General features: G+C 35.6%; 10 protein-coding genes and 1 non-coding gene across 18 annotated transcripts in view; 5 read left to right on the top strand and 6 right to left on the bottom strand.

The window, feature by feature from the left end:
• Nucleotides 1-15,195: 15,195 nt before the first annotated feature.
• LOC142336001 (heat shock protein 105 kDa-like) lies at nucleotides 15,196-24,184 on the top strand. The gene is made up of 2 exons (XM_075384442.1): nucleotides 15,196-15,350; nucleotides 21,248-24,184. Exon 2 carries the CDS (start codon nucleotides 21,255-21,257, stop codon nucleotides 23,793-23,795), a length of 2,541 nt encoding a protein of 846 aa, XP_075240557.1. The 5' UTR covers nucleotides 15,196-15,350; nucleotides 21,248-21,254; the 3' UTR covers nucleotides 23,796-24,184.
• A 6,415-nt stretch (nucleotides 24,185-30,599) lies between these two features.
• LOC142336902 (uncharacterized) lies at nucleotides 30,600-57,182 on the top strand. The gene is made up of 4 exons (XM_075385878.1): nucleotides 30,600-31,659; nucleotides 48,801-50,499; nucleotides 55,336-55,438; nucleotides 56,855-57,182. Exons 1-4 carry the CDS (start codon nucleotides 31,278-31,280, stop codon nucleotides 57,014-57,016), a joined length of 2,346 nt encoding a protein of 781 aa, XP_075241993.1. The 5' UTR covers nucleotides 30,600-31,277; the 3' UTR covers nucleotides 57,017-57,182.
• Nucleotides 57,183-64,046: 6,864 nt separating this feature from the next.
• Nucleotides 64,047-69,646, top strand: LOC142336903 (uncharacterized). 3 transcript variants are annotated; one of them, XM_075385879.1, is made up of 3 exons: nucleotides 64,047-64,165; nucleotides 68,233-68,478; nucleotides 69,248-69,646. In XM_075385879.1, exons 1-3 carry the CDS (start codon nucleotides 64,159-64,161, stop codon nucleotides 69,439-69,441), a joined length of 447 nt encoding a protein of 148 aa, XP_075241994.1. In that variant the 5' UTR covers nucleotides 64,047-64,158; the 3' UTR covers nucleotides 69,442-69,646. The 3 variants fall into 3 exon arrangements, with proteins under 3 accessions (XP_075241994.1, XP_075241995.1, XP_075241996.1); XM_075385880.1 differs by having other exon boundaries at nucleotides 69,254-69,646; XM_075385881.1 differs by having other exon boundaries at nucleotides 69,263-69,646.
• Nucleotides 69,647-84,047: 14,401 nt separating this feature from the next.
• LOC142336005 (uncharacterized) lies at nucleotides 84,048-189,667 on the bottom strand. Its single transcript, XM_075384452.1, has 17 exons — nucleotides 189,645-189,667; nucleotides 148,776-148,899; nucleotides 148,458-148,507; nucleotides 146,711-146,867; nucleotides 142,905-143,045; nucleotides 126,426-126,452; nucleotides 104,304-104,337; nucleotides 104,164-104,229; nucleotides 103,859-103,925; nucleotides 91,583-91,741; nucleotides 91,101-91,235; nucleotides 90,874-90,940; nucleotides 86,459-86,507; nucleotides 86,212-86,271; nucleotides 85,581-85,920; nucleotides 85,075-85,134; nucleotides 84,048-84,837 (listed from the first exon to the last, which is right to left on the bottom strand). The coding sequence occupies exons 2-17, from the start codon at nucleotides 148,890-148,892 to the stop codon at nucleotides 84,732-84,734; spliced, it is 1,635 nt and encodes a 544-aa protein (XP_075240567.1). The 5' UTR covers nucleotides 148,893-148,899; nucleotides 189,645-189,667; the 3' UTR covers nucleotides 84,048-84,731.
• Nucleotides 153,498-156,985, bottom strand: LOC142336002 (DNA repair and recombination protein RAD54-like). The gene is made up of 4 exons (XM_075384443.1): nucleotides 156,397-156,985; nucleotides 155,705-155,865; nucleotides 155,191-155,407; nucleotides 153,498-154,977 (listed from the first exon to the last, which is right to left on the bottom strand). Exons 1-4 carry the CDS (start codon nucleotides 156,881-156,883, stop codon nucleotides 153,623-153,625), a joined length of 2,220 nt encoding a protein of 739 aa, XP_075240558.1. The 5' UTR covers nucleotides 156,884-156,985; the 3' UTR covers nucleotides 153,498-153,622.
• On the bottom strand, nucleotides 168,912-170,650 carry LOC142336904 (SET domain-containing protein 4-like). Its single transcript, XM_075385882.1, has one exon. It carries the CDS (start codon nucleotides 170,613-170,615, stop codon nucleotides 169,443-169,445), a length of 1,173 nt encoding a protein of 390 aa, XP_075241997.1. The 5' UTR covers nucleotides 170,616-170,650; the 3' UTR covers nucleotides 168,912-169,442.
• On the top strand, nucleotides 171,072-176,606 carry LOC142336004 (uncharacterized). 5 transcript variants are annotated; one of them, XM_075384450.1, is made up of 4 exons: nucleotides 171,072-171,329; nucleotides 171,498-171,611; nucleotides 172,568-172,732; nucleotides 176,281-176,606. In XM_075384450.1, the coding sequence occupies exons 1-4, from the start codon at nucleotides 171,314-171,316 to the stop codon at nucleotides 176,430-176,432; spliced, it is 447 nt and encodes a 148-aa protein (XP_075240565.1). In that variant the 5' UTR covers nucleotides 171,072-171,313; the 3' UTR covers nucleotides 176,433-176,606. The 5 variants fall into 5 exon arrangements, with proteins under 5 accessions (XP_075240565.1, XP_075240564.1, XP_075240563.1 ...); XM_075384449.1 differs by having other exon boundaries at nucleotides 171,072-171,297; nucleotides 171,453-171,611; XM_075384448.1 differs by having other exon boundaries at nucleotides 171,072-171,297; nucleotides 171,456-171,611.
• LOC142336003 (ATP-dependent RNA helicase ddx24-like) lies at nucleotides 176,625-178,671 on the bottom strand. The gene has a single exon (XM_075384444.1). It carries the CDS (start codon nucleotides 178,643-178,645, stop codon nucleotides 176,648-176,650), a length of 1,998 nt encoding a protein of 665 aa, XP_075240559.1. The 5' UTR covers nucleotides 178,646-178,671; the 3' UTR covers nucleotides 176,625-176,647.
• Nucleotides 189,668-214,976: 25,309 nt separating the features above from the next.
• Nucleotides 214,977-282,936, bottom strand: LOC142336006 (E3 ubiquitin-protein ligase BRE1B-like). Of its 2 annotated transcripts, none has more exons than XM_075384454.1 (18): nucleotides 282,687-282,936; nucleotides 280,695-280,879; nucleotides 279,917-280,130; nucleotides 279,675-279,839; nucleotides 275,408-275,571; nucleotides 274,749-274,979; nucleotides 269,526-269,660; nucleotides 268,617-268,790; nucleotides 264,283-264,432; nucleotides 244,821-244,928; nucleotides 236,318-236,447; nucleotides 235,948-236,083; nucleotides 234,245-234,524; nucleotides 231,322-231,513; nucleotides 222,043-222,174; nucleotides 216,410-216,550; nucleotides 216,147-216,248; nucleotides 214,977-215,755 (listed from the first exon to the last, which is right to left on the bottom strand). In XM_075384454.1, the coding sequence occupies exons 1-18, from the start codon at nucleotides 282,880-282,882 to the stop codon at nucleotides 215,582-215,584; spliced, it is 3,009 nt and encodes a 1,002-aa protein (XP_075240569.1). In that variant the 5' UTR covers nucleotides 282,883-282,936; the 3' UTR covers nucleotides 214,977-215,581. The 2 variants fall into 2 exon arrangements, with proteins under 2 accessions (XP_075240569.1, XP_075240568.1); XM_075384453.1 differs by having other exon boundaries at nucleotides 222,043-222,189.
• On the bottom strand, nucleotides 238,922-238,994 carry Trnaf-gaa (transfer RNA phenylalanine (anticodon GAA)). Its single transcript has one exon. It is a non-coding gene; the product is annotated as a tRNA-Phe (tRNA).
• A 3,422-nt stretch (nucleotides 282,937-286,358) lies between the features above and the next one.
• The window catches only part of LOC142336007 (ras-like GTP-binding protein Rho1), an 11,535-nt gene continuing 9,535 nt past the window's right edge, over nucleotides 286,359-288,358 (top strand). The window contains exon 1 of the mRNA XM_075384455.1: nucleotides 286,359-286,968. Within this exon, the coding sequence (XP_075240570.1) occupies nucleotides 286,704-286,968 (265 nt within the window). The 5' untranslated portion in view covers nucleotides 286,359-286,703. The remainder of the gene's footprint in view (nucleotides 286,969-288,358) is intronic.

Consider the following 288,358-nt stretch of genomic DNA (forward strand, 5'->3'; position numbering starts at 1 on the left):
TTTTTCCGGGTTTTGCAAAAACAGCAGAAACTCTGTGAGTGTCACACCTATATAATCAGATTGAGATAATTTAGCCGAACTAACACACTCCAATGCGGCAGCACCATCAAAACTGGTAGCAATAAAGATTGAACCAATCGCATGGTTGGCATCTATTACATTAAACATGCTTGCCTAAAACAAAAATTAATGAAGTTGTTGATCCATTGGAGGAACAAATGTACTTCTCGAACATGGATTTTTTGTCGGTTTACTTTCAGATGGTTCTCGAGCAAAAGAGTTAAAGTTATGCAGCCTTTTTAATGCTTCTGGGCTTGTATAAGTGGAGTAAATTTCTCTTAGTGGTTTGAGGCTACGCAGTGTTTTTTTTTCAAAACTCAATGGATTTATCTTTCTGACCTCTCTTACGAAAATGCTCTACTTTATCTTGATGACCTTATAGTTTTAGGAATAGGTTTCGACGAACATCTGATACGGTTAGAACTTGTTTTCCAAAGTTTAGCGGAGAACGGACTAAGATTAAAAGATCAAATTGCAATTTTTACCAAAAGCGCATCAATTCTTGGGGAATCTTTATACTCAAGAGTGGTGTCAAAGTCGACAAGGGAAAAGTAAAAGCGTATAGGTAGAAAGAAAAAGACATCCCCATGAAAGATGTCAGGGCCTTTCTAGACCTTGTGGGCTATTAATGAAAATTTTTTCCGGGTTTCGGAAAAACAGCAGAAACTCTTTATAGGTTAATTAAAATATCAAATAAAATTGAAGGGAGTATAGAGTGCAAAAGTGCGGTAACCCAGTAAAAAAAGAAGTTTTTGGAAGCCCAATTTGGAAAATATCTGAACAATTGGGATCCGTATACATTAACTACGGATGTTTATATGACAAGCATTGGAGCAATTCCCACGATGATAGAACAGATATTGGGGACCGACGAAAGTGAGGATTAAACACTTTCATTGAACATCAAACCCACCATCAGAGGTACTCAGTCTATTGAACTTTCGCTTATTTAATCAAATATCTCTTCTACATTATTCTACTTATTAATTTGAATTCTAACTTTGTATTTTATCACTCTCAATTGACTAAAGATATAAAATATTACGCACGGGTGGCTGCTATAGTGGCGACAAAGATTAAAAGTAAATAGAATACCACCACTAAATAATATTGAGCGTTGTACAATTTTCAAAAAGAATTCAATTTTTTGTTTAAAATTTAATTTTTAACTGGAGTTTGACTCCTTAACATTACAACCCGAAAGGGGAATTTTGAACTGGTGTCGAATTTTGACCAAAAAAACTGCCACCCTCGAGCTTCTAAGTGACTACTCCCTAAAATTTCAAATAAGATAATTTGGGTCGTACATGTTGGTTTTCGATAAAAAAAAAAGCTATCAAGATCAACCTTATTTGAATTTGAAATTATTTCGTTAATTTAAAATAGTTAGCTATGTTAGTTAAGTTATTTATTTTATGTTAAAATTTAACATTAAAACTCAATTTTATTTGAATTTGTTTAACAAAAAATTAAATAAATACAGGGTCAAGAAAAATTAAGATCTGTTGAGTTAGAGTCAAAAAAATTAGTTCGGTTTTCAAACAGATTTATTGAAACAGTTTGAATAACATTAACTTTAAGCAAAACGCGAATGATTCGCAACTCGTTTTTGTTGTTTTCTGAAAGTTACGTTGTTTTTTGAAAGTTACGTTACACATTTTGAGCTCTTGTCGCAAATTCAAAAGTGGCAAAAAATTAGGGAGTAAACGGCGCCGAGATAAATATTGATGAACACACGCATTATTTTGCTTTACGGCTACAAAATTTGGCTTTTGATTTCTACCGTACACTTTCAGAGGACACTAGGAAGAGCAATGATGAAAAAGCATGCAGACAACCTTTAATGAGACACCTTTCATTTTCTGTGGGAGGCTAGCTAAGAGAGTCCAGCAGCCGGGTTGAAAATAAGCAAATTTTGTGGGTGATTTGCAAACTTTAGCCTAGAAACAGAAACCCCCAAGACTCCACAGAGATAAGAGAACATCTAATTTTCAGGGATTTTTTCGTAGGCAGGGAAAATAATTACGTCCAATTCAACTTGAAAACGAAACGATTTTTGGCCAAGTGGCTATGACTTTATATACAGCTTCAGAAAGAACATTACATATTGAAGCAGTTACGAGGATTGAGAAGAGGGAAATTGAGCCGCAGTTTTTTGCCATCCAGTCGAATGAAAACTCTCAACTAGTTAATTCGATTGATGGTTTAGTGCTAACATTGCAGATAAATCAATCTAACAGGCAAGATAATCAAATTTTTCATCGCAAGGAGCAAAGGCCGAAGAGTTTCTGTGCGGAATTGAGTGGAGTTGAAGAGAAACCGGAGATAGAGAAAGAAATTATAAAAGCTATACCAGAAGCAGCGCCAATAAAAAATGAGCCAATCGTGACAATAGAGCACGAGTGAAAACACCAGGAGGCGGGAACAGAAGCCGAGATCTGTCGTGCGATAGTCGCGCCGAGCAGTCAAAAACAGCGGTGGATTAGAAAAAAAGTGTCGTCGTTGCGGTCAACAAAATGATGCATCTAGGGAATGCAAGAATTGTTTTGAATGTGGGTGTCCAAATCATTTCAAATGGAATCTTCCGTATTTAAACAAGAACTAGCTCAAAATGGCAGGTCTTCATATTCAGCGCGCAGCGTAAAACATTTGCGTAGAGGAAACAGCCCAGTGGAGGCATTATTCGCAAAAATAAGGATAAAAGACAAACTGATAAAATGGTCGTAATTGATACTAGAAGTCGTGTGAATCTCTTGAGCTACATACTCTACCAGCAACTGGGATAGGAAGGTTTTATGCTTACTTTAGAGCATAGGAAGGTTTACAAAAATGCGGAAATCGCATTTCGGAAAAAAATAAAAAATTTCAAGATTATTGCAAAAAAAACACTGACAAAAATACAAAGTCAAGTGATTAGTTTTATTTTGAGAAGTTTAATGTGTTTGTCTTGTGAGGAAATGAAAAAAGTGAGGTAACTTTGCACAAAATATGACTTAATGTTTTTGCGAAATTTAAGCAATATGGCATGTTGCCGTCAAATTTATCATAAAAATATTAGAAATGGATTAGAAAAAAAAATACGGCAGCATGGGCTTTGAGAAAAGAAAAGACGGGAAAAAAATGTTGAAGAGTTGAAACGAGATGGCTAAGTCAATCCAACCCACTCCAATTGGGCAGCACCTTCATTGCTGGTACCAAAAAACATTGAACCTATCGCATGGTTGGTATCTATTACATTAAACATGCTGGCCTTCAACACAAATTAATGAAGTTGTTGATCCATTGGAGGAACAAATGTACTTCTCGAACATGGGTTTTTTGTCGGTATACTTTCAGATGGCGCTCGAGAAAAAGAGTTAAAGTTAAGCAGCGTTTTTAACGCTTCTGGGCCTGTATAAGTGGAGTAAATTTCCCTTGGTTGTTTGAGGCTACGCAGTGTTTTTTTTTCGAAACTCAATGGAATTATCTTTCTGACTTCTCTTACGAAAATGCTCTACTATATCTTGATGACGTTATAGTTTTAGGAATAGGTTTCGACGAACATCTGATACGGTTAGAACTGGTTTTCCAAAGTTTACCGGTTAATGGACTAAAGTTTTGAAGATCAAATTGCATTTTTTTCCGAAAGAGCATCAGATTCTTGGGGCACCATTATACTCGAGAGTGGTGTCAAAGTCACTAAGGAAAAGTAAGAGCAGTAGAAAGAAAAAACAATCCCCATGAAAGACGGTAGAGCTTTCTAGACCTTGTGGGCTATTGTTGAATTTTTTTTCCGGGTTTCTGAAAAAGCAGCAGAACCTGTGTTTAGTTTAATAAAAAAATAAAACAAAATTGAAAGCAATACAGAGTGCAAAAATGCGGTAACCCATTTAAAAAGAAGTTTTTTGAGCCCCATTTTGAGAAAATCTATACGATTAGGATCCCTATAGATTAACTACGAATGTTTATATGACCTGCATTGGAGCAATTTCCTCGATGATAGAACAGATATTCGCTACAGTCAAAAGTGAAGATTAAATAATTTCATTGAACATCAAACCCAGCATCACAGCTACTCACTCTATTGAACCTTTATTTATTTAAGCAAATATTTCTTCTATGTTACTCTACTTATTAATTTGATTTCTAAAGTTGTATTTTATACGAGTACCATGCTCAATTGTCTCAAGATACAAAATATTGCACACTGTTGGTGTTATAGTGGCAACAGAGATTATAAGTAAAAAGAAAACCACCACCAAAAAAATTGAGCGTTGTACATTTTACAAAGAGAATTCCTTTTTTTATGTTTCAAGATTAATTTTTTAACTCGAGTTTGACATCTTAACATTACAATCCGAAAGAGGAATTTTGAACTGGTGTCGGTTTTTGACCAAAAATTGCCACCTTCTATCTTTTAAGTGAGTACTCCCCAAAATTTCAAATAAGACAATTTGGGTCTTACATGTTGGTTTTCAATAAAATATAGCAATCAAGATGGACCATATTTGAATTTGAAATTAATTGACGTAAAATATAACATTAAAACTCAATCTTATTTGAATTGGTTTAAGAAAGAATTAAATAAAAACAGTGTCAAGAACATTAGGGTCAAATAAATTTGTTCGGTTTTTAAACAGATTTATAAAAACAGTTTGAATAACAACAACTTTAAATAAAACACGAATGATTCGCCACTCTTCAAAAACGCTGTTATCGGATTCTTGTACAGGATCAATTGTTTTTGAAAGTTACGTTACACACTTTGAGCTCTTGTCGCAAATTCAAAAGTGGCAAAAAATAGGGAGTAAACGGCGCCGAGACAAAAATTGATGAACAACCGCATTATTTTGCTTTACGGCTACAAAATTTGGCTACTGATCTCTACCGTACAATTTCGGAGGACACTAGGAAGAGCAATGATGAGACAGTAAAAGCATGCAGAAAACCTTTAATGAGACACCTTTCGTTTTCAGTGGGAGGCTAGCTAGGAGAGGCCAGCAGCTGGGTTGAAAACAAGCAAATTTTCTGGGTGATTTGCAAACTTTGGCCTAGAAAACGTACCCCCAAGACTCCGCAGAGATAAGGGAACATCTCACTTTGAAAGAATTCTTCAAAGGCAGAGAAAATAATTACGTTCAGCTCAGCTTGAAAACGAAACGAACTTTATCCAATCGGCTATGAATTTATATACAGATTTAGAAAGAACACTACATAATGAAGCAGTCACAAGGATTGAGGAAAAGGAAAATGAGTCGCAGGTTTTTGCCATCCAGTTGAATGAAAGTTCTCAACTAGTTAATTCGATTGATGATTTAGTGCTAACAATGCTGATAAATCAATTTAACAGGCAAGATAATCAAAAGTTTTCATCGCAGGGCGCGAAGTAAGAAGAGTTTCTGTGCGGAAGTGAGTGAAGTTGAAGAGGAACAGGAGATCGAAAAAGAAATTATAAAGCTATACCAGAGGCAGCGCAAAAAATGAACCAATCGTGACAGTAGGGCGTGAGTGAAAACACCAGGAGGCGAGAACAGGAGAACAGAAAGAGAGATCGGTCGTGCGATAGTCGTGCCGAGCAAACAAAAACAGCGGAGAATTAGCGAAAAAAATGTCACCGTTGCGGTCAACAAAACCATGCATCTAGGGAATGCAAGAATTGTTTGAATGAGGGTGTCCCAATCATTTCAAATGGATTTTTTCGTATTTAAATAAGAACTAGCTCAAAATGGCAGTGCTTCATTTTCAGCGGGCAGCGTAAAACATTTGCGTAGACGAAAAAGACCAGTGGAAGCATTGTTTGCAAACATAAGGATAAAAGACAAACTGATAATGGTCGTAATTGATACTCTAAGTCTTGTGAATCTCTTGAGCGACACACTCTAACATCAACTGGGAGAACCGAGTCAGCCAGATCAGTGTGCGCAAAAAATATAATAGCTGCCAACAATGGGAAAATTCCTGTAAAGTGTTCAACAGCTGTTCAAGTCCAACTCCAAAGAGTTTGATTTGAAATAACAATTGAGTTTCCAGTGACCAAAATTCAAATAGCGCCTCGTTCTCTAGGCATAGAGTTCTTAAACAGATTTGACTGTGTTTTAAACTCAAGAAAAAACAAAATGTTTTGCGGAAAAATTGGGAAAACACAACAGTTGTCCCCATTACAACAAGTAACGAAAATCGGTTCTTACTTGGTGCAGAGTATCACGATAAACGTGGTTCCTGCGGAAATTCTTATACATGAAAAATTGTTGATGAAGAAGATAGAAAAACACAACGAACTTAAATCATAGTCGAACCCTTAAAAGAGTTTGAAGACAGGTAACAATTATCAGAAGCGAGATCGCTAAATGACTTTTTTGAAGACGTAGTTTAGGTTTGTGTTCTGAACTCTATTTTAGAGCATAGGAAGGTTTACAAAAATGCGGAAATCGCATTTGCGCAAAACATTGAAAAATTTCAAGATTATTGCCAAAAAACACAGACAAAAATAAAAATTCAAGTAGTTAATTTAATTTTAGATAAAAATCCGGCAGCATGAGCTTTGAGAAAAGAAAAGACAGAAAAAATGTTGAAGAATTGGAACGAGATGGCTTAGTCGAACCAACACGCTCCAATTGGGCAGCACCTTCATTACTGGTACCAAAGATATGGAACCTCTTGTTTGGTTGGTTATCTATTGCTTAAAGCTTGCTGACTTTTACCAGGATTTAAGGAGGTTAATTGTTCAATGGAGGAACAAATGTACTTTTCGAGCATAGATGTTTTGTCAGTAAACTTTCAGATGGCGCTCGGGAAAATAAGCTAAAGTTTAGCAGTTTTTTTAACGTATCTGGGCTTGTACAAGTGGAGTAAACTTCCCTTAGGGACTCGCGTCTGCGCAGGGAGCTTTTCATAACCCAATGGAATTATTTTTCTGGACCCTGATACGAAAAGGCTCTACTTTATCATGATGACGTTATCGTTTTAGGAAGAAGTTTCGACGAACCTCTGAAACTGTTAGAATTGGTTTTCCAAAGCTAGCTGAGAACAGATAGATTAAAGATTAAAGAATCAACATGCATTTTTATAAAAGCGTATCAGCTTCCTGGGGCACATTTGATCCTAGAGTGATGTCAGGTTCCACTCGGACAATGCTTTACATAAAACTTTAGAACTTTATGACTTTACATATGATTTTACGACTTTGCATTTAAAATTACTTTACATAAACGACCTTACATAAATTGACGCTTTATGACTTTACAAAAAGAGTCAATAGTCCCGCAGATTTATATTCTTAAAAGTTCAACTAGAGAAGGAATCACTTTTTTGACTAGAGTCGGGATAGTAGTTTCAATTTTTCTCCGTACTTCACATAAATCTCTGCTAATTCAGCGCAAAGCGGGATAGAGTCGGTTTCGTTTGGTGTTTTCGGTGGAAGTAGAAAGGGGGCTTTTGTTTCAGCATTTTTTTTTTCAAAAAGAGAATATATAGGCGAGGCTCCTATTTCTTGTTTGGTGTAATTTTCGCTTTTTGCATACAACTTTCGGAAAAAGGAGAAACGACATAGAAGTATTTTTATTATTTATCATAAAAACAATAAATTCAGTGCTTGTTGACACCCCCCATCTTTTTCATGTTCTCCTTCCTAACTTTACATTTTACAGCGAGCAGGCTCTATTAAAATTTTTTGGGAATAACGATTCAAACAGGTTGTCAAAAAAGTTTTAATTTACACTTGTTTTTTGCTTTTATCAATTATCACAGTGAGATAACTTACTTTTTGTTTCTAATCCTAGATCTAAACTTTGGCGTTCAATTTAGATCTGATTTTTCACAATTCTGAGTTGATTTTGTTGTGGATCTTATATGAATCATCGCTGCATAGGTCCAATTGTTTTACTGTTCGATAAAAAATGCGGTTCAAATGCAAATGAAGGCACAGTGGCAGAGTTGTAGAAGAGATGGCACGCGCAGAAGAGGGCAATTGTGCGATTCTAACAGATAGAGGACTAAGTGATGATTTCAAAAAAGATCATTGCTAAAATCACTTGAAAAGCAAACTTCAACCGTGAGTGTCACAGATATACAACAAAAGGTGTACTGTATTTCAGGGTCAATGGTTTTGTTTACAATTTAATTTGTTACATGACTAACGGCTGACATAAGTTTAGCAGGTGTCAGGAAAACAAAATAGACATTTGATTAGACAAAGTTCCGTCTTCGAGCAATATCAATGGAACTGACATAATTTTGTTGACTCGGTTAATTTACTACGATGATAGAACAGATACTAGGTACAGACCAAAGTGAGGATGAAGTTCGTTCATTGAAAACCAAGCCTACCATCAGAGCTAAACACTCTATTGAAACTTTATTTATTTAAAGAAATTTTTTTTCTGCTACAATAATCTACTGAAAAATTTCACTTCTATTGATCTATTTTAAACAAGTACCACGCTCGTTTAACTAATGATATAAAACAGTGTGCATGGGCGAATGCTATAGTGGCGAAAAAGATTAAAAATAAATAGAAAATCACCACCCGAAAATATTGAGCGTTGAACGTATTTCTGAGAGAATTCTATTTTTTGATTGAAAAACGATTTTAAACTCAAGTTTGACGTCTTAACATCACGACCTGAAATAGGAAGCTTGATCTGGTGTCAGATTTTGACCAGAAAACTGCCACCTTTGAACTTTTAATGGTGTGCTCCCTATAAATTAGAATATTGTAAATCAGGTCGTACATGATTTTTTTTCGATGGAGAAAGAATTGTACTTCTCGAACATGGATCTTTTGTCGATATACTTTCAGGAGCTCGGTAAAGAGAGTTAACGTTTAGCAGCATTTTAAACTCTCTGGGCCTGTATAGGTTGAGTAAATTTCCAATGGGATTCGCGTCTGCTCAGCGAGCTTTTCAAATACCAAGGGAATTTATTTTGCTGGCCTCTTTTACGAAAAATCTCCAGTTTAAACAGATGACGTTATAATTTTGAAAAGAAGCTTCGACAGGCATCATAAACGGTTAGAACTGGTTTTTCAAAGTTTAGCGGAGAATGGTTTAAGGATTAAAAGATCAAATTGCATTTTTATTCAAAAGCGACTCAGCTTCATGGGGCACCTTTATATCGGAGAGTGGTGTCAAGGTCAACCAAGAAAAATTAAGAGCGGTAGAAATATTGAATGACATCCTCTCTGAAAGACGTCATGGCATTTCTAGGATATGTGAGTTTTTATCGAAATCTTATTCGGGGATTCGTAAAAACAGCAGAACCTCTTTATAGGTTAATAAATAAACCAAATAAATTTGAATGGATCACAGAGTGCCAAAGTGGAATAACTAAGTTAAAGAAGAAGTTTCGAGAAGCCCCAGATTGAGGATATCTAAACAAAAGGTATCCGTATACATTGCCAACGGATTCTTCTATGACAGGCATTGGAGCAATTCTTACATTAAAAAAACTGCTGATAGGATTTTTGCATAGGCAAGCAAAACTCTGAGTAAAAATCGGCAAACTTATTCAACAACTAAGCAGGAATATTTGCAATCGTTCGTGTCACGAAAGGTTTAAAAAACTATTTACTTTTTCAGACCTCTTGGATTATAACAGACCACAGGATACTCGTCTGGATCTATATTTATAAAGAACCCGACGGTATGGTCGCAAGATAGACAAAAATTCGGCGATTTAATTTTGACATCAAGCATAGGGCAGAGAAAAATCCCACACGCTGACAGCTTGGCGCGCATGAACACAAATGATGATGAAAAAACAGCGTTTTATAATGCTATTGCGGTGGACGCATAGCAAGACAATACTGACTACGGTAGTCAACGCTGGCAGTTACACAAACTACAGAATAAAATTACGAGATTCACAGCACTGTGGCAAACTGCTCAATGAGTTCTGTTCCCGGGTAAATGACGACAAAAGACCATAATAACGGAAATTGAAAAAAAGGAGCATCAAAGGAGCTATGGAAAATACTGGTTACCGTATACAAGTCTTTGTCTCATAGAAAAGATTTTGTATCAAAGACACCAAACAGAACCTTATTTCGAAACTGTTATCAAAGGCTGGTAAAATGGGAGACAGTTTCACTTGTTTAAGCTGTTGTATGACTCTCCGTGCTCAGATCACTTTGGGATTGAGAAAACATACGAAAGAGCTTGTGAAAGGTTTTTTAAGCCGTGCTTGAGAAGAGATGTAGGGAATTAGATAGGAAGCTGTGACTTGTGCTTGAAAAGGAAAAACACCGTCGAGCAGAAACTAGACATTCACTCAAAAATTGAAACCTGGTCTTCCATTTTGGCAAGTGTCACTCAATTTTATGAGTCCAATTCCCGAGTCTCAGGGAAACCATTACATTTTGCATATAGGTGATCAATTCAGTATAATGTAGGAAGCCGTAATTTTACGCAATCAATTGACGAAATTCCGTAGCAGGAGCGTTTGTTGGACACTGAAAAATAAGACTCGGCTCCCAGTCAAGATACACAGTGAACAAGGGTCGAACTTTATTTCAAAACTATTTTGTAGTCTTTGCAGTGAACTAAGAATTCAGAGGACATCAACAACATCCTACCATCCACAAGGGAACGCAATGATTGAAAGAACAAACCGAACAATAGAATAACTCCATCCAAAAATATAAGGCAATATCAGCATCAATGGAACAAATTTATACCCTTAGCGACGTTGACCTATCGATCAACAATCCGTAGTGTAACAAAGTACAGCCCAGCGTATGTGGTACTGCGTTTTCCACTGTCAATAACTATGACCTACATCTATAGCACAGTACAGACAGCAATTTATGTAACAAGTGACTAAGTTTTTACAAAAAAACAACAGGAAACGCACCAGTTGATGCGAGAATATATGGATGTCAAACAAGAATGCCAGAATACCTATTATCATCGCAGTAAGTAGGGATTGAGCTAGAAAACCAGAAGAAGAAATGTTAGTTTTCAGCACAGTGATAAAAAGCGAAAACGGAAAATTTAGTTCCTTCAATAGACGATAACTCACTTTCGTTGAAAATTTAAACGAGTTGAATTTCAAATTAGAAGATAAAAAAGCGGAGAACGCTATTAATATTCATTATAGCGAACTGAAAATATATCAATTACGAGAAAAGCAATTCACGCCTGAGCGTCAGGCAAAATGAATGACAACACTTAAGGAGGTTAAAAAAATCAATTTGGACTGCTCAGACAATGATGACATTTTTGAAGCAGACTCATTCGCAGACATTGAAATTAATCTATACTCAGAAAATCAATCTGAAGCTGAGAATGCTAACAATTAATTAAATGCTACAAATGACACCTCTGATGATAAAACTAAAAATTAGAAGCGAGAAACCCCTAACGGGCAAGAAAAGGCAAACAAAATTGGCGACAGAGGAGGTGAAAATTCTTTGTAACCTAAGGAGTATACTGGAAAGAAAGCAGCAAAACGATCCAAAACCGGAAAATAAAAACCAAAAGAAACTTGTAGTAAAACAAAAAGTACGGAAGAATAGATTAATAGTATTCCCAAAGCACCAAAAATGGCTACAAGTTCTAGCAGCCGATTAAAATTGGTTCCTGTTAAATTAATAATAACTTAACTGTGCAAGATGGAGAATCTTTCACCAGTGAGGAAACTGATTTGTTTTTGTTTCAGGAAATTTCAGAAAAAAATAATTGAATCAAAAAGAAAGGCAGGTTTTCCCGGAGTAACATTCTGTTTGTATTTGGCAATGTTAGTCATTTTTGCTTTCCCTGCAGTTGTATAAAGCTATACAATTATGATATTAACAATATCTTATCAATAAAGGTCTTTTCTCTGAATCACAGTACAAACAATGAAATTATCATTCGAGAACCGAAAACAATAGGAAAAGGCCGTTTGATATATCCTGAGTTTCAGTCAGTTATTAAGGTAAAAAAACTGCATGCATATATAAAGCGTCATATACAGTGTCTGTACATAAAAAAACCAACCTATATGACGTTCTCGTTTTTGTTACAGAAAATTCAAGACTACTAAAAATAATATGCCAACGAGGAAACTTATGGAAACATTTGTAAGAAGCAAAATTGTGCCATACCAGCTTTTAGAGATAGGATCTTTAAAACCAACAGATTGGTAACGGAAAAAATAATACGACAGGCGAGCAAAACCACTTATGTTGAGGATCATAGTCAAAGCTTCATGGAAATAAATTAGCGCAGAGGCGCTATGTATGCTACGCCTGTAGAGTGAGTTTCAACTACAGGGGAAGAATTGATGGGGATTTTTAAATGTGTTAATTAACGCAAGAATTTACACCGGAACAATTTGGGGAAGCTGTTACAAAGAAACTTAATAAACTAGGAGGATCCCCTAGGTTTCTCGAAAAAAGTTTCAATCAAAACCACATATTTAGACGATTTTTTAAATTTTTTTTGAAAAACAAGGCAATTAAGTTTGTCAAACGATCAAACACTTTAATAATCGCCAATACTCTGTCCGACGAATTGAAGTGCAGACTGAATTGTAACTAAAAAATTAGTGCGCGCTATTATAGAAAATTAAGATTCTAAGTTCTTTAGTTCAAAGACTTCGTCGAGCTTCAACAAAATTTGGAAAACTCTCGTAAGAAGGCAAAAAAATCAACAAAAGAAGCACTGGGCAAATTGAGTGCGGAGTGAGGCACAAAAAGATAATTTAAAGGCAGCAGGGGCCAGAAATGCTGAAAAAGCAGTCCTTTGGTTTTTTGAAACAAGAGTTGGCCGATTTAAAAATCAATTTTGCTAAAAATAGGCGAAACCACCGAGAAACTGGAGAACCCGAATATACAGTTGCGGTCAGAGCTTCAGCAGCTGTAAAACGACAACCGATACTTGGCCAAAAAATGTCGAAGAAAGGATGCTGTTATTGATCGATAAAATTATTCTCCTTCAAAACGAGAAGGCCAAAACAGGGGCTTCGGAGAAATGTCTGTTTGAGATTCAAAACAAAACCTTATGAATTGGCCTGCTATAATATATGAGACTTTGTTGACAAAGATTTCTGCTTCTATAAATCAAGAAAATCTACCACAAATTGAGCCTGTTGACGAAACCTGATGCAGTCGACGAAACCTGAGGTCTTCAAGACCATCGGGCTTTTTCAATTCGGGATTTTTCAATTCGGACAAATGATGGGGCGCTATAAGCGTGAAACATTTTTGGCCCTGACGAGGCTGAAAAATTTAAAAACGATGTAAACTGATATCTACGATCTCCATATCAACGTAAATTTTTCTTAGATTAAGACGCTCAAAAACTACGAGCTGTTAATAAAATTGTTTTTTTTGTTTTCGAGTGAGTGCCACAAAATTTTTGGGTTTTTCCCATTATACCCCCCCGGTTAGTGGTCAGATAACCTATAGCCCCCCAAACATGGTAATTATATCATAATGGGGGTATAATTTCATGGGGGGCTGTAATGGGAAAGACCCAAATTTTCTTATTAAGAGGGGGCAGTGTGAATTTCACAGGTGTGTATAGAAAAAGTGTACTTAAAAACTTGGGTTTCAAAATCATAGATTTAGCTTGAAATCTATTTTAGTACCTGATTTAGGGGTGACGCAAATTTGAGAGATGTAAAGAAAACAAAAATATGCATTTTTTTTTGGGGGGGGGGGGGGGGGCTTCGAGCAATTTCAGCGCAACTGACATATGTTGTTGACTTGATTGATTTACCACGATGATAGAACCGATATTGGGTACTGACCGAACTAGGATTAAATTCATTCATTGAACACCAAACTTACAATCAGAGGTAACCACCTTAATGAACCTTTGTTTAAACCAATTTTTCTTCAATCTTTTACAAATTAATTTTTGAGAAAATTGCGGACTAATTTTGCAAAAAAGTCACCGGCTTGGGTGCATGGAAAGCTGCCAAATGCAAAGTGAAAGCTTTTTCTTCTACAGATTTCAGAAGAATTTTTCAATCAGAAATTAATTCTTATTAACCTTCAATTTTCAGTAATTTCGGCTTGATTTTTCACTCAACAATTGAATTAAAAATTTAGTCCCCTATCTTAGTGGTTAATTAGCGTGTACTCCAAACATAATTAAACCATAATGGGGACTGTAACTTCCTGGAGGGGCTGTTTACTACTTATTAACAAGAGATTTCCAGGTTACAATGAATTGCTAGGTTGCACACGTGGGTAAAACATAAAACCCGCAAATTTTACAAATCAAAACAAATCAGAAGTCATGAATCAATCAAAACAAATTAAGGAAATCAAGCCTGTGCTTGAACACTCAGGGCCGCGTGCATGAGGGTAAAACTGAATACTCTTGTTGTATTTTACAATTTAAGATTTCGACAATCAAGTTTACATGATTCTTTTGCTGATATGTAATTTCAACATTGTTTTGTAATCTCGAAGCTGTTAAGATGATCTGTTGTCATAATTGAGGGCATTTTTGATTTTCTGTGTGTGTGTGTGTGTAAATTTGTTGTACACTCTACTACTTATTAACAAGAGATTTCCAGATTACAATGAATTGCTAGGTTGCACACGTGGGTAAAACATAAAACCCGCAAATTTTACAAATCAAAACAAATCAGAAGTCATCAATCAATCAAAACAAATTAAGGAAATCAAGCTTGTGCTTGAACAGGGGATAAAATACGAAAGACCATTGGACAGTAATTGTCAATGAGACATTACCTTCAATTCAATCTTCTGGATCTTTTCCGTTTGCGCAATGTACGTTATGCTCTCACCAATTACAGAGCGGGTGTCACATGTAAAATCATTATGTAAACATGGCACGTACGTCTTGGGGGTGCGTCAAATAATTCGCACCACCTAAACTGGGGGGGTGGGGGCAATGGAAACGATCCTTTCTTCTTCTTCTGTATATTTTCCCGTTTTTTAAGTCTGCACTTTTCCCATTCATTTTACTTTTTACAGTAATTTTGCCACCCTCCGGATTAGCAGACTTGCGTACTTGGGCTTTGATTTCCATTTTGTAATGGAATTGTTTTTCAGCATTACATGAGAGCTGACTGTCGGGAATTTTGTAAACGTTTGCATTTATTCGAAAAATTCGAAGTTGGATTCTTTGAATTTGATTGTAGAGGAATTTTCTAGATTATGCCTGAAATTTCGAATGAACGTTAATGTCCGAAACCTCATTTGATATCAATATTAAGTATTAAACCTCAATTTGTTTGGCCGATTAGTTAACTTAAATGCAAAGATGGTTAAAAACGATTGAAGGTTTTAGCTAAAGTTGTGCCTTTTGCTGTCAGAGATTCTGATTGCCAAACGAGTTTTATCAGAATTGTAGGTAAGTAAAAACAACGTTTTGAAAATATCTTCATCTCTCCCTGAGCTAAATTACTGAATTTTATTGGAAAATGAAGCAACACAGTTGATGATACGGAATATGTTTACATAATGGCCTCTAGGTATTCGACTTTAGAATGCGTACTGATAGCTTGGATCAAATACGATTCTACCATCTTTACTTATGCGAGTACATTTGTTCAATTTTCTGCTTGCAGAATATCAAATAGATAGCATTGCCTGAAACAGTTGATTGGAAGTCTCTACCCCCATTACAAAGTTGGCTATCAATTTCTGCTTCAAGATACTCGGCTTATCTTTTGTGCCCCCAATCTTAGTAAGTCTAGAGCTTGAAGCCTTCCGTCACAGGTGCCAAAATTATGGGCTGTATAGGAAAAGCTCTAATGTTGAAGGGGCAATAGTGTCCGTTATAGCTAACAAGCTATATGGATATTAAAACCTATCGACCACGCAATCACCGTAACCAACCATGATGGCGTGTCTAATTTATGTCATATTGCATCGTACACCCCAAAAGTAAATGTACCATCATGGTAGGAGGGGTATAATTTCGTGGGAGGCTATAATGTGAATGACCAGTTATTTTAGTTTTGTTTGCTGAAGAGAATAAGGACATTTCTGCTATTGTGCAATTTCCAATACTTTTTTCAGACAGATCACTTTTATCTGGAGATTTGTAGCCATTCTGATTAACCGTATGAACATCGGGAGTTTTTAACGTTGCCTCTTCTGTTGTAGTTTTCAAATTGCTCTGTCAGATTTCGCTATTGTTATTCTTGAGGTCGGCATAATGTCTCTTTACCGTTTCGTAAATGTCCTTTCGCCGAACCAGTAAACTCAGTAACCAAGGAGTCAATAGTCCCTCGGAGTTATTTTCTTGGAGTTACCATTCATATTTCAACTAATGAATGAATCGCTTTTTCGACTGAAGTCGGGATAGTAGGTTCAATTTTTCTCCGTATTTCAGATGAATCTGCGTACTGCGGGTAATTTGGTATAGTCGTTTTCCGTTGGCCTTTTCGGCTGGGGTCTAAGTGGGGTTATTTTTCCAACATTTTTTTTAAAATGGACGATATATGTGAGGCTGGCTTTTTTCAATCAAATTTTCACTTTTTGTTTACGCACATATCGTAGCGAAAAAGAAAGACATTTTGTAACCCTTAGATGCTACTTTTGATTTTAAAAAAACTTTAATGTATTGCTGGTTGACACCCCCATCCCTTTTATGTTCGCCTTCCAATTTTTCTTTTCCGTCTATTTCTCCTTCCAAATTTCCGATTTTTCCAGTAGAAGGGCGTAATAAAATATTTTTGAGTTCAGCCATTTGAACAGGCTGTAAAAATAATTTTAAGCATGTTCAGATATTGTTCGAAAATTATAAATTATCCGAAATTTATTTTATTTATGGGATCTTTACCGTTTGTGCCCCCAGTACGTTATGCGCGCCCAGTTACAGAGCACGTGCCATTACATAGTAAATCATTATGTAAAAATATGGAACGTGGGTCTGGGGGTGCAAATAATAAAATACTAAGCTGGGGGGGGCACCTTGAAACTATTTTTGAAAATAGAGAAACCTTGAAACTATTTGAGAAACCTTGAAACTATTTTTGAAAATTTCCAATTTTTCATATCAAATTGAGAAACCTTGGAACTATTTTCGAAAATTTCCAATTTTTCATATCAAATGTAGAAAAATTTTTGAGTCTGACATGGCTGGCATATTGCTGTGTGAGTAGTTTGAGTGTTTAATTGCACAGAAAAGAAATTGTTGTTAGATATACTTGTATTATCTAAAAAAATAGAGTATTATCTAAAAATAGAGTATTCTAAAAAATTCTTAATTTTTTGGATCAGTTGGCTTTTGTCTAATTTATTTTTTATTTGTTGGCTCATTTTTGAAAGTTTAATAGGTGCTTTATTGGGTACTAGTTACTTAAGATAGCAGTTTTCGTGGCAGAGAGGACTCAAAATCGTTTCCCGAAAACTCCCGGCTATGTTTTTTGAAGTTCGTTTTTGCTTTCGATCACATTTTTCTGTTTACATAAGGCATCACATAGCGTATCGTTGGATATCTGATTTACCTCCCTCACTATTCCTGTTGAATTGATTTTCAACCTATTCAGTCATTGAATTACGCAAGGGAGTGAATAAGTTCAGGATCATATAAGCCAAATCTCAGGAAACCGGATGAACAAAAACGCGTTCATTAAGTCAGTGCATTAGGTCGTCAATTTTTTGAACAAATGCTGGCTGCCATTAGTTTTATGCTTTATAGTCGTTAGTTTAGAAACTGAATTAAGTAGAATATGGAATCTAACTGGAACTGCACACCAAATGAGAACACTTTGACACTTAGAAAAAGTGTTAGTTTCTATCTGTTCTTTTTTCTTCTGTTTCAACGCTGTGCGTCGAGAGAATTAACGGCGGCAATTTTCCTGCATGTTGTTGGCTGTGTTACATATTTTTTAAAAAAAAAACAATACAAAGCGGAGCCGTTTTAAATCGCTGTGAAAAAGTTTTCATAAAGCAAAACAAAGTAACTTTTTGTTTAACTCTTAACGGGATCCTTCACTTAGTCTGTTCTAAGTTGTTAATTTGTGATTTTTGTAGTTCAACAGTTTTGCGATGTATCAAGAACAGAGATTTTGAAGAGGAAAAGGAAGGACATGTTTTTAGGTTCTTCATTTTTCCTTTGTTTTCATTTTTTCTTAAAATGCAGTAAATTGCTGCTGTTTGTCGTAGATTTTTGTTATACTCCTGATATATACGAATGGAATGCGAAACAGCTTCTCCAGAGAACGAAGAAAAGACTCAACGAAATTGTTTGTTCATCTTTGGCTAATTTTGCTGGCTTTGTGAACAAACCATTTTGTTTAGAAAATACGGCTTCTATTTTGTGGACTACTTCATTCTTGGGAGGCAGGTTTTTGTTGCATTAATATTTTTTGTATTTAAGAAACCTTGTATGGAAAAAACGTATCATCTAAAGGGCCTTTACGCTAAGTCCACATAGCACGGAAGATCTCAAAACTCACAAAACTGATTTTTTATAGAAATATATGAACCTTAAACCATAACAACAGAAAATTCTTTTTGAGAAAGAAAGGTTTTTTTCTGTTGATTATTCGGGATGCTTCAAATGAATTACAAATTCAGCTTTCAACTGGGTAAAATCTAACTCTTAATTTCAATTAAAAGAATTATAAGCAATCACTAGTATATTTTTGCTTTCTTATGAAATCAAATAACTCAACTCAGAAAACTTTTGGAGGAAAACGAAATCTAATTTTATGAAGGTCTGAAACTTCAGTCTATTCCCTATGAATATGCGTAGTATTTTTTACGGTGTTTAGTTGAACATTATAATTATCGAAGTAATTCTTTAAGGATCTTTCAAAACATAAGAGAAGAAACCGTTTGAGTAAAGAACAGAAAAATGCTCTCTTCGATCCTTTCGTTTTCTAGGTGGACTTTTTTGGTTTTATATTTAATTGAATGAAAAATCTAAAGCTGCTCTTTCAATGTTATTAGTTCAAGCAATAAAGGTAAAATGGAGTTGGTCAAAAATTAATTTTAGAACAAAAAAAGGAAAAGTGGTATTTCAACAAGTCTCCAATGATGTACGAAAACGTCAGCTTTTCAATTTGAAAAGAAGAAAAAAATATTTTTTTTTAGCTATTAACGTTCACATTGAAAAGAAAAGAAAAATTTGTTGTTAGCTTCAAATGACGCATGAAACAATAAGAACCTGAAATTAACTTGCCAAAAAGAGAAGACATTATATTCGACTGCAATTTTTTTATTGTTAACCAAAATTTTTCAATTGGTGCTCTTTGAACTTAAGTTTTCTGTGAAAATCTGTTTTTCGGTGGACAATAATTGACAACGCAATTGGTTTTCGATCTTGTGAAGATATATCAACATGAGTGTTCTCAATAATTCCTTTTTTCAATCAAAATTGTACTTAATGTTACCGAAAAAGTTAAGTCAAATTAGTCTCGACCGACTAAGAACAAAAAGATGTTTATTTTACAAACTTGACACGTATGTTGGAACATTCTAAATGCTCTGCGTTTGGATACGCAGATGATTTCAAGCTTGTATCAACAAATCCAGCAAATATACAAAGTGACCTGGAAAAAATCGAAAAATGGTGCCATAACAACAAAATGCAACTCAATGAAAGCAAATGTCACATCCTACCGATTAAAGTAAACGAAAAAAACTGGCACTCCTTTATGCTTAACTCTAAAACTCTCTCAAATAAAAGCAAGCAAAAAGATCTAGGTATAATTATGGCTACTAAGTTATCATGGAAAGCGAATATAAAGCGTTGTAGCAAAGCCTGGAAAGCGTTTTATTTCCTAAAACGAAACATATCAAACCTTGCATCGCAAACAACAAAAGTCAATGCATATGTCGGCTACGTTATACCAGTCATAAGTTATGCCTCACAAGCATGGTTCGCGAATAAGACCGAAAGCAAAGACATCGAGCGCATTCAAAGAAAAGCAACGTCGTGGATAATCAGGAACTGGGAAATTAGTTACAAGCAAAGACTGACCACACTGAAGTTGCTGCCATTGTCATATTACTTTTAATTGCATGATCTTATAATGCTCATCTCACTGCTTAAAGGATCTTACAATATAAAAATACCCATTAAAACAAACAATAATGAAGGGTTGTTAAGCACACGTCAAAACGAGCTAATAACAATTAATAAAACAAGAACAAGGAAGGCTGATGAAAACTTCTGGAAAAGAACCAGTTATTTACTAAATATAATACGAAAAGTAGGGAACGTCGATCTCGATCAAATTGATGAGAAATATTTATTAAAAATATACTGGAACTACTTCTTCAAAAGTTATTCGGAAGTCAACATATGTTCCTGGGCTTTCAACTGCAGCTGTGGACATTGTAACCCGGTGCAGAAGCTCAGCTCAGTCGTTATATGAAGGGTGCAAACCCATGTGGAAAGACCCACAGAAGCCTAAACTCTCTCTCTCTCTCTCTCTCTCTCTCTCTCTCTCTCTCATTCTGTGCTACGCACAGCCTCGCTTGAGCCATCTCGGTATCAATATCTTGAGTTTTTCACGACAAATATTTCTGATTGACCCTCGATAATCTAGCGAGGGGTCCTATTTATATTATGCCAGAGTGACTGGTTACAGTCCCTGTGGTTTGCACAGCAGGAACTGGTACTTGTTTGTCTACTAGGAATTAGTCCCAAACGAATTTAAGTGTGTGTATTTGATGAGTGATGTTTTGGATCATTGCTGTTCTGATGCTTTACTTGAGGATCTTGTAGTTTGTTTTTGTCTTCCTTCTTGATATAGCACTGCGACCTCATTGTGGTGTTTACTGTACTTCTGAGCACATTAAAAATCTCAACCAATGAGACTGAATTTAACTACCAAACTACAAGATCAGGGTGGTCATGAGGACTATACTGCAACGTTGAAAACCCGATTGTGTGGGTTACAATTCCAAGATGAGTCCAAATGACAACTTGATCTGTTGATTTGAACTGATAGTTTCGCGATTAACTAAGATTCCATAAAGAGATGTCTAACTAAGGAAATATATTTATTACATTAAAAATCCATGATTAGTCTATACTGGAGCTGTTGCGGTACTTGTCGCTCTCACAAATTTGTCACTTGCATCAGCGCTCTGAAAATTAAATAACGAATAGCTACAAACTTATTCTACAATGACGTTTCAATCCTTTTTTCTTGCGAATAGCGGCACTGCTCTGGCTAAAATTTCATGCCTATGGAATTTCAAGTGCATTTTTCCAGCTATTGCTTATTTCTTGAAGTGTATTGCCTGAAATTGCTCAGCAATATAACAAATCGTGTGTTTTAGGTCCGGTATGTCGGTTGTGGGCTTCGACGTTGGAAACCTAACGTGCTTTATTGCTGTTGCAAAGCAGGGTGGTATCGAAACAGTAGCCAACGAATACTCCCAAAGAAGCACGCCTTCATATGTGGGCTTCACAGATAAAGTGAGGCTTGTCGGACTTGATGCAAAAAACATTCAACTTACCGGATCTAATTTCAAAAATGTGGTATTCAATTTCAAACGTTTGCTCGGCAGAAAGTTTTCAGACCCTTTTGTCAAAGAGTACTGTCAGAATTTACCGTACAAAATTGTGTCGGTGGGAGATCAGGATGAAGTTGGAGTCCGACTCAAGTACCAAGGAACTGAACTCACTGTTACGGTCACCCAAATTATGGCTTCACTCCTCGTAAAACTAAAGACAACAGCTGAAGAGGCTTTAATGAAGCGAGTCGTTGATTGTGTAATTTCTGTCCCTTCTTATTACACTGACATCGAAAGAAGAGCAATGCTAGACGCGGCCAGAATAGCGGACCTGAACTGCTTACGATTGATGAACGATACAACGGCAACTGCTTTGTGCTATGGCTTTTACAGAAAGGAATTGCCACAGGCTAATGAGGCGGCGAGGAATGTGGTCTTTGTAGATTTTGGTCATTCTTCGTTGCAAGTGAGTGCAGTTGCCTTCAACAAAGGAACCGTTAAGGTTTTGGCAGTAACAAGTGATCCATACGTTGGAGGGAAACTTATTGACCAGTTGGTAACTTCATCTTTTGTTGAGACTTTCCAGCAGAAGTACAAAATCGAACCAATGAGTCAAGTGAGACCTTATCTCAAACTGTTAGGCGAGTCGGAGAAACTCAAGGTGCTTATGAGTGCGAACAAGCAAAGATTACCGCTTGCTATTGAATGTTACATGGACGATAAAGATGTATCCGCTGATATGTCGCGTGATCAAATGGAGGAATTATGCGCAGAAGTTTTCCAGCGCATCAAGGTGAAACTAGAAGAAATTTTGAAATTATCGGGACTTGATCTCCAGCAGCTGTATTCTGTGGAAATAGTCGGGGGTTCAAGTCGTGTCGCATTGTTCAAAACAATTGTTCAAGAGGTGTTCAAAATGGAGCCAAGCACAACTTTGAACGCGGACGAATCAGTTGCTCGCGGTTGTGCTTTGCAGTGTGCAATGCTCTCAGCCGCGTCTCAAGTACAGTTAAAGTGGAACATAACGGATGTCTGTCAATACCCAATAACCCTGAGATGGAAACCAGTTACCGAAAAAGACGGAACCATCGAAGTTTTCCCCTATCTCCATCTGTACCCAGCTACTAAAATGCTCACCTTTTACAGAAAAGAGCCTTTTGATATTGAGGCTGTTTACACTTATCCTAAGAATATCCCGTACAGCACACCGCTCATTGGAAACTTTACTGTTCACGACGTAAACCCTGCGCCCGATGGTGGGCCGTCCAAAGTAAAAGTGAAACTACACCTGAACAAACACGGAATTTTCAACGTGAGTGAAGCAGTTTTTGTGGAAAAGCTGGACGAGCAAAGTGAAGCGGCAGATGCTTCAAGTCCTGAAAAGGTCGGAGAAGAGCAAAACGGTGAAGGTGACGCAACCAAAGACGATATAGTCCAGAACGGTGATGCTAAAGATGATCAGCCAATGGAAGTCAATGGAGACCCAACAGCCGATCCTGACCAGCCGAAAGAGCCCTCAACTGCTAACGAACAAGTATCACGAAAGAAGACTAAGATCCGAAACGTTAATCTACCTGTGAAGCATAATGTTTCCTCAATGAATTCCGATACGATTAATGAATTTAAAGCCATTGAATCTACTTTCCAGGCTTCTGTTTTAATTGAAAAGGAAAAGGCAGATAGTAAGAACGCCCTTGAGGAGTATATGTTCGACCTTCGAAGACAGCTTGACGAGGAACTTAGCCCTTTCATTAAAGAGAGTGATGCTGAGAAATTGAAATCTACCCTGTACAATGTTGAAGATTGGCTCTACGAAGACGGGGAAGATGCCGAAAAACAGGCTTATGTTGACAAACTGGGTGAGGTGAGGAAATTAGGGAACCCAGTGTTAACACGAAAGATTGAATATGAAACCAGACCTGCAGTTTTGGAGAAACTGGGCAGTCGAATCCAACATTATTCGAAAATCCTCGACCTCTATAGTCAGAATTCACCCGATTATGATCACATCAGCGAAGAGGACATGAAAAAAGTGAAAAAGGCGGTGGATGAGAAGCGAAAATGGTTCGAAGACGCCTTCAGTAAATTGGGCAAACTAGAAAAGCATCAGAATCCTCCCATTTTGGTAGCAGCAATCAATGACGAATCTAAGAGTCTAGACAACACCTGTCATTCCATTGTCACGAAACCGAAACCCAAAGTTGAACCACCACCGCCCCCGGCTGCGGATGATGCCGGCAAAGGTGCAGCATCTGAAGGTGGTAGCCAGGGTGAAGCTCAAACGAACCCCCCGGAAGGTGATTCTCAGATGGACGTGGACGGTGGAGCAGATCCGGGTTCAAAGCCGAACTACGAAAATGAAGTTGACTGACTTGAGACATTTTGACAAGAGCTTAATGTTTAACTTTTTAATGTTGAGATAAGTAAATTTGAGATAGTTTTTGAGCAGTAATCGAACTTTTTTCACTTTTTGACAAGTTCGATGCCATAATCCCATTGCTTATTAATACCAGGTACTGTTATAATGAAGTTACTTGATGATAGATGTATTCTAATATCTCGCTATCTAAAGTTTAGAATATCTCATCCGATAATTTAAATGTGATGTTTGAAATACTATCATCTGTGAACAAACTTAGAAGTTTTTGGCATGTTTCAATTTTAAAGTTTGTTTGCAGAAAAATCAAGCGCTCAAACATTGTAAATTATAAACCTGCTAGTTTTGCTGCGCAATTGTAATTTAAGATGTTTTGAAATGCATTCATTTTTAGACGACAGTATAGACCAATAGTTGCATTTTGAGATGTTTTATGTCTAGCAAACGAAATTTGAAATGTCAGTATGAAATGCTGCATTTGTATCTTGAGGTACCAAATTTAATCAGGAAAGAAGAGCTTGAATTCCAGTTTATGATAAGCAATCGAGCCATTCGGAATTTGAGCCATCATTCGAAATAATTTGAGGCATTGTTCCGCTAAAAGCATAGTGGTTGACAAGGAATCGTAATGTGTGAGCGCACATAATGGGAGAGACTCCGCTTACCCTACGCAGTTTTTAATTCACCGCTACTTGTAACAACTTGAATTAATTTCGTCCCTATGAACAATAATAAGTTGTATAAATATGCAACCATCTTCAAATAACGCTTTGTTAATATTTGAGTTAAAAAATGTGAAGTTACGGTTTTCGATTATTGCGATTTAAAAGATGTTGGCTTGTACTATTTGCTCTCAAAAACGTCTATAGTAGCTTTTTCATCAAAAGATTGATCATCACAATACCGATATCTATATTTACAAGAGAAGTTGTCTACGAAATTCTGCTCATACATCTGAAGCTGGCTCTTTATCAAAAACCCATTCGTAAGGGAACAAAGAAAGTAAATGAAGAGCCGAGCCTTCTCGAGAAAGCAATATAAACGTAATAAAAATAGAATTTTTTTCCGGGATCGCTCATTTTGTCTGAACAATTATTATCCAACTTTGCGCACAAAATCTTGACAGGTGTATTCTAAATTTTTGTGAAGACAGGCTGAACATAGAGTTAGCAAAATCTTTGAGATTCATAAAATTGGCAACTCGAAAATTAGATCGCTTACACAGAATTTGTATGCAAAAACATTAGAAACAAGGTTGGAAGAATAACAACGCTAATTTTAGTCAACATTTCGAAGTTTGATAAATTTGATCATTAAATTACATGCAATTTGAGCTCAATCATTGTCTACATCGAATATAGCCACCAAAGCGACATGTGAAACGACAAAGTTCGTCACAGACAGGTTGCTAATTATAATATGTGTAGTCCAGACAGATGATTTTGGTTTTTTAATTATCTTGCTTGGTTGATTCTTAGAAAAGGTAAAATAAATAGAAAATCTCAAATTTTGGGCAGAATGATTTAGCCAAAACTTTTCAGCAACTGTAAAATATACTGCGATAAAACAGATAACGTTGTGGTCAATACTTAGAAAACTGCCAAAATGCAATAATTTGTTTTACTGCAACTTCACTTGCAAACCTTACCTATTTTCTAAATTTCGTTTAATTTTAACCTCAAATTTGATTGTTTTCTATACAGATAACCTGAAGGCTTTCAGAAAATTGACTTAACGTGGATGAATTTTGATGGTTAGTTGATAAATTGTGTTTAACGGAAACATGCTTTATTCAAGTGAATCTTTCACGCTAGTCAAGAAGCGTGCATTGGTTCATGCAAAATGAGCGATAAAAGTCTTCATTAAATTTTTTGAATAAGCACTGAAAGCAGTGAAAAATTTGCTGAAATCAATTTACTGCAAGTTCTTATCCGAATTTGACATTTCGGAAAAATGCGGAAATGTAAAGCTCTCTACAAAAGCAAAGTGGAATATCAAGTTTTATCTGAAAGAAGTATTCAAATAGTTCCTTTCTTGACACTAATTGATATCTTAAAACGCTTTTCTTTTAAAAAAAGGTATGATTAGCCTCGCCTTATCACGTCATTTAGAGAACAATATAAAATACAAGACATAATATCAACAGAATCAACAAAAACTAAACTGAGTAAAGCGTTTCACAATTTATTGTCAAAAAGAAAGCAATATTGATTTCTTAAGCAGGAAAACACGTTTTGGTCTGGTCAAACAACAAAAAAAAGATTCCTAATTCCAACTGTGTCTAATTTTCCAATTAAACTTCAAAAAGGTCCTTCAGGAAACACAGTTTTATGAATTTCGAGCATGGTTAACTCCACTTTTGATTTATTTAGATTTTGCAGCTCACAAAAAGAATTGTGAAGAGCTCTCAAAATATTATCAATCAGTTATTCAAAAACCGGCACAACTTGGCAACTAATGATGTCAAGATGCACTATCGACACGCTATCCGATGTATGTAACTGAAATTGAGGAAGACAACAGATTGTGAAAAGACACAAGCACAAGTTCCTAAAAAAATACATTTAAAAAAGAAGCTGATAAACCGATTTTTAAAGTTTTTTAAACATTAGAGTTTCAATTCTTTAAGTCTTAAGTTCATTCTTTCAAACTAGAAAATATAACTTTTGACACATAAATCAACTTGCTATATATTGTCGGCTGCTTTGCTATGGGAGACGAAGATGTTTGGTTTATTTCGCATCCTGTATATTTTTAAGAACCAATTTTCAACATCTTCATACCCCTTGGTTCTCTAAATAAGTTGGAGCAAAATCTTAGTCTCCTTCAGGCGTCGTGCCCAGCACCAGCGTGCACGCTCCCTCGTGTCAGGGCACGGAATCCATCGGACGACTGAGATTGTGTTCTAACATATACAAAGAAATTGTGGAAAGAGGGAATGAGAAGTTCATATTTCTCCGCAGAAATGGTAATCTTATGTTTATCCAATCGCAATTCATTATGTTGCACAAAGTTTTTGTAATTAGCACCAACAGCAATCTTTTTGGTGATAAATAACGCAAAAAAGTAACCAGAATGACAGAAAACAGACATTTCATGAAACACAAAATCTTTTTAAAAACAGTCACAACAAAGTAAAATCGTGTAACCTGAGATTAACCGATGTGTTGAATCAGCAAACTTTTTTAATTGTTCAGCAAATGAAAGCTGAAAGAACCATTATTTAACTGCACTTATCAATAATTGAAAAGAAATTGAAAATATTAAGGCAACTGAAAAAAGGCATATGAATTCAAAATTCAAAAAAAGCTTTAAACTGTCAAAATTTTCGAAAAAAGGTAGTCTCACTCATTATTTTTTAGCTACAGAATAAAACAATTAAGTGGCTAAGACTACATGAGCAATCGGTATATTGACAACATTCTTCCAGTTATTGAACAAAACTAACCAATCGCATCTTTTCATTTCTGATTCGCTGTAAACCGCCTTTCGAAGGACTTTTTCGGGATCTGAATCATTGATTTTCGCTAAATTTAATACAGGGGATCAAAAAAGGCTCAGCTTTTGGATGCAATTTTGAAAAATTTAAAATTTTGCGGATTAGAAAAAAATGAAAATGACTGGAAAAAACACGCCAGCTCATTTCAAGATCTTGCCAAGGTCTGAGAAATCTTGCTGTGGGCCTGAAATAAAAGTAAAAACACGGAAATTTTTGGTTCAATTGAAATCCAAAGCCTTGTGTGAACTTGGAAAAGAAGTTGAAATCCGAAGATTGTACTTAGTGTGGATGACGTGGGTCGCCACACTGGGATTGAAATCACTGATACCCTCCTAATTTTTTGCTTGTAGCGCGCCTTGAATTAGTAGATCAGAGTCCGTTTCTCTTAAATATGTGTACAGATGACCTTAATTTAGTGTCCAAATATTCTTAAATTCGTGTCGAGATCCCGTTCGGGGCCATAAAGATATTTCTTGGATCCCAATTAGGTTTCTAAGAGCACTGTGCAGATTCTACAATTAATGAGTTGCTGCAAAACCCCTTTTTAAATTCAGTTCTCATATAAAAGTATGCAAATAACCTTACGTTACAATTTTTTGATTACGCGCAAAAATAGCACAGATGCCGTGTGCGGTTCTGGTACATCCTGTATGGAGTCTAGGAACCCGTATTTAAATTCGGTTTGAATTGCGTAAGTTTTTGTCATATGAGCATAACATTTCATTATTATTTAGTACTCATTTTCAATGCCATTTTTATATTCATTATCTTGTGTTGTTCATATTTATTTAATTCTTTGTTCCTTCACTTAGACAGGTGACTAATCTTTTCAATTTCTTAGACGATTAATTTGCGGGATTAATTTGTTATGTCATAAACAACTTCTGTTTAAGTTGCTGTAGGATTGAAAATTAGACGCAATTTAGGACTACATAATTGTTGCATAGCCTCAAATGCTTATAACAAAAGAAATATGCCTGAGTCAAGCGCTATTCGCTTGACTAAGGGAAGAAAGAAAAGAATGTAAATTCAGTCTATTAGTATTACATGCAAACGGCGGTAATAAGTCGAGTCTAATAATTATATACACTACAAATGGAAGTTTAGAGTAACATTCCCGTAAAAGTTCAGGGTCATGCCCCCTCTCGTAACGTTACCCCCACTAGTATTCCCAGGCGTAGTCCCACCACTGGCACTTCCCCCACTCGTCGTAGTAGAAGTCGTCTCCGGCCTCCGTCTAGGCGACCTCGACCGCGATCTTCTGACACTCCTCTCGGTTGCTTGCCGCCGCTGGACCGGGGGACCGTAAACTGGGTGATTCGGCGGTTTCGCTCCGCTGAGGAGGCGACAGTCTCCACTGTGTTTGTCGATGGGGATGTCGTCGCGCTACTCACTGGGGTTTCCGAGTCCCCGGAGCTTGAGCTGGATGACGATAAATTGTGAGCTTTTCGAGCTGCCATTCTCTTGAGTTAAAAAAGTTCTGGTTTATAAGTGTTGAATAACGCTTTCTGTATTGGACTGGACTAAAAAGATGGAAAGTTAGCAAGGAAGCGAGGCTCAGGTGGTTGATTACACCATAAAACAAATTATATTACCCTTTTTAATGAAGTATCAATTTCATACCCCTCATTTAGTAGAAACACATATGTGCAATTTATTAAAAAGTAATTTACTTGAAATATGGGTAGGTGATTCTGATTGAAATTTGTATGCATGAACAAAATAGGAAAGGATGCTGAGGAGAGGGCTGGTAATTCCAAGTTCATGCTCCATGCGGTACGTATTACCAAAAGAAAAGAAGCAGAGTTCTGACGTCAATGCTTTTGATTGGCTGAACTTAAGGCATATGGAAAAAGAGGACACTGAAAAATTCAAAATCAGTTGTTTCGGACTTTTTGGAGCTTCAACAACGGACTTGGCCCTCTCTCCAGCTACCCTCTCCAGAAGACTTCAATTCAATCTTCTAGCTGCAACTCTCCTCTTCTTCCTAGTCCAGTAGCCAACAGCAGAAGTGAGGTTGCCCCCTTGCAGAGGAGGAGCACAGGAACCCGGGAGAAGACCAGAAGAGCGCGAGGCTCAGTAGAAGGAGGCTCTTGCTCCCGAGAACGTGTTTGCGCGCAATAGGCAATCTTACAGTTGCTATTGTGTGAACAAGTACTGATCAAGTTCTATTTCTTTTCAATTTCCTTTTCTGATTTCATTCTCCAATTTTGTGCTGCTTGAATTCAGTTGATTATTTAAATTGTCATCTAATCTGCGTTTTAGCAACTTATTTAGAAAGTGGTGCTTCGCATCGCAAAATTCAATTCAGAAATAATAGTTTTACTCCAACCTAACTTGAAAATTAGGCTTTCGATTCACAAATGTGAAGTTAGATCCTAAGAAGATATGACAAGAATTAACGCAAATGCATTCTTTTTGTGGCAATTGTAATGATAATAATTAACGTGACCAAAGTAAAACCAGCGTTCAAATTGTAGGCTGAAAAATAGTCTGAAATGGTATACTTTGATATGATCATAGTTTAATATAGCTTGTACAGTACAAAAGTGTCTAATAACAGTCTCGGATTTACTTTGTGTTCACTATGGTGATATGAATCAGACAGTGTTCTTCGGATTTTATTTCTAGTTAATCTGCATGAGTGTCTAAAAGTCTGTTGCAATCCTCAACTGTTCATTTGTCAAAATTGATGCACTTTTTGCAACAAAACGATGCACTATATTTTACATTATAATATTCACTATTTATAAAATCAACAATCCTAAACAGACTTAAAGTGGCAGATTCTTTTAATGTCTCTTGTTTGATCTCTTGTTTCTAAATTAAATTTTGGATCTGTTTTTGGAGTTATGGTCATAAATGTAAATAACACAATTGAGCATAAACCCATAATAATTGAAAAAAAGGGATGTTTTGTTTGAAGGCACTTTTGCACGTCGTTGAGTTTAATTGTGGCAATTTTGAACCAAACGACGCCTTTTTAGATGTTTAAACATAGGAGGGATTATCTCATAGTAGCATGTTTGTACGTCTCTATCTCAAACCATTGACCGTAATAGTGTTTTGATGTTTGCTGGCGCAGGTGTACCAGAGCACCCCTTATTGTTAGTAATAATTTTTGTTTATGATTGCTTCCTAGTTTTCATACTGCTCGGTTATAACAACCACGCAGTCATAATGCACTGACTATAACAGATGACAATTTTGTTTTCCCTATTTTTACGAGCAAGATCCCCCTCCTCCAACCCCCCCCCCCCCCTTTGTCCAATAAAATAATTGTGCTGTAAGAAATAGATTACCTTATTACGTTTTTTAAATGTATTTATGTATTTTACAAGTGCATAGCTTTCATACAACAGTAATATTTACATCCATTTTTCTCTCGCCATCAATAAATCCCAAAATATCAAATCCGATTTGCAATCACTCCACAGCCAATTTTGATGCACGCTTGACAAAAAAGAAATACACAATTTGTTGCACATGCCCATATATTATTGGCTATTGACAAGACAAGACATATATTTGACAAATGAAAAACGATGGAACAAAAATTATATGCGATTTCCAATTTTTCCCGACATAATACGTTATACTGCGACAACTGAAGTGCAAAAAACCATTTTTTAAATTGCTATCACAGATAAACATTGTAAAGGAGTTTGAAAAAAGTTACATTATCTAATTGTTGATTAAACACAATAAGTTGCCAAAGAAATCCTGTATAATAAACATCAGGAGGTATTATTAAGTTATTAATTATTTTAGTCATTAATTTTTGTTATTAATACTAATTTAGTTGGTAAGCTATGAAAATTATGCAGTTATATCGTGGATTGCAAGTTAATTTACTGTGTTATGTTATCTTAACTTTTTTAAACAGTTAAGTTATCAAAACAAGTTTTTTTGATTGACTGATTCTCGGCGCCCGATGAGCGGATGAGTTAAAATCCAAGAATTTTATCCAGCTATCCATGTTTTCCCCGACATCTCCCATCGCAAATGGAGGCGTTCAACCAAAATCTCAGGATCCAGCGTCGCGAACCTCTTCTCAACATAGACACCCCTCTCAGGAAACATTCCACACGAACTGGGAAGATATTCTGGCGATGATGGACCGCCGGTCCGAATCGTTGAGGTCTGCTGGAGACCACAGCACTCCCAAAGTTCCTCATACAAAGGGTAGTCTGATGATGTCGAGCACTTCGCGGGGACATATGGGAGCGGGAGTTGTTACCGGAAGACGGAGGAAGAAATCTACAGCAGGTCACGATTTCACGTCGTCAACTGGGTTGCCCCCTTCCGCTTTCGCACCTGTTTCGGACGACGAGGTATCAGTGGCTGACGATTACGAAGGTGAGAGCTGAGTTTATTATTTGCTGAAAAACAATTCAGCTTTGTTACTATTTTGGCTTGAGTAATGTTTGAAATAGCAGAACAATCATAAACGTGAAGTGGGTTGTCAAAGCTTGTTTCAAGAAAACTGGAATTTTCTTCATTTATATAAAATTCAAGTATGGTTTAAGAATAAATCTGCGTTACTGGATGATGCAATGCGTTTACCAAAGGCAAATTGTTATCTAAATGATAAAACAAAGAAGTTTGTTTTCTACGTGCAGTATGCAAGAAAATAGGGCCATCAAAAATGTGTTTTCAGACATAATTTCATATCGCGAAGCTTTTTGTCGACTTTTAACGAAACACTAAAAAAATTATTAGTTCATTTATGTATAAAAAATAACAACCCAGAAAATATTGAAATATTAAAAAATATTGAAATATTAAAACCATGGTGCACTTACTTGGAATTGTTTAAAGTCATTTAGTGACGAAATTTTAAATAAACAGAGGTTGTTTTCATATTACTATAACACGTACTACAGCTCTTAAAATTTACCGATCGTTATAATAACTCAGCAAGTTCATTTGTTTTCTAAAAAAACACAAATACTTATGAACAAACTCATGTGGGTCAAACGTCAAAAAAGAGACAAGTTGCAATAAATTGCGAAACGTTTCAAGATAAAGTCAAAGACTACCAGGAGTTGCTTACTTGCTACACGGTCCCCAAGACCTATCATCAATTTTTTGTATTAGAGTTTTTTCTCAGTTTTTCTTCTCACATTTTTCTTTTCAATTTTTGATTACACATTATAAGTTCACATACAAAAAATTGCAAAAAAAATAGGGCCATATGGATCTTTTCAACAATTGCCCCCCCCCCCACTTTGCAAAAGGGGGGCCTATTCTTGAATAGAATTTAAGCGAGCGATTTATTAACGAATCAGAGACGACTGAACTTTCCGTGTATGCTGATACTGTGTTAAACTGGATAGAATAAAGTGCGCCATGCTGGGGCAATTAGCCGAATTGGAATACAAAGCGAAAAGAATTTCCAACTGTCGGGTCGGTGGGCGCGCGCCGCGATAACCGACCAGCGATTTCCGGATTACATCCCACAGCGCATGAGAGGCATGGCCGTGAACAGCGGTCCGCAATTGCACTTAAACTGATATTCGGCTATCTAAATTGTAGGCCAACTAATATTGTGGTAAAGTATAGCACAAAACGGGTGGCGATTCTCTACTAGGTACCAAGGGGGGGGGGGCAATTGTTGAAAAGATCCGGCCATATTTTCACTATTGCCCTAATTGTAGGCTCTATTGGCAACAAGAATTCGACCATCCAAATTAACATGATCAATTTTTATAAATATCCGAAAAGCTGTGGGCGATTCTTTGACTACTTTTTTGATGGATAGCTAATTGTGAAAAGAGCATTCTAGAACGACCATTAAGTTTGCAGAGAATGATGGAAATTGTCAGTTAAAATAGATGCTGAAAGCAAACAGTTGTCATTCGGTGGTCCCTTCTTAACGTCCGTCAAAAAAAGAAATGTGCAATTGACTTTGTCGATACAATGTTCACCAGTGTTATTGGAGTTTGCTCAGTCGGCTCTGATTCGCTTTATCCGGTGTGGTGATTATTCAGAAGAAGAAAAATGCTATACGGTGAACGCAAAGTAAGCCGAAGTAAAAGTAAGCCGACATAAAAGCAAGCCGAAATTTATGTAATAGTTATGCAATCTATCAGAAATAATACATTGTTAACCGTTAAAATCAACACAGCGCATTGTATTATAATGTATTCCAATGCACCAAAGAAACAAAAAAGTCAATTTTTAGACATCTAGTGAATACGAGCCTCAGCGGACCGACGTCCATGGCCATGCCTCTCATCCGCTGTGGGATTTAATCCGAAAACCGCGAGCCAGTTATCCCACCGGCCCGCCAAGGGCAACTTAAAAAACGGGTATCCCAAAATTTTCCGGCTTACTCGACCTCATTTTCAAAATTAGGCTTCCTTGCCTATCGGCTTGCTTGACCGCCACCATGCTATAAACGTTTTGCTAAATCAGGTTACTTCCTTGCTCAGCAAATAATTGTACTGCATTATGTATTTTGACCCTGTATGGTCCCAAAAAGCAGGGAGCTCCATAAAATGTTCAAAATGATGCAAATGGATAAAAATTAAGCATAAATTTTAAAACCGCAGTTTGTTTTTTAGTAAAATGTCATGAGGCCTCTGGTTTTCTTAAAGGTTATTATACTGTTCATATATTTATCAGAGAAACGTCTCTGTCAGAATTGCAATATTGCAATCATGTTTTTCGTTCAAATTTTCCCAAGGAGAATTTTCTGTTTCGGCAAACACTTCTTAAAAATTGCTCATAATTTTTTATGCGCTTTTAATTTTAACATTCTGGCTGAATTGTTGAAGAAAATCCAATCGTCGATCTCAATTTGTCAAAGTTTGTTTGTGAAAGTTGTATCTCAGCAGGAAAAGAGTTACGGTTTCATCCCATGCAGTTCTTAATTTTAAGGATCTTCATTTTTTTAATACATTTTGAGCATTAAGGTTTAACAGGTTTTTCCTTTAAAAAAATGAGATTTAAATAACTTTTTAAAATTTCAAAATTTATAAGCTTTGCATTAATTATTTTATGAGTACAACTAACGTTAAATGAGCTTAATTTATATTCAATATGCTTGCTGTTTCTGCCTACTCTTAGTTACCTGCGAAAAGCTGCCAATTGGGTTTTTCCATTTATACCGAGTTTGACGATAATGAAAACTCTTAATTTTCTTTTTTATTGTTTTTTTCAGAGCTCGATAGACCAGAAATTTCGTTGAGCGCCAAAATTTTTGAGCCTATTTTTTTGACTCACTAAAAAAACATGTTTACAATTCAAATGTGAACAATTTAGTTACAGATCGTTTTTACAAAACCTTGGGATAACCACACTTCTCGCATCCACAAAACATTAAATTGTGTATATGTTTTTATTCAGCCAACCTACCACTTTCCAAGCCTCAGATTTTCATCAGTATTGAGAGACTATTGACAAGCTAAAACTTCGTTTCCAACGAAAAACAAATTATTGACTTCTTGCTTGAAAGTTTGCATTGCCTGAAAAATAGAAATGCAAAAAATTGACATAGCGAGAGCAGAAATGCAAAAGAAGAACCTACTGTCTTAGGAGAAAAACGAACGGAACTTTTCCGTTTGTGCCCCCAGTACTTTATGCGCCTCTAGTTACAGAGCACGTGCCATTAAATAGTAAATCATTATGTAAAAATATGGCACGTACGTCGGGGGGGGGGGCTGCAAATAATATGCGCCCACTAAGCTGTGGGGGGGGACGGAAAAGATCAAAGGAATCAATAGAAGAACTATTTTGTGTTGGGTGTTCACTTTTTTGCCATTTAACGCAAATTATCAGAGTTTTTTATAAAAAAGATTTGGCACCAACTTTGACAAAACAATTTCATGCAAATTAGACTAATCTTTGATCAAGTTAGCTGAAATTTGATCAAAACATATCGTATTGGGTGGTTTATAAACAATATATATGATTCCTTTGTCAATGTCTCCACCTACAAAAAAAAATTTTCGGTGTAATCATTGTTGTCATTTTACTCATGGATTTTACCTGCTTAAACAATTGAGTTATTCAAAAAAAATTCGATTTTTCCGTAACTCTTTTACACCCATTTTGTTTCTTTTTATGTTGCTGACAGCCCCCTTGAGTTGTTGAAAATAACATTTTCAATATATCCAAGTTTCAAACATTTTTTTCCGCTGTGAAGTAAAAACTTTTTTCCTGAAAAATGATTTAACATTTGTCAAATAATATAAAAATTTTTATAATATTTGACAAATATTTGACTGATTTTACTTCACAGCGGAAAAAACGTAATACAGCAATGAAACAAAAAAAAACCTTATGCTTGAAACAAAATTAATTTGCAAATCATCTCAAGTGATCTTTTAGTAGTAAGGTGTCTTACTGGGCACGCAACGGGGGGGGCATTTGGGTGTTACTGTGTTCGCAACGGGGGGGGGACACAAAAATTTTTCCCAATTTTTTGTAATTTTTCGGCGTTTTGGCGAGAACAGTCCCCCGTTGCGAACACATTAACACCCAAATGTCCGCCACCCATTGCGTGCCCAGTAAGACACGATTTCTTTCAAAAAATTTTCATGGGTTAAAAAGGGAACCTATTTATTACTAAAGAAATTGTATTCGTACACTTCATGGTAATAACAAGCGGATAAAGTTTTCTGGTTTTCCCTTCAAATATTCCAAACACTTTTCAGTCATTTCATTTTGTTATTTGGTTTTGTTTTGATTGTTTGTTTCAACTCTCGACTTTATTTATAATTCCCTCAATTACTTTGCAATTGCGTTCTGGTCATTTCAGTCTTCTACTTTTATTATTTGTTTACTAATTATAGTTGAAGGACTTTTCTGTCAATATCGCCTGAAAAACTTTCTTTTAATTACAAAGTGGAATGTTCACAATTGAATGCTTGAAAGCGGCGAGGGAAAACTTCAAACAAGGATTGCCTGGGTGTAATAAAACTGTATTCAGTGTACTATGAAACAAGTAACCGCGCTGGTTTGAGAATGCTGTTGAGATAAACAGCAAAATAGCCCGTCTCTTATTAGCGCAAACACATTTGATTGTTTGCGGGCATTTAATTAGAAAACAGTGTGAATCGTTTCTGTTTTAAAGGAGCCTTTGATTGTCCCACGTGTTGGTAATCGATGATATCGAGGTAAATAAACATGAGATCAATTCCAGCCGAGAGGTCAAAAGGGTAATCTGAGTCGTGTTCATTTAGATTGTTTGTCAACAGCAGATGAGGCTTTGACTTGAAGCCAATGTGGAAACCTGTCCCTCCGTCTTGAGATCCTTTAAAACCGAGCAGACTGGGAATTTGCGGCGTGGGGAACGTTATTCCCTCTTCTTTGTTTTTGAATGTTATGTTGACATGACCAGTTACTTTGTTAACTTTTGCTTTCATTACCAGCTTCAACTGATTATTAAGCTGTTAAATCAATTCTTCAACATTTTCGTAGGCCCCTTTCAAAACGCTTCCTCTTTCTCCAATGTACGGTTTACTAACAGTAAATTCACTGTTTGTTCGGTTTTCTAGTTTCTCTTTTTTTCTATACACTCTTACCTCTGTGTCGACAACATTATAAATAAACGCAGGAAAAATTACTTCACTCAGTGCCACGCGCCAGTCACCTTCAAGAATGATTTCTTCACTAAACAAATTTTTAAAGTTTGCAAGCGTGTTGTCTGTGAAAACACCCATAGAAGCAGACGAAACAAGATGAACTGTGAATTCGCTTTCTCCAAAATCTCTTCGACTCATTGTCAGAACCGTATGATAACTAGAATTTTGTTTCGTTGTCGTATTAATTCTTCACGACAACCTTATTCAACTCCGCTTCGTAAAATTTCCCCAGAATTGGTTCAGCGTTTTTGTCTAATAAACTGTAAGTTGGTGGGTTTTTAGTTGGAATGTCTATTATTTCAAAGAACTCATCGGTAAAAGTTTGCTTATAACCTTTTCGAAACGTTGAATCTGCTTTCGAAATCCTCACAAAATCTCCAACACTATATTTAGGTTGTTTTTTCATGCAATATGATGCATCTGTTGTGAAGAGCGTAAATACGGCACATCGCTTTTTGTTATCTTTTTAGGAGCCATTTTGGTAACCCTGTTAGTACTACCATTAATAGTGTTCACAAAATCTTGTAGCTTTGTTATATAAGAGTATGTCCATTTGTCGTCGAGGTATCTGTAGATTATGTTTTTCAATGATCTGATTTTTCGCTCTGCAAATGCCGATTTTTTTTCGCTGTGAGTTGTGTAGAGTTCTATTCCTTTTTTCTCACATAGATTTTTGAACGAGCCTTTGAATTCTGTTCCTTGATCAACCCAGACCTTCTTTGGTTGCTTCACTTTTATCATTTTTTTGAATGCGTCCATACATGTTGTAGCATACTTTGACTTCATTGGTTGTACACGTAAATATCGAGATAAGCAATCGACAGCAACCATTAAATATTTTACGTCTCCATTGTACTTTGCATGTTTGTCAACGTGGGCCAGATCCAGAGACCAGATCTCATTCAGATCAAACACTTTGACCTTTAATCGAGGAAATTTTTTACGGTAAGTTTTGTGTTTGGTATAAGCGTTTTGTGTGTGTAAGAAATTTTCAACTGTCTTTTCTGGGAGTTTCGATGCCTTTTGAAGACTTTTTACACTGCCGTATGCTGCCGGATCCTTTCTGTATAATTTTTTTCAATCTTTCGTCAGGAGCTATAACTTTTGACGTTTTATTTGAACGGAAACCATTGCTTGATTCCTCTGGTGGTTGGTGAGGTGAAGAGGTTATCTTTGGCGTCGTTGAGTTCATCTTCTTCTTCATCGTCCTGGGTCTTAAATTTGGACTCATTTTCAAGTGATATTGTAATTGTATTTTTCACTTCGCGTGGAAGTTGAAGGTTGTTCGTTTTCTGACCTCAATTGAGTTCTTTCAAGTTTTCGCCTGACTACAGCTTTTGCGTATTTATTAATTACCATCTCCTCTTCAATGTCAATAGCATTCAAAATGTTCTCATATGGAGTCAAGTTTTTATCTGTTCTTTTTGTTGGTTGTTGAATGTTGTACAGAAATGTTGTTGCCTTCAAACCTGTGTCGCCAAGCGATGTCGAAACAAAGTTGCCGCTGATTTCATCAATTGTAATTTCATCAGAATTTTTAACAATTTCGAGTATATTTCGAACCCTATCTAGTTTATGACCTTCGAGAATTGATAAACCAAAAAGTACTTTTTCGTACTGTCCTGAGCTCTGCTTTTCATCTGGCACAGTTTCAACAGATTCCTCTGCTGACTGCTCAGGTTCACTTTCTAAGCCAAGATTAACTGTGTCTGAACTCTGCTTTCGTGTTTGTAAACGCTTTAGAAATGACAGCTGATGGTTCTTGTGTCTTACATTTGGATCATTCAAAATTCTGCCAACATACGACTCATCTTTTTGTTGCATTCTCAGGTACCATTTTTTTGGAATCAGTATAAACTCTTCTGCTGTACTGTTTATTGACATTTTTTAATTTGTAAGGTAATTGTAACAGAAGAAGATAACTTGTTCCACTAATTTGAAACCCAGCTTAGAAAGAAATACTGCTCTCCTCCTTTCTGCTGTATTGGACTTCCGTAGGATAATTTTTGAAATTTTTTCATACTTTTCGATTTTTTTAATCCTAACAGGTACTACATCTTTAACTATATTATGTAAACATTCAGTTATTAAAACTAACACTCTATTGTTACGTTTCGATCTCAAAGTTTTCCTCAGCTGTGCCCTTGTTAACTGATTCAAACGTTTTACCATATAAGCTTTTGTCTCTCTCATTCATCAAGGGTATTTCATCGGGTTGTGGAGCTGGTAAGTAAAATATTGAGCGTCCAGGGCCGGTAATATTAGAACAAAATCTTAAAGTTTCTGATGTTTTGGGATTCAGGTCTATTAAAAAGTGACCGAACGCTTTTTTTGTAGACAACTGTTAACAATGACGAAGGAATTTTGCGAGATTCAATTGTCTTCCCAAGTAATCAACTTGTTGAACATCACGAGGGGACTTGAACAAAATGATATGAGTGTTATTCAGGTCAATTGTTCGCGACCATCTACTTTGCTGGAACAAATTGTGTTTTACATAAATGGTATCTATGTTTTATGTCTACCAGCAGTTGCCAGCTTTACAAATGTTTTGTCGCTGTAAATTTCTTCGCATGAGTCATCAAAGATAAGCAGACAATCTTCTATGTCTGCGAGAAAGTCAAAATTTTGAAAACGTAGGAATTGAATGGACAATTTTTTTCTTCATAAGAGGAAACTGGGGTTGAAAGTCTTTATAGCAAAACACAACTTTTGAAAAGCGTGGCTGAAAAGTTCCCCGGACTAACATATTGAATATCAATTGCGTTTTCCCAGAGCCAGAAGGTCCTACAACAGCCATGAAAACCCTGTCTTTTGTTGAAATATTTTTGTTCATAATCTGGGGTTGGGTAAAATGTAACCGACTAGACTTGACAGAATAGATATCTATACTGATGTCTCTTCACAGGTAGAGGAAGAGAAAGCTAGTTTGATTATACAAAGTGTCATCAGCGAGAATATGATAAACATTTGAACAAAGAACACAACCTCTGACCGGGACAGGTTAATATTATTACAGAATTTCCACGAACTTCTTTCGCTCTCATTACTGTCATATACAAAATCTTGAACAACATGCGAAGAGTCAATTTCATCAATTGCATTGTCTTCATCCATTTCAATTTTTATAAAAGTTTATAATAATTTACAAAAGTTTACTTTTCTTCATAAAAGTTTTGATAACGAACAAAACCAGTTCTCAAGTCTTCTTCGATTTCCACTAGACGACAGACGAAACATGCAGGTAAACAGTTTGTTTTCTCGTAATGAATAATGCTTTGAATTTCTTCCGTTGAAAGAAATGATATTAGAGCTGAAGGCAAGCAAGAGCTACATGGTTCCATGATTTTTCCAATTGGTTGTTTTGGAACCAGTATTAACTTGGGCGGACTGAGTTTCTTTAGACGAGCGTTCTGGTTGCAATTGTTGCTGCTGTTGTTGCTGCTGCTGTTGTTGATGGTGCTGCTGTTGCTGTTGAATTGGTTCGTGTTGTTGGTGCTGCGGTTGTTGAATTGGTTGTTGTTGATTATATTGTTGGTAGCACTGATAGTCGTACTGCAGCTGCTGCTGTCTGTTACAAGTTGTTGGCTGTGCTCCATGATGATTTCCTTTAGTCTGATGGAAGAATATGAATTGATCAAGTATGGGCAGAAATGTTGCAAAGTGTACTAACTCTTCTTGAGATAATACGATTTCCTGCTTGTGCTGCAATGTCTGGTTTTTGAAACTGACTTTCTCGTATTTAATCACTGATGTCAGAACTTGACCCGATGTTGTTATCCATGTTGAGATAGCTAAATTTGGAGATATCAGTGTTTCCAACTCCGATGGATTTTGATTCGTAATCTGATGTTGTGTCCAAAAGTTGTAACTGCTCTGGTTGTTCATCATTAGCTTGTTCTTTCAACCAATTAAAGACTGTTCTTTCAACCAATTAACTTTTCGGCGAGCACAATGATTCAGGAGTTTGCCAGCTATCCTGCTAGGGTAATGGTTTTCACAAATGTTTAGAATCTTTGAGTTGTTGCCTCTGGCATCAAATTTTGGACAACCAATCAGATCCAAGTTAATGACTTTACAGTCGAGCAGGTTTGCCAAGAACTCTGACTTTTCTTTTCCTTTGGCATAGTATACAGCTTTCGGGTTTCTCAGTTTCACGCTTTGTAAGTTTTGTGTAAGATAAATATACGGGTAGACACCATGTTCCCAATGTAGACCATGAAAATACTTAGTGAGCCAATTAAATGCTCGCTGCTCAGCTGGAGGCAATGATTGAATGAGCTAGGAGGAAGAAAAAGAATGCAATCTATATACTCTTCTGTACAAATTGCCAATTCCTTCACAATAAAATTTTGTTTTGAATAACAAAATGTTTCACAGTCAATAACAACTGCTCGCTCTCTCAACATTCTAACAAATGAAAAGTGATAGGTTTGAACAATTTTGTATACCAACAAAAAGCAATTCCTGTAATATGCCCTGCAAAAGGGCTGTTAATGTCACATGGCAACATGTAAGCATAACCCGGTCCTTGTTCGTAGTGCTCTTGAATGTATCCGGCTGCATCATGTAGAATAGCATGCAGTCTCAATATTTTCGAGTCTTTCAGAAAACGATCCATTGATGAATTATCTATTCCAATCAAACCTCTATAAGGTCGAAGTTTCATAGCAATGTCAAAATCAAAGTCTGTTGATCCGTTGAACAAGGAACACGCTGCTAAAAAATAGTTGCGTCTTACAGAGTTGTCAGGATAAATTTTTTGTAATGATAAATATGTTTTGTGAATGATTTCCAGGTCATTTGTTGTTATAATAGGTTTGGTAAACAACATTACACACCGTCTCTGAGCAATTGTTGTAATCGGTGAATTTCATTCCAATAGAAGTAAAAATAACCGTAGTATTGCCACCGGCCGCGTGCTTTTTGATAAATTGTTAAATGAAGCCTCGGAATATTTTTGGAAGTAAATTTCTTGTTGATCCTTAGAACACTCTTCCTCTCAACACCTAGTTCCGTGAAAATTGTTTTGAACTCGTAGTAGCAATCGTATCTCCTACCCTGAACAATTTCTGTATTTTCCAAGCAATGCTGACCAATAAAAACTCCGTCTGCTCAAAGAAAGACTCTGAACTAATTCAAATGTTAGTCGAAAAACTTCAACGCAGTAAAACTTCTCCATTCGAACTCGAACACATTCTGAAGAGAGTAAGCTGTCTGTGCTTTTCCACCGGCTCAGTACAACTGTTTTTAAGTGAAAATTTCCGTCATGAAATAATTTAATTCTCAAAAATTGTTTTGAAGAGCTATCATCTTGTTTGATACACCAATCACCAATCTTTTTCAAACTACCTACAGCTTCAACAGCTTCAGACGGAGTCATTTTTTGGAATGAATGTTTTTTTCCACGGATTCAATTTCTGTTTCAGAAAAAATTGAACTATATTCATGAGTAAGAAAACATGTCTGATACTAAAATGTTCTCACTCTAATGAAAACATTTGCTCAACAGAACAAAAAACTCTCCCTTAGTCTCTTGTTAGACTTTACCACCTCTCTGCCAATGTGGTAAGGCTGGAGACTGGGTGGGGGGTAATTGAAGATAGTGGTCCTACTATCTTCAATTACCCCTCACTCTGGGCCTCCACCCGGATCATGTATGGAATCTCAGCTTAAGCCTAAAAAGCTACAAGCTGGAACCACGCATCTTCCTTGGGCAGTAACACACATCAGTCATCTGAACTCCAGGTGGAAGGTGTAATTGTTACTCTCCACTTTGAAAAAGCAAATTGCTTTTCAAAGAAATTAAACTTTTCATAAATGAATTAAATATATCTTCATTATATTTCTCCAATTAGTTCCCTGAACCGCTGAACCTGGGGGGGGGGGGGAGGCGCTCACGATCAGAGCTGATTGTCTTTGAGATCTGGAAACCGGTGCTAAAAATATTACACAAAAGTTTAACACTTGAAAATTAATCAATTTTTCAGATTTTTTTTATTTTTTTTAAATTTTTTAAATGATGAGGCTCACCTGGGCTGACGATGACGAACATTACATAACTGCTACTTCCCAACAACCCTCTTAATACAAAACATTACCATCAAAAACGTCAAGAATTCAAGAAAAATACCAAAATTGTGTCTTACTGGGCACGCAACGGGGGGGGGGACATTTGGGTGTTACTGTGTTCGCAACGGGGGGGACACGAAAAATTTTTTCGAAAAGCTGATAGTTTTGGCGTTTTGGCAAGAGCGGTGGAGAACGCCAAAAACTATCAACTTTTCGAAAAAAATTTTTCGTGTCCCCCCCCCCCCCGTTGCGAACACAGTAACACCCAAATGTCCCCCCCCCCCTTGCGTGCCCAGTAAGACACCTTACTACTGCTTGAAACAAAATTAATTTGCAAATCATCTCAAGTGATCTTTTATAACATAAAAAGTCATTTATATCCTTCTTGTACGGAGTTTAGGGTCCCATGAAACTCGATATTATATGAAAATATTTGCAAATTTCTTGAATACAATACCCATGTAGAAAAGTTAAAGTGGTTCTTAGGGTATTGAACCCAAAAACGCGCCAAAAAATTTTACAGTCTTTTTTAATGTGCCTCAAAGGGCTATTTGTGCTGAACTGACGAGGTGAAGAAGGAGTTTGAGCCCTTTTTAATTTAAATATGCAAAATCTTCACTATTACTCCGTTCTGAAATGGTATCCTAAGCTCCATTATTTATATTTTCATTGAGATGGTACCTTTGGCTCTCATTTCATATCCCCGGATTTTTTTGTTGAACATTTTTACGAGCATGAGTTCTGCGCTTCGTTAAAACACAACCGTTGTAAGGAAATTAACCAAGTAGACTGAACTTTGTTTTTATTTTGTATTATAGAATTTGTCCATCTCAATTCATCATATACTTTGATACGTTTTACATGATTTCGCCGCTTGTTATTATATATCTCTCAGAGCATTTTGACTTCTTCAAGCAATTTAGGTCCTTAGTTTTACATAAACACATATAAAGTGACGCTGCAGGAAACAAATTGAAAAGAATATTGTCCCTGAATCGTTGATTCCCCCGAAACCGTTCTTACGGAAAAAAATCAGAAAAACAATTGTGTGAAAAACAATTAACTTTAAATCGGAAGCCATCAATTTGACTTTAGAACATTTAACGATTCCTATGTTAACAATGAGGAGATGTAGACAGAGACTAATGAAGCCTAATCAAAACCGCCGATAAGCCAAATAAAAAAGAAACTTAAACGGCTTAGCTTAAGTGCAAACGTTTTTTTTTAAAGTTTTGGTTATTCAGCAAAAATTTAGGTGCAACTGTATACTCTTTCGCTATTGAACGTCACTAAGGCTTTTTAGTTTCTTTGAAAATTCTAATTTTTTCTGTTGTTTTTTTTCTAAACTTCAGTTGGATAACATTAACCTTTTGCGTCGCAGCTTGATAAAAACAATTTTCGATACGAAACCAAACATTTCTACAAAATTATTTTGAATACATTGATACAAGTTGATAACTATTATTTTCATCTAATTGACGCCAAAATTAGCATTTTTGTTTTATCAACTTTTGGTCACAAGAAATTATAACTTATTCTCAGCTAGAGGCACTTGAAATCAGTTAGACCTATTAGTGTACACTTGGCTGGTGTGGTTTATTTTTTTATTATGGTGAAGTTTGTGTTTTATTTCTGTATGTTTGTGTATTTGTAAGTTTATTTATCGATTTCATTGTAAAAACTATGTTTTTTTGTTTCTGTACCAAACATAAACATTTTTTACTTTTAATTAATTATACCATTTATCTGATGCTTGCTTTCAAATGCGAATATGGGAACTTTTTGTGTCACGCACAGAACAAGCAAGCCTTTAGTTGAAAAGTATTCTCATGTTTCATGATTGTTAATGAATTGTTTTGTAAACAAAACAATTCATTATTTTGTGTAAATAAAACAGCAGTTGAAAAGGAAACAATATCTTACCTGATCTAACACCAGAGAACTGTTTTTATTTTGTTAAAACTTGCAAAATTATTAATGTTTGAGCATTTTTTTTAAAAAATGGAACTCGCTTCAAATAAAGATTCAAAGAACAGAAAATAATAATAATTGCGCGATTCAGAAAAAAAATACTTTGTCTGTTGTCCATTTTTTAAATGTTCAAGACTTTTTTTTAAATTTTTTTCCTAAAATGCAAACAGCCATTCGGGAGGCATACCCGGCAGATTTTGGGCTGTTCAAGGGACTCCCCCCAAGCATTGATGTGTTCCGAATTCCTAATGATAATGCAGCCGCAAAAAATGTTTTGTCATGCGGATTCTCTTTACTAGTTGTGAACAGATCCAAAAACTTAAAATTTTGAGGTATCTGTATTAAAATAATTACCTGCGTTTGCATGCGAATTCCCAGAGCAAAATTAACGGGTTGGGGAATCCAAATTACAAATGGGCAGTCCTCCTTTAGTTGCCGCTTTCACCTATTAGTAATGGAATAATTTTAAGGAAACTGCAAAAGAGTTTTGAATTTTCCTACCTTTCAAATTTCTTTCGTGATCTTGAGCACAAAGCTGCACGAAATTGTTAGAAAAAAAACTTTTTGCGAAGTTTTTTTTCTCAAAAAGTCTTCAAGGATCGATTCGGATTTGTAAGTGCTTTTTTATGATATTACTATAATTTCTTGCAGATATCACTTGGTCAAAATTGGCTCAAAAAAGTCAGCCGAGTATAAAGTTATTTTTAATTCGCAAGAATAGTTAATCTGTTAGCAAGAGCAAGTATATAACTCTACAATTCTGAAGCTTATCAATTCTCTCTCAAATACATCTCATGTTTCTGAATCAGTTCAACTGCAACAAACAAAGAAGTCATTTTATCATTTAGGCGGAGAGTCGCCAGAATCTTGTTTTCGGATTCGGTTTCTACGCTCGTTGCAGTTCCTATTTGACTCAGAGTCCTTTCGGAACCTTGTACGCTTCATTGTCTTGCAACGCTTTGTCGCTTCTGTTTTTCAATAGACCACCCCCTCTTTTGTTCAACAAGAGTCAATTACATGTATCTTTCCAAAATTTCCAACATTTTACGATACTAAAACCGAAAACCAACATCATTTTCTGGATAAAAGCACCTTAAGCAATTCAAACGTTTTGTCAAATTACAGCTTTTGTTTTCAAATATTCCCTAAATTCTGGTGTATTGTATTAATAACTCGTAGTTATTATCCGGCCATATTTTGGTTTTTGAAAATCAGACGTTCTTTGTTTGCGTGGACACTTGTATTGTTTGTCACTACAAAAGTCCCCGGATAAGAATAATGGTAGCTAAAACTATAAGCTTCTGTTAATCGACATTGATGAACAATAAGAAATAGTATTGTATGTCTAGATTTACGGTACGTCTAGAGGCTTTGTACTCAGATTTTGCTCAAAAAGAGGTCTGGCGACCGGCAACTTCTAAGAAATAAACTTTAAAAGACTAAACTGATCTTTTTCTATTTCGAGAACAAAATCGGCATAAATGTTTACTTTGATGTAAAGAGTAATCATTTCCCGAATTAAAATTGATTATGGAATATTTGAAAAATTTAATAAGATAGGAAACTTTAAATTTTTGTCGTCAAAAACATGATAAAATTTGATCTTTTTTCTTTCTGCTGACTAACGCTACAAGTTAAACTCTCCAATAACTGGCAGTTCATTTTCGGTTAAGCTGGTAAGCCAGAAACTGTAAAGCAACTAAATTCTAGTGATTTTCTGGCAACTGCTTTCTCTAACCTGCACTTCTTAATCTTCTTGATATTCTTAAACCTTCAGAAAGGTTTGTGTAAATTGGAGGGGATATTATCAATCCTAAATAACCATTATCACTGAAAAAACAATGATTTGCTTATACAATGATGGAAACAAGAAATTTGTTTGCTTATGGGGGGCGCAGACAACACTTACAAACTCAAAACTAATAAAAATTAAAAAATTAAAATAGGTCAACCAAAAACTGATTCCTTTAAAGATCAAAACCAGTAATGAATCAATGGTAGAAGTACAAAACTTTCACTTGGTGAAACCTTTAATGATGCTAAAAAAGCAACAACTTTTTAAAGACATTCCCTCGTTTGAGATATTGAATTCTTTCAACAATTGTTGTACAATTTTTGATAAACTGCTCGACAATGTTTAGTAAACAAGTAGTAAACAAGATACTGTGACGCCTTTTTATAAGCCTCTTCTGTCATCAACAAAATCTTTATGTTGTTCTTTATTTCAGTGAAACGAAGGTGGATCGCTAATGTTTGATATAAATTATCAATTTAAAAGAATTTTTCAAACATTAAGTTTCTCAACTATCAACTAAATTGATATCTACGATGTCTCTTTTCTACAATTGACCTTTTAGGTATATAAAACGCAATCTGCTGAAAATACTACTCATAATTTTCTTTTCTTCAGAACTACTTTATATAACTGGGGTGCTTTTGCACTTTCTAAAACGTTTTTTAAGAACGGAGTCTTCAAAACCTGCAGTTGAAATGAACTTAGTTTCAATGTTACCTGTTGAATAAACTTTGACTAAAAGTTTGTCAATGAAAACTATTTACAGTTTAATTACTTTTATTATTAAATTAGCAAGTTTTTATTAATTGTCTTAAAAGTCAAGATGACTTTCTGAAGACCTTAAAACAAGAAAAACTTAAAGTTTTTTTTGCTGATTTTATGTTCGACGATTTTTGTCTCTCCTTTTCCAGCATAAGTTAAGCAAGATTTCTGTTAGTTCCCAAGTGTTCTGCTCCTTCGATTCTGATAATAAATTTAAATTTGATTACATTAGAGCAAAAGTATTTATAATTTGATTCAATTATCAGTGCTTTTGGCTATTCTGAATACTGTCTTTGGCCAATGAACAAATATCCTAGATTTCACGGAAAACCACCGTTTTAGATACGGTGAGAAATATACTCCACGAATAAAGTGAACGAATAACAAACCGAAGTAAAGTAAGCCTGCGTTAAAGCAAGCCGAGTGTTATATAAATTTTATGTAATCTTTCACAAAAATGCATTTTAACTACTACAATCAAGACTGCACATAGTATTTGAAATTTATGTATTTCAATGCACCAAAGAAACAAAAATAATGTCACTTCCAGGAGATCTAGTGATTTTGAGTCCCAGCGAACCGCTGTCCTTGACCATGCCCCTCATCCGTTGTGGGATGTAATCTGGAAATCGCCGGCCGGTTATCGTGGCTAAGCCATGAAGCGCCAACGGGCCCACAAGGGATAACTTATGATAAAATTTTCTGAAAAAAATGTTGGCTTACGTGACCTCTGTTTCAAAATTCGGCTTGCGTGCCTATCGGCTTGCTTGACCGCCACCTAAATTGTCAAAAATATGCGCTTTTTAACGGATAACAATGTATTATTTCAAGAAGATTGCATAAAAATTACACAACATTTGGCTTGCTTTTACGTCGGCTTACTTATACTTCGGCTTGCTTTGCGTTCACCGTTAAAATACTATTATGGATTGAATTTGAACAAAAAATAGAATCTGAAAGACAGACCAGGTTGTGCCTCGTGCAGAGACGGTCTTGATTTCAGGTCGGTGCTGGACCACGTAACTTGGCCAACATACTCTTCCTATGTATTTTTTGAGCAATCCGAGAAGGCAGATCTTATTTGATTTCGTTGATTGCCCGCTTGATTTGGTTCCGTTGAATGAATTAAACATTCCATGTGTACATTTGTGACCGAATCGAAAAATCTTTTCCTTTTTGGTATTTTCATAGCGCATCGATATGGATCACAATATTTAAAAGTCTGATTGCATTAGAGCAGCCGAAGAGTTTAACTTTTTTAAATTAAACTTTTTAAATTAAAGTTAAAATTAAATTAAATTTTTAAGGATACAGCGAGTACCAGGGGAGTTCTAGATTATCAACAAACAAAACTACGAGGGAATTTGTTCAACCTTTATCACCAGGCTCAGACAAACCAATTTCTATTGGTCATAAAGTCCATAGCAATTTGTCTAATGCTTCCTCAAGAATAGCTCATCTCAAACAACAAGAACAGCAACTTCAGCAACAAAAACAAATATCAAAACCTCGACAAAAAACCAGACAGGTTTCAGAACCCGTAAAAACCTCAAAGTCTTTCAAAAAACGAAACCCTTCTAATGATAGAACGCGCAATCAAAGTTCGCACAAATCAGATGTGGAAACGGGTAAAATTATGATCTCTAATTCCAATAACCAAAATTTAAGCGAAAATGCTCATTTTTCGTCACACAGCCAAAAGTTATCTATGCCTGAAACTGACTTTATGTTAACAAATGATGCGAGGACAAAATCTGATCCCAAAATATTCCAAACTGAGGAAAACGTGGGCAACGAACCAACAAGCACGCCTAGAAAATTCAATCAAGCTTCCCGATTCAACGAAACCGACGCAAGAACTCCAACAGCTGTTCTAGCTACTGCTATGACGTCAGAAATGCAGCTTCCGATGACGTCACGTAACGACTCAACCATTCACCGAGTCAAGCGAATCAAAAGAACAAAAAACGGTTCGGCGAACAATGACATCGAACCAAAATCAGGCGAATCATTAGATCAAATTCGACGTGAAGAAAACGAAATCCAGCAAGTGTTGCGGGAAGTTGAAGCAACAATTATGAGCATATCGCCCGATGAAAAACCCAGAACAATATCACCGCATCCCAAATCGCCAAATTTCACCCAAGCCGACATTAGAAGCCCAAAGTTGTCGGGTTTTCGGCCCGTCGAAAGTAGCAACAAAAGCCCAATTTGGAAGTCCAGTCCAATAATCCAGTCTCAAATTTTGACCGACCGTTATGAACCACTGTCAGTTAATTCAGTTTACGATGCTTCGTTACCAACGAGTCGAAAAATCAGCGAAACAGGGGCGAGTGAGTTTTCAACGCGCTCTTATCTCGACAACCCCGAATCAGATTTGATCAAAGTTGATATTTCAAAACCCACCGTTAGATTGTTTGCTAAGTTGAATCAAGATCAACAACCTAAAAGGAACAGCAAAGTTTTAACGGCTCAAGACGCATTCTCACGAAGTCTTGACTTTACAACAGCCGAAGACTTGAATCGAATGATGTATTTGAGAAAGCAGTTTTACGATCATCAGTTCAACTATGATTCTGGAACATCGACAATGAACTCTTCAGTTGCTCCGATCTCGGCAGCTGAATCCAATTTTAGTTATAATTATCCCGAAATGTCATCCAGCAGAAGCTCCAGTATTTGGAGTAAGTATGACGATATAGAAGACAGAAACGTCGCGATTTATTCCCAAGTTTTGAGGAAATATGGGGGCATTATGGATATGGAATCTCCTAGAGTTTCCCACATTGAGAGAAATAAAATGGACCCTACCCGGAGGATATCTGGAACCAAGTCGTACGCGCTGGACCATGCAAAGAGGGTTCTTGTAAAGCTGAAACAGGCAACTGGGAAAGATTTTGAGCTGCTTCATGAGAAGGAGATTGAAGATGAACTTCTCTCTGGAGTTGAGGCGCCTAAAAAGTTGCCCCCGCTCGGAATAAATGACCCTATAGAAATTGAAGTCAGGTTTGTGGTAGCCAATTTTAAATCAATAATTTTTGTTCCAAACGAGTTCTTGGAATCATTGATAGAGAATTCATTAACAGTTCACGTACAGTGTCAGATACAATTCAAGGCCCCAAATTTCTTTTTTAAAAAGCAAACTGAATTCGTTCTGGATTAGATGCCAACTTTAAGACAAATCAATTTTTTTCCCACGAGTTGGTTATTTTCCTTTTCAAATTTTGTTTGTATGTATCGATGGTCTCAGTAGGCATAGAATTATTCAAGAACGGGCGTTTTGCTGTTCTAGAAGAAATACAAATAGAATTGTTATTCGACCGCAGGCGTTTTTTTTTGCAAAATTCTTGGCTATGAAAATTGAAAACCGTTACGCTCCATGGATTGCTTTTGCAGCGATGCAGTTGGTTTTGTTAAATTATTGTGTATCTCAAAGAAACAATCGTTTTAAATTTGACTTTTATGATGACAAATTTCAACTTATCATCTTTGAAGGTCGCATTTAGCACACAGACGTTGATTTTGGCTGTCTGAATCAATTTAAGTCAGGACAAAACTGTCTCTTGAAAGAAATTCCGCATCGCCTTTTGTTACGGTCGATCAAAATAGTGAACGAAACAAATTATAAACCAAATGATTTCCAAACTTAAGTTATACTTGAATTTTCAAATAAACCTACTTTTAAAATATCAGTTTTCGATTCGTTTGACGCTTAATTTATCTACAGAGTCTGAGATAGATGAAGTTGTTCAAAGTAAAACACCACAGCGGTTGTACTATAACTATTAAATGATGGAAATTTAGGTAATCAATGTGTCATAATCAATAAACACCTCGAAATTTGCATTTTTGTAAGGCTATAGAAAACTGAACAGAAAGCTAAATGTAAAATTGATATTATGAGCAATGATATCATGCAGCAATTCAAGACAACAGACAAGAGCAAACATATGTAACTAATAGCAATAGCAATAGCAAAAAATTAAGTTTCCAATAGATACAAATTTCTCCAAAAAATAAGTGATACGGTTTTTCAAAACTAAGCATTTTTTGATGTTTTTTAGATTAATTTTCCATTGCAATCCAAAACGCACTCCAAACACCTCAATATACCATAATGGTGTGACTTAGTAGGGGCTGCAATAGGAAAAACTTAATTACGAAAAATATTTTTCACAACTCAGAAAAAAATAGATATCATTTAACGACCTTCGATTTCGTGACAAAAAATTTGTTCTCTAACTAATTAATAGCCGCCCTCATCTTCTCAGCCGGCTATTATTGCGCTCGTATTTTTTTTTTACTTCGTCAAACTTTTTTTCGCTTTACCATTTTGCCGCTTTTTCGACATTTTGCGTGAAATCTTTTTGACTTCTCTAGGCTAGTTTCTCTCTTCTCTCATTCTGCTAAAAGTGAATTTGAACATCAGTTGCTAAGCAAAGCAATTCAAAATGAACAGAGTCGGTATAAGAAATTGAAGTCCGAAATAGAAACGGGATAAACCCATAAAGCCTAATTTTAGATGCCCGCTATTTGAACGTCGTTCCTATAAGTCTTAGTTACCACCTCTAATGCTTATTGGTGTTGATAGTAGCCCCTGTAGCCTCTCTCTAAGAAACAGAAGTATGTTCAAAACGAAATGCCATCAAAATAAATCGGACTTAAAAAATATTTTTGTACAAAAATCTTTTTTTTCAATATATTCTATTTGTTCAATCCCAATCATGCTTATTGGAATCAACGGCGGCTATTTTCCGGCAATCTGCCGGGTATGTTTTTTCTATATTTTTTTTAACCGTTTTTCAACCTGTGTTTTCCTGGATGCTTTTTGGATTTACATTTTTGTTCCACACAAATGAATCTTTTGCTCAATTCAGTTACTTTGGAAAACCGCACCAAAAGTTATATTTCTGACCTCTTCGTTTCTTAACATAGGACATGTCACAAGGTATTAATAAGAAGCAATAAGAAGGTTATTTTCTAATTAGCTAAGCAGATCCCATTGAAAGACAAAAAAGTGTAGTGCCAGCTATGTAATTGGAGATCAAAATGTTTTCTCCTTAATTCAATTTTTTTAAGAAAAAAATGCCTTACTGCTTCCAAGGGGGCCGTATTATCAACGATGTAATAGCTCTGAAACTAGTCAAATCCATGTTGAACAAACAGAGTTTATTGTCAAGCTATATGTCGAGCCTAATTTGTTTAGTTGAGCTCATTAATCTACATTAGATTGTTCTCACTCAATATACTATTAATTCGCTCATAACGCTGCAAAACGTACATATGGCTTTTTCGGCAACTTAATAAAGTAGTGGACAACTGTGGCAAAACCCCGTCACTAATTGTCCGCAGTTTTTCTAACTACTTTCACGACCCGCTTTTGGCTTGATTTTATTAACAAAGATTTAAGAAATAGCTCAGAAAAGAAATTTTGTTAATTACCATATCTTGAGCTCGTTCAAAGCAGCGTCGTCTTTTAAATCCACAATTAGTATAAACCCGTAACTAACTCCAAGTGCATTTCAGTACTGGCCCGGTGTAAATGCAATTCCTCATCATTACTGAATCAAAGACTGATTCATCTCACTTTTTTGACTTGCAGACTTGCATTCAGTCTGATTTTACAATGTTCAGGCTTGGGCCAAGTGTAAAAATAAAGTTCCGTACGTGGATTGAACCCACAATCTCTCTCTCTCTCTCTCTCTCTCTCTCTCTCTCTCTCCGTAGCCGTTTCTCCTCCTTCCTCCGCCACCCCGACTCGTGACATGTTTACTTTTGCGCCGTTAATATACGCTTGAAAGAAGCGAATTTCAAGCGAGAAAGCAAGCAAAATATATTACATGGGAGAATTGAATTTACACTTGCCCAGTACTGATTTACACTTGGAGTTCGTTACGGGAAGAATAAATTGATTCATTCGCAATCAAACAAGCTTTCATTGATTTCTGCTTAATTGGCACTTTGTTAGCAATTTCCTTTCGAGAATAGCTCAAAAACACAAATTGTGGACAAATGTGACAAATATTTCCAAAATTTCTCACATTTGAACTAAGTTCATCTCGTTTTCACCGTTTTAGCGTTAATTTATCACTTTAATTTTATTAAAAGAGCCGTAAAAAATTCCGACAAAATCAAACAATCGTTTCTTTTCGTGTAAACGTTGCGGCGTAATAACATTACGCAAAAATATATCATTCACTTAATTTCAAAGTGTGGTGCGTTAACGTCTCTGATTTTCATGCGATAATTGATTTGCAAACAGTGCTCGTTTGCGGTTATTTGTGTTTTGTTGAGTGCAAAAATTTGAACATAGGATTTTAAAAACTTAGTATTAAAATTAATGCACCTGTTATTTTGCTGGTTTATTATCTGCTTCCTCTTTAGCACTAAACGTGCTGTCACTTTTAAAAGTGTTCTCGTTGTAACCAAGTTCCTTCAAACATTAGTTTGCTTCTAATGATTCTTAAAAATCATCAGTTTTAAAACAAAAATTGAAAAAACAAAATTAAATTTCTTCATTGATTAAAGAATAAATCTTAATTGCTCAATTGGACAATACAATTTTCGACCACGCTGACAAAATCTGACTATTTACAAAAATATATGTTTTCATTAATAGGCTGAGTGGGTCCAAAAAATTAAATTTTATAATCTGGTATTCCTATTGAATATGAACCTCTCTCTCCTTTCAGACGTTTTGCTGCGAAATTTAAAGTTAAATGATTTTGGATTACATCATTCGATCATTTTATTTCTTAAATTGTTTCAGCTGGTTGAGAGATATTACAAGAAAATTATGTATTACATTATATTACAAAAGTGTATATTACATTACAAAAGTGTATCAATTTTCGGTACTTGGTTTTGCATAAATCGCTCTATGCATATAAAACAGAAAAATTATTTTTATTAAGATATTATCCACGATAAAAGCAAATCTACAAGTCTTTTTTTATCTTTTGTTTGTCAATTTTTTTAAAGAGGTGGTTTGTTCCGAAAAATTACCCAACCTTACATGATAAAAATAAAGGCACTCTGCAATGTACCAAAATTTATAAATATATTAAATGTATATATATATATATATATATATATATATATATATATAAAATAGTTACTAACTGTGACAGTTACCAACTTGTCAATTGTCAATTAGGCCAAAATGAAAGAAAGCTTGATTAGTGATCAACTTCAGAAATATCTTCGCAATGAAAATTGTGGCTTAGGGAGAAATCTGGCAGTTTTTCGACTACCCGTATCACTGCTCAGAAGAACTACTAAAATTTTGAATCGGTTCTTCAGGAAATACTATTTAATTTTGTGTAATAATGTCTTAAGTTAACTTAATGCTCAAAATTGGAGGCTTGAGTTACGTTCATCGGTGAATAACAGTGACAAAATTCATGCTTGTTCCGTCACTTATGTCCACGATTAACGTAATAATTTTCTATCATGAATCAAAGTGACGAAAATTGAGAAAATCGGCTAAGATGTGTAGTCACTGTTGTCCGCGAAACGCCAAATAATCTCAAAAACAATAATTTGGAGTTTTGCGACGTAAAATTATATAGTCTTCGTATGAATGAAAAGAATGGTCAACCTGAGCTATGTGTTTGTTTAGGACTACTTGTCTAGCATAATTCTCATCAATCAGGAAATTACATTGCATTTTTTTGCCAAAAAATCAAATAAAGGAATATACAAAAAGATCAGTATTTGAATTTAAAAAAAAATATTTTTTCTATAAATTAAATTTACCTCAGTATTAATAAGAGTTCGAACTTTCTTTGAAAAAACAGATTCTTAATTGCAATCTTTAAAAGTGAAGTGCTGTGTCTTTAGGTCTTTCTACAAACCACGAACTGTGAAAGATTTCCGGAATCTTCCTAAGGTACAGAACTTAGCCATCGGACCCCAATACACGGACGAAGAGAAACGGGAAAAGGTACACGTTCTTATCATCTCTAATTAGAATCACAGCCACTTGCGGTTCAGATTGCTCGCCCTGGTTTTCACTGTTTTTAAACCGATTTTATTTGAAGAGCCTAATAACAGATGAAATTATAACCCTTACAATTTATATTTACCATTATGAAGGTGTAAAAATATCAATCACAGGTCGTGAAACTGTTTCAATTTTTATTAAAGAGATATCACGGTTCGGAGGTGTCAGCTCATTTTCAGCGCATGGTTAAGTAAGAAATGCGCTGAAAGTGCTGAAAATTTTGTATTAAATGCGCTTGCTGAATGATGAGCTTAAATGCTCTAGAATAGTTGCGCTATTTTTTTTAAAAAAAACATGGCTTTTCATCCTGTTTATCATATGAACTTCAATCAACTCTTTGCAGCGCATTTCTTGAATATATTTTTAGACAATATCTTGGACTGGAATTCAATGTTCTTAAGAAGTGTTATCTATAGACTAGGTTTTAGTAGCATTTATATTCAATAAAATTCGAACAGTGGGGCTATCATTTCACACATGGCTGGTGATTCAACATAAGGTGAACAAAGGAATAAAGTAAGTGCGTGCATTGCTTGATAGATGACAGATTGTAGATTGAAAGGTGTCACAGTTTTATTGCCCTTTTTGCTGTTTGTGAATTCGAGTTTGTGAAAAGGCTGAAGAAATCAAGGGAACTGCGTCAGCCAAATGTCTTTGTCATATAAAATTTAACGAATATAACCAAAAGGTTAAGAATTCTAAATTAAATAATTGAGTTATATTAGAGATCAATCTCGGATCTGGGATCTATTCTGTCGTCCCACACCAAACGCCCCCCCCCCCCGCCCCACCCGCGGCTCCAGCTTAGTGCGCATACACGCCCCAGGCGCACGTGCTATTTTTTACACAGTATCGCGCTATATAACAACATATAATTTGTCATTGGGGGGGGGGGGCATGCAAACACTGGGGCCAAAAAAGAATAGATTCAAAATTGATTGTGTGTGAAACACGCACATGCCACATTTCTGGTGTACCAGATTATAGAGTGCCAAATTTTTCTATTTAATAGTGCCAGATTTTTAAACATGCAGAATTCGTCCTGCAACCAAGGTTACCTGACTATGCTAATGTCACTTCGAAATTCTGGCTCAAATCTTGAACTGGCACGCCGTTCTCGTCCAATGCCAGATGTTTCCACTGACTTCATCACAGCCTCATAACCTATACTTAAGCACTTGATTTTTCAGATATTTTCCGTTTGTGCCCCCCCCCCCAACTTAGGGGTGCATATTATTTGCACCCCCACGCCAAATTTGTACCATGTAATGACACGTGCTCTGTAACTGGTGATGCATAACGTACTGGGGGGGGGGGGGACACAAACTGAAATGATACAATTTTTCTATGTTTTAGGTGAAGAAAGTGGAGAAACTAAAGCAGCTGGACCAGATGATCAGAGAGCGGAATCGGAATATGCTGTCCAATAACAACAAGAGAGACAACAAAAGCACTCCCCCGTCTAATGATGCTACAACCCCAGCTACTAAGTGTCAAATAAGGGCTGCTACCAACTGACACACGTTAATGTCGTAATAAAACCAAATGATACGGACACAGACAATAAAATGATAATTTTATGTTCTTTCAATTTCAACACATGTTAATGAAATTGGTTCTTTTGAAACTTAATTGCCACTGAATAGAAGTTACTAATTCAAAAATTAATTGACTTGTTTATAAAATTAAATTTAAGTACTAATATAGATGTAAGCTCTAGTTTAGCCATTCCACTGTTGCGTGCGACCGTGTACAAAGTGAAAATCTAGCCAATATCTTACAGGAAAGATGCTCCAGCGGGAAAAAGGCTATTTTTTAACAGGCTTAAGGCCATGTAATAATACGTTTCAGATATTAATTTGATAATTTCTAGTCAAATTTCTATTATTATTTAGTAGATTTCTTCAAACAGTAATTACCCCTCTTGTAACAGTTGTATAATGCAAGCAAGCATGCTGTTTTTGTTTCGTGTGAAATTCTCAGAAAAGCTTAAAAGCAAAATTTTTTTACCGTCTAGAGAAGTACATGACAATAAGTGAAACCTTTTTAATCTTCTGCTCACAAAAATGGTCTCAGTGGAGGGTTGATGTACTTTAGTTTTTATTTCTTCAGTTTCCAATAGTTTTCTTAGTTCAAGCAATTGATTCCCAAAACCGGGCTCAAAATCTGTAAAATTTTTGCTTTGTAAGAACACGTTCAATTTGAGGGGTCCACAAGAATAGTTATCTTGCAAGATCTTCCAAGAAAAGGGTTAACATGTAAGAGTTTTGCAAGATTCGTGCACGAAAGGAAACGTCATTTATCCTTGCTAGTAATAACATAACCGATTAACGTCGGGCGAACTGCTCGCAAGCGACCGGCGAGCAGTTGGCTTCGTCAGTATGTAGTCACGGTTTAGTGAGGCTAGCTTTAGCTTAATTGAAAGGGCGTGAGATGAGCGCAGCGGGGGGGGGGGGGGGTGCACCTGGGAGCTGATGGGGGGGGGGGGTAAAGCAATAATGGGGGGAACGGTTGGAAGGGGTTTTTTGCCTGCACAGGGCCCTTACGGCCTGAACGATGTCTAGGTGTGGGGATTGAAGTGAGAGGGTGGCCGATGTGGGGGAGGGGAGGAGAAGGGTTGTCAACCTCTAAGAACCGCCCTTCGCACGATAAGTATAAGTCTCCAAAACAGTCTCTGTGAATCACATACTTGGAGACTAGTGAGCTGAAAGGCTCTAAGGGACTTAATGCCCACTGGGCGCTACTTGTTTATCCCGTTTCTGAGTACGAGAAACCTGATGGGTCAGACAAAAAATTGGTCAAGCAAAAACCTCATAAAAAAGACCGACAAGATTAATATAATTGCTACAAAATTCTTTTTTTTTTCAATCAGGAAATTCATATTGTAGCGCAAGAACGCCGCAGAATCTAAAAAGCCAAAGAAGAGTATTTGATCAATATTTTCACAAAGGTTAAAAGTTGGTTATGAGATTTTACAAAGGAACTTTCGGTTCATTTCTTTCACTTGATCTTAACATGTCAAGTGTTTAAAATGAGTGTTACGGAATGGTTGTTATTGTCAAATTAGTTATCAAATCTGTATTTGCACTGCGAATTCTTTTTTATGCCATCACATTCAACGTTAAATTTTTGATAACTAACAACAAGTTTGATTAATAATAACTGTTTTTTTAAGAAAACCGTTTGTTGACTTTTTACTGCGGGTGAAGTTCAATTCAAAGAAAATGATAAGGAACAGCTGATACCTATAAATGAAAATAGATGAACGTTGAAAAAAAGTGATTTTTTTCATATTCTGCTGTGCAGTAAAAATTCTGACACTTATCATGCACTATACGTTCAGCCTGAAAAGAAGATAGGTGTTACATAAAACCTGTTTTCCTAGAGAAATGGATTACTATGATATGGTGTCAATAAGTACATTTTCAAACAGTTTCCAGTTGAACTCAAGTCCTCTTAAGGCTTGCCGAAGCAAAGTTTTTTCATTGGTTTTGTCCTACATCGGCTCAATACTTCTTCTGAATTTCTTTGTCGTGTTTCAAGAAGAGTACTGCTCCTAAGAAAAGCAATTTTGAACAAAACCTCGTCACGTCCACTAGTATCACCACAAAGAAGTATTACACGAAGAAATCGAACTGAAGGTTTGAATAGATTCAAGAAGGTGATCACAACTAATGATATTTTTTTCAAGCAAATCTCATGTGGCATAAATTATGCACCTGTTGTACTTCCAACGAATTTTGATTAGAAAACATTACAAAACGATTGTTATCGTTCTCTGGGGATCATTCAACAACACAGTTTTTCTTGTGGTAATATTCATTAGACCAGCTATGTACATCAGTAACCAGAGAAAAGCGCACATAGCTTTAATGGTATTGTATTGACTTTGGCGTCCTCTAAGAGCAGTACTCTAAAATGAGATTAAAAAAGATATAACATTTTCGAACTAAAACTTTTGTACTTCAAGTGAATAACAATTTGACTATCTGGTGAAGTTAGACATTTATTAGAAAGAATATGTCAACATTCGTTGTTTAATTTAGCTTTATACAGCGCTTGTGCTTCCAAATTTTTTGTTCCGAAGAAGTCCCATAAGTAGTAAACAGATCTGTATTAGTTTTTTCTAAACCGTGTGTTTTAAAGGCTCATTTAAATGTTAAAATTCACTTCAATTTTAGAGAGCTAAAAAATTTGTTAATTTTTGGGGTTTTTTTTCGACTGTTTTTTTATTAAAAAAATTACCAAAACAAAGAAGTATTTAGACTTCACTCCTTTCTGCCTATTTGAGTATGAGGTCTAAAACCGATTAGAGAACTAAATTCTTTTTCCATTGATTTGTGTAAGGTATCAATTGAGCGCGTTCATGCAAAGGTAGTTCTCTAAGTTTTACTGAATCAACTGTGGCAATCAGAACAGTTGTGTTTTCTGACGCTGTTTTTTTTCTCAGACAACAAAGCGTTTTCTGTCTTTTCAAGCTGCCACTTGCATAGCAATAGCAAAGCAAAAAACAGTAGTTCATACTCTCGTTATAATTAGTCAACAGCTAAAGAGAGAGCAACCATTTAGCTGAACAAGATCAAAAATTTAGGTGTCTTCTCTCAAGATGTCACGTGCACCGTTTGTCAAAAATTTCACATTTTGTTTACATTTATCAAGAACTGTAAGATTAGGTGACATAAAAATGAAGTAAATTATTTGAGCGAATTTCATAGAAAAACTTTTGGACGCCTTGAGAAATTTTTTCTAAGAAGACTTACAACTGAGTTGTTTTCTCTAATACTCAATTTTGCTCAACATCTGCTCAGGAATAATTAAATACCACAAGTGATGCTACAAACCAAATCCTACCCAAATATTTTTACCCTTTACAAGGTACGTGTGAGTAATCAAATGCTGCGAGTCGGCAGTGCAAGAAGTCAAAATCACTGCTATATACAGCCAGAAGTTGACCTTAGTCACTTTTAAAATTGAGGCTGCTTTTTTTTATGCAAGGTTACGTGACTCTGTCGAAGTCATGTCAAAATTCAGGCCATAAATCTCAAACTGCTTCGCGGTTATCATCGATAAACGACAGAAATGTTCATTGATTTTAAGCAGATTCAAGCATCCAGTACTTCAAGAACTGTGAATGAATTATACACGACAGACAAAAGCGGGAATGTATGTTTTTGCTTTTCTAATGAACCTTGCTAAACTGAATATCTCTATAGGCCTCAAGGAACAGCCAAATTTGTGCTCTAATGAAATTAGAAGGATTTTTTGTGTTTGTGCTAACAGTACGTTATGCACTCCACAGTTGATGAGCACGTTTCAATACAAAGTAACGTGTTATGTAAAAATATGGCATGTGAATCTGGAGTTCCAAATAAATTGAAGCGACTAAGCTTCAAAAACGGAAACGATCCAGTTGGAATCTAGTTTTAGGAGATTGAGTTGCCACTCCAAATTTGGTCAAATCCAAAAAAAAAACAGTTTTAGTCACTGTTTTAGATGTAGATGTTTGTATTATCCATTAGGCGCTGACAATTTTTTTAATTGATAGGATGTAAAAGTGTTTTTTCATCGTAAAAAGATTTGATTAAAAATAGTTACACGTCACTCTTTTTCAGTTTTTCAGTGCTCTTGGTGCGAAATTATATTATTTCACTGACAAATTATGCAATGATTTTTTGACAACGACAGTTTTACATTCTGCCGTGTTTCGAGAAACGGAGGTTAAAATATTAAATAATTTGTTGACACTTAAGAAAGATTTGAAGCGTAATTTTGATAGTGTTAGTGGGAAACCAAGCATAGCAACTAAGCAGGATATCACACTCGGCCAACTGCACGGTAGAATATGTTGTTTTCCATACATCTTGTTATCGCGTACGTGTATTCCATGTGCATTTCTTAGACTCAGTTACTTCCAGTCTTTAGTGCCGAACCATTTCCAATTTTTGATTCTCTGAGAAGTATAATAAAAGTATTTGGAAATTTGGTACTATTAACGTTTTCAGTCAGCTCATGTTTAGAGTACATCAGGAGTGTAACTTTTTGTTAATTAGGCCACCTATGTAGAAGAAAAAAAGTACTCTAACGAAACAGTACAGAGCCCTACTGGTATTCTATTGACTTAGCCTTCTTCTAAGAGGAGTACTCAAAAAAAGTACAGCAAAAATAGAATTTTTTAACATGAATCTTTCATTACGTTAGTTACTTCTTGGAAAAATTTGAAAAAAAAACTTTAAGTCCCGCTCCTCTCAATTTTTTTTCTGAGAAATCTAATATCGGAGCTGATTTGTAAAATTCCTTGGCAACTGATTAGTTCCATTTTTTTTTCAAAACACTGAATTTTTAATCTAAACTATGAAAATCTAAATAAGGTTAACTAACACCAATATATCTTATATTTGTACGCCCCCAATCAGATTAGCCAGCAGGAATTTTTAGCGGTACCTTAGTATGTTCCGATAGTCCAGAGCTACATAAAAAACAAAAAGGCCAACTTTAAGTGGCTGTGTGTGTGGTGGTAGACTACCTCTTAGCAATGAACTGAGAGTCTTGGAATATATTTCAATAAAATCAAATTTTGAAAACAATTTTTGCTGCTGAAATTATTAACGTTTTTCGGCTAACGTTTTAAGTTACTGCATTTTGCTAATCTCTGGTCTTTCAACGTAGATGAAGAACCATTTCGGAGCCAATTTTGACCTTCCTTAGTAAAAAAACTCATGAGTATTCGATCGACTTTGCTCAACTGTTTCCCTCAAAAGTTACTGAAATAATGGTTGCTTGGGAGGTCAGTTTGATGCTTGTTTGATTACATGGTCTTATAAAAACTAGAAAATTAATTTTGATTCCTCTTTGCTAAGAGTCGGGTTTTTCTTGCAACATAGATTTGCGTCGTTTCAACTCTTCTTGGTACACTAATCGCCCTCTTCACGCAAAAACAGTTCTCTTTATATTTTTTCTATAAAAACCTTTTGACTTGTCAATTTATTCACAATTTTCCTTTAATTTTTTGTTTGACTGCATGTCACTCATGTCTGGTCTCTCTCCTTCGATGAAAACAGAAACTTTACAGTCAATTTTTATCTTTGTAAGTTTTGTTGTTTTTCTTGCGATTGAAATTTTTATGGTTTTTAGGACGGGTTCGTTTAACTGGTTGTCTCAGAAGTTACTGAGTAACTGTTGCATCAGATGCCTCATTGTTTCGCCTCTTCTCAACTCTGTCCCTTACTAATCAGTTCGTGCATTCGTTCTCTAATTGTTACTTAGATTACGACTTGATGTCCCTCTTTTTGTTCCTACTGTCTTTGTATTAGAAAAGCAATAAATACTGACATAAACTCATTTTCTGATCATCAAGAAGGGCGCGCCATTCTATCAATTATTCGACTGTTAGAGAACATAGGATTTAATACAAAAACACTCGCTAACACTAAAAGGCAGCCAAAACTAAAGTTGAGTTAATGTGTAAAAATGCGCGTGAAGCTGCCCGTTCTTTATAAACGGTCTAAGTCCCGGGCCCAAAATCTGCTATTTTTAGCACTATATCTACTTAATTTCAGAGCTTAAACTAGCAGCACTAGCTTTGCGGTCTCAAATAGGTTAGTTTTCATTGTTTTTAAATCAGAGATTGTTGGTAACAAATAGATAACCTCAGAAATAGATAATAGAAATTAGGAATAGATAATTATGTCGATTGAGACTGCAGTGTCATCTGTATGGACATCACTTTAGCATAACCCGAAGACCATATGAAGGGGTGTCAAAATTTCCTTTAATTTTCAAACACTGGTTAACTTGATTTATTTTTTCGCTTTGGTTCTCTAATTAAGTAAGAACATAGACTTTAGGCCCCCTCTGGGGTCAGGGTACCGCTTGTTTCAATGAGTCCATGGGGCCGCTTGTTCTAACATTTTTTAAAATCGTAATAAGAGTTAATTATAAAAATTAGATAACTATTTATACTACCGTTAGTATGGTGGCCACCATATTGGCCGACAGGGCGTTTAGCCGACAACCAAAAATGAGAAATTTAACCGACAATTTGAGTAAAATGAGCAATAACACTTATTCTAAAGCTGTGATTGGCCAATTCAAAACACTTTCGTAAGCGGACAAATATACCGCAGTTTTTTCATCAACTAGTGTAACGAAGGTCTATCCGTGGTCGGACCGTATTTTACCGCATCTGGCCATGCCTCAGTGGCCCGTGGGACTTGATATGAATCTATCACAACCGAACTACTGATTTTTCGACCAATTATGGACTTTTATTACCAATTATGACAAAACTGTCGGCTAAATTTCTCATTTTTTCCATGTCGGCTAAACGCCCTGTCGGCAAATTTTCCTAGCACCCCTTAGTATCTACCTCATTGATTAGTGTCCGGCTTCATCTAGTAACAATCTGCCCAGGGCAGTCATAATAGAATGGTATTGTATGAACAAATTTGCACAAGTAGAATTTCTTTGACTGTCATTTAGGCTTGATGAGTACAATGGAACGGCTCCAACAGTTAAGTCAAGTGTCACGTGTGATTTTCTCTCATTTGTCATTTTATCTGAATCTGGTTAAATCAATACTGTTTGCACAAAAAATTTAACTGAAACCTTTTCACATTAAGATAGAGTAGAGGATTACAATTTCATTGAGATTCGTCATCGATATGAAGGGTTGGTAAAATTTTCTGATCTTTTCCGTTTGCCCCCCCCCCCCCCCCCCCCGTACGTTATGCAACTCCAATCATTACATTGTAAATCATTATGTAAAAACATAGCACATGCGTTTGGGGGAATGCAAATAATATGCACCCGCTAAGCTGGGAGGGGGGGGGGGGGGGGGGGGCACAAGCGGAAAAGATTCAAAATTTCTTATTTAAAGCCACGGTCACTGATGAAGTTAGTTTCTAAATTGATTTCGTCTTCTCTTATGAAGACTATATCCTACAAATTACGATCTGGGAGGGGTTTCGAAATAACTTTACTTATTGACTTTCAACTTCAGTCATCTCAACCGCTTTGACTTTGCTCAAACTGTGTCGACACGATTTTAGGTAAAGATTATTCACCGCAATTCTTGTCTGCAGGGTAGCATATGTATAATGATTAAATGAACAAATAGTACACTGGTCTTTATTCAACAATATGGCGCAATATTTCCGGCAACTATAATTGCTGTCTTTGATAGTCAACAAACGTGCAATAACTTATTCAATTTGCCTTTTCATGCTCACCGTTTACTATGTAATTTCGATATGTGAAGGCTTAATTTTGTCATAGAGTGTACATACATGTTATTAAGCTGTAATATCCCGGGACTTTTTTGTTTTTTTTTCTATTAAATTCGCAACTTTCCGGTTGTCGTACGTTATTCATTTAGAATAAGATTGGGAAAGTCGCGTAACCTATTCGAACGAATCTAAAAGGGAAAAAGAACGTAAAAAGGACATTTAATTTACTTTCTTAAATGTAGCAATGATGATACAGAGTATGAAGCCCAAAATAGCATCCGGCTTAGATGTGTGAATGTACGATTTTTCCCGCTTAATCCACTAAGTCTTTTCCCGCTTAATCCACTAAGTCGAGACAAGTTTTTCCCGCTTAATCCACTAAGTCTCCGCTAACCAAACAAGTAATACTATTTTCTGGCTTTTTGGGGATTTTCACATTTGTCCGGAGTTGTAAACAGTATATACAGCTAAGACAATTGGAGTTGCTCCGGTGTTATTGATTACTTTCATCCCCTGTTACCCGGGTCGGGATCTCACCGCTAAAAATTGGTAAAAGATGTAAGATTTGCAGTGAATTTGAATAAAAAGTGTAGGATTTGAGCTCAATGCGATGAAAGCGGTGAAAAAAAATTAAACCGCTAAAAATCGCAATTTTTACAAAATTCACTGCTAATCTTACAAAGTTGACCAGCAACCTCGTAATGATAAAAAAAAGATATAAAACTATAATATATCTCGAACATACTGACGATCGTAATGTGAAAAAATTGATGTTGCGATGAATTATCGTACGATCAGCGTTGATTTAAGCGTTGAAATTTTTTTTCACCGCATTCTGTTGGTAGCTCTGAAAATTTTTTTACCGCATTTTGCTGGTAACGCTGAAAATTTTTTCACCACATTCTGTTGTTAGCAGTGAAAAATTTTCTTTCACCGCTTACGGGGTGAAAGAAAGTTTTCACCGCTATCAGCAGAATGCGGCGAAAAAACTTTTTTCACCGCTACAAGGATGCGGTGAAAAAAAATTTACCGCTAAAATCGCAAATCTTACAAATATTCACGCTAAATTCAAGGCTTATCTTAAATTCACAGAGGAAATAGGTGAAGTAGGTGACAGATGGCGCAGTGGAATAAGAAGTTGTTGACACGTAGGAGGTGAGATGTTCGAACCCGTGTACTGCAGTTTCTTTTTGTAAGAAACCCGGCGAATGCGGTGAAAATAAAAACTTAATCACTAAAAATCTCAAATTTTACAAAAATTTGCCGCTAAAAACCGTAAATCTTACAAAAATTCACCCGCTTTCACCGCGTTCAAGGCTAAAAGGTGCGGGCGATTTGCGGTGAAAAAAAGCTTTTTTTTCACCCTTATTCACCGCTAATATTACAATTTTTGTTGACCCGGGTAAATTTGTTTAAAAACTGTATCTCCTTCTGCTGTTCCCGATAAAACCCCAACAGCATTATCGATAATTGCGAAGATGGAAGCCAAATTTTCTGCAAGATTCCTGCAAAATTACTTAGTTTCCTGCAAAATAGCTTAAAGATATGAGCAATAATGGAAAACAAGACGGTCCGCTAGTTGAACTATCTGAACAATTTCACGAATAAGGGAACGGGAAAATGCCAAAACCGGAATATATGCAGAAAAAACGTCTGCTAGAAAATTGAGAACATTAGTTTACGGTTTCTTACATTCGATATGTGAAGAATCATTAGTCTACTGCCAACACATTTCAGAAGTTTTGTCCATGAAAGCCTGTCTCCCAATGCATTTTCAAAAGAATCCTCCAACCCATTTGTTTGATTATCAGCTACAGTTAGATCGGTTCTCTGTATTTGTCTCATATCAATTCAATTCTGAAAAAAATGCTCTTGAAGTACAGTATCAAATAAATTTAGTTTCTCTGTCATTTTCTGATGAAAACCCCAATGAAATTAACGATAATGACGGAGATGGAGGCCAACTTTTCTCTAAGATTCTGGCAAACGTATGTAGTGTCCTAAAAATATTATAGATAGGAGCAAAAAAGTAAAAAAAAAAGTAAATTAGAACTGCAATACTTCAACTCTCCAACAAAATTAACCAATACTGGAACGGATAAAACGGTGAAAATCGGAAACAATGCAGAAAAAAATATTCTTCTCCTGGAAAACTGAGAACACTAGAATAATGTTTCTCAAACTCGATGTGAAAAAAATCATTAGTCTACTGCGCATTCAATTCAAAAGTTTTGTCCTTGAAAGCATGACTCCCAATGCTTTTTGAAAAGAATCAACCAACCCATTTGTTTGATTTGCAGCTGATTTCATCTTTAACCAATTTTTTAAAATCGATGCGGTCAATTTTGATTGTTTGCTTCTATGCTCCTAACTATACCCATCGGCGGAATTTCACATAAATTCTAAAACTTTTGCAATATTAACATGTAAAGCACCCAGCTACGCGCAACCTGTTTCATTAAATGGCAAAAAAAACAAATCGTCAAAAACGTGGCTTGGATTCGCGAACAAGAACGGGCCCTGGGATGATGGACAAAGATTTGAAAAAATAAAGAACTCTTTATTAAGGGCATTTTTTGCTACGTCTTAAAAACATGGTTTTTATGTATCAAAGTTTAGCGATATTAGGATGTAAAAAAATTACAAAAAGCACAATTTCTTTCAATATCTCGATCTAACACTTACAAATTAAGAATTAATCCCAATTTGCAATTTCAGCAAGTGGGTTTTCAATTGCGAGATCCAACATTGATCCAACATTGCGAGATCCAACAATTTATTGAGGGGTGTTGCACCAAAATTAGCTTATTTTGTATGACTGGTCTTTCTTAATGCTATTTTTTATACCACCAATTTCTCCATCTGACTTACCATACGTCCTCAAAAACGGGGTAAACAGGCAAACCCCAGAGCTGAGCAGTTCTCTTAAAACGACTCGCCTTACTTGTCTCTAAGAATGCAATTTATCGAAACTGTCGAGGAGACACATTTATCGTTTATAGAGTGGTTCTTAAGAAATGGTCCCCTTCTCTTCATCTGCTTGACCTCATTCTATCCCTAACCCCGCTCGTCAAAACCCTCCCCCTACCCATCGTCCATCCATAACTCCACAATCTCGACCGCCCCACACCCCCTCCCCTATTCAGCTGCCGCCAGCTGCTGACGAAGCCAACCGGTCGCCAGTTGTTTGAGAACAATTCACCCGACGCTAGTTAATTTTATTCTCACAGTACAGATCTTTTATTTGGATGTTCATGGTGAGAACATATTGTGGAGGGATGGTACGGTGATGAACGTCAAAATTTTTTCTCGAACTTTTCCTGAAATTAACCAAGCATCAAGAGACTATCATCTTTGGTTTTTCGTATAAATTATTAATTATATGGAATTTTTATATTCGATCTCTAGCTTAAAATAAGTAACAAGGAGACAGAACGCGAACAAAGTAGCCATCTGCCCAAAGCAGAAACTATAATTTTCTATTTTGATACGTTGACCAATGCACTTCAGGTCCAAACCACCCCATCTTATTATCCGATGAAACCGAAGATGAGCGTTTGAGACCACAAGCTAGATGGTACTGCATATTTATGGACGATGACGAAGATTTCAGTCGGTCGGATGTTGGGGGTGCTGGGCAGTCGGAGGAAGAACCCACTCCTCAGCCATCGGGTGGTGAGGAAGAGGAAATAAAGGAAGAGAAAACGCGGGAAGAAAAAGCGGAAGAGGCAGAAAAGGCAGTCGAAGGGGAAGAAGGTCAAACGGGGATTACGTCTCCTTTTCCCTTCATTCAGAAAGATACATTGTTATTTATTTTTTATTATTCAAATTTGCATAATTATAGAACTTTGCACCTCTTCCATTCAAATTCACCCCAGGTATTAAAAATGTAAGCTAATCACCATTATATACTTATATACAAATTTCAAGTGTTTGCCAAGATTGGGATTTTGTTTCTCCAAAAACTTTGGATAACCCTGGCAAAGACATGAAATTTAAATTCGAGTTAAGCATAAGTTTGTTTAGAGAATTTGCATATCTCGATAGGATATTGCCAATTTGATTTTGGCGATCAAATTTTGACCGATACAGACTATTATGATTACAATGATTTTTGCGAAACAATTTTGATTCAAATTTTTTGATACTGGTTTGCAACGAAAATTAACAAAATTTCAATAAAATGCATTATTTCCTCGAATAAATTTTTTGGTACGTAAAACAACGACGAAATTGTTCCGGTTTGCTTTTACCTCGACTAAAATGTTTTTTTTTTTAAGCCAATACTTGTTTGATTATCATTTTTTAATTGTCAACACATTGTGCAGAAGAGCATTATCGGAATATGAACTGTTTAGGTTGACCATTTTTGAGTCCCGCTAAAATTGAGGCTCTCGTCAAAGCTAAAAAAATAACCCAATCTTTTCATAACCCAGTCCAATTTCAAAGAGAATTTCGGTCGAGCACATGATTTCCATAAGTCTAGATCTCGACTAGTGTGATCACGTGGGAAAAAGCGAAACAGATCAAGGGCCGATAGAGGAGCAGAAAGAAGAAACTGAACAGATACAACAGAGCGATAATGATGATGGCGTTGCAGCCGCTGCCACTATTGATCCAGTGGAAGGCTTGCAACCGGATGAAGCCGCAGCTGAGGGAAATTCGACAAAGCAAGACTCCGTTTCTGAAGCCGTTGTACATTCCAATATGATGGGATGATTTGATTTCATTGACAGCCGCGAAGCGATAGCGGCTATTATTGGGGACATCGTGGTTTTTTTTATAATTCAAAGAATTTGAATTGTATTGGGGCGCTGTCTTTTTTACGACTCGAAGAGAAGTATTGGAGAAGTCCTTTTTTTAATCAATTTTATTGGAGTGATTTTTGAAGCGGGAAATAAAACGCGTGAAAAAATTGAAGTGATTTTGGGGCTGAACAAAAGTTAAGAGCGGAGCGAAAAGAGATTGGTTTTTTGTATACCACTGTTTTTGACAGAGCGAGAAATTGATGTTTGAAAAAAATTTTTCCAAGCCAGCGAAATTTTTTTGTTCACGTGCGGCTTTTAAAAGCGGTTTTTTGCAAATTTTGATGGTTATGATATTTGATTATAATATTATAATAGCTTTAGGCTTGTTTTGATATGAATTGAACGTTTCAAGTAGTTGATTTGAGTTTAATGCTAATTTGGAGGTGTTTGATCAGTTTTGCTGATTTTTAGACGAAATTTGATGATTTTGTGCCTGTTTTTTTGTTTTACTGCTTTGTCGTTTACTTTAGTTGGGATTTGATTAGAAGCTTTTTACATAAGGAATTTTCAGGTACCAATTGATCAAAGTTTTGTTGGTGTAAAACATTTTTTTCTTAGGAAAAATTACAGAAAAATTGAGAATTTTTAAAATATTTTTCTTATTTTTTTGCAGTTATTTTTCTTATTTTTAAATATTAGACAAGTTTCTTAGCCTATTATAACTTAGCCATTGTTTTGCGAGTTTTTCATTGCTCTAATTGCAAAACAACTTTATTAGGCTTTATGCTTGTACTATTTCAAAAAAAAACTCATTAGCTTTTTCTAGTTTTTTGTTCAATATGTTTTTGAATGCCGTTTCCATTCTTCCTTAATTTTTTCATGGAATTTGTGGAGGTTTACGGTTCAAAATAGTTGTTCTAGTTGTTTGGTCATTAGTATGGTCAATTTTCACCTTCGATTTTATGTTCACATGCTGCAATTTCAGTTTGATTTTTACTGTTTTTTTTCCATTTCTTGGATCAGATTACTTTTCGAAATGGTTTTCCCAATCCATTCATAGTTCACCCTAGGCTTAGTTTTTTTGTTACTTTTCTCGCTAGCGGTTTTTTGTTCGCGCTAGCGGCATTTTGACATTGATTTTGTTTTTATTTTTTGTTATCTGATTTTCTGCAGAAATCGGGTTCCCAATTCACTCATAGTCCGTTCTAGTTCTAGTTTTTTGTTTAGACAATGAAAATTATTTGAACTGTACGTCAGGACTTGTCCTGCTATGTTTTTTTCATTCGTCGTCTCCATCGATGATTCTTACGACCTGACTTCTTGGAATTGACTTTTTCAATGACTTCAGTGACTTCTACTGCTTTGCAGTTAAAATTTTTGTACTTGATGTCATTTCTGTTTTTAGGTCAATTGCGTGACGTACCTCACCCAAAAATGACTTCTTATTTCTTTTATGGAAATTTTATGAACATTTTTTAGTTAATAGTGTGCATCTAAGTAAGGCCAAACTTATATGCCTCAATTCTTGATTATTAACCTTGAGTTTTTGATTTTGAATATCCATTTTGAAAAAGCTCTTTTAGGGCTTTTTTCCATAAAGACCATATATGTCATAAAATTGACAGACCGAATTTAACCCCAAAAATGTAGTGGTCTATTAAACGACTGGTGGTCGATCTGTCTGTCTTATTTCTTTAGTTGTTTCAGTTCATGGAACGCCACAAGCCTCTATCGCGGCTATTTTCCGGCAATTTGCCGGCTATGTTATAAATTTCAAACTTTGCGCCTATGATGATTTGGACTGCTTTATTAATATTGATTCTTTGGATGTAACCATTGGTGAAGTACGAAAATATAGCAAATATAATTTTAAAATGTGTACAGTGACAACAATATATAAATATATTATCAATCAATGATTTCCAAAATTCTTTCTGTTTCTGACAAAACGTGTACACGAGTTTCCACTTGCCATTAGGACACACTGCTGTATTAACAAATCTGATAAATTTTGATTTTTTTACTGTTTGCCGCAACACTGCATCGTCGCACAAGAGCTCTCATTTACTTGAATAGTCACTTCCAAAATTAAAAAACAATGAGCCAACTGTACAACCAAAGGTACACTGAAAAGCTACCTTTTCTGCAAATTTGATTTGGAAGGCGTAAAAAAGCGTGAAATTTTGAAATTATAAACGAGATTTCATTATCATTTTCACCGCTTATACGGAAAACATTTAAGTGCTTTGTTCTTATACTGTTTACCACGATGCTGTACGTGTTTGTGGGACAAAAAGCGATTGTACTCAGAACTATTTAAGCGTTAAAACAAGCTAAAGGCTCTATTTTACTTAGAAATTTTGAAATGGAGTAAAATAAACTAAACGAATAGGAGTTGGAGGTATTGTAATGGTCAGACAATTGTCCCAGTCTTAAACTAATTTGCAATCTGTGCGCAATTTATGAGCAAAAATAACGTAACCAGCCAGTTTTTTAAAAAAATGGAAGAGAAATTGTCGGAAATTTGACTCATATGTCACAAACTTCTGCGAAAACAACAAACCATCCCGTGGATGTTAAAAAAAATAATATACAGAGCAATTGGCAATTTGAGTTGAAGTAAGTTTTGTGATATCGAAATGACTCGTTGCTACTCAACTAATTTTAACTCAAATTCTTGTTGATTGCTCACAAACAAAGCTTTGCAATTTTATCAGTCCTGTGGTATTCTCAGTATGCGTTTTTTGGCCTAACCAATTTTTCTTCTCACGTTTTTTACTTCTATCTTTAAAACGTAAAAACAGGTGAAACCTGAGAAATTTAATTCTCTTAGAACCTTACGGCTCACTAGTCTCCGAGTATCTTAGTATGCAAGTTTGTCATTTATCGAAGCAGTCTAAAAGGCAGATTCAGTGAGCGTCGGCTCTCAGATTTTGACTTCCTCTATCCCCCACCCTACACACTTCGTCCCCCATGGCGATCTAAAGCGAGACTCCGTAAGCAACAGCTAGCTACAGGCGAAACCAACAGCTGGCTAGTTTATGTGAGAGCAATTACCCTTACATTAGTCGGTTATGTTATTTGATGTTTGTGGCGCTTCTCAAAATTTTTAGGTGTGCTATGTGCTGGTACCATAGTGTCTGATGCCTTACAAAATGAATTGAAAAAATGAACTTTCGGTTTCATCGTGGAATTTAACAGAGTAAGAACGTGGCTCCAATTTCCTACACGCAGATATAGAATAACAAAACAGTTGAAATATCGTTTGTCTGTCATTACAGCAGAAAAATTTTAAAAAATAAAAATTTTCATTCTCTGGCAAAACCGGCTTCAAAGTAAAAGAGTTCAATTTCCGCTTTAATTTATAATCAAACTGATTTAGTTGGAGCACTTTAGTTAGTGTTGTTTAGCTGCAATTATGGAAAAATGATATGGCAGACGCCAAACTTAAGCCAAGAGTCAATAACGTTTGCCAAAATTCAGCACTCAATTACGGGTAGTTCATAAAGTATTTGAGACTAGAAACTGAGGACATCGATAAACGTGATTTCGATGGTTAGAAAAATTGTAAAAAGTAAAATTGGTGCATTTTAGATTGAACGATTTTTGAAATTTTTTATTTTGAGATGTTCAGCCAGGGTAATGAAAAATTATGCCTAGAAAATAGTCCTAAAAATAATACTTGTAACGAGATATTCATTTCCGGAACATTGTAAAAAGATTTCCGATAACCTAATTTGTAACGGAAACTGCGACTAATTTTTTTTTCTATGTCAAATTTATTGGTCTTTCCGTGGTAAAGTAGAGATGGTACGGCATGAAAAATGATTACGCAAAAATTGCAGTTCCTTTTAGTTGGAGTTAATATTGAGTTGGAAGATATAGCACCAAAATTTGACACCATAAAGCAGCTCTAACTGCTGAACAGCAGTTCTCAGAATAAGGGAAAACAATATATTAGTGGGACACCAAATTGACGGTCTGGTTGGGAGTGATTTAAAAACTACAAATTATATGCGCCTGTTTGAGTTTTTATTTAAAGGCAGTATAGCTTGTTATTAATTAAAATCCGGAATTGCAGAAGTTTTCAAATGTTTGTTCTGAATACAAGAGAGATGCACTTAGACTTCCTGGAACTTGATCAAATGGTCGTAACAAAAGACGGCGAATTCAAAACAAAACCGATATGAGACCAATAACAGCCCCACTATTGCTTTGAGGCTGGCTATTCATAAAATTCAAAAACAAAAGAAGCATTAGTTTAGTAAAGAAAGCTTCCTTCAATAGTTTGACCGGAAAAGTAGTATATTTTTTGAATTTCTCAGCCAAAAAGTGTTGATTTCAGGTTTTAGGCGTGGATTTTCAGTTGCTTAGGATAGCGTTGAAAACTGTTATCGATGAAACTTTTCCAAAAGCGCTGAGTGAATTGGGACAATATCTAATGCATTTGGGACAATATCTAACGCTATGTGGAGAAAAGTTGATTGGTAACGGATAAAACAAACTGTTTTTGAGCAAACCCCCAACAGATTGCTAATAAAATACGCTGAATCTGTTCTGTCACCGTAAGCATAAATTGTTGAGCTCGAAAATGCACTCGAGGAGAGAACGAGAGATAGCGAGAAGCCTTGTAGACCAGATGATCCTCGGTGACACAATTGTATTAATCGGATATTTGTTTGTGCCCCCCCCCCCCCAGACGTATGCCATATTTACAATGATTAACTATGTAATGACATGTGCTGTGTAACTGCGGGTGCATAACGTATTGGGGGGGGGGGGGGGGGGCAAAACGGAGAATATCCTATCTATCTAAATTTTGTCTATTTTTTGGCGTTTAGGCTTTAGAGAATACAAAATAATTCTTAATTCAACATACATGAACGATTTAATTAACACTCATCTGTTAAGAACCTATCGTCAGAACGTCATGCGAACTGAAAGTTAACAATAGTCAAAACCCGGCCTTTTAAGCAAAAATTTGATAAAGCGTTTGATAAATCTTAACTACTTATATAATAGAGCTAACTAAACTCAACTTGGAGCTGATTAACGTGCAGAATCATTCGGGCCTCTAAAATCAATCCTCATTTCAGTATTCGATGAACGGCATTAAAAAACTCAGCTGGTCGAAATCTTCTTTTAACGAATAAACAAGGTTGCAGCAGTAGTTGCGAGTCGAATATGTTTGCAATGGGGTTTCATGGGCGATGCTATTAGAACCTAGACCTATTAGACCTATTAAATTAAAAACTAAAATGAAAAAGAACAATTTCGGATCGCTTTTGATTTGACGTTTAGCCGTAAACTGTCGCCAATTGAGTTCAGCATCCTAAAATTGTGCATTAGCCAGCTATTTATATCGCGGGAAAATCCTGTAGTCAACCGTTATAGAAGTTACTAACATCTCGCAGAGGTTCAGCAAAAAGATACACGCGAGTACCAGATTTCCTTCAAACGACATTCGAGAGAAACGAAACGAAGCCTGAAGATTTCCGAAATAGCTCCCAACAAACTTCCGTTGCGTAAAATATAGGTACTTAAAAACTATCAAAAATTTACAAGTTGAATTTTTGCTTAAAATTCAAACTATATCCGAAGCCTCATTATTAGCAGATTTCCTTTAATGTCCTCGAAAAAGCACAGACCTGAAGTGACGTTAAGTCGTTTCTAGCGTCAAGTAAGTCATTTATGAGAAAACTTTATGATCCCATTCAGCGAAAAACTCATAAATGACCAAACGCACAAAAAAGTGGCCGAAGAACCTCAACAAAATTGAAGAAGTGGCCGAAGTACCTCTTGAAATTTGAATTCTCTTGAATAGTTCCGCCTACTTAACTCATTAGAAGTGCTTCCAAACAATTTCAGGTGAGAATTGATTCTCCATCATTTGATAAAGCACAGAGTGAAAACTACTTACGAATTATTAAAATAGAACAGCATAAATTGAAAATTGTGAAGGTCGAACTTAACTAAAGTTCCCATATTTGTTAAGCAAACAAATCCAGCTCTGAATTGGACATATGCTACTCAAACTTTGGTGTACGATATATTTAAAGCCAAACAATTACGTCAATTTTTCACCAAAAACTTGACGTGGATTTCCAATACAACACAACAATTCTTGACGTCAGTTTTGCATGGAAAAAATGACGATTTTTATGCCGTCATAGCCAACCAATCAACGATGCAGTTTTGCCATGTAGAGCAGTATAAATAGAGCTTGAAAAACTACCAAAAAGGAGCGGAAACTCGATAATTTTGTGAAAATAAAATTGACATAAAGTGCGTATTGAAGCACAATTCCTCGAGCAGTAAATAACTGGTTACTGTGTCCTGTATCGACAAATACTTGGGAAATAATTCACATGTTGGCATCCCAAATTTTGATGTTGTCAAATCGTTAGTACAGAGAGTAAAACTCAACTTAAGTTTAAGTTTAAATATTTTTGCAAAACAGGTCTTAGACATATATCTTTTTCTTCGATTTGTTCAGATATCGGAGTGAACTGGAATACATAAAAGAGATTGCGTATTCTGTGATCTGTAGTAAACCCAGTCCAGTTTGATATTGAAAAAACTAAGATTAGCAGTTAGTTGTGATCTGAAATTGTAATGCAACGGTAAGAATATAGCGATATACAGTTACAAAAGCGAGTAGCAAAAAACAATATCCGGACAGATTTGTGGCCGCTGAAACGAACTGGGCGGTGTAAAGCTTTCCTCATCATAAGTGGGAGAGCAGCCCTTACATTTGGTCCGCCGACCCGGACAGTGGAAGGCAAACTGCTGTCCAATCTGATGAAGAGAGTGTCAAAGGCACCCACTAAAAATCAAACGAAACAACAACGCAACACCAGTGAGGCAGAGCGAAGAGTTCAATTCACTGAAGCAGCTATAGTCCCATACGAGTGGCTAACCCTGCGTAAAAGCAAGAAGCAAAGCAAAAGCGATCAGCACCCAGGCAATTCAAGCACAATCAGCAGAGAACAGCTTCAGGCAACAGTTCAAAGGCACGACAACAAGCTTCAAGAGTTAGTGGACGAAGTCAACACTAAAAGAAGACTTGGTCAGAGAATAATTGCAGATTCAGATCGACCAAACAAACTAAAGGTACTCTATCAACAGACTGTTCATTTACTAGAGGAAGAAATACCCAAGCAATTGCAGCGTCGTAACCAACTTGCACCCTACCAAACAAACTTTCTTGAAGAACAACTACAGCAGGCAAGGGAGTGCAAAGCAAATCTGGATATTCATTGGCTTGCATTTATAAGCAAAGGCACGCAACCAGAAATGAATACAGAGCAAAGCAACACGAGTCAAGCAGTGAACGAAAGTGAGAGTAACAACAACTATCCAACGGACAATTCAGCTACCCAAACGCTACAAAACGGCACAGTAGCAAACGATCAGAATACGGAGAATATTTCTGAAACATCTTCAGCAAAGCAAAGGCGCGAAGAACGGATGAAGAAGTTCGATATTGAGTTCGAAACACAGTTGCGGCTCGAACAGGCAAGGTTCGAGCGAAGGAAGCTAGAGCTCGAGATGCAGATGAAGGAGTTAGAAACCAAGCATCAACTACTGGAACAAGAGCGTGAACTGTAGCGCCAAGTGAAAAGAACAGCATTAGAGAATGATAATGCTCGTTCCCAATCAACCGGTGCTCGAGATAAACCACCCTTCAACTGGACCCCAAGGAGAAGAGATGTCTCTGACTGGGCCAGCAGGATCGACCCCTTCTAACCCCAAGCAGTGCAAGAGCTCGCTTCGATGCAACCCCTGAACTGAATAGGCAGAGTCAATTCTCACGATATCGAAACCGTTCATCAAGTGCTGAAGACAGGGACGTTTCCCCCAGAGCTGGATTACGATACAACAGTGGATATGCAGGTAGCAATAACCTACCTAAGCTGAAGTTGAACAGCTTCGATGGAAATCCTCTCGAATGGCCGGAGTGGTCCAGTATGTTCATTGCTACGGTGGATAGACGACCAATACCAGACTCAGAGAAGATGAGCCATCTCAAGACCCTCCTGACAGGCAAGGCAAAGTCCGCGGTATCTGGAATGGGCTACTCTGGGCAACTCTATGGTGCTTCTTGGAGCATTCTGGAGAGGAAGTTTGGAAGGCCTCATGTGATCATCGATGCACAGTTGGAGAGTCTTCGCAAGGCTAGTCAGGTGAAGCCACACGACTCAACAGGTCTGATCAGTTTCTCAGTTATTGTATCAAACTTTGTGAATGTGCTCAAAGAGTACAAGCAGATCGGCGATCTGCAATCAAGCTCGACACTGTATATGGCAGTAGATAAACTACCTCAAGTTCTCAAAGAGAAGTTGTGGTTCTATGTTGATGATAAAGATGAAGACTGGCCTGATCTGATTACGTTTGAAAAATGGCTATCACGAATGGTATTCGTGCATGAAGGGTTTTCAGCTTTCAAGGGAGAGCGCAAGGACGAAGACCGAAGAAGCACGAACAGAGACAAACGGTTTTCAAAGACATCGAACTTCAGTGCGAGTTCAAATGTGGAAGAAGTGAAGCAAATGCACAACGACCACTGCCCGCTAGCTGATGGCACTCAAAAGATTTGGAACTGTCCACTCTTCAGGAATATGAGTGTGAATGATCGGTATGCAGCAGTGAGGAAGCAACGCTTATGTTACGGATGTCTGGGCAAAGGACATGCAATCAAAGATTGTAAAGTCAATGCGTGCGGTATCAATGGATGCACCAAGAAGCACAACAGATTGCTACACTCAGAAAACCAAATGCTCGAGGGCAATCACGCAGTCAACGTAAGCGCAGCAACAATCAACAAGAGTAACGAAGTTACGAGCTTTCTTCAGATAGTTCCTGTCTCAATACAGAGCGGTGGCAGCAGGCTGAACACATATGCTTTCCTCGATAGTGGATCAACGGTTTCAGTCATCGATCAAAGTGTGCAACAGAAGTTACGAGCCCAAGGCACCGATGCAACACTCAACATAGCAGGCATACACGGAACGAAGGATCTGAAGACAGAAAAGATTCCTCTCAAAATAAAGGGATTACATTCAAAGGTGCATTCAATCGAAGCGTTTGCACACCCGTCAATTTCGTTGGGAAACACAAACTATGACTACAGCAAGCTGAAGCAAAGCTTCAACCACTTGAGTGTTCTCCCAAACAAGAGCTTCAACTTGAAGGAAGTTGGCATCATCCTTGGTCAAGATGCTTACGAGCTACAACGCCCATTGGACTACAAGATAGGAACACGAAGTGAACCTTTCGCCGTTCTAACAAAATTAGGATGGGTAGTCAGTGGACCCATGACGGGAAAGAGAAGACAAAATGTTTGTCATTTCGCATTCACAGAGGATGTGAAAGTGGCTGAGAATATCCAAACGTGGTGGGACATAGAAACATACGCCTCCAAAATCAACGTCGTCAGTCAGTCAAAGAAGGAACTGCAGGCACAAAAGATGCTAGAGTGTACGACGAAGATTACAGGCGAGCGGTACGAAGTGGGAATGCTATGGAGTGAACCAGAGCCAAACCTGCCGAACAACTACAGCTCAGCCTTGGGTCAGCTTTTCTCACTGGAGCGAAGATTCCAAAAGGACCCAAACCTGAAACGTTTGTATCAACAGTCAATAGATACCGATGTTGAAAAAGGGATTCGTAAAGATACTGGACGAATCCGAAGTGAAAGGCACCTTCGGGAAGGAATGGTATTTGCCTCATCATCCTGTGCTAAACCCGAAAAAGCCTGGCAAAGTAAGACGTGTTTGCAATGCTGCATCAAAGTACAAAGAAGTATGCCTAAACGACGAGCTACTAGCAGGACCCGATCTACTACATGGATTGATCGGAACGATATTCCGATTTCGTAAGGGACCAATAGCCCTAACAGCGGATATCGAATCAATGTTTCTGCAAGTACAAGTTCCCGAACAGGACAGAAGTTGCTTGAGGTTTCTGTGGCGTCCAAGAACTAACGAACCTGTTCAAATATACGAATATCAGCGACACGTATTTGGAGCTAAGAGTTCTCCAACATGTGCCAATTACGCTCTCAAGCGAGTAGGACTGGACAATGAAGAAATGTATCCAATAGCAGCAAAGGCAATACAAAACAACTTCTACATGGACGATTTCATCAAATCAGTAGAAACCCCTGAAGAAGCAATCGAAGTCTTTAATCAGTTACAACCTCTTCTCTCTCAACACGGATTCGAGCTGAAGAAGTGGATAAGCAACAACGATGAGGTTACCGAAGCAGTCCCAGAGGACTTGAAGTCGATCAGCAACACAAAGCAAGTCGAGGTGGAACCCAACGCGGAGGGATCTTCAGTGCTTGGACTACAGTGGACTGTTACTGACGATAGTCTTCAAGTGTGTAGAGGTACAAACAAAGAACTTGAAACTCCAATAACTCAGAGGAAGATTCTGTCACTTGTCTCTTCAGTAATTGACCCGATCGGATTGTTTGCTCCGTTCAGTGTACACATGAGACGACTACTAAAAGGCATTTGGACTAAGAATGGACAACATTGGGACAAAGAAGTGGAGCCTGGTGAGGAAGCAGAACTTCTAAGGTGGAAAGAGCAACTTCCAATTGTAGCTGAAACAAGCATTGCAAGAAGGTACTTCTATACAGCAAGGGACAAAATTGAACTTCATGTGTTTGCCGACGCATCTGAAGACCCGATGTGCGCAGTGGCCTATCTACGTTCAAAACCCAAAGAGTACTCAGCCGAATTAGCATTTGTAGTTGGAAAATGCAGGGTGGCACCGATGAGGCATCTTTCAATACCCCGCTTCGAACTGCAAGCAGCGGTGATGGCAGTGAGGTTGAAGGAACAGATAGTCAAGGAACATGAGATGAAGATAAGCAGTTGCAGTTTTTGGTCAGACTCAACTACAGTATTACAGTCGATACACAGCTCCCACCGTAAGCAGCAGGTGTTTGTGGCCAATCGAGTTGCTGAGATACTGGATACAACTGATGTTTCACAGTGGAAACATGTGAGCGGTATCAACAACCCAGCTGACATTGGCACGAGAGCAATCAACATTGAAGAACTCAAGAGAAGTGAGTGGCTCACTGGGCCGGCCTGGTTGAAGCGACCAGAAAGTGAATGGTCAGAGCAAGTGAACCTAGTCTTCGCCTCAGATGAAGAGAATATACCCGCATCGGCCTTACCAACACAGACTGAAGAGAAGAAAGCTGTTATTCAGTGGGAACGATTCAGTAACTTCAACAGGCTAGTGAATGCAGTGGCATATGTGCAGCAAGCCATGAGCAAACACAAACCAGCAACACTTATAGTAAGCGTTGAGGAACCAGAAAAAGCAAAAGCAACAATCTTCAAGCTACTACAGCAAGAACAGTTTAGTGAAGAGATAAAATCTCTCAGGGCTGAAAAGGAAATTCCAAAAAGCAGCAAAATCCTACAATTCTCACCCTTTCTAGATGAAGAGGGGCTTATTCGAGCCAAAGGCAGAATAGGCAAAAGTCAATTGGACTTCGATGCAAAGCATCCAATATTGCTACATTGGAATCATCATGCAGTTGAATTATTCTTGCGAAACGAGCACATCAGCATGAAGGCACTGAGCATGTAAGAAACATTGTTCAGATGTGGATCCTAGGCATACGAAATGCTTTGCGATCAATCAAGAACAAGTGTGTAACCTGCAGGAAGGGCAGAGCACAAACGATAGCACCAGTAATGGCAGATCTACCCGAAGAACGGCTAGATGCTTCAACAGCCTTTACAAATGTTGGAGTGGACTACTTCGGCCCTTTCATTGTGAAGATTGGGCGAAGGAACGAAAATCGATGGTGTTGTCTGTTCACATGTCTAACTGTGAGAGCGGTGCATATAGAGGTTGTACCCGAGATAGACACAGATAGTTGTCTCAATGCAATTATGAGGTTTATTGCACGAAGAGGCAAACCAAGAACAATGATCAGCGACAACGGGACAAACTTTGTTGGAGCTGAAAGAGAATTTGCAGAATATGTTGCAGCATGGAACAAAGAGAGGATCGAAGAACATTTTATTCAACAAGGGATCAGATGGAAGTTCAACCCGCCCGCAGCACCTCACTTTGGAGGAGTATGGGAGCGGCTGGTCAGAAGCTGCAAGAAAGCAATGTATGCAGTGTTGGGGAACAGATCAGTCACCGAGGACGTTCCATCAACTACGATGTGTATTGTGGAACAAACGATGAACACAAGACCGTTGACTTCGGTCAGTTCAGATGCTAATGACTTAGAAGCATTGACCCCTAATCACTTCTTGCTTGGCAACAAGAACATTTGCCTACCCTATCTACCATGCGCAGAGGAATTTGTTGACCACAGAAAACTTTCGACAAACTCAAGCATATGCAAATCTCATCTGGGACAGATTTCGTAAAGAATACTTGCCAACTTTGAATAATCGGCAAAAGTGGAGATCTACGACGAACGAAAACCTTAAAGAAGGAGATCTCGTTTGGTTGATCGAAGATAGTGACAAGCGAGAATACTACAAACTGGGTCGAGTTGTGGAGACCATGGGAGGCTCTGACGGAGTGATTCGATCAACGAAAGTTAGAACAAACGCCGGAGTTTACAAGAGACCAGTAGTGAAGCTCGCACCTGTACTGCCAAACGAGAAGGATGTTTTCACTAAGGAAAACAGGGCCGGCGATGTGAAGGCCGAGCTTAACTAAAGTTCCCATATTTGTTAAGCAAACAAATCCAGCTCTGAATTGGACATATGTTACTCAAACTTTGGTGTACGATATATTTAAAGCCAAACAATTACGTCAATTTTTCATCAAAAACTTGACGTGGATTTCCAATACAACACAACAATTCTTGATGTCAGTTTTGCATGTAAAAAATGACGTTTTTAATGCCGTCATAGCCAACCAATCAACGATGCAGTTTTGACATGTAGAGCAGTATAAATAGAGCTTGAAAAACTACCAAAAAGGAGCGGAAACTCGATTATTTTGTGATATTAAAATTGACATAAAGTGCGTATTGAAGCACAATTCCTCGAGCAGTAAATAACTGGTTACTATGTCCTGTATCCACAAGTACTCGGGAAATAATTCAACTGTTGGCATCCCAAATTTTGATGTTGTCAAATCGTGAGTACAGAGAGTAAAACTCTACTTAAGTTTAAGTTTAAATATTTTTGCAAAACAGGTCTTAGACATATATCTTTGTCTTCGATTTGTTCAGATATCGGAGTGACCTGGTATACATAAAAGAGATTGCGTATTTTGTGATCTGTAGTAAACCCAGTCCAGTTTGATATTGAAAAAACTAAGATTAGCAGTTAGTTGTGATCTGAAATTGTAATGCAACGGTAAGAATATAGCGGATATACAGTTACAAAAGCGAATAGCAAAAAACACAATATCCGGACAGATTTGTGGCCGCTGAAACGAACTGGGCGGTGTAAAGCTTTCCTCGTCATAAGTGGGAGAGCAGCCGTTACAAAAATAATGACATTAATGACTGGCTCCCAACACAACGTATGCGCCGTAAAATAAAAGTACCAGCAGATATTAACCTGAGCTGAAGTTTTTGAAGCAATTTCAAAAACTATGCAGAATTCACAAGTTCAATTTTTGCTTAAAATTCAAACAACATCAGGAGCAGCTATATTATTAGTAGCTTTCCTTCGCTGTCCTCGCAAAAGCTAAGAACTGAAGTGATCTTAAGTCGTTTCGAAAATCAAGTAATTCTTTCATGACGGAACTTGATGATCCCATTCAGCGAAAAACTCATAAATGAAAAAAACGCACAAAAAAGTAAGCCATGTGACGTGATAAAGTTGGAAAACAATAGGTGTCAGATGACAAAACAAATAAAACAAAGAGTATCAAAATATAGTATCACTCAGCTCACAGCATCGCAGGTATAAAAACCAGAAAAATATTGGGGGTTAATAACTTACATTTTTAAATGTGAAAATCAGCTTCAAGACGGTTTCTAAAGTCAATAAATCATTTGAAACCAGTGGGAAGTGAACTGTTTTTGCCTTTTAAACCTTTGGTACCTCAAAAAACTAAAAATATTAAAACCTGGCCAGATCAAAACACTTTTTAGGACTTAAACGTCGATTAGCATGTCTTAGCTGATAAAATGTAGAGTTCAAATTCTCCATATTTTAAATCTGCTTCTTGGAATATTATATACATGTTCCTTTTAGTAAGTACAGCGACAACTAAAAACTAAAACAACGAAATTTTGCTAAGAGTAACAGTAACAAAAGTCGAATTTTTCAAAAAAAATTGTAAAGATGAATTGATTAAAATTCCATTTTCTGAAGAAAAATTACTTTCGGCTTTTCTCTACTTAACTATTGAATTTATCATGCTTTCAAATGCTATGTTTCAATGCTTCAAGTTCCATGGTTCTGAAAAAAAATAAAGGTCGATACCAAAAATACAATTTATAAATTGCAAGTGTTTTTTTCATATTTTAATTTTTGGTTAAATTTCAGTCACTATTACAATTTGACTTCATGTTCATGAATTGTTCTTCTGCTAAACTCATTTGAAGTACTGTCAAAAACGTTTTCAGGTGAGAATTGATTATCCATCATTTGAGAAAGCACTAATAGTGAAACCTATTTACCATTTAATAAAATAGAAGTATCAATTGGAAATAATGACATTAATGACTCTGAGGTATTACAAATAAAGATGTCTTGGACAGGAATTTATTTTTTATCAAATTCTGGGCGCCTAACCACTGTATGAGTTCAATTCAGATTATATAATCCAATATCTGCTTTTTATCTATCTTCACTAGTTGCCATCATTTTGATTTGTAGCAAATTTGCTGCCATTTCAAATTGCTTCAATATCTAGCCAAGTGAGAATTCGATTAGAAAGAAATCCCCAATGGAGCAAATATAATACTCTTCTCAATCTCAATGCCCACCCAATCTCCTGAAATTACAGCTTTATTTATTTCAAAAGTTCATGTCAAACATAACAGAACACAAGTACCGGGACTATTTACGCTCGAGGAACGAAAAATAAGTTCGTGATAAGCTGTTAATTTTGAATTTGTTCTTAGACCTTGTTTGTATTGCTTTGTCATATTCTGCTGTTGAGTGCATCGTCTGTAACGACTTTACTTCATTTGTATTTACATACTGCACTGACCCTGTCACCATATGTGAGCGGAACTTGGTTGTTGCATCATTAATTGTGAGTCTGTTAACGTATTCTGTACTTGGTGTGTCCTGTCTGTCAGTGGATGAAACTGAGAATGGTCTCCTTTGCAGAGTGGAATATGGCCAGAACTGAGAGGGAGGGAATCAGTCGACATATTGCATCCCACGTACCCATCAGAGCACTACGTACAAACATTACTGCGTATTATCTTTGTCCACCACTAGTTATAGGACACTAAGTTATTACTTCTCACACTCTGTGGAAAAATTAGAGGTCTCACGATTAAGGCAAGTATTGATTCAAAATTCCCCAAGACGCTTGACAACGGATCAATTGACCCAAATTGTTGTCTTTCTGGTGCTCTATTCTAAAGATCAATAGAAAATTACGAAGTAGGAATTTAAATAAAGTGTCTTACCCTAGCACACCAATGAAGATGAGGACATAGTCTAGGGTTAACTGCGAGACAGATGACTCACTGAAACATAGTAACAACAAACTTCCACATTTAATATCATCAGCTGAACATTTTCTTAGTCGGTCATCATTCATCTAACAAGAAAACCTTGATCAACATAAAATCGTCGAAGATTTAAACCGCATACTTGAGAAAAGACGCAAATCTTACATACAGCCCGACACCAGCGCCACTTTTTTTATCGAAGAAAGAATCTCGCAACTCAGGCGGCAACTCAATAAGATCATATCGACAACTTAACGCTTACACGGTTCTTTGCCGATAGTTCCTACTTATTTAGTGGAAAACCGCACCTATATTCTCTACTTTAAATTCTAACCTATAATATTTTTACTATAAATTCTTCACTACATTATTCTTTTACTAATTCTAATAATGCTTATCACATAAATAGTTTATATAATTTAAAAACATTTTCTGTCAACTTTGAGCCGACGAGTACTCACTCCTGGAAAAGATAAAGATGGAAGACAGCAGGCAAAATGAATGCCAAAAGAGTGCAGCACGTGGATCCCACTAGAGCCATCAAAACTGAGAAATTTGGAATTGCAACAACGATTAGTCCCGTTACACATACAAGACCACACCGCAGCATATTTCCAGGCATGTACTTGGACGTTGCATTACTATACTTAAGTGAGCCAAGCTGTTGTGTCGTTAATTGAGGGTTTCTTAGGTTATCTGAAGTGTCTGTTGATGAAGTCGGTGATGACGTAGAATTTGATAGGGAAGAATATTCTGGAAGAAATTTAGATTCGAGTAACTGCACTACTGGAAACATCATCACTGAAAAGCAAAGCAACCCGAGTTTCAACCCGCGTGAAAAAAAATCAACTAAATGAAATTAGAACACAAAACAGCAAGTTAATGAATTTACCTAAGTAGTATTAGCATTTAATTTGCTATGGCTGAAAAACATTCAACACATACTAGACTCTGCAAGATAGTAATTACTGCAGGCTTTTACTAGATAACTAAGAAAAAAGCATAAATATTTTTGAATTCGCAAGCAGAATTGCAACAATGCTACCGATACACTGTATTTGAAACGAAGTACACTTTGGTACTGGTACTCACTTGGATATGTGAAGACAAGAGAAAAGCAGAGACAGACTTTGACAAGATGAGGAAAGAGAGCTGAAACAAAAAGACACATTACCTAAAAGTGGAAAACAATAAAAAACATATATACTTGCAAATTGGCAAATTTTAAAATGTCTACCAATAATATTTCCTCGAACATACAGCCTCTGTTAAAGCCATCAGCACTGGCTCTCCAACATTTCATCAAAATTGATACAGAAAAGTGTTGAATAACACTTACAATCAGGCAGATTCAGTGTGATGATTGGTTGGGTCTCTCTCCCGAAGGACTGAAAAGAAATTAGATCAGGCATCTATGCTCTATTAGGTTTTAAGTGTGGGTTTATCAGCCTAGAGATATAAACTCTCATTTGGTCTGTTAACTGTCAACATTATTAAAATTTTTACGTCTCTCTTACAAAACTAGACACATTTAGAAAATATAGCACTATTTTTTGAATAGCGTCTGAACTGCATTCATTTAAAACCATGAATATGACGACAAATATACATCGACGAAGTCAGAATAAACACGAATAACCCGACTGAAACGTAAGTCCAAACAAGGCAGCTCGGTAATGTGCAATGGCACATAAGGTTCCGACCCCGCCCATCCACAATTTTGGCATAATTGTCTACCAAATGAGGAACAGATAGAAAGACCCAAAAATTATTTTTTGCGAATCCCAAAAAAGCCCGTCTTTTTCAAAAAATTCTGTATGAACGATAAGATAACCTCCAAAACAAATAACTCAGTGGAGTAAAAATTGATGCATTAGATTGCTGTAATATGTCAATATTAAGAAAGCGAGTCAAAACGAACAGCAAAATCAAACAACAACAACAACAAACATTAATTACATCAAAAAATTTATGTCCCTCTTAAAAACTAAATTTAATAACAAAGTCAACATACCGTCAGATAAACCTGAAACTAAACAAAAATAACTTATAAATCACCAGAAAACATATGCGACCAGTCCATAAAAAGGTTTGGTAACAATTATACAAAAAAGAACAAAAACAGAAAAGTAAAAAAAATTAACTTATTTTTTTGAAACAATTAACTTCAAAGTAATAAATACCATTAGGAATAAATTAATATTACCACAAATTTGCGATTACCACTGCTTCTATAGAAGGGCATTAGGACCTGACCTTATTCATTTTTTAGAGCGGCTAAAAAGAACAACAAAGAACAAGCAAAATTTCAATTGAAACTTGCCAGAAAACGCTGTCAAAACCGTCAAGCCAAATTTTGGAACTCAAAATATATATGCAACTTCAAACAGCTATAATGTAGTACGTGGCCATTCATTAGTAAGACTAGGTAACAAGTAGACAAAAAAGCGAAGTGCTAAAGTATGTAAAACTTTTAATTTTTTTTTTCGAAACAAAATTACATTCAATGTCATGAAAGGCATTAATTACAAAAAGAGCTATTTAAATATCGTCGTTTTTTCATGAAAAGGAAACCCTCGAGACCTGAATTATCCAGAATATTTCTTGCATCTACAAAAAGAACGTCAAATATGACAAAAATCAAATTAATTTAAATTTTTTTTTGTGAAAAAGCGGTGTCGAAGCCAGTAAGGTCATAACAAAATCTTTAAAAAAAAGATTTTGGGACACCAATCCCTTTTATTCCCTTGACACCCATAATGTCATATTTGACCTGTAATCAACTAACGAGATTAGGTAACAAAAAGAAACATAAAAAGAACAAAATTGCGAAGTTAAAAAAGTTTTTTTTTTAATTTTGGAAAACGATGGGTTCGAAAGTCATAAAAGCCATCAGCTATCTGCTAATATCAGAATATCGGTTTTTCTATTCTTCCATGAAAATCCAATGAAAGCTATCACTATACAGGAAATTTCATACGACCGAAACGACAAAGTATAAATGACAGTTAAGACAAAATTAAAAAATTCAATTGATTTCTTCAAGAAAGAGGCGTCGAGGCCATTAAAACGATGATTTATATCTTTCAGGATTTTAATATGTTCAATTGTGCTTTAATTTGAATGCTAATAAGGTGACATGAGAACTGTCAATAATGTGATAATGTGACAAAATTAGAAAACGTGAAAAACTGGCAAATATCAAAACAAACAAAAATCTAAAATCTTGTAGTATCAAAGCCAGAAAACAATAATTTCAGGCTTTAAACTGCAACCGAGAATAAATGTTAACTCAGTAGAAAGAAGAAGCAGTCTTTTTTGCTGACACTAAGCTGGAAGTTGAACAAATTAAGAAAAAAATAGAGGAAAAGTTAATTAAGCCATTATTTATTGAAAAGTCAATTATTTTTTAAAAAGAAACGACCATAAACTTTCAATTAAAAAACTAAAGGCATTAGCCTGGAGCTGTTTAGCAAGCGAATTGGTTGGACCTATCACTCCTGAGCTTTGATTTGATATGTTCTGTTCTTTATTATAAAAAAAAAAGTCTTTTTTTTTTAAAAAAAAAAAGACCGACTGATTACAACCCGATTTTTTTTGGATTGTAACAGTCCAAGAATGGCCCAAAACTACCCCTGTTAATACTTATTGTCCGTTAAGAACAATTGATTTTTCGAATGTTGTAGATATAGATAATTTCTGAGTTGAAACTCAAAATAAATTTTGCATTTTTGATAATCAACGAGTAAAGTTAGCAAAAAACGGCAAAGTTTTAACTACAAGGCACTCTCTGCGGACTCTGAAGTAGAAATAGCCCCCCTCTGAGTCTACAAAGATTGTATGAGTGTTGTTTGGGGGTGTACTGTAGGCAAATTTAATCAAAGTGGACTAAAGTAGCTTATTTCGTGCTGTTGTTGATGAAAAAGGCTAAATTTTGAAATGTTTATCCAGATTTTTTGACCAAAAAATTAAATCAAAACAATCAAAAATGCTTGTTCGTCTTCAAAAATAAAATCAACGACACTTCTTAAAAATTATAACAAATTTTAGCAAAATTGACGAAAATTTAGGCAAAAATTCCGGAAAATGTGAATAAAAACAACGTGAATTCACTCTTCCATTCTCAGAAGTTTAAGCCTCGATAACTCCCTGTAGAAAACGAAAACTAAAAAAATCTTTTTAATTCCATATTCTACGCTGGACGAGCTTTCTAATGATGCCAGTCTCAACTCTCTACGATGAATATATCGAGCGGCGAAAATTCACGGAACAAAAAAAAACCCAGTTGAGTATATAGTTCCTCCCCCCTCAAGAGGGTCGGAACAATAAAAAGGAGAGCAACTAATTATTAGCCACTTTAGCAAATTACGCAACTATTAAAAGGCTACCTGCCAAACAAACTATAAATTTACAAAAGTCTTTCAACCAATAAAAATTTAGCGATGCTAAATTTTGATTGCTTGAAAAAGAATTTGACAAATTTATACAGCGAGCATTTAATATTTTGAAATTCACGTAGTACATTCTGCTCATTCCAGTTCAGTTGATTGCTCGAATATAGGAATTAAAAACTTGCAGCAGAAAAAGCGTTTTTACCTAATCCGCGCTCGAAAAAGCACTCAGCAAAAAAAAACGCAATTGAAAGCCTTTATTAGCAAGGAAATTGCACTGATAATTCAGTCCTCACATAATAAATACAGCACTCAGCACTTGCACATACAGAGCTCTTTGAAAAGATACGAAAAAGTATTACGATAGAAGGAAGAATTAGGTTTACGCGGCCGACAGTTTTGGATCTAGAATTTTTCACCCAAACCAACTCAACCTCTCAATATATGCTACAGAACTCCTCGCAGTGTACTTTGCCCTAGGAAAATATTATATGTGGATGTAAAAAACCAACAAAATTTTTCCAAACAAAAATATCAAGACTTTGGAACGCCCTTGGTCACGTACTCAGCTAGGACATCATCCTGGGACACATTCCCGGATAAGCTAATTTAGCAGCGGATTACATGTCAAGAATACGTACACGCGAAAGAAAACTCGAGCTACGCATCAACTCACGCGTACCAATGTATGAAATAGAAATGAACACGACAGCAGATATACCTGACAAAGCAATCAATTACCTGAGCAGCCCAGAACAAGATGTGACCCCAAAAGCTTTCAAACCAGTAAAAATTTAGCATCGTCATAGGTATTCACATATCTGTAGAAGTGGTGCTTTTTATGGCGGATTACTAAAACCTTCAATCTTTTTTTGTTCAAACTTCTGTCACAAAAAATTATATCAAACTGCAGAAAAACTATTTCAACAACAGCTTTCACAAGAGTTCAAGGGCTATAAAAAATAGCCGGCTACCGTCGCACGAATTGCTCCCAGAAGAGCGGATTGGCTCTTTAGATTTTCGCCACAATAACTAAACTATTGGTAATGCAATTTATTTGTCACTTAAATTTAGTAATGGGTCAAAAATAGGGTTTAAAAACTACAGGGCTGAAAAAAGTCAATCATGGAGTAGTAATACCGCTCAGATTCAAACACTAACCAGAGATCATGGTTCGATTAGGTTAAAAATTACGCCAGGCACAAAAATCGGGTGACAAATAGCATTAATAAAGGTTTGAACTTGTTGGGACTGAACAGCAGGTGGTATGAATTTTTCTCTGCCAAAGATATTATTTAAAAATAATGAGTATAAGTGACAAATCAGATATTGAAATGAAAACTATGTACGAAACTATACTTACAAGGTATCCTGCCGCTCCGAAAACTATGTACAACGTGGTCACTATACACATCACCAGTTTGAAGATACTAGAACAAGAAATAGTCAAAATTATCGCTTAGCTTAACCTGTTTCATTAGAGGAGTCATAAGATAGAAATTATTTTACAGTAAAAAATGATTATTTTTATAATTTTATAATTGATGAACCAATTTATATCTGAAATACATTTAATACAAATATAATTACCCTTTGAACAGATGTCTGGCAGAGGGCACCACCGAAGCTTCAAGTGCCAGTATCATTCCTGCTCCCTCGTAACAGTAGAGAGCTATTCCCAGGAAGAAGGGAAAACCGGCAACTGTCAAGTACTTTGGGTGCTTCCTGTAGCAAAGGGCATTGTTCATAACATTTGAGACCGATCACCGAAAAAAAGTAGTTTTCGTTTTTTGGGTCACCCGTCTCAGAAATTCATAGCTATAATTCCAACTAGCTAACTCTTTGAGGTCTGTTTCAGGATAACAACACAATGGTTCTTTTCTTCAACATCAGAATAAGAAAGCATTCCTAATACCTTACATAATTGTACTACCATTTGTTGTAGTTGTCTAGATTACATACTCTTGGACAATATAGTGCTTTTAATTACGATATAAGAGCTGCTCTCTTCGAAAAATCGGGCAAATTTTCACCAACTCAAAGATTGTTTATGAGATCTGGGCTGCACTCACGAAACGGTGTGATGCTGGCTGAAGTCGAAGTAGAATACGATGAGATAGGCGAATACATTGGCAAAGTCGGCTAAGATGCTGAAGAGGGAAAGGCTGTTGAGGTTGCGGTAGAAGCACAATCCCGTCAGGATAGGCAATAGGCCTAGTAACCAAGTAATCCTAAAACACAGCACGTTTGAAAAAGGCAACCCTTAGTGCATTTTTAAAAAATGTTGCTTTGTTTCATAAATAAGGAAGCTCATGCGCTTTAACATTAAAAGTTAACGTCTACAATCTTCTAATAATAGCTTGAAATGCAAAGAAAAACAAGAAGTGCTGGCAAAAGTCAAACGCTCATTTTCAAGTTTACGAAAAGTGGTAACAAAACAAATATATTCGATATCAATCATTACCTTGGAACCTATAATACGACAAAACCGCAAAAGATATACCACTTTTTGACAACAACAAGCAATGACAAAGCGCAAAAAACGGCAAAATTGAGCAAAAAATCAGAAATTCGAACTTTAACTTTGAGACCATGTGATGTCAAAATCACTCAGACCAATAAAAAAACAATGACATTTTCGAGCAACTAACAGTAAGCATTCACCAGAAAACAAATATTGTTTATTAATACCGTTGAATTGAAATTGAAACAAGGAGGCTCGGTAATGTAATGTGCGATCGCACATAAGGCTCCGACCCCGCTCATCCACAATTTTGGCATAATTGTCTGCCAAATGAGGAACAGATAGAAAAACCCAAAATATATTTTTCGGAATCCCAAAAAACCCCGAAAAGACCCAAGTATTTTTCAAAAAAAAATAGTGTATGAACGAAAAAATGGCCGCCAAAGTAAATAACTCAGTGGAGTAAAAAATGATGCACTAGATTGATAAGATATGCCAATATTAAGAAAGCGAGTGAAGACGAACAGCAAAATCAAACAACAACAAACATTAATTACATCAAAAACTTTAAGTCCGTTTTAAAAAACAAAACTTAATAACAAATCAACATACCGTCAGATAAAACTGAAACTAAACAAAATAACTTATAGATCACCAGAAAAGATATGGGACCAGTCCATTAAAACGTTTGGTAACAATTAGAGATAAGAACAAAAACAGTAAATTCTGTTACTTTTTAAACAATTAACTTCGAAGTAATGAAAACCATTAGAAATCAAGTGATATATACCAAAGGTTTACGATTATCACTGCTTCTGTAGAAGGGAACTAAGACCTGTCCTTATTCAATTTTTAATGCGGCTAAGGAGAACAACAAAAAGACCACAAACAAAAGTTAAATTAAAACTAGCCAGAAAAAGATGTCGAAACCGTAAAGCCATTTTTAACCCTCCAAATATGTTCGATTGCGGCTTCTTCAGACACGAATAATGTAGTTTGTGGTCTTTTATTAATCAGACTAGGTAACAAGCAGACAAAAAAGAAAAAAGGGCAAAAGTAATTAATACTTTTGATTTTTTTTTCGAAACAAAATTACTTCCGAAGTCATGAGAGTCATTAATTACAAAATTAAATCGATTACACTATGTATTATGTGACCTCTCATTAATGAAACTAGGTAACAATTAGACCAAAAAGAAAAAAGCAAGACTATGTAATTGTTTTATGGAAAGAAATTTATTTCCAAAGACATGAAAGCAATTAATTACAAAATGAAAAAATTAAATAGGTTTGTTTGTTCACCCAAAGGAAGCCCTTGAGACCTGGAATTATCCAGAATATGTCCTGCGTCTACAAAAAGAACGTCAATTATGACAAAAATCAAATTAATTTACTTTTGTTGTGAAAAAACCGGTGTCGAAGCCAGGAAGGTCATAACGAATTCTGTAAAATATTAGATTTTGTGACACCAATCCCTTTTGACACCTTCCTATGACATCACAAATTTCATATTTCACCTCTAATTAACGAGACTAGGTAACAAAAACACAATAAAAAGAAAATTGCGACGTTTAAAAGTGTTTTTATTTTGGAAAATAATTGATTTCAAAGTCATGAAAGCCGCGCGCTTTCTACTAATGTCAGAATATCGGCCCATCAATTGTTCAATGAAACCTGTCATTTTACTGGAAATTTCATACGACTAAAAAGACAACGTAAAAACAACAGTAAAGACAAAATTAAAAAATTCAATTAAACTCTTAAAGAAAGAAGTTTCGAAGACGTTAAAACTAAATCTAAATCTTTCGGTTCTAAATCTTTCTTAATACGTTCAATTTTGCTTTATTTTGAAGGCCAACAATGTGATATGAGAACTGTCGATAATGTGATAATGTGACAAACCTATATAACGTGAAAAACTGGCAAATACCTAAAAGTAAAAAATCTGAAATCTAGTGGTATCAAAGCCAGAACACAATAACTTAAGGCTTAAAACAAAAATAGTTAAATGTCAAATCAGTAGAAAGGAGAAGCATTCTTTCTTTGCTGACACTAAGGTACAAGTTGACCAAATTAAGAAAAATAGAGCAAAAAATCATTAAGCCATTACTTAAAACTTTAAATAATTTTGAAAGTCAAAACAACCATATGCTTCCAAGTAAAAAACTAAATGCATTAACTTGAAGCTGCTGAGGAAGCCAATTGGACCTAACACTCCTGAGCTTTGATTTGATACGTTCTTTGACTAAAAGAAAAAAAATATTTTAAAAAAAGACGGAATAATTACAATCCGAATTCTTTTTCGACTGTATCAGTCCAAGATTGGTCCAAAACTAGCTCTGCTAATGCTTATCGTCCATTAGGAACATTTATTTTTTTATTGTTTTAATATATATATATATATATATATATATATATATATATATATGTAGATATATGTATATATATATATATATATATATATATATATATATATATATATATATAATTTGTTAGTTAAAAAGGCAAAGTTCTACTTACAGAGCACTCTCAACAGAAGTTGAAGTAGGAACATCCCAACTTCTTTATGTCTACAAAGATTGTATTAGTGTTGTTTGGGTGTGGGTCTAAAGAAGCTTATTACGCGCTCTTTTTGATGAAAAAGGCTGAATTTTGAAATATTTAGCCCGAATTTTTGACAAAAAAATTAAGTCAAAAGAGTCAACATTACGTTTTTGTCTTTGAAACAACACTATTCTTAAAAATTTTAATAAATTTTTACAAAATTGACAAAAATTTCGGCCGAAAATTCCGGAAAAAGTGGATAAAAACAGCGGAATTTGCTACTTTTCTCAGAAGTTCAAACCTCGATAACTCCCTGTAACAAACGAAAATTAAAAAACATTTTAACTCCATATTCTACGCTGGACGAGTTTTCTTATGATAACAGTCTCAACTCTCTACGATTAAAATCGATCGGTGAAAATTGTCTGAACAAAAAACCCATTTTAATGGATAGTTCCTCCCCCTCAAAAACCGTTTTCTCACTCTACTTTACAATTAGAGCAAAAAAGAATTCACGCCGCAAAACCACTCGCTTTTTCGCTCCATTTCCTGTTTCGGCGTGACCAAAATCACTACTCCAATTTGACTTCAAAAATCATGAAAATGTGTGAACAGATCTTAAAACAACACTATTCTTAAAAATTTTAACAAATTTTTGCAAAATTGACAAATATTTAGGCCGAAAATTCCGGAAAAAGTGGATAAAAACAGCGGAATTTGCTACTTTTCTCAGAAGTTCAAACCTCGATAACTCCCTGTAACAAACGAAAATTAAAAAACATTTTAACTCCATATTCTACGCTGGACGAGTTTTCTTATGATAACAGTCTCAACTCTCTACGATGAATATATCGAGCAAAAATGAACAAAAAAATTCGCTCCACTAAGAGCGAAAAACGACGTCACGCATGCAATTCAGTTGAAATTGCATGAACAAATGAACAAAAAGTGGCTGTGACGTCATATGGTCGTAACTAAAATCATGACGACGAAATGAAAAAACATAGCAGGACAAGTCCTGACATCCAATTCAAAGAATTTTCATTCACTAAACAATAATCGACTTATAACGGACTATGAGTGAATTGGGAAAACCATTTCTAAAAAAAAATCAGATAAAAAAAATTAAACAAAAAATCGGTGTCAAAATGCCGCATGTGAACAAAACAACACTAGCGAGAAAAAAAATTTGGTTGACACAAAAAACTATGCCTATAATGAGCTATTAATGGATTGGGAAAACCATTATAAAACCGATCCAAAAAAACGGTAAAAATCAAAGTGAAATTGCCGCATGTGAACAAAAACCGAATAGCGATAAAGCGAATTTTTGTTCAAAAACCGTTTTCTCACTCTACTTTACAATTAGAGCAAAAACGAATTCACGCCGCAAAACCACCCGCTTTTTCGCTCCATTTCCTGTTTCGGCGTGACCAAAATCACTACTCCAATTTGACTTCAAAAATCATGAAAATGTGTGAACAGATCTTAAAACAACACTATTCTTAACAAATTTTTGCAAAATTGACAAATATTTAGGCCGAAAATTCCGGAAAATGTGGATAAAAACAACGGAATTCACTACTTTTCTCAGAAGTTCAAACCTCGATAACTCCCTGTACGAAACGAAAATTAAAAAACATTTTAACTCCATATTCTACGCTGGACGAGTTTTCTTATGATAACAGTCTCAACTATCTACGATTAAAATCGATCGGCGAAAATTGTCTGAACAAAAAAAACCATTTTAGTGGATAGTTCCTCCCCCTCAAGAGGGGTCGGAACAAAAAAAGAACAAAAGAGTAGCTAGCTACAAACGCAGCCAAACTTCAGAACCAAGGATTTTTCAAAGCACTGTGAAATTCATCAAAACTAATAGCTGATTATGTAACCTTCAAGCCATCAGCAATGCACATCCTTAGATAACGATTCACATATTTTAATTAAAAGCAGTGATTGACTTGATAAAAAGCAAAAAATCAAGTTTTTCGAAAATAAGTGGTCACAAGATTAATAAAACATTTGAAATGTCAATAAATCAGAAGTAAGAATTACCATTGCTTAATGTCTGCTATTATTATTACTACTACTACTATTTGAGAGGCTTTTAATGCTTCCTTCGTTAAAGCTGAGATTTTCTATTTTGGTCAATAGTCTGTTTAACTTATTGCTGCTTCTCTTAGCTGCCCTCAAATACCCTTCAGTTAGAGTGAAACGCTTTCACTTGACCTTATCTCTTTGAATTACCTTAGAAAAAGTCAACTTAAGAGCGATTAAGTTGGTTTTGAGAGTGAGGCAAGTCACTTGAGACCAAAATTTAATCAAGCGAACGAATTTAAAAAAATACGTAAAAATGACGTCACACACGAAATTCACTTGAAATCGCATGAACAAATAAACAAAAAGCAGATTTGAAGTGACTGTGACAACACATGGTCGTAAAAAAATCTGGACGACGATATAAAAACCAAAAGAAGCCCAATAATAGCATCAGCTATCGCTTTGCAGCTATTAAAAAAATTAAATCAGTTTTGTCACCTCCCTAACTGTCTAGAAATTTTTTTTAAACGTGACAACTTTTTTTTTAGAAAACTAACTGAAATCTAAATGCAAAAATCTATTCGACAACAGCATTCTAATGAAACCAATCGTGTCTTCCCGATAAAAACTTTGGGGGGCGGGTCAAAATCGACAGAGTAAAAAAAGTCATACCAGAGCTTAGAGTTCTTTCACTCGTTATACGAGGTCGCAAAAGTGTGCGACTTTAAATCAAAAAGCGTTAAATATTGAAATTCATGTGTTCCAACGAAATAAGTAAAAAAACAGTGAAAACAGTATGAGAGAAAAGCAATGGCAGAAAACATAGCTGGAAGATTGCCAGAAAATAGCCGTAATAGATTCGTAGATCGGCAGTCTAAAAAAAAAACAGCAAAAAAGACAGACCAAAAAAAATTCGTCTCTTCATTGAAGGCTGATGTGTTATATTTTGATTAAAAATCTGTAAAAGTTATTGCTGCCTCTGTTAGCTGATCTCAAATAACCTTCATTTAGAGTAACACACACCCATTTGACCTTATCTCTTTGAATTAAAGTAAATAAAAGTCAATTTCAAAGTGAGGAGGACATTTTTGAGGGTCAGGTAAGTCAAGTGTGACCAAAAATATAATCACGCGAATGAACAAAAAAATTCGCTCCACTAAGAGCGAAAAACGACGTCACGCATGCAATTCAGTTGAAATTGCATGAACAAATGAACAAAAAGTGGCTGTGACGTCATATGGTCGTAACAAAAATCATGACGACGAAATAAAAAACATAGCAGGACAAGTCCTGACGTCCAATTCAAAGAATTTTCATTCACTAAACAATAATCGACTTATAACGGACTATGAGTGAATTGGGAAAACCATTTCTAAAAAAAAATCAGATAAAAAAAATTAAACAAAAAATCGGTGTCAAAATGCCGCATGTGAACAAAACAACACTAGCGAGAAAAAAAATTTGGTTGACACAAAAAACTATGCCTATAATGAGCTATTAATGGATTGGGAAAACCATTATAAAACCGATCCAAAAAAAACGGTAAAAATCAAAGTGAAATTGCCGCATGTGAACAAAAACCGAATAGCGATAAAGCGAATTTTTGTTCAAAAACCGTTTTCTCACTCTACTTTACAATTAGAGCAAAAAAGAATTCACGCAGCAAAACCACTCGCTTTTTCGCTCCATTTCCTGTTTCGGCGTGACCAAAATCACTACTCCAATTTGACTTCAAAAATCATGAAAATGTGTGAACAGATCTTAAAACAACACTATTCTTAAAAATTTTAACAAATTTTTGCAAAATTGACAAATATTTAGGCCGAAAATTCCGGAAAATGTGGTTAAAAACAACGGAATTCACTACTTTTCTCAGAAGTTCAAACCTCGATAACTCCCTGTACGAAACGAAAATCAAAAAACATTTTAACTCCATATTCTAAGCTGGACGAGTTTTCTTATGATAACAGTCTCAACTATCTACGATTAAAATCGATCGGCGACAATTGTCTGAACAAAAAACCCATTTTAATGGATAGTTCCTCCCCCTCAAGAGGGGTCGGAACAAAAAAGAACAAAAGAATAGCTAGCTACAAATGCAGCCAAACTTGAGAACCAAGGATTTTTCAAAGCACTGTGAAATTCATCAAAACTAATAGCTGATTATGTAACCTTCAAGCCATCAGCAGTGCACATCCTTAGATAACGATTCACATATTTTAATTAAAAGCAGTGATTGAATTGATAAAAAGCAAAAAAAATCAAGTTTTTCGAAAATAAGTGGTCACAAGATTAATAAAACATTTGAATTGTCAATAAATCAGAAGTAAGAATTACCATTGCTTAATGTCTGCTATTATTATTACTACTACTATTTGAGAGGCTTTTAATGCTGCTTTCATTAAAGCTGAGATTTTCTATTTTGATCAATAGTCTGTTTAACTTATTGCTGCTTCTCTTAGCTGCCCTCAAATATCCTTCAGTTAGAGTGAAACGCTTTCACTTGACCTTATCTCTTTGAATTACCTTAGAAAAAGTCAACTTAAGAGCAATTAAGTGGGTTTTGAGAGTGACGCAACTCACTTCAGACCAAAATTTAATCAAGCGAACGAATTAAAAAAATACGTAAAAAGGACGTCACACACGAAATTCACTTGAAATCGCATGAACAAATAAACAAAAAGCAGATTTGAAGTGACTGTGACGACAGATGGTCGTAACAAAAATCTTGACGACGATATAAAAACCCAAAGAAGCCCAATAATAGCATCAGCTATCGCTTTGCAGCTATTAAAAAAATTAAATCAGTTTTGTCACCTCCCTAACTGTCTAGAAATTGTTTTTAAACGTGACAACTTTTTTTAGAAAACTAACTGAAATCTAAATGCAAAAATCTATTCGACAACAGCATTCTAATGAAACCATCCGTCTCTTCCCGATAAAAACTTTAGGGGGCGGTTCAAAATTGACAGAGTAAAAAGTCATACCAGAGCTTAGAGTTCTTTCACTCGTTATACGAGGTCGAAAAAGTGTGCGACTTTAAATCAAAAAGCGTTAAATATTGAAATTCATGTGTTCCTACAAAACGAACCAAAACAGTAAAAACAGTATGAGAGAAAAGCAATGGCAGAAAACAAAGCTGGCAGATTGCCAGAAAATAGCCGCAATAGATTCGTAGATCGGCAGTCTAAAAAAAAAACAGTAAAAAAACAGACCAAAAAAAATTCGTCTCTTCATTGAAGGCTGATCTGTTATATTTTGATTAAAAATCTGTATAAGTTATTGCTGCCTCTGTTAGCTGATCTCAAATAACCTTCATTTAGAGTGACACACACCCATTTGACCTTATCTCTTTGAATTAAAGTAAATAAAAGTCAATTTCAAAGTGAGGAAGACATTTTTGAGAGTGAGGTAAGTCAAGTGTGACCAAAAATATAATCACGCGAATGAACAAAAAAATTCGCTCCACTAAGAGCCAAAAACGACGTCACGCATGCAATTCAGTTGAAATTGCATGAACAAATGAACAAAAAGTGGCTGTGACGTCATATGGTCGTAACTAAAATCATGACGACGAAATGAAAAAACATAGCAGGACAAGTCTGACATCCAATTCAAAGAATTTTTATTGACTAAACAATAAACGACTTATAAAGGACTATGAGTGAATTGGGAAAACCATTTCTAAAAAAATCAGAAAAAAATAAAAAAAAAACAAAAAATCGGTGTCAAAATGCCGCATGTGAACAAAACAACACTAGCGAGAAATAAAAATTTGGTTCACACGAAAAAAAATAGGCCTAGAATGAGCTATTAATGGATTGGGAAAACCATTAAAAAACCGATCCAAAAAAAACGGTAAAAATCAAAGTGAAATTGCCGCATGTGAACAAAAACCGAATAGCGATAAAGCGAATTTTTGTTCAAAAACCGTTTTCTCACTCTACTTTACAATTAGAGCAAAAACGAATTCACGCCGCAAAACCACCCGCTTTTTCGCTCCATTTCCTGTTTCGGCGTGACCAAAATCACTACTCCAATTTGACTTCAAAAATCATGAAAATGTGTGAAGATCTTAAAACAACACTATTCTTAACAAATTTTTGCAAAATTGACAAAAATTTAGGCCGAAAATTCCGGAAAATGTGGATAAAAACAACGGAATTCACTACTTTTCTCAGAAGTTCAAACCTCGATAACTCCCTGTACGAAACGAAAATTAAAAAACATTTTAACTCCATATTCTACGCTGGACGAGTTTTCTTATGATAACAGTCTCAACTATCTACGATTAAAATCGATCGGCGAAAATTGTCTGAACAAAAAAACCATTTTAGTGGATAGTTCCTCCCCCTCAAGAGGGGTCGGAACAAAAAAAGAACAAAAGAGTAGCTAGCTACAAACGCAGCCAAACTTCAGAACCAAGGATTTTTCAAAGCACTGTGAAATTCATCAAAACTAATAGCTGATTATGTAACCTTCAAGCCATCAGCAATGCACATCCTTAGATAACGATTCACATATTTTAACTAAAAGCAGTGATTGGCTTGATAAAAAGCAAAAAAAAATCAAGTTTTTCGAAAATAAGTGGTCACAAGATTAATACAACATTTGAATTGTCAATAAATCAGAAGTAAGAATTACCATTGCTTAATGTCTGCTATTATTATTATTACTGCTATTTGAGAGGCTTTTAATGCTTCTTTCGTTAAAGCTGAGATTTTCTATTTAGATCAATAGTCTGTTTAACTTATTCCTGCTTCTCTTAGCTGCCCTCAAATACCCTTCAGTTAGAGTGAAACGCTTTCACTTGACCTTATCTCTTTGAATTACCTTAGAAAAAGTCAACTTAAGAGCGATTAAGTGTGTTTTGAGAGTGAGGCAACTCAGTTGAGACCAAAATTTAATCAACTTTTTTAGAAAACTAACTGAAATCTAAATGCAAAAATCTATTCGACAACAGCATTCTAATGAAACCACTCGTGTCTTCCCGATAAAAACTTTGGGGGCGGGTCAAAATTGACAGAGTAAAAAAAGTCATACCAGAGCATAGAGTTCTTTCGCTCGTTATACGAGGTCGCAAAAGTGTGCGACTTTAAATCAAAAAGCGTTAAATATTGAAATTCATGTGTTCACACAAAACAAACCAAAACAGTGAAAGCAGTATGAGAGAAATGCAATGGCAGAAAACATAGCTGGAAGATTGCCAGAAAACAGCCGCAATAGATTTGTAGATTGGCAGTCTAAAAAAAACAGTAAAAAAGACGGACCAAAAAAATTCGTCTCTTCATTGAAGGCTGATTTGTTATATTTTGATTAAAAATCTGTATAAGTTAGTGCTGCTTCTGTTAGCTGATCTCAAATAACCTTCATTTAGAGTGACACACACCCATTTGATCTTATCTCTTTGAATTAAAGTAAATAAAAGTCAATTTCAAAGTGAGGAAGTCATTTTTGAGAGTGAGGTAAGTCAAGTGTGACCAAAAAATTAATCACACGAATGAACAAAAAAACTCGCTCCACTAAGAGCGAAAAATGACGTCACGCATGCAATTCAGTTGAAATTGGATGAACAAATGAACAAAAAGTGGCTGTGACGTCATATGGTCGTAACAAAAATCATGACGACGAAATGAAAAAACATAGCAGGACAAGTCCTGACGTCCAATTCAAAGAATTTTCATTGACTAAACAATAATCGACTTATAACGGACTATGAGTGAATTGGGAAAACCATTTCTAAAAAAAATCAGATAAAAAAATTTAAAAAAAAACAAAAAATCGGTGTCAAAATGCCGCATGTGAACAAAACAACACTAGCGAGAAATAAAAATTTGTTTCAGACAAAAAACTAGGCCTAGAATGAGCTATTAATGGATTGGGAAAACCATGTGAAATTGCCGCATGTGAACAAAAACCGAATTGCGATCAAGCGAATTTTTGTTCTAAAACCGTTTTCTCACTCTACTTTACAATTAGAGCAAAAAAGCATTCACGCCGCAAAACCACTCGCTTTTTCGCTCCATTTCCTGTTTCGGCGTGACCAAAATCACTACTCCAATTTGACATCAAAAATCATGAAAATGTGTGAACAGATCTTAAAAAAAGACAGCGCCCCAATACAATTCAAATTCTTTGAATTGTAAAAAACCAAGAGGCGGCCAATAATAGCCCGAGCTATCGCTGTGCGGCTATTAATAAGATAAATATTGGGCTCAAAATTAAACCTAACCATCTCGGGAATGTTTTTTGCTAGAGCAAAAATTGTAATTTACGTGTTTGATTTTGACAATCTCCGGCTGAGGGAAACGTATCAGAGCGCACAAATAAGGCCATTCTGAATGAGTGTCTTAGATGAAAAGAAAATGAGGAACGTATTTCAAATGAAAAACTTAAAAAAACTAGTGGACCAAAATAATTGCAATCAAATTTGCGTAATATTAATTGCTAAGATTACCAAATCCCAAGATTATAAACTGGATAAGCAGACTAAACACAAACATCTCAATAGAAATATTTCAATATTCATTTAAATGAAAAGTAGCATAACTAATAAGACTGTAAAACTCGATTCGACAAATTAGCAACAAAATAATGAAGCTAACTTTAAATAGGAACAAGATCCAAAAGTCTCAAAAGGAAGATTAGCGTTAAACTATTAATTTCTCCGTGTATTTTCTCAAAAAATTGTATTTTTTTCTCTATTACATGCCCAAAAAATTGACTATTTTGCAATGAGTGACATGCGCTTGCTAAAATACCTCATATGGGGCTGGGCAATGACTGTAATAACTCAGCGGGTTATTAGAACAAGTTTCGCTTTTCATTTTGCAATATTTTTATTGTAGTTTTCACTGTATCTAGATCAGCCAAAGTTGTACATGCTTTGTTTTGCGAAAAAAGAAATAGTTAATCTGAAGATTAAATGTTCCTACTTAGATGAATGTCTACCAATTTTAGCCATCAACGTCGTCAACGCTGAGCCGAGAAAAATAATTAGAAATTTTATTACAGTGCCTTCTCACCCAATGAGCGGCAAGGTCTGAAGGCAACTAAACAAGACACATTTGCGCTCATGAAGAGAGTACTACTGATTTCTTCATGATTTGAACTGATGAGAACTCTCCGATTGACCAAAATTGTTTAAAGAGGCCTCTAACTATTAGGAAATCAATTAAATTTTGCCCCTGAAAAATTAGAGCACACTTGCGAGTACAAGAATGTGCCATCATCCCTTTTGACGGAAACAATTCAGACGAATTGAGATCTGTAGCACCTTACGCAAGTCATACTAACTCACTGTTGAATTGAAGGCACGAAGTCAGTCAGATTCTCCTGTATGAAGATGAGATATGCACAGCAGAACCCTAAATATACTAATATTTTAAAAAAAACAGCAAGATTTCTGCAGTTAGAATTGTCCTCTCCTTGTGTTTTCAATTCAGAGAAGGCAGTCGCAAGGCTGTCGAGCCGGACCCTTTAGGTTCATACAAAAAATCATGCTCATATTTCTACCACTTTATGATAGTTTATCTGGCAGGTAGATTAAATCACAAGTTTGAGTACTTTAAAAGACCCACAAAAAGTAAAAAGTACAATTGTTACCTGTTTGTGACACCACAAGCGAGAGTTCAACTATTAGTTTTCCACAATAGCCCAGTGTGAATTCGGCTAAAATATCGCAATACAAATTGAACATCATAATCCTTAGTAAATCTGTAATTTTCATTCATAAATTAACGTACCAACATCAGCGTAGTCGAGATCTTTGTTTTTCAACTGAAACACAAATAGATCACTTTGTACAAAACGTACTTAAAAAAGGCAAAATATGTCGTGTGACAATTTAAATACTGATTGACACTAGTAAGTTAAGATAGAAGTATTTCAAAATTAACTAAAGCAATCTAAGCGAAATCTGAGCTTAAAAAGTTACGCGCATAAAGCTGATCTGACCAAAAGTTTAACCAGTCAGAAACAATTATTAAAAATGAGAAAATATAGAAGTGAGGCCCGGCTTCTTTCTTCAACCAATTTTTCACTTTTTGTTGACCTATCGTAGAGAAAAAGAGCAACAGCAATTTGTGGCTTAATTGAGAAGATAGTTTCAATTTTTATTTGAAAAATTATGAAATTGGATGTAAAACTCTGAAAACCAAAAACAAAAATTTTGAGAGAAAACTCGAAATAAGTGGAGCTGTTGGATGCGAGGCCATTACATAAACTTTTGACATCAGAAAAACTGAAAATAAATTTAAAATAAATAGAGAACAAGAAAACGAAGGACAAAAACCTTCAACTAAATACAAAAATTCATGTATGACTTTCTCCTGGAATGTATTCCACTTAGAAAGTCATATGCTCCTAGCTCATTAGGATTGTTCTACACCTAAACTCTAAAAGCATGTCAGTAATTAAGGTGACCTTGAAATAGGGAAAACTTTTCCGAAGCAACCCCTTTTTTAACTTTCTGAATAATTAAAATAACCATACAAATCAGTATTCTAGTTTTTGTCTTAGACCGCACAAAATTGATCAATTATGTGATACTTGAAAAAACACCTTTTCATGAAACAAAGACAACAATACACAACCTTCAACTCTTGTTGCTTTCTCAGAACTACTAACACTAGTAACTTCCAGGGGGCTCGTGGAAGTTATGTTTACCAGTTAATTACGATTCAGATTCAACTGAAATAAACAGAGGGTAAAAATTTTGTCTAGAATAGAAATCAAGGAACAGTTTAAACTTCTTGGCTTTCAATAATTCTTAAGCTTACATTTAAAAACTATCTAGAAGACCGTATAACTAAGCGGTACACCGTTTGCCGAAAAAAAATTGATACCTGAAAACAAAAACAAAACAAACTAGAAAAGAGACTCTCTACAATGCTAACCCAAAAATTATGTACTTGAAGTGTTAACACAATCAGCATTGACTGAAGCAGTTCAGAATTGGAAATCAATGGGATACTTAAACTCCCAAAACATAAATCACTTATTGGGGACACAAAGTTATGTTTTTAAAAAACATTTTCTTTCTCGATTCTAAACTCAACTGCAAACCAAGCGCTTTTTTCAAAGCGACTTCAATTCCTATTATAGAGTTCACCAATATTGAATATTTGAACATAGCAGTCAAATCGCCGGAATACCTGCTGAAGAATAGACTTGCGTGCGGAATAATATTGATAGAAACATACAGATATAAGTTGAAAAAATTATCGACGCCGCTCGAAAAGCTATGTAAAAAAATTCAGCGATAAACTAATAAAGCTTGTTAAAATTCATTGCGCAGAATCCGCTTCATTAGGGACCTTCATTACACATATGAGTTCAATTGACTTTAAACTAATTCAAAATAAATTTAAATTTATTTAAAGTGCAAAAGTCATTTTATTGAGTAAGTGACTTATGATCAAAATCTAATCACGCAAAAACTTTCGCTAAAGAGTGAGAAATGACGTCACGCGAGCAAACAAAAGGCGTTAGTGATAGGAACAAAGGAACAAGTCATTCAGAATTTTTCAGCTTTGCTGTCTGAACAAACGTAAAACGAAAAAGAGCGTCAGACGACAAAACAAAAACATAGCCGGTAGAATACAGGAAACGAATCGAATCGCCGTGAATTATAATCTCTAACCTAACCTCACCGAAATCAGAACATCAAAATAGACAAGAGAAAAAAAAACAAAAGTAGCCCAACAAATCACATTAAAGTGTTTTAAAAATGCCGACAATTTTTTAGGTGCGGGGGGAGCTAGGTGGGGTGGGTGGGTAGATAGGTTGGGGAGGTGGGTAGTGCTGGGGTATTTGGGAGTTGGGGGCGATAGGTGGGGGGGGTAATTAGGTGATTTGAAGGGATAGTTTGGGGGTAGGGGTAGGTGGGGGTAAGTTGGGGCGGGGGGTAGATAGGTGGTGGGGGTTGTGCGGTGTAGTTTAGATAATTAGGGGTGACTTATATAGGAACAAAAAACCTCAAAATGACCTCTTCACCTTGAACATTACCAGCAGTTCCTAAATACTATACATTACAAACGAAGCTAAAGTCCAATGTTCGAAAACAGAAGTCAAAAATAAAAAAAAGGTAAATGCTCGAACAGAAAGAAGTCAAAATTCAAGTCATAAACCAACTTGCTTTCTGCTAAAAAAAACCTGTAAAATCTCAATACTCTTCGAGTCGTAAAAAGCAAGAGCACTGCAATATAGCTCCGCTCAGCTTACAGGTAAAAAATGAACTGCAGACGACAATAAATTTGAAATAGTTTACAAAATAAACAGCAATAATTTCGGTGCTACTGATATTTGAAGCTCACTGGATTCAAAATTTAACTACAAAAAACGAAATTCATAAGGCAGCCTATTTCGTACCTAATCATACAGAGTATCGGATTTTTGAAAAAAGCCATAAATCTAGAAAAGCTATTAATTTCAATCTTCAGAGCTCTTACGTTCCTACCATAACGATAAGAATCATCGGTTAGTCTAAAGTATGCTTTAGTTATAACTGTACGCAGATGAATATGGTATACTTGAAATCAAAAAACAATTGAATAACATGATAAAAAACTAAAAACTGCTTAAATCTTTTCTCTTACTGGAAACCTGAATTCGATAGTTTGGTAGCTGATATAAAAACAGCAGAACTTTAAACAAAAAATATTGGAGACCCTTTGAAGAACTTTATTTCTCTAATTCTTAAGATTTGAAATCACGTTTCATAGTTGATAGAAAAAACAAGATTGAGCTCCTCTGGATCGCTGGAAAGAAAGAAAAACAAACCTACAAACGGCGGACAAATGGCTCTCGAACGACCGAGGGTTCGCAGCCCAGACAAATTTATATGGGTGCAAAAAATCCGCCTAGGGAGAGGTCCGCGCCCTCCAGCATGCCAGACTGAAACATTAACCACTCGGCTATCGTGGCCTTGTAATATACTATAATGAAATAGCAACAGACTAAAATTCTGGATAAGAGCAATTCAGATCACACAAAAATCGAGAAGTCAAGCGTGAAAATACTCCAGAACTCAAATCCAAGAATGTTCTAAAAACAGTCGAGCGGAAATTTTACATAAAGCCACGTTTACAAATCAGAATATCAGGAAAAAGTATCAATGACAATTATTGTTTATTGATAAAGCAATTCTGAAACAATTGCAAAAATACAGTTCTTTTCTTGATTAGAAGTCTAATTTTAATCATGAAAAATTGGAGAAATAAATGCTAACTCATCAAACCACTTTTCAACTGCCTTTGGGATATTTCTCGTGATTCTTTAGTTTAAACTAAAAACTGCTTAAATCTTTTCTCTTACTGGAAACCTGAATTCGATAGTTTGGTAGCTGATATAAAAACAGCAGAACTTTAAACAAAAAATATTGGAGACCCTTTGAAGAACTTTATTTCTCTAATTCTTAAGATTTGAAATCACGTTTCATAGTTGATAGAAAAAACAAGATTGAGCTCCTCTGGATCGCTGGAAAGAAAGAAAAACAAACCTACAAACGGCGGACAAATGGCTCTCGAACGACCGAGGGGTCGCAGCCCAGACAAATTTATATGGGTGCAAAAAATCCTCCTAGGGAGAGGTCCCCGCCCTCCAGCATGCCAGACTGAAACATTAACCACTCGGCTATCGTGGCCTTGTAATATACTATAATGAAATAGCAACAGACTAAAGTTCTGGATAAGAGCAATTCAGATCACACAAAAATCGAGAAGTCAAGCGTGAAAATACTCCAGAACTCAAATCCAAGAATGTTCTAAAAACAGTCGAGCGGAAATTTTACATAAAGCCACGTTTACAAATCAGAATATCAGGAAAAAGTATCAATGACAATTATTGTTTATTGATAAAGCAATTCTGAAAGAATTGCAAAAATACAGTTCTTTTCTTGATTAGAAGTCTAATTTTAATCATGAAAAATTGGAAAAATAAATGCTAACTCATCAAACTACTTTTCAACTGCCTTTTGGTAATTTCTCGTGATTCTTTAGTTTAAAAATACTTTCAAAACATACCCAGCAGAATGCCGGAAAATAGCCGCCGTTGAGTCCCATAACTCTATTGGGATTGAAAGAAAAGAAAATATCAACAATTGATTTTTGTATAAAAACAATTTTAAGTGCAATTTATTTTATGTCATTTTGTAAGTGAACAAACTCCTGTCTCTCAGTGAGAGGCTACAGGGTCTAGTATCACTACCAATAAGCATTGTAGATAGTAACTCACAACCTATGAGAACAAAGTTCAAGTACCGGGCATCTAAAAATGGGCTTTATGGGTTTATCCCGTTTCTATCTCTGACTTTGATTTTTTATACTGACTCACTTCATTTTGAAATGCTTTGCTGAGCAGCTGCTGTTTAAAATGACTTTGAGCAGCATGACAGAAGAGTGAAACTAGCCTAGAGAGGTCAAAAAGAGTTCACGCAAAATGTCCAAAAAGCGGCAAAAGGGGTAAAGCGAAAGTTCAACGAAGTAAAAAAAACATAGCAGGACAAGTCCTGAAAAACAATTCAAAGAATTGAATGAAAACTTAAACGAACTCTACCTGACCAGCAGATCAATTGAACAAAGCCAGCCAAAACATCAAAAAATTGAGAAACTACAACAATCAAACAAACTGAACAAAAATATACTCAATACTAAAACTCGAAGCTTTCTTCCCTTAGACAAAATTTCATCCCTTTAAAAATACATGTTTCAAAAATATGTTCAAGACCATTTTTTTTTGAATTCGATCCAGTATTATATCTGCATGACCTGAAAAAAATCATTGGCCCTTGAAGATCGATTGACTCAAAAATGACCGAAAATAAAAGAAAGCAATTGCAAAATTTAAAAAAATATTGCTAAAAATTGTGATATTAATATCTTCAGAACCGTTTCTGTGTCACTAGAGGCTTTCCATTAACCCAATTCCAAGCATTAAAAAATTCATTGGCTCAAAGATCGATAGGCAATAATTTTAGAAAAAAACTCAATTTTCAAAAGATAGAAATTCGTTCTATTAAAGTGTTGAAAAACGTTCAATTGCCCCCTAGCAGCTATTGAAAAACGTTCAATTGCCCCCTAACAGCTATCTAATAACATATTATCAAACCCTGGATGAGGTTAGCTGGCTACTGAGGCGAGAAAAACTGAGTATTAGACGAATGTGTTGAAAAAACTTGAAAAAATTGCAAATTTAATCAGAGAATTTCTGAAATTCGAAAAACTAAATTGCTGATAACAAATTTGCTGAAATAAACCACGCAGTAACTTTTTATCAGACCGCGCAATAGGTTTTCTGGCACTTGAGAGTGGAAAAATGTCAAAAATTGACAAAAACTTTAGGAAACCTTGAAAAAATTGCAAATTTTATATAAAAAACGCCAAATTTCGAGTCATTACAATGTTGAAAACCAATCCATTATTACTAAAAACCATGCAGTGCTCTATTTTCAAACCCCAAAGGATATTTCCTGGCCCTTAAAGCTGGAAAAACTCAAAATGACAAAAATTTTCAAAAAACTTAAAAAAAATTGCAAAAATTAGTATCATTTTGCATGTTTCTAATTGTAGTACCAAAACATATAGCTCATAAAACGGTCATAACAATTTATTTGGTCTTACAAAAAGCCTTCATCATTTTTCAAAAACTTCAAAGTAAGACAATCAAAAAAACTGCAAAAAAATCACAAAAACATGAAAAATTGCAACATTTTGAGCCCAAAAAATCCTCAAAATGACCTTTTAACCTTTAATTAAGGCCATCCCAGCAGCTGCACCACTCTAAGCACTTGAAGGACTACTAACGTCCACTTTGGGCCTCTAATGAAACTTAATGCCCGCTGGGCTTTACCTGTTTATCCCGTTTTGAAAGAGCAAAGTCATTGAAAAATGTGTGAACACATCTTAAAAAAAGAAAACACATCGCCCCAATACAACTCAAATTCTTTGAAGTGTAAGACAAATTAGGAGCGCTATAATAGCCGCCTGGAATTGAGGACGCGGCTAATAACAAAACCAATATGAGACCAATAACAGCCCCCACTATTGCTTTGAGTCTGGCTATTCATAAAATACAAAAGCAAAAGGAAGCATTAGTTTAGTAAAGAAAGCTCCCTTCAATATTTTGACCGCAAAAGTAGTATATTTTTGAATTTTTCTGCCAAAAAGTGAGTTGCAATAAAAAAATCATTAAAAAAACATGAAAAAATTGCAACATTTTGAGCCCAAAAAATCCTCAAAATGATCTTTTAACCTTTAATTAAGGCCATCCCAGCAGCTGCACCACTCTAAGCACTTGAAGGACTACTGAAGCTCATTTTGGGCCTCTAATGAAACTTAATGCCCGCTGGGCTTTACCTGTTTATCCCGTTTTGAAAGATCAAAGTCATTGAAAAATGTGTGAACACATCTTAAAAAAAAACACAGCGCCCCAATACAATTCAAATTCTTTTAATTGTAAAAAAATAGGAGCGCTATAATAGCCGGCTGAGAAGATGAGGGCGGCTATTAATAACTGGTATCGTATTAAACTGAAACCATGGTTAGTTCACCACTATTGTTCTGTCCAACCAGTGCACTCCAATTAAAACGTGTTTTTTCACACAGTGCAGTGACTTCAAAGACTTTTTCCTGCCTCCTTACAGGTTTTCAAATCTAATAACCATCTCTAACTTGTTTTTTTTAAATAGTAGACCTCATTTTCTAACATCGAAATGTTTATGATGATGCACTGGCTTTATGAAAGCAGATTATTTTTCGTTTTTCTTTTCTTTACAGTTAAACTTAATTGGGATCTTTACCAACAACACTCTAGTAAACTGCCGCAAATTAAACTAGCGGCTTAAATACGGAATAACCACAATTTAGGCAACGCAAACCTCAAAAGTCAAGCATGGCAAAATCGAAATCAAGCGAGCGCAAAATCTTCCAAATCAAAACGGTGAAACAAATTTTGTATCAAAAGAAATACAGTACCAAATAATTTCTTAAAACTTCGTTCGATAGCAAATTCAAATGAAAACCAAGCAAAATGCAGTTTCTCCGTTAATTCTTTGACTGTTTCAACGGATAAAATGCTCAAAAACATTGCCCAAGTTTCTGTGTTGCTTTATTAGGATAGGTGTTTTACTATATAATCGAGGTCTATTCTCTTTTAGTTATATGCAATGAGGAGCTATAACCCTGTTGATGTTCGTTTCTTACCTGAAAATGTTTTTCTTTTAAAATGAAAAATAATTATATTGCAAATCAAATGACAGTATATGTCTCATGAAATCATTTGGCCGTTCTCATTATTACCGGTCTCCCGGAAATACACAACCAAGGGATACATGCATACGTCGACTATCATTGAAGTTTTTTTGAGGATTTCGATTAATAAAGCTAATTTTTCTGCCTGTTATGCAAAAACTTAAACTCAGAACGGAATATTTCGATAATTGTACATTTTGAATAAAATCCAATTAAATAAACCTGGCAACCAATTTAACTGTCACAATTAGAGAATCCACGAAAATTAAAGAAATTTCCACAATTGAAAGTTTTAAATACAAGTTACAGATATTTCCAATTATTGGTCAATTTAGTGAATACAATGATACAATAGACAAAAACAAGGCGGCTCGGTAATGTGCGTACGCACATAAAGTTCCAACCTCGCTCATCCACATTCTTGACTTAATTGGCTACCAAATGATGAAGAGATAGAAACCTTTCTAAAACATACATATCGTTCAATAACAACCAATGGAATAAAATAATGCCACACTAGAGGGGCGATGAACGTTGTTGATAATAGGACTACCAGAAAGGACAATAATAAACATCAAAAAACAAGCATTATTCACAACCAAAACGATGTCATAAAAAATCATAACAAAACCAAACTCGCATCAGATAAAACCTAAACGAAACAATTTAATCTATACTTCATTAGAAAAGACATGGGATCTGCCCTCAATGCGACCGGTTAGCAGGTCGACAAAAAAGAGCAAAGAGGTGCGAAGTTCAAAAATACGTTTCTATTTTTGAAAACCAACTAATTTCACGTAATTAATGTCATTAGATATCAACTAAAGTCCCTAAAATGTTCATTTATATCTCCATATGAAGCAATTGAGACATGTCATTATTCAATGTCTAATTGCGCAAAATTTCAAAGCCAATGGGACTTACGATTATTGTTAAAAATTAAAAAGAAAAAAAAACCATATAAAATGTACAAATATAAAAAAATCGACCAATAAACCTTAAAAAAGCTCAAAAACCCAAATATGTTACTGAAAACAAATATTTTCAAAAGTCATAACAGACTAAAGATTTCAACAAACAGCGATCGATTAAGTTGCAATACTCAGAAAATCAATTGTGCCCATTAATAAAGAAGCCAAAACTAAAAAACAAGTTTACGAGATCACAATGTTCAAGGTACTGTAATTATAAGACGTTACCTGCAAGAACTTTAAATCGTCAATTTCTCCTCATCTTGACATCAAACACTCTTCCTTATAAAAGGACTATGCAGACATGGCAACAAAAAGAAACACAAAAATTGAACAGTATAGAAATCGCGAAAACATTTTTATGAAATTAATGGTCGAAGCAACCAGTCACAACGTATAACAAAAAGCGAAAAAATGTTTGAATCAACAAAAAACAGAGATTTCTAATTATTGAGATTGAGTTACCTGGTTACGAAAAAGCAAAGGATACAGTTGATAAAATTTTTTAACTCAATTTTTAAAGTCATTAAAACAAACAGCTATAACCTAAAATCTTTAACCAGGTTAAATTATACGTCCTAGAAAAGCAAATCACACCTATCGTTATCAGGTATACGACGTACAACAACAAAAGGAAAAAGAAACAAACGCAAAAACGAATAAAAACACCCTAAATTTTTGCGAGATAACTTTGTCTCAGCCCAAATAGCATAAATCATATGACAAAAACAATTTTCCAACGCTCTGCATTATCCCTACTATGCTTTCCTTCAACTAGACTTGCCAATAATAAGATAATTCGACAAGGAAACAAAGTGGACACAAAAAAAGCAATTATCCTCAAAAATAAAAAATAAATTGAAAACGCGTAGTATCAAGACAAAGAGGCCATTAGCTGAACATAAAACCGTTACAGACATTAATTTATAACCCACAGGAAATCGGTTCCTGCCTGCTTTTACTGAGACTTCGCCCAAAGTTGAGAGAAATAAAGTAGTGGCAAAGTTCAAAAACTAACCGATATTTTCCTAAAACAGATAAATTCAAAGTCATAAGAGACATTATATAACAATTGAAAGAATCGTCTAGGTTCAATTATACCTCCAAAAAGATAACTCGATCTTTGATTGCGTAAAATAAGTCATTCGGCTACAAAAATAAAACAAATGAAAGCAAAACTCAAGAACTCTATAAAATTTTTACGAAAACAATTGGTCAGAGCCATAAAAACAATGAGCTACACTCTGAAATCGTACTATAATCTCGTTGGGCTTCGTTTATTGAAAATATTATCTGTCATTAATTGAGCCCTGATTTAAATTCTAGTCAGTAATTCAAAGAAAAAACATTTACATAACGGAAATAATTTGAAAAAAAATGTCGCGCCCCATTAAAATCTAAAAACTGTTCTATCGTAAGGTTGCATGGAGAGATCAAGATCAGCCTAGATATTGCTGCGCGTTTACCAAAAAATTTGTTTGTTCAAACGATAGCGAAATAAGTCAATTTTTTAACAAAATTTTTCAGTTTGTCAGAAATAAAAATGCATTTTGTATAATTATCGAGTTGAAATTTGCAAAAAAACGGGCAAAATTATAATTCCAGTAGACTCTCAAAGCCAGTTGGAGTACAACTAGCTCATTTGTCAGCCTAAAAAGAATATGCCCACAGTTTTAAGGCATCTACTTCCACCAAATTTAAAGCAAGTGCGCTAAAAAAAAGCAAATTTGGTCCCAAAAAACTCCGATCGAACCATTCAGCAATCCTCCTCTATCCTTAGAGATAAAATGAATAACACTACAGTAAACAATTTGAACAAATTTTGCAAAATTGACGAAGACTAGGTCAAAAATACCGAAAATACCAAATTTTAAACCTCGCTAACTCCCTATAAAAAGGGGGAAAATTAAAAAAAAAACTTTTTAATTCCACATTCTACACTGGACGGTCGTTTTATTCATACCACTCACAACACTCTACGATGATTAAATCGATCGGCCAAAATTGTCTGAAAAAACCATTGAGTATATAGTTCCTACTAAAGTGGGTCGGAACAATAATTATTACATCATATTATCCAAACTCTCGACTAGCTTCGAAATTGAAAAAAAAACACGACACTTTCCAACTACTCATTGACTCAAAAATAGCTTTGCATCCACAAAATCAACACTTTCGACTTTTGTTGAATTTTTGAACTAAACCGGACTGTGAACTTTTTTACTACAAGAATTTCCATTGTTGTCACGGTTTTCAATCTGCGAAAAACTAAGCTTAAGTAGGGTACAACATATCGATCAAATGAGGAGGCGTGCATTGTCAAGAATGTGTAATCAAATTCAAGAAGACTTGAAAAGCTTCGGATATTTGTTACTTTTTCGTGTTATTCCATTGTTGGATTATAGAATTACCGGTTTCTAAAAATTACTCAACCAAAATGAAGTTTACAAGTGATAATTATGATACAACAACAACACAAAAACATGAGCTGGGCTGAGCATGAGCCCCCAATTCTTTATTTCTAACCCATACGTGTAGAGAGCAGTCACTTGAAAGACATTGATAATTCTCCAAGCAGCCAGAATTCTTTAATTTGGGCAATTTTGAGTTGTCTAGGATTTATTACAACATTAATTCCCCTTTTATTGGTTACTAGTGCACGAAGGCAGCATGATACCATGTAAATCACTTTATTTCTCGTTTCTCTTCTCTTTATTATTACATTACTTCTAGTCTAGTTCAGAACCTAGCAGCCCCTGCCCGGCGACGCAGACCAATTATCAACGCGTGACATATGTATTTAGCCGGGATTTTGCGGGATCAGTGCAAATTAGATCAGGGGTGCTGGCCAGGTTTGGGCAAAGGAGGAAAAAGTGACGGGTGATTGATTCCAGCATTTGACAAACACTCACTAATATGACAAGCACGCTAGCAGCTAAGTGTTAACAGCAGAACAACAAACTTGTCCTATTTCATGGGTGCATTTTGCTCGGCCGAATCAAACTGCTAAAAAAAGGTTTCAAAACCATAAATGTGAGGCAAAACAAGAGCTTCATAAGTTTTGTTTTAAAAACTTCTCCGAGCGAATGTCACGATCAATATTTGATCGGATTTTCTTTTCCTTCCACGTTCAGATAAAATATGAGCTAATAAACGGCAACAAGTATCCTTTATCAATTTATTCTGTTTAGACATGTTACGCAGCCAAACAAAAAAACCTTTGAAAAATCTGAATGTTTGTTTATACGAGAAATTTGAAAGTATATTTGTGGAAATTAAAATAATACGCAGAAGAAATGATAAGACATCTATTTGGTGAAACAATGCACCCAATGGCATATCTTTATGAGCTGTCAAAACGGATTGTTATTTTAAGCATTAAGGATTGGATCGTGAGTCTTAGATTACTGTTTATCGTATTATCATTCCGGGCACAATCGGTCAAACCCCCAATCGGTTTCAAATCCCTTCTCCTAATCGCAAGCCATAAGGTCCAAACGTGGACATTGCAACAAAGTTACCACTGGTTATTTAGAGCAACATGGCTCCATGTATTTTGACGAGCAACAATCTCACGTGCCCAGATTAGGGATTGAATTGTTAGTTGTTTTCAAAACATAACTCGATTCACTTCAAAGCTGAACCCTCGTCCGCCTCAGTCGGAGGGGAAATCTCACGCGGCGCTTTGCCGTCTTTTCCTCAGCCCAATGTTCACAACGGCGTTTAGTTAAACCCAGTTTTGCTAGAGTAAATCTGATATCTAACTGGTGGTCTGGTAATATTTGAAGACCGGCTCATAAATTTGTTAGTTCCGCCATTAGCACAATCCCATAACTTTTCCGCATGTAAATTTCAATGTTGCCTTTAGATAATGGCAAACAGGGGCGCACACTTAAGAACTTTGTTGCCTCAATATAGCCGTCTACTAGAACAAATTCAGATGAAAGCTATTGAGATCTAATCGGGTTAAAGTTTTAAATATATCACCAATCCACAGCAGAAGGAGCTACGTAAAGAGTACATAAAAGTTGAGTGAAATTTACTGCCAGGCAGAGCACAAACATTGTTGAAAACACATTCTAGATTGTATGGATGGTCGTATCAAGATCATTCAAAGCGTTAACTGACAATGTAAACCAGAACAACCTGTAAATTTCAGTCGCGTCCTTGGGGGCTTTTAATTGGCTACTTCAAATTTCAAAATTTTGCCAATGAAGAAAAATTCCACAAATTAAAAAATTCGTTGAAGATAGTTCCAGGCCGAGAACCCATAAGTGGTGATATTCTGAACAAAAGGCATCTAGTAGAGCGAATCTAAAATTGGGCTTTATGGGTTTATAACGTTTCTATTTATGATCTGGTTTTTATGACTCCGTTCAATTTGGATTGCTTTGCTGAGCAACTGTTGTTTAAAACCACTTTGAGCAAAATGAGCGAAGAATGAAACTGACCTAGAAAAGTCAAAAAGATTTCACGCAAAATGAAGAACAAGCTGTTAACTAAGATGAAGCGAAACAAATTTTAATTCAAGTAAAAGACATAGCAGGACAAGTGCTGAAATACAATCCAAATAAATGAATTGAACTATGACCTGGCAATTTATTCCACTGCATTAGAAAGCCAATAAGAAATATTAGTTTTGATACTATTGAGGCTAAAAACAAGTCCTCAAGAACAACGAAAACAACCAAGATTAAAAATCAACTTTTAATTTTTGAAAAACAGGGTCAAAATCAAAAACGGACTTCAATGGACGGAAGCAACCAACTATATTGTGTTATGTCTTACTATGAACATGCCAAGAAAACCTGTCACCAATGATAATCAATGAAACAACAAAATATAACCAATTTTTGCAAATAAACTTACTACACTTTTTGAAGGCAGATAGTTTAAAAGTCCGAGAACGCAATAGCTACCCACTGATAGAAATAATTCGAGTAACTGAATCCTCATTGGCAACCGATGAGACCTGTTTTGATGAGATTGAGGGATAAGACGACAATAAGTACAAAAAGTCCTAGCAGAACTCAAAGTTAATTAATAATATTTAAAAACGAACAGCGTATAAGTCCCAAAAAGCAATGGCTAAGATCTGAAAACACTATTTGCATTGATTAAAGTTTTCTTAGCAACCGAAGAGACCTGGCAATAATGTTACTAATCGATAAGACAACGAAGTAAACGAAAAAATAGCAGAACAAAGATCCAGTAATATTTCTTGAAAACAATTAGTATCAAAGTCATTAATCATCAAAGATTAAACCCATTAAAAAAATTCCTAGCAACAATCGATGGGCACTTTCCCTAAAGAGGACGGCTAATGATAAGACAAAAAAGACAAAAAATACTCGCAAAACCGAACAATTGCCAAAAAACTTTCAAGAGAAAAAATAGTGACAAAGTCATGAAGTTTGCCATCTATTAATTCAAACCAGTAATTAGGTTCTTTTATGTGTCATTAGCAACCATTCAGACCAGTCATAGATGCTACTATGTGCAAAGACAACTGAATTTTTTGTTAAAGGTGGGCAAAGTTAAATAATAACTAATATTTAATGAAAAAAATGTGTTAGAACAAAAAAAAAATTTAGCTGCCTATTGCTGAACTCAACAAATTGCAAATAGGTGCAATTAGAACACATATGTAGCATTTTAAAAGCACTAAAATAGAATAAACAGGAGTCGAAATGACGGACATGAAAAAATTCTCTCTCTCAAAAATCGAAAATTCGATTTCTCGCACCCTAATTCCTTCAGCGTGACTAAAATCACTACCCTAAATTTACTTCCCACTGACGTGAAAACGCTGAAAAAAAAGCATGAAGATCTCAAAAAATACAAACAACACATCAATACAATCCAAATACTTTGGATTACAAAAACAGGAGAGCAATAGCCTGCTAAGATGAGGACGGCTATTGATAATTTTAATTAAATTAAAATGCGTTTCATTTTTTAGTGTCTTCTCAAAAAACACATTGAAACCAAAATAATGAGCCTAGCCAAACTTTGCAAGATAACTCGGATTTTTGACAGAAAGAAAAGACGATTAAACCCGCTTAAACTTTTTACAGCATAGAATTAAGGCGTCTTTGAAAAGCTGACAATTTGAAAAAAGAATAAGTAAACTAACTATTTCCAGTGAACGCAAAAATTCAATGATCACGATAAAATCTTAATAAGCATACGAAAGGATATGATTCCTGACAATCAATATAATGTTATACAATTTAAAGGTCTCCTACAGAGATGACTTATAACCGTACAAAAATAATTTAAAAAAATTTAAAAAACAGATGTACTCTGATAGGGTTACAGACTTTCTTTTCAAACACAATTCAAAAAAACATCGGCGGGGAACTATTTTGTAACCATAGTAGGACACGTATGATTTGCACAAGTCTTCGCCAAATATTGAAGGTCACATGGGCGATATCTGTTGTTATAGAAACAACTTTCAGAATAAAATTAGTTAAATAGAAATCAGAATGGTCCCTCAGCATTTTCTTGAACAAATTTCTAGTAATAATTTTGTAGTAAAATATTGGATGCGCGTAGAAACAGTTATCTAATTCAAAACAGTTGTTGCATAGAACTTTCGAGGTATTTCTTGTTTTGAGAAATCGGTAATGTCGACACACAAACGGTAGCAAATTACCCACTGAGGCCCTCCTCAATCGGTAATTTGCTAGAGTTTACTTGTGCTAACATTACCGATTTATTCATCAATGTTATCTGCTCAGGAGTGTACGGTTTAATTGCGACAAACTTAATCAACTTATGAAGTGTCTATTTTTCAGCGAGCCTGAAAATTTTTCTTGCGATCTATATAAAGGCCACAACTAAATGTTTATGTCATACAGACTTTTTTATTGCTTTTTACCACACAAATACCTTATCTGGCTTTTAGTGTTCATAAAACGATATATGTTTCACAGTATCCATTTAAATTACGCTTTTGCTTTAATAATTGCAAGATTCATACAAAGACTTGTCTTATATTAAGAACTAAATAATCTTTGTATGCTCACGAAGACTTATGTCAATAAATTTCATCTCATCCAACTCATTGGGAACAAAATTTAGCACACACAAAAAGTTAACCTAAATACACGAGTTTAAATCTTTGAGGGCATATCATATAAAACATACCCGCGGATTGCCAAAAAATAGTCGCCATTGATTGCCATAACTCTGATAGGGATTGAAAGAACAGAAAAAGGAAGAAACTGATTGATTTAAGAAATCTTTTTAAATGTGCAAACTACTTTGATATCATTTTGTCGTTAGACAAATTCCTGTTCCTTAATCAGAGGATGCAGGGTCTTGTAGGAACAAAATTTGCAGGAACAAGTATGGGTCAACTATAATTGAGCTTTAATTATTTGGGGCTGAACTCTTGGGCTTAATTTTTAATGTTGTTTTATGACGGAGCAATTAATTCCACTGCAATTGAGGGCAAATAAGAACTAATAGTTTTGATACTAATGAGGCTAAAAACAAGTCCTCAACAACCACAAAAAACAATCAAGATTAAAAATCGACTTATTTTTCGATAAGAAGGGGTCATTATCAAAAACTGATTTCTGTGGATTCAAGTAATCAATTTTCTCATTATAAAAGAGACCTGGCAATAATGATACTAATCGATAAGACAAAAAAGTAAACGAAAATAGCAAAACTCAAAAATTTAATATTTCTTAAAAATTAGTATCAAAGTCATATAAAACTTAAGGTTACATCAGGAATGATTAAAGTGATAAAACAAACCCTAGCAGCAATCGACGAGAACTTTTCCTAAAGAGAGAAAATGATAAGACAAAAAATACAACAAATATTTGCCAAACCGAACAATTCCCAATGAATTTTGGAGAAAAAGTGACAAAGTCATGAAAATTGCTATCTATTAACTCAAACCAGTAATTAGCTTCTTTTATGAACTAGCAACCATTCCGACCAGTCATTGACGGTACTAAGTGCAAAGACAACAGAATTTTTTTAAAATTGGGCAAAATCACTAAAATATTATGAAAACAAACCTCGTTAAAATAATAAAAAGTTTTAGATGCCTGCAAATAGGCGCAATTAAAACACATAAGTATGATATTGAAAGCACTCAAGCAGAAGAAACAGGAGTCATATTGACAGACGTGAAAAAAATTCTCTCAAAAACTGACAAAATGATTTCTCGCACCATAACTCCTTCAGCGTGACTAAATTCACTGCTCTAAATTTACGTCTCACTGATGCGATAACGCTGACAAAAATCAAGTACAATTTCAAAAAAAAAATAAAAAAAAACACATCAATACAATCCAAATACTTTGGATTGTATAAATAGGAGAGCAATGATAGCCCGCAAAGATAAGGACGGTTATTAATAATTTTGATTTAAATTAACATGCACTGCATTTTTTAAAGTCTCTCGGAAAACCTATTGAATCCAAAACTAAAAGCCTAGCCAAACTTTGCATTAAAAATTAATAACTATTTCTAGTGAACGCGAAAGGAAATTGTTTTAACAACATGAATGAACGACAAAAGAATCGCAATAAATATACGAAATAATGTGATTCCTGATAATCATTCTAATTGGTATACAATTTAAAGGTCTCCTAAAGAGATGATTTATCTCATAGTAACCACAAAAATACTTTAAAAACATAGCAAGTAGATTGCCAGAAATTAGCCGCAATAGCTTCGTAGATCTGCAGTCTCCAAAAATCAGTAAATAAGACAGACCAAAAAATTCGTCTTTTCATTGAAGGCTGCTATGTTATATTTTGATTAAAAATCTGCATAAGTTTTTGCTGCCTCTATTAGCGGCACTCTAATAACATTCATTTAGAGTGACACACACCCATTTGACCTTATCTCTTTGAATTAAAGTAAATAAAAGTCAATTTCAAAGTGAGGAAGTCATTTTTGAGAGTGCGGTTAGTCAAGTGTGACCATAAATTTAATCAGGCGAAAACAAAAAAAACTCGCTCCACTATGAGCAAAAAATGACGTCACACACGCACTTCAGATGAAATTTCATGAGCGAATGAACAAAAAGCAGATTTGAAGTGGTTGTGACGTCATGTGGTTGTAACAAAAATCGCGACGACGAAATAAAAAAAACCAAGAGAAGGCCAATAATAGCCCCAGCTATCGCTGTGCGGATATTAAAAAAACAGATGTGTTCTGATACGATTACAGATTTTCTTTTCAAACACAATTAAAAAAACATTGGTAGGGAATTTTTTGTAACCATAGTAGGAGGACACGTATGATTTGCACGAGTCTTAGCCATACATTGAAGGTCACATGGTTGATCTCTGTTGTTCTAGAAACAACTTTCAGAATAAAATTAGGTAAATAGAAATCAGAATTGTCCCTTAGCATTTTCTTGAACATATTTCAAGTATAAATTTTGTAGTAAAAAATTGGTTGTGCGTAGGAACAGTTATCTGATTCAAAACAGTTGTTGCATAGAACTTTCGAGGTATTTCTTGTTTTGAGAAACCGGCAATGTGGACACAGAAACGGTAGCAAATTATCGAATGAGGCCCTCTTCAATCGGTAATTTGCTAGAGTTTATCTGTGCTAACATTACCGATTTATTTATCTGTGCTATCTGCTCAGGAGTGTACTGCTTAATTGCGAGAAATTTAATCAATTTATGAAGTGTATATTTTTCAGCGAGCCTGAATAATTTTCTTGTGATCCATATAAAGGCCACAAATAAATGTTTATTGTCATACCAAGATTTTTTTTTATAATTTTTGTACCACAAAAGACCATATACGGCTTTTAGTATTCATTAAACGATATATGGTTCACAGTATCCATTTAAAGAAAGGGGTTTCATTCTTCAATCATTGCAAGATTCATATACAAAGATTTTGTCCTATATTAAAGCGTAAATGTTCACATGTTTACCAAGAATGTTCATCTTGCGATTCTCAAGCCAACGCTTAATGTTTTTTGGGGATAAAAATGGGGGAGCCACTTGTTTAAAATACTTGAAGATTTATGTCAATACATTTCATCTCATCCAACTCATTGGGAAAAATAATTCGCACACACAAAAAATTAAGAACCTAATTAGACAAGTTTAAATCTTTGTGGGTATATCATATAAAACATACCAGCGGACCAGCGATTGCCAAAAAATAGTCGCCATTGATTGCCATAATGCTGATTGGGATTGAAAGAACAGAAAAAAAAGGAAAGAAACAAATTGATTTAAGAAAACTTTTTAAATGTGCAAACTATTTTGGTTTCATTTTGTTGTTAGACATACTGCTGTTCCTTAATGAGATGATGCAGGGCCTTGTAGGTTCAATTTAAGTAGCGGTCAACTATAATTGGCCTTCTATTATTTGGGGCTGAACTATTGGGCTTAATTTTTTATTTAGTTATTTTATAACTACGTTCATTTTCTATTGCTTTGCCGAGCAACTGATTTTTCAAAGCACTTTGAGAAGATTGCGCGAAGAATGAAACTAGTCTAGCGAAGTCAACAAGATTTCAAGCAAAATGTTGACCAAGCTAAACAAATTTTTCGAAGTAAAAGACGTAGCAGGACAAGTCCGGACGTACAATTCAAAGCATTTTCTTTGAATAAACAAATATAGCTGGCAGATCGCCAGAAAATAGCCGCAGTAGCTTTGTAGATCTGCATTCTCAAAAAATCAGTAAAGACAGACCAAAAAAATTCGTCTTTTCATTGAAGGCTGATATGTTGAATTTTGATTAAAAGTCTGGATAAGTTTTTGCTGCATCTATTGGCTGCTCTCTAATACCCTTCAGTTAGAGCGACACACATTCATTTGACCTGATCTCTTTGAAATAAAGTAAATAAAAGTCAATTTCAACGTGAGGAAGTCATTTTTGTGAGTGCGGTAAAACAAGCGTGACCAAAAATTTAATCACGTAAATGAACAAGAACTCGCTCCACTAAGAGCGAAAAATGACGCCACGCACGCAATTCAGTTGAAATTAAATGAACGAAAGAACAAAAAGCAGATTTGAAGTGGTTGTGACGTCATATCGTCCTAACAAAAATCGCGACGACGAAATAAAAAAAAAACCAAGAGAAAGCCAATAATAGCCCCAACTATCGCTGTGCGGCTATTAAAAAACTAAACCTAAAACTGACTATGAGTGAATTGGGAAAACCATTTCCAAGAAAATCTGATCAAAAAATAAAAAACAATCAAAATAACGCATGTGAACAAAAAACCACTAGCAAGAAAGGGAAACTTGGTTCAAACAAAAAACTAGGCCTAGAATGAACTATAAATGGTTTGAAAAAACCAGTTCGAAAAAAAAATCCAATCCACAAAATCGAAAACAGTAAAAATTAAAGAAAAATTGCCGCATGTGAACAAAAAACCACTAGCGAAAGCAAATTTTTGTTCAAACACCGTTCTCTCACTCTACTTTAAAATTAGAGTGAAAAAAATTCGTGCCGCAAAAACTAATCGCTTTTTCGCTCCATTTCCTGCTTCAGCATGACCAAAATCACTACTCCAATTTGACTTAAAAAATCATAAAATGTGCAAACAGATCTTTAAAAACATAGCCGGAAGAACTCCGGAAGCAACTCGAAGCGTCAAAACTTCAGAAAAACCGTAATTTCAGCTGAAGCCTCACCATGTCTGATCTAAAAAATTGATGAAACTTAAACCACTGTCACCAAGAGAAACAAAGAGCAGCAAAATTTTATATTACTGAAACGTTTGGTAACGTTAAAAAATTCCGAAATATTTAAGATGGTCAAAATACTGATAGGATGAGAACGTTCACAAGGCTATCAATTGCCCTCAGATAATTCAGAAAATCTAATCTCAAAAAGATCGCGAAAGCAATGGCAGATAGTAACAATAAGTTAAAAACTAAGATAAAATTTTTAAAAAAGAATGCTCAAATTTAAGATCAGAAAACTACTATAACTACACTTGTAATCACTGCAGTTAAGACAAAAACAACACACACTGTTTCCTTGTTATACAAATTCTAGACAACATGATTCCATACTAATTCAAAAATTAAATTGATCAGAGAAAACACATAAGCAGCAGAATATTCAAATTCAAAAATCGTTTAAATTAATGCCAAGGCCGGAAGAAAGTTGCAGTAAAAAGCAATAAGTAGATATTTCGGAAAAGGCTTGCTATCAAACTCTCATAACCGCCTTATGTTGAATAAAATCAATTCAAACCAAAGAAATGGCGAAAATCCAACAAAAAGCTGAAATTCAATTTTTTAACAACTGAAAAAAACAATATACCGAAAAAGTATAGGTACCAAAACAAAACTAGAGTGACTAACTAGAACGTGAAGAAAATGCGCAAAATGTAAGAACACCGTAACAAAGACATTCTTGATTTTTGAAAGTTGAAAATCGAACTAAAAATTCAAGAACGAACGAATTTCATTGTTCAGCATTTAAGACATGGAAAAGATAACTACTCATCCGATACAAAGATCTATCCTCCTGAAGAGAACACAAAAATAGGAAAAAGCAGAATTCAAACATACGAAACACTGAAACATTTGGCAAAAATGGTCAAAAAACTTTAAAGACTGCATTTATGAAAAAGATTTTACTGCTTTTCAAAAACTTAACGCAAAAATGATTGAATTTTTATTGAAACAAAATTAAAGTCCCTCATGTTGCACAAGAAGACTATTTCTAGCAATTACAACAAAAATACAAACAAAACTTGAAAAAATCGGAAAAAAGCTTTAAAAATCTGATTATCATATGTACAATTTTATAAAAGAAAATTACATCGAGGTAGAAAGAGGCGTTGAGTGTATAAATTATCAAAGGAAAAATGCCATATTAACTGACTTTTGACAAAAAGACGGATACGAGATTCAAAAATGAAGAAATTAATAGAAAAAAGTCAAAAATTAACTAAAAAATCAAGAAATATGGGCCAATTCTGAACTTGAAACGCATTTTCAGGCTCTGCAAAAAACTGTGGTATCAATTTCAAAAAATTGGGCCACTTAGACGAAAAAACGGCTAAAACGGTTATCTTGATGTGCCATTCAGTCAAAAACTACTTTTCAAAGTCAAAAAGTCATTCACTAAACGCTGCGCATGATCAAAAAAACTTCTATAGCTCAGAAAAAATTAGTTCACACCGCAATTTTACTCACATTCGCTTTTAGGTCAAAACAGCGTCTGAACGAATAGTCCTTCCGGTTAAAAAAACCTTAAGAAGGCCAATACTCCTCTTCGAGTCGTAAAAAGACAGCTCCCCAATACAATTCAAACTCTTTTCATTGTAAAAATAGGAGAGCAAAAATAGCCTGCTAAGAAGCAGGCGGCTATTAATAACTTTAATTCATTTTAAATGCACTCCTTTTTCAAAAGTCGGCTTCTCGAAAAACATTGAACCTTAAATTATAAATCGGGATTTTTTGACAGAAAAAAATTACGATTACACCGGCTTCAATGTTTTCAGCATAGAATTAGGGAGTTGACAATTTAAATTTTAGGTAAGAAATAAATGAATAACTATGTCAGTGAACGCGCAAGAAAATTGGGTAAACAATGGGCATAATTAGACGCCAGACTGCAGTTTTTAAATAACGCCCCATAGACTACAGTTTTTGAATAATGAGAATCAAGAGTACTTACATGATGATATGACTCGTAATAGACAATCTAAAACAAAAAAAAATTGAACAACCAATAGTAGTAATATTGAAAGCAGATTATCACTTTTTGCTTACAAAAAACCAAAACAAGCAATTTTGACAGAAACTTAACGGGTTTAAATAACAAACGTGGAAGTAATAGTAATGTGTATATGGTGGCCTCCGGCTCATCGAGCCATTGCGGCATATGCTCAAATTTACTAATTTTTAAATTTCTTAAAATTAAGCTAATTTTACTAATATTTTCATAAATTTAAAAACTCTTGCTATTTTACTCTAAAAACAAAAAATAAGAAAATAAATTTATATATGTATATATTCTCTCTAAATATTATAAAAAAAAACCTAATTCATTAATATAACCTAATTCATTTAAAGAATCTATTTCATTCATAGAATCTAAACACACCATTATTATCTTTAATACCTTTATCATCAAATGGATCTATAGCTATTTTATACTGTTCCATAGTTTCTAAATTATGCCTTTTGCTATCAATAGTATAATTAGTTACATATTTACTTTTACCCTCATATATAGCATTAGTATAATCTTCTAAATTAATTTGGTTTCTAATAGAAGCCCTAGTTATTCCTTTTAATTTTTTCTCTTCTTCCCGTTTAACTGTGTTGTAACAATATGCTTTAGCTTTAAGGAAACAAGCTTCCATAATAGTATCATTAGGTATTTCATCTTTCATCTTACCTAATTCATTATTATGTAATATACCTTTTATCTTATTCATTTCTTTTTCTATAGTACTATCCAATGGAACATTAATGTTTATAAATATACTATCAGTGTCTGTGTAATGATAACTACAATCTAATTCTTTATCAAAGTAATCATATATGGCTTTATACATGAATAGTTTAGCTTTTTCTAATATAACAAATCCAATATAATTAAACTTATCTAATTTAACATTACCCCTTGTTTTATGTACAGCTACTAGATCATCATCAAACTCTACAGCATATTTAAAACTTATATTTTCTACTAATTTTACATATCTATCTACATCATTAACTAACTCTACATCTTGTCTATTATATACATTTTCTATTGTTTTTCCATAGAAGGCATTATTCATTAGTTTAAAGAATACATCTCCAAATTTATCACCTTTAGCTTTAGCTTCTTTTCTTTTCTGAATATTGAACTCTATATAAGGTTTTAACCATTCACTCTTACTATATTCTAACTTTTGCTTAATTGTAATATCTTCTAATCTTAAACCATGATCTAAATACCAATCTAACATCTCTCCATCAATTACATAGTTTTCTTTATCTGTTAACTTGAGCATTAACTTCTCATTAGGTTTATATCCTTTCTTTTTATTTTCATTTTGATAATTTGTAAACTGATCAATGTTTGCTTTTGTCTTTTCAGGAAAGAATGGATATTTCTTTGTTTTCTGTTTCAACTCATCATTATATTTTATATCAATTGTATAGATGTATCCAGTATTAGAGCTAGATTTAGTGTATGCCAGATCTTCACATACTTTGATCTCACCAGTAGGTAACGGTTGTACCATAGCAGAGGCATACAATGAGTTGAAGTCTAAATACTTTAAATAATTCTCTTTCCCTGTATACTCAGGATCTATTTCTTTATCTTTACATTTTACATGGCAATTACCTAATACTGAAGCTAATCCACCTCTTATGCCGTGTTGTATTGTATCATAAATATTAACTGTATTTTCTTTGTAATACTTAAGCCAAACAATAGTATATTTCAATCCACACAACCAGGTTAACCCAGGAGTAGAATATGTGTAACATGGATCTATTTCATAAAATTCTAAACACATAGCTCTAAATTTCTCAAATACATCAACTGATAACAATACATCTGTTTTAAGATATAACATCATATAATCCTTTATTGTCTCACATTTAGTTTCGTTCCAACAATCAATTGCTTGCTTATATTCTTTATCTGTAATATCACATTGTTTCAACTTAGAATAGAATGCTTCTTTAGGTGGTAGTGCTGTTTCATGTAGTTTATCTATACTATCAAACCATTCATATGGGAATATACCTTTACGTCTTTCTAACCCACATTTATTTAATGTTATACATTCTTCATTACTCAATGTCTTACTTATGGCATCTAAGCTAAGTGGATGGAAGAACCTATACATATCTAATGCTTTAGCATAACCCATATCAATACTAATATAATTCTCATCAGTTTTAGTTAATACTTTAACTCTGGTCTTCTTTGCTAGTTTAGTTATAAATAGGTGATTATCATAATTAGAAGAATTAAATGCATACATTGGTACAAAATTATTCTTAGCTTGGAGGTTACATTTATTGTGAGCATATCCTCTAAATTTACCATTTAGATGATCATGATCTCTAACAACGTCTTCACCCATTTCCTCATTACAATAATAACATCTACTATATAACGGAGTAATAGTATCTTCTTTCATTGGAATATTCATACTAAATATATCTTTAAATAATTTATTATAATAATCTACTCTTTCTACAAACCAATCAACTACTTTTTCTCCACAATAACATTCATACTTATCTTCTAAAATATCAGGATAGTCACTTCTTAAATATAATCCACAAGCAATAGGTAAGTGTTTCCCATCTTTTATTATACATTCAAAATCGTAATACATAGCAAATGGTACTCTGTTTTTATAATGGAACTTATCAAACTTTAGATATTCATCTTTATGGAATGTTCTTCTTCCAGTATTATTACACCTCTCTAAATGTTTATTTAATGCATCTTCTGTTCTAAATGATACACAACATTTTAGACATGGATAACATTTATGTTTAGTTGATTTTCTTAATAAGAATGATACATCTTTACATAGGAAGTAATGATTATCCCAATATAATATATTTCATCCTTTAGAATCATTATGATTAATTAATACAGGATTAATAGTTTTATTTTTATTTAGATTGAATACATTAAATAATACTTTATCTTTATTTAGTTCTTGTATTTTCTTTAAGTGATAATAATCATATGGAGGTGTAATCCCATTTGGTAATTTTATCTCATTAATATATTCAGGTTTATTATAATTACTAACTCTATATTGATTGTCTTTAGCAGGATGTAGATAAGCAATTAAACACCATAATAAACATTTGTTATCAGTATTCTTTATATTAAGTATATATCTACATGTGAATGGTAACTCAGTAGTACATCCACCAGTGGGATAAAACCTGTGTATATACATAGTTCTTTTGATAAATCTTTGCATACTCCATCCAGATTGATTCATCTCTTGTTCTTGCATTCTAGTCTCTAGTTCACTATTCAACATATCCAAATCATTAGGACCGTTAAATTGTCTAGTCATTAGTCTAAATGTGAATTCGTTTTCTTCTATTTGATCATCTGTAGGTTTAGTATACTTAACTACATCAAAGGTGTTAAACTTAATATATGGATGTATATTATGCAATGACTCTAGTATATTCAAGAATTTAGGATCTTCATAATCACTACTCGTTATTATTATTTGATTATGCTTCATGTTAGGATCTAATCCTAATTCATTTACTTTCTCTCTCCACTTTCCATCAGTAAGCTTTTTCTGTTTAACATTTTCTTTATGATGATCTGATTCATTGTGTTCATTTTTATTATCATATCTAGTATTACATATATCACAATAACCTGAACTATCTTTATCATTATTAGCAAAGCTACTTCGTAGATCATTATCTTTAGTTATTCCCGCAACATTATTCAGATGCATCTTTGTTTTAAAATGTTGTTCCACACTATATTGACTTAGACTAGTCTTGCATGTTATACAATCAAACTTATCTCCATTCTTTATTATCTCTCCATCATTTAGTCTTACATTATTCTTATGTTTTAACGTTGTCACATGATTATTATAAGCAGTATTATTATCTAGATACATGTCACAACTATCACAATACTTTATTCCCCCTAGTTCAGAATACTGTTCATTTATCTTTTGCTCTATATCTTCATTAGTAAGTTTTATTCCATCCTCATTAGCACTCTCAATAATTTTATTTCTATTGTATAATCGTGAATTCTTTTTATGTTTAAGTGATTGAATGTGTCTATTATAATTCTTTTGAGTTAACTCTTCATTACATTCTTCACATTTAAACTTATTTGTTCTAGGCTTTTGGATATAGACAAAATCATCAAATGAGTCTATATCTGAATCTCTATCTGAGTCTTTATCTGAGTCTTTATCTGAGTCTTTAGATTGATCTAAGTCTTTAGATTGATCTAAGTCTTTAGATTGATCTAAGTCTTTAGACTGATCTAAATCTGGAAAGTATTTAGCCTCAGTCTCACATGTCAGATTTTCCATATCCTCACTCCTTTGTTTTGTTTTAGCAACCTGTTCATCATGAAGCTTTTTTAATTCTTCATTTACTTGATTAAACCTTTTGATTGCTTCTAAATCTTTTTCTGCTTTTCTCCTTTGTTCTTCTTTATCTTCAGGTTTGATTTCTTCCCTTGGTTTGTTTTTGTTTTTTAACATTTGGATAACTGCGCTACTATCACTAGATTGGACTTGCTTATGAGATTGGGTTTGTCCATGAGATTGAGCTTGTCCATGAGATTGAGTTTGTCCACCCCCAAATTGGACTTGTCCATGAGATTGAGCTCGCTCACTTCCAGATTCGACTTGCTCACTAGTGGAATGAATGTAACCGGTATAATCTTGTTGATTCATTTTTATATACCAAATTTTGAAATAATATTATTTATATATCTTTTCAATACTATAAAAATGATTAGCATCAAATGTGATAAATGTAAAAATAAGGCATGGTGTTGGTGTTGCGACGATTGTCAGAGTAAACCATTCCAATGTTATATATGTAATGAAATCATAACTTATAGAGAGAGACATGATCATTTGAGTAAGCATCATAATGATCCTAATCAATATTTAGTATGCAGAATGTGTAAAGTAAATAAGCACATCTCTCAGTATAGATTTAAACATTTCTATTGTAGGTTATGCATATATCTCCATAGATATAGGTTTCATCATACAAAAGAAAAATTCTTAGAACATGCAAAGAAATATAATATCAGCGTAGCTGGTTCCCAGATTGAAGTAAAGCTATAACTAATTATAATAAGTTTATTAAAGAATTAACAATTAATGATGATAGAAAGTTTATTGAAGCCGCTATTAGATTATGTAATGCATTGTGATAATTATTTTTATAAAAATGACTAAACTAGAAACACTCATAGAATTAAATAATCTAGAAAAACAAAACAGAAGAAATAGATTAGACGATAAATTAAAACAACAAGAATATTATGGTGAAATAGAAGAGTTATTTGATCCTTTAACTAAAACACTAAATGCAAACAATGAAACATGGCTAGCTCATAATGAACAAACATTAAGAGCCATAGATTGGCAAAATCAAGAGTTAGATAAACAAACTAAGATGATCGAACAAGCTGGTTTTCAGATAGGAGAAGCCGCTTCCCAGATGGGTGAAACCGCTTCACGGATCCAGGAAGCTGGTTCCCAGATCAGTGAAAACACTTCTAAGATTAATGAAACGTTAAAGGGGACCATAGAGGAAACTCAAGAAATAGCACCAGTTTTTGTTGACACAAAGATAGCCAAGAATCTTCATAAAATGGGTACTCAAACTAATCCTCAATTAAAATTAAATCTTGTAGATTTACCTACTAGAAGATACAAAATGAATGGTGTTGATATAACCCTAGAGCAGGGTGCATTTTTAGTTAGGGATAATATATACGAATTCTCAGAAGGATTTATTGAATTTCTTACTAACCCAAATGTAACATATAACGATGATATCGAAGAAGATGAAAACAAAATTAAAAGGTTTTTAAAGGATATTAGATATGATTTAGGAAAAGGGGATAAGAAAAGTGCTAGATATAGAACAATAAAACGCATAATGGAAGTAAGAGATGATATATTTGGCAGGGGATTAAACACAGACCCAAATAATCAACGAAGTTGCCATGTAAATGGTTTAGTAGAAAGATTAGAATTATTAATACTAGAAACAAAAGCTGGTCATGATGGATTATATGATGAAATGCTAGATATATCTAAGCAACTATTATCTATGAATATTATTAATCAAGAACAACTAGATAATTTTGTTTTTAACTATGGTAAATAAAGGGTAAACCTGGCTACGCTCATAACAATGGAAAAGCAACAACAACTCCTAGCAAAAGAAGTATTCAGTCCTCAAATAACAAAGTTTAGACGAGAAAGAATAATACCATTATATAAAGATGAAACATGGTCAGCTGATTTAATTGATAAGTCATCTTTAAGTAAATACAATAATAATTATAAGTTTATATTAACAGTTATAGATATATTCACAAAATATGCATGGGCTATTCCATTAAAGAATAAATCTGGTTTATCTATAACTAATGGCTTTAAATTAGTATTAGGAGAGGGTAGAAAACCAGAAAAGTTATGGGTAGATAGAGGTAGTGAGTTTTACAATAAAACATTTAAATCTTTACTTAAAGAACATGGAACCGGCAAAGCCGCTTCAGGGATCAGTGAAACTGCTTCGCAGATAGAACTATATTCTACTTATAGTGATTTAAAAGCTGTGTTTATAGAGAGATTCAATAGAACATTATTACACATAATAAATAAACCAATGTTCATCAATGGTGATGGTAATTGGGTAAATATATTAAATGATGCAGTCATAACATATAACAATGACATTCATTCAACAATTAAAATGACACCTGTTGATGCTTCTAATAATCCTGATAAGGTTAAATACACTTTTAATTTTAAGAATATTAAGCCAAAACTTAAAGTTGGTGATTATGTTAGAAATGCAGATAAACGCAATATCTTCTCTAAAGGTTACACTTCTAATTGGAATAGAGAATTGTTTAAAGTTAATGAAGTTCTAAAAACACAACCACCAACATATAAAATAGAATATATTAATGGAGAGATAATAGAAGGTAAATATTACGAACAGGAATTATTAAAATCCGAGTTTGACTTTGAATCTAATAATAAAGTTTTAGAATCATTAAATATAGATATTTCTTAATATAAATAATGACAAGAAACAGATTCAATCAGGCTAAAAATCAATCAGGGAACTCACTTCTCGGATTAACATCAACAATCAGCTCCGCTGACCGTTGGCACAACCTAACACTAAGTAAGGCTCGTGGGTTATTCCTAGAAGATAATGATAATATTGACATGAAGGATACCTATAAAATTACAAATGTACATCCTCCGTTAGATGAAAAGGATGTGGTTAATAAAGAGTATTGTGACAATAACTTATTATCCTCTTCTAATAAAATAGAAATTTTAAGTAGAAACATAACTGAACTAAGAAAAGGTGATTTTGATAAAGTTACAACTAAAACATTACAATTAAATGAAACACAAGTTAATGAAAATCTAATTAAAGAATTCATTAAATCAGCAAATGAAGTCACAAATGTTGTTAACTTTTGTAATAAAGTTGCTGCTGATACTATCTCTAAATATAATCAATTAAAACAAGAGGTTGATAATAATAAGTTTAATCAGAATATTACCAACATACATTTAGATGATATGTTTACTAATGGTCTAAGGGAAATGAAAGAATACAATAAATCTCTTAGAGGTGTTATAGTACAATATATAATTTCTATACTTTTACGAAGTAAGTTACTTGATAATAAAGAACAAGACAGACTTGAGATGCATTATCGATTTAAACAAGAAGATATAACGAAAGAAATAGAAAGTTTTTTTACTAATGAAAATAAGCAAAGCCATGAGTCAGCCAACAGCACCGAGTGAGAACTTATTATATCCCAACTTGTCAACTGTCAATGAACAATACATCAATGACAAAATCCTAGCCAATAATAAATTTAATAATAATATTAACATTATAAAAGATATTAGAAATTATTATGAAACTGAAACTAATAATTATAATAAGAAGTTAAGTAGATATAAAAATTATATTAACGTAGCTGAGATAACAGAAATACTATTATCATCAATTGCAACAACAGCAACAACAACATCAGTTGCATTAACAGGTATAGGATTACCTTATTCTATACCCACAGCTTTTGCTACAGCAACTGTTTGTGGTTCATTATCAAAAACAATTAATACTAAAATAAGAAATAAAATTATAAAGTATTCACAAATGTATATTCTAGCTAAACAGTTTAGTGATAAATTTAATAAACTATATACTAAATCAATGAATGATAATAAAATAGATAATGATGAATATAATGAATTAGTCAAGGTATATGAGGATTATAAGAAGAACAAGAAAAATAAATTAAGTGTTTTTTTAAATTAAAGTTATTAGTTTTTAGTAATAACAATGTTTTTAGTAATAATAATATTAGTATAAATATTTACCGATAATCATAATCATAATCATAATCATAAATATAATATAATCATAATCATAAATATAATCATTATCATAATCAAATAATTATCTCTTCTTTGTACCTAAATATAAACCTCTTCCTTTTTGTACTACCTTTATACCTTCACCAGTAGTTGCAAATTTAATTAAATCAGGTGTGGCTGATAAAGCAGCTCTAGGGTTTCTAGATGCCGCTGCAGTTCCTATTTTACTTGCAATCTCTAATGCTCTTATTGGATTATTAGCAACTTTCTTTCCAAAATTAACTGTAGCTCTACCAACATTTTTAAAGAAATCTTTCAACCCCTCAGCTTCTATTGTTGCATCAGATACTGTCATTGATTTATTTCTATTACACTTAACACAATTACCCATTAACATCTTAGTACCTTTGGCTGAGATCCGTGAAGCGGGTTCCCCGATAACTCCTCTTATATTATTAGTACCGCTATAATGTCTACCACCAACACAATATGAATTGGTTTTGAACTTATTTAAAAGACTCATTTCTATACATAAAAATTAATGGAAGTTAAAAAGTATAATCCTTTTGTTGTTATTAAGCCATTACCTAAAGCAAAGACTAAGCCTAAGCCCAAGACTAAACTTGAAGCTAGAGGTCTAACTCTAGAGAATAAAAAGAAACTAGATACTATTTATGCTAAAGGTTTTGTTAAGACTAGTATGAAATTATAACTATGACTTTAATTATAATTATATCTATGAATTTAATTATAAGTATAATTATGATATAATAAACCTTCGGCTATTAATCTCTACGAGATTAAATCAACCATCTTATTACCATCACTACTAACACTAATAACCTTTCTAGTTAATACTAATGCATGACATATAACATCTGCAACTGCAACACTAAATTTAAAATTAAGTTGTATTGGTTGTGGACCTATATGATCACTTTGATATCTAGTATCGAATACATATATTCTATAACTACTTTTGAATGTTCTATGATTTATATACCGTTTTATATTATGTGGTAGCCCATTATAATCTTTATTAAAGCTAACAATCTCTTTAAAAGCCTCATTATAATTATTGGTACCATAATTAATATTCATTCTATCTTCAGGATAAAACTCACTACCAATCTTACAATAACATTCAGTAACATTCATTACATGAAATGTACTTGCATCATGAGTTTGTTCATTAACATTATTATTTTCAAAACCAACTATAATATATTGTGGTCTTTCCATACCACTTTCCATACCTAGATCAAACAAGAAGTTAGTAGCATTAGGTACGTTCTTATAAAATGTTTTTCTCTCATAATAACTGAAGTCTATATTATTCTTTTTATTTAAACCCTTTTGTACAATAATTCTATTGTCATTACTAGGATCAATACTAGGCACACACCATGATATATCTCTAATTTCTATATTACCATCATTAGCTACTGCATCAGCACCAGCATTAATTCTATATAGAGCTCTATCATTATTATTTCTTTTTAATATTAGTTTAAATCCTAAACCATATATAATCTTTTCCAAATCATTTACAAAACCAAATAGATCACTCATCTTAATCATCATATACATATGACCTCGTTCTGCAGCAGCATGATCACCTTTAAGTTGACTATCTCTATTACCTTGATTTCTAACAAAACCACTCTCATATTCATCATCAGTACTAGTTAATAACTTATACATCAATAGATTAGGATGACAATGATCTATATATTCAATAGTCCTACCACCACTAGTTTCAAGTTTAACTGAACTAAACAGTGCCATCATACCATAATTAACTAATCTAATATTAGCATTATTAGCAAATACACCACCAGCATCATCTGATACAACAAACTCTATCTCTAGATATGAATCGTGTATATTTAAATGATTCTCTTCTCTATTGAGTATAATATTAATGTTAGTATTGATTGTATTCATTGTTGCCAGATTATTTGGTTTATACTTTATAATCTTACTTTTGTGTATATCATTATTATAACCATAAGTTGCATCCAAATTAAAATCCATTTTTATTAGATAAAAAATGACTGATAACTTAATCACCGGAGGTGCAACATCGTTGATCTTATGGGAACTACAAAAGCTACATGATGCTTTAACTAAAACTAAAGAAGAACACACACTTAACTTTAGAATGATAAAGCCAACAGAAAAGTTTAACTTTAGTGAACCTATACTTAATAAAACAAAATTAGGTTTAATTAGATTATCAGTTTATAACTCAGTTTTTAATGTGAATAGAATGAACAATCAACTCATATATGATACCCAAGGTGAAACATGGTCAAATACCCGTCTTTTAGGTATTACGCCGGGTGCATATGAATTATCTGACATAGCAGAATTAATAAAAGAAGAAACTGATGGTAATGTTATAATAGAATCTGATAAGAACACAATGAAATGTATAATGGAAATCAAACAAGGAGCACTTAGTTTTGATGTAGAGAACTCAATAGCCTCATTACTAGGATTTAGAAAAGTAGTATATAAACAAGGTAAATATACATCTCAAAAGATTATTGATATTATGGGTTTTAGTAATATTAACATTCATTGTAATGTGATATCTGGTGTTAAAGATAATGGTAAGGATACAGACATATTATATACTTTTAATCTAACAGAACCACCAGGTTACTTGATAAATATTATACCAACTAATATCTTGTATCAAAATGTAACTAAAGATAGAATAGAATATATAGAGTTTCATATTAAAGATGAGCATGGAAGACCTATAGAATTTAATGGTGATGTATTAAGTTTTACTTTACATCTGACGTAGTCTGCAACTTTGTTGATCTGGTGTAGCCAGCAGACCGAAGGTCTGTTTAATTTAGTTATAGACTTAGACTTAGATTTAGACTTTGTCATAGACTTATACTTACACTTATACTTACACTTAAACTTAAACTTAAACTAAACTACAAAATTCTCCGATCCCAATTAATTCTTAGTTTACCATTAATATTTTTATTTTTAGTTATATCAATGACAATGTAATTATAAGGCTCCTTCCATACCTTATTACATATATTAGCAAAATCATTATAACTAAGTTCCACATTATTAAAGAAATCTTGATATATAGATATGAGGGCTTTACCTCTTTGTTCAAATAAAATAAATAGATTACAATTCTCTCTAACACTCTGCCTATCAAGAGAAAACAAGTTTTGATTAAGATATATCATATTACAATTATTATGTCTACCCCTACAAAAGTATTCATTAATAATTGGTTCTTTGGCTCTAACATCATCAAATATCATTAGTTTCTTTAAATCTTTAGGTAGTTTATCAGGAGATGGTAAATCTTTTATATCTTTAATAAATTCTACATCTGCTTCATCATTATGAACAGAGTTGCGACTTAGTCGATCTATACCCTCATATTGATCACCAGTAGGACCAATGATGTATAACTTATCAAAATATATACTAGATAGAAATAGTTTTTTTAATAAGAATGTCTTACCACATTCACTAGGACCAGATATTATGCATCTAAAGTTATCTGGGAATTCAGCTTCAGTAATTATATTATCATCATTTAACCATGATTGTAAATCATTATTTATATTTACAGAGATCGGTGAAACCGCTTCGCGGATATTGTTACTAAGACATTCTTTGTTGTTAGGTAAACCCTTTTGATGGGGCTTCGCCCATGTTTCACCATAGTTTTCATCAAATAGATATTTAAAATTATCATTATCATTATTAGGAAAACTACTTCGTAGGTCATTGTCATTATCATTATCATTATCATTATTATCATTATCATTATCTTTATCAATATCATTATCATTAACATTGTCATCTGCAAAGCAGGTTGGCATGCCACGGACGGAGTCCGTTCCCTGATTATCTTTACTACAACCCAAACAAAAACACTCATTATACATTCCTGGATATTTACATTGATTAACTAGAATATTCAAAGCATTGTTAATTCTAAATCCTCTGTCAATAAGATAGATCATGTATAAACAATAAGCCCCACAATAAGATTCATCATATTGTTGTATTCTTTCATCAGAGCCTAGATTAACATATTCTTCTAAAAATAATGGAGGGGTCTCAACACCAAAACTATCAAAGTAATACACTGGACCACCTTCTCTTCTTATAACTAAAACCCAATGTGTACCTTCAGTTGGATGTAAATTTACAATAATGTTTGAGTTATTATCATTAATACTATCTGGAGTCTGATCTCTCATTACAATTTCAATTGGTGTTAGACTTATATCTTTACCTATTTCTTTTATTCTGATATCGTTCATAGCATTATTATCAATATTAAATTTATTATTAAATTCCTCAAAAGTTAGAATAAGCATTTTCTTATAAATATTATTAATATTTAATTATGACTATAATTATGATTTTTTGATTATAACTCTAATTATGGCTATAATTATAGCTATAATTATAGGTTTAATTATATCTATATTTATCTATGTTTTCATTTATAAAAATGGAGACGAGTAGTGTGATTATAGTTATTATTTTATTAATTATATTTTGTTTTATAGTATATGATTCAATACCGAGTAAATATGCAAAACTAGAAGAAAGCTTTGGTGGATTTATGAATAGGAGTCTAGTTAGATTTGAATATGAAAAGTCACCATTACACACTATTGTCTATGGTGGAACTGGTACGGGTAAAACATATTTTGTTAGACAATACTTAAAATTATACTCAGTCCAAAATCAAAATCAAGATCAAGATCAAAATCAAGATCAAAATCAAGATCAAAATCAAGACCAAAATCAGGATCAAGATCAAAATCAAAATCAAGATCTGGGAACCAGTTATACTGATCAAAATCAAAATCAAAATCAAGATCAAAATCAAAATCTGCGAAGCAGTTTGGTAAACCACGAGCAAAGCTCGTTCACTGATCAACCAAAAAGTATAGTTATAGTGTGTAAAGATGACAGAGATTGGATAAATCCTGAGACTAGTAAGTTTTATACTGGATTTAATAAATGTGATATGAATATGATCACAAAAAAGAATATGCATAAATTTAAAAATTGTGTAATAGTACTTGATGATATGGGTGATAAGTTAAATAAGGATATAGACTATTATTTTTCTGAAGGTAGACATCATAATATTCAAATGATTGTAATGTGTCATAAACCAGCTCAAATAAATAATACAGCAAGAATGAGTTGTGATACTATTTATTTAACAACTTATAATGGACCTGATCTATTTAAAAACTTTAATGAGATATATAAATGTGAACATGACTTTAGTAAAATAATTAATGAGTTAAATAGTAACCATTATAATCGTACAGACGGAATGTCAGATGAACTTCGTTATGGTATAATTAAATATAATAAGAAAGAAAATACTTTTATTATTATTAATAGTAATAGAACAATGATATATGATTCAAGAGTTGGTTTCCTTGATTTAAAAGCTCTCAGTTTAAAAGAAGAATTAGGAAGAGAAGATATAAATAAACTTATAGCATATATGAAACCACTCATGATAAATGCAACAGATAGAAATACTATTAGTCATGATAATTATCAATTCTACTTTAATAAACTTCTTACTTTAAATAATATTAAAATACAGAATGATGTTTTAACTCGGGAAGTGGTTAAAGCAAATGGTTTTAGATTATTATCAACTATTTTAGGTATTGCAAGTTCGGGTTTAATGGTATATAATTTCTTTTATCCTGATTCATCAGTAAGAAATGCTGGACATGCAGCAACTGCAGCAAGTACTATGTTGAATAGAACAAATACATTATTGAACTATGGATTTGGTAGAGAACAAGATCAAGATCTGGAACATGAAAGGGAATATGAACATAATACCATACAAGAATACACAAATAAATATACCGGAATCTTAAATAAAGAAGGACGAAAGAATTTAAACAGTCTATATGCAAGTAATGAAGAATTTAGAAATGAAATTATAAATTATATTAAAGATAAAAAAGAATTAGACCTTGAAGCAATTTTAGATAAAAGATATAAGACTAATACACTCAATGTTATTGGAAAGAATTATTTAGAAGATTGTGTCAAATCTAAAGATAATACTAAAGATATAATTGAGATATTGGGTAAATATGTTGGGACTGTATAAGGACCTTTGGTCTTGTTACAATAATAGATATTTACCTATTATAAATGGTTTTAAAATGTTTAGAGTGTAACTATACATGTGGAAACATTGCTTGTTTAAAATTTCATTACGAATCATGTCATAAAGATAAAATTGATAAATGTATATGTGGTAATATAACAATAAGTGGTATTTGTGCTAATGGTTTTACTCCATGGGGTTGTTCTTTAAAAAACGAATCTAGCTCTAGTTCTGGTTTTGGTTTTGATTCTAACACTAGTTCTAACACTAGTTCTAACACTAGTTCTAACACTAGTTCTAACACTAACACTAGTTCAAGCTCTAACACTAGTTCTAACTCTAACTCTAACTCTAACTCTAAATCTAACATTAGTTCTAACACTGATTCTAGTTCTAACACTAGCTCTAACACTGATTCTAGTTCTAACACTGATTCTAGTTCTAACACTAGTTCTAGTTCTAATAATAGTTCTAGTTATAACTCTAGTTCTAACCCTAACTCTAAATCAGAAGTATTAGTCAGAGACCAGACTCTGTCTGTGGTAAACCAAGCTGTGCCAATTATGGTTACACCAATGGTGAAACATCTGCGAAGCAGTTCCACTGATGGACAAAGTCCTATCCATGAAGTGGTTACACCAATGGTGAAACATGGACGAAGTCCTATCCATGAAGCCCTTACACCAATAAGAAATTGTAATAAATGTAATCAAACAAAACCACTAACTGATTTTGATGATAGTAAGTATACATGTAGAAAATGTACTTCAACTAAAGTTAATTGTCCATATTGTACTTCTATTGTGAGATATGATGGGATACGAGCACATGTAAAGAAACAACACCCAGGTGTAGAATTAACTAAAGGATTTAGTAGAAATCTAACTGAAAAACAAAGTTCTAGAAATGAAAGTACTTTAGCCATTAGAGAAAATGAAGAAGGTTGTTCATGTAAATATTAAGATTTTGTATTATTTCTTATTAATAATGGAATAAATATAGAAAAAGTAAAAGAAAATATAAATTTATTGAAAAGTATAGATAATTTGAAATAAAAGTATAAAAAATTTATAAAAAGAGGGAATCACTCCTTAAGAGTGAAAAGAGCGATATTTTCTACTGGGGGATCACTCCGAATAAGAGTGAATCGCTCTTAAAGAATGAATTGTTAATTTTGCTTTAATTTTTTTTTTTATTTTTATCTTATTTGTAATTTTAATTTATTTCTGATTGATTTTTGATCGAATATAGGGAGAATGTATAGTAGTGGATAAAACAGGGAAATCAAACACTAGCAAAATCTGTTTCGTTTTCTAAGAAGAGAAAAAATTAAAAGGAATAACTAGGGCTTCTATTAGAAACCAAATTAATTTAGAAGATTATACTAATGCTATATATGAGGGTAAAAGTAAATATGTAACTAATTATACTATTGATAGCAAAAGGCATAATTTAGAAACTATGGAACAGTATAAAATAGCTATAGATCCATTTGATGATAAAGGTATTAAAGATAATAATGGTGTGTTTAAATTCTATGAATGAAATAGATTCTTTAAATGAATTAGGTTATATTAATGAATTAGATTTTTTTTTATAATATTTAGAGAGAATATATACATATATAAATTTATTTTCTTATTTTTTGTTTTTAGAGTAAAATAGCAAGAATTTTTAAATTTATGAAAATATTAGTAAAATTAGCTTAATTTTAAGAAATTTAAAAATTAGTAAATTTGAGCATATGCCGCAATGGCTCGATGAGCCGGAGGCCACCATATACACATTACTAGTAATTGATGATGGTCAAAATGACTTAGCTTTCATTCAAGTTCAATTCTCCACTAACTTTCTTGGTGGGTTTCTTAATGGCCACCAATTCGTAATCAGATCCGTATCCATCTCCATCATCCTCGCTACTTGAAGACAACGCCAACAGAGCGTACTGTTTCTTCGCATTGATGCTTTTCTTTGCCGTGTTGTCAATTTTCTGTAACATATCACTCAAAAAATTAAAAATTTGTTTGAATTTCAGGGCGGCTGAGCTCTGTATTAATGCAAATAAAAAATATCTGTAGAATCTATTCCGTTTTGCATCTCACTGCATTTTTTTAATAGCAAAAATTTACAAAGAGAACCCATTTTGAAAACAACGCATTTTTATGTCGAAACAGTAATATTAAAAAATCAACAATGCAACACATACGGTAGCAACGTCAACATCCAAAAATTCTATCAAATTGATTGTTTTCAACCATCTGTCTGTTGGGTTTAGAAACCGTTCGGTAATAGGAAATAGATTTTATCTCACGAAAGAAATAATGTGAATCAATAATACAACAAAGAAGGAAAATATATTTTACCAGAGCTTATTGTTCCCACATTTTTGAAAAAAAGTGGAAGAAATTTATACCAGTCCCATTTCTTTTGTTCAATCATTTTTTGCCTTTTTTGGGGGCATCCCAGACTAACTTATGTGGTATCAATTAAACCTCTCTGCGTCTAGAATTTCACTACAACGGGCAATTTTGAAAACTTTTCGAAACCTTTTCGAATACTTTTGGCACTTTTTGAATACTTTTAGATTACAACAGGTTGAAATTTTATCGAATACTTTTCAGACTAACCACTAGCTTCTCTTTCAAACGCTGTCTGTGTCAACAACCAAAATTTGGTTCGAAAAAATGGTGCACTCCGTGTTATTTCATTTTAAAGTTTGTAGATAGAGATCACCATTTCTCGTTGAGGAGCTAGACAATGAATAACACTAGAATATGTTTATGATTGTCAACGCAACAGAGGAGTCTCATTATTTTGTTAGATTTTATTTTTGAAAAGTACATGCTGCTTAATGGTCTTTTTTTTAATTCTCTTTCCTTGAGATAAGTAAACGATACCTAGTGGTTAAAGTCAAAACCAGTGCAAAACAATTCAAAACTATCAAAAATCTACAATTTTTGAACGCAGCAAATTGATGAGTACAAAGCTGAAGTCGACTTTTTTGTGGGCTATGAAAGAAGAAATCTAGAACAGGCAAAATTAAAGAAAAAGCTAAAGAACCATTGCAAATTTTTCACAGATGCCGATAACAGTTGTTTTTAAATGCCAGTTCAAGTTGAAATTGTATCTGAAATTGTCGAGGGAAGTTTTATTAACTGAACCTTTAAGGCACGATAATTTCTGGCAATCACTGTTTGCCTGCTGTTTATTATAGCCTGTTTTCGGAGTTTGTAAATAAAATTTCTTGTGTTATAGGTTTTCGATAAATTCAACATTTTCTGCTATTTTTTGAATGAAATTATGACTTTGTTACAACAAGTTATCTGCCAACTAAATACTGTTGAAGTTTAACCTTGCTCCGATAATTCGGAAATACTTAAGAATCAGAATTTAAAAGGGCTGAATCTGCTTATGAGAAACTGTCTGAGTGCTTAGTCGCATGTTTTCAATCAAAATAGTTGTGGACTGTTAAAAACTAATTATTTAAAAATGTCAGCTGAAGTTAGTGTTGATAAACAATGTTAAATTCCACTCACAACCTTCTTTCTGGTTCCTTTAAAAACATACCCGGCAGATTGCCGGAAAATAGCCGCCGTTGATTCCCATAACTCTATTGGGTTAATAATAGTATTGGGGATAATTTTAAGAGCAACTTATTTTGATGTCATTTCGTAACTGAACATACTCCTGTCTTTCAGTGAGAGGCTACAGGGTCTAGTATCAATACCAATAAGCATTGTAGATAGTAACTCACAACCTATGAGAACAAAGTTCAAGTACCGGGCATCTAAAAATGGGCTTTATGGGTTTATCCCGTTTCTATCTCTGACTTTGATTTTTTATACTGACTCACTTCATTTTGAAATGCTTTGCTGAGCAGCTGCTGTTTAAAATGACTTTGAGCAGCATGACAGAAGAGTGAAACTAGCCTAGAGAGGTCAAAAAGAGTTCACGCAAAATGTCCAAAAAGCGGCAAAAGGGGTAAAGCGAAAGTTCAACGAAGTAAAAAAAACATAGCAGGACAAGTCCTGAAAAACAATTCAAAGAATTGAATGAAAACTTAAACGAACTCTACCTGACCAGCAGATCAATTGAACAAAGCCAGCCAAAACATCAAAAAATTGAGAAACTACAACAATCAAACAAACTGAACAAAAATATACTCAATACTAAAACTCGAAGCTTTCTTCCCTTAGACAAAATTTCATCCCTTTAAAAATACATGTTTCAAAAATATGTTCAAGACCATTTTTTTTTGAATTCGATCCAGTATTATATCTGCATGACCTGAAAAAAATCATTGGCCCTTGAAGATCGATTGACTCAAAAATGACCGAAAATAAAAGAAAGCAAATTCGGCTGAGAAGATGAGGGCGGCTATTAATAAAATTAAAGGTACGCTATTATATCCTTTTCTATGCGACGTTTTAATCGAAGAACATATTGCTGGCAAAATGCATTCCAAATATTACTTAGCTTTTTTTGGAAATAGAACTCAAAAACTCTCGCAAACACAGCCGGCAGATTGAATGAAAGCGGCCGCCGTTGACCCCCTTGACGCACATCAGGATTGAAACAGAAAAAGGAGGAAAAACATTGTCGGAAATTTCTTCATTCGTCAAAAAATGCTCTAAAAAACGGTGTGCAATTGCAGTTAGGCTCTAAAATGAAAATTAATTCAGCTTCTAAAGTGAACACTATCGAGCTTAAAACTACAGCCAGCTAACAATCGCTTTCATGAATTTTGATAACCTAATGTACTATAACTTAATGACAGGCTTTATCGCCTCATCCTTTTTCGTTTCATTTTGCTCTTGGCCTAGACCGTATTCACTACATTGCGTAATTCAATGAGACAGAATTTGGAACCCATTTGATTGATCCGATGAGTGAGGTAAGTCAGCAGGCAAACGTGGAAGTCGGGACTTTCGAAAAACAAGATCTTAAGGTAAACTGAATTTAAATAAAAAGCGTAGCAGGACAATTCCCCACAAATCAAAAGAATTTTCATTGACTAAACAATGAACTAGATCGGACTATGAATTAATTGGAAAAACAATTCCGAAAAAATCTATCAAAAAATCAAGAACAAAGTAAAAAAAATCAAAGTAAAATTGCCGCATGTGAACAAAAAACAACTTGCGAGAAAGCGAATTGTTGTTCAAACATCGGTTTTCTTTCTATCTTAAAATTAGAGAAAAATACACGCCACAAAACCATTCGCTTCCGTGCGACCAAAATCATCAATTCAATTGGACTTCAAAAATCATGAAAATGTGCCAACAGATCTTGAAACACAGCGCCCCAATACAATTCAAATTCTCTGAATTGCAATAAAAGGAGAGCGCCTAACTTTTCTTGCAGCCTGCTAAAAACCGAAAATGCTCAAATGCTATCGCTTGATTGATTGTCTACCAAATACAGTCAAATATAATGTGAGAAGTTGCTGTGTCATGCACAGAATCACGCCAGTCCTCTTGCTTATTGTTTGTGAAAAATAGTATTTTGCAAGAGGCGCAAAAATGAAAAGATACGCTATCTTACATAGTAAAATGTCATTCGTTAAATATAAGATTATTGAAAACCACCCTAGCATGTATTTCCTTCCCTCATTTATTATCCGAAGAGAAGATTAGGTGCTTTGCGTATCACAACCTGATTGGAGGCCTGGCGTGAAGGCGATGAATTTGCACTTGAAACTTTGATGTTGGATGTCCGGTTAGGCCACACTTCGTTCATGGCTCCATTGCCATTGTTCACCATCTCTACTACTCTGTCCTTACATGAGATCAACATCAACATTGCTTTGGTACTAAACAACACGTTTTTCATTTTGAACACCTTTTCGCTCAGTTTCGAGTTTCTTGAAAAAAACAATTCCTCAAAGTTTTTCTGCTTTCTGATGTCCAAATCGTAAGAACAAAATAATTATTAACTTTCCCCTAACCTCCTGTGATCAAGTTTTTAGATTGAGCCTGTTTATAATTTTTTACAATTTCAAAAAGAATTATTCAAGTTGGTATTTGCAGTTTCTATAACAACCGATTAGTGTCGGACGAAGTTCTCTCGAACAACTAATATGGGCTTGACTCTATTGTAGCCTGCTTCAGCCAGGGGGAGCGGTAGTGAAGAAAACGCTTTAATAAGCGGTTTCAAATGATGTTCATAAAACATTCGAAATCTCAAATCAGAAAACAACCGGAGAACCGGCCAAGACTCGAAAATCATTCAAATAAACCTCTAGAACTCAAAATATCAAAAACATACAGAGCAATAACATAGCTGGCAGATTACCAAAAACAGCCGCAATAGCTTTGTAAGCATCATTTAGTCTTAAATATGAAAGGAATGATGCCAAAGAAAACCATAAGAGCAAAATAATTGGTTTGTCTACCACTACAGATATCCTTATATCACATTGACTACTCTTCTTAAAGTAAGCCATTACTCAACGAGAGTGAGGTAAGTCACATGAGGAAAAATTATTCACCAGAATGAACAAAAACTCGATACGATAAAAGCGAAAAATGAGGTAACATAAAAGAATTTAATAAAAGCCGATTTGAAGTGAGAGTGACGTCACATGTCTAAAAAGTTGACAAAATAACAAAAACATAGCAGGACAATTCCTGAGTTACAATTAAAAGCATTTGCAACAAACAACCAAAAAATAACCCTAAAAAACGCCCAGGAATGGTTTTAAAATTAGTGAAAGTAACTGGTCACTTTCATGGAACGTAGTAACTAGACACTGAAAACTAAAACAGTAAAAATTGCCGCTCACGAACAAAAAATTATCAAGAAAACCAAACTTTCCAAACCCGCTCTCCCTCTCTCTCCCGTCATTTCATGTTTTGGCATGATCCAAATTACCACTCCAATCTGACTTCAAAAATCATGAAAGCGTGAACGGGGGGGGGGGGGGGGGGTGAATCAGGGGGGTCAAACTTCACACCATGAAATTTGTCTTTAAAAACAGTCTGTCAATCTTATAATTACAGATCAGTGAGGCTCTAAGAGAGAGCTGCTCGGCCACTTAATGCCCTCCGGGTTTTACCTGTTTATCCCGTTTTTGAGGACGAAAAAATAAAAGGGTAAGACAAAAAAAATTGGTCAAGCGAAATCCACAGGACTAATATAATTGCCACATCTTCGACGATTGAGAGCAAACATCCAGCAAGAATGAACAATAGACTGAGAGGCGGAGGGTTAGATTTTGCCTGGTGTATGAATAGGGAAGTGTGTGCATGCTTGCCCGTGTGGATGTGTGTTTGTGCGTGGAGCACGCTTTAGTGAGTGCTGTTAGGGGGGGGGGGGGGGTGGGGGGCATTAGGGAGCGAACCATCAAGTGAGTCAAAACCTATCAATTGAATTAATAAATTTTTATCTCTTATTTTCTTACCTCAACACTGCAACCATTGACATGATCAATATACCCTCAAGGAATCCGGCCTAAAACAGTAAAAATTAACTAACCCGGTTTTCACATCTTTTCCGTTTATGTTCCTCAACTTAGTGGATGCATCATAATATAATACTTTTAATACTCATAATACTTTTATATAATGATTTGTTATTTAATCACAGGTGCTCTGTAACTGGGCGCGGGAAGTCCAGATACGCAAAAGATCCCAAATTTTAAATAAATGGGCTCCATTAAAGTCTGCAGATGCAAACGAGAATTTTACTGCCTTCACATCAAGAGAAAACGGTTCTCTACCTCTTTGAACGCGTATGGCAGTCCCAGGACACCAGCCCCGATAAAGGATATGAAAACATTGCCAAATATTTGCACTGGATTGTCACTCTTGGTTGCCCCGCCCCCGCCTGCAGTCATTAAATAACTGAAATGTTCTCACTCATGTAACCAAGCATGGCCAAATAAATCAATTTTTGGAACCAGAAAAGCACAAAAGCACCGCTGACTGTCAATTTCACCAATCAGTACACGAATTAATTGTAATCCAAGCTCATAACCATACATTACCCCAGCCTCATATGCAAAATTGGAATCGATCGCTGAGAGGCGTGAAAGAGCTATAGAAACTGAAAATGGTAATCCTTTGTCATTGAAAATACTTAGTACAATAAATCAACACATGTTATCGTCAGACTTTGTCCAATCTTCAGTATCATAATTTAAGTCTCTAAATACCAGCAAAAAGAAAAAAATCAGCTGACGTATCATGCAAATGAATCATGAGTTTACCATCAACAACACAACGAAAGTGATAACGTTTGACTGTTTTATACCTTCGCATTTGACTAGAATGACAGAAACGTTATTATAAGCCATTTTACTAAATAAAAAATGAGACCAATGGTAGCCAAACTGAAACCGCAAAAAAAAATAACTCCAATGACATAATTTAAAAAAATCCTACCATCCAAAAATACTGTTAAATAAATACAACCTATTTCCTAGTCAAAGCAAAAACATGCAAAATATTGAGGAGTTGAATTGACGGTGTCGTTCGTGCTCTAAAGTTGTAATAAAAAATTTGCGTAGATAAAATAAACAAAGCGACTAACGTAGGACAAATTACTCTCGAACGACAGGCGGGGCAGTTAAATTCAGGGGCGTTCAGCTTAGTTAAATTCAGCCTAGAATTTTTCTTTATGCGTGCAAAAAATCCGACAAGGGACGGATTTGAAACCCGACCAGCGGAGTTCTCGACAGGCTCGTCAACCACGGCTATACGGCCCTTGTAATTTCCGTTTCTCCAATCAGTTTTATTTTAGCAACAGGACTTTAATAAGTGAGAGCAAGTGAGATTACTCCAAAAGAAGACAAGTGCGGAAAACTTTCAAAGAATGCTGTAGAACGAAAGCGCAAAAATGGCAAAGAAAAAAATGCATTTAAAACAAGGGTTTACAATAATAGCGTCAAACATGTACGATAGAAAAATCAGGATTTGTCAGAGAAATTTAAAACAAAAGATTAGGCTGTTTAAAATAAATATCTTACTTTTAAGAGAGTGGAACCGACACTCTAAGAAAGTGGAACAATATGCAAAACTTCATATCACTCTACCAGTTGCAGCAAGCCCAAATAAGTTTCGCGTTAGGTTAACAAGACGGCTCGCTTGCTATTACTTTGAAATGAACAGTTTGGAACTCTCATGATAATATAACCAACCAATTGCTGTGCAATATGAAACAGATAATCGCAAAAAAAAATCAAAGTTGAAATACAGCGCCAGCTTAAATTTCCTAGTTTACCAAAATATCGAGAAAACTAGAGTCGAATACAATGTCAAGTTTTGTCTCTTTGGAAAGAACTCATTTTCGGGGGAAGTTACAAATCGGAGAAGTATGATTTTGTTATTAATTTTTAACTGATAACGTTTTTGTATATTGATTAAGTCACTTTTGTGGATTCTGATGTATGGTGATTTCATGTTTCGATCAATTTGAAAGCGTGTTCAAAAGTCAACCAAACATAAGTTGAGAAGAACGGAGCAGTGTTCCGTAACTTTTTATTCCATTTTCCTCTATTAACTTTTCTACTGTTGTAACAAAGTTTTGATCTGTGATCATTTCAAATAACAGTCAAATAGAACCCACAATTACTTGAAGGAGATGGTTTAAGAGAGCATTTTGCAGTAAATAACAAAAAATTCGCTTGAAAAATTATCTTTTTTACTATTTGAATTAAAAACATTGAAAGCACTAATATAGAACTTCAATTAAATCGGTAGAGAGACCAATTGGACCATTTATCAAAAAGTAACCATTCGGATAGCGCAAGGATCAAGGTGAAATTAAGTTGAAACTTTTTTCTTTACTATGTCTAGTGATTAATATTCTTTTGCTATGTCTTTGAATAAGCCTTACAGAATCACTTCAGCAAAATTAAATCTCAGATTAAACCCCCTAAAAGATAAGAGGCGGGGACACGCGGTATAGCGTAAATTAGAGCAGATATTGACAAGAAAATTTTAATTTTCTACTTTCCCAACAAAATTCTGCAATTGTGATATTCAATTCTTAACAAAAGCAATAACTATTAGCAACCGATTCACATTTGAAGAAGTAGACAGTTAGTTGTAAGCCAGTTGAGAGTTTCAGTCAGTTGAAGCACAAGGAAAAATCGGCAAAAATAAAAAGTTTCCTTCTCAAAAATCGGTTCCAAAAACCATAAGAAGTGAATTTGGGTAAGTGCCCGCAGATATTGAGAAGACTTTAAAATAAATTTGATGCTTCTTTTATATCGAATAAGTTATAATCTTCAAGTACTGACACCGTTTAACGGAAAGTTCCACAAAATAGATGCCTTAAATGGCACACATTTCGTTCGAGAGACTAACAAAAAGAAATAATTTAATTTGAGTTGTCTTTTCACAGAAAAACTGTTTCATATAGTTTTCGTGTATATCAGGGGTATCAAATTTGCTCAATTTATTAAGTTTCGGGTAAATAGAGCCGTAACACCAATAAAAAGGTTTTTTTAAAATTAGTTTGAGTTCAAATAAAAAAGAGAAAAACTAAAAAATTTTCCTTTGTCGTTTTTAAAACTCAGGTTTTCGGTTCAAAATTTTTACTTCCACGATTCCAAACACTTTTCTGTTTTGGTTATCGGAAACCAGTTGAACGAAAAAAATTATTGAGAAATTTAATTTATAGTAACTAAGAGGAAGACAATGAAGCCATGAATAAAAAATAAAAATTCGACTTATATTTGTTTACAATGACGTTAAACAAAATTGTATAATCCAATAAACAAATTTTAATAAAATGAATTTAACCAGTAATTAAAAATAAAATCAGCTTATATCACAAGCCGACTAAAATAGTACGGATTGCTCTCGAACGACAGCCGAGGCAAAAACTTAGAAGTGGGCATAGGCTAGAGTAACTTTTACGTTGCAAAATTTTTTGACTGTGAAGGGGTTCAAACACGCGACCTATGATGAGTTGAGGGTATGATTACTAAGCTACATGGATATGTACAGTCCTAGCTCATAATCAATTTTAATATAGAAAAAAGTTTCTGAATATGCGCAAATCAGATCACTCGAAAAATCCAAAAGTCGAGCTTGACAACGTCACCTTAAGTGAAATCGAACGAAGTTTCTCGAAGAAACTGGTCAAGCAAAAATTTTGTATTAAAACAGAAATAGGTCTACACCGTGATCATTTGCTCAAGGGCAGTTTTTTCGCAAGAAAACTTTTCCCGGTGTTCATGTTCCAGGAGGATTCCTCTTTCTTCAGGTGTTTACATAATTTCAATCAGAAAATTTATCGTAAGTTAGTACTGATTCGAAACGTGATGTAATTGGGCCCTTTTGCGGAAAACTAAAGGCAGACGTTTTCGACAAAAACAGTCCCAGAAAAAACACAATTAGTCCTAAATTGCAAAAGAGTCCGAGTACAAGATAAAACAGTCCGACAAATTATACACAAATGGTAAAAGAGTCCGAATAAACAGACAACACAGCCCCAGACGAAACAGTCTCAAACAATTTAAAGATAGTGACTCAACGCAATAAAAAAATTAAAATCACTATTAAGCTAATCAAAAGGACAAATAGAGAGACAGACAAAATCGTCCACAATTGAGAGACCTCATCACTGAAAATCCAGAGACCTTACAATGGCACATAGCAGTGGAACTTCATGTATTATGATTCAGGTCCCCAAAATGAAAGAATTATTTGCTACCCCTCTAACCATTAATTGGCTAGAGCCATCAGTTAATTGGTTGAAAGAAGGGTTATTCTCAAGAGCTCCAAACGTCTTATCAGGTTACGCAATTAACTCTCCGGTAGACGGCATAAAGTTGCCGCTCGTGTACGCTCTTCTTCCTGATAAAAAAGAACTATTGAAAACTAATCAACTCGCTTGTGTCCAGCTCAATAAACAGCCTGATATATAACCTCTACTAACCATCACTAAATTGATAGGCAGGGTTTCGTTAAAAAAAAACAAATTTGAAAACTGAATTCTACAGAAAATCATCAATCAATATTGCACGAATAAACATACCCGGCAGATTGCCGGAAAATAGCCGCCGTTGATTCCAATAAGCATGATTGGGATTGAACGAATAGAATATATTGAAAAAAAAAGATTTTTGTACAAAAATATTTTTTAAGTCCGATTTATTTTGATGGCATTTCGTAGTTGAACATACTTCTGTTTTTTAGAGAGAGGCTACAGGGGCTACTATCAACACCAATAAGCATTAGAGGTGGTAACTAAGACTTATAGGAACGACGTTCAAATAGCGGGCATCTAAAATTGGGCTTTATGGGTTTATCCCGTTTCTATTTCTGACTTCAATTTTTTATACCGACTCTGTTCATTTTGAATTGCTTTGCTTAGCAACTGATGTTCAAATTCACTTTTAGCAGAATGAGAGAAGAGAGAAACTAGCCTAGAGAAGTCAAAAAGATTTCACGCAAAATGTCGAAAAAGCGGCAAAATGGTAAAGCGAAAAAAAGTTTGACGAAGTAAAAAAAAAATACGAGCGCAATAATAGCCGTCTGAGAAGATGAGGGCGGCTATTAATAAAAATAAACAATCAACAGAAAGGTTACACTTATTTCAAAGGTGCTGCCGAATTTACACTGTCGTTTTCTGCGTGTGAGATTTGTGGTAAAAGACGAAGGAAATTGGACAGCTATCCCAGACTTGTTTTAAGCTGAGATCAATTAGATCCTTCTTATTAGCACAGTGGTGCCAAAGTGATAAATCAGAGTTACAGTCACTGTCTTCAGGAGGCAATTTCGACTGAATATTATTCACGCATCTTTTACATTTAAGCTTTTCATGTGTATCGCTAATGGTATCTGTATCCAGTTTGAACAGAGCTCGCAGTTCTTGCAGCGAAAATAAACGTTCAACGTTTTCTTCATTATCAACAACGCAACTGCTCAGCGCCTTTTTGTGTTCTTGTCTTTGAAGCATCTTTTCTTCGATAGATCCGGTTGCAAGGAGTCTGTAGACATAGCATACTTTTTTCTGCCCGTCTCGCCAGACTCGAGCCATTGCTTGATCGTCATTGGCTGGATTCCAATCCGGGTCGAACATCACTAATCGATTTGCACCAATCAGATTCAAGCCACATCCACCAGCCTTACTACTCAGCATAAAAATGAAATCCTCACTTGAAGGGTCATTGAAATTGTCGACAACTTTTGCTCTCTTTTTGATGCTCATAGTTCCGTCCAATCGAACAAATTTGTAGTTGCGTTTCATGCAAAGTCTTTCAAAAAGATCCAACGTTTGAGTGTAATTCGACACCAGAACAACTTTATCGTTAGTAGTGCTTTTAATCACAGCCAGAAGATAATCCAAAACCATAACTTTCCCAGAAAAACTGGGATTGAGAGTATGTTCGGAAAAATTTGGAGGAAAAACTGACAAAAACTTTTTGAAATTGTCTTGCGTTTTACACATTTCAAATACCAATGACGGATGACAGCATATTTTTTTCAAAGTTGTTATTGCGGCCAATGATGAGGAGTTCGTATCCAACTTATTGCACAAAATTGATGTAAATCCGTTGTACAAGTCAACTTGAAATTGAGTCATTCGACAACATATAACCTCTTCATATTTTACGGGCAAATATTTCGTCAACAACGCCTGCGTTCTTCTTAGTATACATTTGTTCACTATGCTCAATAACTCTTGCAGTTTCTCATTTCCTACTTCTTTCTGTTTATCGGTGGCATCAGCATCGCGACCCCGCAAAATTGGAGTTTCAAATTTTTTCTTGAATTCCTGAGCGGTTCCCAAGATACCAGCGTTGACAAAGTGAACCAGACTGAAATACTCGAGCAAGTCATTTTGAATTGGGGTGCCAGAGAGCAGTACTCGTCTTCTGGCCGAGCTATTGGAAAGAGCTTGATATGTTTGGTTCTCAGAATTCTTCAGCCGGTGTCCCTCGTCACACATGATCATATCCACAACACCTAAAGATTAATTATAACTTGGCATTTCTTTATACACAGAATAAAAATTAAGTTTCAGAATAATCAAAGTCGAACAACATTAGGCGTTTCCATTTGTAGTGCATCAGTAGATACCTTTTATCAACTCTCCTTTTCTATCATTTACCGACATTTCAATTATACGTAAATGTCCGCTCGCAAAACGATTTTCAAAAATAAGTTGTTAGCTCAAACCTGAATTAACTGCTTCTACATGTAGTCTGAATGTCTCGTATGAGATAACCATCACTGGCTGTACTATTCTGATCTGTTTCATGAATCCCTTGATGTTCTTGTCAATCTCGTCTTTGGCCCCGCTGTCGATAGTCAAGACATTGATACGGTTGGGCAGCCACTTTTTGAACTCATTGGCCCAATTCTTAACCAAGCTGGACGGACAAACGATGACGACCTAAAGGAAATCTATTCAAAGTACGACATATATGTTCGACAAATAATGCACTCTAGAATTAGAGAATTATGCCTTATTCTCACAAAGTCAGATAGCTCAACTTGATCAAACAGTCAAACAGTTCTGCAGTCCATTTTTATCAGGCAAACTGGTGGGATTTAAAGCTTCACGAAGGTTTGGCTTAATTGTCCTAATGGAAGCGCCAATAAGTCATATAGACTCAATCGCCTTAAATCAAAGTTTCGCTATAAATTATCCTGTGAGATAATGAATGGTACAGTTGTATTTTTCACTGACCCTGCTACAGAGCGGAGTGCATTGTGGTCCCTGTCTGATGACAGTCCAGACTAGAGTGACACACTGGAGAGACTTGCCCAGTCCCATCTCATCTGCCAAAATGCATCCATAGCTGTTCTCTATTGTCACTCCCGTCACACAGTCGTACAAGAATTTCACACCTGGAAATCAACCAGCCCTTCACATTTTCATACAGTTTAATTTTTAAACCTAAGATATGAAAAGTCAATCACGTCAATTCTGAGAACTGTAACGCATGCCTTACTTCAGGCATGCAATTATACGCATGCCTTACTTCCAGGATGAAGTATTACTATACGCATGACTTTATTTCTCCAGGAAAAATAATAAACTAAGTTAAACTAATAAATTCTAATCAACGTAGAAATTTCTATAGCGAGAAATGACTAAGACTGGCAGCTTTCATACTTTATGAAAAGGACAAACTGAACCCAACCAATGTTTTTTATTTCTCCAGGACTTTATTTCTCCAGGAAAAATAATAAACTAAGTTAAACTAATAAATTCTATTCAACGTAGAAATTTCTATAGCGAGAAATGACTAAGACTGGCAGCTTTCATACTTTATGAAAAGGACAAACTGAACCGAACCAACGTTTAGACTGAACAATACAACCAAATCAATTTAAACCCAGAAAACAATTAATCGGCAGAATGTTTTAGCTCATTACCTTCACGCTGATGTGGTCTAAGGACCTTAGACAAAATGGGATCCACCACAACATGCACTGGCTGTTTACTCGTATCACTACTCATCTTATCATGCTCACTCAACTCAGGAGGTGTATACAAGACAAGTGCACCTTCCTCGCATGGATCATGTAAAGCACTCCGACACCCCGCTCGTTTGATTCCCAGGGATCTACCCAGCGTCGGTCCATTGTAATTCTTGATCGGAATCCTAAACGGCTTTTTTAAAATTCGTTCTATCAATTCCTCGTGATTTGACTTCTGACTGTCTTGAGATGAAAAGCTTCGGTCATCGTCATTAATTACTGTATTCACATCCTGGTTGTTTGCAAGTTTGGCTTTCTTGGAGATGTTTCCAGTTTGAGGTGGTAATGGTCGAGAAAAAGATTTGTTTTCCTTGTTTGCCACCAACGTTTTTGGTCCTGACGCTGCCAACGAAATCTGACTTGGGGCATTGCTACGCCTCATTTTGCAATCAAGGGGTTCATTGCATAAAACGGCATATCCCAGTTCACGCCCGCCACATCAATAAAAAACAAACTCATCTGAAGAAAAACAATGGTAACAGACATGAAACCATTTTCTAAAGGTCGTGAACTATTTGAACCAGAAAATCATCTATATGATATTTAATCCACATAGTTATTAAAAAAAGATTTAGTTGAAATAAAAGCAGTTATAATATGCATTCTATTTTAAAGTTTGTAGATGGAAAGCGCTATTCACCACTATTTAATTTATGAGCATACAGAAACCAGTTTTATAGAGGTTTGGCCAGCTCTCAATCAAACTATGACATCAGTTGGAGAACAGTTTGTCTAGATGCTATCAATGGCGGCTATTCTAGCTAAGCATGAGAGCTCTCGGCCATGTTAGACGCTGCTGAATCAGTCAAGTTGTGCACCTTCATATAGTGCTTTTTAATTGTTCCCTTTGTCTTCACCTTAACTCCGCAAATTTGACAATCCATTGCTAAGTCACCACCCCCAAAATGCTTGAGTTTGTAGTGAATTTTAAGGTTGTACTTTCTTGTCGCAGCATGGCCACACAATTTGCAGGTTAGATCGTCGTCACTTATAGCGGGCATTATACCCATAGACTCCAGATCATTCTGCAGTGCTTTAAAATTGTTATTTGGTACCGAAAAACAAGGCTTCTTGTGAAGGACTGGCTTATTTTGGTTTATGATTGGGCGCTTTTTGGCAGAAAGAGGCAAAACATCGACATTGTGTGGGGCTGGTTTGAGTTCGATACATTTTTGCAACACTATTTTGCCTACGAGATTTTTCGTAGACTGTATTAGAATGTCCAACACAAATTGAGAGCACGCTAAATTCTTGAGAACTTCTTGTAGCAAATGGACACTCATGGAGTAGTATTCCATGTTGAGCTGAAAGTCTTAACAGCAATTGACAATTTTGTAATACTGATTTGCAACATTATTTTAAGGTTCAGGTTCCGTAAAAAATGAATCATGATAAATTATCATAATCAAAACGACGTAGACAGGAGCAAATTGAGTCTTGTGACCTTGAGGCATGGCTTGACCTCGAGGCATGGCTGTATGAGTCTAAGTGTCCGCTGAATGTAATATCGGCGACTTTTTTGAAAAAATTAGGCAATCGGTTGCTATCAATTCGACCTTTGAAAAGAGCTAACCGAGGACAACACTCTGAGCAACTAAAAGAATAAAAGCATCCAGGTATACATTTTCATAGTATCTGCTCGAACTGGAAGCGCAGGCAGTTCTAAAATTTGAGCAATTTTTCAAAATTGTCAAACTGACGACGAAATAGAAGATATAACCAATCATCCGCCACCAAATATTCTTGAACAACGGGAAGTGGATGTTGATAGAATCCAGCTTAAGCTAAAGTAAGATCATGCGCTCACAAAAAGCCCTTTAGACTATTAAAAAAACACAGTGAAAAGTAAATTCAAACACAGATGTTTCTAATCTTTCCTATTTCTCAATTCTTAAATATGAAACAAGGAGGCTCGGTAATGTGTTTTTGAACATGTTGTTCCAACAACGCTCAACCAAACTTGTGACTTAATTGTCTTCCAAATGAGGAAGAGATAGTAAACTTTCAAAAATTCATATATTGGACTAGAATAATTGGTGTATCCATTTTTAAAATCACCTTAAGCTCAGAACACTATGCAAATTAAAAACAATTAACTCATTTGAGGGCCGATGATATCTGCCATAAGAGAGTAAGAGACAAGACAAACAACGAAATCAAATTAAAACAAGAGTTACATACGGCCAAAACTCAAGGTCTATCTAATTTAAAAAAACTTACTTAAAAAATTGAAAGAGCATGAGGTAAAAACTAAACTAAACTAATTGATTTGCATTTCACCAATATTTCACCAATATGTAATTGATTTGCAATTCACCAATATGTGAGGAAAAATATGTGAGCTCCTTTACTTAGAATACATCAACAATTTTTAAAAAACACAAAAAAAATCATTATCCAGAAATTCATGCGACTACAAAAAGAACAATACAGACAAAGATCAAAGTTAAATTTAGCGAGATGGTTTACGAAATCCTAGTCTATTCACTAAAACCTTTAAGAAAAATCAGTTGCGACTATTTCTATTTAATGTGATATGTGACTTACCATTACTATGCTATTAATGCGATAATGGGACGAGACAGCAAAAAGAACCAAACAAAAATGGAAAATAAGGAAAAATGTCCAAAAATAAAAAGAAAGTTAATGAAAATTCATAGTTACAAAACCAGGTATGAAGACTATATTTCATTTCACTTGAAAAAGAAAATTGCCTCTTTCCCTGTTCAGACTACGCTAAAGGATGGGAAAAAAACGATTAAAATGGAAAATTTCAAAAAAAATATTTTCAAATATTTTTAGCCCATTTTTTCTCAAGTGAAATATTTTTTAATTCATAGCAAACACAACCTTTCAAAACAAAAAACTAGACATTTAACATGCTACTGTTTACGAAGCCAATTGGACATTTCATCGACGTTCAGTGGCCTTCGTTCACATGTAACTACGACCTATCAAAAATTGAGTTTTCATTGAGAACATTGTGGTCTGTATATAACAAAAAGCAAAGCAAAAAGAATTCTGAAATTCTGCTGCTGGCTCTGATATTCTGCTTGTTCGTTAAATCAGAAAGTTTTCCTAAATGTTTCCGAACAGCTTATTTGACCAAAAAGTCAATATATCAAAAACAAAGAATGAATATTGGTGATTTTTTTTCACCAAAAAACGATTATTTATCGACTGAAAACGATAGATAGTATCCTTGATAGCTCTTCATCGACCGAATTAGAAACTTGGTTAATTAGACTCAATCAAAAGACTATAAAAAAGAACGTAAAATGCTGGCAAACACCGAGAATAACTCACAATTTTACGAAAAGAATTTGGCGGAGTAATGAAAACTATGAACTTTGCTCAGAAAGCGGATAAATTATCCATAATTAAATGATAAACACAAAAGGACAGACAAAATACAATCCAAATCCTTCATTGCAAAAAACAAAGATGGATAAAACAAAAATTGGTCTCGCTATCACTGCGTGCCGTTAAAAATCACAATTTTTGCTATTACTTGCGTAATAGTTTTTAGGCAAACGAAAAGTTTAACATAACTAAATGATGCATTTTTCATAAATATCGATCTAAGTTACCGAAATTCTGCTAAAATATTAATTCCAGAACACTTTCTAAGAAACCAGAGTTGAAATTTGCCCCTATATGAGTAAAAGAAGATTGTTTCAGCAGTTTTTATTTCTTCAGGATCTGTCAAATTGGAGAAAGTGAGCCAGCCAAATTAGCATTTTGAAGCAATTTTTTTATGAAAACAGAAAGCTGAATTTTCAAAAACTCAGCCAAAATTTCATGCAAAACTCTTTTATCTTTAAACTTAAACTAATGAGAATATCGTGAACAATTTTATATTCTCAGAAAAAATTGATCAAAATTTCAGGAAAAATAACGAAAAAGGTGAACAAAACAACGGAAGTTAGGCTAACGTTTACAGAATTTTAAACCTCCGTAACTCCTCGAAAAAACCAAATTAAAAAAAAACTTTTTGAAATTCTACGCTTGACAAGCTTTCTACTGAGACCACTCACAACTGCGTACGATGAACATATCGGTCGGCGAAAATTGACTGAACAAAGAAACCAGTAGAGCAAATAGTTCCTCCTACTTTTCTTGTCGGAACAACAAGAAAAGTAGACATCAAAAAGCTCTCCAGAGGTTTGTTAATGAAGAGATGTTCCAGATCGAGATCTTCGTTTGTTTGCATAGAAATTATTTAAATCTTGCTTAAATTGATACTGAAAAATCAGAATCTTCAGTTTTTCTCGACGTAAGTTTAGAAAAATTAATCAATTGGAATTAGAATCTAAAGGGTCACACAAGTGGAAAAAATAGTTATTAAATAAGTAAACGAGGCTTAGCTGCGCCAGCAACATACCTTCGCAGAATTAATCAAGTTTTGAAATAAAAAAACTGAGAACTGGCCTTTTTGATCCACAAGCCACCCCTTTTTAATTAAAAATATCAAATTAAAGACGATATAAGTTTTTCCACAATCTTGGAGAAAACACAGCTTTCGATCATGTAATAACTGCTCCGGAATTATTTTAAAAAAATCGAAAACTCGCATTACTTCGAAAAGAAAGTTTTTCATGTTCAATCTGTTAACAATTTTCTTGCATGAACGATTTTTGAACCAATTAACGTTTACTATAATCCTGAGGCAAAACAACACTGTTCCATGCCACTTCGGCGCTCGTAACAATGAGCAGCAATTTTGTGCCAATGAGTTTTGTTCTTCTTTAGTAAAATCTAAAGTTCATAAAAGATTTTATGAACAAAGAATAACGGTTTGAGAGCTTTTTCGCTGCGATTGGTAAACGTAGCAGACAGTCAAAGCAGTCAGAGCGGCTTCAACAAGTTTTAAATCTTCATTCTGCTCTGGTTAGTTTCCTGGAAAATTTAGTTCTGTTCAGTCGAATAATCTCCGAGCATTTCTATTTATTCAAGAGATTATTTTATACGAAAACTGAAACATGATCAAATTTGAACATCACTTTTGACAAAAAACTCTTTTCAACAGTAGAGGTAAGAACAACGGTTTAAATTTCTCATTTAAATTTTAACTCAAGAAATAACAATAAAACTAACAATTACTGGCACCTTAAAAAATTCTGGCTACCACTTTAATTACAAAGTACTCCACCAATTGCAAAAAACAAGCTCAGGTCTTTGTCTTTAGCTACAAAAATGAAAATAAAATCAAGACGACTGAAGGTTTGAGCTAGCAGCCATGTTTGATGCAGCTGCAACCGTCAATTTATGAGCATTTTTATAATGCTTCTTCATCTAACTCTTTGTTTTCACAAAAAAATCACAAATCTGCCGTTTCATCATAAGATCACCACCTCCAAAATGCTTCAATTTATAATGAGTGTTCAAATTTTCTTTTCTGCTTGCAACATAAGAACACATTTTGCAACTAAGATCGTTTTCTGCAATTTCAGGCATCAAACTCAAACTTTTCAAGTCTTTCTCTAATGCTTTGTAATTGTTACCAGTGAACAATTCAGGTGACTTTTTCACACTAGACGTTGCCACTGCCTTCACTGGCAATGGTAAAACTCTTTTTCGTGTTGGCTGCGTCTTCAAACTTTTCAAATCATCATCCACATGTTTAATCAGCATATCACCAACGATAATACTATTCGCTTTACTCAAAACTTGCAGTTCCATTATACGTGCTTTTATCAACTCAGGAGATAAATTGGCGAGAAGATTCAACGTAATGTCAACATCAACGTAATGTCAACGGTCACTCCAAAACTTTCCTTGAACTGTCAGGAAACTTAACAACTTGCTAATTGTTCCGACCCCCACTTTAGTGGTGAGGGAGGATATTCAACTGTTTTTTTTTGTTCAGTCGACTTTGGCCGATCGATATATTCATCATAGAGAATTGTGAGTGGTATCAATGAAAAGCCCGTCCAGCGTAGAATACGGAATTAAAAAGATTTTTTCGATTTTCGTTTTTTTTTACAGGGAGTTATCGAGGTAACATAATTCAAGTAAGTTACATAATTCAAGTAACATAATAATAAGTTAAAATTTTTAACGGCAGAGTGTTATTGTTACCATTAAAGATAGAAGAGCGTTGCGGAATTGTATGATTGAAGTTTTTTTGGCTAAAATTTATAAAAATTTCAAAATTCAACTTTTTTCACCAAAAATGGCACAAAAAAAGCTTTTTTGGTCCACTTTGTTAAAGTTTGCCAGATTTAGTGACCTAGAAACCTTAAAACAGACTCCCTAATAAAAAAAGGAGCGCTAGTTGCAATTAGGCGCCGTATGAAAGTCTTCTGGAATTAAAACTTCGCCGTTTTTTGCAGATTTAACCCGATAATTTTACAAAATGCGTCGTTCTTTTTTTTTAATATTTGAAGAATCCCACGCAACAATTGGTCTAATTCGCAAACAATTGGAACACTTGGTCGGTTTGCTGGGCGCGCGACGAAATCAGGGAAAGGTTCGACAATACCTTGGACTCTTAGAATCAGAGACTTTTTGGTTTCCATTTTGATGCCTTTTTCAAAATGTTTTGCTTTTTTTTAATGTTGATTACTCACAAAAATTTTTATTCACGGCTCCGTTAATGGCAACTCAAATTTATGTAAATTCGAGGCCAAACGTAGATACAGTTTGTTTTCAGAGAACCAAAGGGTTTTTGTGGCTTTGAGGAAGAGTTTTAATAAAAATTTAAATGAATTCTTGTCTTTTGCCTTCAATTGTTATTCTTTTGGCAGTCTGATTTTTAAGTTTAACCACTCAAAGTTCTAAATTTCTTCCTCAATAGGTGCAAGTGAACTTTTGCTATTCATTCGTTTGTTAACTAATGTCTCTTATGTTATTGAATGTATTTGTTTTAAGGAAATTTCTGTGATTTTTTGAACGTGTCAATTTTTTATATTATTTTTTTCAACATTTTGCTTTTTCTCAATAAAAACAGGTCAATCTTTCCTCCGTATAGAATAAAAACTAATTTTGTGACCGATTGTTATAACAGAAGGTTTTCTTGCTTTTGGTACAACGAGTTTTCATACAAAATTTTCTGATTTTAGTGCATAATTTCCCAATTTTGCTGTTGTTTTGGTTTCTACTGTAAATTGTTTACATTTTTTAACAATCTAACTGAAAAAAGCTTTATAACATCCAAAATTGAACATATTTTTGGTTCTCATAACATCAAGGGCTGCGACACAGTTCTCTTGCAGAAATTGGTAGAGTTTTTTATATTTGCCCTTTGTTATTAACTTTTGTTGTCATATGCCAAATATTGCTTAATTAAAAGTCTCAGTGGCCAACTATAGATTAAAAAAATGAACTTAATAACTGATGTCGGTAAATAGCCAATGGTTGTTTTGATTTTCGAATTAAATTTCTATAAAAAGAGTATTAGTATTCTTAAACTTATCCCTTTTTGTTCTGGTTTGCGTTTCTTTTCGTATTTTACAATGTTGTATCATTTTCGTAAATTTGCCTCATAATTTGGAGCTCTTTATAATGTTTTGTTGAATCAAACAATAATTTTTCTCTTGTTTAAACGTTTTAAATGATGTCTTCAAGGCTTAAATAATGTGTTTCAGGAATATTCTGAAGTTTAGATGCTTTTCAGTTTTTGTGGTGCTTTTTGTTGTTATTTTGTGATAGTCAATTCACAAATAGATGTTGTGATGGTCGTAGGAGACTCAAGTGAAGATGTTAAATTTTCGCGGCTAATATCTTATAAATTCAACGGCTTCAAATCTGTGGTTTCGTAAAGTTATTTGTGAATCTTATTAGTTCAGCTTGTATTTAATGTTATTTTATAGTCTTATGATTTAGTCTCATTTATAACAGTCGCAATTAGTTTTCCGAGTAATTGCAATACAAACTGTCTGCTCTTTTAGTCGAAAGATTTGTTGGCTATGAATTTTGAAAATATTTGTTTTTAATTAAAAAAAAGATCGAATTTTGAGATCTGCCAATTTTATTTCTGTTAAATTGTAGCTAAGCATCTCTATATACAATTCACATCATTTATCTATTGAAAAAGAATTTGTTCTTCATAACGGTTTTACTTTCCTCAAATGGTCTTTCTTCTTCGAACGACCAGTTTTCATAAAACCAATTTTCGTGATTTTTGCATATTTGCCCCTTTTTTGTAGGTTTTTGTTTTCTTTTCCCAGTATCACAATAATGAGCTTCATTTGATTTATGTTGTCAACTGCAAAAAATGCAATTGAAGATTTTTATTGTTTTTTTGTGATCAGCTTAATATTTAATTGATTGGGGGGACATCGTTTTCGTGCATAATTTTTTGTGCAAATTTTTCGTTATTGCCTGTATTTGTTGTTCTTTTTGTAGTCGTTTGACATATCCTGGATAATGAAAGGCCTCAGTCGCTCTCTATTGAGGTATAAAAGACTCCCTTAATAATTTCATTTGATGTTTCTAATCAGTTCGAATTGAATTCTTTTTTTAAAAAATGCAACGTTTCAATAAACTTTGCTCCTTTTGCCAAACCGCATTGAGGAAAAGTCCCATATTTTGGGCCAGAAAGATTACCAGTTAATCTTCTTAGTATAAATTTTATCTAATGCCATTTTAATTTGATTATTAGTGGTTTTCAAAAAAACGCTTTAGTTTTGGTCGCAATTAATATTTGTAGCTAATTAAAAAAAGCAATGTTTTAATAAACTTTGCCCCTTTTGCTCATTTCTAGTCGACTTGTTGCCAAGTCGCATTGAAGAGAAGACCCATATTTTGTTCCAAAAAAGTGCCGGTTAATCTTCTGAGTATAAATTTTATCTGATGCCATTTTGATTTGGTTATTGGTTTTCAAAAATGGACAAGGAGTTTTGGTCGTAGTTAATATTTGTAACTATTTGATTTTTATTGCCGTCTTTTCTGGTAGTCATATTATGGTAGCACAGGTCTCTTAGGCCCTCTAGAGTAGATTGTTTTAATCTCTTAGTAGTTTGTTGAACGATATGTTAATTTTTTTATCTGTTCCTCATTTGGTAGACAATTAAGTGAAAAATGTAGATGAGCGGGGTCGGAACTTAATGTGCGAATGCACATTACCGAGCCTCCTTGTTAACTTACGTGTTAAATTTAACTTAGTCTGAATTGTCATTTGTGATAGATAAAACATAGAATTGAACTCTGAAATATGAAAGTCCCCTTACAGCAGAAACAAAAAAAGATTGCTTTTTAGATCTCGACACACAGAAAATATCAATGGAAAAAGTGTGAACAAATAGACTACTCGTAGAAATTTGATTATATGGTTTCGAATATAAATAGCATTTGGAGCTACCATCAACTATGACATTAGAAGTTTCATTTGATTTATGTTGTCAACTGCAAAAAATGCAATTGAAGATTTTTATTGTTTTTTTTGTGATCAGCTTAATATTTAATTGATTGGGGGGACATCGTTTTCGTGCATAATTTTTTGTGCAAATTTTTCGTTATTGCCTGTATTTGTTGTTCTTTTTATAGTCGTTTGACATATCCTGGATAATGAAAGGCCTCAGTCGCTCTCTATTGAGGTATAAAAGACTCCCTTAATAATTTCATTTGATGTTTCTAATCAGTTCGAATTGAATTCTTTTTTTAAAAAATGCAACGTTTCAATAAACTTTGCTCCTTTTGCCAAACCGCATTGAGGAAAAGTCCCATATTTTGGGCCAGAAAGATTACCAGTTAATCTTCTTAGTATAAATTTTATCTAATGCCATTTTAATTTGATTATTAGTGGTTTTCAAAAAAACGCTTTAGTTTTGGTCGCAATTAATATTTGTAGCTAATTAAAAAAAGCAATGTTTTAATAAACTTTGCCCCTTTTGCTCATTTCTAGTCGACTTGTTGCCAAGTCGCATTGAAGAAAAGACCCATATTTTGTTCCAAAAAAGTGCCGGTTAATCTTCTGAGTATAAATTTTATCTGATGCCATTTTGATTTGGTTATTGGTTTTCAAAAATGGACAAGGAGTTTTGGTCGTAGTTAATATTTGTAACTATTTGATTTTTATTGCCGTCTTTTCTGGTAGTCATATTATGGTAGCACAGGTCTCTTAGGCCCTCTAGAGTAGATTGTTTTAATCTCTTAGTAGTTTGTTGAACGATATGTTAAATTTTTTTATCTGTTCCTCATTTGGTAGACAATTAAGTGAAAAATGTATATGAGCGGGGTCGGAACTTAATGTGCGAATGCACATTACCGAGCCTCCTTGTTAACTTACGTGTTAAATTTAACTTAGTCTGAATTGTCATTTGTGATAGATAAAACATAGAATTGAACTCTGAAATATGAAAGTCCCCTTACAGCAGAAACAAAAAAAGATTGCTTTTTAGATCTCGACACACAGAAAATATCAATGGAAAAAGTGTGAACAAATAGACTACTCGTAGAAATTTGATTATATGGTTTCGAATATAAATAGCATTTGGAGTTACCATCAACTATGATATTAGAAGTTTCCTTACCTTGCCTGCATTTTCACAGACATTTCCAGGTGCAGATCTATTTAGTTTTAGGACCATTTCCGTAGGAGCCTCCACTCTTAGCGGGGATATATTATTTACATACTCCGAAATATGTGAGCAAAATGAGTCTCTGTGTATTGGCACGTAATCTGGGGGCAAAGAGCGTACTGTGGGGGGCAACAACGGAAAAGATCCTATTTTCAAAAGAAACCATGATTTAATTGCTCGTTTCTCAGAAAAATGAATTCTACTCACTGATAAAAAAAATAAGGGAGAAGTTTTCTTTTGCTTAAGCATTACAAAGTTCCTTCTGACATTAAATCATTTCATCTTGACCATTAAGTTCTCTAATTCCATTTTTTTAAACGATGGAGGAATGACAACCTTACGGATAACTTCCGTTAGTAAACCGAACAGTTTTCTTAAAATTATAAACAGTTAAATTCTAATGAATAGGCATCATCGATCCATATCAATCTTAAAAGATACATGTCATGAATAATTACCAGATCGCGCTTCAGAAACTCAACTTTCTAAATTTGTCATTTGAACGCTTACTTTTAACGATAGTAACTTCGTGCAATTGCCAATTTCAATTCTTAAATTTGCTCAGCTCCCCCAAGGGGAGTCGGCCACTCTAACTATTTGGACAAAAAAGACCTTACTAACACTTAGAACACAAAGCCCAATTTTTCAAAATTAAATTTCAACGATTACTCTTATAAAATTCATTAAGCATCAAATATCCCTTAAAATCCTTCTTCTATAAACCGTATACGCCTACATCAATATAATATATCAGTTCCTCATAGCTATATTCATTTCAGAACAGAAAGGGTTGCAAGCAATCTAGCTAAATGAAGAAACCTGAGCTCATCATAACCCAAATAGAGCTTTTCTAATGCAAATTTAATAAACTCAGTAGTCAGGCATTTGAGGTTGCTGCCATGTTAGACGCTGCTACATCATTCAAATTGTGTACTTTCATATAATGCTTCTTAATGGCAGATTTAGTCTTGATAGTAATCTCACAAATCTGACACTTCATGATCAAATCTGCACCACCGAAATGCTTCAACTTGTAATGGGTCTTCAAGTGGGTTTTCTGGGTTGCTGTGTAATTGCACATTTTACAACTAAGATCGCTATTTGAAATCTCGGGCATTAAGCCCATTTGTGTCAAATCATTGTGTAAAGCTTCGAAGTTGCCTTTGATTGGAGCAACGGCTGCCCTTTTCACAACAGATTGCTGGTTTCTCGGAGCTGGTCTTTTCACGCCAATTGGCGGCAAACTTAAATCATTGTTCCCTAAAGGGCCGGTGATTTCGCTGAACGTCATTTCTCCAATGCATTCTTTACTTTGCCTAATCAATATGTCCATTACTGAATCAGATCTGATCAACTGCTGGAAACAATCTTGCAGAATTCTTATTTCAACTGCGTAAGAAATCATAATGGCTGAAATCTCACTAAAAATGCCTGGTCAAGTCATAATAGCTCAACTGTTTGTTCATAAAACTTTCGTAAAATTTTAAAAATTGTTTCTTTCTGAACAGCCTTTTGCCGAAATCTTCTTAAGATTTACTGCTCAGATGCCTATTAAACTCTCTTTATCGAAATAACTCGAGGAAGTATTAATTGCAGTCCCTAATAAGCAAATTTTGAATGAACGCGGGGGTGGTAAATAAAGCAGCAAATAATCAAGTTAACGACATCCTGTTTCTCAAACCCAACTTATTGTGGAACCGGTTATACCCATCCCTATCATACTATTCCTAATGGAAAATTCCCATCATACCATCCCCATCACAAAATTCCTAATGGAAACTGTTTAATAAATAGGTTGTAAACAATTAGTAGCAAAGGAGGTCCAGAAAGGGGCGCATCTCAGGTCCAGTTCATGAATATCAACAAACGTAAACTTTGGATAAAAACTGATTTCGAATAAATTGAATTATGGATAGCTTCAGAGAACAGATGTGAACATAGAATAATTTTCAACTAAGGGGTTAAGATTAAAATATCTACGGCACAGTTTGCAATTCACAGATAAGCATTTAAAGACATTACATAACATTCGCAATATTTTTCTAGCACAATTGTTGAACAAATTCAACTTTTCTCGATAATGGATGTAAGCAGGATAGTGGATCACAACCTACGTGCTGTGTTGTGTGTATTGTTAGTTAGGGGAGCACTGACTAGCACAAAGCGGGACTCGCACGTTATAACCTGAACTATACTACTCATAATCCAGGTGGTTATAACTCCAAATCCTACGTCATATCGAATGCTGATTGGGTTCTGATTGATTTGTTTTATCATTTGGCAATTGTAAGTGATATCCAAGCACAAGTTGCTAAACTACTACCATTCACACGTCAACGTACGGTTAGCGCAGCTATGTCCGATAAATACAACTACCCACACACGCATCAGACATCTGCTTTTATTGTTAAAGGGATGCTATCTAGCTTTGAACTGGACGCTTTTTAAAATCAATATTCTTGACTGCAGAAGGCTTTTGAGAACTTCGCAATGAAATCTGTCATCATCACTTGTCCTCTTCAGATCTTTGAGTTGCTCTAACTGTTCTTCGTACTGTTTGCGTTTGAAGTCGAGAACTTTGCGCAATAGTATTGGTTGCTTGGGGAACTCTAACTCGCCTCCGAAGTACTGTCCCAGAAAGTAATCGAAGTCGTTCGTCTTGAGAGCTGCTAGCATTGTTATCAACGTCCAACTTGGTTCCGCGTCTTGTATGAAGAAGAGTTCTTTGCCACAAAGTTTCTCGAACTCATTCGAAGGTCTCATTTTGTCACTGTAAGATTTGAGCGATGAGAGCAGATCTTCTTTAGTGAAAATTACACAATCGTGTGAGTTGTTGTGAGAGATAAAGCCATATTCAATGAGGAGAACGTAATTGTTATGCGCACCGTAATGCAGAAATATTTCTGCGTCTTTCTCGATATCACTAGTCGCGAAAATGTCACAACCATCTACATTGACATCATAGTCTGTCGATACGTCAGGGCTGTGATTACACATGTCCAAATAGGGTATCAACACCATGTTGTTCTTAATTCTAGAACAATCTAGAAGAGGGTTTAGATGTTCTGCAACGTAGAAACACCTTGTGTTCACGCAGCAGAATGCCCACATGATATCAGCAGCAGTTATGTCTAGAGTGTATTCGCACGCAACTCGTTCCAGCTTTCGCGAACAGACGTCGACATAATCACAGAAATCTGAGTACTTAGTGATCATTTCGGTGGGTAGAAGTTGTCCGACTTCTTTACGCCACACGACAGGAAGCGAGAACTTCTTGGGCAAACTTTGAACAAAGTGCTTAAAATCAGATTGAGCGCCTTTATCGAATTCAATGATGAGAAACGCCATCATTAGCTGCATAGGGTCAAGCTCTTGCGGATACTGCATTAGATACTTGCCAATTTGCGTCTGTCCGATTATAAACTGATTATTTATGATAAACTTGGGGGGACAAAAGAGAATCTTTTCACCCTTTTTAATCGACCGCGATGCCCGCAGACACCTTCCACCCATCTTAGGGTTCTCGTGAATGTAGGTCGAATCGGTTTTGATGCCATTTTGGGTCGCCCAAGTGGAGAACTCCCGGGACATCCAACCAACGCAAACTGAAACGTTCACTTCATTGATCAAGATTGGTGTTCATATAAACAACAATAGACATTTTTTGAATATCGAAAAAGCGTTCCATCTCATCAACGGTCTTCGATATATATTTAAAGTACTATAGCATAAGCATTAAAAAGAAAGTCAAACTGTATCGCTAAGCTCTGCCCCCCCCCCCCCCCCCACCAACCTGTCGCTTTAAGAGATAAATATCTTTAGACCATCTATATAAAAGGTTTGTTCGTACTCTAATAAACCAGTACACAACTCTAATGGTATTCTAATGACCTTAAAAACATTACTCAAAGAAGGGAAACTTACTTAACACGAAACGCGCACGTTTTAAAATGACGAAAGTCAACGGAAGTCAACTTCTGGCTAAATAGCAACTTCTGGCATTTTGACTTCTGGCACTGTACTTTCGGCATTTTAAAATGTGCACGTGAGTGTTTTAACATGAATGACCAGTGAAGTCAATCTTAAAGTCACGCGACGGCTGCTGACAACAGCAAAAGATCACGCCCATTATATTTTAATCGATATCGGAAAATTAGCACAAAATTGCTACCAAAAATTTTGCCTCAATTATCGTTTTGTCCGGTACGACTACACAGAAAAGCAGTTATTACGTCACACAATCTCGAATCGAGTACACAGAAGAATCATTTCCGTTATAACCCCCATTCATGGCTCCGCTCATGGGTTTTTCCCATTTTAGCTGCTTTAGCAGCTTTAGTGAATATAATCATGTAAATAAGTTTTTGTGAATGCGGGAATTGGGAATGACAAGGGATGGTAGGCAATTAGCGGAAAAGATGAAAAAAGTAGAGCTATTGGGAAAAATGAACATATTTGCGGACATGCCAACAGAGGGGGAGATAGAGGAATTGTACGGGGAGTTCTGCCAGATAGACAAGAAGGAGACTGGCACCATACCAGTTGACCGGATGACCCAACTGATGAGCAGTGCTACGAATACCAAAGGCAACTGGAATCTTTTCTGTTTGTGCCCCCAACACCCCCCCCCCAAGCTTAGTGGGTGCACACTCGCCAAATGTGCCATTTTTTTAGCTGCATAACGTACTGAGCTGCATAACGTACTGCGTGGATTGGGGGCACGAACGGATAAGATCAGGGTAACGTTTCCTCCTCATGGCCTTTCAGACTTAAGCGAAGTATTTCAGACGACACAAAATTATGATCGAAAGGCCACATGAGGGTCTATTTTCATAGGGAAAAAACCTCAATGCAATGGGTTTACACATTAACAGAAAAGATCGCATCAAGATATTAATAGATATACGAGATAATATTAATAACTGAGCACATCTCTGCTTACCACTCACAATTTTTCCATTTATTGTCTGAAAAAAAACGGTTCTTCCCCATTGTAGCCCCCCTCCCCATTATGGTATGCTCGCTCGTTGGGGGGGGGGGGGTATGTGGGGCTATACGTTATACGACGACTAACCTGGGGGGATACATATGACCAATAAGCTGGGGGGGGGGGGGGGGATAATGGGAAAGACTCGAAAAAATTTAATATCACATGACTTACTCCTCCATTAGCATTTTAGTGGCCTCCGTTACCATTTTAGTGGAAAAAATTTATTTGTCTTAGAATTATCTCCAATCCTGAATAGATCTTGGTTAATACACTAATTGGATCTTCTCCGTTTGTGAGACCCCCTCCCCCAACGTTCTTCTTTGTATCCCCCAGACGCACATGACATATTTTTACACAATGATTTGGTATGTATTGGTACGTTCTCTGTAACTGGGGGTCCTAACATAATGGGGGCGGAACAAACGGAAAGGTCCCAATCTAAAAAAGGGAGGTAGTCCAGCTACGTTCCACTGCAGGAATAGCACAGAGAACGTAGACAATTACCTTAAAATGATAAGAGGAAGCAGTATCTTAATGCCGCATGTATTGTCAGACTGGACTGAAGAGAGCGTGAAGCAACTTCTCGAAGAGTGTGACGTCACACCCTGCGAGGAATACGAATTTGAGGACTTTCTTCACATCCTCACCATTTACAGAACAAAAGAGAACAACAATAAACTCATCTCCAAGCTCAAAGAAGCCGACACAGATCATAAAGGCAAAAAACTTCTTTAAAAATCCCTCCTCCCCTAACCTCGTCAAAAACCAATTCTGCATTTCAGATAAGTTGACCGGTCTGGTATACCAATTTTCCATCCTTATTTAAATCCCCTATCATTTCGCCCCCATTTATTCACCCCTCCATCATTTCACCCCGAGGATCTTTTCCGTTTGTGCCCCCCCCCCCCCCCCCCAGTACGTTATGCCCCCCCCCCCCTCAGTGACAGAACACGTGCCATTACATAGTAATTCATTATGTAAAAATATGGCACGAGCGTCTGGAGGGTGCAAATAATATGCGCCCACTAAGCTGGGGGGGCACAAACGGAAAAGATCCCCCCCCCCATTTTCATCTTGTATAATTAGGACCATTAAATTAGTAAAATAATCATTGGCCATGATCATCTCTCAGCGGCGCGTGGGACTTGACCTGAAACTATCACAATCCACCATGAAATCACGTAATCCGCTTGGTAATGACAAAACATGTCTCCAATGTCGACTGCTAACTGGCGGGTTGAAATGATAGAGGGATTAAATGATAGGGGGTGAAATAACAGTGTTAAGATATGCGGGTTTAAATGAATCGGGATGAAAAAAGTAGAACCTTTAATCAGGTACCTTTTTCTCGCCGATTGCGGAGTCATCAAGAGTCAACTCGAGCTCTCCCAAAATTAAACCCAAATATTTAATACAAGGCAAAACGGTGTTTACTGTGCAGAGTACATCTTTTCAACACAGATTTTCAAAAAAGCGCCCTAACTAAAAACCGCAAAATTTAGGGATCTTCTTTGCTTGTGCTCCCAAGCATAGTGGGCACATACAGATATTAAAAGTCTAGCAATCGATTCTTTCCTTACCGACAAGTTGTACAATTTGTAAATGACCTGGAATTCAGTCAAGCGTACCAAAAATAAATAACCAAATAGACGAAACTCCCTAAATGCTATCAAAAATTGATAAGGAGGGTACAAAATTGATTGAAAATACTTAACGCTTAACTCAAGGCCAAGTGGTACAAAAAACTGAACCTAACCGACTAAAGTCGGGCGAAATGCTCTCAAACGACGGTTGAGCGGTTGGCTTGGGTAGTAGTCAAGCTGGGGCTTAGGTATGCTAGCATTGGGAGGGGTGAGCGGAGTGGGTCAAGCAATGGGGGGAGGGTTGTGCGAGAGCTACGCTGGAGGATAGTAGACGGGGGTGTGTCGGTGAGGGGTTGGGTGACTGAGGGGAGGTGTCAAACTTCTAAGACAAATAAGCTCCCACTCATATCCCGAAATTCTATTCAAAACTTTGTCAATTTTGGTGGATCGGATACTCAGAGACTAAAAAGGCGTAATATTCTTTGAATGCTGCTCGGCCACTTAATGCTATACTGCTGGTCCGTACATTAGATAACGACGGGGTTAATCGCGGGACCACATGTATAACTAGAGAGTTCAACCCCTAGTTTTACTTTTGGTATATAGTTGAGTATTAAAGAAAGTTAAATGCCAATATGAATTAATTAGTTATGTTAAATGGCATCAAATATGAACCGAGCATTAAGGGATAGAATAGTTAAAGTTATTAAAATTGAGATAGCACTAGTTAGCACAGGTTGAAATATTCTAAGTTAACTTATAACTTAGATAGAATTTAAGAGATGTTAAATTATAACTTAGAGAATTTAAGCTGAACTTACCTGATTTCAAAATTTGTGCTAAGTTAATATTTTCTGACTTAGAGAGTTCATAAAGAACTTGTCACAAAATATTCTAAGTTAAAATCTATCTCAAGTAAGCTTGAGATTTAAGCAAGGGAGCAATACGGGAGTATGATTTAAATCAGAAGTTACCAGGGACCAAATTGTGCTGGTGGTTGAGCGTGCAAGCTCCTTTTATACTTGCGGCCACGTGGTTCTCTAGTATCCTATTGGATAGAGATAGCAGTGTCGACAGAGTTACCAAGGTTAAGTTGGTGTTCTCAAAGTGGCGTGATAACATCACGTCATGGTATTCTCAGTTTGAGTTATTGATCTTAAAACAGTAGTTTATTTGAAACTACTTAGTAATTTGTTCACACGTTAAACTGGACTTTGTCCAATTCAAGTTTGTGCTTCACGCACTATAACGTAAATTCTCAAAAAAGCACTAAGGTTATCGAAAAGTGTTACTGAGTGTAGCACACTTCAGTACAATGCCCTCTGAGCGCTACCTGATCGTCCCGTTTTTGAGGACGGTCAAATGGGTCAGATGAAAAATCAGTCAGGCGAAAAATCGCATAAAAGACAGTACTAATATAATTGCTACAAACTTCGTTTCAGAGCAATAAATAACCGTAACAAACAAAAACTTCCGGAGTAATAATTGAATTGCTATTATAAATTTTTTAACAGCCTTTTTGTTGGTCTTACTCATATACGCTAGTGTTGACACGTTTCTTAGAGGCAGTAGTAGCTCGAAAGAGTTGTCACTCAGATTACCAGAAAATAGCCGCAATAGCTTCGTAGATCTGCAGTCCCGAAAAGAAAACAGACCAAAAAAATTTCTTTTTTAAAATGCTGAGATCATATATTTTGATTAGGAATCTGTTTAAATTATTGCTGCTTCTAATAGTTGCTCTCAATTAACCTTCAATTAGAGTGACACGCACTCACTTGAGCTTATCTCTGAGTTAAAGTAAAGAAAAGTCAGTTTCAGAGTGACGAAGTCATTTTTGAGAGTGAGGTGAGTTATGCGTGACCAAAAACTTAACCGCGCGAATGAACAAAAAACTCACTCCAATAAGAGTGAAAAATAACGTCACGCTCGCAATTCAGTTGAAATTGCATGAACGAATGAACAAAAAGCAGATTTTGATTGTGACGTCATATGGTCGTAACAAAACTCTTGACAATGAAATAAAAAAAACCAAGAGAAGGCCAATAATAGACCCAGCTATCGCTGTGCGGCTATTAATAAGAAATGATGTTATTACAGAAAAATAGCTTTCATAGATGGTCTAAGAAATTGTATTTTATTTAAAATCTGACTCAAAATAATAAGTTTAGGAATGTCGACTAAAGTAGTGCGGTGTGAATCTTATGCTGGGCGAAGGGTCCTCTAGCTTCTAACTGAATAATTGAAGTTGAATGGTGTAGAAAAGTCGGGATTTCAACTCAAATAAAACAATTTAGATCATCCAAAAATTCCTATTCGCCGAAAATTTCTAGCAAAAATTCTAAATTCCTTAAAACTAGGCACAAAAAAAAAACAAAACACCACCGGGACAGAAAAAATGCATTAAAAAGACATGAATTAAATGCTAAAATTTTTGTTTGAGCAGAGAAAGCAATGTTTTACATCAAAAGAAACTTATCCTTCCGACATTGGTCTTATCTTTACGTTCAAAAGGGCATAAAATAATAGTTTAATAATAATATATATAGTTTAATAATAATAATAATAATATTATGCTTCAATGATAATGCGAATTTTTGTCACATTTTCATAGGTTAGTCATTAGATTACGTTGAATGATGTTAGGAAAAGAAATGAATGACAAATTAATGGGGAGAAATTTCAGGATTTCTGAGCCCAGCCATCCTGGAGGAAAAGATGAGAGAACTGGACAAGAGCTTTGATGAGGACGACATCAAGTACTGGGTAGACGAAACAAGCGTGAACGAGGCCGGCGAAGTGAACTACGAAAAGTTTTTGGAAAATTACACCAAATAGACCTCGATAAAGAAAGAGAAATCCATCCATGGACACCAGCAATAGATATCATCCTTATAACAAAACGCTAGCTTTTATATGGTTCAGCTAAATAATGCATTAATGCAGTTAATTGATGGGTTGTAAAAACTTAACCATTTGCCTTGATAATTTGAGCCCTATTTGTACTGAAAATCTCAACCATCCAAAAGCTTAAAGCCGATTAGACATTGAATTCAATTTACCGAAATATAAGCAGATGGATTTCTGATATTAACAAATTTTTTACTCGATACGCTTTTAGCTAACATCTGACTCAGCTGCAGTTTTAAACCTCGCAATTTTTTGGTTGATTTGTGTTCTCCGAGATTTGCATCTTCTTCGTATTCTATGTCTAGGTCTTTAGCTAACCCTTCAATCCACGATTTTTCTTTGGACACCTTGTGGTTTCGATGTTCTATTTGCTCAATCTCTTGAGCTATTGTTATTCTTGAACTCAATGTTCTAACTAGTTTGGCATCTGCTGTAATGGTTTCAATGCTATCTTCGTGTTTGTTTAAAGAAGTGACAATTTTGACGAACAGCTTCACTTCGGGTGGTGAGACCAGCATTATGGACGTACCATCTAAACCACTTCTAGCGGTTCTGCCGCTGCGATGGACATAGGTCTCGTATGTTTTGGGCAAATGGTAATGCAAAACATGGCGCACGTTTTTAATATCTAAACCGCGCGCCGCTACGTCAGTACAAAACAATACACTATTCTCGGACTTCGAAAAGGCTTCTAAGTTCTTCAAACGTTGACGTTGTTGCATGTGGGCATGCAAGCATCTGCAGTTGAACTCTAAAAGCGTGAATAAGGAATGTAAGCGACGAATATGGTCAATAGAATTAGCAAAAACAAGTTTTCGTCCTTCTGGTAACGTTTGGCAGCAATAGTAAAGGTAGAGATCCTTCTCGTTAGGAGCACAGAGAATCTTTTGTTCGCTCAGTTTCTCAGCAGTCACATCTTTTCTCGTAATATCAACTATTTTCAGGGTGTTGCAAAATGAGAGCTTAGCCAGCACTGGTGCAATCGCTGATATTGTTGAATCGGTTGAAGAGTTTTTCGCAGAGGGATGCTGATTTGCAACAGTCAAAGTGGCGCTAAGCACTAATGTTTGACGTTTCCACTCAACTCTACTTTCACTCTCTGTTTCCTCCTCATTCGCCTTAGATTTCGCATAAACAAATTTCAAAATACTCTCAAGGTCTTTAAAGTGTCCCGCTTCGCACAATCGATCAGCTTCGTCTAACACCAAACATCTGATATTGTTCAGGTTATCTAAATGCTCTATATTTTTGGACTGTAACAGCTGATTGAGTCGCCCTGGTGTAGCAATAATTATTTCAGGGGAGCCCTTCCGCAATATTCTTTCCTGCTTGTGCACTGCCAGGCCACCCACTATTGTTACGTGAGCAATTTTGGGCGTAATATCAGCAACCAATGCTTTCACGTGTTCCGATACCTGAACTGCTAGCTCTCTGGTGGGAAGAAGTATTAACACCTTCGGCTCTTTCCAATTGTTTTCTGTTGATTCGCGACATTCGAAAATCCTTTTTAAAGCAGGAATGACATAGGCTAAAGTCTTGCCGCTACCAGTTTCTGCAGCACCAATGATGTCAAATTTTCCGTCAATTGCTATTGGCAGAACTTTTCGTTGAATTTCAGTTGGTTGCAAAAAATTCAATCTTAACAAATTTTTTAACAAAGGATCTGGGACACCGCAAATTTGAGTCCAGACCTTGTCCAAATCCTTACCCTCTATAGCTTTTCTCGAGCCATGGCTATTTATATTTAACCAATTTTCATGTGAAACTGATTTGTTTACCTTCTGTTTTACAGAAATTTTTTTCTTCCTTTTAATAGGCCCTTTTTCATCGATTACACTATCAGCAACTGTTTCGTCGATTACAATATCAGTAAGCAAATCGTTTCGCTTAGCTGCAACGTCACATATTTCCAAAGTATTCACTTCATGAATCGCACTGTTTTCAGCAATTTTGCTGACATCTTGGCCAGAAGTGTCTAATTTTCTCTTCTTCTTCTTTGGCGGCACCGACTCCGGTGCTTCAGCTGGTTCTGCTTGTTCGTCACTTTCAACGTACTCTTCAATTCCAAAGCAGAAAACTGCGGACTCATCATCACTAACGCCAAAATTATCATCCAATACAACTTTTTTCCATTTACCCATAATTCTAAAACCAAAACGAATAAGGTTAAAAGATATAACTTAAAAATTGAGCAACAAGGAGTAAAGTAAATTCGCAATAAATTTCAAAATATTTTCCGTTTGTGTCCCCCAACTCCCATTCATTATGCAAAAATATGGCACGTGCGTCTGGGGGTGCAAATAATATGCACCCACCAGGCTCAGGGGCGCACAAACGGAGATTTTACATGATGTTTTATTATGCAACAACGGTCACTGTAACCAAGGGTTGCATAACTTACTGGGGGTGGGGGTGCACAAACGGATAATATGCCACAACAAGGCGGCTCGGTAATGTGCAATGGCACATAAGGTTCCGACCCCGCCCATCCACAATTTTGGCATAATTGTCTACCAAATGAGGAACAAATAGAAAAACCCAAAAATTATTTTTTGCGAATCCCAAAAAAGCCCAAGTCTTTTTCAAAAAATTCTGTATGAACGATAAGATAACCTCCAAAACAAATAACTCAGTGGAGTAAAAATTGATGCATTAGATTGCTGTAATATGTCAATATTAAGAAAGCGAGTCAAAACGAACAGCAAAATCAAACAACAACAACAACAACAAACATTAATTACATCAAAAAATTTATGTCCCTCTTAAAAACTAAATTTAATAACAAAGTCAACATACCGTCAGATAAACCTGAAACTAAACAAAAATAACTTATAAATCACCAGAAAACATATGCGACCAGTCCATAAAAAGGTTTGGTAACAATTATACAAAAAAGAACAAAAACAGTAAAGTAAAAAAAAATTAACTTATTTTTTTGAAACAATTAACTTCAAAGTAATAAATACCATTAGGAATAAATTAATATTACCACAAATTTGCGATTACCACTGCTTCTATAGAAGGGCATTAAGACCTGACCTTATTCATTTTTTAGAGCGGCTAAAAAGAACAACAAAGAACAAACAAAATTTCAATTGAAACTTGCCAGAAAACGCTGTCAAAACCGTCAAGCCAATTTTTGGCACTCAAAATATATTTGATTGCGCCTTCTTCAAACATCTATAATGTAGTACGTGGCCATTCATTAGTAAGACTAGGTAACAAGTAGACAAAAAAGCGAAGTGCTAAAGTATGTAATACTTTAATTTTTTTTCGAAACAAAATTACATTCAATGTCATGAAAGGCATTAATTACAAAAAGAGCTATTTAAATATCGTCGTTTATTCATGAAAAGGAAACCCTCGAGACCTGTAATTATCCAGAATATTTCTTGCATCTACAAAAAGAACGTCAAATATGACAAAAATCAAATTAATTTACTTTTTTTTTTGTGAAAAAGCGGTGTCGAAGCCAGTAAGGTCATAACAAAATCTTTAAAAAGATTTTGGGACACCAATCCCTTTTATTCCCTTGACACCCATAATGTCATATTTGACCTGTAATCAACTAACGAGATTAGGTAACAAAAAGAAACATAAAAAGAACAAAATTGCGAAGTTAAAAAAGTTTTTTTTTTAATTTTGGAAAACGATGGGTTTGAAAGTCATAAAGCCATCAGCTATCTGCTAATATCAGAATATCGGTTTTTCTATTCTTCCATGAAAAGCCAATGAAAGCTATCACTATACAGGAAATTTCATACGACCGAAACAACAAAGTATAAATGACAGTTAAGACAAAATTAAAAAATTCAATTGATTTCTTCAAGAAAGAGGCGTCGAGGCCATTAAAACGATGATTTATATCTTTCAGGATTTTAATATGTTCAATTGTGCTTTAATTTGAATGCTAATAAGGTGACATGAGAACTGTCAATAATGTGATAATGTGACAAAATTAGAAAACGTGAAAAACTGGCAAATATCAAAACAAACAAAAATCTAAAATCTTGTAGTATCAAAGCCAGAAAACAATAATTTCAGGCTTAAAACTGCAACCGAGAATAATGTTAACTCAGTAGAAAGAAGAAGCAGTCCTTTTTTGCTGACACTAAGCTGGAAGTTGAACAAATTAAGAAAAAAATAGAGGAAAAGTTAATTAAGCCATTATTTATTGAAAAGTCAATTATTTTTAAAAAAGAAACAACCATAAACTTTCAACTAAAAAACTAAATGCATTAGCCTGGAGCTGTTTAGCAAGCGATTTGATTGGACCTATCACTCCTGAGCTTTGATTTCATGTGTTCTGTTCTTTATTATTAAAAAAGTCTTTTTTTTTAAAAAAGACCGACTGATTAAAACCCGATTTTTCTTGGATTGTAACAGTCCTAGAATGGCCAAAAACAAGCCCTAATAATACTTATTGTCCCTTAGGAATAACTGCTTTTTCGAATGTTGTAGATATAGATAATTTGTTAGTTGAAAACTCAAAATAAATTCTGCATTTTTGATAATCAACAAGTAAAGTTGGCAAAAAACGGCAAGGTTTTAACTACAGTGCGCTCTCAGCGGACTCTGAAGTAGAAATAGCCCCCCTCTGAGTCTACAAAGATTTTTTGAGTGTTGTTTGGGGGTGTACTGTAGGCAAATTTAATCAAAGTGGACTAAAGTAGCTTATTTCGTGCTGTTGTTGATGAAAAATGCTAAATTTTGAAATGTTTATCCAGATTTTTTGACCAAAAAATTAAATCAAAACAATCAACAATGCTTGTTCGTCTTCAAAAACAAAATCAACGACACTATTCTTAAAAATTATAACAAATTTTAGCAAAATTGACGAAAATTTAGGCAAAAATTCCGGAAAATATGAATAAAAACAACGTGAATTCACTCTTCTTTTCTCAGAAGTTTAAGCCTCGATAACTCCCTGTAGAAAACGAAAATTAAGAAAATCTTTTTAATTCCATATTCTACGCTGGACGAGCTTTCTAATGATACCAGTCTCAACTCTCTACGATGAATATATCGAGCGGCGAAAATTCACGGAACAAAAAAAAAACCCAGTTGAGTATATAGTTCCTCCCCACTCAAGAGGGTCGGAACAATTAAGTGTCATATATATAGTTTATTGTTGAGCCCCTCCTTACGGGCGAGGATTTCAGCCGTCTCGTCTGTTGTAGGGGAAGTTCTGGTTCAGTATCGTTAGCAACTTCAGTTGAAGCAACATCAGTTGAACAATTAAGTGTTAACGAATGCTTATTGTTTGCACAGACGGCTAATCAGTTGAAATTTAAGTAATTTAAGATACCGGCAGCCTGTACTATACGAAGAGAAAACCCAAAAAAATACAGTTTCTCATTAGCCGTCACCGCGCTGAAGAGAAACCGGATAAGAAACAAAGTAAAACCAGTCTTTTGGACGGCATGTAGATGCAACAGTTAACGCAATTAATCGCTAAAAAGAAAATACTGGAATGACCGATCGATTTAATACCATAACAATAAAATGTCAAAACGGGAATCACAGGAAGTTGATCATTCGCTTTAGTGATATTGGCCGTCCGTTCAGAGGACGTTCTAAATTCTTGATTTTCAAACGATTTCAAGTCAAGTTCATGAAGTAAAGAGTTCGTTTTCTGCGTTATTGAGAAAAAAACAGAGGGCTGAGATTTACTTCGCTCGTCTAGTTGTTAAGCTTAAAAATTGCCTGTTCTTCGGAATCCAAGATTTCTCAGCCTCACAAGCAGGTATAAATTCGATTTCGCAGATTTCAATGCGTTGTTAACACGCGCTTCGAATAAAGTTTTACATCGAAAATTATGCCCAAAATTTTCATTTCCTTCACTGGCTGTACACAAGAGATCGACCTTAGACACGCACGATCAGAGGTATTTCTAGAGAAGGATATGACGATTTCCTTTGACTTTCCTTTGTTAAGCTTCAGGTTTTTACTCAAAAAATCAGAATGGAGCTCTGTGAGGATTGGCTCTACCATATCTCCATCCGAGAACGACCCTGGGATAACAGATTGGTTGTCATCCACAAAAGTAGTAAGTCTTGACGATGGGCATGAGTGAGACATCATTGACAGTTTCGTTAAAGGAAGTGGGACCACCCACTTTGCCCTGCGGAACACCTTGATCTGTTTGCAAAATATCGGAACAGGCGTTGTTTATGGAGTTGAAGTTTATCCTTCCAGAGAGCAAGTCCGCTGCCCAATTGTGCAACGACGGCTGTAATGTTTCAAGCCCAAAGATGATCGCCGAATGTGTTACGGTGTTAAATGCTTTTGACATGTCCAATGCTACCAGTCCTACATTATCGTGCTTCAGGTGCAAGGTTTTACGCATCATTAGCAATTTTGAAACAGGCCGACGATGTGGATCCGTTTCTTATGAATCTGAAGTGTGTTTTAGAAACGCTATTAAGGTAACTCGGGGCTATAAATCGGCGGTGTATAGATCGCTCGGCACTTCTGGGCACAATATTTGTGAGTGAGACGGGGCGAAAGTCCTTTTCCTGCGTTGGAGCAGAAAGTTTCGGTACCGGCACAATATTGGCTAGTTTCCAATAGGTTGGAAAGATGGCAGATTACAGCGAGAGATTCAGAATATGGGCAAATGGTTGGCAGATATACTCTGCATTCTCTCTAAAAATCCAGTACCATAATCCATCTGGCCCGGCTGCAGTTTTTTTGAGCGCTGCCAGCTCTTTGAAAGCTTTCTAGTAGTGCATCTCACCGAGTTATTTCAGTCACTATTGCATTTGTGGTATTCATGGTGCTACTGGAGGTGTGTACAGGTATTATTATTATTATAGGTTTACGCACCATTTACAAACTCAAAAGTGCATTCAAAATCAAATATTAAATAAAAAAAGTTTTCAGTTTTCTGCGATAATCAAATTCATGGGATATTAGTTTCATCTCAAAAGGCAACTTATTCCATTCGAAAGGAACAGCAAAACTGAACGATCTTCGCCCAAATGCAGTTGTGACAATAAGAACCTTCCAATTGTATGCATATTGGCATCTACATATATACATCGGAATTTTCCACGGATGGTGAACTAAACGGTGACCAAAAAGTAGAATTTTGTAGAGGATACGTTGTTTCATCGGTAGCCAATGAAACTCTTTGATAGTTTGCTCTTGGTGAACCAGGTGATAGCCTAAAAATGAGACGACATGCTGATTTCATTATACGCTGTAATTTCTGTATAAAATACACCGGTTGTCCATAGTACAGTGAGTTGCAGTAATCTAATTATTACCCGAACTAACTCGATCAACGACTTTCTGCCGACGGTATCTCTGATCGAATAAATTTTTCGCAGCAAATAACATCTACGGCACACAGAACTAACTTGCTTTGTATATGAAAGTCTGGAATCTAAGTTGAAGTCCTACAGGGTAACATTGTTACAAAAATTGGCATCTGTTGGAACTTCAATACCGCCATTTAAACTATTCTTTCTACTAATAAAAATGTATTCAGTTTTATTCGTTTAACAGGAGCTTAGCACCACTTTTGCAGAGTAGTAAGTATCCAATCCAAAGCCCCCTGTTTTATCGAGGCGTGGTAAACAAAATTGATAACAGTGTCATCGGCATAAAAAAGATAATTGACATCAAGACGTTCAAACAGATCTTCCAGAGGGACAAGATAGCTTGAAAAAAGAACGGGACCTAGAACAGATCCTTGAGGAACACCCGTTTTTATAGTTCTTGGCATCGAATACTCGCCATCAATCAACACTTTTAGAGATCTACTACTCAGATAACTATTTAAAAAGCTAAGCACTTTATCTTTGAAACCCAAACTTGTTTTAAGAATTGAAAGAAGTAATTCATGATCGAGAGTGTCAAAAGCAGCTGATAGATAGGGTCCAATATGAAAAATGCTCTTTGTCCTATCTAAATTGAGGAGCAAATCATTTGTCACCTTATTCAGCGCTGTTTCTGTAGAAAACTTCCTGTAGGCACTTTGGTATTTGCTAAAGAGACTATTCTTTTCGAGGTGTTCACGCATTTGCATGAAAGCCGCCCGTTCTAATAGTTTTGAAATGTAAATTAGGTTTGAGATAGGTCGATAATTTGAAAAATCTTCATTGTCAGAATTTGCTTTCTTCAAGTGGGGCTTAACAATGGCCCTTTTAAAGGACTGGGGGAAACATCCCGCCTTCAGTGAAAGACTAAGAAGTTTCAGGAGGTCGAGAAAATAATCTGGAAATGATTTTACAAGATGTGTTGGAATGATGTCCAGTGGAGATGTACTGTTTGACGACGCCGAAATCAAATCTCTAAACTGACTTATCGAGAACTCCGTGAACGAATTCATTTAGTTAACTTCAGTTTTCTGAATTTCAGGACCCATCGCAGTGGGAATCGATGCAATAATACTTTCCACTTTAGATATAAAGAACTCGTTGAAGTCGTTTGCAAGCTGTTTTTTGTTTTCATATTTCGGGAGCTGTTCTACATCTTGACCAAGAAGCAACTTAAGGGTGACAAGCTTTTTACGGCTACAATTTTCCATCAACGCAATCTCAATGTATAATCTACGCTTCTCTAAGAATTTTTCAAAATACATATGGGTAATATTTTCATATTCAGATTTCAGTACAGATGTTTTCGACTTTGTATTTACGCTCTGCTTTTTCTTTTCTTTCGTTTCAATCTCAAAAGCTCGTCGTCAAAGAATGGGCATTGAAGTATAGTAAATGTTTTTATTTTGAGTGGTAGAACGGAATCCAAAATATTCTCTTCAAACCTTAGATACATATCCCATGCTTCATCAATACTTGAGGCAACATCAAACTTTAAGCACAACTTCAATAACTTAATAAAACCTTCAGAGTCAAACTTCTTCCAATTTCAATACATCAAACATTGTTGAGATTTGCGTTGTTTCACACTGCTGAGCGAGAAACAAATAAACGAATGGTCCGAAGAAGTAATGAAGCTATTCGATTACAGGTAAATTCATGGTTATTCGTGACAGGTAAATCACGATCAATATACTGTTGCTTTACTGAGGTGAATTCTGAGCGGCTGACTCGATTGTAATATTCATTCAGCTGATTTGCCGAGAACTTTATTTCGAGTTGCTCGTTTCTTTTCCTTCTAGTTAGGGTATTAACGTGATTCAACCATCCTTTTGCTCCTCTTTTGTGGCATCCTCGCGAGTTCTCAAGAATCCTTAACCAAATCTATTCAGCAATATTTCTTGATTGCGCCGCTCGACCATTCGCATCAAATCAATTCTTTCTCTACTGCATGAGTTTAATTACTGGGGTCATGTACGGCAGGTCTTTATTAGTCAATGTAACAGTTCGCTGCGGGCAGCATTGCATGAATAGATCAAACAGGCATGTGAAAAATGCTTCCGTGCAGAAATTCACGTCATTGGAGCAATATTTTCTCGAAAGATCTAGGTCCTTGGTACATTGAGAGAAGAGTCGCCGGTATTTGAACCTTCGGTCTCGGCATGTGACCTTCTTTTTGATCTCTGGCTTTCGCTTTGAGGTGGCAAAACGACACCTTGATTATCGGTATTTATGGTTGGCTGAAATATTAGATACTCTGTAAAGACGTCAGCGTCCGAAACGAGTTTTATCCAAGCTTCTACTCTTCCTTGTTGGAGAATGAGTTGCCACTGTAAACGCAGAGCCTTCTGTTATTGCAGAAAGATCAAAATGGTTGACACAACCCGAAACGAACTTTCGGAAATTCAAGCGTCAGATCATCTATACAGCTGGTAATACGACCACTCAGCTCTTCTGAGCGGAGATATTGAGGAGGCACATAAACCACAAAAAGTATCATTTGAAGTGAAGGCAGTAAACCCAAAGGATTTTGGGATCTATTCTGCCCCCCCCCCCCCCCCCCCCAGCTTAGTGAGCATAAATTTTTAATGACCCCCAGGCGCACGTGCTATTATTTCCGGGTCTTTTCCATTATAGCCCCCCCCCCAGCTTAGTGGTCAGATAACCTATAGCCCCCCCCCCCCCCCCAATCATGGTAAATATACCATAATGGGGGGGGGGCTATAATGGGAAAGACCCCTATTTTCTTACATGGTAACCTGCTATATAACAACACATAATTTGTAATTGGGGGTCATAAAAACACAGGGGGGGCCGAAACAGGGCTTTTTTCTGTTATTGCCCCCCCCCCCCACGTCCGTTTGCACCCCCCACTTATACATGTTATAGCATATTGGTTTCATTTCATACACTAACATATACAATTATATACAAACGGCATTTTCAATTCAATTGTGCAGCCAAGTTTTGAAATTAAGACGTATACGGTAATCAAATTTTGCTTATAATGCAAGCAGACAAAGAATAATCGTGTTTTTAATATTTTTTGCCTTTCTTTTGCAGGAATAGCTCTATGGTACTAATTTTTTTGACAACCGGAAACAAAAATTCATCCATTCGTCTACCGGTACCGGCAATTTATTATGAATAAAATAAAGGATCTCTAAGGCCCAAAAAGGACATATTTGGGGGGTGCAAATAGACTGGCTATATAAGGCTGGGGGGGCAATAACAGAAAAGAGCCCGAAACAGAATAGATCCGGATTTTGAAAAACTCTTGTCCGAATGTTTTTAGCACTCTGAACTGTATATCTTCATTTATGTACATATACCCCTCCACCTCCTGTCTTCGTGGAACTAAACCTCGTTCTGTCATGTCTTACAAGGATATATCCTGGTAAAATGAGGTCAATTAAGAGAAAGCCCCTCACCTAAAAGGGTAGTCGAATTCCTTCCTTCCTGGTAAAATAAAATTTTTGTCTGGAATTCCTTCCTTGAGCCATGTTTCCGCGACACAACAGATTTTCACATCACTTCATAAGCGATCTGTGTGCAACTCGACAACTGCATTGGGTTTCTTTAATGATCGGACATTGAGAAGTAGAAAAGTGCAGCAATCTAGTCATAACGATACTTCCTTGTTATCCATGAAAAGCTTCATCCCTCGGAGCTTGATTCTATGCTTTTCCACTCCGTCGCTGTTCAATAACTCACACCGTTTCCTCGGGATGGCCTTTTCGACGAGGAACTCTTCCTTTGTGAGTTCTTTGGAAACAATATTGCTACCAGCTTCTTCGTTGATTTTTTTGAGCATGTGTGTGTGTTTGACAGTCTTCTAATTTCCCAGGAGTTTCAGAATTTCACAATCACTGCTCGGTGCTGTCTTTGGTCTCTTCTGTACTTGCCTGCGCGGAATACATCAGCAATTGCTGATGATGCCTTTGAGTTCATCTTATCAAGGATTGCCTCAATGTTCGTTCTTTCTCGGCAAAAGTTTCCAGCGAATTTTTCTGAGTTAGCGGTTGTATTGAGAGAGAGAGAGAGTTTAGGCTTCTGTGGGTCTTTCCACGTGGGTTTGCACCCTTCATATAACGACTGAGCTGAGCTTCTGCACCGGGTTACAATGTCCACAGCTGCAGTTGAAAGCCCAGGAACATAAGTTGACTTCCGAATAACTTTTGAAGAAGTAGTTCCAGTATATTTTTGTTAAATATTTCTTATCAATTTGATCGAGATCGACGTTCCCTACTTTTCGTATTATATTTAGTAAATAACTGGTTCTTTTCCAGAAGTTTTCATCAGCCTTCCTTGTTCTTGTTTTATTAATTGTTATTAGCTCGTTTTGACGTGTGCTTAACAACCCTTCATTATTGTTTATTTTAATGGGTAATTTTATATTGTAAGATCCTTTAAGCAGTGAGATGAGCATTAATAGATCATGCAATTCGAAGTAATATGACAAAGGCAGCAACTTCAGTGTGGTCAGTCTTTGCTTGTAACTAATTTCCCAGTTACTGATTATCCACGACGTTGCTTTTCTTTGAATGCGCTCGATGTCTTTGCTTTCGGTCTTATTCGCGAACCATGCTTGTGAGGCATAACTTATGACTGGTATAACGTAGCCGACATATGCATTGAGTTTTGTTGTTTGTGATGCAAGGTTTGATATGTTTCGTTTTAGGAAATAAAACGCTTTCCAGGCTTTGCTACAACGTTTCTTTATATTCGCTTTCCATGATAACTTAGTAGCCATAATTATACCTAGATCTTTTTGCTCGCTTTTATTTGAGAGAGTTTTAGAGTTAAGTATGAAGGAGTGCCAGTTTTTTTCGTTTACTTTAATCGGCAGGATGTGACATTTGCTTTCATTGAGTTGCATTTTGTTGTTATGGCACCATTTTTCGTTTTTTTTCCAGGTCACTTTGTATATTTGCTGGATTTGTTGATACAAGCTTGAAATCATCTGCGTATCCAAACGCAGAGCATTTTGATGTTTGTTGTGGAAGATCGTTTATATATATTATGAAAAGTAGGGGACCTAGGAGAGATCCTTGGGGGACACCACTGGTTACTGGTACAGTTTCAGATTTCGAGTCATTTACTTTCACGTATTGTTTTCTATTTGATAGGTAACTGGCTACAATCTTTAAGAAATTTCCCCCTACACCCAGGTTCTCCACTTTGTTAATCAGAAGATCATGAGGAACTGTATCGAACGCTTTTTTGAAGTCAAGGTAAAGTACAAATATTTCGTTGTCTTTTTCGTCGAATTCATTATACAACAGGTCTAGGAAAAGCAACATCTGGGTTACTACTGATCTATGCCTTCTAGATCCGTGTTGTGATTCTTCTAGCTTTGTCTTGACAATTTCATATAGTTCGTCGAAAATTAGTTGACAATCGTATAATATCTTGAGGAGGTTCCAAATTCTATCCGCAACAGGCTGTTGGGCACAAATGGCTTCGGAGCAGCCGGAACTGAGCCTACTTCTGGTGTTTTGTCAAAATTACCAATCTTTTCGAGAAGTTTATCAGTCTTTTCTAGAATCGAATTCAACTCATCGTGGCTTTTGAAGACTTCGTTGTCAATGCAGTCGTCGCAGATCCAGTAGAAGAGTTCTTTTTCCTGCCCTGCATTCTCACTGCTTCAAAGCTCAAATCCACGCATTTGCCATGAAACCATAGACTGTATTTATTTACTGCAGCTTATCCCGTCAGCAACTTGATACTTCACTGCTTTCGTCCACAGATACTTCTTCACTTGATCGTCCACAGTTGCTGGAGGATGCTGGGACAGTTCTGCCGCTCATACTATCTATTTAATAAGTTTATCACAACAATTAGGCTGTGACTTTCACAGCTGAACCACTTTCACAGTTGCACTTTCACAGTTGAACGAGATAGTCCGCTTGAAAAGTCAACAACCTTTGCATAAATTAGAAATCACATTAGAGAAGGCAGACGCAACGGTAATTTGCCTAATTGTTAGGACAAACTTTTTGAATAGCTCCGGCTGTTTAATATGTATGCTCAGACCAACTGAACCTCAAAATCAAAACGAGATAAGTCATACGCAAAATAGCAGCATCCAAAATTGGGCAAGAAAGGGTAGGAAAGAGGCCACCAAATCGATCATCTACAAAAACTTTTAATCTAGGCACTTCCTGTGTTGTTCGGGAACTGGAAAAGAAGCGTTGCTCTGCTGTGGAGAGGACCTGTCTTTAATCATAGAGGCTGACAGCATTGAGCTGTACGTGTGCAGGGATTACGTGTGTATTATTGCTCTGGACGAGGAGCCAGGTGCGGATGTCTTTGCAAAAGTGGTGATTCTAGCTGAGCAAACCAGTGTCGTAATCACTGCAAAAGTTATAACATGTTATGACTTACTCAGAGCAGATACAGGCCCAAAGACGATTATTGCCAAGTTTGTCAGACATGATACTACACAATATGAGTCGATGAAGAAGAGTAATAAAAAACACATCACTAAAGTTTCTTGATGACCTGAGCCGAACTCGTGAAAAGATAAATCGTCAATCAAGGAAGCCCGTAAACGTTGCTGAATTTCATGAGAAAATAATTGTCTTTAGGTGGGACAATGATAAGATGGTGTTAAAAACTATGTTCACTTTCCAAAAAAGGAACAATGATCTGTTCTCTGATATGTAAGAAAGTAATTATCGTTTTGAAACAATGGGATATCTCACTCATGCCTTTGCGCATTGACATTTATGTATTTATTAATTCTGAAGTTAAAGTGACCTGGAGGAAAATCCAGAAATTCCGAAAATGAATACAAAAACTTATTCAAAGTGGAGAAATATACGTAAAACCTACGTGTTCCTCATTTTAACCTCAAAAATGTTTCTAAAAGTCCTGAACAATTGGAGTTCTTGGTTAATGACACGGGTAAAAAAACTATTGAGGGTATATCAAAAAGATGATAAACGTCCCTTTTGAAGCTAACTTCAAGCACTAAAGAGCTTGTGATACCCAAGGATATCATCCTTAGTAATTTATTTGGTGCAGTTTATAGTCCATACGATGTCTTAAATTAGTTCTTTCATTTGCCCTTCATAAACTGTTCATTAATTGTTCGTTTAGTACCTCATTTCCTTCTTGGTTTCCCGCTTCGTTATCAGACATTTCCGATCACGCCTTCACGATTTGTTGATTAACATTTTAATCATTCTCTCAACTTCGCAATTCAAATTCAGTTGAACAATTCTCTTTCTTAATCCCGCTCCGCGAGTAAGCGTTGAATACTCAAGTCAGGATCTCGCTCCGCGAATCACAGTCTAAATAAATCTAAGCGTACTCGCACCGCGAATAGCTACTCTAAATAACTAGAGTACGACATGGCGCAGCCAGCAACAACGTACACCTCTCGGACTCGATCCGTTCTGTGACAAACCTACACTCTTCGCTGGGAGAAATGGAGAGTGCAATATAAATTGTCATTGTTGGCAAAAGAAAATATTATTCTCGATACACTACTTGGACCCAAACCAGAGATGGTGGAACTTCCGCTCGAACCAATATACGAAGAAACTATCATTGATGCTTCCGCACAATCGGAGAGAGGGAGAAAAGAACGCCCGTAGCGCGCGGCAGAAAATGATTTGGCAAAGCAAATGCCAACGGCTAATTGAAGTCGGTATTATTTGTGGTGACAAACCGTGGCCATTGGCGGATTGCAAAACCGTATCTCTACTCTACCTAAGCATCGGGGTAGAAGGTCGCCGCATGCTGAATTGCAAGAACCCGCATATCATGATCGATACCCTTGCTACTGTAGACTTCTGGAAGATCGTGGAAGAGGCAATCATCCGTCCTCGAAACATAAATTTCGATTGTCATGTTTTCTTGATTACGAAACAGCTTCGGGGAGAAACATTTCTATGGAAATTTAAAGGAATTGGCAGAGAACTGCGACTTTGAGAACAAGCAAGAGACCCTGATACGCGATGTCTACATCACTAATCTGATGGACCCCGAAATCCAAAAGGAACTCCTTAAACAAACTGTTGAACCGCGTCAGGCATTAGAGCTAGCAATCAACATAGAACTTGGGATGCGAAATGAACATCAAATCCAACAGCACAACAAAATTGTCATTCCGGCCAACGTCAACGCAATCCAATTCGCCAATAATTCTCGAACCCCGAATTGGCAAAATATTAATAATGCTCCGAGACAAAACAACCATTCCACACTCTACTGTTCAAACTGCGGAAGACTTTGGCTACCGAATCAGCGCGATAATTGTATCGCAAAGGGTAAAAACTGCAACAATTGTTTTCTTCTCAACCATTTTGCGAAAGTTTGCAGAAGACAAACAATGTGAAACCCCAGAATTCTAAGAAAAAGATGGTAAGCGTTGTGGAAGAGGAACCGCATCCTGAGGACTCAGTGAATTTCCTACAACCAGCCAAGCCCTACGAATTGGGTTACAGTAGCGGAGAAGACAATACGGTTGCGGTGATCGAGATTGCAGTAGAGAAAGTAGAACCCCTCAACATGCCTATTCAAATTGGCAATATTAACACTACACTACACGTGGACTCTGGTAGCACATGCAGTATTCTCAACCGTTCACTCGCATCGCGAGTGGTACAAAGCAGTCCTCGCGCTTTCTGGATCAGGGAAAAGGTGTCTCCACAACTTCGGACCTTGTCGGATGAACCAATTTAGGTCGAAAGAAAGATGCAATCTCCAATAACGAATATGTGTTGGACTTGTGATTCAGCGACATTCACAGTTGTAGCTGACGGACTATAATCTCTAATCGGCCATGACTTGTTTGACCAAATTGGACTAGCTGTGATTCAATCTACATCCCAAAAAGGTAATCGTGTCAATAACATTTCATCTCCAGAATTCTAAGAACAAATCGCAAAAACTTTTCCTGAATCGCGTATCGGAAGATTTCACAAAGATTTCCAACCTAGACACCAAAAGGTGTACGTATTCCAATTAATTTGCAAGAAAAAGTCAATATCGAACTTAAAAAAACTGTTAGACGAAAAACATAGCATAAAACTTAAAAGTTGTTTTGATAAATACTTCATTTCACCAATAGTGGTCATCCTAAAGAAAGATCAAACTATAAAGCTTGCACTGGATTCAAAAGTATTGAACAAAAGTGTTCACAAGAATAAATATCAGATGCCAAATATTGATACGCTAATCGAATCCATTTCCCAGCAAATTAGTGCTCCCGCGTCGCAAAACACTAATCATTGTAACTTTAACATCACTAGTAGTGATATGACGGGCACTTACAGATTTCAAACAGGATTTTACGGGCCCAGAGATATGCCTGCAGAAATTCCAAAAACCATGGACTACACGCTAATTGGTCCAAAGAATACATATAGTTTTTTAGACGACATTTTGATCGTTAGCAAAAGTTCTCTGGATGAACATAAAAGCTATGTATTGAACTGTCTTAAACGTTTAGTCGATGGAAATCTTAAGATAAATATTCCGAAATGCCATTTTGGAAAGTTAGAAATTGATTGGCTGGGATACCATGTCTCGAAATCAGGTATTTCGCACCTCGATAGTAAAACAGCTGCAATCTTAGCACTTGAAGCTCCGAAAACTCTAAAGAAACTCCGCTCTTTTCTGGAGTCGGTTCATTACATCGGGAAATTTATTCCTAATCTTGCAGAAATTAGTCATCCCCTCCGCCCATTGCTGAAAAAGACATCAGAAATTATCTGGACAGAGGAACATGAGAATTATTTCAATGAATTAAAAAACCGCATCGCGAACGCAACCGAAAATAGCCACTATAACCCGCAACTCGAAACACTTGTAAAATGCGATGCGTCTCGTTCCGGTCTCGTAGTTGCACTTAAACAATTGACAGTTGATGGGTGGAAACCAATCGCACTTACGTCTCGATTTTTAAATTCTTGCGAAGAACGCTATAGCGTAAACGAACTTGAACTTCTGGGTGCAGTGTGGTCAATTGAATATTTTAAAAAATTACTTGTATGGAAGAAATTTTACATTAATTACGGATCATACTGCCCTTCTATCTATCATGAAAGAAAAATAATTGAATAAATCATTCAACAGCAGATTAATCCGCTGGATCGATCGTTTACTCCCATTTCAATTCGACATTGAACATCTTCCCGGGGCGAAAATGGGTTTAGTTGACTATATTTCTAGACACCCGTCTCAAAATCTAAAAACAGTCTGCGCGTGTGATGAAGAATTCATTGTAGCCAAAATGAAGTTAATTTCTACATCTATTAATTCATTGGAATTAAATAACACAGAATCTGCATCTCATTTACACAAATAATTAATAGCACACAACCTCGCATTACAAATCACACCTAAAAATGAGGAACACAATCCTACAATACAAACCACACCTAAAAATGAGGTAAGCTATTCCGCATTACAAGTCACACCTAAAACTGCGGCCAACAAAAAGGCGATAAACTTAATTAACACACACGCGGCACGAGTATATAAACATGTTTATTATAATTCCCCTGCTCCACAAAAATAGCCTCAAATTCAACTTGTAATTTAAACAATTTCAATTATGTAGACCCCACGTCACAAAATACACTTAACACTTCTCTTGCTCAGCGAAATACCAGTAAGCGTAAAAAATTATTCCAAATTCGGAATGAATTAGCTCTCGCGCCGCGCGAGCTTCAAATTATTCAATCTAAAATCCCGCCAATTAGGAGACATTCCTCGAATATATTTGAAAATCAACACACAAAAATAAAATCAGTGATTTTTGCCTCTAGACATCCTACAATTCAGTCGTACAATTTAAATTCAAAAAATTCTTTATCATCTAAATCATTGTCAGAAACAAACTACATAAACAAAATCAGTAACATAATGCCTTCCAAAAAGCGCACCACTCGCGTTTGTTTTAACGACGCATCTCGCACGGCAAATCAACAGTCATCTAATCAAAACGCAACTTGCCCCGCATGTCAGCGTTCTAATTCGCCAGGTAATTCCCGCACCGAAAGTCAGCGACAAGATTTTTCAAACAACACCCGCGCAGCAGGTTCCCCACCAACAACAACGCCAACATCTCCGGCTCAATCATTCAACGCAAGTGCCCCTCTCACACCCAGCCCACATGTACCCACATTTGAATACATCGCCTCAAAGATTTTTAATAAATCTCTAATTGCGTCACTGACCAGCAAGGACGGAGTCTTAAAAAAGGTCCAGGACTGCATCCTCTCACTAACAATGAAAGTCGCCTCAAAGCCCTAAACCCATACATACACTCATATTGGAGGAATCTCCATGTACGTTCCGGGTGTGTATGTATCGATCAAAAGGTCGCCATACCGAACGTTCTGCGAGAGGCGACGACTGACGAAATACACTCCAGCTATCCGGACACATGGGGTATGATATGCATGGCCACGCACTGCTGGTGGCCATACATGCACCGCGAGCATATAGTTAAATCCACAGAATGCAAGCCTTGCGCGGTGATTGCTAAGAATCTTAAATCGGTTATTGCCGCTAAGCAATTTAATCCTCACAAACCGTGTGTTGAACCAAATCAAGAACTTCAATTGATTTTGGAGGTTCAATTTTTGATGAAAAAGGTAATGAAATTTACTTCTTAGCAGCTATCGACCGTTTTTCTAAATACCCTACTGCACGTATTTATGACAAGGCTAACGGACCGAATGCTCTAAAGTTTTTGGACACGTATATTGAAAATCGCGGAATTCCACGATCTATTCGACTGAATCAAGCAAAATGTTTGGTTGGCAATCAAGTACAGACCTTTTGTAACAAAAAAATATCGACAAAGTTGAATGATCATCGTGCTATTGGATTCGTAGAAAGACTTATTGAAACGATGAAAAATAGACTTGCATGTATTAAAGAGGAAAAATCGCATGCTAACGCTTTTCATGTAAAGCATGCATTAATGATAACAATACACCCATTGCGAATATGTAACCAAAGAACAACAAAAATCTCTCCTTTTGAAGCACACTTTGGAAGAAAACATAATACCCCGCTGATCGTGATATCGACAACGCCTAAATTGTCAAATCTCACATATGAAAACATTGGAAACGACTGTTTAGATGAAGACACAGTGATGCCGGAAGAAATCCATCCAGATGACAAGTGGGTGAACGGGTACCGCAGTGACATAGAGGTTGAATTTGGGATGTCAAGAGCGACGCAAGAGGCGAAAGCAAGAGAACGGGCCAGCTTGACGGAAAATCACGTTTCCTGCGAACGACGGCCACTCGCCCCATTCCCCTCAAAGAACGAGCGGTGGAACTCAACATAGCCCGGAAAATCCATGGAAAACGCCGATCGAAGAAAAAATTGGAGGAATTATATGGAGTACTCGCGCCTGGCTCACATATCCTGAAAGTTAGCCCGACGACTTCCATAATCAAAGAACCCGGAAAACTTCTAGTAACGCTCAGGAACAGCGATATTGCGAAATTCGGAACGCAATTGCAAACCTCCGAGCGGCAAACCCCGTTAAAGGCGTACGCGGACCACAGGGGATCGAGATCGGGAGAAAAACTGGTGGAAGAGTTAATTCAGAGTCACGTCGAGGAATTCACAAGGAAACAAAAGGGAGATAAGAAAAAGAAACTTCGTAAGCGTGATCCGGGCAGCGGGGTATCCTCCTCAAAATCGAATGTCACACGTGCGATGCCAGGTCGAGTTCCCAAAATTCCGAACTTTCTCGCCATCCGAAATCAGCAGCCACAAGTCAGCACAGTTTCGCATAGCGTGCACTCAACAAACTCCTTCGCAAATACATCTGCCGCAGCGAAACGACCACAGGGATCATCAGACCGCAATCGGCGAAGCCCATTACGGCTTTAATAGCCCATCTCCTGACTCAACAATCGCAGCGCCCCCCAAACGACCTCAAAGAGGGGTTGACGTTAAAAATTACCAGCATCCACCCGAGTCCATTGTGGAAACGGTCCAAAATATTGCGGAACAACAGCCTGCAGAGACCAATATCTTCCCAGTAATTGGAGAGGTTTCGCCACTCGCCACGCGAGACCCTGCTCTTCACGAAATCGATACTCCAACGCTAGCCCATTCAATGACTGTGTTTGAAGCCGAAGGACACAATTTGAACGAATGGGACAATTAGAAACTGAATTTCTCTAAAAACTTTGTCAATTAAGACACTTATAATTTAATAGTATTTTTTTAGCTATGATAACCAGTACATATATTGCTATTATTTTGTTAACCGGGGACCAAGTACTAATTTGTAAATATTGTTATTAATTTTACGCATTCGAAAATTGTTATGGTAACATTTTTCTTTGTTGATGTAAAGGGTATGTGATACCCAAGGACATCATCCTTAATAATTTATTTGGTGCAGTTTACATTCCATACGATGTCTTAAAATAGTTCTTTCATTTGCCCTTCATAAACTGTTCAATAATTGTTCATTTTGTACCTCGTGATTTGTTCGTCATTTCCTTCAGGGTTTCCCGCTTCGTGATCAGACATGTCTGATCAGGCCTTCACGATTTATTGATTAACATTTTTTTCATTCTCTAAACTTCGCAATTCAAATTCAGTTAACGATTCTCTTTGTAAATCCCAATCCGCGAGTAAGCGTTGAAAACTCAAGTCAGGATCTTGCTCTGCGAATCACAGTCCAAACAATTCTAAGCGTACTCGCACCGCGAATGGCTGCTCTAGAAAACTAGGGTACGACAGAGCTAGATGGGATAGAAGTGCATTACGATCATTAAAAGTTGGCGCGAAGCTTTTCCTGCCCTTAAAATTCGCTTAAATCTGTTTGATCAGTCAAAATACTACTCATTCTGTGTTGAATGTTTGTGCAACTTTTGCAAACAACCGCATGTCTAAAAATGCTTTTAAATATAACAGAAAAACCCTTCATCTTATTTCTGAATGAGTTCCGTCAACAATATACGATTATTCTAGAAAATTTGACTTGCGAGTCCGTACCAATCACTTTGTTGGGCGAATATAACATTGACTGCCAGAATCTTCGTGAAAAAGACAATCTGCACACTGCAGTACCACAATACAGTTTCAAATTGTCCTATAAGTGTGTGTAAAAGAACAAAAACTCATATAGTTTTACATGCATTTTGAATGCAAATGTGTCCGAAGATTAAAAACATTGTAGGTTACAGTCCTTTGAAAACCGACCACTTTGATATTGTTTGCCAGCATAAGCTGTTTGACGAAAAAGATCATAGTGTTAGGAAGGTTCGATGAAAACACCATGATGCAGTCTTGTTTTGCAAAAGATTTTCAGATATGCCAAGGCTCATATTATATGAATTTTCTATGGCCATTGAGATGTCCAAATTGTATGTTTATTTTCTTTCAATTGCAGTAGAAAAGTGTTAAAAAGATAAACAGCAGAGCTGCTAAACGAAACATGATTTAACTACAGAGCACAAACTACAGAGCTGATAAAAGAAACTTGATTTGACGAGGAATGCAAATCTTTACTACGAGAAGGTCAATTAGCATCTGAGATTTTTTTGATTTCATTACTAGTAAATTGGTCTTTATACACTAAGCTTCGAAACAATCATCCGCATACTGCATTCACTGTCCAATATTTAGCAAAACACAGGAAAATTTCTCCTGGATTTCTTTGGCTCACTTAATGATAACAAAGATTACTGGAGGTTTATCACTCATGTTTAAGGTACAAAAAAAATTGTAAATAAAAATGCAGTAAAAAACTCCTTCGGTGATATGTTCGTAGACCAAAAAATTATAGATAATTTTGATTACGTTTCCTTAAATTTAGAGCAGTACTTTGGCTTAAAAAAGAAAGAAGAACTATGTTTGCTGTTAACCACTGACCGTTCAAAGTTTGGCCATTGTCAGAAAAAGGTTGTTTGATATCATCAGAGATTTAAAAACCAACGAGCCCGCTAGCCTTTTTAGAGCACCCGCTTTTTGATATTAACGAAGATTCAGCCAACAGCTGACGTTTAATCAAAATAAAGGCGTCATGCCTGAGTGTGTCTTTACAAAAATGCTCAAAAGAGCTGTCATAAACCCTATCTAATAGAAATATGACTTCATGGACCTGTAAAATTTCGTTTTTTTCAATAACTACTTGGTTTGCTAAAATGATGGAAACAGGCTAGCAAAACTAAGTTATATGTTCTATTGAGAGATGGAAATTACTATTTCTTGAAATTGGCTTTCTAGGGGATTGGTTACACCAGGTTTTTGTTAATGGAGTTAAATAAAAATGGATTGATCTAAAACAAGATGTTCCGCAGTGAACAGTTTTAGAACCACTTCTAATCAACTTACAGATAAATGGCATCCCAGGGCAGGTAAGTGAAACTGGTATGCTTCTGCATTATTTGGATGATTGTTTATCGTTTTTCAGTCACACAATCTCCAATTTTGCATTCAATTTTTCAAGGGAAACAAAAAAATTTTAGAAACCTACCATTTTGTTAGAAAATTGAATTTCAATGCCAAAAAAATGAGTTTAACAAAATCTCCGGAAAATGAGAACAGGCAAAAACTCTGAGACTTTAATCGCAGGAGAAACATTAATAAACTATCGAACAAAGTAGATATTTAGGTTTACCCTCTAGAAGAATTGAAAATAAATAGAGATCTGTAACTTCTATAATTCATATATGCTGCAGCAATCACGCTTAGTACGAGAGGAACCGTTTGTTCAAGCCTCTGGTGTCAACTTTTGACTGAAAAGTTGGTTGTGAAGCTACGCCTGTTGGATTATGACTTACGCTTCTAAGTCAGAACCCATAAGGTGTGAGCATTGATTGCGTTTCTACCTCCACATTGCAATCAACTCATTATTTTGAGTTCTTTTTTAGCCAACAAGCACCGCAACATACTTCGAAGCCTACGGCTCCGCTTTCAAACACAATTAACAAAGTTATTTTAATTAGTTAGTGGGAGTACTCTGCTTAATGTCTCTCTGAAACCGGTTCAACTTTAACGCTATCTTTAGGAAAAAACAGATAGATTTGTCCGCAAAATGAATATTTTTTGGGCCAATTTGAAGCTGTCAAAAGAATTGGCCTACAAAAAAGATTTCGAAGTAATAATTCATTGATTATGAAATTAGCCGATTTTGTTTAACCCCAAAGTTTTGTCGATGTTTATATTTCATAATTGTTCGTTGATCTGGCTCTACTACTTTGCGCACTATTTAACCACTGTCTGTTCATATTTTGTACTGACTTGTAACACAGACTTACCTTGATGAAACTGTTTTACGTTTACTGCTTCTTAAATTCAAATGACAAAACAAAACCTTCGCGTTTTCAAATAGGAAAGTATAAGTTCCAACAATCTTAATCGAAAAAGTTGAACAAGCTCAGAAACAATGGCATGCTAAGTGGTATGCTCTGAGTCAAAACACCACCAGATACCCCGCATCGCTGGGAGCAATTGCGGATTAAGTTCAAACTAGCCATTCTTGCTGAGGAACATATTGTGATGGACACAATGCTTGGCGCGAAACTCAATACAGTACAACTCCCAGTTTACAATTTCTGCAAATAAATGATACCAGGATCGTTAGCACAGTGGGGACAGAAACATAATGCACAAAACTTCCTGGAAAAGATGGACAGGCAAAAAAATTGTCTGAGCATTATTGAAGTGAGAATCGTTCCTGGGGATAAATTATGCACCTTAAAAGCAAATAGCAAATAACAAAGCCGTTACCCAATTATATTTGAGCATCGAGGTTTTTAAAGTACAATTTGACAGCATGTCACTTTTGGGGCCTTGTGGAGGAAGCGTACAACATGACAGGTTTCATGAAGTTTGTCCGTCATGTGTTCTTTAAGACTAAACAGTTAAAAACAGAAACACTGAAGGACTTCCATAGAAAACTCCGAGAGCTCGATGAGAATTGCGAATTCGAGAGCAAAGTCGAGATATTAGTTAGCGCCGTGTTCATAACGAATCTCACGCTACTCAGACATGCAAAACGTTCCTCTGAAAGAAACTATGGAACCTCGCAACGCACTTGAATTAGCAGTTATCGTAGAATTGAGTATGCGCAATCAACACAAAAGTCAGGCGCATAATAGTAGACGAGTGGGAGACATGCAACTTCTTCCCTAAGCCAGTTTCCCAAAAACAACTGCCCCGGGCTGCCAGAATTGTTTGTTAGCGCGTGGTAAGCAATGAAAAAAATGGATTTTAAAGTAATTTGCTGAGGTATGCAGTAAACCTAGAAATTTCAATCAAACGCTCCAAAAAAATCCACTAAAAATCGGTATATGCACTTCATCAAATCAATGGAGCAAAAAACTTGGCCAATTTCGTGGAATCAGAAGCGCTAAATCTTAAAATCTCAGGCTCAGAGAGCAGAACGTCCAGCTTATATGATGGCAATCATTAATAGGAACGGCAAGAATTCGATCCACTGAGGACGCTATTGACCAATGACAATACGGCATTCACTATATTAGTATACTCCGGAAGTGCATGCAGCATTTTGGACCTGGCTCTTGCGACGCAAGTCATTCATTGATTGCACACAGCCTTATGGTTAGATAAAATATTTACTCAAAAGCTACGAACTTTTTCAAAAGAGTCAATCAGAATCATTGGACAAATCAGAGCACCAATAACGAAGAATGGTTGGTCAATTCCAAAAACTGACTTCACAGCAAAATTCAATGGTTTCCGACCCCTTATTAGCAGAGTTCGCTGTTTTGAACACTAAGTTTGTGCATTACCCAATCTTTGTCTGATTTAGCATGAAAATCTTTAAAGATTATTAGTAATCAGTTTCCTATAAAAATCGGCGTTGCCAAAACTGATCCTAATTTGTAACTCAAAGTGGGTCTCATAATCCCATTTACTCCATTCAGAATTTCAGTAAAAAGTCCCACCAAAACTTCAAAATGGGAGAAGAATTGCAATTAAACTCATACATAAATCTATTGAAGAAAAATTCTTGTCTTTGTATCCCTAACATTAGTCAAATTAAAACGAAATTTATCTATTAAATTTGCATTAGAAGGTAAATTTTTTAGCACAGCTAATCACAAGAATGAATGGCAAAGGCGCAATATTATACGCTAATCGACTCAATTTATCAAAAAAATTGTGATCCTGCGTCGCGAGATACAAACTTATTTTCTATTGGCTTGAAATATGCGTTTGGTCAATTAACTTTGCATCCGGATACCAATAAACACTAAAACTTTATTATAATTAATAGTGACATGACAGGTTTACAGAATCTAAACTGGTCTTTGTATAATCAGAGATATGACAGCTCAGTTTCAAAAAGCGATGAAGTATAATCTCCTTGGACTAACAAACACGTATAGTTTTTTGTGTAACGTTTTAAATTTTAGTGAAATGTCAAAAGAACATCATCTAATTTGAATTTTTAATTGTATTGAACGGCTGGATTTGGTAAAAACGGAAAAATCTGCAAAAAGTCTATTATCTTCAAACTGAAATTGAATGGCTAGGGAATCATTTTCCTCAATTTGTTATCTTGACTTTCAAAATCGAATCTTTTCTGGTCTTGGTACACTAAATACTTAAAATTATTCCTAATCTAGCCCAACTTTGTCTACCACATCGACCTCGTCTAAGACAGAATTTTAAACATTTATCTACACTGAAAGTCGTGATGAAAATTTTGCTGAAAGACAAAACGGCAGCACGAAGACAGCAAAAATGAAACGAAAACCTGACCCTCGAAAAGCGCGTTAATTGCGACGTATTTGAATCTGGAGTAGGTGTTGCATCAGAGAAACTCAGCGTAGATGGTTGGACACCAATTGCTTTCACCTCTTGGCTCCTGAAATGTTGTTAGGAACTTTAATGATAAAATTTGTTAATAACGAATTAATAAAAATTTCAAAGATAGTAGACATCATCGAGCTCCAGATCCAATATTAAAAGAACATCGATCTAAAAAAATCAAATAAAGATCACCTGCCACGCTAAATTGATCGTCTTATTACAAACCAAATTTCTATAGATAATTTGTCAGCGCTAAAGTGGGTTTAGTTGACTCTATATCTCGCCATTCCAACAAGCTAAAAAATTTTCTGCCTATGATGAAAATTTATTGTCATAAAATTGGAAGTGGTATCTAATGGGGTAAATTCTCCTAATTTTTTTCGCCGACATATGCTCCACATTTGCATTCTCTGTATTTAGCGAAACCCATTTTCACCCAACAGGTTTGCATGCCAATCTTTCAGCCATCACGCGCGCGGCAAAGTCAACAACTAAGTAGCAATTAGATTTTAAGTATTGATATGTATGCGTCAACCGCACGTCAATTACAAGTAATTTTATTTCTTACACCTCAAAATCATTCCAAAATTATAACACGACAACAAACGATTTATGCTTATGCACCCGCTAAGCGAGATAATCTCATAAATTGCGAATTAAAATCTCGAAATCAGTCGCTTCTTCCTAATACTGACAGAATTGTTTGAAAAAAATGCAATTTTCATCCCCATACCAAAAAATCTCTAATCGACCCAGTAGTGCAGCCACAATGGAATTCTTTAAGACTAAACAGTTAAAAAGAGAAGCACTGAAGGACTTCCATAGAAAACTTCGAGAGCTCGCTGAGAATTGCGAATTCGAGAACAAAGTCAAGATATTACTTAGCGCCGTGTTCATTACGAATCTCACGCTACTCAGACATGCAAAACGTTCCTCTGAAAAAAACTCTGGAACCTCGCAACGCACTTGAATTGGCAATTATCGTAGAATTGAGTATGCGCAATCAAAACAAAAGTCAGGTGCATAATAGTAGACGAGTGGGAGACATGCAATTTCTTCCTTAAGCGAGTTTCCCAAAAACAACTGCCTCGGGCTGCCAGAATTGTGTGTTAGCGCGTGGTAAGCAATGTAAAAAATGAATTTTAAATCAATTTGCTGAGGTATGCAGCAAACCTAGAAATTTCAATCAAACGCTCCAAAAAAAGCCCACTAAAAATCTGTATATGCACTTGATCAAATCAATGCAGCGAAAAACTCGGCCAATTTCGAGGACTCAGAAGCGCTAAATCTTAAAATCCCAGGCTCAGAGAGCAGAATGTCCAGCTTGTATGGTGGCAATCATTAAAAAGAAAGGCAAGAATTCGATCCACTGAGGACGCTATTGACCACTGACAAAACGGCACTCACTATATTAGTATACTCCGAAAGTGCATGCAGCATTTTGGAGCTGGCTCTTGCGACGCAAGTCATTTATTGATTGCACACAGCCTTCTGGTTAGATAAAATATTTACTCAAAAGCTACGAACTTTTTCAAAAGAGTCAATCAGAATCATTGGACAAATCAGAGCACCAATAACGAATAATGGTTGGTCAACTCCAAAAACTGACTTCACAGCAAAATTCAATGGTTTCCGACCCCTTATTAGCAGAGTTCTCTTTTTTGAACACTAAGGTTGTGCATTACCCAATCTATGTCTGATTTAGCATGAAAATATTTAAAGAATATTAGTAATCAGTTTCCTATAAAAGTCGGCGTTTCCACAACCGATCCTAATTTGTAACTCAAAGTGGGGTCTCATAATCCCATATACTCTATTCAGAATTTCAGTAAATCCCCACCAAAATTTCAAAAAGGGAGAAGAATTCCAATTAAACTCATACATAAATCTATTGAAGAAAAATTTTTGTTTTTTTTATATCCCTAACATTAGTCAAATTAAATCTATTAAATTTGCATTAGAATGTAAAAATTTTAGCACAGCTAATCACAAAAATTATCTTGTTTCAAAAGGGAATATGTTCTGGTCTTGGTACATTAAATACTTAAAATTATTCCTAATCTAGCCCAACTTTGTCTACCACATCGACCTCATCTAAAACAAAATTTTAAAAATTTATCTGCACTGAACGTCGTGATGAAAATTTTGCTTAAAGACAAAACGGCAGCGCGAAGACAGCAAAAACGAAACAAAAACCTGACCCTCGAAAAGCGCGTTAAATGCGACGTATTTGAATCTGGACTAGATTTTGCATCAGAGAAATTCAGCGTAGATGGTTGGACACCAATTGCTTTCACCTCTTGACTCCTGAAATGTTGTTAGGAACTTTATAGATAGAATTTGTTAATAACGAATTAATAAAGAGTTCAAAAATAGTAGACATCATCGAGCTCCAGATCCAATATTAAAAGAACATCGATCTAAGAAAATCAAATAAAGGTCACCTGCCACGATAAATTGAACGTCTGATTACATTTCTATAGATAATTTGTCAGTGCTAAAGTGGGTTTAGTTGACTTTATATATCTCGCCATTCCAACAAACTAATAAAATTTCTGCCTATGATGAAAATTTATTGTCGCAAAATTGGAAGTGGTATCTAATGGGGTAAATGCTCCTAATTTATTTTCCCCGACATATGCTCCACATTTGCACTCTCTGTATTTAGCGAAACCCATTTTTGAGCCACAATGGAACAATCACCACCACTACCACATCCACCACAAGTCAGAGCACCAATACATTCTTAACTTGGCTTCTCGTCTAATCCACGACCTTAACGTCAAGTCTTCATGATGTAGTTTGTCAGATCAACACATAAAATCTTCAGCAAATCACTGATAGCTTCAATCAGTGACAAGGATGCGGCACTAAGTGAAGTACAAGAAGGTATTCTCACAAACAACGAGATCCGCCTCACGGATATAGGTTCATATATCCATTTCTCCTGAACTGATCTCAACGTGAAATCGGGTTGCACTTGCGTGGACAGAGTCACTACATCTAATGTGCTGCGCGAAGCCCATATTGAAGGTTTTTACACAAGCATTCCGGGTTCACGGGGCGCGAATTTTATGCGCACACACTGATGGTAGCCCTCTATGAATTGGAAACTGATTGTCAAATCAGTCGAGAATAAACCGTGCCAAGAGCTTGGTAGATTGATAAGAATCCTAAATCTGTTAATTCAACTAAGCAACTTAAACCACAAAACCCATGTAGTTAATCAAATCAGGAAATTCAAATTAATTTTGGGTGACCAATTATCAATGAAAAGGAACACCAATTTTTTTCTATCTGGAGTTGATAGATGATCAAAGTACCCTATATTCAAATTATTTGGAAAAAGCAAATGATCCCAAACTATTCGAACAATTTGCAGGATATATACAAAAGGACTCATGATGTGCTATGCTCCATTAGACTTAATGGATCAGGGCATTAAACCGGCAATCAGGTTGAAACATTATGCAAATGCAAAAATACTCACTTTACAGAAACCTATATTTTTATTCACGGCGCTATGGATTTATGAGAACATTTCATGCAAAAAATTAAAAGGTTCCCTGCTTGTTTAACGAAGAAAAGTTTAATATTTAGCTACACATGAAAAATGATTTGTTTTCTGTTGTGTACCAAGTACGCATCTGCAAAAAAAAACAAAAAAACATTTCGTTTTTCGAAAAACACTTCGCTATAAAACCAAATACTGCATTAGGCAAAATTTCTACGATGCCAAGGTCATCAAAATCTAGCAAAAGAAAATAATAAATAATTTTTAAGACAATGAAGAAGGTGTATTCCCTTAGGACTCTTTCGCTCTGCGAATGCCTGTCGTCCAGTTGCGATCAAAGATAGGGCAGTCCAACTCAAATCGGTACAAAAATTTCCAGGCGACAAGAGATCAAGGAAAATTTAAAAAGGCTTCTTTGAACTATTGGCAGCAGGTTCTACAATAAAGAAACCAAGTAGCTCAACATCACAAAAAATAAACTGAGAAACCACCAGTGACGGTAAATACCTGCAAAATCTTAAAAAAAATGGCTCACGGAAGAACTGAAAACCGTCAGTCAAAACATTCGCTGAACGACGTGGCCACCTCAATGACAAAACTACTGAGGAAAAAATCTTTCCGCACCCTAATTTACCAAGAAGCGAAAAGGAGAAAAAGAGAATGCGACAAAAAAACGTGAATTAGTTAGCGGAGTGTCGCCTGGCAAAAGCAACATTTCACACGCGATGCAAAATCGCCTACCCAAAAAAGCCTAATTTTGCTTGGCGAAATGACGCTAACTTTTCAACATCACTACCAGCCCCACAAGTGATTTTGCCCCCGCAGTGAAAAGGCCTAGTTATGCTCTTCATCAGGTGAAAACTTCTAGCGAGTCACCGAATGTTGCTTCTAGATCCAGCGGCCGCACTTGTCTTAGCCCCAATTACTACGAGTATTTATCTGCATTGCAAAACCCCAATAAGGTTCCCATTCAACACACGCGATCAGACGATGTTTCAAATTTTCAACCAAAGTCTGCCCTTTTCAATTCTGTTGTTGAAACGATTCAGGATAGAGCAAATCTAACCCAGAACAAGTCAACTTTTCACCAACTATCGGTGCAGTATCTCCAGTGGACCCACGCATACGATCTCTGAGCGAGCAACGCGACTCCACTCCAGAATGCCTTCTTTTAATTTCGGCAGGCGAGGCAGAATTCCCAATTGACAATTATTGCACTCACTGTCAAGCATAAACATTTCGAAGTTTCAACTTGTCTACAGCTATTCATAACCACGATGTATAGTGATGATATTTTTAACGGGCAAATATATAATATTTTTCTGTAAAGATGTTGTTATTGAAGCTTCGCGTCTCTTTCATTTCAATTCAAGAAACAGAATGGTATGTCATACATATGTCACACATGAAGTTTTTTGCTGTAAAATTTTAGTTGATTTCTTATATTAGTTCAATTTACATAACCCCTAAGTATTATTGATGGTTTTTTTTCAGAATTGTTCATTCACCTGGCTCTTTTAATTTCGCGCTGCTGGACAAATGTCTGCTCATATTTTATACTGATTTGCAAAACTGACTAACTTTCATAACCACCTTTTTGCTAATCAATTTAACTTGACTAACTTAAGCCTTGCACTTGCGCCGCGTTTTCAAATAAGAAAAAATAAGATCCAGAGTACTGAGTCTGAAAGTTGTACCCGCACCGGGAGATCAATTGTAGAAAGTACCTTCTTATTACACACCGATTATTCTCCCGTACGACATGAATCGAGAAAAGGTAAATCAAAAATTGAATTGGCATAAACAGCTGAGCGGGTTGAAAACATTAACTTACTTCCTCCAATACATGAACGATTTGTAAAGAGTATTTCAACGGCAGCTTAAATTAACTAGGGCAATTTAAAGAGTTAACAAGCGTAATGACAGAACAATGGGGATAATTCCATCTGTCTCATCTCCCTCTAATGATTTTTTTCATCATATCGATGAAGTGGACTTCATTACCTTTCTAGAAGTGTAAGCTTAAAGGTATTTAATTTCAAAAAATTCATAGCCGCGTCAACAGCACTTCATATTCAACAAACTACGACATGGCTTGTTTTGCGCTACAAATAACCTGCTACCAGCTTTATTTTAATAGCACTTAATTGCGTGTCTGCAAAAATTTAAATTTCTTTTAACTTAAGAGTCAGCTGTCCTAAAAATTAACAAGTGATGTCTCTCTCTCTCTCTCTCTCTCTCTCTCTCTCTCTCTGTTGAGGAACTTTCATTCGTTTAATTTTTAATTTTAAATATTGCCGATGGAGTAAAACCCGCTGAAGCAAAAACTGAGCACAACCAGCACAAATTTACGACCTGGCAAAAGTGCAAAAAGATTCTTTACGCGCTGCCTTCTCTGTGCCGGGTTTTATGAACAACGATTTGAAAAAAGTGTTCACATACACCTTTTTGATGAAGTACCAAAAGCTGGCATCGAGATGTCAACGTTCAATGCGCGGAGAGAACTCGAATTTATAGAATTCGGTCCTGATGAGAACATTGATTTTTTTGACGTAAAAAGCCTATTTGCAAACGTCCCAGTTTTCGAAACAATTTCATTTTTGAACAAATTGAGTAAAACAGTCTTGAGGAGCTTGTATTCTAGTGACTACGCACCTAAGATTTCAAGATCGACCCTGAAATCACTATTGAAGATAGCCGTAACACACGTCTGTTCTAAATGCGTCGACAGTTGGTTTCTTAAGGTTTTATTTTTGCAATGGGAGCATCACTTGCAGTAATCCTATCCAAATCAAATCAAGTCAACAAAAAAGATCGTAAATTAACTCCCCCAAATTGAACTTGAGGCCTGCCATGAAGGCATCCGTACAGACACTTATAAAAAAAACGGAATCGAATTTGCAAAAACACGAGAATTGGTTACATTCAGCACCAAAAATTTGATGATAAGATTTACGTCCGAATTTTGATGATCACTTCTACGCCAAAATCATAGACCTTATGCTGTATTGCTCTAAATGCAAGAAAATTATAAAAGAGATGAACTGAAAACAAAAAGACAATTGTTCGAAAGATATGTAGACGAAATAATTTGCACTGTAAGCTCTGAACTACATCGTTTGACTGAAAACGTCAACAACCTTCATCTTCAATATTTTCATCTGTCCTCAAAATTACATTGAAGACAGATAGATACGGCAATTTTCCATTCTCAGACTTGAACATCGATGCAAGGTGAAAAAAAGGGTTTGACGAGCCCAACATAATCGAGAGTTGTCGAATCTTTCCGGAACTGTGCAACAATTGATCATAAGAAAAACAACGTAGACATGATTGTTCACCGTTTTTTAGAAGCAACAGCACATGTCAAAGCTTTGACAACGTTATGCTGAAAAACAAAAAATTTGGCCAAAAGATCAATACGCAGCATGAAGGCTGGTCTTATAGAGTTATCAGTGATATTTTACTTAAAAAAATTGTAAACCAAAACTACAGCACCGAAAAAGTACAGCAAAGAGAATACAAATCACTAGCGAAAGATGTTTAACTAAAATCCGTCCAGCAGTACTGGGAAATGTCACAATGCAACTGAAGCGCAAAACGAAATGAATTGCGAAATGACTTGCGAAATGACGACAATATTAATCACGCGTATAGTTCTATTGTGCTTATCGACTCTGAAATCTTTTCTGGTCAACAAAATTGAGTGGTGTAAATGAAAATTCAGCTATGTCGGCCAATTTTGTTGACAATAGACCACGCTATTTTTATGGCATGAAGAAGTTGATTCACCAATGGGTAAACATGTTGTGGAAAGCTGTGGTGCTCTGAAAGCTTTTATTTATAAGATAATAGATCAAGGCCATTTTTCTAAGAGACTTATAACAATAGAAGCTCTAAAAAAGGAAGGCGCAAACCACAATTGAACACGAGAGACAGTTCCAACAGCCGGGATTTGAAATTAACGTATTGATTTCAAAAATCATGTTCTGTATCAAGTTTTTGTTTAACAAGGCACAAAATTAAACCGATTATGAAAACGGAAGTTTTTCATTAAATTCATATGAACAAAAATAATCATTTGAAATATTTTTTAAAGTACTGCAAAATATTTTTAACAAAACTTTAATGCAAAACCTATTCAAATTTTAGGAAAATTTGAAACTGGTAATAGATAATCAATACGTGGTAAGGTATAGGGCATTCAGGCACCATTTTTTAAATGTTTCACAAAATTTTACCAATGCAAGTTTTTGCAAAATATTCAAATATTTCATCAATTTTATATCGATTTTTACCCCTGTTAAAAATTTTCAAAATTTAACAAAAAGTTCACTGCAAAAAATTAAGTTCACTGTACGCGTACTGAAAATCCAGAAGTAGTATAATATGCTTAACAAGATTTATCAAATCCGTTTCAATTTTTGAAAGTTGATATGAGATATTTGTCATATTTTTTATGAAGATTTAATTGTTTTTTTTAGAATCTAATGCTACCTTTACTGTTTTCTTACCTCTAACGTCAATTACAATTGGGTATACGAAACTTTCGTCGAAGAAACTTTCTAGTGTTTCGAAATGTTCATTAATTTAGAGGTCTTTTCATTTTATTATGAGTTGAAATTTAACTGGGACTCCTCCACCCTCTGGTGATCTGGTGTGAAATGTTTGTAGAATTTCATGCGGACGATACATTTTTGACATACACGAGATACGAGTTTAGGGAAGCATTTGTGAGTTTGTTTTTCCAGAAGCATTCTACTAATTTTCTAAAGAACGAATTGATGAATGAGTGTTGAATTGTAGCCGCCAAATTTGTTTTTCCCTAGGAGAGGTCTGTTGCAGCTTTAAATTGCAATTATGGGCACCAGATTGACTACTTGATTATTGAAGCTAACAGACCATTGTATTTTGCCGATCAATTGTACTGTATCATAAGAATATCTTCCAATATTCTTTGATTTCGCATCGTGAATCTAGAAAAAAGTTCCACCGTTGCAACATTGCGCTGGACATTTAAGGCCTCGTTTATAGCAATTCCAACGCTATCCGAATCCACCATGACAACAATTTCTATAATACCCATTATTTACTTTCTTATTAAGGGTTCTATAGTTCGAAAGTCATTAGCAGTGGTAACAACACAGTTATCATGATGAATAATAGCAATCGTATTGTAGGTTAAAATTAACATGAAATTCAATAACTTGATCACCATTCGAGGGTTGTTGATCATCAACTCAATTCTGTAAATCAGTTTGTTCGTACCTTCTGTGCCTGATTTTTCAGTTCTGTGCTGATTTTGCGAAGTAATCTTTATTTCCCCTGTTTAGACAGGCTTTTTTGTGGGCAGGATAAAATTTCTCATCCTTAGAGACTAGTTAATCACATCAACTACATACTTAGAGATTAGAAGTTAATTCCCCTCATCGCGCTAGCTGTTTATTTCGCTTTCCAAGCGAAAAGTCAAAAGGACTGGACATTGAGCAACATCACGACGCGCAAACGCACTGGAAAACACTCGGGTATAATTTAAAAAGATGTAAACACTACAAAAACTGCAAAATTTATTTTATTGTATTAAAATGTGTGCTATCGAGCCTGCAACTGTTTTCACTCAGCAACAATAAACAACAGATAACACTAATTGAACATTTGAGCACAAAAAATCTCAAGACATAAAAAAGAAAAACTTATATTCAGCCTATTTTCGTCAGCTAGAACAAGTATAAATTGACATCAACAAAAATAAAAGGCCGCTAAACCACCAAAAAAAAACTAGTTTCAACCAAAAGAGTCACCTCAGACAGTAAAAAACAAAAAAAGACTTCAAAAAACGCTAAATAGCATCTAAAACATCAAAATAACACAAAATTAGCTTTGAAATAGCGGTTTTGATATGAAACACAAAAATAGCAGTTTTGAAATGTAACTTTTATGTGACTTATATGGTCAAAAATGCTCCCAATCGTAGTTACTTGTAAATATGGTTTTCAAAGAGCAGTTTACCCAAAACAAACCTAAGAGTGAGGACTAAGAAACTGCTTCGAAAAAGCAGCAAACTAAAAATTTAGTATGCGTAGCGAAAATGTCAAACCTATTTTTCTCGAGCTCTCAAAAATTACTAAAGAATATCGCTCTTTTCGTAAATCTTGACAGAAGGCAGCGCGTACTTCTGATTGCACAACTACATGTCGGTTGTTTAATTAGACATTAAATTTGGTTATGTGAAATAGAAAACATAGCCGGCAGATTGCCGGAATAGCAGCGAAAGAATAGACTTGAGTGCCGTATGATACAGAAACAGATACAGATATAAGTTGTAAAAATTATCGACGCCGCTCAAAAAGCTATGTAAAAAATTAAGTGATAAAATAATGAAGCTTGTTAATATCCATTGCGCAGAAATCTTTTCAGTAGGGACCCTTATTACACATGAGTTCCTTTGACCGTATACTAATTCAAAATAAACTCAAATTTTAAAGTGCAAAAGTCATTTTATTGAGTGAGGTAGGTCAATTACGATCAAAATCTAATCACGCAAAAACTTTTTCTAGATAGAGTGAGAAATGACGTTACACGCGCAAAAGCAGTTAGTGAGAGGAAGAAGTCATTCAGAAAATTTGACTTTTCAGCTTTGAGGTGTGAACAAATGTAAAACGAAAAAAGAGCGTCAGACGACGAAACAAAAAAATATCCGGAAGAATTCCGGAAGCGACTCTAAGCGTCAAACTTCAAAAAATACCTCAATTTCAGCTGAAACCATCTGTGAAACATTTGTGTAAAACCATCAACTCATTGCTTCCCCACGTCTGACCTAAAATTTGGTGGAAATTAAACAACTGTCACCAAGAGAAAAAACTGCAGCAAAACTGTATATTATTAAAACCGTTTGGTAACGTTATAAAAATCCGAACTAATTAGGAGGGTTAAAATACTGATAGGTTGAAAAACTGACAGGAACATCAATTGCCCTCAATTAAGTCACGATTCCAATCTCAAAAGGCTCGTGATTCAAATATTAAAATTTTAAATTTGGAAATTTAAATTTTTCAAAAAAAGAATGCTCAAAATTAAGGATCAGAAAACCACTACAATTAGATATCGAATCACTGCAATTAAGACAAAAACAACAAATACTTCTTCCTTTTTGTATTTTTTCTAGAAAACATGATTTCATACCAAATCAAAAATTTAATCATAGAAAAGACATACGCAACCGAATAATATTCAGAGGCAAAATGTTTTAAAATCAATACCAAGGCCGGGCGAAAATGACAATAACCAGTTCAAAACATGATAAAGCTTTCTGGCAAACTCGCAGTATTGTCTTATGTCGAAAGAAATCAATTGCACGCCAAAGAAATGACGAAAATCGACACAAATCATTCAATTTTTTCAAAACTGAAAAAAACAACATAATGAAAGAAAAGTAGGTGCCAGGAAAAACTAGAATGATAAGAACTAGAATATGAAGAAAATGGACACAATGTAAGGACACTGTAACAAAAAAGACTATTAATTCTTGATTTTTGAAAATTAAAAATGAAATTTAAAATCAAAGAAAAACGAATACATTTCATTGTTCAGTATTCGAGACATAGAAAGGACAACGATGCATCCGAGCCAGAGATCCATCCTTCTGAACAGAACAAAAAAAAAAGAAAATAAGCAGAATTCAAACAAAAGAAACATTTTGCAATAAAATGGTCAAATATTTTTCAGACTGCATTTTTGAAAAAAAAAATTCAGTGTTTCTCAAAAACTCAACGCCGAAAACGATTGAACTTTTATTGGAACGAAATTAGTCCCTCATGTTGCAAAAAAGACTTTAGTTTCTAGTAAATAAAAGCAAAATACAAACAAAAAACTGGAAAAATTGGAAAAAAACTACTAAAATCGGATTAGCATATGTACAATTTTATAAAACCAAATTACACCAAGGTAGAAAGAGGCATTGAGTATATGAATTATATGAATTATGTTAAAGTTGCCACATTAACTAATGTTTGACCAAAAAAGTCTGAAATATCCAAAAAAAATAAAGAAATTAATTGCAAAAAGCCAAAAATTAACTACAAAAATCAATAACTATGTGCCAATTTTGAACTTGAAACACATCCAATTAAAATTATTTCTACAAAAAATTAAGTTACAAGCAAAGAACCTGGGCCACTTAGACGAAAAAACGGCTAAAAATGATTATCTTTATGCGTCTGAACGAATAGTACTTCCGGTAAAAAAAAACCTTAAGAAAACCAATACTCCTCTTCGAGTTTAAAAAACGAAGAGCACCGCAATATAGCTCCGCTCAGCTTACAGCTTCGCAGCTACAATAAAAAATTGTGAAAAATTATGAGTATGTCTCACTGCAACAATGTATGTTTCACTGAAAAACAACCAGTATGTCTCACTGAAACAATGTTGGCATAAATTTATTTTTACGCCTTCGTATTTTTTAGAGCTGTGAATGCGACGTCTTGTACATTAAACTGCACTTTCAGAGCGGCCTTTTCTTGTGAAGTGTTGCCAACTTGATTTCGCGTAAAATTCGGAAAGGGGGGTCATTCAGAACACCAGGAAATTTGAACTTCCCAATTTTTGAGAACAAGCAATAACAGCGCTTTCAACCAGAACAGAGAATCAATCTTTCTTTAGCTAGAAAAGTTTCTCTTTTCTGCCCTTCAGTAGTTTGCGAATGAGGGAGTGAAATCATGTTTTCCTCGTATCACCGGGCTACGCTTTTAATTAAATATGCTAATCCTGTGTATTTATCTAAATCGCAAATGATATTTGCGTGCTAAATGCATTAGCATCCTCGAATGGATTTTTCACCCTAGGTTAAAACAAATTTGAACAATTTTATTGATGAATATATTTAAAAGGATTAAGGAAATAAAGAGCGAATAAACTATGAGCTTAGTTAATCAAAATCAGTAGTATCTCAATCTGCCCGCTTGTTTAACTAAATTTACCAATAATTATTCTGACTTTGACGTTACCAAATTGAGATCACACCGATTTGATTTGCGAGAAAGTAAATTACAGTTTATATTCCAACTCAAATGAACAGAATCTAAGGTTTTAAAATGATTCTGAATAAGCAATATAAATAATTCTGCCAATACAAGAGGTTACAATGAAAACTGATAGCAACGAATTTACATATTTTAACATCAGTTTCAAAACTAATTTGATTTTTCAAGTTTGTTTTTAAGGGTTCAAGTTTGCAAGGGTGTAATCCATAAACTTTGCTAGCCGTCGACAATCAAATGGTCAAAACGTGCCCCCTCCTCAATCAGTAACCATTAAATCCATAATGACTTTTCAGAAGGAACCTTGTCACTTAATGCGTGGACTGAACCAAAATGTTCTGATCTTGAGCGGTAACCAGAATTGTGTGGTTATCACAAGTACATGAATGAGAGAATGAGTTGTCCATTCCGTCAAGTTCAGATATATATGCGATGGAAATCGTTGGCTCCGAATGCGTGACTGCACTTGGGACATTTCCTCTGCCGAGTGTCGTACCTCCTCTTAATGCAGGCATTGCAGAACACGTGGTAGCATTTAGTCAGCACTGTGTCTATTTGTTTCACGTTGCAACACGGACACGTCAATTGCGACTAAAACCAAAAATGAGTAGTAGTCTTACGTTTTATTTTCCTGTTGTCACCGCAATGTTGGGTAAACAACGTTTACACTCAACAATTGACACATACATAGCCGACAGGAAGAGCAAGGAGTTGAGCGGGGTGGGGGTCTCAGGGGTCAAGAGTGGAGGGCTACGGATGGAATGAGACGGTGGGGGGGGGGGGGGGGGTGGTCTGGATAGCTGGATGAGGGTGTCCAAATCGCGAGACGGGGTCGGGGGTGACAGAGAGGGTCAACAACATTCAGATGTCTTAAAAACTACATTAGAAGAGTCTTCGGCGGATCAGTGTTTCAAAAGTAAATGAGTCAATGCTCATTATCAACTTGAAAGAAACACGCTTGAAGTGTTTGGGTATTTGGTACCTTGTACATTCGGATCTCCTCTCTGAGAACTTCATCGGCCTGTGCTATGACATTGTTCCTCTTCTGACGCTCCAGTTTCCGCCTCAGTCTATCAATCTCATCCTCAAATCACAATGCATCATAAAAACTTCAATACTTTGTTCACTGCAAAATGTAAACGATTATTGGTGAAAAGTACGCAATAAAAGGTCACAAAAAAGTTTAATTATTAGGAACTATAGCCCTGAGGAGGCTCTAACACAAAACTTTTTCAAAAAGCTAACCTCTTTGCGCTTGATGGCAAGCTCCACCTCCTGCTGCTCCTCGACTTTCTCTGCAAGTGCCTTCTTTGCATCTTCATAACAGGAACTGATCTTCTCAATCTGCAGATTCTGCTCAAACACTGTTTGGGCGCCTTCAGTCGCCTGAACAAAAAAGGTACAGAACGAGAAATAATTGAACTTCCAGTTGACATATGGTATGCGTTCCTCAATGAATCCTTTACGCGATCAAGAAGATTTGCACATCTATGCTTTCTCACAGCCAGTTCAAACTTTCCACTTGAATTAATAATCAAAGGGCAGACATAAAAACATTCAACCAAATCAAAGCATAGCTGGCAGATAGCAAAAAATAGCCACGATAGTTTCGTAGATCTGCAGTCTCAAAAAGGTAAACAAAAAAGAACGAAAAAAAATTTATTTTCATCAATTGATGAGGTGTTGTATTTTTAATAAAATCTGTAACTTATTGCTGTTTCTATTAGCTGCTCTCAAATAACTTTCAAATTAGAGTGACACACACTCAGTAGATCTTATCTTGAACTAAAATAAAGAAGTCATTTTGAGAGTGTGGTTAGTCACGTGAGACCAAAAACTTAATCACGCAAATGAACAAGAAAACTCTCTCCACTAGGAGTGAAAATGACGTCACGCACGCAATTCAGTCGAAATTGCATGAATCAATGAACAAAAAGCAAATTTGACGTAATTGTGACGTCATATATCAAAAATCTTGTCGACCAAACAAAAACAAAACAAACTAACTAGGACTTGATTGGGAAAAAACCACAATCCAGGAATCGAACTTTAGTACAGATACTGTTTTCTCATTCCACTTCAAAACTAGAGTGCAAGAATTTCACGCAGTAAAACCACTCGCATTTTCCTCCAACTCCTGCTTCGGCATGGTCAAAATCAACCCTCGAACTTTTAAAATTACGAAAATAAACGAACAGTTCATTTGAAAACACCATCCCAATACAATTCAAATTCTTAAAACCAAGAGAAGGCTAATAATGGCGCCAGCTATCCCTTTGAGGCTATGAAAAACAGAGCCAGCAGATTTCTGAAAAAGCTGCAAAAGTCTTACCCGCCGTAAATGGGAGATAGAAAAAGATAATGGGCTAGTTCAAGACGTTGCCGATGAGCATTTCAAGATTCATGTGTTTTCTAAAATACTTAACTTTGAGAACATTTATAATTTAATTCTTTCTCAAAGCCCTATTATTACCAGCCTCCGTCATATACGAGTCATTTGTTCACCTTGAAACGTCCCAGAGTAACCTCAATTGATCTTAACTATAGTGTCAAAACTGATTTAAAAGGAGTAGGTCATTAATAGCCAAAAAACAGTTACTGGGCTTTATGTTTACTTTGGCGTTTCGATATTGACACATTTTATTTTAGATTCCTTTAGGACTGCAACTGCTGTTAACAAAACTTCGAGCAGAATGAGCGAAGACTGAAACTAACCTACAAAAGACAAAAAGATAACATGCCGAAAAATCGTCCAAATTAAGTAAAGCGAATCAAATTTTTGTTTGAAGAAAAAAAAAGAGGCCCACAATAATATCTGGCTGAGAAGATGAGGTCAGCTACTGATAAAAAAAAATGCGCAATTCAGCTAAGATGCACTGATAATGGTGTAAAAAACGAGGTACCGCATATGAAAAAAAGGAAGACATACAAGTCAAAAACATAGCTGGCAGATTGCCAGAACATAGCGGCAATAGACTCGAAGATCTCCACTCTCAAAAAACAGTATAAGAAACAGACAAAGAAAATTTTTTTTATTAAATGCTCAGATGTTACATTTTGATTAAGAATCTGTCAAAATTATTGCTGCTTCTAATAGCTGCTCTCAAATAACCTTCAATTAGAGTGAAACATGCTCACTTGACCTTATCTCTCTGAATTAAAGTCAAGAAAAGACAATTTTAGAGTCAAGAAGTCATTTTTGAGAGTGAGGTAAGTCACGTGTGACCAAAAACGTCATCACGCGAAAATGGAGTTTTTTGTTCATTCGCGTGATGAAGTTTTTGGTCACACGTGACTTACATCACTTTCAAAAATGACTGCCTGACTCTAAAATTGTCTTTTTTTTACTTTAATTCAAAGAGATAAGGTGAAGAGAATATGTGTCTCTAATTGAAGTGAAAGTTATTTGAGAGCAGCTATTAGAAGCAATAATAATTTTGACAGATTCTTAATCATAATGTAACATCTGAGCATTTAATTAAAAAATATAGAATAGATTAACTTGAGGAGGGTTTATTCGAATACTGACGCGGGAAGTGCATCTCTTGTTTCCTTGATGACTTTTAGTTGGCAAGGTTTTTGTTTTTGATTATATAGATAATGTAGAACACGAAAACATTATTAATAGTCACGAAGCGATAGCTGAGGCTGTTATTGGCCTTGTCTTGGTTTTATTTATTTATTTCGTCGTCAAGATTTTTGTTACGACCATATGACGTCACAACCAATTCAAATCTGCTTTTTGTTCAATCGTTTATGCAATTTCAACTGAATTGCGTGCGTGACGTCATTTTTCACTCTTAGTGGAGCGAGTTTTATGTTCAAAGAGTGAAAAATGACGTCACGCACGCAATTCAGTTGAAATTGCATGAACGAATAAACAAAAACCAGATTTGAAGTGGTTGTGACGTCATATGGTTGTAAAAAAATCTTGACGACGAAATAAATAAAAAACCAAGACAGGGCCAATAATAACCTCAGCTATCGCTTCGCGACTATTAATAATGTTTTCGTGTTCTACCTTATCTATATAATCAAAAAGAAAACCTTGGCAACTAAAAGTCATCAAGGAAACACTTCCCTCGTCAGTATTCAAATAAACCCTCCTCAAGTCAATCCATTCTATTTGTAAGCCATGATAATTTTATTCAAAATTGAACCATACTGAAAAGAAACAAGCTGTTTTAATACTCGAAAATGAAATTAATGCAACAACTAAATCGCTTATAGGTCTTATCCAATCAACGAGACATGTACAATGTTAACTCAATTATTTTCAATTTGTTTCCTGCAGCATCACTTTATATGTGTTCATGTAATGTCTGTTGCGCGGCTATTAATAAAAAAAGATTCCAGACATGAAGAAAACGGAAAATTGTCAGAGGACGCACAAAAAGGAAGACCACGAGTACCGCAGATATTTTTTGCAGCAATCATAGAAGATATATCCTTAATAAACACAACTCTTTATAATAGCAATTAGCCAAGCAAAAAAATACAAGAAATGAGGCCCAAGCTCGGCAATTCTCAACTTTACAAAAATATATACAAATCAATGAATTCAAATCTCTTTACATGAGCAGCTACGCTTCACTTCGATTCTTTGAAGCAACTACAACAAACGCTGTACTGAGAGCGCATGACATAAAAAACTACCATGAAAAGAACAACAATTCACAATTTTTTTAATCAAGGTCAAACTTAAAAGATCGGCGACAGAACTGTCAAGCAACTTAGACCTGCCTGGGGTGATTTGGTTAATTCGGCCACGGCGTTTATAGATGGGGGATAGGTAGTTTTGGGGTTTGTTAGCTGGGAGTGGGTTGGTGGTATGTTTGTATTGGAGCTGTCTTTTTTATTTTTTGTAATGTTTTCGCACATTTTTAAAAATTTCATTAGAAACCCTCAGCTTGCGTTAGTAATCTTTCAAGCGCTTATTGTGCTGAAACCACTGAGAAGGCCTAAATTCAAGGATAAAAGGTCAGTTTAGGCAGTTTGAGCCCAAAATGTTGGGCTCAAAACGCCTAAGGTTTTGTTAGATAAGTCTTCAACTGACGTTTTGCTGATAAAATTTCTAAAGAGTTGGTGAAGGTCTTGGTCATTCAAGTTTTTAAAACTTCTGTCAGTTTTTGCGTTTTTCTATCTTTAGAGCCAAGTGAAACCTTTTCAGGGCTTGAAAAAGGGTAACTGAATTGTTTATAGAGAGAAGGTTCTTAAGATATTATTATCACGAATTTTGGCGACTTTCCAAAAAAATACAACTTAAAAGCCTTTTGAAATGTTTTTTTTCTTTCCGAGTTTTTTGCTCTTCAGGAGACAGTGAAAGCTTTTTAAGGTTTTAAAACAGTTTACCGCATACTTTCTCAGGGAAATTAAAAACGTTTTGAAGACAGAGTAAAGAAATTTAACGATTTTTCAATAAAATTTGCATTTCTTTCAAGTTTTTTTTTAGAAAATTAGGCTGATTTTTTTTAGTTTTCTATCCCTAAGTTTCAACCAAACATTATGGGCTTAATAATGAGCTACTGGTTAGTTTTAAACTTGAACGAAATTAAGTCTAAGATAGAACATCGAGACTTCAAGCAACTTTTTGATACAATTTGCAGCTTTCTTCAAAATTTGCCATTTCTCAGTTTTTTAAATCTGCAAGCGACAAAGTATCATTCCAAAGCTTATACATGGGTTAATGCTTAAATTGTAGTGGCATAGATTTAGCCTCGAGGACATTAGCGTTAAAAACTTAGCAACTTTTCTTTAGTTTTAGCTAATTTTTCCGTTTTTTAAACCTTTTTCTGGACCGTGCTTGTTTATCCCTTGAGAGTGCAACCTTTTTGTTTCTAGCTTGCAAGCTTTTTTGTGCTGTCACTTTTAGCCCTCTCATTTTTAATTGTTTTGATCTCAAGTCGGTAAGAAAACATTTTGAGCTCGGCGCGGCTTTTATGCGTAAATTTGAACATGGCAGTTATTTTTTGGAGATACTGACACCAAGAAACTCTGGCGAACCTTTCTTTTTTCTAATTTCTATTTGTTGTTTCAACTACTAATTGTTGTTTTGCCTGTCTTTGATTGCCTCTTTTGTATCAAGAAAGTCTGCTTCGTATTTGCAAAGATTTCTACTCTCTTCTTATTGCATTTATAAAGACCTTGTTGTTGAACACACTGATTCAAAAATTATATACACTTTGAATGCTTTTACTTTGATAATTGATATTTGAAATCAAAAACTCAAGACTAATACTCAAGAACTAGGGCATATAAGTTTGACACTACTTAGATGCACACTATTGATCTTTAACTAGTAAATGTTCATAAAATTTAGAGAGAGTTCAGAAGTTTTTTTCTTGAGTGAGGTAATTCACGCAGTCAACCTAAAAACAGAAATAACGTCCCGCACGCAAATTTTAACTGCAAAGCAGTAGAAGTCAGGTCGTAAGAATCATCGACGGAGACGACGAATTAAAAAAAAAACATAGCAGGACAAGTCCTGACGTACAATTCAAAGAATTTTCATTGACTAAAAAAACTAGACCTAAAACGGACTATGAATGGATTGGAAAAACCATTTAGAAAAAATCCGATCCAAAAAATCGAAAAAACAGTAAAAATCAAAGTGAAATTGCCGCATGTGAACAAAAAAACCACTAGCGAGAAAGCGAATTTTTGTTCAAACACCGTTTTCTCACTCTACTTTAAATTTAGAGCGAAAAAATTTCACGCCGCAGGCCTAATATAATTGCTACAAAATTCTTGAGAGCAATTAAAAATTTTGTTACAGGAGCGGGAGGACAGTTCCAAACACACAGGAAGAAAGATTTCTGTGACAAACATTTCCATTAAATCTACGGAACGGGAGATTTGATCGATTAATAGGCGAGTACCTTTTTCTTGAGTGTTTCGGACATTTGTGTCCTAAGATGTGCCTCTTTCTCAATAGCATGGTAGCTGTTCATCAGGTGTAGCTCCTTGTCCTCCAACCTCCTTACCACTTGCACCTGACTGGTCACTTGTTGCTGAAGGGTTATCACCTGTACACATTACAAAGAACTGTCCTTGGACGAAATCTACAAAATTTCTTTAAATATTCCGACACCAATTTTAAATGTAGGGAGAGCACTATATGCTCGACTGTTTTTTGTAAGGTCAATTTTGATCAATCGATATATTCAATGAAGAAAATTTTAAGTGGTATCATTTCAAAGTCAATGAAGCGTACAAACGTTGAGGATTTTTTCCGAATTTCACTTTTTGTTGAGTCAACGATGTTTAAAACTTTGCTAAGTTCCCCTACGGCTTCCGACATTATGACAAATACATTCTGTTACTTTTCCAAATCGTCTTACCTTCAAATTTTTTTAGCATTGAACAATTATTTGCAAGAAATTTCCAAGCTTTGGGCAACAGGTGACAACTTTTGGTGCCCTTCAGTTAATTTTGTAGCATTAAATGATGCTCTACAATTACTGGCTTAATAAGTGGAAGAGTTATTCAGGTTTCGATGTCCTAGCCCAGTTGTCTAACATGTTTTTTTTCAGAAGTCCGCTAAAATGTTTGTCCGCGTTAATATTTCTATTTTGAAACATTTTAGACCTAAAAGATCTGGTAACTACAGAGCTACCAGCATCTTTGTTACCAATTATATGCATCCATTGACTTTGAAATTTTTTAACAGATTTTCACAATATTTGAAAATCGAACTTTTTTGAAACTGTCACGTCGGATTCAATCATAACCAATTGTTCAAAATAACCAAAATTTGAATGTCCCATTCTTCACACCAGGAGTGTAAACAGTAAAATGCATTGTATGTTTAAACAAATCAGTCAAAGAAATCTTATCAAATTTCGAGCTATCGTTGCTGCCATTACACTTGATATTTACAGATTACAGCCTAGACGGGACTAAGAAGCTCAATAGTGAGCTTCAAATAACCACATTAGAGGTTAATATATATAACACTATTAAAATTTGAAGTGAAAAATGGTACCAGTTTCGGCGCACTTTTCATTTCACTTTAGTATTAAATTGTCGCCAATTGAGTTCAGCTGCTTGAAATTGTGATTGAGAGAGAATTTTAGATCACGCAAAACGCAAAAAGTCAAGGGCGTAAAAGTCACTCGAAAAGTCAAAACCGTTAAGCAAAATTTTTGCATAAAAAAGACACGTTTACAATAATTGCTATGCACTTCGTTCAAGAGCAATTAAAAATGATCATTTTTTGGCACAGGAAAACCAACGAGAAAAAACGAACAACAAAGCTGGCAGATTGCAAGAAAACAGCCGCAATAGCTTTGAAGATCTGCAGTCTCAAACAAAACAGTAAAAAAAGACAGACCAAAAAATTACTATTTTCATTAAAGGACGAGATGTTGTATTTTGATAAAGAATCTGTAGAAGTAATTGCTGCCTCTATTAACTGCTCTCAAATAACATTCATTTAGAGTGAAACATTCACTTGACCCTATCGCTTTGAGATAAAGTCAATTTCAAAGTGAGGAAGTCAATTTTTGAGAGTGAGTGTGACCAATTTTTGAGAGTGAGTAAGTCAAGTGAGACCAAAAATTTAATCATACGAATGAACAAAAAACTCGCTCCACTAAGAACAAAAAATGACGTTACACACGCACTTCAGTTGAAATTGCATGAACGAATGAACAAAAAGCAGATTTGAAGAGATTGTGACGTCATATGGTCGTAACAAAAATCTTGACAACGAAACAAAAAAGCATAGCAGGACAAGTCCTGAAATACAGTCCAAAAAATGAATGAAAAACTGAGCAATCGCAGTCAAAAAGACAAAATCTTCAAAGTTGAGAAGTTGAGAAACCAAAAAAGTCAAATTAAAAAAATAATCATTGCTAACTCTTGAATCTTTTACCCTGACGGCCAAATATGATACAATTCAATATACTCATTATCTCACGCACAAGCCCTTTCAGAAATTTAGTTGCAACTAAAGGTAGATAAACTCGATAAATATGACAAACGCTTCAAAAAAAACTGATAATTGCAAACCTTAAAAAGTTTCAAAATTTTGCAGAAAAATTCAAAACCATTTGTCATGCAACCCATCAGCAATACTTAAAAAACGATTTGTTGGCCAGTGAATATCGTTAAACTCAGAAAATGACAAAAATTGTTTTCAACTTCAAATTTAAAAACAATTGCAATTTCTATTAAAATCATGCCAAAATTCGTGATTATTAACGTCAGAACTACTTAATTCAATGTCAACAGAGACTATTCAGTATCCCTATTTCAAGCCCTAAATAGTTTTACTGTCAATCTATAAACTTGGAACAGGATAATTTTTACAGAAAATTCGAAAATTAAATTAATTCAAAAAATTGCTAAAACTCGAGTTATAAAAAAATGATAACCATTCCATTACCTCTAGCAAGTATGCAGTAACTTTTAATTAAAACATGGAGGGGGCTCCTGGTGCCAGAAAAACTTCTAAAAATTCAAAAATTTTGAGAAAATATGAAAATAGCAAATTTTCTATTTAAAAAACCAATCCATTATGCAGTAAGTTATTATCCAACCCTAAAAGAGGAGGTGCCTATGCCCCTGCTTCCGAAAAACTAAAAAAATTGAACAAACAGTTTAAAAAAACTTGACAAAATTGCAAGTATTTTTACAAAAAACTGCTAAAACTAGTGATATTTTTGAATCTTGAAAAACAATTCATTACCTATAGCAACTATGCAGTGTCTGACCAATACAATCCAATGCTTGGATTGTAAAAAACCAAGAGAAGGACAATAATAGCCCCAGCTATAGCCATGTGGCTATTAATAAACGGAATAACGCAGGACACGTTTATCTCGAACGACAAGTTTTACAAAAAAAAACTGCTAAAACTAGTGATAATTAAATCTTGAAAAACATTTCATTACCTCAAGCAACTATGCAGTGACTTACTATCCAACCCTAGAGGAGGAGGTGCTTGGGCACCTTCTGCCGGAAAAACTTTAATTAGAGCTTTGCCTGTTTATCCCGTTTTGAGAGCTCTTAGTCATGAAAAAAGCTGTGAAAATATCTTACAAAAAAGGTAGATGACCAATACAATCCAATGCTTGGAATGTAAAAAACCAAGAGAAGGCCAATAATACCCCCCGCTATAGCCGTGTGGCTATTAATAAACGGAATAACGCAGGACAGATTTATCTCGAACGACAAGCGTGTCAATTTAACTCAAAGGGGACTGTAGCCTCCGAGACCGGTTAGCCGCATGCTCAGACAAAATTTAATGCCCTCCGGGCGTTACCTGTTGAGCCCGTTTTTTAGGACAAAAAGTCAAAAACGTCAGACGAATAATCGGTCAACCGATATATAGCATAAAACTTTGTTTGAGAGCAATAAAAAAATTTTCAAAGTAGTAGACACCAAAAAATATCAATTAATTACGTTAAATGGTTTCATTTACACCTCTTTAGGATGGTCATAACATAAAAATCTCCACAAAATTGTGGTCAAAATGCTTTCAGACTACTGGCGAACGGTTGGTTTTAACAGTGGCCACCTGCATCTTAGGGAGGCTAGCTTTAGCTTAATTAAGGGGGTGGGGTGTGTTGATCGGGAGTTGGCGAGCGGGGGTGAGAAGCGAGTGCGCAGGGTTACGGGTGGAAAGGTGGAGGAAACCGGCGTGGGGGGAGGTCAAAGGAGGGGGGGGGGTTGAAGGTTAAAGGGAAGGGTCCGTAATTATTGATACGTAAGGCTACAAAAAGAATTTGGTGCACTCTGCGCTCTATCTTTCTATCCAGTTTTTATGAAGCAGAAGTCATAAGCGTCTGACAAAAATCAAGTAAAAAAATCGTAAAAACCACAAGACTAATAATTGCTACAAACTTCATTTGAGAGCAAATAAAAGAAAAACATTTTGCAAGCGAATTAGCCACAAAACGAGGCTTACCTATAGGTGTATTTCACGGAGATTCAGCTAGACCTGCTGTCTTCAAATATCTCATAGTTGATCAAAACAACTTCTTCATAGGTTAGACCTGTGACAAAATCAAACGGTTAAAACCAGAAAAACTTTTCACACAAAAAGAGAAATCACAAAACTGATAAAATTCACAGTAATTAATTACGAATGAAAGTAACAGAAACGAATATGGAAAAGCTTCATATTTACTTCACTCACCTATGATTATGTCCTCAATTGACACAATTTGAGGACGAAAAACGAACCTCAATTCTTCCATCTGTAGGTCACACACAAGGATGAACAAACCAACTTTGAAGGACCGAAGAAATACTGGCCTACGATTCAAAAACAAAATACTACACGCTTTTTCGCTGCAAATCCTGTGATGTGATAAGTTGAAAAAGTTATCGACGCTTCTTAAAAGCTATGTAAATAATTTCAGCGATAAATTAATAAAGCTTGTAAAAATTCATTGCGCAGAAGCCTTTTCTTTAAGGACCTTATTACACATATGAGTTCCTTTGAGCTTAAACTAATTCAAAAAAACTTAAATTTTAAATTGCAAAATTCATTATATTGAGTGAGGTAAGTCACATATGATCAAAATCTAATCACGCAAAAAACTTTTCTAGAGAGAGTGAGAAATGACATCACGAGCGCAAAAGCCGTTAGTGAGAAGAAGCCATTCAGAAAATTTGACTTTTTCAGCTTTGCTGTGAACAAATGTAAAACGAAAAAAGAGCCAAGAGCGCCGCAATATAGCTCCACTCAGCTTACAGATTCGCAGTTATAAAAACAAAGCCGGTAGATTGCCGGAAAATAGCCGCCATTGATGCACTTTGGGATTGAAACAGAAAAAGAAAAGATAGAATTAACAGAATTTTTTCTACGTTTCAAAAATTGTTCTAACTCGGTGGGCAGTTTCAGTATGATTCTAAAACTACACTTAATTTAGATTTTAACTAAAGCTATTAAGCTTATTACTAAAATAAACTAGCAATCGCTCTAATGAACTTTGATAACCTAACGCACTTTGACTTAATGACCGTTCTTTATCGGTTTATCCCGTTTCTTTTGATTTTGCTCTTTTGACATTGACCGTATTCACTGCATTGCGTAATTCAATGGGTAAAAAGAATTTAAAATCCATTCAGTCGAAACATTGAGAGAGGTAAGTCACAAGATAAACGTAAAAATCGTGACTTAATTAAATTGAAAAACGTGATCAAAAGGTAAAGTGAATTAGAAAAACATAACCGACTAAACGTCGGAACAATCGCTCTCGAACGACTAGTGGGAGCTCTAATGAATTTAGGCCTGCTTCAGTCGGGGAGTGGGGAGCCTAAATGAGAAAAAAAAATCAATAGTGGGCTTCAAATAACCACATTAGACGTTAACATATACCACTATTAAGATTTAAAGTAAAAAACGACACCATTTTCGGCGCACTTTTCATTTAACTTTTAGTATTAAATTGCCGCCAATTAAGTTCAGCTGCTTGAAATTGTGATTGAGAGAGAATTTTAGATCACGCAAATTACAGTACTGGCTGAGGAGATTTAAATATAGTTTCTGTCATTACTTGAAAACAAATGTATACTGTAATGCATTTTGTTTAAGGGTTGACCATAAAAAACATTTAAATAACCTCGTTTCAACATCTGCTAAATATCGTTTTAAAAAACCACTCTCAAATGACATCTGATGAATAGCTCGTATGATACATATTTTAGTAAAATAACGCCGCAAAGCATACATGAATAGATGCTTTTAAATTGAGGTTCTCTTAGACAAATTAGTTCATTTACGCAAGAATCATTAGTACTCTAACAAAGCAGTACATAGCTCTAAGGGTACCCTTGTGACTTTGCGTACGATAAAGATGAACATTTTGCATCAAAACTTGGTTACTTTAGTTAACACAAAAGTTCAATAGTTTTTGACAATTTCAGCTTTACAATTTCTGTAGTGATATTGTTAATTTAAGCCATTTATTTGGCTTTTCGTGGGGGTGTACTTCCCAATTCATCTTCCCACAAAAATCAATGGGTTTTAGATCTGTATAATTAGTAACGACTAACATTTCCATATATTCTGCAAACATGACATTATGCGTAAAGATGATAAAAAACTCTCCGTTTCCGCCCAAGTAAAGCAAACCTCCCCCAGTTACAGAGCACGTGTCACTACATAGAAAATCATTGTAAAATTACAGCAAGTGCGTCTGAAGATGCAAATAATATGCACCCACTGAGCTGGGGGAGGGGGTACAAACAAAAGAAAAAATGAAAATACAACTTGGCACCAAAGAATTTTACAGTGCGAACTATTTTGACTTCATTCCGTAGTTAGACAAACTCCTGTTTCTTAATGAGGGGATACGGGGACTAGAATCGATACCAATAGGCATTTAAGATAGTAACTAAGTCTTATAAACATAACCGACTAACGTCGGGCGAATTGCTCTCAAACGACCGGTGAGCGGTCGTTTGAGAGTCTCCAAAAAGTTTGAGCTGTGAAACAGAGCTGAAAGGCTCTAAGAGCACTTAATGCCCGCTGGGCGCTACCTGTTTATCCCGTTTTTGAGGACGAAAAGTCAAAAGCGTCAGGCGAAAAATCGGTCAAGCGAAAAATCGCATAAAAAAAGACCAACAGGACTAATATAATTGCTACAAACTTCGTTTGAGAGCAATTAACAACAAAGCTCAAGTGAAGGGCATCTAACTTTGGGCATTGTGTTTACACCGTTTCTATTCTTGATTTAAAACTAGCCTAGAGATGTCAAAAAAAGTTCACGCAGAAACTTGAACAAGCTGTGACTTGTGTTCAAGCGAAACATTTTTTTCGATGGAAAAAAGGGCCACTATAATAACCGGCTGAGAAGATGAGGGTGGCTATTAGAAACACTTTAAAAAACTCAATATGTCTAATTAGAAAACCAATGAGACCTAATTGTAGCACAACAATGCGATAAGAAAAAAATTACTGAGAGTCAATTCTGCCTCATTAGAACACCGATGAGACTTGTCGTTAATGAGAGTAAGTGAGAAAACAAGAATATACAAAAAACGACTAACGTCTGACGAATTGCTTTCGAACGAGGCAAACAATATAGGCTAGAGAAGCTTTTATGGTGTAAAAAATTTTGACCAGGGAGGAGTTAGCACATGCGACCTCTCGGATGTGAGTTGAGGAAATTAAACACTACTCTATGTACTACCGGGCTATGAACGGTCATCGCTCACAATCTCACGTTTTTAATAATTACTTATATATTAAATTCTTATATATTAATTACTTATATACTAAAATTCGTTCGAGAGCAATTAACACCATATAAAGGCTAAACTCAAAAATTCTTCAATATTTTTTGAGAGCAGTTAGTCTCAAAGTCATTAAATCCAAACGCTAAAAACCGATGCAAGTAATGAAATTCATTTATGCCTCATAAAAAGCCGATGAGATTTGCCATGAACGATACTAAGTGATTCATACGCCAATGATTGAAGAGTTTATTGCCCAGCCAACGTGAAGCTGTCAGTGTAAAGACGAGCTTTTACTTAACCATAGCTTCAACCTGACCAATGTTTCCTGTATTGATGGTACCACGTGAAAGCTTCAGACGCAAAAAATTGACCTAAGTCACCAAAAAAGAACAATGCTGCTCATAAAAATATAGTCTGCAATGTGCGGAGTAATAAGAAAAAGCAGCCGAGAACAGGCCACTGTGGCCTGAAGCTGTTCTGCTGCGATAACGCAGAAACCACAAGTATTATTAAAGTGACAACAAATAGGACAACAGATAGGCGAAAAACAAAAATCACTAATTTATTGAAACAGTCATTAAATCAATAGCTGCCCATTGTGTGTACGTACCATTGCATCTAAGAACCATTAGAACATATGTATAATCATTAGCAGCAATCGTGGAGAATTCACTGAAAACAGAACTCTGCCGTACGTGAAAATAAACCAAAAACTTGTTCAAACAACAATTTCTCACTTAAATTTAAAACAGTTTGTAAAAATTTCACGCCCATAAACTACTCCCAGTGGCACTCCCTTTACCTGTCAAGTGTTATTAGAATTACTTCTCTAAATGTTACTTTTCACTGAGATCAAAAAACCCGAAAAATGTGTGAACAGATCTTCAAAACATAGCCCGCCGATTGCCGGAATAGCTGCGAAAGAATAGACTTGCGTGCCACATAATAGAGATAGAAACAGATACAGATACAGGCCGAAAAAGGTATCGACGCCTCTCAAAAAGCCATGTAAAAAACATAATTATATATGTAATGAGCATAAATTAATAAAGCTTGTTAAAATTCATTGCGCAGAAGCCCTTTCATTAGGGACCTTTATTACACATATGAGTTCATTTGACCTTAATTTTATTCATATTAAACTTAAGTTTTAAAGTACCAAAGTCATTTTGTTGAGTGAGGTAAGTCACGTATGATCAAAATCTAATCACGCAAAAAAACTTGCTAGAGAGAGGGAGAGAGAAATGACGCCACGCGCGCAAAACCAGTTACTGAGAGGAAGAAGTCTTTCAGGAAATTTCAGCTTTGCTATGTGCACAGATGTAATACGAAAAAGAGTGTCAGCCTACGAAACAAAAAAACATAGCAGGACAAGTCCTGGCGTACAATTCAAAGAATTTTCATTGACTAAACAACAAAACTAAATCTAGAACGGACTATGAGTTAATTGGGAAAACCATTTCTAAAAAAATCGATAAAAAACAAAAAAAAACGGCAAATCAATGTCCAAATGCCGCATGTAAACAAAAACCACTAGTGAGAAATCTCACGCCCCAAAACCACGCTCCATCCCAAAACCACGCTCGCGTTTTCGCTCCATTTCCTGTTTCGGCGTGACCAAAATCACTACTCCAATTTCACTTCAAAAATCATGAAAATGTGTGAACAGATCTTAAAAAAAGACAGCGCCCCAAAACAATTCAAATTCTTTGAATTGTAAAAAACCAAGGACACCGCAATATGGCTCTGCTCAGCTTAGAGCTTCGCAGCTACAAAAAAGACAGCTCAAAAATACAATCCAAATCCTTTGGATTGTAAAAAAGGAGAGCGGCTAAATAATAGACGTTGAGAGGCTGAGGGCGGCTATTAACAATGATACCAACTAATATAGGAACGAATCGTCTTTGTTGCAAGAGCGTCAATCATCGAAAATTTTGATCGAAAGCAGTGACGTCAATATTCACCTGTTCACCCAACACCTCTTTCTCCTCCTGAAGCAGTCTCTGTATCTGGTTGGCTTTGATCCTCTCTGCCATGAGTTTGAAGTTGGCATTGTCCTTCTCCTTCAACTGGTCAATGAGTCGCTTGTTCTGCTCCTGCAGGTCCTCAAACGCCCTCCCTGTCACCTCCATCTCTTTCAGAAGTGCCTCTTCCTCCTAAAAACATTTTACAGAATTGACATTTTCTTTCTATTGATAATTAGTGATTCTTGTCCCCTTTTGGCCTTTCCTCACTTCTTGTGATTATTGCTCTTAAACATATGTACGTAACGAATTCCATTGACCACTACAGGAGACACTAGACAAGACAATCTGGAAAGCAATTGTCCCACTACTAAGACACCACTATAGATCGGAGTAGTTGCTTCCATTTCAAATAACGAAAAATACAGTATGAGCGCAAACAAAAGCATGGGAATCAATGACACCAGTTCAAAACTCATTGCCAATTTCCAGCAAGAAAAACATGCTCAAGCGTAATGCCGGAGAGGAGCCTGATTTCAGATACACGGCAATACTTGAAAAATCTCCACAAATAGAACTTTGAATGAAACTGTCCCTAAATTTAAAACATAGGCGGCAGATTGCCGGAAAACAGCCGCAATAGATGCTTGTGGCCTTCCATGAATCGAAACAACTAAAGAAAAACATAATCGACTAACGTCGGGCGAATTGCTCTCAAACGACCGGCGAGCGGTTGGCTTGGTCAGTAGCTAGCCACGGGGGGGGGGGGGGGGGGTGCACCGGGGGCTGATGGGGGCAGCACTGGGTGGGGGGAGGGGCAAAAGCGCGGTGGGGGGGGGTGGAGCCAATAGTGGGGGTGGGGGGTCAACAAAGGGGGGGGGGGGTGTCAACCTCTAAGAACCGCCCCTCACACCATAAGTATAAGTATAAGTCTCCAAGACAGTTTGAGCTGAAACAGACCTGAAAGGCTCTAAGAGCACACAATGCCCGCTGGGCGCTACTTGTTTATCCCGTTTTTGAGGACGAAAAGTCAAAAGCGTCAGACGAAAAATTGGTCAAGCGAAAAATCGCATAAAAAAAAGACCGAGAGGACTAATATAATTGCTACAAACTTCGTTTGAGAGCAATTAAAAATAGACAGATCGACCAACAGTCCTTTTAATAGACCACTAGACTTTTTGGGTTAGATTCGAGCTGTCAATTTTATGACACATACGGTCTCTAAGGAAAAAGCCCTAAAATAGCTTTTTGATAATTGATATTTGAAATCAAAAACTCAAGACTAATACTCAAGAACTAGGGCATATAAGTTTGACACTACTTAGATGCACACTATTGATCTTTAACTAGTAAATGTTCATAAAATTTAGAGAGAGTTCAGAAGTTTTTTTCTTGAGTGAGGTAATTCACGCAGTCAACCTAAAAACAGAAATGACGTCCCGCACGCAAATTTTAACTGCAAAGCAGTAGAAGTCAGGTCGTAAGAATCATCGACGGAGACGACGAATTAAAAAAAACATAGCAGGACAAGTCCTGAAGTACAAATCAAAGAACTTTCATTGACAAAACAAAAGCTAGACCTAGAACGAACTATGATTTAATTGGGAAAACCATTTCTAAAAATCAGATAAAAAACAAAAAAAACAGAAAATCAATGTCAAAATGCAGCATGTGAACAAAAAACCACGAGCGAGAAACGGAAATTTTGTTCTAACAAAAAACTAGGATGAACTATGAATGGATTATGAAGCCCAAAAACTCCTAAAAATGACCTTTTAACCTTAAATTAAGGTCATCCTAGCAGCTGCTACACTATAAGCACTTGAAGGACTACTAAAGCCCACATTGGGCCTCTAATGAAACTTAATGCCCGCTGGGCTTTACCTGTTTATCCTGTTTTGAAAGATCAAAGTCATTGAAAAATGTGTGAACACATCTTGAAAAAAACACAGAGCACCAATACAATTCAATTTCTTGGAATTGTAAAAAAAAGCGCTATAATAGCCGCCTGGAATTGAGGATGCGGCTATTAATCATCTTTAATAAAAAAAAACATAGCCGGCAGATTGCCGGAATAGCTGCGAAAGAATAGACCTGCGTGGCATATAATAGAGATCGAAACAGATACAGATCTAAATTGAAAATAAAATCGACGCAGCTCAAAAAACAAGGCTAAAAAACATTCAGCGATAAATTAGTAAAACTTGTTAAAATTCATTCCACAGAAGCCTCTTATTAGAGACCTTTACTGCACATAGGAGTTCCTTTGACCTTAAACAAATTCAAATTAAACTTAAGATTTAAAGCGCAAAAGTCATTTTAATGAGTGAGGTAAGTCACGTATGATCAAAATCTAATCACGCAAATAATCTAAAAACTTTCGCTAAAGCGAGTGAGAAATGACGTCACGCGCGCAAATGCCGCTAGTGAGAGGAAGAAGTCATTCAGAAAATTTGACTTTTTCAGCTTTGCTGTGTGAACAAATGTAAAACGAAAAAAGAGCGTCAGACGACGAAACAAAAAAAACCAAGAGCACCGCAATATAGCTGCGCTCAGCTGACAGCTTCGCAGCTATAAAAAGAAAATCAATGTTTAAATGCCACATGTGAACAAAAACCACTAGCGAGAAAAGGAAATTTGGGTTCAAACACCGTTTTCTTACTCTACTTCAAAACTAGAGCGAAAAAAATTTCACGCCGCAAAACCACTCGCTTTTTCGATCCACTTCCTTTTTCGGCGTGACCAAAATCACTACCCCAATTTGACTTCAAAATTCATGCAAATGTGTGAACATATCTTAAAAGACAGCGCCCCAATACAATTCAAATTCTTTGAATTGTAAAAAAAAACCAGGATGTCCCCAATAATAGTCGCTATCGCTTCGCGGCTATTAATCAAATAGATTAATAGATTTAGAGCTCACTTGTTTAGTGCTGGCCAGCTGCTTTTTGAATTCCTCAATCAATGTTTCGTGACTTTTCGTCAATTTCCTCTCAGGAGTGGGTGCAGTGTCATCTCTTCCTGCCCTGGATGCAGACTGGAGTTGGTCTTGAGAAGTTGCTAATTGTGACTTGAGTTCTTCGATTTCTGAACGCGCTTTTCTTTCCGAAGCCATCAGCTGTACTTTGTCTCTCTGCTCTTTCGAGGCACCCTTGTATGCCTCTAACATCATTTTGTACTCTTTGCAGTTTTCCTGACTTTTTCTGCAGAAAACAACTTGAAATTATGCAACATTGTTAGCGACATGTTTGATTAAAGCCGGGTCTAGGCAAAAATCCACACGAAATAGCCGTTCACTTCTAATCAGATTGAATTAAGGACCTTGGGACTTAAACGAATGCAATCAAAAGAAAATTTTAAACACGCACGCCTAAAAAATAGTGATTTATAATAAAATTTTTACGTTCTGGATTATGTATTTAGTCTTCTGCATTATAAATTATGCATTTCAGTGACACGATTGTGATAAGATTCTCTTAGTTTTTTTTTTAATTTCAAAGTTTCCATTCCGGGGCGCTATAAAAAATGGACATGTTCATGATGGTCCCCACAGAAATACCACAGCACAAAATAACTCAGAATCCCATCTTCACGACCCAACCTCTCTGGGATTAACGTACCTAACAACTAACACGGTGCTGCTTCTTGCTCTACGGTGGGGACAGCCACCGTTCAAGTAAAAGGAAGACAATTAGCGAAGGATAAATTGAGCGAAGCAAATTTTAAAGCCTATTTGACTTTCAATGGCTGGCTTTCAATCAACCATTTAACAATAAAAAAGCGGACAAGATTTCTACACACTTCATATATAGACAATTTTAATCTTCGATTTGTTACTCGTGTGTTTGTGTTAATATAATCCATTTAAATGAAGATGCTGCATCTCTTTGGCAGTCACGTGCAGGGTTTAATTCCCTGGCTTTATTTCCACAAGGGTATCTTTACGTAGGCTTTCTTATCCAACAGGTTGGGATTTTTCCCGTGAAATTTTTGCCGAAACCAACTATAGCAATATGGAAATGAGCTGTATCACTTAATAAAAACTAGTCTATCATGGCTATTTAAATAAACCAAATCCAGGGCTGCCTGCAATAGATGACGTGTAATTTGACCTCTCTTCATATGTTGGAACTTTAAACTCTTGTTCGAATATATTTGAATGTTTGTATTCCTTTACAAATTTTGTCTTTTCTTTTCTTCGACACGAACCAGTTTGGATTTTGATGCACATGGATATCTATATATCCAATAAATCTTCCAGCACTTCGCTATAAAAATTATTTATTGCTTCGAATCTCAGATTGCTTCTAATTCTAGTTTTTCTTAGAAAACCTTACAATTCCGTAGGAAGACTAACAAAAAATACCACTTAAATTCCACTCCAACGGATATTTAGCACCAGTGCAAAACCTAACGAGTCAAATTATTCACGAGAAAGTATCTACTCCCCGTTAAACAAAAATTTTTGAACCAAGATTTCCCGAGACACACCCATACGCAAACTTGTTTCTGAAAAAATTTTCGAATATTCACGACTAGCATTCCCCATAGTTTGCGTAAATCTTTTGAAAAAAAAATTTACGAATGATTTATGAAAAAATCTTATGAAAAAAATGTGGTTCTAACTTCAGTTGTGCCTTCATCTCCTTGACAACAGTGGACTCTGCATCACTTCCACTGCCGGTGCTTGACTTTGGAGATCCCCCCGTAGAGACAGCTGCACCGATCGGATTCGCAGGCGAGAAATGGTCGCCATCATCAGCTTAAATCAGATACATTTTTTTGCAGTATCAATCTTTTTTATCAAACAGTCCATATTTTAAAATATAGATTTTTTTGAACTATCTTCCCAGCGAGAACTTGTTCTGCCATCCCGTTTTAAGAAAAATTATGGTCATTATTGGAAATATTGCCTCCGAATTAAGACCAAATAAACTCATCAATAAACAAGAGAATAATCCATGTTCGTGAATGGCAGAGCACAAATTGTTACTACCTGAATCGTGCGGTGAGGACTTGTCCGTTGTTGCTGTTGTGGTTGTCGAAGAAGAGGATGTGGACTCCGAGGCAGAAGACGATGATGATTTGAGAGCACTCTCAGCAGCACCAACCAACTGCTGTTTCAACTGAAAAATTACCCGTATGACAGACAATGAGCTCTGCTTAACAACATCATAGACAAACACCATTTTGAGAAAACGCCAATCTCAATTATACAATGATTAGGTAACAAACATAGCCGATAAATCGCCCAAAAATAGCCTCCATTGGCCCGCTCGACCCGCATCGGGATTGAAACAGAAGAGACAGGATTTCTGAGAATTTTTCCAAGTGTCAAAAAGTGTTCCAATTTGGTATGCAGTCTTAGTTAGATTCAAAAATTGTACATAATTCAGCCTCTCTAGCAAAGGCTATTGAGCTTAACACTAACATCAGCTAGCAAACACTCTAATGAACTTTGATAACCTAATGCTTAATGAACGGGCTTTATCGGTTTATCCCGTTTTTGATTTTGCCGTTTTGACGACAACATTCACTAAAGTGCGTTACTCAATGAGCGGAAGAATTTGAAATTAAAATCCATTTGGTTGAAACAGTGAGGTTATCCAGGAGTCAAACACGAAATTCGTGATTTAGGTAAAACGAAAAACGTGATCGAATGGTAAAGCGAATTAATTTAGTAATGACTTACCTCACTCTCAAAACGACGTTTCGTTTTTCTCAAACTGACTTTCCGCACTTCAATTGGAGGAGTTGGGATTAATTTAGGACATCTTATTTTAATTGAAGGTTAATTTTTGGGCAGATTTACAGTATCTAAGTCTTGACATTGACATGATTCGGACAAAACTTCCCTTTTCAAGTGTTCTTCTTTTTTATTTCGAGACTACAGGTCTACAAAGCTATAGCGACCTGCCAGCTACACTTTCTGCCAACCTGTCAGCTATATTGTTATAGCTTCAAATCCGTAAGCCGAGCATAGCTCTATTGCGGTTGTCTTGGTTTTTGTCCTTCGACTTTTTCGTTTTGCATTTGTTCTAGAACAGAGTGAGACAGAAAAAATCCAAGATTACCGCAGTATAGCTACGCTAAGCTTACAGCTTCACATCTATAAAAGACACTTGGTAGAAAATAGCTGCGAGAGCTTTGTAGACCTGTAGTATCAAATTACAAAGAAACAGACAAGAAATTACAAAATTTTAATACATTTTTTGTACGAATCAATTTTTGTACTCGTGTACTATAAAGCGGCCCTCAAAAATCGTTCAAAGCAAAAAAAGCCCTCAAAAATCCTTCAAATCCTTTAATGCAAGGAAAATCAGATTGAGAATGAGGAAGCGCCATTTTGAGAGTGGGGTAAGCGAAAAAAAAACTCGCTCCAATAAAAAATTGAAAACAAAACTTTTCGTGGTGTAGAAGTGTAGGAGGTGTAGGAGTGGGGCGTGTGTGGCAACGGGTAGAATGCGGTTGAGCACGTATTTGTGTTTTCAAAAATTCGCACATTTATTAAAAATATCTTTATTTTCCAAATTTAAATGTCCGAAATTCCAAATAATTATCTTTAAATTGAAGTCACCCCACGAAACAGCTTGAAAAAACGTTTTCTCTAACTTCATTATTTTTTTGCTTAAAAATGCATTGTGAAAAAGGGACTCAAGAACCTGTAAACTTGCCAGATTGTGTAAAAATAATACTATTAACCATCTTTGAATTGAATAACAAAATGACGTTGAATATAATTAGCGATCTGAGTGATCAAAAATGACTTCCGTGTATATTAATAGGATATTCGATTCAAATAATCCTCGATGCACTTTTATTCATATGAAACACCTTGAGTTTGAGAGCTTTGGCGAGCAATTGACCTTACTGACAAAATTGACAAGACGCCGATTCTTCTTTTTATAAGAGTTGAACTACGATCCATTTCTAATTACTTACTGATAACTATCAAAAGATTATGTTTCAAAGTAAGAATCTCTACAACTTTCAATTTCCACATAAGCTAGTATTACTTAAGAAAAAAACAGCTGCTGAAAATCTATACTTTGTATAAATTTTTCTCGTAATACGCTGACTTATTAATACGCGTAATACGCGCTTATTTTGGGTTCTGTTTCTAGGAACAAACAATTTCAGAAGTGCTGAAAACGTTAAAATGGATTGCAGGATATTGAGGCGGGTGGATCAATCAACAACAGCTTTAGAAGGTTGGTATTACATAACGCGTCGCGAATAATTTTATTAGAGCTAAATCTACACAATAAAGAGATTTAAAATGACAGATGAAATCAAATTCGTCGAATCAACTTCCTTTATTTGTAACCGTAAACTGCCGCCAATTAAATTGAGCTATTTTAAACTCCGTATGAAAGCAATCTAAAACAAAAATAAAGAGGTCGGGCACAAAAAGTCGCACGAAAAGTGGTCAGACGAAAGAAGCGGTCGTAAAAATAACATAAATCAGACAGAGCAGCAGCACAAAATAATGCTACAACATTGTTAAAAGAGGAATGACTGAAGAAATGTGTTTGAAGTATGATGCTGCTGCTAATGAAGAGAGAATTTGAAATATTGACGCAACTTCTAGAGCAAAATTTGCCGCGACCCGGGATCGAACCAGGGACCTTTAGATCTTCAGTCTAACGCTCTCCCAACAGAGCTATCACGGCATGCTAACTTGTCCGCTGGTCGATTCAAATCCGCATAAGGCGGCGGCATGTGAAACATTTTTCCGCTTCTAGTGGTATACATTGTAGGGCATCACTATTACCCAAAACAATTAAAGGCGCCAACACAATTTGCTTTTCTCTCGTTACAATGAACCAAAGAAGTAATGAAAGTTATCTAGCTCCAGTAAAATAATTTGTCAAGACACATGTATAAACCTGACTATTGTCTAAACTCGCCTGGCAAAAAGGGAACTTCCACAAATTTAAGAAATTTTCAACCGGTTGAACTTTTAAACTTAGACCATGTAATATGATCATTGGAACCTAAATGAGACATCTCCAAATCCAAATTTGCGATAAATTGCGTGTCAAGAATTAAAGCGCGGTACCAGAATAATAACGCGGTACCAGAACATTAAATGTACTTCTGACAGCTTAGAGGCAGTCACTTGGGTATTCGCTTCCCCCGTTACTTAAGCAGTTCCCAAAAAAGGGTTTATTCCAACAAGTTTACGGAAGCCTCCCTTAAAGATCGCTAGTGCGCCAAATTAAGGAAATTCAGATTACGCGCATGAAACATTTTAAAAAAAGAGCTACAAAAACGCCGCAAAAAGACAAGTCCAGAGTACGGAAACAACACTGATTTCGTCTCATGATTATGCGCGGAAGACTTGTCCAATTCGAATTCTCTCATTATAGCAACCGTTGACTCCATGAAAAAAAAAATAGATAAAAAATGACAACTTTCTTTCAAGGGTAAAAAGTTCTAATTTAAAGCGGAGCTTCAGTTAGAAAAAACACTTATACAGAATTAGTCTTCTAAACTGAAAGCTAATAAGGTAAATAATACCAATTAGCATGAATAGTGATACCAATTGGAAAATATAAACTAACTAACGTCGGATGAATTGCTCTCGAACGACAGACGGGGGCAAATTAATTCAAAGAGGGCGTAGCTCAGAAAAAGTTTATGGGTGGAAAGAAAATTACTGACAAACGTTCAAAAGAGGAACTCGAAGTTGCGCGCCTGACATCTTAACACTGCGCTACCATGCCGTTGATTTCCTTTCGCTCACAATCGTTTTAAGCAACGACTTTTATTTCAGAACGGGAGCAACTTCGATCACTCAAAAATGAAGAACTGAAGTGCAAAAAAGTCACTCAAGAAGTCAAAGAAAATTCTAGAATAATAGCGCAACAACGTCGGGCAAAAATTCTGCATAAAAAACACAAATTTACAGTCATTGCTTCAAACCTCGTTCCGAAAGCAATTAAAAAGGTATGTGCATCAATTCAAAACAACGGCAGATGTCAGCCAGATATCAAGGGCAAAAAATGTGAAAGTAAATGTAATACGTGATTAGCAGCTCAAAAAAACACCCACAAGATCCAATAACATAGCTGACAGATTGCCGGAGTAGCTCCGAAATAGACTTGCGTGCCGTACAATAGAGATAGAAAAACATACAGATGTCAACTGAAAAATTTATCGACGAGCTCAAAAAGCTATGTAAAAAACATCCAGCGATGGCCTGATATAGCTCGTTAAAAATCAGTCCACAAAAACCTTTCTTTTAGGGACCTCTATTACACAAATTAAATTTGAGTTTTTAAGCGCAAAAGGATTTTTTTTGTAGTAAGTAGCGTATGATAAAATGTAATTACCCTAAAGAGTTACGTCACGTGCGCAAACACTGTTAGTGAGAGAAAAAAAGTCATTCAGAAAATGTGACCTTTTCAGCTTTGCTGTGTGAACAATTGTAAAACAAAAACACAGTCAGACGACAACACAGAAAACCACGAAAACCTCAATATAGCTACGCTCAGCTTATAGCTATAAAAATGAAAAGGAAGTTGAGCATACTAACTTAGATCACCATGTTAAAACTACCAAACCACGGCCAACAAATTCTGCCGGAATTTAGAAAAAATCAAACTTCTGAAATTTTTTTTATCTTTTTAAACTCGATCTACCGCTTCATTTCCTTTGAAATTGTGCAGAATTTTGTGCATGCGGTTTTCTCTGTGTCTTCAAGAATAATGAAACTAATAATGAAACAAAAAGCCTTGACAAAAAAGAAACAAGCTTTGATCATAAACAGAATGTTGAGGCACAGTTCCTCAAAATACACAACACTAACAATCGACAGATACGACAAAAGGCGGGGGTGAAGTATAGTGGAAACCATCTGAAGAACAAACTGGCAGTACGAAACATAGCCGGCAAACAGCCGCCGTTGACGTACCACGACGACGATTGAAACAAAAGAACGACGACGATTGAAACAAAAGAACGACGACGATTGAAACAAAAGAACGACGACGATTGAAACAAAAGAAAAAAAGGAGATGAAGATTGACAGAAATTTTGCCTAAGTACCAAAAAGTACTCAAATTTGGTATGCAATTTTAGTTAGATTCTTTTAAACTACACTTAATTCAGCTTCTAAACTGAAAGGTATTAAGCTTAATACTAATGTCAGCTAGCAATCACTCTAATGAACTTTGATAACCTAATGCATTACGACCTGATTAATGACCGGGCTTTATCGGTTCATCCCGGTTCTTTTGATTTTGCTCTTTTGACCTTGACTGTATTCACCTCATTGCACAATTCAATGCGTAAAAGAATTGAAAATCCATTCAGTTGAAACATTGAGTGAGGTAAGTCACAAGTTAAACGTAAAAATCGTGATTTATTTAAAACGAAAAACTTGATCAAAAGGTAAAGTGAATTAGAAAAAAGGAGTGCGCCTAAATAATAGCCGCTGAGAGGCTGACGGCGGCTGTTAATAAGAATCACTCTTCGATTTGTTTAAAACCCAATGACACCACTTAAAGCCTCGGCAATCACCAAGTGGCTACGAAAATTCTGTAAAAAGGTTGTCGTATCGACCAAAATGACAATTAGGGTATTGGCTGAGGAGAAATAAATTTAGTTTCTGTCATTACTTGAAAACAAATGTAAACTGTAATGCATTTTGTTTAAGGATTGACAATAAAAAAACATTTATAAAACCTCGTTTCAACATCTGGCAATCACCAAGTGGCTACGAAAATTCTGTAAAAAGGTTGTCGTATCGACCAAAATGACAATTAGGGTATTGGCTGAGGAGAAATAAATTTAGTTTCTGTCATTACTTGAAAACAAATGTAAACTGTAATGCATTTTGTTTAAGGATTGACAATAAAAAAACATTTATAAAACCTCGTTTCAACATCTGTTAAATATCGTTTTAAAAAACCACTCTCAAATGACATCTGAATAACTCATATGATACATTTTTTTTTAGTAAAATAACGCCGCAAAGCATACAAGAATAGATGCTCTTAAATTGAGGTTCTCGTAGACAAATTAGCTTATTTACGCAAAAATCATTAGTACTAACAATGCATTACATAGCTCTAAGGGTACCCTTGTGACTTTGAGTACGATGAAGATGAACATTTTGCATCAAAACTTGGTTACTTAAGTTAACACAATAGTTCAATAGTTCTTGATAATTTCAGCTTCACAATTTCTGTAGTGATATTGTTAATTTAAGCCATTTAATTTGGCTTTTCGTGGAGTGTACTTCCCAATTCATCTTCCCAGAAAAATCAATGGGGGATTAGATCTGTATAATTAGTGACGACTGCTTTTTCTATATATTCTGCAAACAAGACATTATGCATAAAGATGATAAACAATTCTGATCTTTTCCGTTTGCGCCCCAAGTAAATTAAGCACCCCCAGTTACAGAACACGTATCATTACATAGAAAATCATTACGTGCCGTAATGATACGGCACGTGCGTCTGAAGATGCAAATAATATGCACCCAATAAGCTGGGGAGGGGGTACAAACGGAAAAGATCCAAAAATTCTATTCAAAAAGCAGATTAAAATGGGTTTTATTGTGACGTTCGAATAAATAGCCGGCAAATTGCAGGAAAATTTCCGCCCTTCATCCGCTTGACGCATATCGGTATTGAAACAGAAAAAAAGAGAAAAAAGAAGAGAGATTACCAGAGTCTCAAAAGCATTCTAATTTGGTGCGCAGTTTGTTAGTTTATAAAATTATACTTGATTCAGCTTCTAAACTGCATGATATCAAGCTTACTAATTATGTCAGCTAGCAACCTCTGCAATGAAAACGACTGACAGAAAACAACTGCCATTGATTCCCACAATCCCGATATTGCCTAATTCAAGGTCATACTCGATATTGCCTAGGTGAGGCAAGTCAAATGTGAAAATCGTGACATGTAAAACGAAAAACCTGATAAAAAGGCAAAGCGATTTAAAAAAAACATAGCAGGACAAGTCCTAAAGTACAATTCAAAGCATTTTCATTGACTAAACAAAAAACTAGACCTAGAACGGACTATGAGCGAATTGGGAAAACAATTTCCAAAAAAATTATCAAAAATTAAAAAAAAAACAGAAGATTCTAGTTGAAATGCCGCATGTGAACAAAAACAACTAGCGAGAAAGGGAAATTTGGTGCATACAAAAAAAGGCCTAGAATGAACTATGAATGGATTGGGAAAATCATTAAAAAACAAATCCGATCCAAAGAATAGAAAAACAGTAAAAATCAAGTGAAATTGCCGCATGTGAACAAAAAATCACTAGCGAGACAGCGTTGTTTAAACACCGTTTTCTCACTTTACTTTAAAATTAGAGTGAAAAAATTTCACGCCGCAAAACCACTCGCTTTTTCGATCCACTTCCTTTTTTAGCCTGACCAAAATCGCTACGCCAATTTGACTTCAAAAATCATGAAAATGTGGGAAAAGATCTTTAAAAAAGACAGCGCCCCAATACAATTTAAATGCTTTGAAATGTAAAAAAGGAGAGCGCCTAAATATTACCCGCGGAAAGGCTAACGGGGACTATTAAAAATGCATTAAAAATGAAAGACCAACAGAACTAATATAATTGATACCCACTGTGTTTGAGAGCAATTAAAAATAACAGGAGCTGGTTTGAATTGAGTTTCCACAGAGAAAAACATAACCGACTAAACGTCGGAAGAATTGCTCTCGAACGACTAGTGGGAGCTCTAATCAATTGCAGCCTGCTTCAGTCGGTGGGGGGGAGGAGGGGGAGCCTAAATGAGACTAAGAAGTTCAATAGTGGGCTTCAAATAACCACATTACAGGTTAACATATACCACTATTAAGATTAGAAGTAAAAAAATAGCACCAGTTTGGGCGCACTTTTCATTTGACTTTTAGTATTAATATGCCGCCAATTGAGTCCAGCTGCTTGAAATTGTGATTGAGAGAGAATTTTAGATCACGCGAAACGCAAAAAGTCAAGGGCGTAAAAGTCACTCGAAAAGTCAAAATTGTCAAGCGAAAATTTTGCATAAAAAAGACACACACGTTTACAATAATTGCTATGAACTTCGTTCAAGAGCAATTAATCAAACTGTCACCATACTAAAGGAGCACACTACTAAAAATATCTAAGGAAAAAAGTTGAATTTATGGGCATCCTACGTTATAGCGCGAAGTAAACAAAAAACACCGGAAATATGAAATGCAAAATAAAGCTGCTCCAATTTGTCTTGACTACAAACGTCCACATACTATTTAGAGACTAGAGACTACCGTTAAAACAATCACTACCAATCAAATTTTGTGGTTAGCCAGATGTTCTGTAATGGCGCATAAATATTAAGACAGATGGTAAAACTTTTGGACAATTGTAGAGGTATAAATTGGGATAGTTTTTAGCCAACTTTCTCGCCGTTTGCAGTTCTAACTCAACATTTCGCCATCAGCTATATCGCCATCTATTATATCTCCAGATATATCGCCATCAACTATACACACCTTAATTATCTCGCACTGTGCATCCTTCAGCTTCCTCTTGTGTCTACTCAGCTCTGTCTTCAGGTGGGAATTGTTACTCATTAGAGTCTTCGTGATCTGAGTTATCTCCTAAACAGCAATATCTCCAAGTCATTTCATTAGACTTAATTTCATAATAAATCTTAACAATGCTTTCACTCATACATCATCTATAACTCCCAGTACACTTACTTAATTCTTAGAACTATTTCAATTTTAGGCTCCTTAGTGCTACCCGATATAAAATGAATTCATTTTAAAATATATTTTGGTTGGACAAAACTAAGATAGAATTTTTTAAAACATAATTATTTAAAGTTAATAGCCGGTAACTTTCAAACTCAGAATAAATATGACATCATCATTCTCAAACACAAAGCCTCTTTCAGTGACCAACTATGTAGGCTCACACACGCAGATAACTGAACAAACTTTGCAGATTAAAGCTTGTAATTAAAAGAAACGTTCTGACTTGTAATAACCATAGCCAGCATATTGCGGGAATAGCTGCGAAACAGACATACGAGCCGTAAAATTCAGATAGAAACAGCTACAGAAATGAATTGAAAAATTGTTATCGCCACCGCCTAAAAAATTTACAAATTTAATTCAAAGGGGGTGTATTATTAAAAACACTCCCCACAATCCCAAGAATAAAAAAATGAAAATATGAATGTTCAACAAAGCATATACCAATACGTACAAAATGAAACAAAAAATTTTTTTTTCGAAAAGCTCTTTTAAAACTGTTGGTTAAGTCATTGAAACCATGAAAATATTAACTTAACGCTTACACGGCAGAAACTTAGCTGGAAAACACCACATTTGCAGAAATCAAATGAGAAGTAAAAATCAAAACATTAAAAACTGCGAGACAACCGAATTCTAACAAGTTCTAACAAATAAGTTGCAGGGAGCTTATTAAAATGCGTACCTAAAACATCCAATCTTTAGACCAAAAAAAACCGCTTATGAGACAGCACACAAACAAACACCAAAGATACACTCAAGGCATGATCCAGCGAAACATGAAAACATAGCCGGAAAAAGCCGCCGTTAACGCGCTTGATGCACATCGGGATTGAAACAGAAGAATTTGAGTTTTTTCTGTCAAAAAATGCGCTAATTTGGTGTGCAGTTCTAGTTAGATCCTATAATTATAAGTAGTATCGTATATATACAGGAAGATCGGGGGGGATCCTTTGGAGATCCGTTCAGCAGAGGGGGATCCCTGATCCCTTAGGGGAGATCTTTTAAAATAGGAAAGTGGTAATTGCGCTACATGTATTTGTCTGGTGGCTTATTGTTGGTATTGCGCTATTGGAAAGCCATTCCAGTTTCAACTTTTCTTGCTTATTTGTGGCAAAACCTAGCAAAGTAGATTTGAATTAAAGCTGAATTTATACGTTACAACATATAGAATAGAATTGTTATAGAAACTGTTATAGATAAGAGAATTAAACACGTACAAAAGCGTCAAATTGCATACAAAATAGCGCATTGTTTTGTTAATTAAGAGTCTGATTCTATCGCTTCATAATCAATAAATGGGTTATACACTGGACGTTTTCCTTCTATCTCATTTTCATCGGCAATTTCATCAGAATCAATATCAGACTCTGTGATTGCGGCGGTTCTTACGAAGCCGGGGTCAGGGATTTCAGCGTTGTCAGTATTCGTTTCAACTGTGGTTTCAATTTCCCTCTGGTTTTCAATTTCGTACAACTCTCCAGACGACCAGGAACTCAACGATTCATTATCGAAATTGTCGTCTTCGTCGAAGAAACGATCGTGGACAATATTTATGTGACCAAACGGCAGCGTATCGATCCCATTTTCAAGAATGTATCGTTTATCGTCGAAAGCGTTGAGCGACACTTTATTAATGGTTACTGTATGGAGTTGGTGGCTGCTAGAAGCTATTCTATGGTTTTGCGTGCGGATCAAACGACCAGAGGAGAGCGTTTCTTTGAATCTGTCATGCGTCAGTTGTCGTTGTGCTAATTTTGTGACGCCTTTAGCTGATTTCTTTTCCCCGCCATCTAAATTAAAATATTGAACATTAGGAACAGTCCCAACTAACAAGCTGTATACTGATACGTGTGAGTGTGATGAAAACTAACTTACCAATTGCAATTACTGAGTAGAGTTTCGGCTTGAGAGCACAAAATTCTTGAATAGGCACGCTGGCAAACTCGTCCTTAAACTTCAGGACGACATATTCGTTCACTTTGGAGAAGAGCGGGTGCTGTGGTGGATAATTAGAGAAGTCGAAATGTTGCAAAATATGAATTTTTTGGCGTATATCTTCATAAACGTCTATTGTATTGATTCGATATAGCAGTGAATCAGTATCCGAGTAGAGAACTTTGCAATCAAAATTTGGCTTCATCACTGTATAATGGAATTGGAACATTTGTAATTTGGCCAGATCAAGGACACATGCCCCTACAATAGTGGGTTTGTTCCAATAAATCCGTTTTTTTTTTGCAGTTTTCATCGCAGCCATGCTCTCTCCAAAGATTTTGAACAATTTAAAATGAGAGTTTTGCGTTCTTTGTAGCACACTTTGAGCATTTCGAACAATAACGACTTGACCACGGTTCCTTTTCGACTCGCACGTTTTTCCGAACGCTGAATTATTCATGCCCTTATAGAACTTTTTGCCAAAAGCAGTACTGGCAGCAATCCGGAGACTGGTATTTAGCTCCATGTAGGGTCGCATCCAGTTCGCTTGCTCAAACTTTAATGCCCGATGAAGTTTTGTAATTTTGAGCCCCATTGAATTGTAGAATTGGGCAAGCCGATAAAGTAGCGTGTAGCGGTTTTTAGGCAACAGCGTTTGGACGAGTTTTGGCCCAGATGACTTTTCAGGTAAGTGCATCTGTACTTTCAAATTTTTCTGGTAACCGCTCAGCCAAGAATGTTTGATTTTCAATTTGGATGGCGCCAGAGGGTAATCTTGATGAGCTTCATGAAATTCGGGTGGATAATCAATATCAACTTCAATTATGTATCCATGCTGTGCCGTTGACGAAATTTTGAGTACTTCCTCGAGCGTGATGTGTGCATCTAGCGCAAAATCCTTCAAGGGCAAATGATCGTTCTGCATTACGCCGCCGTAGAGGTTATTTGCGTCTAGCATCAACGCATATGTAGACGGCTTAGAAGCATCATAGTTCGGCAGATGGCAGTTGTTTGCTTGAAAGAGTCGTTGCTCATAGATTGAAGACACTCCTCCGCGCATCATGTTCTCTACAAGTTCAAGTTGTTCTCTCTCGGTTAGCAAATGCAGGTCGGGTTTGCACACCTTGAGGAACGAATCTCCTGATAAATTTGATGCTCTATAGTACTGTGCGCAATCTAAACCTTACGTGTCATAGCAGATAGCTCTGAAAGCCTCAAAGACGCACGCCAAGAGCAAAGTCTCACTGGTTAGATAAAGGTCGTGGTAGTCGCCGATGTTTTGACAACCAAATTTTGAAAACACTGTTTGAGCATGATTGTAGTCGGTTTCGCTGATAGTGACTTCACCGCCATGCAATGTATTTTTCCATTCCGATAATGGAGGCAACACTTTTTCTTCAAACACTTGTTCTGATGTGATGTAGGAATAACAGTAAAAACCTTTTTGGCAGAGAAGTTGAAAATCGCTATTGGAGTAAGATTCATACTTAGAGCGTAGAATGTCAAAGCGATTGTCAGGCAGATCAGCTACCAAGGACTCGAGTGATTGGGGCATGAAGTTAAACGAGTCAATTAACCTTATGTATTCGAAGATGGGTACTTGTTGTCCGGCCTCCGACTCAAAATTTTTTATGAACACTCCAACAGAGAGTGATATATAGTTTTCGTCCGTAGAAGGTATAACTTCAAACTTCGTTTCTGGCTCACACTCTGCTAGTGCAAGACATATATGATGAATATCATACTTTTTGATATTATGACCAATCATTGGCGTAAAGTTAGATGTTCTGCGACGAGTGTTACAGAGTTGATGCGCCCACCCTAGAAAATGACCATCGTAGTGACAATGGTCAAGAACAAGCTCAGCCTCATCGTTTATTTCGTTTTCACAGATCCAACATCTTGTGTTATTTTCACGCGCTGGAACAGGTCCTCGGTAGGGTCCGTAGAAAGCTCGTTTTCGGTTGTAGATGTCCCGCGCCAGTACGTGCAAAGATTTTACAAATTCGTTCATACAGTTGTCACCTCTTTTGAGTTCAAAGTAGACAGGAGTTGCTTTACCGTGTTCTATGGCTGCTATTGCATAACCACAAGGTTCATGTTTTTCAATTGCAACTGTGTAGGAAGTAGAGGGTGAGGGTTGTGCTGTAGCGATTGGAACAAGATAAGATTCTGTGTCAAAGTATAGAACGATAGGAAGAAACCAGCGTGCTTTCCAGTTTCTGGACTGTAGGGAAGTGTTGCTTTCTTTTGGCATAACAATTTCTGCTGCTGCATGTTCACTGCATGTTTTAACATGGTTTTGATAAGTTTCTCTGTTTGTACATAAATGAAAACAATTTCGACAAATACGCTGCGCTGCACGGTGCGCTATACCTTTGAAGTATGCGACAAATCGTTCCAGATTCAAGATGAGAACGTAGTGATGGGCATTCTCATCGTGGAGGAGAAGAAGGTCCATTGTGAAGGATTTGTTTGACTTTTTGGAAACGTAGATCATCACCAAACGTGTTCCCTCGATTCTGTAAACAAAACAGATTCATGAAGACCAATACAGTTTTAACATTTTGATTCGTTGAGCGGGATTATTTGAATTTTATTGATATTATTAAAGAAACACTTACCCGAAAACATTGACGCGAACGTCGTTGGCGTCCTCAAAGTATGGGATCCTGTTTATGGGCATGGGCATCTGATAGTCTCCAACCGGCTGTCGTTCCGCATTCTTGTACGTATCTGGATTCGTCTTTTCAGTTCCCGATCGACCTTCTGTCAGTAAATTGATTCGATTTTTGATGTGATACGCGGCAACGAAACAATACACGAAGCAGTTGTGATCAAAATGGTTTCGTATGTTGAGCAATGAACGGCATCCGTTCAGGAAACCAGGTAGAGCTATATATGACGATGCATGCACGGGGGCAAAGGCGGCTATCTTGATTTCCAGTCTGTTTACTTTGCGTAGAATCCATCCACTGCCTTGTGACGAAAACATGAAGAGAATATTCAACATCTTACTCAACATCTTGAAAAAATCTTCGTTTGAGAGTCCATCCAAGTACACTGTAGTCATTTCAGAGCTAGCAAAGATTTCGATAGCTTGTACTTCGTTGTCATTTTCGTTTCTTTCTTTGTACAGATCCAGACACAACAAACTGAATTTTTTTGGCTGCAGTCGAAACTTCGCTGTTTATAAGGTCCGTTATGATGTCTCTATTGTTCAGCATGAACTCCATGAGATCTTGGTCGTCCTCCGTTCCATCAATAGTGAGAACTTGAAGTGCTCCTTGAAAGGCGGATTCTGTTGGTCTTCTGCTTGTTTCACTAGTTCTCGAGGGCAGTCCATGTTGATCTCTTATGTGTGTGGCAAAGCGATCAGCAGAATCAAAGCCAATGTAGCAGTAGAGACAACATTGTACTAACGGATTATGTCGGTTTCCGAAATGTCGTTCGAGAGTTCGTAGATCTCTTGTAGTGAAATCACAGTGTTCACAGCGGTACACTGGCACTCCAACTTCATCTGGATGCAAGTTCCTTTGGTGACGATTGCGGTTGGTGCGAAATGTGAATTTGGCGTTACAAAATTTGCACGAGAAACTCATTGTTGAATCAATTTGAAGATAAAATGGTTTTGAGTTCGAGCTAAACCAAACCTTCAACTCTCTAAAAATAACCAACGTTCTGATTGGTTGAATTTGAAAACATGTTCAAAACGAAATTTCTAGGGACAAAGTTTCTTTCCAATCAGTTAACTAAAGGATTACACAAGAGTGAATAATATCATTGCCCAATGTTCACAGCTCCATTAATTAAATTAGGAGATGGATGAAGCTTTAGAAACAACATTTTTTTAATCCCGTAAGAGGGCGTCTAGCATTTTATGCAAATTTAGTCCTGCTTTATGCAAATTCCATCATTCGCCAGTGAGGGCGTAGATCATGTTTTATGCAAATCCATTTGCATATATGATTGGTATTCTGGCCAAAGAGGGCTACAATCATGTCTTATGCAAAGTTGAATTAAAATGAAAATACCAATGTTTTGCCGTAATAGTCGGAGACTTATGCGTATTTTCTATGCAATATATGCGTAATGTCTATGCAATGACGTGTTTTAGCGAGCCTTATATGGTTAAATGGCTTTATTGGTGTTCTAGTGCAACTGAATATCTCTTTAGGCATAAAAAAGTTGATTATCACAGTTTTTTCAACCAAAAACCTTGAAAAAAAAATTTTCTTGAAAATAGATTTGAATTTTAGTATAACAAGTCCCATCAATGATTACTGGAGGTTGTAGCAGAATCAGTTGAGGGTTGAAAGATTTTAAAAAACTAAGAAAAAATGTTTTTAAAAGTTGGAAAAAAAATTGATTTTTTTTTGTTTTTTTCGCAATTTTTAATGGAATTCATACTTGGCGAGCAGCTATCTTCATCATTCTTATGATCAAAGTTTCACAGCGTGAGATTTTATGAAGACCTGTTTTTACAGAAGTGTGAAAAAACCTCGGGAACACGATTTTTCAGAACATCTGGAAGCCACATGTTTTTAATTGAAAACAGGTGTTTGCGAAAACCGTGTTCCCGGGGTTTTTTGGCCATGATCATCATAACCTTTTATTTCTGTTACAAAGTCGTAAGAAAAACTCATTCTGAGTATTTTTCAGCAAAACAACCACATCATCAATATTTTTCGATTTTTCGGAAAAATTGACCTTTTTTTCAGAAAAAAAGTGTTTTTTCTCTAAAACTTTTTATGAGGAATTTCTAAAGTAACACCTTCGAATTGTAGTAAAAAACATAGAGATAACATTGAAACGATGAAAAATTGCACGTTTTCAAGTTATTTGTTAGAAAAAAATTTTTTCAAAATTTATAGTTTTCACAAAATTTTTGCTTTTTTACAAATAACTTTTTTTCTGTTACAGATATGAAAAAGTTTATGGGGACCAAAAATTTAGAGCGTGTTGTTTTACATCATATGAGATACTTCTCAGTAGTTTCCTCATCAGTCTTCCACTTGTAGGGTGATAAGTTAAAGACAAAAATATATGACTGAACATAGATTTTGTTCTCTGTGACCCATAAAATTGTGCTCCTCCAAAATTTTTGTTAAGAGTTCTATTGTAGAACACTTTGCGCTCAGCAAGATGTCTCCTTACAAAATTATCCACCTTTTTCGTTTTCATTGTTTTTTTTCGTTTTTCTTTAAAAATTTTCCAATTTTTCGAGCAATTTGTTTGAAAAATGGTTTGAAAATGGGTAAAGACTCCACCTCTCAATAGAGTTGTTCAAGTCCTATTTTGTAGACGATATTGTGCTCTAAAAAACCATGTTTATACATGTTTCTTCATTTGGCGAAATTAGTCACTTTTACAGGTTTTCGAAAAAAAAATTCAGTTTGTCTTTAGTCCTTCGAATTTTTTTTCTATTTTCAAAAACCAAACTAATAATACTAAATTTTTATTTTATACACAAAAAATATTTAATCTCCTTTACAAAATCGAAACAAATAAATCAAAGAAATTGACTCAACATTTTTATAAAACACAATTTTTGATTACTCCAAAAAGCAATTCTTCACACAATCAAACTGAGAGTTTAGGTTTCCTTTCAGAAATTCTAATCAAAGAGTTTTTCACAAGGTCCAATGGACCTTCTTTTTCTTGGCGCGAGAGTGACTTTTGGCGTCTCGGAGTTGTCGGGTGTTGTTGTTGTTGTTGTTGCAACCAAGCTTGCACCGGTCTCTAAAATTGTTGTTGGTGTCGTCGAGCCAGACGGTGTTCTGAAGTCGGTCGCAGACAAATTCTGCATCAATTGACTTGCAGTTGGTAGTGAGCCAAAATTCCATGCAAGTTTCCCCTCTGTAACGGGTGAAAACAGAGACGGTGAGCTCTCCGGAGTCACAGTGGCACTAGGATCAGAAGTTGGCGTTGAAACACATCCTGGTGTTGGTGGTGGTGACTCGGGAGAAAGTGGAAGGCCCCACAAATCGGCTAGGTCATTGCAGTCCCGAACTACTCCCAACTGGTTTTCGAAAAAGGGCACGCAGTCACAATCGTATTTGTATAGAATAGTTCGAGTTTCTTTTGGCAGCGTCACAATGTCATACGGGTAAAGAGGATGCGTTAACGACAAAGGTGGAACGAACCCGCCTGAAGTGATAAAGGTTCCACCGCAATCTTCACTCTCCTTTTTGTCCGGCAAGGTTGCAATGAAGTTAATGAAGATTTTAGGTATCATAAAGTGTTCAAGCGTTGTCCAATTCTCCTCTTTCTCGTTTGTCCTTTTTTGTTGGATAAAAACCACAAAGTTTTCGTAAAAAGTTTGGTACACAATTGTTCGCTCCCAGACATTGTTTTGGTCGCTTAGGATATGGAAAGACATTTTCTGCGTTTGAAGAATTTTGAAGAGATAATAATGTTTTAAAGAATTTTGGAATGCTTTGAAGAGAAGATAAGCAAATTGAATGTTTTTGATAATTGAACAAGAAAAAGTTGTGAAGGTATTTTAAGCGCAAGGATACTTGTTCACAAAATTTGACTTCTACTCAGACAGTGGACTTTCAACAAAGTTAAAGTGTTGCTGTTTCGGAACCGAAATGAAATAAAATGTAGCGGGGAATTTACCCCCATGTAGTTTATGCGAGTTAACAATGTGAGTCCAGTGGCAGTTCTCTTATCTGCCCCCGGCACAACCAAAGGCCAACTATTTTGGCCCGAAATTTGCTTTACTACTTTGTTTATAACAGAATTAGGCACACGCCTTAAAACTGCACATGTATTTACAAAATTTTAGTTGAACGCCAGGTGTTTTTCATTAATTTGGACCAAGTTGGATAAGTAGACCACACACGTATAACCCACGCATGCCGCGCGCCTGAGGTGGGGAGCACGTTGTTTGTAATTGAAACCACTTTGGTTCCTTGTTACGAGGGAATTATCACACCTAACACGTATTATTCCACTCTTATCAGTTAGTTTCTTTGAAACTCATGGTGTTAGGGACTATTACCAGTGTGTATTTGTGTATGTGTGTGGGTTATCAAGGCAATGCCAAGAAATACCTCTTGTTGATCTAAATATAACTCCGCGATATATAAATTATATGGGAAATACATGGGCCTCTGAAGACATGTGATATATGTAAATCACTGGAAACACCCTTATCAGTACCGTTTTGGAATGAATAGTTAACATTTGAATAATTTAACCTTTCGCTAACAGTGGACTACGTTCTACAACAAAAACTTCCAAGCTAATTTGGTACAAATGCCTTTCACTGCAAGCAAAGACAAAGAGTACGGTGATTGCTATTTCGATATATCCAAAACAGAAAAGAGGTTGATAAGAGCTACTCTCAAAACCTATGAAAACACCGGGACGTATGTCTTTTTGAAACTTTTTAAGAGAAAAGACAATGAATACGAATTTGAACAGAGAATATCCCTTACAACAGAGGAATTTGACAAACTTATGAAAACAAGTGGCAGGATACGAAACTCGGTGCCAGAGTCAGAAGGGAAAAAAAGATACTTCGGTTACTAAAAAACCGGTGGTTAAAAAACCTAAACTAGCAGAAAAAGATTCTGGATACGAATCAGCGTCCTCATCCTCGGCTGCTTCCACAGATTAATCAAAATGGTTGAAGCAATGTTTGAACGATCGCCGGGTTTCTTCAAACAATTTCAGAAGGCGTTCAAATTTTCAGTTTGCGATGAAAAACCGGAGTTGAATGGTGTAAAAAATTATGCTGTGTGTGTTCATTTTGAAAACCCCTTTTGCACTTTGAAAACTAATCATTACCATGTTTTGGTGGATACATCAGACGTGACAAAGTCTTCAGACAAATCAAAAATTAAAAAAAGCTATACAGTGCCTTGTCTCTACACAACATTTAAGATTTTGTTTGCCAATTCAAATACCCTAGAGCTGAATGGAGAAATTTTTCAAAAGCTTGTTTTGGCGGTTGAAAACAACAAAAATTTGAGCATAGATTCCCACTCAATTCAGAAACTGTTGCCAAACTTCTCTAACGTAGCTGCTAATCAAAAAGTCAACAACAACAGCAACGTGACGTTGAATGAAGACAATCGACGACGACTACAGCAAGGAAGCAGCGTACAGTTTCAACTCCATCAAAAGTCATTGCAAAATTGTATTACAAAGTCCAATAACCAACAAACTCAAACTGATAGCTTTGCAAGTGAATCTCTAGAGATTTCAAAATATCTTGTCTGGGCCACACTCAGGTGCTTTCTGCCAAATAATGGACATTTTTTTGAGCGGATATGGTAATTTGCTTGTTGATACTGATGTTTTGTTTGTACGCATAGTGTATGAAGAGAAAATAAAATTTTAAAAAAAACTTTATTCAACTAAGCAGAGTTTTAGTAGAGTTAGTTAGAGCATCATATGAAGCGCAAATCGAATCAAATCAACATCACTCATTTTTACAATTTCTGTGTTGTTATAAATGTAATGAGCAACATAAATACAAAATAAGCCACACAATATAGAGTTTTGTGTTTGTATAGGTTGATTTCTAAGCAATTCATACACGTTTTGAATATCAAGAGCAGCAGAGTCCAGTCTGTTGTACAAACATTTGTATGATGTTAATTTCTGTCCAAGCGGATCAGCGAAAATGTAATTGCCATTCTTCCTACACAAAAGTGTCCAATGTGTTCCAATAGAATCAGAGCTGGATACATTCACAATAATGAATCTGTTCTGTGACAATTTCAAGGGAAAATTATCAGCTGCAAAGACACCACAAAATTTGTACTTTAGAAGTTTACATGCTTGAATCAGGCTGTTTATTTCGTCTTCATCCATTAGTTTGTCAGAATATGATTTTTAGAAACTTTCCGAGCCAAATCGATGAAAATAGTGCTCGCTTTCTCACCAATAATGAAAATTTCTATATTACAAGGCAACTGAAAACTTGAGTTCTATTGAAATTGAACAATTGGTGAGTTCAGGGTGAATAAAATCATGCGAAGCCTGCTGAGTGCTTGTGAGATCAAACACCATAATAAAATGGCTCGGGTACTCAGACAATTTAATTCCATGACCATTGTCAATATAGGCTGTCTGACATTGTGTTGAAATATAAGCGTTTGTCATCAGTTGTATTTATTGGACTGTCAGCAACAGGAAGTCCATTTCGGTAAATACAAATCTGCTCCAGATTGAATTTACGAAAGTGCAAAGGATTGAGTTGTTTGCTTCCTAAAAGCGCTTCATTTGTGTTAAGGCATATAGCTAGACGTCGAATTGGCTCCCTGCTGAAAACATCTTCTTGTTTCCAGCTTTGCAAGCCAGTAGAAGCAAGAAACGTTTTAGTTATGGTCTCCAAATACGGATAGGACGCTGGACTTGATAGTAAAGTTTTTTCAATTGCAGAAACCACGTCATCGTTCAACGTCATTTTTCTTACCTAAAAATTAGCTTCTATAATTTTTACTTTGTAGGATTTTGCAGCATCGTCGGAAATTGTGACAAAATCATCTATTGATCGTCGAAAAGAAATTCGCAGCGTCACACCACTCAAAAGATGTCGATCGCAAGTAAAAAAATCTACAGCTACATTTCCATAAAAAGTACATTCGGCAGATTGTCTAACCAAAGTTTTTCGTCTGTTAACTTCAGCTGCCAGAATTGCTCCGGGGTTCTCTTCGTAGGAATAACCTTGACATGCCAACCAAGTTGCTTTAGCATCTTTGTTATGAGAAAATTCAGTTTCAATGAAACTTTTGTGAGCATAATTTCCATTTGCATTCGAAATTTTTAATCCGTTGGCAGATACTGTACAGTCAGAAAAGAGCGAATGTAAAACATTATTGCAGAAGTAAGGGGCGTCTGTTTTGGTGACGTCTGCTGCAGCTCCAGCGTCATATTTCAAATCGGCTTCAGAACCTTGAACTATCTTGCATTTGATTTCCAGGAAAATTTTTTGTAGGTCAATAAAATTATTTCTGTCTCCAGCCACCTCAAATTCGAGCAAGGGTCCGTTAGGGCTCTACACTGGCCCTACTTTTTGACAAAAACTACCATCAAAAGTTACAAGAAGCGCTGGTTTTTCAAACAAATCCAGGGAACTATGTGTTGCCTCTGTTGGTAACATATTACCGATCATCTTTAACTCTAGCGAAGAAATCCGACCGACTTCTTTTTGGCTGTTTATTTTTTGAAATGACTGTCTTTCTCACATTAGTACTTTTTCCAGCTTTTGAGCCAGATCGTTTAGACCGTCTCCGATTCATTCGGTTTTGTCGTCTCATTCGCAGTGCTAATGAGCCTCCTGTTTGCTTTTTAACTGTGTTCGAAATAGTGTTTTTCAACGCCTGCTTTGCGGATTTTTTTTGCTGACAACATCCACTAACTCTGGCACACTTTGTAATAGAAGTTCTTTTCCGACACGTTTTGCTGCGGGTAGAATGAATTTTCGTGCAAGCGGTAAGGCGATTCGACCTATGCCACTTGCTAAAGCTCCAAAGCCACTTCCTCTTTGTCTATAGTGTCCAGAAAAATAAGGCAACGAAGATGCTTGATTGGTATAGTACGATTCCATTGTTTTAATCACCAAATTTTTTGAACTGTAACGTCAATATTACTTTACCGGTTCCTGAAAAGGGGACTAATTGACCTGTTTCGGTACGTAACTCTATGGAAATTGATTGAATCGTATTTGAAAGTAGTTTTTTATAGTCCAAATTTGAAAAAACTATTCTATGTGTTGGTTCAAGTTCACACACGCTACCGTTTTTCAGACGTTGTTTTGAATCAATGACACGTAATAAAGGCGCCTTAGCATCACCAACATATTGATACTCGATAATGTTTGTGTATATGAATCGTAAGTGCTTTCCCGCGCACAGATCAGCAGCGAATTCTCCATAAAAAGCTTTTGTCTCATCGCTCTTCATTAATTTATTTGATGTAGCTGTATTCATTTTGTACCCAATATGTACACCATGTTTATCTGGAATTCCTGTAAAACCCACAATACTGGGTATTTCTTCACTAGGAAAAGTGATTCCCTCATTTTTACCAAAAAGTATTTCGTATTTTCCAGTACTCTTGATTTCACGAAACGAAAAATTAGGTAGTCCAACTGTTCGCTTGATGGTAAATAAAAGTTGAGCAACAGTTTCAAAGTTTCCAGTCATGAAAGAGAATTTTTCTCCACTGTAAGGTCGAGAAATGACATTGGCATCAGATGAGATTCTTTGTGACTCCTCGTAACCCTTAAGACTATATGCTATCAAATCTCCATTCACCACATGCTGAATTTTGGTCGGAAAAATAATTTCGCTTAGAGCTACCCTCCAGTCGCCAGATAGTTGAATTTCATCGTTGAAAAAATTTCTGAACGAAGCTAGTGTGTTTTGATCAAAGATCTCCATCGAAGCGCTAGAAATAACATGTACCGTAAACTCGTCTTCGAATCGTTTACTTCCCATTTTTTTGAGGAGACTCTCGTACTAGTTGAAGTTCGGGTTGATAGAATTTACCCTGGATAACTTCTTTATCCGCATCAACGAGAGAATACGTGGGAGGATGCAATGTCGGGATAGATGCGATTTCAAATATCTCGTCAGTAAACGACTGTTTGTAGCCCTTCCCGAAAGTCTGCTCTTTTTCACTATGCGCACAAAATCACCAATATAGAATTTGGGTTTTTGAGAATTTGTTGTATTTGCAGTCAAGGACACAAGCCTTGGAACGTCTTTCTTCGTGACTTTGTTCGGAGCGAGCTTTGTCGTTCGATTTACTCCAGAATTGATTGTTTTAACAAACGCATCCAATTTGTCTAGATATGAATAAGTCCACTTTTCTTCTAAATATCTGTAGATTATATTTTTCAAAGAGCGTATATTTCTTTCCGCAAAAGCAGACTTTTTCTCACTGAATGTACTGTATAAATGAATTCCGCGTTCAGTGCATAGGGCTTTGAAGGCACCTAGGAACTCTGTACCATCATCAACCCAAACTTTCTCAGGTTGTTTATGCTTGATCATCTTTTTGAAGACCTGTGCTGTCTCTGTGGCATATTTTGTTTTCAGTGGCTCACCCCTGAGATATCTTGACAAACAGTCAACAGCCACAAGCAGATATTTTACACCACCGTTGTATTTTGCAAGTTTATCAACATATGCTAGATCTACGGACCAGATCTCATTTATGTCGTTACCAACAACTTTAAGCCTTGGAAACCTGAGGCGACGTGATCGGTATTTGTTAAAAGATGGTTTCGTTTCCAGATACATTTTAATTTTCTTCATTGATAATTTACTCAAATTTTGCAATCTCTGCGCTTCCAAATGACGCAGGACCGTTTAAATAGAGCTTGTCAAGTTTTCGCACATCGTCAATAGATATCCCAGTCTTTTCTACGCGCCTCTTCCGCTGTCTTCTCTTTACTTTCATCGACTCTTGGCTTTACATGTTTCTTCGTTGGTTCAGATCGTCTTCCTTCCTGCTCTCTTTTGTTTTTTGCTTTAGTTGTTTGGATGCAGTTTCCATTTCATCTTCACTGTAAAACTGATCTACAACTTTTTTGCGTGAGTATTAAAAACCAAGTCAGCTGATATATCAAGTTCACTCAAGATTTTGGTATACTTTGACAAGTCAATTTTTTGTGGGTTGTAGTAAATTGTACAAAAAGCTTGTTACATCTACTCCTTGAGGCTCATCGTTAATGTGCAGAATGTTGGTCTGTTCACTAATAGAAACATTATTTGAATTGAAAATTTTATTTAGGATAATTGCAGCTCTTTTTGTTTTGTTTTCATCCACTAGTTTCAGTTCTAGCATTATTGAGTCGAATGCTGAATCCCTCCTTTTTTTCACTATTGGCTCTATTTCACTGTCATCGCTAAAAAACGATTCGCTTCTTACATCGTCTGCATCACTTGTCACATCACCGCTACTCTTTGTTCTCTTGATCGACCAATCAGTGTTAGTGTCCGCATCTTGTCTGCAGCTTTTTTCTCATTATTTCGTTCAAAATTGGGATTAGTCTTCTGTAGGAGTGCTAACTGAGTTGCTTTTTGCTGATACATTGGATTATCAAATATTTCTTCCTTGGTTGGGTTTTTTGAAATGAACATTCTTTTAGGGATCAAAACAAACTCTTCTGCATGCATTATTCTGCCTTCAAGTAAATATAGCACAACAATCCCAACGCTCGAATGAGTTCTGGTTTTTTGGCTAAAACGTTTCGCTTTTTCTCCAAACTTGTTTTCTTTGATAATATTTGTTGAAATGATTTCTCCTGATTTTTAAGTAACTGCCTGTTCACTGGAACGTTGCCATTGATCACATTGAGCAAACACTCACAGAGAAAGTTTATAAAGCTATTTGGTGCTTGTTTGAGGAACTTCCTGCAATTGCTCTCGGGCAGCTCGAGCATTTGCTTTAGCATACATAACTCTTTCTCTCTCATCTGTCAAAGTAGTGATAACCGCTTTGGAGGACGGTAGATAAAAAATTGTTGGACCTGGTTGTACAATATTTGAACAATAACGCAAGGAGTCTGATGTTTTTGGATCTAAGTCAATGAGTAAGTGTCCAAAAGGTTGTTTTGTTGCAAGTTCATAGCTTTCCTTCAAAAAATTTGTATTGTTCAACTGTTTTCCGACATAGGTGATCTGCTGTATGTCTCTAGGTGATTTGAACAAAATGATATGGGTTGTGTTCAGATCAATCGTTCGCGGCCATTTACTCTGTTGAAATAAGTTATGCTTAACATAAATCACACTAATATTTCTATGGCGTCCCGCAGTTGCAAGTTTTGAAAATTCTTTGTCATTGAAAATTTCTTCACACGAATCGTCAAACACAAGCAGACAATTTTCCAGCTGAGAAATGAATTCGAATCCAGAAAACTTAGTGAAAAAAATGTTCACTTTACGCTCTATTGTGCTGAACTTTGGCTGCTCGTGTTGATAGAAAAAGTAAATAGAACTAAAGGTTGGATAGAAAGTGTTTCTCAATAACATTTGGAATATAAGTTCTGTTTTTCCAGAACACGACGGACCACAGACAGCCATAAAAAGCCTATCGCTAGTGGATATTATTTTGTTCATAGCTTTGGATTTGGAAGAGCGTAGCCAACTGTGCACGAAAGCAATGAAAACCAAAATGTTGATTCCTCACAATCAAGTTGGGAAAACACAAGCTTGGTTAAAGACACTACAATAAGAAAAAGTATTATCAAAATTTGAGTAAAATAGACGACTTCGGAACGTGGTAGCCGAGAATTAAAAAACTTCCACGAACGCCTCTCATGATTTTCCTCATCAAAAACTAAAGCATTCAAACCCCCTACATTAGCGGAGTCTATCTGGTCTTCTTTAACACTCATTTGAAAATAAGTTATTTGCAAAAATGAATTTACACTGTTTTTTAGTTTAAATTGCATTTTTGTTAGTCTCTCTTTCAATCCAAAAGAATTCATAAGTAGTATATCTAGAGTCTTTGTCGTCTTTTTTGTAAGTCACTTTATAGTTTGCCTGCATTCCGTAACCACTTCCATAGTAGACAATAGACTCTACGTTGCCTTCACTGGCCAACATTTTAATTTCATCAGGGAGATTGTCATCGTCCAGAGGTACTTGAACTGGTGCTGGCCACTTGGACGTAGGTAAAGGGGTTAGTTTCAGTTTTCTCATTTTCTGTTGTAACGACATGATACATTTGAAAATATTCAAGTAATGAAAGATATTTCTTCAGCGTCTCAATTTCTTTAGTGTTGCAGAGAATCTGTTGTTTTCGCAGAATATTCTGTCCCCGTGATTCTATTTTCTCTTCTTTTAAAAAAGTCAATGTGAACTGATTATCATTCGTTATGTAACTGCATACTGTCAAACTTGGAGATAAATTCACTTGAAGAACTGACGGAGCTGCCTTCTCCACTCGACGGCTCATTGGATGGCAGAGATCCAATAGAAATACAGCTGTGCTTTCCTTTTAGCACAATGTTTCCTCTTTTGCTTTTCCGGTAGGTAGAAAGAGTGGAGAGCACAAGTAATATTATCAATTGGCGATTTAATATCTTTAACTTTCGTTTCCAAATCTATTACCTCTTTCTGCAAGAGAGTTTGGAGTGATTCTGTTTTCTCTTTCCCTTTGGCATAAAATTTCCCTAACGGAAACCGAAGTTTAATGGCGACTAAAATTTGTGATAGAAACCAATAAGGATAAGTACCGCTGTTCCAAGACAAACCATGTAAAAATTTAGTAACCCACTCATGAGATCTCCTGTCACTAGCGGAAAGTGAGTTGTAGGAAACTGGTGGAAGAAAAAGAATTGTGTCCGAATAATTATTTGAACAAAGCGATAACTCTTTTATTATAAAACCAGTTTTCTTGTAACGAAAACCTTCAAAATCCAATATCACTATTTCTTGTTTCAGCATTCCAACAAACTGAACAAATTGTTTTTGAACGTCTTCACAAACAAACAAAAAGCCAATCCCGTGATGTGACCCAAATACTCGTTCGTAATTGGACAAGGTAACACATAGGAGTATCCAGGGCCTTTACGACTGTACTCTACTATAAAACCTGATGCATCGTGGAGTATTGCATGAAGTCGAAGTACTTTGGACGATTTGAAGTAGTTGTCCAGCGACGAATTATCAATTCCAATTAGACCTCCATACGGTCTCAGCTTCAATGTTGCCTCGAAATCAATATCAGGGTCAAGGTATTGGCAAGCAGCTAGAAAATACAGAAACCTTTTACCGTATTTTGGATAATTGTTCTTTATCTCCAGGTAAATTTCATGAATATTTTTTAGATCAATGGTTGCTATCGTTTTGGCCATCCTTTTCAACAAATATTATTCTGGCAAAATGAATCCTAATCGTACCTCATAGGATTGACCACTCCCAACCAAAGTATATTCACACAAATACATGTAATGAAAATACCGCTAACATGAAGGATCTTCCCTCACACTCGCGAAGTATATATACCAACAATAAGCCACCAGACAAATACATGTAGCGCAATTACCACTTTCTTAACATAAAAGTCTCACCTAAGGTGTTAGTGATCCCCCTCTGCAGAAAGGATCTCGAAGGATCTCCCCTAAGGGATCAGTGATCCCCCTCTGCCGAACGGATCTCCAAAGGATCTCTCCCCCCCCCCCCCGATCTTCCTGTATATATACGATACTACTATTATACTTAATTAAGCTCTTCAACTGAAGGCTATTCAACTTTATGCTAGCTAGCAATCGCTCAACAAACTCTGATAACCTGATCACTATGACTTAATGACCCGGCTCTATCGGTTTATCCCGTTTCCTTTGATTTTTCTCTGTTGACACTGACCGTATTCATTACATTGCGTAATTCAATATGTGAAAGAATTTAACATCCATTCAGTTGAAACAGTGAGTCAGGTGAGTCGCGAGTCAAACGTGAAAATTTTGATTTACGTAAAACTAAAAACGTGATCAAAAGGTAAAACAAATTTTAAAAAACATAGCAGGACAAGTCCTGACGTTCAATTCAAAGAATGTTCATTGAATAAACAAAAACTAAACCTAGAACAAGCTATGAATGGATTGGGAAAAGCATTTCCAAAAAAAATAGATAAAAATAAAACCAGAAAATCAATGTCAAATTGCCGCATGAGAAAAAACCACTAGCGAGAAAGGAAAACTTGATTCGAACAAAAAATAGTCCTAGAAAGAACTATGAATGAATTATTCAGATTAAGTAGAATTCAAAAACTAAAACTATACGGTATCAGAACACGTGAAAGACCTGTTGAACCCATTGGTTATCAGAATCAGGAGAAAGCACAGCAAAAAGTCAAATTGGGACAAATCAAGAAAAGTTCAATTTCAAAAATGAAAAATCTGTTCAAACACCAATTTTTCACTCTACTTCAAAAGCAATCTGAAAAATTTACAACTAATGCTACTCGCTTTTCGCTCCCTTTTTGACTCCAAAAAGTCGAGAAAATTGTGAACAGATCTTAAAAAATACAGCTCTAAAAAATCAAGAAGTTTAAGTTGTAAAAAAATCAAGAGAACGTCACCAATAGCCCCAGCTATAGCTTTGCAGCCATTAATAATCATGAAAATTCATCTTTAAATTACCGCGTCTGTAATCACTGCAGTGTTGGGGAACTACCTCAAACCTGTACAATATCTTGAAAAATCATAGATGATCAAATTTAATGTGGGCAGCAAAAGAAAACAATTCCCACTGATAGGATTTCTACATGACGTGGATACCTTATTAATGGGCAGTGTCTGATCATTCTGGGCCATGTTCTGCTCAAACTCATTGCGTAACATCTCGTACTCCTTCCTCACTTGGGCCAAAGTGTCCTCTAACTGGATGACCTCATTTCTCAACTTCTTCTGACATGACAACTCGTCTTTCTATAATCACACAAAGTAGTATAGCCTCCACCATCTACTCAAAAAGCTATTATTTATGTGCTAACACTTTTTCGATTGCATTTACGATAGGGAAAAATATGCACCAAGTTTTAATTCATAAAGTTACGAAAGTTTCATTAAAGTAAACTTAATTATTAAAAACTGGTTCTAGCATTAATTTTTGTCCTGCAAATTTGGCAAGCTTTTTGAAAAAAAATAGTTCTAATAGTAAAGTCCGTGTTATTCATGAAGTATTTGATGGCATTGGTGCACTGTCTTTTTTGAATGATCTGTTCATACGTTTTCTGAATTTTCAATAGCAACGAGTGGCAAAATTGGAGGGGTGAATTTTAGACACGCGGAGTAAACTGAATGAAAAGCAACTAATTATCAAAAATTTTTGAAACTGCTTTTGAAAAATTGGTATTAAAACAGATTTTCGGTTATTCAGAGCGAATTTTTTTGTTTCATTTGCTTTCAACTCTCCATTCTTCTCTTCTTTATTTTGAAGCAGAAATGCTTTCAAAAAGGCAATTTATGTGTTCTAAAAAGGCATAGTTGCAGTTTTAAAGGTCTCATTAGCTCGCTAAGGAGTCATTTTTGAATTTATTGAATGTTTTCAATTGATTTAACGTTTTTAACACCGACAATATTTGTTTACGAAAATGACCGATTTTTCCTCAATTTTGACAATTCTTGTTATTCTGTCACATATTCTCACTTATGAGAGGCCTCGTTAGATTCATACTGAATGTTAGCTATTTAATCATTTTCGTAAATAACGGTTTTTACGACTTTTGGGGAACAAATCTTATTTTTGCCCGTTATTGTAGTTTTTTCTGCCATGTGTGTGATGCACATTAATGGCAGGGCTCATTGGCTATTAAATCCGGAATAGTTGTGGATTTTCAACAAGTTTAAATCATATCTAACGGCTTTGAAAACATCGACACTTATTTTCTAAAATGTTGCTATTTTTTTTGTTTTTGCTCGTTTTATAGTTCATTTTGCTGGATGATGCCTTAGAATCGTTATTCAGAGGTCTTATTTACTCGCGAATGAGGCAAAACGTTACTATCAATGGTTCTACTGGCAGCAGCCCATCATCTTTCAAAAATTTTAAGTGATCAAAAGGTAAAGCGAATTTTTTTTTAAAAAAGGAGAGCGCCTAAATAGTCTTGGAGAGGCTGACTGCGGCTATTAAAAACGAATTGTTACAAAAAATTCCTTAAGGTTTCAGTTTTCATTTGCGTCTTTCAGGCCACTTAGTTTCATAGATATTAGTAAACATTGGTTTTTGCACGACGTTGCTGTTCACTGTTATAAGTCCCCGGTTGCGGAAAACCCCCACGAAAAAAACCCTCAGTTTACTATTAAAGAACTGCGCATTTAGCGCGTTTGGCCATGCCTCACGGGCCATGGCCATGCCTCAGCTGCCCGTGGGACTTGATATGAAACTATCAGAACCGAACAAATTATCACTACCAAAATTTAAATTTAAACTGGTGTTTGATTTCCGTGGGGGTTATATTCCGTGGGGGTTTATTTCCTATCTAAAGTTAAGTGGTTTTTTTCCGTGGGGGTTTATTTCCAAGACCCATAAGTCCCATATTGTGGTTTTTTGAGAAAGGTGTTTTGTAATCTATTACTCTTAAAACCCTCAGTTTTAAAAAAAGCAAACGCACATTTTTTTAGAAGTATATTGTAAATTATAATAACATAGCTGGCAGATTGCCAGAAAATAGCCGCAATAGATTCGTAGACCGGCACTCTAAAAAACAGTAAAAAAGACAGACCAAAAAAAAATTCGTCTTTTCATTGAAGGCTGATATGTTATATTTTGATTTAAAATCTGTATAAGTTATTACTGCCTCTATTAGCTGATCTCAAATAACCTTCATTTAGAGTGATACACACCCATTTGACCTTATCTCTTTGAATTAAAGTAAATAAAAGTCAATTTCAAAGTGAGGAAGTCATTTTTGAGAGTGAGGTAAGTCAAGTGTGACCGAAAATTTAATCACGCGCATGAACAAAAAAACTCGCTCCACTAAGAGCGAAAAATGACGTCACACATGCAATTCGTTTGAAATTGCATGAACGAATGAACAAAAAATGGCTGTGACGTCATATGGTCGTAACAAAAATCATGACGACGAAATAAAAAACATAGCAGGACAAGTCCTGACGTACAATTCAAAGAATTTTCATTGACTTGACAAACAACTAGAATAGAACGGACAATGAGTGAATTGACAAAACCATTTCTAAAAAAAATCAGATGAAAAAAAAACAAAAAAAAACAGAAAATCAATGTCAAAAAGCTGCTAGGGAGAAAAAACCACTAGTGAGATGTGTAATTTTGATCCTAACAAAAAACTAGATCCAGAATGAGCTGTGAATGGATTGGGAAAACCATTTAGAAAAAAATCCGATCCAAAAAATCGAAAAAACAGTAAAAATCAGAGTGAAATTGCCGCATGTGAACAAAAAACCACTATCGAGAAACCGAATTTTTGTTCAAACACCGTTTTCTCACTCTACTTTAAAATTAGAGCAAAAAAATTCACACCGCAAAACCACTCGCTTTTTCGCTCCACTTCCTGTTTCGGCGTGACCAAAATCACTACTCCAATTTGACTTCAAAAATCATGAAAATGTGTGAACAGATCTTAAAAAAAAAGACAGCGCCCCAATACAATTCAAATTCTTTGAATTGTAAAAAATCAAGAGAAGGCCAATAAAAGCCTCAGCTATCGCTGTGCGGCTATTAATCAATAACAGTCTTTAGGTGTAACGTACAATCGGAGCCATTCTCCGATACCAACTTAACAATCTGTTAAGGTATCAAGTTCAGTTTCTTTATATATTCAGTTTGTGCATGGGTTCATTTCGTGGTATTTGTCCCTGAAATATTTTGCATATAGTGCCAAAAGTTTGCTCTGTGATGCTCGTTAAGTATATCCGATCTGAAGTAGTTATTGCACAGGTTTGTTAGTTGGCAGGTGAGTGACCAAAAGTCGGAGTAGCATTTCTTCAGGCAAACGTTGACACAGGTATAAATCTGCATGCTTTGCTTTCTCGTGTTACCGCTATCAGGTCATCGTGACAACACTTTGCAAATCTATAACCACTTTTCGGCAAAGAGTTTCGTAGAGTGGAGTCAAGTTCAGCTCATGGTGAAGTGATAGCGGAAGAAGGTTGATTCTGCTCAGACGTTCCTTGTAATTGTATTTATTAGTGCAGTGGATCCATTTTACTACTTTAAATTGCACGCTCTCAATTGTTTTAAGTTGATTTGTTTGCCTTCCACGGGGAGGAATCGTAAGATAAAATTGGTACAACATAGCATACATTAGCTTTTCTTTCGTTCAGGAAAGTCTCAGTGGCAATATTTCTTTTATGTCTGAACAAGGTTTTCCGGGCTTTTTGGCGTATTGGCTTATGATTTGTGAACTATCAAATCTGTTCCTTTAAGAAGGCTGATAGTCTGGTACTCAATGTCTTCAATTCTTTGGATTATATCTCAGGACTTGTCCTGCTATGTTTTTTTATGCTCACCATGTTTTTGTTCACATGTTTTTTTAGTCCCAAAATGACTTTTGCCGGCTTTCATTAGGTGTTTATATGTTGACTTTGGAATAATATTAGTAACTGATTTTTGCGGTACGCTTTTAGAACAAGCTTTCAGCTATATATTTTCTATTCTGGCCCTTTTGACACCCGGTCGACCTTTACACAAGCAAATGTCAGGGTAGGAGATTTTGGGCACAGCAAACCGACTTGTCTAGTTTTACCGCCTGTTCTTTCGTCTCAGCCGCCAACAGCTTTCGCTGCTCGAATATGTTGATAGAGTCCGATGTACAAAAGACATTTTTGCAACGCGAGAGTACTTCTGAAGCTGTAATAACTGCCACTACGCAAAATTTGCCATCAATAACCGAATTTATTAGCCGACCCCAGCAGAGTTGGGCTATTACTGATAGGCCCCAAATACTTGGTATATTGATCACGTGTAAGTTTGTGTTAACTGCAAATCAAATTCCAAAGGCCACAGGCATGGCCTTGCTCTGCTAGAATTATAGTGCATGTAACAAATTTCTCTCACCGATAACTTATAATTCTATTTCAGTGCATTCAATAATTGGTTTAATTATTTTTTTAGCTTCTCTGCCTGTTCATACCTCCATCTGTTCAATGTGTTTCCTGTGATTTGTCTTGGTGCCTTGGAGCAGGTTGCGCATCTCGTCCAGCTGGTACTTGAGCTGTTGGTTCTCATTGAATATCACACTGAACTTACTCTGCAGCACCTTGTACTCACAGCTACTAGTGATCCTATCCTCAGGAAGATTCTTGAACTGAAAAAGATACAAAAATTTGAAATCCAATTTTATGACTGTTCTCTTGACAACCCCGTGTAACAAACTTTTATAAAATTGAAAGGCGTGCCAAAACTATTTCTGTCAACATGGTGCCGTAACAAACATTGGAATAAAACCGGTTTCGGAACCGCCCCCACCCCAACGAAAGCATCCCATTTTGTTTTAGGACATACTCCCCTCAGAAATAAACCCCCCACTTGTCTGTTCAAGAGTTGCGCCTTTGGCTATGCCTTACCGGTCCGTGTGACTTGATATGAAACTATCACAGCCGAACAAATTATCACGACCAAAATTCAATTTTAAAATGGGGGTTTATTTCCTGGGGGGTTTATTTCCTACACCCGAATCAAACAATCTAAAACACTATCAATAAATACGTTAAACTTTTTTGAACAAATAATTTTAAAGAGATCCATCATTAATATCCTAATCTACATCTGGATCGATGCTCGAATAGTAAAAACCTTCATCTTCATGCATTATTTATAGGATGCGTATTTCGAATGAGTAAAATGAAACCGTACCGGAGAGTCACCAAAATATATATGGTAAAAATTGGACTGTGTTAAACGTCAGAGGTTGGAATGAGCACAACTAATTTTCAAGATAATTTTCCTCTCACATGACACCGTGCAATATAGTACCGGACTCTTGGATTTAATTACTGATAGATTCAATTGCGTTTAAGAATAATGGTTATTATCAACTAACATCTAAGGTAGCTTCTTCTAATGCTTTCTTCAGATTCGCTATCTCCTGTCCATATGACTCGATTGTTTCCTCCTTGCGAGCCAAAGTTGCACGCAAGTAATCTTCTCCATCTTCTCCACTTCCACAAGCCATTTTCTAAAAAAAAACCAGGCAAATAAACAATGATTTTCTAATAGCTAACAAATTTCTCTTTGAAATAATGCATGATCAAAAAATTTATAAAAACAATTAAAAAAACGGAAATGTCAGCCGTGCCAATCTAAAAAATGACACAGGCGCAAAAATTCCACTACAAAATGGTTAAATTAGTCAGAAAATTGTTTTGACGTTTTACAGCTTAACCAGTCACAATGAAAATCGAAGCAAACAAACAAAAGCACAACTGGAAAACTGTAGCAACGAACGAAACGGTCGTACCGATTAAAATTCTGGAATCTAACTGAATAACGTCAGGCGAATTTCTCCCAAACACCCGAAGAGGCTTTGGTAAATGGTCTTAAGGAGGTTAGCTTAACGAATCGGTGCGTAGGCGTTTGGGTCAGACCTCTTAAAAACTCCATCTTCACCATGAATTTCTGCATCCTCGATAGCGTCATTTATTTGTCCCGTAGGAGCAAACCGTAGCTTTGAGAACTGCGAAGGACCTTAATTTTATCAGTATATCCCGTTTTCGAGGACGAAAAGTCAAATAGTCGGACTAAAAACCGATCAACCGGACGCCGTCCAACGAAGACCAAAAGGATCCAAAAAGCACACGATTCTATTGGATGGCAGCTCAACAAACCCCACAAATTGAAAAATTCTACTCGAAATCCTAGTTGAAACAAGCTAACAGTATTAACTGAAAACAAAAAACAACCGACTAACGTCGGGCAAACTGCTCTCAAATGACCAGCGAGAGGTTGGCTCTTCGATATTACCCTACTGGGGCTCAGAGATGCCAAAATTTCTTAAAGAACCGCCTTTCTTACCATGAAATTGTCTCCTCAAAACAGTTTTGGCGACTCGAATACTTAGACAGGTTAGGGGTAAGGATCTAAGCGAAAGCTTCATATTTACTTCACTCAACTTAGATTATGTCCTCAATTGACACAATTTGAGGACAACAAAACGAACCTCAATTCTTCCGCCTTTAGGTCACTGACAAGGACGAACAAGCCAAACTTGAACCAAAGATATCCTGACCTACGCTTCACTCCAATAAAAAATCAAAACAGCTTTAAAAAAACCAATCCAAATTGACGCACATGAACATAACACCGGTAGCGAGAAAACTAAATTTTACTCAAACACTATATTTTGTCACTTTACTTTAAAAATAGAGTGAATAAAACTCAACTCCAAAAAACCACTCGCTTTTTGCTCCAGTTCCAAATGGGGCGACCCAAATCATCATTTCAATTTGAATTGGAAAATCATGAGAATGTGTAAACAGGTCTTAAAAGCGCCTCAAAACAATTCAAATTCTTTGAATTGTAAAAAAAAGAATTGCTCTTCGATTCGTTTAAAACACAATATCAAATAAAGCCTCGCCCATGACTAAGTGGGTATGCAAAGTCCGTGTTAACCATAGTACTGGCTTAGGCAACTTAAATCTACTTTCTATCCTCACTTGATTACAATTAATTACAACGCATTTTGTTTTAGGATTGCGAATGCATAACATTCGAATAACCTCGTCTTAACATCTGCTAACAATTGTCCAAAAAAGCCACTCTCAAATGACATCTGATGACTAGCTCGTACGAAACATTTTCGTAAAACAACGCAGCTAACCATACGTGAATAGATGCGCTAAATTGAGAATCTTATAGACCAACTAGTTTATTTAGAACACTTATACATAAGAATCAATAATACTCGAACAAAGCATTACATAGCTCTAATGGTACTCTTACGACTTTGCATACAATAAAGATAGAAAGATTTTGCATGGAAACTTGGTTACTTAAACTAAGACAACTTAGGACTTTTTTTCAACTGTCAGCTTTACATTTTGCGTAGCGATATCGCTAACTTAGGCCTTTTATTTTGGCTTTCCTTGAGTGTTTGCTTGAAATTCATCTTTCCAGGGAAATCAATGGGGGATTACATCTGTAAAATTAGTGACGACTAGCATTTCTACAAATACTGCAAACATGACATTTTCATTGGAGATGATTGAAAATGCAAAGCAGATTAAAATGGGTTTTTTATTGTTAAGCTCCAATATTAAAATAGCCGGCAAAATTCCTCCGTTGAACCAATTGACACACATCTGGATTGAAACATAAAAGAAAAAAGAAGAGATCGAAAATGACAGTGCGTCAAAAAGCATTCTAATTAGGGTTGTAGTTTATTAGAGTATAAAATTGTACTTAATTCAGCTTCTCAACCGAAAGCTTTTAAGCCTTATAGTAATGTCAGCTAGCAATCGCTCTGATGAACTTTGATAATCTAATGCACTGACTTGATGACGGGGCTCTACCGGTTTAGCCGTTTCTTTTGATTTTGCAACTTTGACCTTGACCGTAATCACTATGTTGCGTAACTCATGGAGTGAAAGGATTAACAATTCATTTAGTAGAAACAGCGAAGGGAGGCAAGTCAGGAGTCAAACAAAAAATTAGTGACTTATGTACAATGAAAAACGCGATGAAAAGGTAAAACGAATTAATAAAAGGAGAGCACCTAAAAATAGCCGTTTAAGCAGTTGAACAAAGCCGGTAGATTGCCGGAATAGCTGAAAAAGATAAGACTTGCCTGCCGTATAAGAGATAAACATATACAGATTTAAGTTGAAAAATTTATCTACGCCGCTCAAAGAGCTATGTAAAAAAAAACTTTTTTTTCAACTGTCAGCTTTACATTTTGCGTAGCGATATCGCTAACTTAGGCCTTTTATTTTGGCTTTCCTTGGGTGTTTGCTTGAAATTCATCTTTCCAGGGAAATCAATGGGGGATTACATCTGTAAAATTAGTGACGACTAGCATTTCTACAAATACTGCAAACATGACATTTTCATTGGAGATGATTGAAAATGCAAAGCAGATTAAAATGGGTTTTTTATTGTTAAGCTCCAATATTAAAATAGCCGGCAAAATTCCTCCGTTGAACCAATTGACACACATCTGGATTGAAACATAAAAGAAAAAAGAAGAGATCGAAAATGACAGTGCGTCAAAAAGCATTCTAATTAGGGTTGTAGTTTATTAGAGTATAAAATTGTACTTAATTCAGCTTCTCAACCGAAAGCTTTTAAGCCTTATAGTAATGTCAGCTAGCAATCGCTCTGATGAACTTTGATAATCTAATGCACTGACTTGATGACGGGGCTCTACCGGTTTAGCCGTTTCTTTTGATTTTGCAACTTTGACCTTGACCGTAATCACTATGTTGCGTAACTCATGGAGTGAAAGGATTAACAATTCATTTAGTAGAAACAGCGAAGGGAGGCAAGTCAGGAGTCAAACAAAAAATTAGTGACTTATGTACAATGAAAAACGCGATGAAAAGGTAAAACGAATTAATAAAAGGAGAGCACCTAAAAATAGCCGTTTAAGCAGTTGAACAAAGCCGGTAGATTGCCGGAATAGCTGAAAAAGATAAGACTTGCCTGCCGTATAAGAGATAAACATATACAGATTTAAGTTGAAAAATTTATCTACGCCGCTCAAAGAGCTATGTAAAAAACATTCAGCGATAAATTAATAAAGCTTGTTAAAACCACTGCTCAGAATCTTTTCATTAGGGACCTTCACTACATACACATAAGAGTTCCTTTGACCTTAAACTAATTCAAATTAAACTTAAGTTCTGAAGTGCAAAAGTCATTTTATTGAGTGAGGTACGTCCCGTATGATCAAAATCTAATCACGCAAATGATCTAAAAACGTTGGCTAAAGAGAGTGAGAAATGACGTCACGGGTGCAAATGCCGTTAGTGAGAGGAAGACGTCATTCAGAAAATTTGAAATCTTCAGCTTTGCTGTGTGAACAAAAAACATAGCCGGAAGAATTCCGGAAACGACTCGAAGTAGAAAATTGACCATCTTCACTGACCTAATGCATAGTCTACATAATAATATTAAACATTTCGAAACAACAACCGTTTTTGAAAATATCAGGTAGCTGACAAAATCAGATACACAATCTGATAAAACTAACCTAAGCTGCAACTCCAAAAATAACTATTGGTTAAGGAACCTGTTATACAGATAGTTTGCAACAAAAAACAAACAACTGACAGACAACCCAATACTCAACCAAATTTTGACCGAGAACTAATAAACAACAATTAAAATATAAGAAGAGCAAAAAAATAAAATTATTAGAACCGTTGTTGAATTTAATTAAGCAAAATTTGCTTTGCTTAGCTCTCAAGATTCTTCCCAACCATTATTTGACAAAAAAATTATAACTCTTTCTACCAGATGAATCACTTATCCAAAACGCAAGAAAAAAATTTTGTTTGCGTGAGAAAATTGCCGCGACTAGATTTGAGGTATCACCTCATAGTAGCAACACCTAAAATGTAACTCTCAACTCATAATTGACAGAGAAAAACTACAGCAGGAAGCGTAAGGTCAGAAAAATAGTAAAAAACAAAAAATAGACAAAATCGGCAAAATTTGCCTCAGTTTAGCCAATTTTTCTCAAAAATATTAATCATAGTGAACGCCCAATAAAACTACTACAGCAACTAGGTTCAATCCCACAACTCCGCAAATGCTAAAAAAATGAAGAAGAATACAAAAAAGCAAAAAAGCTGAAATTAGGCAAAATGGTAAAAATTGATGAAGATTGGATCTAAATTTGTAAAATTTGCTTCAGATGGTTAAAAATGCTTCCAAACACAAATACTAGTTAAGATAATTATGACAAACACCTTTGATTGAAAAAAAGTGGAACTAAAACTAAAAAAAAAAACAGCTTGAAAAAGCCGCATGTGATCAAAAAATTTTGCTCGCTTAGCGAAAGGTTTTTCACAATTAATTTTCTCGCTCTTAAAAAAGTCATTCACGGAACGCAGCGCATGATCAAAAAACTTATATCGGTTAGCAAAAATCTGTTTGCTATGACAGCTTTTCTCACTTTCGCTTTTAGATCAAAATGCCACATGAACAAAACTATTTCCTATAAAAAACAAGGGACCGAGAGAAAACCAATACTCCTTTTCGAGTCGAAAAAAACCAAGAGCACCGCAATATACCTCCGCTCAGCTTACAGCTATAAAAAACTTACAGAAGATCCGGGAGTCAAGGGAGTTCCCAATTTGCCTCCTTGTGCACTGGAGGGGTCCACGACACGGGAGAGAGGCTTGCCTCCATTCTGCAACGCATCAACTAGCAGTCGCTCAAACTTATCGGCCTTCAGTCTAGACTGACTTAAATCGTGCTCCAAATCTTCAATCTTTTCTGTCAACTCCTCGTTCTCTTCCTGGCATCTCATCAGTTTATCACGCGTGTCTAGCATCTGAAAGGTACATCTAAGTATCTGACTCAATTACGTTACATATTGTATAAAGTAAGGTAACTACATGAATTATTGAAGCATTGATGTATTTTTAAACTGAGCAGAAAAAAATTGGTAACAAAATTCTACCGAGTGAAAAGTTCCCAAAAATCAACCACCAAAAAGATGGCCCTTGTCACTCTCCTAGTTTGAGATGACAAGCTCCCAATCTCCAAGCTCTAGATGACAAGAATTGATGCAAAATTTGAGACGACTGATGCAGCGTTCAGAGCAAAGTATGCTTAATTTGTTCAAACGACGGCAGCGAATTTACAATTTACATGACCCCTAAATTAGCTTATAGAGATTAAGTTTTGATTTCCAATGCTTCTTTATACTTCATTTAATTAGTACATAATTTGGAATGAAATAACTAAATTCCAGCAAACCTGTAAGCTGGAGTGATCAAATTTCTGGTGGAGTGCATTCAACTGGGCTGTCAGTCTGTCGTTGCCGTCCACCACATGTAATACATACTCCTTGAATGACGTCATTACAGCTTCACTATCCCCATTGTTCTCCTCAGCCCACATCACTTCGTCCGATAACACATCTGTATACATACTTGAGGTTAAAAAATGTTACATTATTTTCTTTTAGAAAAAAGTTGGCTAAATCCAGAACGATCATCTGAGCCCGCTACGTTGAACTCACTATTAGGGCGGAAAAAACAATCAATTCACGAAAAATGATCAGACAAAACCAAAACATTGCCTGTAGATTGCGCAAAAATAGCCGCGATTAACTGACCTGCATTCCATATTGAATTTGAAACAGCCAAGAAAAAAATTGACGCGAGTCATGTTTTTATGTGCGGTGCAGTTTTAGTCAACCGAGGAAACAATGTCGATTTAGCTTCTACGCTTGAAGGCTTCGACGCTTATTACTAAAAGCTATCATGATTGGTGCTGAACTTAGATTGCATAGATTACATAATGAGTTAACAATTTATACAATTTACACTATTGTGTAATAAATACAGTCAGGTTTATATTGTTAAAAAAAGCGAACTAAAAGAAGCCCAGTGAAATCGACAAAGCGCACTTTGTCGATTTCACTTCATTTAGTTGGCTGTTTTAGCAATATAGTAAAGCTGACTGTATTTATTGTTCCGACCCCCCTTGAGGGGGGAGGAACTATATACTCAAATGTGTTTTTTTTGTACAGACAATTTTCGCGATCGATATATTAAACGCAGAGAGTTGAGACTGGTATCATTAGAAAGCTCGTCCAGCGTAGAATATGGAATTAAAAAGATTTTCTTAATTTTCGTTTTTTACAGGGAGGTATCGAAGTTTGAACTTCCGACAAAAGTAGAGTGAATTCCGTTGTTTTTATTCACATTTTCCGGAATTTTTGCCTAACTTTCGTCAATTTTGCAAAAATTTGTTAAAATTTTTAAGAATAGTGTTGTTGATTTTTGTTTTCAAAGACAAAAACGTATTGTTGATTGTTTTGATTTAATTTTTTTAGTAAAAAATTCGGGCTAAATATTTCAAAATTCAGCCTTTTTCATCAAAAAAAGCTCATAATAAGCTTCTTTAGTCCACTTTGATTTAATCTGTCGGAAGTACACCCCCAAACAACACTAATACAATATTTGTAGACTCAAAGGGGGGCTGTTCCTGCTTCAATTTCTGTTGAGAGTGCTCTGTAATTAGAACTTTGCCGTTTTTTGCTAACTTTACTCGTTGATTATCAAAAATGCAGAATTTATTTAAGTTTTTAACTAACAAATTATCAACATCTGTAGCATTAATAAAATTAAGTGTTTCTAATGGACGATAAGCATTAGCAGGGCTTGTTTTGGATTCTAATCATTCCGTCTTTTTTAAAAGAAATGTAAGAACAGAACATATCAAATCAAAACTCAGGAGTGACAGGTCCCATTGGCTTCTTCAGCAACTCTAAGCTAATGCATTTAGTTTTAAAGCTGAAAGCTTATGGTTGTTTTGACTTTAAAAAATATTTGATTTTTAAATAAAAAATGGCTTAATGAACTTTTCCTCTATTTTTTTCTCAATTTGGTCAACTTGTAGCTTAGTGTTAGCAAAGAAAGAAAACTGCTCCATTCTACTGAAAATTTAATCGTTATTGCGGTTTTTAGCCTTAAGTTATTGTTTTCTGGCTTTAATACTTTTAGATTTCAGACTTTTTTTATTTTTAGATTTTTGCCAGTTTTTCACGTTTTCTTGCTTTGTCACAGTATCAGATTATTGACAGTTCTCATATCACATTATTGCCCTTCAAAAGAAGGCACAATTGAACATACTAAAATCCTGAAAGATATAGACTATAGTTTTAACGGCTTCGACACTTCTTTCTTGAAGAGATAATTAAATTTTTTAATTTTGTCTTTTACTCTTGTTTTTAACTTTGTCTTTTTAGTCGTATGAAATTTCCTGTATAATGACAGGTTTCAATGGCTTTTCAAAGAAGAAGAAATGAGCCGATATTCTGATATTAGTAGATAGCTCATCGCTTTCATGACTTTTAAAATCAATGGTTTTCCAAAATAAAAAACTTTTTATTGTGTTTTTGTTACCTAGTCTCGTTAATTACAGGTCAAATATGACATTATTGGTGTCAAAGGAATGTGTCAAAAAGGATTGGTGTCACAAAATCTAATACTTTGAAAGAATTCGTTATGAGCTTACTGGCTTCGACACCCAATTTTCACAAAAAAAGTAAATTAATTTGATTTTTGTCCTAATTGACGTTCTTTTTGCATACGCAAGACATATTCTGGATAATTGCAGGTCTCAAGCTCTTTCTTTTGGCAAACAAATGAATATATTTAATTAATCCATTTTGTAAAAAATTTCTTTCATTACTTTGAAAGTAATTTTGTTTCGAAAAAAATCAAAACTATTACTTACTTTTGGCCTTTTTTTCTTCTATGTCTACTAGTTACCTAGTCTCATTAATGAAAGGCCACATACTACATTGTCAGTGTCTGAAGAAGCCGCAATCGAACATATTTTGAGGGCAAAAAATGGCTTTACGATTTTGACAACTTTTTCTGGCAAGTTTTAATTGAATTTTTGTTTGTTTTTTTATTAATCTTTTTAGCCGCATTAAAAATTGAATAAGGACGGGTCTTAATACCTTTTTATAGAAACATTGGTCATCGTAAACCTTTGGTACATTTCACTTGGTTTCTAATGGTTTTCATTACTTTGAAGTTAATTGTTTAAAAAAAATAAGCGAATTTTTTTAAGTTTGCTGTTTTTGTTCTTTTTCTCTAATTGTTACCAAACGTTTTTATGGACTGGTCCCATTTCCTCTTTTCCGGTGATTTATATATTTGTTTATTTTCAGTTTTATCTGACGGTATGCTGACTTTGTTATTAAGTTCTGTTTTCTAAAACGGACAAAGTTATTGATGTAATTAATGTTTGTTGTTGTTTGATTTTGCTGTTCGTCTTCACTCCCTTTCTTAATATTGGCATGTCTTATCAATCTAGTGCATCATTTTTACTCCACTGAAATATTTGCTTGGGAGGCTGTCTTTTCGTTCACACTTTTTTGATAAATACTTGGTTTTTTGGGATTCCCAAAAACAATTATTGGGTTTTTCTATCTGTTCCTCATTCGGTAGACACTTATGCCAAAATTGTGGATGAGCGGAGTCGGAACCTTATGTGCGATTGCACATTACCGAGCCTCCTTGTTACAAAATAGCTTAAATTGTATGCATTTTTAACTCATTAGTTTTAACATTCACGACGACAATCGTCGGTACACCGACGCAAAAAACATAAGCAACAAAAAATATATAACAGCTCTTCTGAAGCTTGAATATTCTAGGAATGACACCTGCAACAACAGTTCGAAAACAATCACAACAGAAAAAAAACAAAAAAAACAGTGAAAAGAGTAGTCACCTAAACATACTCCCTTGAAAAATTTCACAATTTTCTTGCCTTGAAAATACTCCAATTTTTCATTTCCTTAGAGGATCTAGGTTAACAAGTATCATCCTTGCAATTTTAGTACAAATTGATTTCGCTAATGAAAAAACAACCATTAGCCAGAAGAAATCACGAAAAACGCATAAAAATTGAAAACCAGTTTAGAAAACTGAGTCATGAAATACATCCGCAACATAAATTTTTAAAATGCTTTGCAAATTCACCACGAGCATAGAAACGAGTACAATAAGCCCAAAGAAACTTTGGACAATTTCGATCGTTGACACAGCTTAGATACTTACATTGTTTCCGTTTGTTGCCACAAAACATTGTTTCAGAGCTACCATGATCGGTTGAATTAAACTCGTTGACAAAAAGTATAGGATGCAGAACAAGATTTAAGTGACCCAATTGTAACTTCAAATTTTAAATAGCGTCCAGTTTAACTTTGAGGAGGTCTGAAGGTCAGAAGGCAGAACTTAAATGTACTTACTCAGCCAAGACAAAAAACTTTGTCTAAGCAAAAAAAAAAACAAAGGCTTCATTTCACTTTCAATGGGGTGGGAGGATAGATATTAAACCTACTAGCAGGATAGATATTAGACCTACAGTGTTCATCAAACTATACAGTCTGCGAAGAACGTGTTTGTACTAGATTTTGAGGCAACTTTTTGAGTTGTAACAAAATTCTCCACTGAGCAATCAAAATTGAAAAGGAGTGAAAAGACAATGAAACAAATACCTTTCAGTTTGGTGAAGAACTCATTGACTAGAGTGCGCTCTGTTTCAATAGAGTAAACTAAATTCTGCATAATCTTGGATGTAAAGTTGACTCTAGAAGAAAGGCTCTCTTCCAACTCCGTCTTCTCACTAGTTTTCAGATGCCTCAGGAATGACTCATTGTGTCCTAAACACCCACCAAATACTTTACGTTGATTGCGGTCAGAATCTTGATTTCAATTTTGACATCTAAACTTGAACTACCTTTTTTGTTCGTAGAAGCAGCAGACAAAGAGTCACTGTTGCTCTCCTCGTCATTTTCCCCGTGCCCTGTGACATCAGCATGGGATGAATTTGAGTTCTCCCACTTGACACTATTGGGAAGAGGTTCAAACCCAAGGTTCAGATCTATTAGGAACTCTTTGTATCTCTCCTCATTCTTCAATCTGCCAACTAACAGCTTCAGGTTTTCATCCAACTGAAAAGAACAGCCGCCGACTATAATTACATTGCTGCTCGCTATCCTTACCGATTAAATTTCCACATATGCGAAGGGGATTCAAATGACGTTCAAAAAACCAAAGCTCAAAAATCATATCAACATCCTCAGTTGAAATAACATCAGCAGCATTACTAATCAATTAACTAAGCTGTTAACCCCCCGATGAACAGTAGGAAAATTTCAAACAATGGCCAAAAACCGCTCTTGCGATTGGAGTACGAACTTCGGTCGCACTTTTCTCGGTCCTGTTGCTTTATGAAGACTAAAAAATTGTATTCAATTCAGCGAAAAAGTGGTGTAGAGCAGCTTAAATCAGCAAATAGCATTATGCTGTTGATTACTGATAATTATGCTCTTCGTGGAAGACATTCAATTTGAGATCAAATTCTGCATCGACAAAATCAACTTTTTAAAATCTAAAGAACAGCAATTCTAGTTTAATTGCTATCCCATAAGGCGAGACGCAAGACATTTCAAGCATTTTGCTCTCGTTTAAATATACAACACCAATTGAAAAACGATCAAAAACGAGAAATTAACCTGTATCCAGAACTTGTTGACAGTTGCGAGTGTATCGTCATTGAGTGCCTGGAGTTGTTGCATGTCATTGATACGTTTCTGCAGCTCGTCCTCCTTGTCCTTTTGGGTTTCCAACTGCTGGGCCAATTTCCTGTTTTGGAACACCAGCACACGCAGCTCCATTTCCTCAGATGTACCAACTTTGCCTAGAACAACATTGCTTCTAGATTTCTGTAGGGAAGTACGAACACATCAAGGATCAAAACCAGTTTCAAGGCACCTGCTACAGAATGCCCATTTGTGTAATGCCCAAGAAATTGAAAACATAGCTGGCAGATTGCCAGAAAATAGCCGCAATAGATTTGTAGATCGGCAGTCTAAGAAAACAGTAAAAAAGACAGACCAAAAAAATTCGTCTTTTCATTGAAGGCTGATCTGTTATATTTTGATTAAAAATCTGTATAATTTGTTGCTGCTATTAGCTGATCTCAAATAACCTTCATTTAGAGTGACACACGCCCAATCGACCTTATCTCTTTGAATTAAAGTAAATAAAAGTCAATTTCAAAGTGAGGAAGTCATTTTTGAGAGTGAGGTAAGTCAAGTGTGACCGAAAATTTAATCACGCGCATGAACAAAAAAACTCGCTCCACTAAGAGCGAAAAATGACGTCACACATGCAATTCAGTTGAAATTGCATGAACGAATGAACAAAAAGTGGCTGTGACGTCATATGGTCGTAACAAAAATCATGACGACGAAATAAAAAAACATAGCAGGACAAGTCCTGACGTACAATTCAAAGAATTTTCATTGACTTAACAAAAAAAAACTAGACCTAGAATGGAATATCAGTGAATTGAGAAAACCATTTAAAAAAATCAGATAAAAAAAACAAAAAAACCCAAAAAATCAATGTCAAAATGCCGCATGTGAACAAAAAAAACTACTGTCGAGAAATTAAAATTTAATTCAAACAAAAAACTAGGCCTAGAAAGAGCTGTGAATGGATTGGGAAAACCATTTAGAAAAAAATCCGATCCAAAAAATCGAAAAAACCGTAAAAATCAGAGTGAAATTGCCGCATGTGAACAAAAAATCACTACCGAGAAACCGAATTTTTGTTCAAACACCGTTTTCTCACTCTACTTTAAAATTAGAGCGAAAAAAATTCACGCCGCAAAACCACTCGCTTTTTCGCTCCACTTCCTGTTTCGGCGTGACCAAAATCACTACTCCAATTTGACTTCAAAAATCATGAAAATGTGTGAATAGATCTTAAAAAAAAGACAGCGCCCCAATACAATTCAAATTCTTTGAATTGTAAAAAACCAAGAGAAGGCCAATAATAGCCCCAGCTATCGCTGTGCGGCTATTAAAGAAAAACTTACTATCAGGCAATGGACATGTTAAAAACGTTCCTAAAAATAAAATAGCTCAAATACTTCCTAAAACGTTCAATTACATTTCCTTCCTACGTTTACAACTATTATTATGATCTAGGTCACCGCAGCTCTCGCTCCTGACTTGGAACTATTTTGAGTTTAACTAGCAAATCACATTATAGTTTCGATTTGCATGAGAACGGTTTTATCCAATTCTCAGCAGGCTATGGCAAAATCCCATACCATACTTTCCTCAGTACAAACGATACCGGTATTATTATCAAAGTTCCATGCTCAAGGGAGCAATATTCTCGAAAATAAACACAGAATTGACGAGTCCTTTACTGAATCAATAAAGTAATATAATTGTAGTCGTCCGCAGCATTGACGAACAAAAAGTGGTAGCACTACCGGAACAAACTTTCGGAAACGGCATGCAATTCGCTCTAGTTTTCAAAGCAGATATCTGCTAACAATTGACAACGGACCGAAAGAATACACATGCCGCTACTCTTTTCGTACACAGACAGTAATAGGAATTTATCACTGTTTTTTCACCACCACAGCATAAAGATACTAAAAAAGAAGAGAAATTTCTACACAAATAACAGCTCTCAGAAATCTCTACCTATGGACACTGGTGGGATTACAGCCGTTTTCTTGCTACTCGGAGGACCGTTCTCGTTCTCGTCACTTGGCTCCTCTTTCTTCACCACCACAACACTCGAGGATGCTGAGGCGGAAGAGCCCTGTGAGCCCAGAGGTGTGTCATGTCCACTTGTTCCCTCTGCTGACATTGCACTCTGAGGTCGCTTGGATGCCATTAAGAGGATGTGTACTCGACCTGATCAGAACATCTGAAAAGTGTGATAAAATCTCCAGGTTTCTGGCTCTATTTGAGAAAAATCAATGCCTCCACCTCACGCATAGAAATATAATCGTACGACTTAGTATTTTGGTATTCTTGTCTGTGGGATACATACAACAATGATGTCAACCTTAAGTTTGAACTAAACTTTGGATAATACTCAACCTAACTTTATCAACTTGACTCTGGATACCATGTTGTTTAACCATTTAAGTTCCACATTAGGTACGCCTCCGGGTAGATTACGTAGTCTGTATTGATAATTATTACATGTTCCTTGTTCCTACTCCCAAAGGTGGTAATGGGGGTAAGGCACGTTATACCATCGCTACTTTTGGTGTTAAGCCGATTTTGGTGGACCGATATCTTTTTTACGCAGATTTTAAAAATTAGTATCATTGGAAAGCTCTTGAAAACAGAATACCAATGTTGGAGAAATTTTCGAGTTTTCTAGAAGAAAAATTAAGGAAAACTTTTCACCTTTTCGTATGTACATATTTTTTAGGATTTCATAGATTAAATTTACTAAGTACTTTGTTAACTGCGATGGTGATTGCTGATCACAGCTATTATTGGTCTTCCCTTACTTTAAAAATAGAAGAATTTTAATTGTATTGGCGCGCTGTGTTTCTTCTAAAAACTTTTGTTGTCAATAATAGGTGATTTCAATCACGTTGATTTAAATAAACAAAAAGCGATCAGTTTTAAGACGTGAAACTTTCAATTAACTTCAAAAAGGGTGCGAAAAAAATGATTCAAAGAACTCTCAGTCTTTGAATTTCCCGAAGGGCCGCTAATGGTTTTGGTTACTTGATCCTATTTGTTTTCGTTAAAATTTCTTAATTTTTAAGTTCAGTGCTACTTTAAAGTTCTTTTTGTTGTCCTGTCTCATTATTGAATAGTTTCATTGTCTCTCTAATTTCTCTAGTGAGGCATGATTGAAGCAATTTAATCAATTGAATTAGAAGATAACCTTTTCAACAGCTTTGACACAACTTACAATCAAAATTAATTTTGTCAATTTTGTAGTTATTTTTCTTTTTCTAACAATTTGTCTAGTTAATGAATAGTCTCCTCTACCCTCTCAAAAGTCGTAACTCAAATTTAGGGTTTAAAAATCAATCTAAACGTTTCAAAAGACTGCCTCTTATTTTTTAAAAAAATATCAGTAATTCTAAGGTTTCCATTTTTTTGTTGTTTGTCCTATCACTTCGTCTTATTAATTACTCGTCTCCTTTGCTCTCACTTTATCGATCTTTTCCGTTTATGTCCCCAGTACGTTATGCAACCCCCAGTTACAGAGCACGTGCCATTACATAGTAAATCCGTATGTAAAAATATGACACGCGCTTCAGGGGGTAGCAAATAATATGCATCCACTAAGCAGGGCACAAACGGAAAAGATCCCACTTTATGCATTAATGAAACAGTTTGATAATTTTGATGCCTATGTAATATTTTTAAAGACTGGCATTACTTCAAAATTTGATTGTTTGAGTTTCCCCAATTTTGTCGTTGTTTTGTTTGTTCTATCACCTAGTCTCGTAAATGAATTTTCTCATTTCTCAATCTTATCTTACGTTTTAAGCCACTTTGACAAAAAACGCTTGCGTTCAAAATTTAGATTATATCAGCTTTGCCCCCATTTTAGAATGTCTTTAAAGTATCAGAAAGTGACAGGTGTCAAAGAGATTCTTACTGAAAAAGACCACTTGTTATTTCAATAGAGGAAACGTTTTTAAGTTCCGATAGGGGTAGGTAAAATAATTACTTTCAAATTACTTAATTTAATAATTCATATTGCCTTTCTAATTCAATGAAATTGAATCAATAAAATGATCCAGTTTGCAGCTATCGGTTTTTTGCTCTGAAATTATCCGTATTCAGAATGTTTTCAAAAACTCCTGATTGTTGCCAGCAATTTGTTGTTAATCTTGATAAAACCACAGGTCTTTGAAGCCATCGCATCTATTTTCTGGCAACCTTCAGGCTATGTCTTGTTAAACAGAAGACACCATGACAAAAGTTACTTCTCTCTGATCCGAAAACATATTAATTAATCAAGTGTTGGTGTTCCACTGAAGCTTTATTTGAAACCAAGCGTTTTGTTCGCGAAAACGAGGACACATTTATGCATGTGATAATATAATGTAACAATTACACAAAAGAAAAAATTATTATTCAAAGTGTTTGTTCCACTGAGGTAAGATTACATGAATAAGTTTTAATGACAACTACAACTATTCAGCTTAATTGCACCAATAATTTTTTCAGAACTGTTTCACTCTTAAACCCTATTTAACAACACAATTTATAAAACGGTAGTGTCTGCTGAAAAAACAATAGGCAAAATTTTTGTTATAATGGGAGAAACAGAAATAAATTGTCGTCAAAAATTTGGTGTTCTCGTTCTTTCTTATCTGAGATTAATATTGAAGGTACGCTTTTATTTAATATTTATACATTGATTATCAATTGAAGGGTTGGATCATTGTGTTAACACACATTACCGATTCTTCTGGCAACGGTTTAAAACGAATACAACTTTTTTACTATTTTAGAAAAACTACAATTCCAGCAAAGTTTGAACAAGTTAATGAAAATTTTGTATCCAAAACCGCATAAATATTTCTCCCTTTTGCATATTTTCACAGATTAAACAAAAACTGACGAACGCCGGATGAGTCGCTCTCGGACGATAAGCGGGGCAATTTAATCAATGGAGGTGCAGCTTGAAATGTTTCATGGGTCCACAAAACAAACCCACAGGGTCCCCCGAACCTCCAGGGTGTTAGTCTGTCATCTTAACCCCTTAGTTACAATGGCTTTGATTCTCTTTCACTCACAATCTTTTTGATATTAGCGGCAAACTTTCTTTTAAAATGAGAGCAACTCAGATGAAGAAAATGAAGAACTCAGGCGAGTCGCTCAAGAAGTCAAAGAATGTTCTATAACAAAAGCGCTCAAGCAAAAAAGTTGTATATAAAAGACATAAACGTTTACATAAATTGTTCGAACTTCGTTCGAGAGCAATTAATTAGCTAAATTACTGTTAGAACACTCGACATAGATTCTGCCGAGAGCAGACGAGGGGTTTAAAATATTTTCAAATGAACATACAATTTCTCTCGTTTTTCAATTTCTGCATTACAACTTTTAGTCCCATATTATTCAGCCCTGATTGACAACAACAACGTGTCGAGCCAATTTCACGCCACTTTTCCCGAGAGCCTAATTTTGCATATGAAATTGATTACTTAGCTTGAAAGCACAAATCAAAGTTTTGCGGCAGATTCGAAATGGTTACTCAACTCTAAAAGCTAAACTATAAAACAAAACCTAAAGCGCCTAACCATTAGAAAATGCATTTCAAAAATGAGATTATGCAAGTGTTAAAATACCGATCTTTTATATTAACGATAACCCTATTTAACTACGTTTCATTCCATATCAATTTCAATGAATAATGATCGATTTCTCAGGACTATCAAAATAGTAACATAAAACAGAAACGTAAGATGATCATTGGAACCCAAGCAAATACTGTCAAATGCAAAACTATCCAAATATAGTACTTCTCATAGAGCAAATTTAACGATATTGATACACCGAGAGACGTAGCTTACTGCGCATCTTTGTACAAGTCAATGATTGTTATTTATTATAACCTAGATACAACCAATATTCAATAGTTAAGTTTGAACCAGGCGCAATTGCGACGTTTTTCAAGGATTACGGATACTTTCAAACCGAATCATTGCGATTCACATTGAGAAAATGAGCTCCAAACTAAAGTCCCAATCATCAAAGCGTAGTAGCGACAAACAAGGCGCTTCAAACTCTTTTATCTCGACCACGAAGAGAGTGCGCAAGTCACTGGTAGTTGTGGGAGACGGTATGATTGGGAAAAGTTGTCTTTTACAAGTTTATGTCAATGGCGAGTTTTACGAGAACTATCAGCCGACAGTGTTTGAAAACTGTTGTGTTGATATTCCTGTGAGCAATACAGCTGTCGTGGACATGACAATACATGACACAGCAGGTATGACAATTTTGACATCAATTGTTTGCAATCAGAACTTCCATTTGGGGGGAGGGGCTGTTTCTTGACAAAAAAATATTTGCGCCTGTGTTGTAAGATGATCAACTAAATCCATGGATCTTAGTGAAAATCATTAAGATTAAATTAGCATATTAACAGTTAATTGGATTTTACATTAAACTCCTTCAAGTACTGATATCTTTATAAACATCATCGACTTATGTCAGATGAATAACTTCTCAACGACTGGAGGGATCAATAAAAAGCTGGTTCAACAATGGAGGCATTACCTCATGGGCTTAAATGATCTTCCTAGAGCTAATATTTCAACACTGCGAGACTTCAAAAGAAACAATAAAATCCAACACCAAAAAAGATTTTTCTGGTCTGACAGCATGAAAAAATCCCTTGAATAGTAACGTGGGAGCTTTTAAAAGTTATTTTTGTTCCGACCCCTCTTGAGGGGGGAGGAACTATATACTCAAATGGTTTTTTTTGTTCAGTCAATTTTCGCCGATCGATATATTCATCGTAGAGAGTTGAGACTGGTATATTTAGAAAGCTCGTCCAGCGTAGAATATGAAATCAAAAAGATTTTTTTAATTTTCGTTTTCTACAGCGAGTTAACGAGGTTTAAACTTCTGAGAAAATTAGAGTGAATTCACGTTGTTTTTATTCACATTTTCCAAAATTTTTGCCTAAATTTTTGTCAATTTTGCTAAAATTTGTAAAAATTTTAAGAATAGTGTCGTTGATTTTATTTTTAAAGACAAACAAGCTTTGTTGATTATTTTGATTTAATTTTTTGGTCGAAAATTCTGGCTAAATATTTCAAAATTCAGCATCTTTCATCAAAAACAGCACGAAATAAGCTACTTTAGCCCACTTTGATAAAAATTTGCCGGCAGTACAGCCCCAAACAACACTAATACAACCTTTGTAGACTCAGTAGGGGGGCTATTTTTACTTCAACTTCCGCTGAGAGTGCTCTGTAATTAAAACTTTGCAGTTTTTTGCTAATTTTACTCGTTGATTCTCAAAAACGCAGAATTTATTTCTGAGGTTTTTAACTAACAAATTATCTATATCTACAACCTTCGAAAAATCAATTGCTCCTAACGGATAACAAGCATTAGCCGGGCTAGTTTTGGGCCAATCTTGGACTGTAAAAATCCAAAACGATTTCGGATTTTAATCAGTCGGTCTTTTTTTGAAAAAAAACCTTTTTATTATTAATAAAGAACAGAACATATCAAATCAAAGCTCAGAAGTGATAGGTCCAATTGGCCTCCTAAGCAGCTACAAGCTAATGCATTTAGTTTTTTACTTCAAAGTTCATGGTCGTTTCGACTTTTAAAATTAATTGATTTATAAATAAATAATGGCTTAA

This window comes from Convolutriloba macropyga, chromosome 3 (genome assembly GCF_964194025.1).
Source record: "Convolutriloba macropyga chromosome 3, txConMacr16.3, whole genome shotgun sequence".
NCBI classification, from domain to species: Eukaryota; Metazoa; Xenacoelomorpha; order Acoela; family Convolutidae; genus Convolutriloba; species Convolutriloba macropyga.

Coding starts and splice junctions, on each gene's coding strand:
- LOC142336001 (XM_075384442.1), top strand. CDS start 21,255: ATGTCGGTTGTGGGCTTCGACGTTGGAAACCTAACGTGCTTTATTGCT.
- LOC142336902 (XM_075385878.1), top strand. CDS start 31,278: ATGTTTTCCCCGACATCTCCCATCGCAAATGGAGGCGTTCAACCAAAA. Junction 31,660..48,800: donor AGTGGCTGACGATTACGAAG/GTGAGAGCTGAG, acceptor TAAATTTTTAAG/GATACAGCGAGTACCAGGGG. Junction 55,439..56,854: donor ACGAAGAGAAACGGGAAAAG/GTACACGTTCTT, acceptor TCTATGTTTTAG/GTGAAGAAAGTGGAGAAACT.
- LOC142336903 (XM_075385879.1), top strand. Junction 68,479..69,247: donor GGCAGTCGAAGGGGAAGAAG/GTCAAACGGGGA, acceptor AAAGCGAAACAG/ATCAAGGGCCGATAGAGGAG.
- LOC142336005 (XM_075384452.1), bottom strand. CDS start 148,892: ATGACTGCAGGCGGGGGCGGGGCAACCAAGAGTGACAATCCAGTGCAA. Junction 126,453..142,904: donor TTAAGAAACCCACCAAGAAA/GTTAGTGGAGAA, acceptor TTTTTGTTTTAG/ATTGTCTATTACGAGTCATA. Junction 104,230..104,303: donor TCTCGACTACGCTGATGTTG/GTACGTTAATTT, acceptor GCGATATTTTAG/CCGAATTCACACTGGGCTAT.
- LOC142336002 (XM_075384443.1), bottom strand. CDS start 156,883: ATGAGGCGTAGCAATGCCCCAAGTCAGATTTCGTTGGCAGCGTCAGGA. Junction 155,866..156,396: donor TAGACCACATCAGCGTGAAG/GTAATGAGCTAA, acceptor GTTGATTTCCAG/GTGTGAAATTCTTGTACGAC. Junction 155,408..155,704: donor GCACTCCGCTCTGTAGCAGG/GTCAGTGAAAAA, acceptor GATTTCCTTTAG/GTCGTCATCGTTTGTCCGTC.
- LOC142336904 (XM_075385882.1), bottom strand. CDS start 170,615: ATGTCCCGGGAGTTCTCCACTTGGGCGACCCAAAATGGCATCAAAACC.
- LOC142336004 (XM_075384449.1), top strand. CDS start 171,470: ATGAACATATTTGCGGACATGCCAACAGAGGGGGAGATAGAGGAATTG. Junction 171,612..172,567: donor CAGTGCTACGAATACCAAAG/GCAACTGGAATC, acceptor ATGTATTGTCAG/ACTGGACTGAAGAGAGCGTG. Junction 172,733..176,280: donor AGCCGACACAGATCATAAAG/GCAAAAAACTTC, acceptor GAGAAATTTCAG/GATTTCTGAGCCCAGCCATC.
- LOC142336003 (XM_075384444.1), bottom strand. CDS start 178,645: ATGGGTAAATGGAAAAAAGTTGTATTGGATGATAATTTTGGCGTTAGT.
- LOC142336006 (XM_075384453.1), bottom strand. CDS start 282,882: ATGGCATCCAAGCGACCTCAGAGTGCAATGTCAGCAGAGGGAACAAGT. Junction 280,131..280,694: donor TCAACAAGTTCTGGATACAG/GTTAATTTCTCG, acceptor TGTTCTTTTCAG/TTGGATGAAAACCTGAAGCT. Junction 236,448..244,820: donor CACAGTGCGAGATAATTAAG/GTGTGTATAGTT, acceptor GTAATTTTTCAG/TTGAAACAGCAGTTGGTTGG.